The sequence below is a fragment of the Bombina bombina genome, chromosome 2 (genome assembly GCF_027579735.1).
Source record: "Bombina bombina isolate aBomBom1 chromosome 2, aBomBom1.pri, whole genome shotgun sequence".
NCBI lineage: Eukaryota > Metazoa > Chordata > Amphibia > Anura > Bombinatoridae > Bombina > Bombina bombina.
In genome coordinates this window covers 227,502,680-227,791,037 of record NC_069500.1, presented here as the reverse complement: position 1 = coordinate 227,791,037, position 288,358 = coordinate 227,502,680, and positions in this window count along the sequence as shown.

Genomic DNA, 288,358 nt, shown 5'->3' with positions numbered 1-288,358 from the left:
AAGGGTGTCATTAGTTTTAAAGGAGCAGTTTTTAAATACTCTAAGACAACTGGGGATCTGTTTTTCTCCTTATATTTCTTGAGCATATCTAGATCCCACCAATGCTTCTGTTCTGCTTTTAAAAGGTCCTCTAAATTGGAAAATAGACGCCCAATGGATTTATCAGTGACAGTGTTAGTGGACACCTGATCACTGATATTGCAAGATACTTTCTGTGATGAGAGTGGGAAGTGACGTCACCGGATGGGTGTGGGGCTTAGGCCCGTTTGTCTGTGTCGCAGTTACTGAGTGAGATCAATGCTACCAGATGTATATTTCCATGCTCTACAATAAAATAGAGTTGTACCATCTTTGCTGTGTCCTGCATCTCATGACATGGTGTCAGATGTTCTTGCCTGCGCTTCTGTTTCCTGATCAATGACGATGTCAAAGTTTACCCCACCTGAGCCTTTTTATTTCTCTCAGCCTGCAGCTTGGCCCACATGGCGTCAGCGATTTCAGCACTTCAGGATTGCTTCCAAGCTGGACAAGGAGAGTGGTGAAGTACAAGTTAATTCTCTTTTATACTCTATGGGGAAAGATGTGGAGCCAGTGTTCAATGCCTTTACTTTCCAAGAAGAGGAAGAAATTGACTTTGAAATAGTTATGAATAAACTCAGTGCCCACTTTGTGCCCAAAAGAAATGTGATTCATGAGAGAGCTTGTTTTCACAAATGTGCTTAGCGTGTGGGAGAATCTGTGGAGTCATTTGTGCGCAGCCGGTATGAACTAGCTGAATTCTGTGAGTTTGGTGTTGCTAAAGAAGTGCAAATCAGAGACAGAATAGTCATAGGAATTGCAGGTGCTGAAGTCTCACTGATGCTACAGTTAGAGTCTGATTTAACATTAGATGGAGCTATTAGGATGGCCCACCAGAGTGAACTGGTGAAAAAGCAAAGTGCTGATCTGAGGTCTGAGAGTATTTTGGATGAAGTGCAGCAGTTCAGGAGAGCTGCTAGTGAAAGGCACAGTGTGAGTGGTAGACCAAGGGCAGCACATAGGCCTAGAAGTGGATGGGTGCAGCATGCCCAATGCACACGGTGCAACCGTACCCATAATCAGAGTGTCATATGCCCTGCTAAAGACAAAAGATGTAGAAAATGTAGCATGATGGGCAATTTTGAAGTGGTGTGTAAGACTGAATATATTAAGGAGATGCAGGTGGATAGTGACCAGGAGGGTCAAGAAGTGTCCTTTGTGGGGTCTGTTGTTGAATGGCCAGGTTCAGAAGATGATTGGAGGGTTACTCTTACTGTAATGGGAGCCAAAGTTGCCTTTAAGATTGACACAGGAGCAGACATCACTGTAATGTCTCTTGCAGCATTCATAAAACTGTCTCGACAGGCTTAGCTGGCGAAAGTTACAACAAAAGTCCATAGTCCTGGTGGCCGCATTGATTGTGCAGGGAAATTTCTTGCCAGCTGTGAGTACAAGCAAAGGAAATTCACCATGTGGGTGCATGTGAATAGAGGTCACTGTGTTAACATCTTATTGAGCATAAAAGCAGCCTGTGGTTTTGGCCTAGTAGCCAGAGGAATGAGAGTTCAGAAGATATGTTTGGTGAATTGGGCCTACTGAATTGCAATTGTAAGAGTTTGGATTTACACTGGCGCTTATAAATTAAGCTAGGAGTTATGCTACCATTATATGTGTAACTTATCTAAGTGAAATATTATAAGTGATTCTGATTTGTATCAGGTGTAAAAACAAAAGTATCTAAGTGTCTCAGACAACGCTGATCAGATCCTTGGTCCTCCTTGTGGTTTTGGCTCCTAAATCATGAAAATTAGAGAGTCCACTTGAGGGGCTGGATTGCAGCTTCTTGGAGTTTGTAAGACTTTCTTTAAACGTGGTTGTAGAAAAGTGGTAGTAGAAAAGTCTGGAGTAAAATCTACGCGTTTCACCCTCTGGGGGCTTTATCAAGCCCCCAGAGGGTGAAACGCGTAGATTTTACTCCAGACTTTTCTACTACCACTTTTCTACAACCACGTTTAAAGAAAGTCTTACAAACTCCAAGAAGCTGCAATCCAGCCCCTCAAGTGGACTCTCTAATTTTCATGATTTAGGAGCCAAAACCACAAGGAGGACCAAGGATCTGATCAGCGAGAAAGTGGAGCACAGCTTTTCTTTCTAACAGTGGATCCCCAACACTGCACATCAAAGTGCAGAAGAAAAAAGTTTTTTACAGCTGCAGTTCAAACATCTTGAAAAAGATCAATTACATCTGAACACGCTAAACATCCAGCGAGCACAGTCACAGCCTATCCTAAGAGAGGTGTGACCCCCTAACCACCAATCAGGAACGGAGGCTTGTTTGTTATCTCACGTTAAGCCGCGAAGGAACAAAACTGAGAAGGAAGCTCACAGAACATCGGCACTTACACGATTCCCAACAGACATTTGTAAGGTACCTTACAGCTTGCTTTAATCCCAAGGTGGCATTTTTTGTTTATCAAGTTATATTCAGAGACCATATACTGTCAAGTCACTCGACTTACTGAAACAAGTTCATAGGGAGACATCCCTTGTTTTATTTGCTTTTATTTGTTTTATTTGCCATATATCTTTTAGTTAATCCTAAAGTTTTATTGTTGACAGATAATTTAGTTTAATAAAATAGTTTTAACACTTCTATATCTTTCTTTATTTTTTGGATATAGTTATATCCATTTCTTATCACTGTAAATTGGATCGTCACTAGCTTCACTTACACTTATTTACTCCTCATAATCTATTCACGAACACTATCCACATAATCTGTAATTACAGATTTAGTAATATTATTCTTTTCAAAACATAAAAAAAAAAAAAAATTATACCAGTCAACACATAGGACTTAAATCCTAAATATCCGTTGTCTGAGACACTTAGATACTTTTGTTTTTACACCTGATACAAATCAGAATCACTTATAATATTTCACTTAGATAAGTTACACATATAATGGTAGCATAAATTCTAGCTTAATTTATAAGCGCCAGTGGAAATCCAAACTCTTACAATTGTTCTCAACCTAAACTACTGAGGAGGAGTAGTTTCCCCCATCCACCAGGCATACAGGATTTTTTAGTAAGCGCCAACCCTCTATTCACTATATCCCTACTGAATTGCAACCCAGTCCCTATATCACTTAAAGGTGACGCAGTCCCATACAGCATTACCACTCTCCGTAGAATTCCGTTCCCGCTCATGCCTCAAATGGAGAAGGAACTTCTGCGTATGAAGAATATGGGGGTTATTGAAGAGGTTGTTGAAGCAACTGACTGGTGTGCCCCCATTGTGCCTGTTGCGAAGAAAAATGGGAAGGTACTCATCTGCGTAGACCTGAAAAGGCTGAATGAGGTGGTGAAGAGAGAGCGATATGTGCTGCCGACACTTGAAGACATAGCTCCGAAATGTGCTTGGGCAAAGTTCTTCTCTACATTGGATGCTTCTAGCAGCATCTGGAAGATACCTATAGATCCAAGTGCTGCAAACTGACTTCCTTCATTACACCAGTAGGTCGGTTTTGCTTTTGCAGACTCCCCTTCGGGATATCCTCTGCTCCTGAAATTTTCCAAAGAGAAATGAGTCTCCTAAGAGACCACGTGGGCAAAGCAGTCGTCATAGACGACATCTTAGTGTATGGGTCTACATTGGAAGAACATGATCGGCAATTGAGCTGTGTGCTGCAGACTATCAGAAAGTCCGGGCTGAAGCTAAACAAAGAGAAATGTCATTTTAGGAAAGCTGAGTTATGTTACTTTGGGCATATCATCAATGAGGATAGCATCAAGCCAGACCCCGAGAAAATGTGTGCTATTGAACAGATGAAAAGTCCTTCTGATGTACATGAGCTGAGACAAATATTGGGCCTTGTAAATTATGTGGCAGGTTCCTTCCAGATTTATCCACAATACTACACCCTATAACAGAGTTGCTAAAGAAAGATGTTGCCTGGGGACCTTCACAGGAAGAATCTTTTATGCAGGTCAAGTCCCTACTGGGGTCTGCCCCAGTGTTGTGGTTCTATGACCCTTCCAAAAAGACTGTGGTTAGCGCTGATGTGAGCAGTTATGGATTAGGGGCCGCCCTCCTGCAGCAGAATGAAAACAAACTACAGCCCATCGCCTACTGTTCCCGTACACTGATGGCTGCTGAGTCAAAATACGCCCAAATTGAGAAAGAGTGCCTGGCTGCAGTTTGACCTGTGAGCACTTTCGGCGTTACCTAGTGGGCTTAGAGAAATTTAGTGAGTGATAATGGAATTCAGTTCGCTTCAACAGAGTTCAGTTCTTTCAGCAGAGAATATGATTTTATATACATTCCACATCAAGTCCACATTAGCGGCAGGCTAACGAAATGGCTGAAAGGGCAGTTCAAACAACAAAATTAATTTTGAAGCAATCTGAGCTGTACCTGGCCCTCTTGTCCTATAGGGTGACTCCCATTCAAGCCACGGGGTTTAGCCCGGCACAGCTGATGCTAGGACGCCAGATTCGCAACAACCTTATCCTCTGTGGGTGTCTACCAGCCAACTAGCTCTACTCCTCGGGACGAAGTCCTTAGGAGAGTTGAAGAGGCAAAAAGGGGCTATTGATTCTTCTATGATAGGAGACATTCTGTGAGGCCCTTGCAGGAGCTGAATGCAGGGCAAAGTGTCGGAATTAAACTGGATGATGAGAAGAAATGAAAGACGCCTGCTACGGTAATTATGTAGTCCTTACTGATGGAGGGACAGTTACATGCCGTAATCGAAAACATCTTCAGTCTGTACCTGAGAGTTTGGAACTGAATGCCTCAGTACCACCGCCGGTGGGATCCCCTGTCACCTTCTTCTGTATCAGAGGACAGTTCATGTAGAACTACATCAAGCGGAAGAGTGGTGAAACTTCCGGCCCGATATCGGGATTAACATTAGTTAGAGCAGTGATCGGAAGTATGGGCAGAATAATCCCATGGTCACTGTGGACTAGGGTAGTCTACCCCGATATTCAAGTCAGGATGTAATTCATGTTGTTTATACAAATATTCTCTTTAACGTGTTACTTGTTATATACTGTTTAAAACTGTTGTTGTATGCTTTTTGTATACTTTATTATTTGTTGTATTCAAATGAAAAAAAATGTATGCCTTGTCCTTTGAAAAGGGGGAAGATGTGATGAGAGTGGGAAGTGATGTCACCGGTTGGGGGCGGGGCTTAGGCCATTTGTCTGTGTCACAGTTACTGAGTGAGATCAATGCTACCAGATGTATATTTCCATGATCTACAATAAAATAGAGTTGTACCATCTTTTCTGTGTCCTGCATGTATCCTGCATCTCATGACACTCTCCTTGAGGATCTTTCCAACACAGACAGCATAATGTATGAATATATATATATATATATATATATATATATATATATATATATATATATATATATATATATATATATGTATATATATATATATATATATATATATATATATAGGTAAAGGCTGCTCCCCTCAGTATAAATCTCATACAAAAATCTCACTATAAGCAAATGAAAAAGGGGGTGCACAGAATATAATATAAAATAAATGCTAATATATTATACACACAAACTTTAAACCGGGCCAATCCTCATAAGATAAAGGATCTATAGAACTAGTCCTGTCTATGTCCATACAATTATATGATGATTGTCCCAAAATAGGGTTAGTGCTATGCACTATTCACAGTTCCCCCACAGTTCACAGGGCTAATTGAACACAACTAACGATTAGCATAATGTTACAGAACACTTTCAAATTTATATTAAGGTAAGAGAGGGATTTTTTTAAGTACATATGTGTGGGAAGATTATTAGAAGTAGCCTGTCTTATATTGAGTCGTACACAGGCTGCCTGGTAATATCAAAATGGTCTCTGAAAATGATATGTAAATGAGTTTATTTTAAAAGATTGTATATATAAACATACTTATTTACAGATGAAGTTTTTAATATGTATTTGGAATAAGGAACAAATCATTATTGTTTCATTACTAACATATGTGCATTCAATACGCCCACAAGGGGCTTTGTGTTTGTTCATTGGTTTACAAAGATTTAAAAAGTATTGAACTATGTAAAGTGCTAGATGCCTGACGAAACGGCGGTTATAGCCAAGAAACACATTGCAGATAGATGACTTTGACACCCCTATTTCACTCACTGCTTTTGTTTTTAAATGTGTTGTTTTTTTAATAAAGCATTTTATACTCAAGCATAGTGATAGCACCTTTTGTCTTCCTATTGGAGCGCCACACTGATGTGAGCCTTGTATCCAGTCTGGAATCCAGTTGGTAAAATAAGACCAGAAGATAGGGTGAGCTGATACACCCAGAGATATCAGTCTGCTACTACCAGCACATTGGTGTGCTATTGCCAAATGTGAGTACCCCTTTGGCATTGGCTTTTATGCATTCTGCATCTTTTGTTGGTTGATCTACACATGAGTCGCCCCTCTGTTTTGTGCTTCACTTTATAGTTCTGCCCAGGATTATTTGAGAGGAGGAGAGCAGCCGATATTACCCTGTGAACTGTGGGGATTCCAACACACAGTGAATAGAGCATAGCACTGACCCTATTTCGGGCCAATCATCATATAATTGTATGGACATAGACAGCAATAGTTCTATAGATCCTTTATATTGGCCTCTTTTAAAATTCATGTGTATAATATATTTTATATTACTTTCTGTGCGCTGCCTCATTTTTTTGCTTATAGTGAGATTTTGTGTAATTGCCTGCTTGAGCTTTCACTGGATATTTCCCCCTATTCTGCCTCTGAATCTCTGCAGTTCTATCGTCAGTCAGTTCGCATTCACTCCTACCCAGATTCTCTCAGCAACTCATCCTGCTTGTTTTCAACCGCTCTGTAGCAAGCTGGCTGCAATGTTTCATCAATGTATCAGGTTTGCTGCTCCATTTTTAAGCTCCTTTTTTTCCTGCACTGACTGTCTCATACTCACCTGTTAAAGGGACATTAAACCCAATTTTTTTCTTTAATGATTCAGATAGAGCATGTATGTTTAAGCAACTTTCTAATTTACTCCTATTATTAATTTTTCTTCGTTCTCTTGCTACCTTTGTTTAAAAAGCAGGAATGTAATGCTTAAGAGCCGGTCCATTTTTGGTTCCGAACCTGGGTTATGCTGGCTTATTGGTTTGCTAAATGTAGCCACCAATAAGTAAGTGCTCTCCAGGGTGCTAAACCTAAAATGGGCTGGTTCCTAAGCTTTATTTAAATTCCTGCTTTTTAAATAAAGATAGCAAGAGAACGAAGAAAAATTGATGGTAGAAGTAAATTAGAAAGTTGCTTAAAATTGCATGATCTATCTGAATCATTAAAACAAAACCAATTTGGGTTTAGTATCCCTTTAAGATAATTGCTTCAATCGTGCTGCTGCAAGAATCTCGCCATTCAACTTGTATTTTTGCTCCTTTATTTCTGTGTTAATTGAATCTGCTATGTTTTGTGACTTAATACTTGTTCCATTTGTACTTAAATTTCCCATCTAGCATACTATCTATAATTACTAGCACTATAATAATAGCAGGAGTTACCTGGAGTTAATTGTCAGTATTTCCTCTTTTAACCTCTGCTTACACATTTAATCAAAACCTTCAGCTCATGACAAGCTGTACATGATAGTCAGTCAAGACCATTCACCTCTGCATCCACAGATTCAAGTTAAGGCTTTACTATACAAAGCAGAGGCCATACATCAACACTGTCCAGAAGTGTTGCCGACATCTCTGGACTCGGTCTCATCTGAGATGGACAGTAGCACAGTGGAATCATGTGTTGTAGTCAAACGAGTCAACATTTCAAAAAAGGTTTTGGAAAAAGCAGCTATTGTGTTCTCCTGTTCAAAGAGGAAAAGGACCACCCAAGCTGTGCATCAAATCCAAAAACCAGCATCTGTCATGGTATTGGGGTGTCAGTGCCTATGGCATAGGTAACTTGCACATGTTAGGACACCATTAATGCAGAAAGATTTTTATACATTTTGGAGCAACATATGCAGCCTTCAAGGCGTCGTCTTTTCCAGGGACGTACCTGAATTTTCCAGCAGGACAACACCAAACCACATTTTGCCTGGATTACAAGCGCATGGTTGCGTAAGCAGAGAATGCGGGTGCTAGCATTGCAGTCCTGACCTGTCTTCAATTGAGAATGTGTGGTGCATTATGTATCGCAAAATAAGGCAACAAAGGCCCTGTACAGTTGCACAGCTGAAGACATGCACAATGGATGAATGGGGGAAAATGATGTTTGCAAAACTTAATCAACTTGTGCCTTCAGTGCCCAAACGTTTAATAAGTGTTATTAAAAGAAAAGATTATGTTACACAGTGGTAAACAGTGAACTGTCCCATATTTTTAGAGTGTGTTGCAGTTATTTCAAATGAGTGTATATTTTCAAAAATACATTAAATTCACAAAGTAAAACACCAAATAATGTGAAAATTATGTGACTATAGTAAAGAGTGAATTACATTTTCAAATTACTATCTTTTTTTATTTATTTATTTTTTTTGCATTTTTCACACTGTCCCATCTTTTTCGGAATTGGGGTTGTGTATATATATATATATATATATATATATATATATATATATATATATATATATATATACATACACACACACACACATATACATATACATATATAAACTGAGTTCTGTGGTTCAGGTTTATACACATCTAATGATCATATTTGTCTTAAAAAAGGCCCATAATGGGTTCGAAACGTCAACATTCTATTTAATGTTGTAACGCATTTGGAAATAAAATTGCACTATTGTTTGATCCAATAAAAGTCCTGTGAGTGCCCTCCTTCATCAATACAGTTCTACTTAATTTCTATGAGGATAGCACCCAGGCGGTGATTACACCGGAGTGGAAGGAGTCCTGGGCCACCGGCTAAGTATTATATATATATATATATATATATATATATATATATATATATGTATATAAACTTATATCTGTGGTTCTAAGCTCTTACTGTTTTACTTATTTGCCAGGGTGCTCTCTATATTGGTATAGAGATAAATTCTTGAAATGAAGAGGCACTTAATTTTCAATATGACTTAATGACTTAATATGACTTAATTTTCAATATGTCTTCAACTTTTTATTTATTCATATCAGGTTGATGTTTCGGTCAATGCAAATACCAATTCTATACCTTAAATTTATACATCATTATACATCATTTCTCTACTCTGAACCGGAGTGCTTTCTATTTTTTGGTGGATATACTTATATTTAGGCATTTATATGTATGTATGTATAGGGCTTGAAATTTCCAGTGGTTTAGTTGTTCTTGTCGACTAAGCATTAGGCTATCCTATGAACTAGATACATTTCTACTGTTAGGAAATATTGGGGAGACTTGTTGGGCCTATGGTTCTTATCTGACCTCAAAAATGTGAATTTCTAAGTTTCTATGAAAAATACAAAAACTAATGACAATGGAAAGACTGAAGTTCTAGTGATGGAAATGAGCCACACATTAATCAAATAATCAAAAACACCCCCAACTGAGATATTTCCTACTAAAAGAAAAAAAAGTTTGTTTTTTCAAGTTGTAGTTGATAGAAACTAAATAAGAATGAAAAGAAACCAGTAATAGAATTTCAGTCTCAATAAATAGATAATATTTTAGATGTATTAAAATCCTACAATTAATCTAGTATTATTTAAATAAATGGAACTGCAGCAAGCACAAAGAGCTAGCAGCAAGTTGACTGTAGGCTGTACTGCGTATCTTTATATTTCATTTCAGAACAAATTTGAAATATGAGACAAAGTTTAAGTTATCTGCACATATAAAAAAAACTGTACATACTTTTTGGAGGAAGCTGTATTTTTTAAATGTGCAAAATGTAATATGTATGTCCACCTCCACAATTTTATGCTTTGACACTGCTGTCATATTCAAAATAATCTGCAGAATTTGATGAAAGCTTTCAAATTGTGTGACTTCAGTGAATATACAGCAGCTACTAATATATATGCTTCCCTCAAATGATGTATAAAATGAGCAGTAATGCAGTAAATGTTATACATTACATACAGTCTTTCCTAAGATAAGACAATTGTTATCAGAACCTAGACCCCATTCCAATCCATTGCAATTTGTGGTGGAACATTTCTTATTCATCTTGTGTGTTTTTTTACCTCCTTTGCAATATCATTCAAATACATTAGAAATGTTTGAATGTATACTCCACAAATGCATAATAATAAAAAATCATTGCACTAAAATTGACTTCTTTTTTTTTTACGGAATTTCAGTTTCCTTTCATTTTCCCATCCCTGTATCATTGGGAAGTTTTTAAAATTGGATACTCTGTCCAAATCGAGAACGTTTCATTTGTCCTTAATCTGTCTTACATGTAAGATGATTTCACAATACCAGGCTTTCAAACCAGTGAAAACCTGTAATGCTTTTTAGTATTGCTTTCTCAGAGATTTTTGAAGACCTACATAGAGGCAAAAAATAAGCTACCAATGCAAAAAGAAAACATGATGACTAATTGATTCAGTAGTGATGATGACTGCATTTCATCTAATAACATGCAGTTAGCCATTTTCAAATAATTTTGTGATTTTAATTGTTTTTCTTTAGTATTTTTTAATGCCAAATTGCAATCTTGAAGAAGCATTCTAGTGACAATATTGTATTTCTTCACATGCTTCAAAGTTTGCACTGACCATATTAGCCATATAGGGCTCCATTTATCAAAGGCCAGGTGCCTGATGCCTGCAGCCAGCAGTTAACATTGCCCAATATGCTGATTTTGCAATACTTCCCCCTGCTTGCACGCGGCCAATTGCTTGCAAGAGGGGGCAGTCAATCATCTTCATATGATGTAATCAAGATGATTGCAATCTGCCACATAACAAGTCGCAGATAGGTTAAGTAGCAGCTGTATTACAATTGCAACTTGGCTAGCATTCAGGCATACTCTGAGGGAGACTGACATGCTGGGGTTCCGAAGAAGCTATCACTGCTTGCTAAATGGAGCCCATAGTCTCCACTAACCATATTCATCAATAGTACCCAATTTCTAACATGAACACAATCCATTCACCTAGCAACTGGCATTCTTCTAATTTACTGGAAAAAGTTCACCTTCAACCATTGATAAGGCCTTTTAATGAAGATGATGACAATGCGAATGATTCTTGTTAGAGACTTGCTGAGATCTGTGAAGGTATTTCCTATACCATGAGAAGATAATTGTAAAAAAGCCCATGAACTATGGTTGTAGAGACTAGAGATGCAACAACATGATTAACCAATCAGCAAGGAATAATCGAATGGTTATGTAGGTTATATTTTAAAGTGATTGTAAAGTTTAATGAATCAAAGCCCAGTATCTAAAAATAATCTTAATAACATGGGCACTTTAATTCATTAAACTTTACAAAGATGCTTCTTTTTAAAAAAATGTTATGCGTTATGGTAAACATGCCGCCATTCCTCCGCCCTCATCTCCTTCTGTATTGAGCAGATCGATGACGAATCCGGCTACCTCCAAACATTGTGTGTCCCCTTTAGTGTCCAGCTCATGGGGCACACAATGATTGGAGGAAGCCGGATTCGTCATTGATATGCTAAATACAATAGGATATGGGGTCAGAGAAACAGCGGTATGTTTACCATAACGCAATAGTAAATTTAAAAAAAAAGAAGCGTCTTTGTAAAGTTATTAAATTAAAGTGCCCCTTTTTTAAGAATGTGAAAATCATGTGGACACTTGCAGGGGCTGCCCTTAGAAAATGATCTAAAAAATGGGTTGTCCCTTTGAGTTTTTGAGATGTCTCCCATAGAACGTAATGGAGCTTGTTGAAAAGGGAAACTTTGCTGGGGAGAGCAAAGTAAGCAGGGAGCTGAGGGCACACTTTAAAAATTAAATACTGCAGCCAACACAAACCAGATTACTCTGCTTTTAGTGTATATTACCATAAAATTGTCTCTGTTTTCATATATATGTGGTTTTTCTATTAGAGTAATTAGTATTCAGCATATTTGACACAATCTCACCACCTTTCAGTTTGCGAGATAAAACTGCAAGATCTGCAGGGGGAAAATGTTGAAAGGCTACACCAGACCTTGCAGAGAATTTCCAGCTATGCCTATGGAATGTACCTGTTGAGGGATAAAAAAAACATGTTGGTTGCACTACTTACTAACTCTTTGTAATGTTTTTCTAATTTTGTTAAATTCTTTTTAAGGTGACCTGTTTACTTCTTTTAATCTGTTGATAGTCCTGTGTAATTCCTATGATCTTTTAAATGAGAGGTTTATTTCACTGTGAGACTGTGAAATCTCAGCAAGCATTTACATGAATCCTCTGATGCTGCAATTTTGTTTTACAATTTGCTATACAACAATATAACATGTACTCTGCTATGTGTTGCTTTTCTTTTTTTCTTTGTTTTTGTTACTATCTGACTTCCGAGTTGTTTGCCACTTCTTTTTGAAAGAGTTGCCTAAATGAATTTATGATTTTGACTGGGACAGTTAGAGCACACACTTATTAAACTTTTAGCTTGGTATAGTATTTGGACAACTTTGGGTTAGGGTTAATGGGTAATAACCCTGGTACCTGCCTATATAATTTAGCTACAAGAGTTATTGTAGCTGGAGTCAGATGATCACTGGTTGCTTGTTATTATGAATAGCCATAGGAGCTTCTATTATTTAGTAACCTTTAAAATACTAGGTTGTCACTAAATAATGATCTGCATGTGATCAAGTCACTTAAAATGACCTACTAGGAAAAATCTGCGGTAACAATATCTTTCATACAGAGATCTTGCCTTTTTTTAGTTAAAGAGACATAAAATCCCCAAAAAGTATTTCAAGACTCAGATAGAGGAAGCAATTTTAAACAACTTTATAATTTACTACTATGATAAAATGTTCTCTTTGTTCTCTTTGTCTATTTGTTGAAAATGAGGTAAGCTCAGAGGCATAGAATGCAGGTTTACACTTTCTGTGCTGGGTGTTTGTAAGCTCCCCACAGGTACCTTAAAGTCAAAACAGAAATAAATATAGGAAAAGGAAGCGCTAAACTAAGCTAATTACAAACAGAAGGATCGGTGGACTAAGATAGTAGTTATTGTATGTTCATAAAAAGTGATAAGGTATGTCAGCAATAATTAACCTGATTAGGTGAATATCCTGTTTTTATCAAAAATGGACATGACAGATACCAACTAATATGCAGAAAATGTCTTAATTCAGTATATTCAATAAATTCAATAAAGTCAGTATACAGAAAAAGTCAGTATACGAAAAAGGGAGAAATCTCTATAGAGTGCACATAAAACATATAATAAAATGTATAGTATAGTAATAAAGTACTAATAAATACAATACAATAGAGGTTGGCCAACCTTAAAACATATAAAAATAGATTCAAAAGTTGATAAAAATAGATTCCTGAATAGATAAAAAACATGTGTCTAATAAAAGCTGTGTGGATGCAAAAATGCTGAGATTATATGCGCATCAAAGTTTAATAAATAATTCATCAAAGTTCGGTAAATAGTTCATCAGAAGTGATATAAAAAGGTGCCTGAATTAGTTTGGATATCTGAGTTTAATATATTCATAGAACCTTCTATTAGTATTCAAATCTGTTCATGCCTATTAAGTGTTAGGAGGATTCAAAGCAATCACAAAATGTTTGTGACTCCTCTGTGTTTTTTGGAAACACCAAAGTACGGGAAGGAAACTATCTAACCTTGTATTAGGAGACAGTGTTCCGGTCTTGGTTTGTTTCACTTCCCCATGCTGTTTTGGTCCTTCGATCGCCGTTGAAGTTAATGTGTTACTGTTTGGCAGATGAAATCAAAGACAATAACACAGTAACTTCAACGACGATCGAAGGACCAAAACAGCATGGGGAAGTGAAACAAACCGGGACACTGTCTCCTGATACAAGTTGAAATTGTTTCCTTCCTTTATTATATGTTTTATGTGCACTATATAGAGATTTCTCCCTTTTTCGTATACTGCCTTTTTCTGTATACTGACTTTATTGAAGCTCAGAAGCATGCACATGTCTACAGCACAATATTGCAGCATTTTTGCAAGAATGTTATCTATATGCAAGAACACTAGATGGCAGCACTATTTTGTGTCATGCAGTGCTCCAGAGGTGTACGCTACCTACTTAGGTATCTCTTCAACAAAGAATATAATTTTAACATAGCAAACTTTTAAAACAAAAATAATAAATCAATAAAGAATTTTTGGGGGATTATATATCCCTTTAAGAATGTCCCAGGGATGTAAAGTATTGAAAACATGTAGTTTATGCAATGTGCTGGCAATTTTTATATCTTGTTAAGTCAATAAGCACAATGCAAATGATAAGACCATTCTCATGTTTGAAAAGTATAGGATCAGATCAACCAAACAAGGCATAGACAGCATCGACTTTGGTGATTGCACCTGACCACAAGTTAATGGCTAACTATATATATCTTAAATATCAAAATCAACAGTCAATTCAACAGATCAACCAATAACACACATTGGGTAAACTTTAATGATATCAGCCATCAATCTGCGCATGCTTAGACTCAAAAAATAAGATGGGGCGCCCTTTTTGATTATGATCAAATCATGTCAAACAAATAACAATACTACACACATCAACACCATAAATTCAATGTAAAAAGATGAAGGAAACATACAAGATATTGACAATTGTGACATGCAGAGAGGCAGGGGACTGTCAGGAGCAGAAGGAATGATGGACCAGCAAAATAAGAATGAGTTGCCTGGTCAGTTGGTGGGAACAGCTGGCCAGCCTGGAAAACAGTTATATGTTTTTATGTATCAATTTGAATTTCGGTGAATATAGTGGGAGTCATGAAGCGTGTCTGACTCTGTAAAGTTGTGATCATTTTGATAAAAACAAACAAACAGACAATCTTGCTTTTTTATATCAAATGAGAATTTTAGAAAGATTGGAATCAAGACCATAGTTATCAATTTTATAAGCATTAATCATTGGTTTAAATCTTTAATTTCTGCTATAGTTGTATTTAAAATGTATATATATTTCATAATTGTGCACACAATAAATCATTCATATTGCTTTTATTAAGATATTTATTGTGTGTAGAATGTTCTGCTTTTCAGTAATATTTTAAACACATTTTGGTTAGCAAAACCTGGCCATTGCAGTATACATGCTAGGTGGTCTAGTGAATAAGTTGCCAAAAATCATCAGCAATGCGTATTCTTTTGATTTATTTTGCAGAACTCAATGAAAGTTTAATGAAATATCAAATAACTTCATATGTGTGTTCTATAGAAAGGAAAAACGTCTTTGTGTTGTTGGCATTAGGTATTACAGAATACATACTAAGGATAAGGTTGGAAATTCTTATTTGCCAGAATAAAGATATTACCTTTGTTAAAAATGCTATATTTCTTGCTGTTATTGGAGTTTTGAGAAATTTTGTAAAATATAATGCTGACTGTTCTAAAATAATTTCCTTTTCCATTATTTTATTTTTAAATATATATATAAAAAAATTATGTTAAAACTTTTTGTATACTCTATTTAGCACCAAATTGTGAAAAATGCACAAAGCAGAAGAAGTGCTTAAAGGAAATATTTTAGATTTAGATTGCAATTTAGAAAAGAGAGTAACTGCAAGAAGGGATTATAGATGAAATATTTTCTGACACCTCATCACCTAAAATTATATAAAAATGTGGCAATTATACAGAATGTGACCATTTTTTACTACTGATGTGTACTTTATTTAGCATTATAGAATACTGTGAATATTATTTGTAAAAATACCACTGAAATAACATCAGGGTGATAGCTGCATTAAGTAAAACTAAATGGGAGTTCACATTGCAGTTATGAGGTCAATTAAGTCTATATAGTGCCTTACACAATTCATTAAAGGGAGATATTACAGTAATTAACTAGGAAATGGCAAGAATGCTATAGTACTGTATATCATCAAATGAGACATGTTCCATGATCTTGGTGTAGGAGCTGTAAAAACAATTTGTAGTCATAATCTTATTTCAGGTTTCAGGAGGTAGGTAGAAGGAGTTAGGGAGAAATGAGTTGTGTAAGGAATTTATTATTCAAGTCTAGGGGTAAAGTGGACACTTTGTTGGTAAGTTCAAGCTAAGTAAATTGCTCCATGGATGTGACTGGGTGGAGTTGAGGTGTGTTTTGATTGTGCCCATACATAAACAGAATAGGAGATAGTGGATGAAGGGGCAATGCGGAAGAGCAGATTTGCTTCAAATTGAAATTTGGTTAAGTTTAGGGTGACTCTTCTTTTCTCTGTTAGAGGCTATTTCTAATGAATGCCATTTAGTGCATATGGAAAATAGTCTACTGCTTGCAGGAGCTTAAGCATTAGCATATTTTTAAATTCCATGAAAAAAATCTCTATGAGGTCTCTGAGCACCTGTCAAATAGACCTAGTAATTTTCTTGACTTTTCTGTATTATAAAGTGTCTCTTATATACTTCAGTGGACAAAGCTAGTGAATATTCATATACTATACTGTACATACTAAGAAAATGTGACAAACAGCACCTTGCTTACATTTTTCAGGATTTGTACTACTTGAAAATCACCGTGGAAACATCAGATTGATACCTGTAACCTAGATCAAGCTTTAGCTCAGATCAAATGTGTGTGTTTTTGACTTATGATGTAATACATATTGTACATAATGGTGCATATAGCTTTATATGTTTCTTTTGTTGTATGAGGGTGTTTGTATGAATGTTTTGCTCTTTGTTTTGAGTTTGACCGGGTTTCTGTTGGTCTATCTATGTGTCTAAAGTTTACATGTAAAAGCCAATAAACAATCCTTAATGGTGGTGAAAAGTAAAAGACACTTTTATTGGTATAAAGCGAAACTCATGCAAGAGCCAAACATGCTAGTGGAAACATCCTACGTGTTTCATGCCAACAGGCACTTCGTCAGGCTGGCTGTTCAAATCAACCAATAGGGATTCAGTAGCTCTCATCCTATTGGCTGATTTGAAAATGTCAGCCATTAGGAATGCAAGGTACCCCATATTTGAACGGGTACCTTGCATTTAAGCTTCAGTGTACGGCAGTGATCTTATGAAGAGGATCCTCCACGCTGGATGTCCGCGCCGGTGGGGATAATGCTTTGTGCCATCACAGATCCGCAGCTCCACAGCTCCACGCCACCAGGATGAAGATAGAAGATGCACCCGCGATGGATGAAGAATTCTCGCCGCCTCAATGAAGATGGGTGTCCAGACTTCAGGAACTGTAAGTAGATTTCCTGGGGTTAGTGTAAGGTTTTTTCAATTTTTTGGGGTGTTTTTTTTTTTAGATTAGGGTTTTGATGGGCAGTAAAAGAGCTGAATGCCCTTTTAAGAGCAATGCCCATACAAATACCCCTTTAGGGGCAATGGGCAGCTTAGGATTTTTTAGAATTAGGTTTTTTATTTTGGGGGGTTAGTTGGGTGGGGGTTTTTACTTTTTGGGAGACTTTGTAATTTTTTTGTAGGTAAAAGAGCTGTTTAACTTTGGGTAATGCCCTATTTTGGGGGCTTTTTTGTCTTTAAAGGGCTTTTAGATTAGGTGTAATTTTTATTATTTTGGAAAGTTTCGTTTTTTATTTTTTGTGATCTTAGTGTTTTTTTATTTTTTGCAATTTTAGCGGTTTTTTTTGTAATGTTAGATTTTTAATTTTTTTGTGTTAGTTTTTTTAATCATGTAATTTAGGATTTTTAACTAATACCTGATCGCAGGTATTAGTTACTTTCTAACACTCATTCTCCACTGATGTCTATGAGGGGAAAGCGTGCACGAGCATGTAAACTCAGTCCTTGGTTTTTGTGCGGTATGTAGCTTATAGCACCATAATGAACAGCACCAGGAGGTTTTCAGTAACGTGTAATGACAGCGCTATGGATAGTGTGATACCGCTAATTTTTTTGCATGTTTTACCAGGTATAGCGCAAAACTCATAATCTTGCTGAAAGTGCTTACTCCCAGAGTTGTGCACAACACAGCCCTAATTGGCTAAATTGCATGTCAATAGATAATAAATAAATAGCCATGTGATCAGGGGGCTGTCAAAAGAGGCTTAGATACAAGGTAATCAAGGAGGTAAAAAGTGTATTAAAGGGACATTAAACCCAAAAAATCTCTTTCATGTTTCAGATAGAGAATACAATTTTAAACAACATTCCAATTTACTTCTAGTATCTAATTTGCTTCATTCTTTAGATACCCTGAGTTGAAGAATTAGCAATGCATATGGGTGAGCCAATCACACGATGCATCTATGTGCAGAAACCAATCAGCAGCTACTGAACCTATCTAGATATGCTTTTCAGCAAAGAATATCAATAAAATGAAGCAAATTAGATAATAGAAGTATATTAGAAAGTTGTTTAAAATTGCATGCTCTTTCTAAATCATGAAAGAAAAAAATTGGGTTTCATGTACCTTTAAGATAACCATGTTGACTGTGCAAATACTCGGGAATGGGTAATAAAGGGATTATCTATCACTGAGATTACGCGTTTTGCGGTAACAGGGGTGCAGTGCTAACGAGCCTTTTTTTTACACTCCCTTAAGACAACGCAGGTATTACAGGTTTTTTTAAACCTAGCGTTAGCCGCAAAAAGGTGAGCATAGAGCAGAATGTAGCTCCACATCTCACCTCAATACCAGCATTGCTTACGGTAGCAGTAAGCTGGCTAAACGTGCTTGTGCATGATTTCCCCATAGGAAACAATGGGGCTATTTTCTGTAATTTAGTGTTTGTTTTTTTGTACTTTAGTTTATTTAATTTAATTGTATTTAATTGTAGGTCATTTAGTAAATTAATTTAATGATAGTGTAGTGTTAGGTGTAATTGTAACTTAGGTTAGGATTTATTTTACAGGTAAATTTGTCTTTATTTTAACTAGGAAGTTATTAAATAGTTAATAACTATTTAATAACTATTCTACCTAGTTAAAATAAATACAAAGTTGCCTGTAAAATATTTTTTTTTTTTTTTTTTGTTATAAATCTTTTTTTTATTAGGGAATGGACAAAACAGCAAAAACATGAATACATCAAATTTTCCCTGTAACCAGATAATACAGAAAACTGTAAACATGTGCATGACATCAGGGCCAGGGGCCCGGAGATACTGAGTAGTGATAAATTAGTCCATAAACTTAAGCTGTGGGAAAAAAAAGAAGAGTGAAGTATTGTTATAATAAACAACAAGATATATACTGGAATAACCGTGGTAACAACATTTTAACCACATTTTTGCAGAAGAAAGGAGAACACAATGATTAGTTCCAATGATGGTTGGATACCTGGAGAAGAAATGAAAGAAAAAAAAAAAAAGGGGGGGGGGAGGGAAGAAGATTTAAGAATAAACAAAGTGGGGAAAGATCAAGAGGGTAGGACAAGGAGAAGGTATAGGGGACAGAGCCTACACTATATCTGTAGGGAAACAGAAGACAGGGAGCAGTGTAAAGTGTTCCACTATGTAAGCAGCCTCCACTTTTCCCAAATCAGAGAATGCAAAAGGATTTTGTTATTCTGGGTGAAAATCGGGAGTTCCATAAGCTCGAGATATGCCATAGTTTTAGTTACTTCTCTCCATGTAGGTGGGGTTTTTTGCTTCCATAGCCTGGCTATCGACAGTTTAGCTGCCATAAGCAAATATATGCTGAGGAGATCCCCATGGCTTGACGGAGTCTTGATGTGAAGGTGAAATAGCATAGATTGCGGGGAATCCCCTATGGAGGGATCTAAAATCCCCAGTCTGTGTATAATCTCGTGCCAGAAAGGTTTTAATGCAGGGCACTCCCACCATATATGAACAGGTGTCCCTACTGAACCACACCCTCTCCAACAAAGGGGGGAGTTTACAGGGGAGATTTTGAATAGCCTGAGGGGGGTGAGGTGCCACTGAGTACATATTTTAATGTAGAGTTCGAGCAGTGTAACACAGTGTAGAGCCTGTTTAGTGAGCGATATGGCCCTGGACCACTCTTCTTGCCCCGCACTAAAATGAAGGGACCTCTCCCAAGCAGTAATATAAGCTGACTTATAATATGTTGGGGGATTCACCATGTCTCTATAGGAGATTGAGAGCGTGTGCGTGGTCCTGACACCTATTAACCATCTCTTCTCCCAGGCCGTAGGTTCCTGTAGTGTGCCATTAAGGAATCCCCACGCTTTCAGGAAGCTGCAAACTCTCCAGAATTCGAACTGCAATAGCTGTGGTGGGTCGTATATAGTATTAAACTGTGTCAGTGAAAGTAATCGCCCATCAGGAAAAAGATCCACAACACATTGTATACCACAGTCTCTCCAGAGGGCCGGATGAGAATCCTTGAAAGCCAGAAGTAAGCCTGAGAAAGAATGAATGGGCGACGGGTGGGGTGCAATCTGAGGTAGACAATGCACTCTGTCCCAGAAATGAAGCGCATATAGTATAACTATGTTTTGAATTTTATACTGGGGTCTAACATGCTTGGGTAACCAAATAAGATCTATCAGTAGGAGTGGGTTAGGCAAGGTCGCCTGTTCCAGTGCCTTCCATTTGCTCTGAGAGGTTTTGTCATTCCAAGCGAGAATGTGAGCTAGCCTTGAAGCTTCATGGTAGTAAGCCAAGTTGGGGGCGCCAGCACCCCCACTTACAAGTGGTTGCTGCATAATTCTCGTGGACACCCTGGGATGCTTGCCTCTCCAAACAAATTTATTGCATGTCGTTTGGAACTTTCCAATTAAGGATTTGGGTACAGGAATGGGAAGAGCGTGAAAGAGATAGGTGAGTTTAGGGAGTAAAACCATCTTGAACGCCGCAATTCTTCCTAACCAAGATATACAAGGGACATTCCATCCATCAGCACATTTTTTAAATTGATGGAAGAGTGGGTAGAAGTTGGCTTCGATTATAGTGGAGATACTACAAGATAAGTAAACGCCTAAATGTTTAATTTTGCATTGAGACCAATTGAATGGGTACGTTCGCTTCAAGTTTGCGAATTCTCTATATGGCATATTGATGACATAGGCATCCGTTTTACTTACATATAACTTATAGAAGCTAATTTGGCCAAATCTCTCCTGCAAGGAAAAGAGGGCGGGAAGGGAGCGTGACGGATCACCCAGAAAAATTGTCAAATCATCTGCAAATAAGGCAGTTTTTTTAATTGTGCCTGCTACCTCCACCCCCTTAATGTCTGGGTGCTTTCTAATTGCCTCTGCCAGAGGTTCCATAATCAAGGTGAAAATGAGAGGAGACAATGGGCACCCCTGTCTGGTGCCATTGGTAATGGGGAAAACAGGTGACTGAAAACCAAGGCCTCTAACTGAGGCGGATGGTGCCCAATATAGAGCAGCAATACAAGAGAGAAATTGTGGAGGGAAACCAAACTTGCAGAGAACTTAAAACATATAAGTCCATCCCACCCTATCGAAGGCTTTCTCCACGTCAAGGGCCAAAGTTGTACAGGGAGAACCCATTCTCTTAGCTTCTAAGTGGATATTAAGTATTCGCCGGGTATTATCTGGGCCCTCTCTTCCCGGGGTAAAGCCAACTTGGTCCCAGTCAATTAATGAGGGGAGGATCTGATTAAGTCTAGAGGCCAGAAGTTTTTCTAGGATCTTCATGTCTGTGTTAATTAGCGAAATGGGTAGGAAATTTTCGCAAACATTAGGGGCTTTACCCGGTTTCAGTATGGTGACAATGGCAGCCTCCAGGAATTCAGAGGGAAAGGAGCTGGAATGTCTAGCAGAAGAAAATAACTTGGTGAGTAGAGGTGAGAGTTGAGAGAGAAATGTCTTGTAAAAAAGGGCAGTATAGCCATCAGGGCCCGGAGCCTTATGACTTTTCATCGCTGTTATATTGGCACTGACTTCATCTATACTGAAGGGGGAGTCTAGAAAGGTCTTCTGTTCCTCCGACAAGGCGGGGAGAGACAGATCATTCAAGAAATTCAGTACTTGAGAAGCTGACGGAGGGGTAACTTCAGTGGAGTTTTCTAGGTTATAAAGGGTGGAATAGTAATTTGCAAAGGCCTTTCCTATGTCTGATGGGAGACGGACTGTTCCTGCAGAGGTCTTAATGAATGGAATTCGCGCCTCAGCTGTACGCTACCTCAGTTTATTGGCCAACAATCTATCAGCTTTGTTTCCCTTAGCATAGAAAGTTTGCTTAAATTGCTGTATCTGCGTTTGTAGTCTTTTAGTTTCTAAGTCTTCAATTTGTGCTTTAGTCTCCTCTATGCGGGTCAAGATCTGGGGGTCTAGCAAGGACATGTGAATAGAAGTTAGGTCTCGAAGGGAGATATGTAATTGGGCCAGAGTGCAACCCATTTTCTTTTTATGCTCGGCTTTAAGTTTGATGAAAAGGCCCCTAGTGAAAGCCTTAAAGGCGCCCCATAGGCTAAAATCGCTAACCGTGCCGTTATCATTTGCTTGAAAGAAGTGTTCTATCTCAGACTTAAGGAACATTATATGCTCTGGAGATGATAAGATAAATTCCGGAAGTTTCCAAGAGGATCTTGGAGGTAAGGGGTTACTAGCTTTCAGTGATAGCTGAATTGGAGAGTGGTCCGACCACACACTGCCAGGCATATGGATAGATTGGATGTTGTCTAAAAGATGGGGTTCACAGAAAATATAGTCAATTCTCGTGTAGGTATTGTATACCGGGGAGTAGAAGGAAAAGTCCCTAGAAGTGGGGTGGTGGGAGCGCCATGCATCAAATAGATTATACTGGGCAATGAGAGTGTTGAACTGTTTGGCTTTCCTGCTTAAAGCAGAGTCGCAGGGTTTGAGCTGCGTTGAGCGTCTATCTTTCGCTGTATCCAGAACCATATTAAAATCTCCTGCCAGCAATAGATTATGCGTCTTGTGCAGCGAGAGTAGTCACAGGAATTTGCGAAGAGCCTGGATTTGACCATTGTTCGGGCCATAGTAGCTTACTAGGGTGTACGGGACACCATCAAGTTTACAGTTAACAATTAGGTATCTGCCCTGGGGATCTCCAAGCACCTCTATTTTTTCATAAAGTAAGCTCTTGTGTATTATGATCGCGACACCTCTAGATTTACCTGGAAAGGAAGCCGCTTCTATTACCTGGTAATTTTTGGATTTTAAGGGTATTGGTGTCCCTGCTACCCAGTGTGTTTCTTGGAGAAATGCAATTTGTGCCCTAGCATGGGCTAAGCAGCGTAGGAGTCTACTTCTCTTGTTCGGGGTATTAAGTCCCCTGGTGTTATGGGAGGTGCAAATTAGAGACATAGTAATATAAATTATTCACACCAAGGGGGTTAAGAGAGGCGGGAGAGGAGATAGCGGGGAAGAAAAAAAAAAAAAAAAGGGGGGGGGAATTTGGCGGGGGGAAGGTATCTGTTAGAAGCTTGTTTCTTCAGTTGTGAGAGAAAGAGAAAAATTGTAGGTATATTGTGGTTATTTTTTCTGTTTTTTCTTTATATTTAGCTCTTTACATGTGCGGTATTGTCAAGAAAAACCTCTTAAGTAGTCCCCCAATTAAAGGGGGCACCTTATTGAGGGGAAAAGGAGGGGGAAGAAGGAATAGTGGGAAAGTGGGAAAGTGGGGGGGAGGAGGTGGTAGGCGGTAAAAGGAGGTTGTATTCTTTAATGTATTGTTAGGGGAGAGAAAGTGCTGGTCGCTTAGGATAATTGGGGAGCAGGGTGGGATGGGTGTGTATAAGAGAAAAAGATGAGATGGACTAGGCAGCCACTCTGCCTGCCGCATGAAAAAATTATGCAAAAAGGGGTGTAGTCTGCAGTGCTAAGGGGTGATAAGGCAAAATAAAAGAAATAATGTGTGTACCATACACAATATTGCTTTGTGCATCATAAACCATGACAATTCTGAGGCTAGTCATAACAAATGTGATATGCAGAACATTCAACTATACAAAACATATCAAGGAAACAATAACAATAACAACAGTACACAGGAATGCCTGTGAGGAGTTCCAAAAGGAAACTCCAGAGCTTCCCCTGTACCTACCAGTGATGACTTAGTGAGAGACGTACCTTACTAGTTGAAGATTGAATGTGAACTATCTAGGAATAACAGGAGACAATATGGTTGTTCTTACTAGATTGTGGTTTGAAATGCATAAAAGATGGGGGGCAAACTTAATATTAGATTCTATGGGGTCAAGCGGGAATCCAACAATTATAGCCCTACATGTAATATATTTGGCAGAGCAAAGTACATTTGGTAGTGAGTTGATCTATTTCTAACCAACTTTCTGCACGTATGGGAAATAAAGCAACTATCTCTACAGTTATAACCCTACGGGTAATATATTTAGCAGAACAAGGTACATCTGGTAGGGGTTTGTTCTATTTCTAACCTGCTTTCTGCACATATGAGAGATTAAGTGACTATCTCTAGGGCTACGCCCAAATAGGCATTGCCTATGTGTATTGGATAGCTTTCAGCTCTTATATCTACTTTAGTCAACCTGTGCGTGGCAAACCAACCTAGATAAAAAAAACAATATAAACTTAGTAAGTTAGTATAAATTCCTAGATACAAGAAGGGGTGTAGTCTGCAGTGCAAAGGGGTGATAAGGTAAAATAAAAGAAATAATGTGTGTACCATACACAATATTGCTATGTGCATCATAAAACATGGCAATTCTGAGGCTAGTCATAACAAGTGTGATATGCACAGCATTCAACTATACAAAACATTTTAAGGAAACGTTAACAATAACAACAGTACACAGGAATGTCTGTGCGGAGTTCCAAAAGGAAACTCCAGGGCTTCCCCTGTACCTACCAGAGATGACTTAGTGAGAGGCGTACCTTACTAGTTGAAGATTGAATGTGAGCTATCTAGGAATAACAGGAGACAATATGATTGTTCTTACTAGATTGTGATTTAAAATGCATAAGAGGTGGGGGGCAAACTAACTGTTAGATTCTATGGGGTCAAGCGGGAGTCTAACAATTATAGCCCTACATGTATTACATTTGGCAGAGCAAGGTACATTTGGTAGTGAGTTGATCTATATCTAACCAACTTTCTGCACGTATGGGAAATGAAGCAACTATCTCTACAGTTATAACCCTACGGGTAATACATTTAGCAGAGCAAGGTACATCAGGTAGGGGTTTGTTCTATTTCTAATCTACTTTCTGCACATATGAGAGATTAAGTGACTATCTCTAGGGCTACACCCAAATAGACATTGCCTATGTGTATTAGGTAGCTTTCAGCTCTTATATCTACTTTAGTCAACCTGTGTGTGACAAACCAACCTAGATAAAAAAACAATATAAACTTAGTAAGTTAGTATAAATTCCTAGATAAGACATGAAATACAATGGGATAAAATAGAGTTAAGGCACAAATCAGTGTATACTTATCAGTCATTGGTCCACCATGCTGGGCAGAGAGCCCAAGGACTACCTCTCAGAACAGAGAAAAGTTCAGCCAAGGTGGGTTATATGTGGAAGAAGTCATTGTGGTTCTGAAGGAATAGCTTCCCTTCTTGGGGGAAGAGCAGACCACTTCAAGGCCTCATGTTGGTTGTGTAGGGAAAGGTCTCTTGATCTCGGTGTTGTCCACGAAGAGGCTTTGGACCTAGCATCTCTTAGAGTGTTCTGGTGTTCCCTGGAGACTGACTGAGACAGACGTTCTGACGTGAGAGCAGGCGTTGTCCACTCCTCCGCTCTAGCTCTTAGTTGATTGTGCTGTTGTGGAGGTTTGTCCTTTTGTGAGGGAAGCATGTTCCAGTGTTGGAGAAGTTCATATCCTTTAGAGGCTTTTAGAATAGTGAACATTTGATTGTTCCTGAATATGAGAAGTTTAATAGGATAGCCCCAACGATATCTGATATTGTTGTTCCTTAATGTGGTGGTAATTTCTATGAAAGTCTTTCTTTTTTGAAGTGTCTTCATTGATAAGTCAGGAAAAATTTGTATATTTTTAAATTTATCAGGAAGGGCAGGTTTTTGAAAATGCTCCCTCTGTATCCTCTCCTTATAGGTATAATAATGCAGATGAACTATGATGTCACATGGCTGATCTTCAGATAGGCCTTTGGGTTTCAATGAGCGATGGGCCCTATCCATTAGGTCTTCACCCTCAGTAGTTTTGGGGGCCAACAGTTGAAAGAGTTCTTTTAGAAATATCTGAAGATCTGAGTTGGAGACAGACTCCGGCACCCCCCAGATCCTGAGGTTATTCTGCCGGGATCTGTCTTCCATATCAGCGATCTTGTCCTCAACCACTTCAAAGTAATCTGAGAGTTGTTGCGTGAAACTGAGGATGTTTGACTGTTCAGTTGAAAGATCCTCATGTCTTCTTTCCAATGAATCTAGGCGCTCATTTGTAGATGAGATTTCTTTCTTGAGTTCGGCAGTGGAGGCCGCTAGTATAGCTGCAAAGGAAGCGTGATGCTTATCCAAAAGAGATTTCAAGGATTCCATTATGAATGTGGAGGTAACCTCTGAAGCTGTGGATTGTTGCATGTCATGGAGAGCTGATAACATGAGTTCAGAGGTTTCTGATTCAGGCGAATCTGGGGCTTCTGTTTCATTATGGGGCCCAGGATAAGTAGATCCATAGTGATCTATCACTGTTTTCTTTGGAGGATAGGATTGTTTGCTATTTTTTTTCCTTGCTGACTGTGACATATTGAGGTTAATATTACTGGGATAGCCTTGAGTTAGGATGCCCTACCAAAGCACACAGCAGGGATACAGGGTTAATTATGTGAGGTTTGAGAATAAGCTTAAATGAGGTAGCACACTATGGACAGCACCACGTGGTAGGCAGGCAGAATTGGCTAGTAATGGTTTATTCCATAGCTGTACTCAGATACGCAATGGCTAGAAAGAGGTTAAACAAGTGAAAGCAGCAGTCATTAATAATGCAGTTTAACTACTTCACCTCAAGCTCAGGTTAATTTAGTCCAGTGCACCCTTGAATGTATTTGTAACATCAACACCAAAAAAAAAGATTTTTCTCCTTCTTTGCTTTTCTCTTTTTCTTTCCCTTTTCAGGTCCTGAGCATTTAATGTAGCAGTTCAAGCTGTGGTATGGTATTTAGTGAGGGCCTAAGAATTTTGCCTCCTCCTAATGGCAGGGTCTTACAAGGGGGATCCCTATGTGTATGTGGCCCAACTCCCCACAACAATATCGGCAGTCTGTAGATTTTGACCTGGTGAGGCCTGTGCTGCGTGGGCCGCAGAGAGGGCAGCAATGTGCTACTTACTCAGGGTGTGGAGTCTCCGGAGCTATGTCTGGGCTGCTGTGTAGGCTCTTGTTACTGAGCCAGGGTAGCGGCGTTCAGGGTAGGAGCTAGAAGCAGAGCCGATGCTCTAGATGTACTCTCGCAGGTTTCCACGCGGTGAGCTGGCTGAGCCCAAGATGGCGCCTCCCAAGTTTGGACCGCAGCGCTGCGGTAATGATATTTTCTGCTGGCAGGCTCAGTATGTGTGCAGCCACCTAAGGGTCCTGGATGTCTGCGCAGGAGAAGCGGTAAGAAATTTCAGAGACCGCTCAGTGTGCTGAGGCCTCACAGATGTCCCAGAGCTTCTGGATGCGGCAAGTCCCTGCGGCCGCAAAATGAAGCAGAGATGTGGGTGCGAGGGGGGAAAGTAGATCAGGAGGGTGTTCAGGTGATTCACCGTAAGGGCATACAGGGCTGAAGGGATAAATAGGGTAACGCTGAGGAAAAATAAATAAAAACTGTTAGGCTATTATAGGGTTTTTGCGCAAACAGAGAGGGAGCTTGTAAAAGTTGCTACCAGCTTCTCCCCTAGTTGGCTCCGCCCCCTGGAAAATAAATTTAAACCCTAAGCTAGCTACAATGTAACTATTAGTTATATTGTAGCTATCTTAGGGTTTATTTTATAGGTAAGTATTTAGCTTTAAATAGGAATAATTTATTTAATTGTAGTTATTTTATTTTGTTTTATTTAAATTATATTTAAGTTAGGGAGGGTTAGACTTAGGGTGTGACTTAGGTTTAGGGGTTAATAAACTTAATATAGTAGCGGCAATGTTGGGGGTGGCAGATAAGGGGTAAATAAATGTAGATAGGTGTCGATGATGTTAGGGACGGCAGATTAGGGGTTAATAAAATGTAACTAGTGTTTGCGAGGCAGGAGTGCAGCGGTTTAGGGGTTAATATATTTATTACAGTGGCGGCGATGTCCGGTCGGCAGATTAGGGGTTAACATTTTTATTTAAGTGTTTGCGATGTGGGGGGGGGGCTCGGTTTAGGGGTTAATAGGTAGTTTATGGGTGTTAGTGTACTTTGTAGCACTTTAGTTAAGAGTTTTATGTTACGGCGTTAGCCCATAAAACTCTTAACTACTGACTTTTAAATGGGAGTCTTGACAGGAGGTTCTACCGCTCACTTCTTCCAAGACTCGTAATACCGGCGTTAGGCAAATCCCATGGAAAAGATAGGATATGCAATTGACGTAAGGGGATTTGCAGTAAGCTCGAGTCGTGGAAGAAAAGTGAGTGGTACACCTGTACCTGCCAGACTCGTAATACCAGCGGGCGTTTAAAAGCAGCGTTGGGACCTCTCAACGCTGCTTTTTAAGGCTAACGCAAGACTCGTAATCTAGCCGTATATTTTTAACCAATAGCAATTTTGCGTTGACTGTCCCTTTAAAGTTTTTATTGTAACAACACTAACAATTATATGCATTCAGCTTTTAATGGATTTTAGTGTTTATTGCATTCCATTTTTAACTGTACCAATGGTATATAAATGTAAGATCTCTCTGTGGCCCCAATTTTCATTACTTGATAAGGCCATGCATGGGTGATTTTTTGCTTCATTTTCTAAGACATTCTGATCCTTTAGAAGCACTGCTGTTTGAATGAGTAAACCTGTCAGTTATGTAACATAAAAGACATGCTGATTTAACAAGTGAAAAGCTGATTATCTAAGGGCGTGCAAGATTCTGTATGAAATTCTGCCTGCACTATGAAGCCCTTGTTGGCAGTACTTAAAACCTAAAAGCTGTTTTTTACCTTGAAAAACATTTGTCTCACAGAAGGGGTTTCCCTGCATTTAAGTATGTGATGGAGATTTGTATATTACAGTAGGGCTTGTACAATAGTATGAAACAAAAAAATGAAACAAAATATATTTCAATACATTTGTAAAGAAATGATGCTGCAAAAAATGTGTATTGATATTTCACAGGAAAAAGCAAATGTAATGCATACAGTAAAAATCATAATAAACCTACTCAACACACACACAAAAAATATGAAATTTGTACTTTTAATATGAAATTCAAAGGTTATTGTTTTCCTTTCGTGTAGTGGGGTGAACAGGAGCATTTCTTAGTTGTAGCTCAAAGTTCTCTGTAAGACCCCCCCCTACAAATCTTACACTTTTATATCACAAATTGGAAGTTGTTCAGATTGTGTCAAAATACCCAAAACACTTATTACCCTATGCCAGTGCTTTCCAAACTGTGTGTCGTGACACATTAGTGTGTCGGCGGCAGTGTGTAGGTGTGTCCCTGCTTCAGCACAAATTTTTTTGAATTAATTTTTTAAAAAACATTTTTTTTTGGTTTCAGACTTTCCCCCTGCCTGCTACGCGTATCACATGGTTGACACGTGATTGATACCTAGTGGGTCACAGATCATCTTAACATATTGGCGCAGCTTAGTGGAACTGAAACTATTCACATTGGCAGCACATTGGCTCCTGACTGCACGTGTATTCTGCTCAATTGGCTCGTAACTGCATGTGTAGTCAATTAGTGGGACAGCAGTGTGTTTGCAGCGCAGGCAGTAGTCAGTCAGACTCACAGAGCTCTGACGGCGGCAGCTTGAATGCTGAGCTGAAGTCAGAAGTCAGAGTGTTTTTCTATTTTGCAGCTAGCTCCCAGTAGTGCATTGCTGCTCCTGATGTATGGATAAGAAGTGGAAGCTTAAAAATGCTTGATGATGAAATGTGAGTGTCTTTATCTAATATTCCACCAAATATTTAGAAACTGTGTTCATCCCATCAACCTTATACAGCCCATTAAAATAGTAAGTAGCTATTAGTGTTTTTAAACTTTTTTTAAAATTCTTGCACATACTGTTACTTGTAAATGCATTTCATTATTATATAATTTATGTATGTGTCAGTATCTCTTAAAACAAGTTAGTTTAATCTCCTGTTTACTAGTCCAACTGATTTACTGTGTCATGAAATGATAGAGATCTAAAAAGTGTGTCACCAACCTGAAAAGTTTGGAAAGCTCTGCCCTATGCAAAACACATACATATGAAAATACAGGTAATTGTAAGATATTACACACTGAAAACAGGTAATCTGATATGTCTTGGTTGCAGGATTTAACTTCTTCACCCAAAAAGATTTATATATACATCATGCAGTACTTTGTCCATCGTACCGCATAACATATATATAAGTCCTAACTGCAGAAATCTCCAGCAGTCTCTGCGGGACCCTACCTATGGAAAAACAAAAACATTTGGAAGGGAGGGGGTGGGTCCTTACAGTATGGAACAATAGGTTTGAAGGGACAGGGGCCCAGAGGATCATTATATACATAGGGGGTGGGTGACCCTATGTATATTGAAGGCGGAGGTGGGGAGGGTGATCACTATTGAAAAAAATAAAATAAAATTATATGTTTCTGGGAAGGGGGCGTATATAGAAACACAAGGAAACAGTAATAGTTATTCCTTGTCATGTGATCACAGCAGGGGCGGAACCACCATTGGTGCAGCAGGTGCTTGGGTGTGCCCAAGTGCAAGGGGGCCCATAGCAGCTAGTCTATACAATAGGTATGTGCAGAGTGTGTACAATCCTAATCGAGTTGAGCCTTTTATTAGTGCAGGCTGTCAGTCAGTCTATCTATCTTCAAAATCATTATACAGAGCAGCATGTATAGTATCACTAATGGCTACTACTGAGTTAGCTTTAGGGGGCCAAAAAAATATTTTGCACCAGGGCCCTCTGTTGAGTAGGTCCACTACTGGATCACAGCAATAGGTTATAAATGTAAAAAAATACAACATAAATTAACTATTCCTGCCTGACAACTGCCCAGTTGCAATTTTGCTTACAATCAGACAGGATTGTTAATGTGGCAGAAAAGCTTTTATGAAAGCTATTGTCAACCCATCAATAACCTAACAGCTTTTTTCAAAGCTAATTTATTATTTGTGGCATCACAAAACCAATAACTTTTTTCAAAGCTAATTTATTAATTATGTAAAACACCCAATAATAACACTATCAGGGAAGAGGGGCACTATAAATATATATATATATATATATATATATATATATATATATATATATATATATATATATATATATAATACACAAAGAGTGGTGTAACACTAGCAGGCTATATATAGACAAAATATATCTAGTGTATACAAAGTCCCAAATCCGGATCAAATGGCAGCTCTCCCAAAGGTTGGTACGGTTTACAAACAATATCCTGGAAGACAAAATGAGAGGTGCCTCATAGTGCAGTAATGATAAGAGTTAAAAAGACAATTCGAAATTCATAATCTAAGTGCAAATTAAATGAACCGAGACTTCTGAGCCGCTCGGCTGACTCACTCTCATGCCAGGATTTCCTAAAGGGGCACCGGCGACTACGTCAGTCGCTACGTCACTCGCCACATGCTGGATGTTGAACGCCGTTAGAGTGCAGGAACGGTAAACTTCGACACTGTCTGACAGGTTCGAGGGCAATGAGGAGTTATAAACAGCAACGCTTTTTTCCAGCACTAATTGCAGTTTTATCAGGCTGTAAAACTTGATAGTACCTCGCTCTATTTAAAACTTAGAGACCAATCAAAGTGGAGTACAGGATTACGCCCCCTTGGAGAAGACACTCAATTATGCAAAATAAAACCAGTGGGAAAAGGGTTTATAGAGTAAAACATATGCCTAAATCACAATAGGACACGTAAAAATCTATACGTCCCTTTAGAGAAAAAAACTCACTCAATCATGCTAAATAGGAACAGTTATTTTATGGAATAAGAAGCGATACAAATGTATCTAACTTTCATATAACATCAAACAACAAAGTGTCATATATTATGTAACATAGTGACATATATTACTAAACCATAGATATCCATAATAGCCTGTGCAATGTGTATAAGGGTACCTAATGATAAATACCACATTACGAAGACACATATAATATGTAACTCACACTTATACCACCACGCTCCTTATTACACATTAGGTACCCTTATACATATTGCGTGGGCTATCATGGATATCTATGTTTTAGTTATATATGTCACTATGTTACATTATATATGACACTGTTGTTTGATGTTATATGTGGATGTATAGATTTTTTTGTGCCCTATTGTGATTTAGACATATGTTTTACTCTATAAACCATTTTCCCACTAGTGATGTCCAGTTCTTGAACGAATCGTTCTTTTGAACCGGATCTTTTCACTGAACTGTGTGAATCAGTTCACCAGACTGAACTGATTCGTTTGCAAACAGTTCACTTCCTGGGTTTGCAGCAGCACTGGTAATAGGATCCTAGAGTGAGTTCTGCCTCTGCTAACTTCTTCTTTGCAATGAATCAGATAGCGTCACTCTAGGATCATATTACCAGTGCTGCTGGTGACTAAAGAAGTGAACTGTTTGCAAACGAATCAATGTACTGTTAACTAACTCATTTGCAATGAATCAGTTAATAGTACACGATTTGGTACACTAATTCAACAGCACATTCTTTTATTCCAACTGAAACTGAAAAATGTAAAATGTATGCTGCTGTTTATACTATTTACCCTCCCTCTCCCCAGTGCTAAACCATACAGTGTGGGGCTGTTTAAACAATAAAATATAATAGACCGGTTTTATCCTCCCTCTCCCCAGTGCTTGCTATTTATAACAGTGCCTGAAGCACTTAGTCTGAAGTTTAGATTTATTTTTTTAAACCATACAGTGTGGGGATTTTTAATAAACAATATTAAACATATAAAAGACTGGTAATGTTATTCATGCAAAATGCTGCGTGTACAGTGGAGTCCAGGGCTCAGGAGTCAGATTGTTACTACAGTGACTCAGGAGTCATGCATGAGGATTGAGGAATCGGATTTGCGAGTCAGCAGGCAGAGCATCAGTAAGACGAGAGTCTGCAGCTCTGACTCACTCACATCACATGTCCAGTAGGTGAACTGATGAATCGGTTCATGAACCGGTTCACTTTAACGAACCGTCCGAAATGAACCGATTCATCTAAATGAACCGAACTTCCCATCACTATTTCCCACTGGTTTTATTTTGCATAATTGAGTGTCTTTTCCAAGGGGGTGTAATCCTGTGCTCCACTGTGATTGGTCTCTAAGAGTTTTAAATAGAGCGAGGTACTATCAAGTTTTACAGTCTGATGAAATGACAGTTTGCGCAGAGAAACCCGTTGCTGTTTATATGTTTTAACTATTGTTTTTAACAAATCTTTTATATTAATTCTAGCTCTGCATGAGTAACTTTACTTGGAGTGCATAAACTCCTCATTGTCTTGAAACCTGTCAGACCGTGTGGAAGTTTACCGTTCCTGCACTCTAGCAGTGTTTGATATCCAGCGTGAGGCGAATGACGTATCGACTAAGTTTGCTGCCGGTGCCCCTTTAGAACTCCTGGCATGAGAGTGAGTCAGCCTAGTGGCTCAGTAGTCTCAGTTCGTTCGACTTGCACTTACTGTGCATCCTACATTGTCTTTTTACCTCTTATCATTTGAGATATCTGCTGTACTGCACTATGAGGCGCCTCTCATTTTGTCTTCCAGGACATTGTTTATTATTTATGGCATCACTAAACCAACTGCTTTTTATATATGTATATACTGTATATATATAGGAACAAACGTTTGCACTCACAGGTCTTTTTTAAACTTTTAATGTGGAACGTTTTCGGGGTAAAACGTTCCACATTAAAAGTTTGAAAAAGACCTGTGAGTGCAAACGTTTGTTCCTGTACATTGCCTCATCTTTGCACCCAGGCTGTCGACGTTTGGTGGGTTAAACTGGACTGTGTTAAGCATATATATATATATATATATATATATATATATATATATATATATATATATATATATATATATATATATATATATAAATATATATATATGCATATATAATGTGTGTGTGTGTATATATATATAAATATACATAAATATATAAATATAAATATATATATATATACAGGGAGTGCAGAATTATTAGGCAAATGAGTATTTTGACCACATCATCCTGTTTATGCATGTTGTCTTACTCCAAGCTGTATAGGCTCGAAAGCCTACTACCAATTAAGCATATTAGGTGATGTGCATCTCTGTAATGAGAAGGGGTGTGGTCTAATGACATCAACACCCTATATCAGGTGTGCATAATTATTAGGCAACTTCCTTTCCTTTGGCAAAATGGGTCAAAAGAAGGACTTGACAGGCTCAGAAAAGTCAAAAATAGTGAGATATCTTGCAGAGGGATGCAGCACTCTTAAAATTGCAAAGCTTCTGAAGCGTGATCATCGAACAATAAAGTGTTTCATTCAAAATAGTCAACAGGGTCGCAAGAAGCGTGTGGAAAAACCAAGGCGCAAAATAACTGCCCATGAACTGAGAAAAGTCAAGCGTGCAGCTGCCAAGATGCCAGTTGCCACCAGTTTGGCCATATTTCAGAGCTGCAACATCACTGGAGTGCCCAAAAGCACAAGGTGTGCAATACTCAGAGACATGGCCAAGGTAAGAAAGGCTGAAAGACGACCACCACTGAACAAGACACACAAGCTGAAACGTCAAGACTGGGCCAAGAAATATCTCAAGACTGATTTTTCTAAGGTTTTATGGACTGATGAAATGAGAGTGAGTCTTGATGGGCCAGATGGATGGGCCCGTGGCTGGATTGGTAAAGGGCAGAGAGCCCCAGTCCGACTCAGACGCCAGCAAGGTGGAGGTGGAGTACTGGTTTGGGCTGGTATCATCAAAGATGAGCTTGTGGGGCCTTTTTGGGTTGAGGATGGAGTCAAGCTCAACTCCCAGTCCTACTGCCAGTTTCTGGAAGACACCTTCTTCAAGCAGTGGTACAGGAAGAAGTCTGCATCCTTCAAGAAAAACATGATTTTCATGCAGGACAATGCTCCATCACACGCGTCAAGTACTCCACAGCGTGGCTGGCAAGAAAGGGTATAAAAGAAGAAAATCTAATGACATGGCCTCCTTGTTCACCTGATCTGAACCCCATTGAGAACCTGTGGTCCGTCATCAAATGTGAGATTTACAAGGAGGGAAAACAGTATACCTCTCTGAACAGTGTCTGGGAGGCTGTGGTTGCTGCTGCACGCAATGTTGATGGTGAACAGATCAAAACACTGGCAGAATCCATGGATGGCAGGCTTTTGAGTGTCCTTGCAAAGAAAGGTGGCTATATTGGTCACTGATTTGTTTTTGTTTTGTTTTTGAATGTCAGAAATGTATATTTGTGAATGTTGAGATGTTATATTGGTTTCACTAGTAAAAATAAATAATTGAAATGGGTATATATTTGTTTTTTGTTAAGTTGCCTAATAATGATGCACAGTAATAGTCACCTGCACACACAGATATCCCCCTAAAATAGCTATAACTAAAAACAAACTAAAAACTACTTCCAAAACTATTCAGCTTTGATATTAATGAGTTTTTTGGGTTCATTGAGAACATGGTTGTTGTTCAATAATAAAATTAATCCTCAAAAATACAACTTGCCTAATAATTCTGCACTCCCTGTATATGACCGCTTACAATAATGCATCCAGATTGTGTGAGATGAATTGTACATATTATATGTGAAATTGAGTGCTATGCTCACACACTATTGTACATATCCTGAGGGCTTGTCGGCATTGATCACTTAGATCCCATTTTAAAACCTGCCCGGCAATATATACCTCAGCTTATGAGGCGTCGGTAGCAGCAGGGTGTAGTTGATCTTTGCGGTGCATTTTCCCTCTGTATATAAGATTCCTTTTGTACACAGTTAACTAGGATGACATTATTGTACCGTATTCCTAAGACTGTCATTTCTTTCTTAGATCCCACTCACCATTTACCTGCCCAGCTGTGACCTCTATATGGGGTGCTGTGTGCAGCAGGGTGTAGAAAGAATGACTTGCCTTATTATATCTATGTTGCCTTTTTCTAACTTGCTGATATAAACATTTCTCAAGCATTTTTACTCGCACATCCCCTGACCGGTCAGGTTTAGTGTATTAGATTTGATAAGCTAATACTACTATTATGATATATTTATGTTGCAATTGATTTGAATAATTGTTCTGCATATATTCCACTTTTCGCACTGTGTGTGTGGCGGGACGGGCCCTCCATGCCAACTCCTTTGTCATCTATTTCTATTATTGTGCTAGTAAAAAATAATATTTTTCAAAAAGAGTGCTGAAATCCCTGTCTTTCTTCATCCTGGTTGATTTACCCTGGATGATCTCTCTTGTTAATAAAAACATTTCATACTTTTATAAGGGTCTGCACCATTAATATAAAGATAAGCCGGTTTAGGCCACCTTTAGAAAACTAGCCTACAGCAAATGCTTCCCTCCTGTATATATTTCTTGATTTTATATATATATATATATATATATATATATACTGCCCTGTACTCTATTCTGAGAATACCATATATTCTATCCCAAATAAATAACAGCAAATAGATTTATAGGTATATAGATGTATTACTTGTTACCTACAGATTTACTGTCTGCAGTCTTTTATTCAGTTGTTTGTTTTTTATCTTTTTTTGCTGACACTAATTTGGTGGCCCACTAAGGGAAGCAAAGAAGTAGAAATATTTAAAAAAAAAATAAGTTTTGGAATTTTCTTTTTTTGGGAACATTTTAATAGTTCTTAGTGGAACTATTTTAGGGGGAGAGAGCGCAGAAGTAATCTGTACTATATATATTTACTACCAGATTTTGTTTTTTTTGTGGCAAGATATAAACGACAGATTTTGCAAAATGGCAAAAATATTTTATAATGTTGAGGAAGCATATAAAGTTGTAAATGATACAGACTCCGATATTGACCCATCTGAATACCAATCTAATTCAGAAAGCGAGGAAACAAGTGATACTGATGCCAAGCCCCATATTTCCCTCAAAAGCCCAATCTCCACAAGAACAATTTACAGAGTCTCAAGGTAACAATTTATTAGGAACACTACTCATAACAAAATCCGGTATAAAAAGCTGATTGTTTATTTGATTCAGATGGCACTTTTTAATTTGTATATTTTATACAAACCTTCTACATCTGGCAAAAAGCTCCCCTACCTAAATTTCCAAATAGAGGTGATTACAAGCCTTTTATTAAAAAAATAGTGAAACGTCCCAAAACTTTCCATGTAAGAACAGAGCAAGACTAACTGGCACACATTTCCTAAGTATCCCCCACTCCCTTCAGCATAGAAGGCCTGTTCCCAAAAACAATGTGTGCACAAAAAGGAGTGAGGAAAGACTCACATTTTCATGCCCATCAGAACCTGGTTTATGCATCAAAATTTGCTTTGAGAGTTATCTTACAGTTGAAAAATACTGGTAAATTTGCGGTACATAAATTTACCAATTCCAAAACTTTTTTTTTTTTAAAAGTAAATCATCACACTTGCCATAAATACAGATGGCTGTGTCATGAACATCATAACATTTAATACCGGCAGTTATACCATAGCAAACAAGCAGTTATTCATTTCCCAAAAATCCCCCTTCAGAACTATGGTGCACAGCTGAAATTAGCAACCTTCCATTACCCTTTGCCCAAACATATTTCAAAATCCCCTTTTCAGAACTGTGATGCACAGCTGCAATTTGTGACCTTATATGACCCTTTGCCAAAAAAAATATAAAAATTCACTTTCAGAACTGTGATACCAAATGGGCCATGGACCCATTACCATAACATGTGTAAAATCCCCTTTCAGAATTGTGATTTACAGCAGCAATTTTTTTTTCTAAATGATTGCATTTGGCATTTATCTGACTGCCAGCTGTTAGCATGAAATATATTACAAATAGGCCTAGATCCAGAGGCGTAGCTAGAACCCACAGGGCCCAGGTGCAAGAATCTAAGAAGGGCAAACCCCCACCCCCCTACTCCCTCCTAAAAAAATGTGAATCAGATTACATGTCTGCAAAAAGAAGTACCCTGTGCCCACAGTCTGTGAGATGGTCTGACCCCCTATTACTGTATATAGTGGCACTATTTAACCCACCAGTACTGTATATAGTGAGTTAGTGACACAGTCTGTAATCTGTCAGTGAGATGGATGGCCTGACCCTACCCGCCCAAGTACTTTATAAATTGACCATAGTAATCAGTGACATGGTCCAGCCCCCCCGTACTGTATATAGTGGTTCTGTATAGTGACACTGTTTAGCCCCTGATCCCCATGCTGTAGTAACAAGGTCTGTAATTTACTGGTTCCACAAACATACACACACACATAAATACATCCATAAATACACACACAGTCACATACATACATACACACATACACACACACACATAAACACCAATGGCTAAAACAGAAAAACTAACCCCTGTAGCCAGAGACACTAGTAAAGCATCACGTCTCACTAATATCAGTGCAGGCAGTGGCAGGTCAACATTTTTTATTGAAAAAAAATATATATATATTTTTAAGCTGGCACTCCACCTTCAGGGGCCCAGTCTCAGTTGCGACCTCTGCACCCCCTGTAGATCATTACCTTGGGTTGCCTATTCTTAAAATACATAAAGTTTATTTGGGCTGTTATGCAGTAAGAAATAAATCATTAACCGTTTGCCTGAACTTATCTATTCAGAGTTGTGATTCACAGCTTAAATTATGGTAATTTTAATTTATTTATACAAAAAGAGGATCCTAGAGAAACTTTTACAACCATTTAGTTTATGGCTGCACATATTATGTGTAAATAATTTCAGTGAGAAACCCAAAGTTTGTGAAAAATTTATTGATTTTTTTTTATGATCACATATGGCACACATCTGACTGCAAACTGGTCACATGAAATATGCCATAATAGGCTGAGATTAATATTGAGCCATTATGTCTTTCCAAATGGGCCCTGCACCCTTTGCGATATGCAGGTGCAAATGTCTGCTTCTTCTGAACACAGGGGATCCTAGAGAAGATTTTGCAAGCATTTGTCTTATGACTGCACAAGTTATGTGTAAATAATTTCTGTGAGCTAGTCACGGTAAGTCCTGGATGTTAGTTTTAGACCTTTTACCTTTACTAGGGGGTTCTAATGGGTTAGCTGTATTGGAACCCCTTCTTGGAGGAGCACCCTTTTAACCTCTTGATGCGGGAGATCCCAGCCTGGAGAGTAATGATAGAGGGAATAGTGGAAGTGATGGCCAGGCTAATGGAAGGTGCTGAATGCTTCAGGTGTTGCCTTGGGTGCTTCTCCCCTGGGAAGGTAGACAAAGAGAACTCCAGAAATCCCTATTACTACTTTAGTGGCAGAGCTGAGCTCCATTGCAGATTCAGTGGCAGTGACCTCTTGTAGTACTGATGAGTTAGTGCTCACTTGCCCCCCATCCTAAGAAAAAAATGTTTAGATATTTATTTAACTAACTAGCTAACTAACTAACTAACTAACTAACTAACTAACAAACATGTCCATGATAGTCTTTACCCCTGCAATATTGTCTCTGTGTTTATTTGGTTATTGTTTATGTGCTATAAGTTTGGTAAGATGTCTGTCTTCACTTAATTTCATTGTTAGTGGAAAAAAAAACACATACTGCCTTAGACTTAGTTTACATTACTGGTATAAAAACACAAGCTGCAAATTGTTAAAAAAAAATCTGCTGGTGTAATTCCTCATTCCATTTGGTAAGTGCACAAAATGTCATCAGGTGTTGAGCATATTCCTAGAAGAGGATGCTGAAAACTCAAAGTCATTAATGAGAGCATACTGCAAGCTCAGATCAGTTACTGAGCCTTACCCTACACCCATTTTCTATTTCATTAGATTAACTATTTAAGTTCTATCTTTGTTAATATATATGCCTCTTAATAGTTTTAAACAATATCTAAATTATATAATCATTAATTCTTTATTAATTTGATATGGTTGTTTTTGGATTTAGTGTAACATCTATAAGGTTTTCAAAATGTCGCAAATTACTTTCATGATTCAGATTGAGCATGCAATTTTAAGAAACTTTCTAATTTACTTCTATTAACAATTTTTCTTCATTCTCTTGCTATCTTTATTTGAAAAGCAAGAATGTAAGTTTAGAAGCTGGCTCATTTTTGGTTCACAACCTGGGTTGTTCTTGCTGATTGGTGCACCCACCATTAAAAGAGTGCTGTCCAAGGTACTGAACGAAAAAACTGTCTGGCTGCTTAGATGCTTTTTCAAATAAAGATAGTAAGAGAACAAAGACAAAAATAATAATAGGAGTAAATTAGAAAGTTGCTTAAAATGGCATGCTCTATCTGAATCATGAAAGAAAAAATGTGGGTTCAGTATCCCTTTAAATCAGTGATGGCCAACAACACAGGGGGGCTGCATATAATTTTATGGTTAATAAGCACACAATAATATTTTTCGTAAAAATGCCGGTGGCACAAAATTATGTAAGGTTGTAGGGTACCCTCTATCTCTCTATCTAACGCTACAAAAGCTGCATTATTTCACCCTCCATAGCCGTTACAAGTTTTAGAAAAGCCGGCTTGTACGTGCGATATAGTTGCATTGAGGTCCATACAAGCACTGTTTTGACGTGCTCATGCACGCTTTCCCCATAGACATCAATGGGGAGAGTGTGTTAGAAAAAATTCTAACACCTGCCGAATAAGAAGCTCCGTAACGCAGCCCTATTGATGTTTATGGGAAAAAAAAAGTTATGTTTAAACTTAACACCCTAACATAAACCTCTAAACACCCCTAATCTGTTGCACCTGAGATCGCCGACACTTACATAAATGTATTAACCCCTAATCTGCCGCCACCAAAATAAATCTATTAACCCCTAATCTACCGCTCCCGATATCGCCGCCACTATACTAAAGTTATTAACCCCTATTCGCCCACACACCAATATCGGCCACACTATAATAAAGATATTAACCCCGATTCTGCTGCTCCCCGACATCTTGGCCACTAAATAAAGTTATTAAGCCCTAAACCTCTGGCCTCCCACATCACTACCACTAAATAAACCTATTAACCCCTAAACCGCCAGCCCCCCACATCACAACAACCTAAATTAAACTATTAACCCCTAAACATAACCCTAACCCTAAACGTAACCCTAACTCTAAACCTAACACCCCCTAACTTTAACATAATTAAAATAGAGCTAAATTAAAGTTACAATTATTAACTAATACCTTTTTAAAACTAAATACAAACTTACCTGTGAAATAAAACCTAAACTAGCTACAATATAACTAATAGTTATATTGTAACTAGCTTAGGTTTTATTTTTATTTCACAGGTAAGTTTGCATTTATTTTAACTAGGTAGACTAGTTAGTAAATAGTTATTAACTATTTAATAACTACCTAGTTAAAATAAATACAAACTTACCTGTGAAATAAAACCTAAGCTGCCTTACACTAAAACCTAACATTAGAAAAAATAAAACAGCCTACCATTACAAAAAATAAAAAAATACTAAAATTAAAAAAAATAAAAAAACCTACCATTACAAAAAATAACAAACGACATTATCCAAAATAATAAAAAATATTCCTATTCTAATACCCTGTTTAAAAAAAAAAAAAACACCCCAAAATAAAAAACCCTAACCTATAATAAACTACCAAGGGCCCTTAAAAGGGATTGCCCTAAAGAAATCAGCTCTTTTCCTACAAAAGAAAAACAAACACCCCCTAACAGTATACAAATCCCCACCCCCAAACAACTTAATCTACCCATTGCCCTGAAAAGGGCATTTGTATGGGCATTGCCCTTAAAAGGGCATTCAGCTATTTTTCCTGCCCATAAAAGGGCATTCAGCTCTTTTAAGAAAAGCCCATACCCTAATCTAAAAGAAACCCCACCCCAAAACGGAAAAAAAACATTACACAAAATAATAAACAAAATCCAATATAATAACAATTATTCCTATTCTAATTCCCATTTTTTTTAAAAACACCCCAAAATAAAAGAAACCTAATCTATTATAAACTACTAATAGCCCTTTAAGGGGCATTTTGTAGAACATTGCCCTAGAGAAATCATCTCTTTTTCTAAACAAAAATACAAAGACCCACTAACATTACAAACCCGCACCCCCCAAACTCCCAAAATAAAAAAACTATCTAAAAACCTAATCTACCCATTGCCCTGAAAAGGGCATTTGTATGGGCATTGCTCTTAAAAGGGCATTTCACTCAGCTATTTTAAGAAATGTCCAACCCCTATTCTAAAAATAAAATCCACCCAAATTTTTTTAAAAAAAAAACTAACACTAACCCCTCTTTAGGTACTCACAGTTGCAGAAGTCCCGCTTGAATGATCTTCATCCCGGTGGCTCTATCTTCATCCAGGCAGCTCCATCTTCATCCATCATGGGACTGGCATTTTCTTCATCCCTGCAGAAGCGGAGCGGTCGATGCGCGGGGGTAGGTCCAAGGCGAAGGTCCAGGCGAAGGTCCAAGGTGGAGGTCCAGGTGCAGGTCCATCGATCCAACGTCATGCGATCATCCGCGGCACATGGCGGATTGAAATGCAAGGTACCCCTTTTATACTAGGGGTACCATTGCATTCCTATTGGCTGAAAAAATGGAATCAGCCAATATTAATTAGGGCTGCTAAAATCCTATTGGCTGTTAAAATCAGCTAATAGGATTTAAGCAGCTCTCATTCCTATTGGCTGATTCGAATCAGCAATAGGAATGAGAGTTGATTAAATCATATTGGCTGAATGCCCTTTTAAAGGCAGGAAAAATAGCTGAATGCCCTTTTCAGGGCAATGGGTAGATTAGGTTTTACTATATTTTTATTTTGTGTATTTGGGGGGGTTTGTATACTGTTAGGCGGTGTTTGTTTTTCTTTTGTAGGAAAGAGCTGATTTCTTTGAGGCAATGCCCTACAAAAGACCCTCTTAAGGGCCTACAAAAGGCCCTTTCAAGGGCCCTCGGTAGTTTATTATAGATTAGAGTTTTTTATTTTGGGGTGTTTTTTTTTTTTTTTTTTGTTAAACAGGGTATTAGAATAGGAATAATTTTTAATATATTCTCGATACTTTTATTTGTTATTTTTTATAATGGTAGGTTTTTTTATTTTTTGTAATTTTAGTGTTTTTTATTTTTTGCAATGGTAGTTTTTTTTATTTTTGTAATGTTAGGTTTTAGTGTAAGGCAGCTTAGGTTTTATTTAACAGGCAAGTTTGTATTTATTTTAACTAGGTACTTAGTAAATAGTTAATAACTATTTACTAACTAGTCTACCTAGTTAAAACAAATACAAACTTACCTGTGACATAAAAATAAAACCTAAGTTAGCTACAATATAACTATTTCCAGCAACAATTGGCCTCCCTAGTTGATGATGGGGTAGAACTAGGTGTTATTGATCAAGATACCAAGTCATACTTAATAGTGGAAAATCCAACTATCCCTACATTCAATCATCTCCCCAAAGTCCATAAATCTTTGCTTAATATACAAGGGATGCCAATAGTCAGTGGAATTGGATCCCTGTCAGAACACCTGTCCGAATGGCTGGATGTTCTACTCCAGCCTTTGGTGGGGGACCTGTGGAGTTATCTTTTGGACACCAAACATGTCTTGAACTTGTTATCAGACATGACCTGGAAACAAGAGTATCAGTGGCTCACGGTGGATGTCCGCTCCCTATACTCCGCAATACCCCACAATAAGAGCCTGGAAGTGGTGAGATTCTTCCTGGACAGGAAGTATGCCAATGATGGGGAATTTGTGGAGTATGTGATTGGAATTATCAAGTTTCTCCTTATTCACAATTATTTTGAGTTCAATGGGGAGTTTTACCTCCAGAGGTGTGGGACAGTAATGGGGGCTAAATCTGCACCCTCCTATGCCAACCTGTTTATGGTTTGGTGGGAGCTGTCCCACGTCTATGGGGTGGGTAACCCCTACAGACAGGATATCCTCTGGTACAAGCATTTTATCGAACATTTTATCTTCATTTGGAAGGGCAAGGAGGAAGCAATGACCAGATTTGTAGAATACTTGAATGCCAATGAAGTTGGTATAAACTTTACTTCTGAGTCACAAAAATCAAAAATAAATTTCTTGGACTTAACACTCAAAGGCACCCCTGAACAAACCATAGAGTCTGAGGTTTAACGAAAACCAATTTCAGGTAACTCTCTCCTCCATTCCTCCAGTTGCCACCCGAAAAGGGTTTTCCAAGGGGTATCAAAAGGTCAGTTCATACACCTCAAAAGGAATTGCACAAATGAGGCTGAGTATGAAAAACAAGCAGATGACCTAACTGAGAGGCTGAAGGAGAGAGGGTACCAGGCAACTTCCATTCAAAAAGACAGGAGAATAGTCAAAACACTGGATAGAAAGAAACTATTGGCTAAGTCCAAAAATTTAAGGATCAACAGGGAAACCATTATCAGCGAAAAAGTGGTATTTATTACAGATTACTCCCAACAGTATACACAGATCTGTGAAATAGTCAGGATACACTACCCTCTAATTGCAGCAGACGATGGCCTCCAAAGAGTGGTGGAGGGGGACTTAAAATGTGAATATAGGAGGGGAAGAACGGTGGGCAATCTAGTGGCTCCCACCAGACTGAGAAAAAACACAGAGGATAACTCCTCCTGGCTAAGATTAAATGGAATGTACCGCTGCAACCACTTGACATGTGTGGCCTGTGCAAAGGCACAAATAGGCAGTGAATTCAGCTCTTTGGTTACAGGGGAAACATTCCAGATTAAATTCTGCCTAAATTGCCGCTCGACATACATTGTTTATATAATTTCCTGTACCCTGTGTGAACTCCAATATGTGGGTCTTTCCACAAAGGAAGCACGGGTCAGAATTAAAGAACACCTAGCATACATTAGGGCAGGTACCCTCACAACACCACTTATTAATCATTTTTCAAGATTTCATGATAAAGATGTGAGGAGCTTTAAATGGAACCTGACTGAGAGGGTCCCACCCATTAAATCGGTCGTCAACAGGTCAAGGAAACTAGGGGAGAGAGAGGTCTTCTAGATATTCAGACTACTGACCAGGATACCAGAGGGCATCAATTCCGAGTTTGACCTTATAAATTTTTGGTAAGACAAGAATTTCAGTCATAGGATCAGCAGTAAACTTTAACCCCATACCCATTTTTGTAGTCCATCCACCACTGTAGCTAGATACCTAGTTTAAACACACTTATTTACATTTTGCACTAGGGCTTATCTGAACAACATTTAACATGTTTATCTGAGAGGCACTATAACATTCAAGCACATCAGTGCTTTAGAACATACAGTTTTATCTAGGTTTTATCAACCACAATGCCCCTCATTTGTAGAGTTTTACCTATTCATAGCGCTTTAAACATTCAGCGGATAATTAGAAGTGTATAACTGTTAATATATCTCCCCGATTTGCCAGGCATTTAATAATCTTTACAGTGTACTGTGATCTCAAGAGAAGGCTAATTTTAAACCAATTTCCCCGAAACCTTCCCCCCCATTCAAGGTAACAGCCACACATCACGCAGTACTGAGATAACCTCCTGGGTTAGGATCTATATAACATAAGCCTATGGAGCGTTGATATGGCATACAGTGTCACACGATGTAGTGTATGTGCAGCTAACTGTTATGATCATGCATACAATTCAGCTACTCCCCGCAGGGCTCAGAGCACTTATCAGTCCAAAATGTGAATGAGTTTGCTCTGGACACTGTATGTCTAAGCACAGCTAGAGCTACTAGCAAGAGGGAGGATCTTAGGAACGCAGCATATGCACACCCACCTTGAAGGACACTCGGAAGGGAGGAGGAGTCCATGTATATGGGGTTACTGATAGGTCTGAATTACTGTAGGTGTGTACCTCTTGCCCTATCAGTGCTTGTGGATCTGTTTTTAATGCAGTCTGTGTTTAACGTTTTTTACATTAGGCTTAGAGTACGGCGTTTTGCAGAAACATGTCAGCCTTTGCTTTTGTTCCATGTACCCTCCCAAGATGGTTTTACTAGGTTTATCTTTAACCTGCATGTTTTAAATGTATTGCCAATAAAATATTGAGTTTTAACCCATATGCTTGTTGCGGTGCTCCTCAGTTTTTCTTAGTTTTTCATATATACTTGGGCCAGGAGTGAGCACGCTCAAGCTCAAAGGGTCCTGCAGAGGAACGGTCCTCTGAGCTGCATTGTTTATTTGTGGGAAAGAAAAAAGGCTTTTCATTTCTCCAGCCAAAAAGCGGATTACAACGAGTCCAGCTGAAAACCATCGACAAACCCACTTTCATTTAATTACCAGCAGCCCGGTTGGAGGACTTGTGAGTAATTAACAATAACAATAAGTGTTTGTTTACAACTCATGAGATTCACACTATATTGTTTAATGCCACGTTATACACAGCTACCAACATAAGCAACAGTACATAACACGTGGGAAGGTGTTATATATACTTTGGATTTAGTGGACTGTTTATTGGGTCACAGTACAGTACTACGGTAGTAGATTTGAACACATGTTCTGAATTACCATTCACAAGAGACATCTATACAATAACCAGCATGAAAAAATGAACATATCCCAATAAAGTGATATAAAAGAGCGCTGATATTTAAAATATAAAAAAGCAATATTCAATATAAAACCAGGTAATACACTTAAAGTATAGTAGATCAAGTCTACCGTATTAGTCCTGTTTATTGTCCATAAACTGGTGGTAAATTGAAGGGATAAAGGTATCCTCCTGTTACGTGAGTAGGGATGCTCCTCTTGATCCCAGAGAGTGTGGAACAACTGTTAAAATAGAAAGTAGAAAGAGGGCGCCACAATAGTGTGATACCGTCTGGATGTGTAGGTATAGATATAAGTAAGTATTATGCTTACCAGATGGTGTGACACTGTACTGTGACCAGTGCAAGAAAGCAGGCTAGCACTTATCAGTGGCTAGTACACTGTGGAAGCCAAGCTCCAAAGGCACTTGTCCTAGTTGAAACTCTGAGTGTGTCTCCTGTTGGCTGGATTTCAGGTGCTGCAAAGGTGTAATCTTTTGTGTGTTGTTCAGTTGGTATTGATAGACCACAACACAGACAACTTCAAATAAAATGGCTTTTAATACTTATGACGCGTTTCTCAACCTCAAACAGGTTGTTTCATCAGATAAAAAAGTGAAACTTTTTTATCTGATGAAATAACCAGCATGAATTGCACTGATTGATATATCTGGATATCCTTGTACGGTAGTGACTGTCTGTTTACCCTGAATTCACTGAAGTGATAGCATACACAAGTATGCAATTTTGACCACGATACTTGTGAGATTCAATTCCCACCCCCTACCCCTTCTCATGTTAGCTACAATATAACTATTAGTTATATTGTAGCTAGCTTAGGTTTTATTTCACAGGTAAGTTTGTATTTAGTTTTAAATAGGTATTTTTTAGTTAATAATTGTAACTTTAATTTAGCTCTATTTTAATTATGTTAAAGTTAGGGGGTGTTAGGTTTAGGGTTAGGGTTAGGTTTAGGGTTACGGTTAGGTTTAGGAGTAATAATTTAATTTAGGTTGTTGCGATGTGGGGGGCTGGTGGTTTAGGGGTTAATAGGTTTATTTAGTGGTAGTAATGTGGGAGGCCAGAGGTTTAGGGGTTAATAACTTTATTTAGTGGCGGCGATGTCGGGGAGCGGCGGAATAGGGCTTAATATATTTATTATAGGGTGGATGATGTTAAGGTGCAGGGGAATAGGGGTTAACAACTTTAGTATAGTGGTGACGATGTCGGGGAGCGGCAGAATAGAGGTTAATAAATTTCATTAGTGGCAGCGATGTCGGGAGCGGCAGATTAGGGGTTAAGAACTTTAGTTTAGTGTTTGCGATGCAGGAGGGCCACGGTTTAGGGGTTAATAGGTAGTTTATGGGTGTTAGTGTACTTTGTAACACTTTAGTTATGAGTTTTATGTAACAGTTTTGTTGCGTAAAACTCATAACTACTGCTCTCAGATGGCGATACGGATCTTGTCGTTATAGGGTGTAACGCAAGCTTTTTAGCCTTACTACAAAACTCATAATGGCAGAGCTATGGAAGTCCCATGAAAAAATGTAATGTGCGGGACTGACGTTGTGTTACAGGCTAAAAGGCTTGCGCTACTGCTATACCGACAAGACTTGTAAGGGCTGTGTTGCTGTCTTAACGCTGAAATTACCATTTTTTCAGCGTTAAAACACGAACTTACAACTCGTAATCTACCTGATTCTTAGTTATGTTTATTACCTGGGATTGCAAGAACTAGTACCAAGGGCCACATTTGCCCCATGGGTTATTGGATTAACAGCATTTGCAGGTTACAGAATTTTCTTTCTAGGCCTTCTAGGGAGTGTGGGACAAGCACATTTTTTTTATACAAATACATAAGTGTTTTAAAATTGTGTATGCATTTGTAAAATGATAAACATGTATCATGTTATACTTAACCTTATTGTATAGCACTGCCTGTATCCTTTTGAGCTTTCTCTTTTGTCATAGCAAATGTTCCTTACAAGATCATGTTTAATGGCTATTGACTTTTATTTAGTTAACATATTCCCTGTAAACAAGAGAAAAAGTAAAAAGCTCCATTTAGGTCAATTTAAAGGTAATTGTTTAGAGCAGCGCTTGCAAAATAATTGTTGTATTGCAATACTTTTCTTCGTGGCTTTGAATATATGGCATTTTTCCATCACAGTTGGAGAAAGTTCAATGAATGTACAATAGATTCGTAGAACTGTAGGGCTGAGTACAAAGACATTCTTTTTTTGGCAGGGTAGAAATGTTCCTGTGAAATCAATCACTTAAAACAGACAGACACAACATATATTTTTCTAGAATTAGAATCTTAATGAACGTGTAAAAGCAAGATGGATAGGTGAGTTATTTGTTTTATTCATTCAACCAAAGTGTTATTCTAGCTGTTTAATTTAAAGACAGCAATTTTACAATTTATTCTTGTTTAATATTTCTTTAACAATGTTTAAACAAAAGTGTACATTTTAAATACTTCCTTTGAGGATCAGAAGTTAATAAAAGAATTCCTAATTCAAGGTGAGTTTATTTAGATACTCGTATCAAAAATGCATTTGAAGAACAAAATTAAAATGACCAGGCAAACATTATATCAATGGTAGTTTTTACTTTCTTTATCATATTGATTATCAGATTAAATTGAATTTTAAGGGCCAGATTACAAGTTGAGCGCAAAATATCGCTTCTGTGAAATGCCAGCACACGAAAATGCGCACTGGTATTACAAGTGAGGTGCATTGCGCTCAAGAGACACCACATGAGAACTAGCGCAGCAAAGGAGTTAAGATGGGCAGCGAATATAAATGTATATGAATATATACATATATATTTATGTGTTAATATGTATATCTACACATATTAACACAATTGTCAACTTATAAATGTATAGTTAGTCCAATAAGAAAAGTATCATTGTTCAATGCAATGTTATTTTGATATATATATATAAAAGCATATACATATATATTTACAGAAATAACACAGTCCCCATAGACCGCACTGTAAAAGCACTTTTCAGTGCCATTTTTTTTCTAATACCCCATACCCACCACTTTTAATAAAGATGTTTATTTTTTTATACTAAACCAAAACACACCACTTTATTTTGGGGGCAATTAGCGGGACATTTAGAAAAATTAATTAGAGATCTGATCTCTGGTTAATTTTCTAAATACTAATTACCACTGCGAGCTTGCAGTAGCAATAACCAGCCACTTGTAATGGTTGGTTATTTATCGCCCGCCCATAAAAAGGTGAATTTGCCCATTTGCGGGTGCATTACAAATTAGTGCTCCATTTGTAATTTAGCCCTAAATCAGGATAGATGAATAATAAAGCCAAATAAATAATTAAAATGTTCTTTATGCATGTTTTCAAACTTAAAGTGACATAAAGCTTGTTAAAGCAATTTTTGGGGGTTAAAGACAAAGTTAAAGTCAGCTCAGGCTATGGAATAAACTCCTGATCCTGAACTGAACATGGTCAGTCATTGCTGACTACACACATATGGTGACCCTGATTTGCTCATAAGTGCTGCCGTAAGGCTCAATGCTTTGGATTAGCAGGTTTACATTTCCAGTCAAAGGTATAGATTACAAGTGGAGCTTAAAAATGGTAGTGCTATGATTCTCTAACATCTCTAAAGCACATGCCAGAGCAGTTTAATTTTTATTCTCATATTACAAGTTGAGAGTAAAATTGTAGTACTCGAACTGATGCATGGGGCTCACTAACATTTGTAGGTTGGACAGCATGACTGTGCTAAATCCTTCACATAATAGACTTCTATGGGGCATTATGAAAAACTCCTGGCTATCACTCAAGCACTAAACCAAAGGTGCACTAAAACAAAGGAAAATAATGGCGTTCTTCATATATATGCTTAAGATTTTTTTTTAAAATGTTTTAACAGTGATTTAAATTTAAAGTTTGATATTTAACCTGTTGTTCTTTTTATATTACATATGTTTTAATAATCCATATGACTGTTCTTCTAATGGAGGGGAAGGACTTGGAAAAAAGAAGAAAACACAATCTCCAAAGACTGCTTAAAAATATTTTTGCAGTACAATGCTGATGGATTTGAATTGTGGACCGATTATAGAGGCCCAATTCTCAAATGTTTAGCAATATGGAGTGAAATCAATAGCAATACATTTTACAAGATACAACAACAAGATATTTAGATGTGACAAATTTAAGAAGTTTTTGGAGTCCTGTGAGAGAACTTGAGACATGCTCCCCTTTTAAGCCAACTTGCCAAGGCTGTGTATTTTATTACATATTATAGCCAAGAGTATAGGTGGAGCAAAAAAATATTAGCTCAAGTTAAATCAATAGTGCTCTTATTCTTGTGCTCATATTACAACTTGAAAGTATAAAGGTAGCAATAGAATGAAAGCCTCAGAAAGCACTATCATCTGGAGGTCAGAATGCGTGACTGCATTAAATTCCTTACCTCATAGACTTCTAGGCGCACTACAAAACTCTTTCCTGGCTTTCACTAAGCGATAACCGGAAGGTGCGCTAAACCACACTATCCAATGAATGTATAGGGTGTGCTAAAGAGATGACAGGTGAGCTAAATATTCTCTGACAATTGTGTTTAACCATTCACTTAGTACCAACTTGTATACTATTCTTAGCACTTCACTTGTAATATCGGCCTATATATCTTATATAATATAATGATATATGATATTACATTACTTATATAAATATATATATTTTGAGAGGGGCCTAGAACGTAACTCATGCAAGCAAATAAATATGCTATGCAAAAGTGAGCTTTGGAAGAAATGCAAAATAAAGTGTTGTGAACATATTTTACTGTGTAACAAGTTAACCAAATTTGCAAATCAGCCCAGACTAGATTTGAATCTGTTTATTTTAGCCCATGTAATTTAAATAAGGAAAACAAACATAACCTTTTTAGATGTTTCTCATGGGGGAGAGAAAACTGCAGCATTTGATTATAATTGTTGTAATGAGATGTGATCCAAAATGATGAAGATTTAATAATCAGCTGAAAAAATAATGCTGTTAATGAGCTTTAAAATGTTATTAACATTTGTAATATATAAAGATTATTAATAAAAAATATAACATTTATTCTTTTTTTTTTCTAGCTAAAAAATTATTCATCAGCTGCCTGTATGTAGAGTTAAATGAATATAAAATAGTCTGTTTCATTGTTATAATAAAAAAAATACTAAGCAGTGAGTTAGTAGAAATCATTGCAATATGTATTCACAATTTTAAAGGGATTTTACCTTTTATTTTATTTTGTTACTTTATTTGTGAAGGCTCCCAACCCCGCAATGGGGCTGTGGTCTCTTTGAAGTGTTGCTAGGGGACATCTGCTCTTGCTGTAGTCAGTTTATTGCCAATGCTCAGTAGAAGACATTTGCATGTGACTGTAGAACTTAAATTATGTAATGCTACCACCCTTATCTAGCTGCAGACAGTGGCTATACTGGAAATTTCTAAGAGCTCATTTAACACAAAAACATGTAAGTTGTTTGCTGTTTATAACACTATCTGTTTATTTTTATGTTTACTTTGATTTAACATATTTGTTTTTACTAAAGGAGCACTGTTTCATACCCTTTAAATGGTGTCACATTATGAAAGTGCTTTCTTTTTATTTTTTAGGAATTTCCTTGCAGTGGAACATCCATTGTAATCTTCTTTTCGGGTTCCTTGGGATTAATAGTTCATGTGTATTCCTTTAATTTAAATTGTTTTACCTCAACACATAATAATTTAAATTAGTTGTTTTAATAATGTGTTGATGCACAAATATTCACTAAGGCATATTTACTTATTATTATTTTCATTATCAGATTAGCAGGAAGTTCAAAACCTATTCTGAAATATTATTTTTAATGTAAATTTAAACAGCTTTTGTTTTGTATGTGTGAATTCTGCTCTTTTATATGCATACTAGAATTTTTTAAGTACAAGGTCCCTTTAAGGACGCAAAGCTTTTCAGTATTGAATAGCATGATATATATCACTGATGAGATTATTCTTTTCACCACATACATATGCCCCACAAATAACCTAAACCCTACACACCACCTTAGATAAATAATTACATGAAAGCATTTTCCTTACAGCTTGTTTACAGTCATGTTCTTGTTTTTGTCAGATCAGGGATATCCTCAGCATTTGCGGGGCCCTGGGCAAGACAAATTTGTTGGGCCCCACAGCCCAGTGCTCTTATTTCCCTCCCCCATATGCCCTGCCCCCTGTATAGTCGTCCCCCCGTTCCAACATTCACTGTTACCTTTAAAAAGAATAACACTAAGTATTACACCTCCTGATGCCATAAACACAACATTGCACCTTCTCTTACCCTCAACCCTGACAATGTGGGGGGCCCTAAAACATGGGGCCCAGAGCAGTTGTCCAAAGAGCGAACCTGAGTCAGATAATGATTTATGAACCGTGGCTGGTATTGTATGTTTTTTTTCGTGATCACAATGCTTCTGCCATTAATACATCTGAAGCTGGAAATTTTTTATTCACAAAAACAAGAGAAATTGTTATCTTCATTGTTAATCTCCCAGTTTTGTAATCCACAAATATGCAAAATTAAGGACAAACACAATTGTGATTTGAGGGTTTTAGTGATTACATTACAGGTTGAAGGACCTGTATGTTGATTGGTCCCTTTTAATAGTGTGTAGTGATTTAATAGGTATGCAATTAACCTGTTGTGCTGTTCAACTGTAGAGATATGTTTGCATGTCTCTCTAAGGATTAGAATAGGGGTATTATTATCATAGTGGATATCTGTTTATTGGGCTATTAACTTGATTAATCTGATTAGAATAATTTTTTGAGAATTAATAAACAATGATAAGTAATTAATTTTACTGACTTGAGAGAAGGAAGGGAACACATTTATTATTATTATTTGGTGAATCATCAATACCTTCGAAACTGAGACCTATTAGACAAGGAAGAATACTAAGGGGCCAATTATCTAAAGGTCTCTGGGCTGGCGACATTATTTAACCCCTTAATGACCACAATGTACCCTGTATGTCACTGGTCGTTAAGGGTTTTTTCAGGACATAATAGCACAAGTCTAGTAAGAACACGCTATTAATGCCCTCCCTCCAGAAGGCTTTGTGGAATAGAGCAGTCTTAACGTTGGTGGCAAGACCGCGCTATAAAACAATCAAGTCCCAAAAAAAGGCCAGCGACATACAGGGTACGTCGCTGGTCCGTAAGGGGTTAAGAATGCTCATAAGTACATCTATTTCCCTGGTGGAATGACCTGAAGCCAGTTTTTACCCATAAAACAGGGTGTCTCACTAAGGGGCGTATACTGCATTTTAGTATGGGAAGGAGAGGCCTATCATACAAAATTGAACAATTAAAATCATAATACAAAAATCACAAAAAATAATAATTTTACTTTTCACACAAAAATACACATGAAAATTTATATTATTAAGGTGCATCAAAAATGGTAACAAAATTGTTCACCAAAAATTGTATCAAAAATGTAAAATTTGTACGTACATTACACAGGACAAAATCAGATTAAATATGCACAGCTTAAATATAAAAAAAAACGTGTAGGATAAGCACAGTACAACTCCTGTGCTTGCCAAAAACCAGACGTGCACCAATCCACTATATCACAAACTAAGTATATTGTAGAAAACAACAATAAACCTGTAAATACTGTATGATCAATATTGGTTACACACAATATAAAATGATAATGATGGTAACAATAAAAAGTAATTTTCGGAAAGGAAAAAAAGGGGGGATCACAATACTTGTAGAAAGTCCTATAACGGGTGCTCTCACTAGTAATGTCCAATGGAAGAAAAGTTCGTCAACCAAGTGACAGGCAGCTCTCTCCAAGATGTATGCAAAAATGATAAATGTCCATAATTTAAGTACACTGGATGTGCAAAAAACACTTAGAAATGTGTACTTACAAGTACTTACAAGTACAAAATACACAGAGTAATTTTTCTTTTTCATAAAATGGGCTGAACATGGGCGTTCCATGGGCATTTTAAATTTTCTTTCAAATCCCAGTGTAATTCTGTAAACATTTCCGCGCTACAATTCTCACATTTTTTTTCTCGCAAATGAAAAAGTGACAAGTTGGAGCAAAATGCTCAAAATACTTGTAACCCAAATAGTAAAACATATGCATACAAAAATAGAGAAGCTTGTGAGATGCTATTTACAGAAAGCAGCCTAATGTTACTTATATTGGCTGCAGGGTCAAATTTTTAAAGTATGCCCCCTGCTCACTGCTAACTTCGCCCTATACAGTGATTTTTCCCTTTCCAGAGAGCTCCATTAAAATGATGGTAAACCTTAACTAATCAAATGCCGCATATGTAATATTTGCCATTAAAAAGGTATATGTGTAAACCTTTTTTGTTTTTAATCCATCTGTGAAAGGGTTAAATTAGTTCATATAGTAATGCTTCTATTGCAATGTTATACAGGCCCACTTGGAGGAACTCTTCTTTTTTACATGACAATTCCAGTGAATATCCAATCAACATGTGTGTCATATGAAAATCTTGTTGCCCAGCCCCTTTAAAGCTCTTAGAAAGCCTATGTAGAGAGTGGGTGGGACTACTCTATACATCACAACATAGCCAAAAGAGGAAATGAAGGGGGAGCGGAAGAACAGACAGTACAAATTGGATTATAAACCTTTTATTATAATATATATATAATATATATATATATATATATATATTATGGTGTATATACTCCCACCATCAGACAGTATCCAGCAGGGTGCTGTAATAGTAGTAGATATAAATCGTAGATTAAAGCACTCACTGGTCTTCAGACATCTGTGATAATACATTTATTTTGTGACGTTTCGGGACCAAATGGTGTCCCTTCCTCTGACAAACAACATGTGCAAAAAACTCCCATGAGAAAGATACAACAATCAATTAAACAGTGTGTCAAGGAATCAGCATTGTAAAAAACATAGAAACATGTTAACATATAGAATGACTAAACATGATCTGTGAAATGAGGCCAATTGGTTTCTATCCACCTCCACGTATCTAGTGATAAGCTAAAATAACTAGTATCAAAGAAATGGTAACCGCAGCGAATAAACGCAGCACTGCTCTCAAGCATTATACACAAAGTCCACTATTGGTTAGAAGAAACACACACTTGGCTAATCTGACCAATCACCTTAGGATGGGCATGAACAGAAGGTGTAACCACCAGAGTAATGTGGACAGCTCAGAAGCTCTCCATAGGGAGCTGAAAAACCCACATACTGAAAGACAAGGTGTGAGCACCAATCACCATAAGCATTGTTTAGAAGATATACTTACACATGGGGAGAGGAAAATACAATATATCATAAATATTTTAATATGTATAAGGTGCAGACCCTGAAAAAACACATTTTAACGTTATAGGCATGGAAGAAAGTAGAGAATACGTATACTCTCATAAAAAGACAGGGATTTCAGCACTCAATTATATTCTCAAGAAAGAGGTATAACACCAATTCAATTCAAAAATACATATTTTATTTGGCTATGTCCACACACGTCTAGACTCTGCAGGCAAACCATCAAGAGACAGTGCCCTGGCCACAATAAAAAAAATTTAATAGCAAGAAACCATGTGTATATATATATATATATATATATATATATATATATATATATATATATATATATATATATAGTAAATAACAAAAAAGATTAAAAAGCACGGCCAGCGGGGGGCGGAGCCAACTACAGAAGAGATAGGACGTTTACATCTTGAGCTCCTGCAAAATCTTAAAGTTTTCAGCATATAGAACATTTAATTTTTGTTCTTTAACCCCTTAACGACCGAGGACGTGCAGGGTACGTCCTCAGAAAAAAGGCAGTTAACGCCTGAGAACGTACCCTGCACGTCCTCGGTGTGGAAAGCAGCTGGAAGCGATCCTGCTCGCTTCCAGCTGCTTTCTGGTTATTGCAGTGATGCCTCGATATGGAGGCATCCTGCAATAACCTTTCACGGCCATCTGATGCAGAGAGAGCCACTCTGTGGCCCTCTCTGCACCGGACATCGATGGCCGGTATCGTTGGTGGGTGGGAGCCGGTGTGGGAGGTGGGTGGCGGCCATCGATGGCCCTGGTCATGTGGAGGGGGGCGGGATCGTGGTCGGGTAAGCCCGGGGGCGCGCGCGGGCGCGCGCACATGCACGAGGGGGCGGGCGCGTGCACGGGGAGGGAGCAGTACCCAAGATGGCCCCCAATAAGGCTGAGAGGGAGGCTTAGAGAGCTGTTTTGGGGGGGATCAGGGAGGTTGGGGGTTAAGGGGGGATCCTAAACACAGCATATGTAAATATGCTTTTTTTTTTTTCTTAAAAAAACCCAAAAACTTTTATTTTAGTACTGGCAGACTTTCTGCCAGTACTTAAGATGGCGGGGACAATTGTGGGGTGGGGGAGAGAAGGGAGCTGTTTGGGAGGGATCAGGGGGTGGGATGTGTCAGGTGGGAGGCTGATCTCTACACTAAAGCTAAAATTAACCCTGCAAGCTCCCTACAAACTACCTAATTAACCCCTACACTGCTAGCCATAATACACGTGTGATGCGCAGCAGCATTTAGCGACTTTCTAATTACCATAAAGCAACGCCAAAGTCATATATGTCTGCTATTTCTGAACAGGGCATCCCAGAGAAGCATTTACAACCATTTGTGCCATAATTGCACAAGCTGTTTGTAAATAATTTCAGTGAGAAACCTAAAATTGTGAAAAAATTAACGTTTTTTTTTACTTTGATCGCATTTGGCGGTGAAATGGTGGCATGAAATATACCAAAATGGGCCTAGATCAATACTTGGGGTTGTCTACTACACTACACTAAAGCTAAAATTAACCCTAGAAGCTCCCTACATGCTCCCTAATTAACCCCTTCAATGCTGGGCATAATACACGTATTGTGCGCAGTGGCATTTAGCAGCCTTCTAATTACCAAAAAGCAAAGCCAAAGCCATATATGTCTGCTATTTCTGAACAAAGGGGATCCCAGATAAGCATTTACAACCATTTATTCTATAATTGCATAAGTTGTTTGTAAATAATTTCAGTGAGAAACCTAAAGTTTGTGAAAAAATTTGTGAAAAAGTGAACAATTTTTTTTATTTGATCGCATTTGGCGGTGAAATAGTGGCATGAAATATACCAAAATGGGCCTAGATCAATACTTTGGGATGTCTTCTAAAAAAAAATATATACATGTCAATAGATATTCAGGGATTCCTGAAAGATATTAGTATCCCAATGTAACTAGCGCTAATTTTGAAAAAAAGTGGTTTGGAAATAGCAAAGTGCTACTTGTATTTATGGCCCTATAACTTGCAAAAAAAGCAAAGAAGATGTAAACATTGGGTATTTCTAAACTCAGGACAAAATTTAGAAACTATTTAGCATGGGTGTTTATTGGTGGTTGTAGATGTGTAACAGATTTTGGGGGTCAAAGTTAGAAAAAGTGTGTTTTTTTCCATTTTTCCTTCATATTTTATAATGTTTTTTATAGTAAATTATAAGATATGATGAAAATAATGGTATCTTTTGAAAGCCCATTTAATGGCGAGAAAAACGGTATATAATATGTGTGGGTACAGTAAATGAGTAAGAGGAAAATTACAGCTAAACACAAACACCGCAAAAATGTAAAAATAGCCTTGGTCCCAAACGGACAGAAAATGGAAAAGTGCTGCGGTCATTAAGGGGTTAACTTCACACTGGAGTCCCTTCATAGTGAGGGTGAAAGCAACCTTTTCACAACTTTATTTAGTGCGTTCTCAAGCATCTATTCTGACTCCTGTGTGGCGACAATCTAAATGATAGCTCCATCTGGCACCTGATACAAAGCCATAACGTATTTTACTTTGGATCCTAGGCTGCATTACCAAATATGGCAGACTTTACTGCACTAATGAAAGAATCGCTAAAGAAATTGATGCAGCAGCTGGACTCCAACTTCCTGGATCTGACACTCGTACTTAGAGAGCAGCGTGACGCAGTGGCTAACTCTCTATCTAAAATGGCGGCTCTTATTGACCCTGACAAGAGCGACGAGACCTCACAGATCAATAACAGAACTCCAAGTCCTGGGCTAGAATTGTCGCAGACCTACATTGACTCTTCTGCACAGGAGCCACACCATGGTGCAAAGGGGAGCCTTGCAGACGAGAGGAGACCATTCTCATTCAAGCCGGTTGAAGAGGAGCATCACGGAACATCACGGATAACTACTATCACACCGCAAGCTGGCGGCTTATACCTCTTACGGGAGAGCTGGATCCCTGACCGCAACAAAGCTTTATATACCATACAGGTCGATGAAGTCCGGAGACTACTCACTGTAACAGACTCATTCACATTAGATGTCAGGAGCGTCCCTCATCTCCCTGTGGAAATGTCACTCTTTACTTCGAGAGCCTTGATGTTTTATGTCAGACACTACCAGCCCTGCAGACAATACAATATATATTCTCAGCGGAGTGCTGATTCTCACACCTTGGAGCAAAATAGTGAGACATGGCGTGGGTTAGCTGAGGCCCCACTTGCTCTACTCTTGTGGACAGCTTAATTCTTTTCAGTTTTTATGCCACTTGGACAGTATGTGTCTATGTTGTATTATATACCACTGGTCGAATTACTTGGTTTACATGTTAAACATTGCTGCCTGTTGAATGCTAGTTTTTTTTTTTTTTTATATATAGCAGCTTTAGTTTTGGTGTTCATTACTGTCTTTTATATGCACACTGCTAGATTACCCTAATAGTTTGTTTTGAAGAGCCATCTTCCTAGGGTAAGTTTAGTATTCTATTGGCTTCAGATTAATCCCATATCGCCTCAACACAGTTTTTTCTATTCCATTATCTCAACCCTGTATACACCGCTAGCAAAGTTTTGTACCGTATATAGGCTTTGGCCATACACTTTAATATGCTTGCTACCCTTTGCCTCTGTGTATGTTACTGACTGCATGTGTCTAACAAGTCCTGTATTTTTTCCTGCCCTGAACAGGTATATTGTATTGTGTTCTTTGCATGATTATAGTACTGATACTTTAACGGACTCCATAAGGACTCCTCTAGAATGCTTGTGCATGATTTATTAGTTTTAGCTCTAGGAACTGTCACTCTGATCTTAGCGGTTTCTTTAGGCTATACACACTACGAATGCATTCCGCATTGTTGCATGAGTTTGTGGGAACTCTGAAATAACTTTAGATATGTTATATTTTGTTAATCTACCTTACCTTATAAAACCTACTGTAACATGGGGCAAATGGATTAAGTATAGAACAATAGGTCTACTTGTATTTATGGCTAAAGCAGCTAATACATCTCAGGCCTAACTTCGAGAAAACTTTTCATACTCCTTTTATTCTCCAATTAGTACTATTATATACTAACATTGTAGATGTTTAATAAGCTACTGTGTCTTATCGCAAGATATGATAGGTATAGCATGTATAATCTGTTATGCTATGTATGACACTTAACATACTTTATACCTATGCCAATGTTTTATCTTAATGTTTATTCATGTTTGCCTTCCCAAATAGTAGCCCCCAGATTTTTTTACCTATGGGCTAACGGGATATTTTTATAATATTTTATCGCTAGCTTCCTCCTTCTGTTGTCCCCATAAGAGCCCCCTACAGGGTCATTATTCTCTATCTATATGCTCATATTTCCTGAGCCTGATAATATACCGAGGGTTCATGATTAGTATTTGACATGCAAAAGACGTATAACCTAGACCTTATGGTAAACTTCACTATATCCTTATGTGGCTACCTATAGTTGCCCCATGCTCATTGTGACAAAACTCTTGACTTATCCTTAAGTTTTATATTACACTAAGTCCTATTAGATATTAGGGATAGCCACTTATTGTTAGAACCATCATGCTGCCAGTGTCTTTAAGCCATGACATATTCCTCATCTTGGATCCAGTAACATAGTAGATAGATAACATAGTAGATAAGGTTGAAAAAAGACTGAAGTCCATCGAGTTCAACCTATACAAATCTAAAATACTTACAAAAAGCTCCAGTTAAGCTTAAATAACCCCATTAAAATGTGACCCATTTAATACTAGCAATCATATCCATGAATTTTGTTTATATACAGAAATTTATCCAGACTATTTTTAAATGTATCTATGGTATTGGCATTCACTACCTCCTTTGGTAATGAGTTCCACAATTTTATTGCTCTTACAGTGAAAAAACGTTTCCGTTGCAGGAGATTAAATCTCCTTTCCTCCAACCTTAAATTATGACCTCTTGTCAGAACCAATTTTCTTGGAATAAAAAGAGCTTCTGCCATCTCTGTATATGGGCCTTGAATATATTTATATAAAGTAATCATGTCACCTCTCAAGCGCCTTTTTTCTAAAGAGAACAGACCCAGTTTGGCTAGCCTCTCCTCATAGGTTAATTTCTCCAATCCCCTTATTAGCTTTGTGGCCCTTCTCTGAACTTTTTCTAGTTCTGCAATATCTTTTTTAGCAATCGGTCCCCAGAACTGCACTCCAAACTCAAGGTGAGGTCTTACCAGGGCTTTATATAATGACAGAATTATGCTTTCCTCCCTTGAATCAATGCCTCTTTTAATACATGCTAGTATCTTATTAGCCTTTGAAGCCGCTGCCCTGCATTGTGCACTCATTTTTAGCTTGTTATCTATTACTACTCCCAAATCCCTTTCCTCCTGTGTTTGGCTAAGTCTTGTCCCATTTAAAAAATACATAGCCTGCTTATTTTTACTTCCAAAATGTAGAACCTTACATTTTTCCGTATTAAATCTCATTTTCCATTCACTTGCCCATAGTTCTAATTTTCGCAAATCCCTTTGCAAAGAGAGTTCATCCTGCTCTGACCTAATGACCTTACTTAACTTAGTATCATCTGCAAAAATAGAGATGTCGCTATTTAATCCTTGCTCCAAGTCATTTATAAAAATATTAAAAAGAACAGGGCCCAGTACTGATCCCTGGGGGACGCCACTGATTACCTTTGTCCAATCTGAGTATGATCCATTTACTGCTACTCGTTGCTCCCTATCTTTTATCCAGTTATTTATCCATGAGCTAACATTTTCAGCTATTCCCAGTCCCTTAATTTTGTGCATTAATCTCTCATGTGGCACTGTATCGAATGCCTTTGCAAAATCTTAGTATATCACATCAACTGATTCCCCTTTATCTATATTTTTACTTACTTCCTCGTAGAATCTAATTAGATTAGTTTAACATGATCTATTTCTCCTAAAGCCATGCTGATTAGAACTCATAATCTTGTTTACACGAATATGCTCATCAATATAATCCCTTATAATCCCTTCAAATATCTTCCCCACTATTGATGTCAGACTAACTGGTCTATAGCTTCCTGGATCATCCCTGCTTCCCTTTTTGAAGAGTGGCACCACATCAGCTTTACGCCAATCCTGGGGTACCATGCCTGAGGATAATGAGTCTTGAAAAATTAAGAGTAAAGGTTTGTCTATTACAGTGCTAAGTTCACTTAACACCCTTGGGTGTATTCCATCTGGGCCTGGAGTTTTATTTACCTTAATATTTTTTAGTTTTTTCCTGATATCCTCTAAACAAAACCCAGTTAGTGGTATGGACTGGCATGTTCTATTCTGTTCCAAAGTATCATTCAATGGTTCCTCTCTTGTGTATACTGAAGAAAAAAACTGGTTTAGTACCTCAGCCTTTTCCCTGTCATTATTTATCATGCTACCCTCCACACATTTTAATGTACCTATATTATCCTTCTTAGATTTTTTGCTATTTATGTACTTAAAGAACCTTTTAGGGTTAGACTTAGAATCCTTGGCAATTAATTTTTCATTTTCAATTTTGGCTAATTTGATTGCTTTTTTGCATGCTTTGTTACATTCCTTATAAATATTGTATGCTGAGTCTGTACTATTTTCTTTTAATAATTTAAATGCCCTACGTTTTTTCCTAATTTCTTTTAACACATTTTTATTTAGCCATAACGGCTTATTTTTTTTATTTTTATTTTTATAACCATATGGTATGTATTGATATGTATATTTATTTAACAAATTTTTAAATATTATCCATTTATCCTCTGTATTTTTATTAGAAAATACATTGTCCCAATTTATATTATTTAATGATTTCCTTAAATCGTTGAATTTTGCTTTCTTGAAATTAAAAGTCTTAGGCCTAGATTTGGAGTTCGGCGGTAAAAGGGCTGTTAACGCTCCGCGGGCTTTTTTCTGGCCGCACCATAAAATTAACTCTGGTATCGAGAGTTCAAACAAATGCTGCGTTAGGCTCCAAAAAAGAAGCGTAGAGCATTTTTACCGCAAAAGCAACTCTCGATACCAGAGTTGCTTACGGACGCGGCCGGCCTCAAAAACGTGCTCGTGCACGATTCCCCCATAGGAAACAATGGGGCTGTTTGAGCTGAAAAAAAACCTAACACCTGCAAAAAAGCAGCGTTCAGCTCCTAACGCAGCCCCATTGTTTGCTATGGGGAAACACTTCCTACGTCTGCATCTAACACTCTAACATGTACCCCGAGTCTAAACACCCCTAACCTTACACTTATTAACCCCTAATCTGCCGCCCCCGCTATCGCTGACCCCTGCATATTTTTTTAAACCCCTAATCTGCCGCTCCGTAAACCGCCGTCACCTACGTTATCCCTATGTACCCCTAATCTGCTACCCCTAACACCGCCGACCCCTATATTATATTTATTAACCCCTAACCTGCCCCCCACAACGTCGCCGACACCTGCCTACACTTATTAACCCCTAATCTGCCGAGCGGACCTGAGCGCTACTATAATAAAGTTATTAACCCCTAATCCGCCTCACTAACCCTATCATAAATAGTATTAACCCCTAATCTGCCCTCCCTAACATCGCCGACACCTAACTTCAATTATTAACCCCTAATCTTCCGATCGGAGCTCACCGCTATTCTAATAAATGGATTAACCCCTAAAGCTAAGTCTAACCCTAACACTAACACCCCCCTAAGTTAAATATAATATTTATCTAACAAAATAAATTAACTCTTATTAAATAACTTATTCCTATTTAAAGCTAAATACTTACCTGTAAAATAAATCATAATATAGCTACAATATAAATTATAATTATATTATAGCTATTTTAGGATTAATATTTATTTTACAGGCAACTTTGTTATTATTTTAACCAGGTAAAATAGCTATTAAATAGTTAAGAACTATTTAATAGTTACCTAGTTAAAATAATAACAAATTTACCTGTAAAATAAATCCTAACCTAAGTTATAATTAAACCTAACACTACCCTATCAATAAAATAATTAAATAAACTACCTACAATTACCTACAATTAACCTAACACTACACTATCAATAAATTAATTAAACACAATTCCTACAAATAAATACAATTAAATAAACTAGCTAAAGTACAAAAAATAAAAAAGAACTAAGTTACAGAAAATAAAAAAATATTTACAAACATAAGAAAAATATTACAACAATTTTAAACTAATTACACCTACTCTAAGCCCCCTAATAAAATAACAAAGCCCCCCAAAATAAAAAATTCCCTACCCTATTCTAAATTAAAAAAGTTACAAGCTCTTTTACCTTACCAGCCCTGAACAGGGCCCTTTGCGGGGCATGCCCCAAGAATTTCAGCTCTTTTGCCTGTAAAAAAAAACATACAACACCCCCCCCCCAACATTACAACCCACCACCCACATACCCCTAATCTAACCCAAACCCCCCTTAAATAAACCTAACACTAAGCCCCTGAAGATCTTCCTACCTTGTCTTCACCATCCAGGTATCACCGATCCGTCCTGGCTCCAAGATCTTCATCCAACCCAAGCGGGGGTTGGCGATCCATAATCCGGTCCAGAAGAGGCTCCAAAGTCTTCCTCCTATCCGGCAAGAAGAGGACATCCGGACCGGCAAACATCTTCTCCAAGCGGCATCTTCGATCTTCTTCCATCCGGAGCGAAGCGGCAGGATCCTGAAGACCTCCAGCGCGGAACATCCATCCGGACCGACGACTGAACGACGAATGACTGTTCCTTTAAGGGACGTCATCCAAGATGGCGTCCCTCGAATTCCGATTGGCTGATAGGATTCTATCAGCCAATCGGAATTAAGGTAGGAATTTTCTGATTGGCTGATGGAATCAGCCAATCAGAATCAAGTTCAATCCGACATGTATTAATAATTGCTGCTGGCCTGTCTCAGCTGGGAAAGCACGGGTCAGCACATAAAAATTTCTTTTTTTTTTTTTAATATATACATGTAGGCTTTAATTACAAGGTACTGGACATATGTTGTGTTTTATGCAATACGATAAATTGATTATCTTGGTTTTGGATTGTTAGTCCAGCTTTACCATACCCACAGTGTTAGGTTTTTTCGCCTCCCATATACTAGTCTATCTCAAAATCATATACAATAGGACACTGTTTGCCAGATTATTGCATTGACTATGGTTATACCCACTCGTCTATCATGTCCATCTGACCCCTCTCCTCCCTTTCCCGCCGGCATTTATTACCCGCGGGTCATACCCCTGATCCCTTTACCCACATCGCCTATAGTTGGCATCTCCCAGGGAGAGGGGTTCATATAGTAGTCCTTTGCTCTTTATATATATATATATATATATATATATATATATATATATATATATGTAGATATATCCCCCTGTCCGTATCCTTCATAGGAAGCTACCCTTACTCTTACACTCCCTAGCTTAAATCTATTCATGGCGCAAATAGAGGATAATCCCACTAGAAGTATACTCAGCGCATTTGCAAACTAGACATGTTCACTGGCTCCGACCTCCAGTCCCCCCCCCCTACTTTATTATCTAGTCCTTAAGATGTCCATATTCTCCCTATACTCACTATGGCCCGCCCCCCTAAATTCCCCCCCCAAACTAAAAGTGGCTCTGGCCCACTGATCTCCCCCCCCCCCCCTTAAACCATACCACTACCTGTGTATAATGTTGAGTATCTTAGCTGTATGAGCTGAACCTATAGGCTCCTTCTATTAAGGGATGTTTAACTCTTCATAATCCTCAACCCCCTTACATAATGTCTGCCTTACCATCAAGATCCCTAAAGACGTATACTTATTTTATAATGTACCTTGTTATATTTGGTAGTGGTTGGTCCCTGAAAAAAACAGAGGTCATTCCTACCCCTGCACAGGTTGGTTACTATTGTTTTCATTACCTTCTTGTCAATATATACCATAAGCACTTAAATTGCACAATCTCTGTCTTCTGTACTAAGCTTTAAAACTTCTTTATATTTTGTATTTAACCTGTGTTGTTGGTTCACTGTATGTTACCTTTTCACTTTAACCTCAATAAAAAAAATATTTTTCAAAAAAAAAAAAAAAGCATGGCCAGCTTACAACCAACATGTGGAGACTTGTGTGTTAACAAATGCTAAGTGTAACACCTCTTCCAGAGGGTAGCCCTGTACTCCGCCAGGAATCTGCTACCTTGGAATAAAATGAGGATCTATGCAATTGTGTTATTACAGAAATACTCTTAATAAGAAAAGTCAATGGCAACACCTCTCCCAGAAGGTGACCCAGAAAAAGCCACTGGAAACTGTCACCTTGAAAAACAACCTGAGGATCTATGCCAGAGAATAGAGGAACATATTAATAAACATATGTATATATGTGCAAAAGTGTAAACAGGAATGCTAACTGGATGAACAACACCAATACTAGAGGATAGCACCACCCATCCGGTGGTTCCAGCTATCATAGATAATTATTAGGATCTATGTTCATCCATAGCAAACACATGGTGAAGGAACACAATCATATTCACACAAAGTATATAGAGTGGTTTACTGAAGTGAACAATCACCATTGGAATCCTCCGGTCTAGGAATCAAGAGCAAAACATGTTCCTCTTTTGAGCTGCACATTTGTAATCAACAGGTATTTGAACACCTGCAAGGCACACAAAGATGACGTCACACGCCGATGGCTGTTTCACACCCCCACATGACCAAGCATCATAGGGGCTTCCTCAGGGCTTACTTCTTAGCACACAATGTACCAATATTTAAACGCTGCACATTAATCGGATAGGTGAACATTTTAATGCAGATTTTTAAAGAAACAGTACCTAATTAGAAGTTGTGCACACACTAACTAATTAGGTACTGTTTCTTTAAAAATCCACATGAAAATGATGCTTGGTCAAGTGGGGGGTGAAATGGCCATCGGCTTGTGACATCATCTTTGTGTGCCTGGACCGGCGTTCCAATACATGTGGATTACAAATGTGCAGCTCAAAAGAGGAAACTGTTTTGCTCTTGATTCCTAGACCGGAGGATTCCAATGGTGATCGTTCACTTCAGTAAAGTATTGCGGTTTTCTTTGTTACTATGCTGATTGTCATACGGCTACACTGAGATGGTGGTGCAAAAAATATATGTACCACATTCACGTTAAAGTGCTGATCTTTTGCTGGACTCTGTAACTACATCAGTACATCGTCTTGCTCTATGTGAACTCAGTGATTGTTACAGCAATTTTGAATGTTTCTATCAATGGCATTGTATACCATTATGCCTTTATTCTAACCGCTCTATATACTTTGTGTTAATATAATTATGTTCCTTCACCATGTGTTTGCTATGGATGAACATAGATCCTAATTATTATCTATGATAGATGGAACCACCGGATGGGTGGTGCTATCCTCTAGTATCCAGTTAGCATTCCTGTTTACACTTTTGCACATATATACATATGTTTATTAATATGTTCCTCTATTCTCTGGCATAGAACCTCAGGTTGTTTTCCAAGGTGACAGTTTCTAGTGGCTTTTTCTGGGTCACCCTCTGGGAGAGGTGTGTCCATTAACTTCTCTTATTAAGAGTATTTCTGTAGTTAAGCACTTGCATAGATCCTCATTTTATACCAAGGTAGCAGATTCCTGGCAGAGTATAGGGCTACTCTCTGGAAGAGGTGTTGCATTTAGCGTTTGTTAACATTTCTGCACACAAGTCTCCACATATTGGTTGTAAGCTGGCCATGCTTTTTAAAGGACCAGTCAACACATTAGATTTGCATAATAAACAAATGCAAGATAACAAGACAATGCAATAGCACTTAGTCTGAACTTCAAATGAGTAGTAGATTTTTTTATAACAAATTTCAAAGTTATGTATATTTCCACTCCCCTTGTACCATGTGATAGCAATCAGCCAATCAAAAATGCATATACATATAGTCTGTGAATTCTTGCACATGCTCAGTAGGATCTGGTGACTCAAAAATTGTAAATATAAAAGACTGTGCACATTTTTTTTAATGGAAGTAAATTGGAAAGTTGTTTAAAATTACATGCTGTATCTGAATCATGAAAATGTAATTTAACCTGAGTGTCCCTTTAATCTTTTTTGTTATTTAATATATATTGCTATTATGTAACTGAATTTTTTTATTGTGGCTAGGACACTGTCTCTTGATGGTTTGCCTGCAGAGTCTGGACGTGTGTGGACATAGCCAAATAAAATATATATTTTTAAATGAAATTGGTGTTATACATCTTTCTTGAGAATATAATTGAGTGCTGAAATCCCTGTCTTTTTATGAGAGTATACGTATTCTCTACTTTCTTCCTTGCCTATAATGTTTAAATTGTTTAACAATGCTTACGGTGATTGGCACTCACACCATATCTCATGCCCCCTTATTCTTGTCCGTTCTTTACTGTTGCAGTTGGGACGCGCTTAGGAGGTAGGTCTCCTGTTTGACCTATGACTAGCTTTGTTGTCTTTCAGCATGTGGGTCTTTCACTTTCTGTTCACGCCCATCCTATTGTGATTGGTCATATTAGCCAAGTTTGTGTTTTATCTAACCAATAGTGGACTTTGTATATAATGCCTTAGGGCAGTGCTGCGTTTATTCGTTGCAGTTACCATTTCTTTGATGCTAGTTATTTTAGCTGATTACTAGATACGTGGAGGTGGATAGACACCAATTGGCCTCATTTCACAGATCATTTTTAGTCATTCTATATGTTAACATGTTTCTATGGTTTGTTACACAGCTGATTTCTTGACACACTGTTTAATTGATTGTTGTATTTTTCTCATTTGAGTTTTGCACACGGTCAGCCTTGATTGGTTGCCAGTAGGGGGAAGGTATTATAGGCCTTTAAATGTTTGTTTTTTTGCACATGTTGTTTGTCAGAGGAAGGGACACCATTTGGTCCTGAAACATCACAAAATAAATGTATTGTCAAAGATGTCTGAAGACCAGTGAGTGCTTTATTTTACGATATATATATATATATATATATATATATATATATATATATATATATATATATATACACTTTATACATACACTTTAAAAATATAACAAATATATTTTTAATTACAACATTCTTATAGTCATAAAAAAAATAAAAATGCTATCACTTTCATTTCAATGAGTGACATCTTGCCACTAACAGGGACTGACGTTTTTAAGATAATACCTCCAGGGTAGCCCAGTATGAAACCCACATCTGAACTTACGAGGTTTAGATCATCTGCCCACAAGTTTTATTAGATCAGATGAAATGGTGAAAAGTGGAGAAAACTTGAAATGGATTTGTGTATAAATACATTTTAGTTATTGGATGAAATAATCATATTTTTTCCAAGCTTAGTAATAATTAAATGTTGATAGTTATGATGTGGATTTGTAACACAATGGCCTCAATTCTCTAAAGCTCTCTGGAAAGATTCTAGAAGATCTCTTTGCAGTATTACCAGCATCTCAGCTATTGTTTTAAAGGTCATTTTAAGAGGAGTTTACTAGTATGCTTTAGGTAAAAGAGAGACTTTTACTTAAAGGGACAGTTTACTCAAAAATTTTCTCCCCTTTAATTTGTTCCCAATGATCCACTTTACCTGCTGGAGTGTATCAAATTGTTTACAAGTAGCTCCTTTACCCTTATATTGGCATTTCAAATAGTTAATTTAGCATGTGGTATCCCCACCTATTCTGAAAGTTTGTGGCCGCGCGTACCAGCTATAGATATGCTTTGTAAACACAGCCAGCAGAAGAAATTACACTCCAGTGGGATATAGCAGAGATAAGGTAATAAAATGTTGATTTTCCATTGTTCTCTCAAAGTACTGGTGATTGTTTTAAGGACAGATATAAGATAAAGAAGCAGGTATATGTGCACAATGTGATTCAGTAATGAGATCTGATTATACCTACAAGCTCAACCTATTTTATTAGGCTGTGGCTTCAAAACACAAAATCAGAGCTTTAATATACAGAAATAAACCTTAAAAAGCTAATTTTCATAAATTTTTTACTCTGCAGTTGGTAAAAAAAGCAATTGTAAACACATTAAGGGAAAAACTTTTTTACAGTATACTGTCCCTTTAAAGGGACATAATACTCATATGCTAAATTACTTGAAACTGATGCAGTATAACTGTAAAAAGCTGACAGGAAAATATCACCTGAGCATCTCTATGTTATGGTATAAACTAGAGATTGGCGTGAGGTTGTGGATCACAACTGCAGATAGACGAGAAAATTGTAGTTTGTTAGCCTGGTGTAGCTAGTGGTTACTTTGTATGATGTTACCAGAGCAACTGCTACTGAGGCTTTTGATCTGTAAGTTTGTCTAACTCTTAAGTATCACACTGAGTTAGATAGATGGATGTTGCAGAATATCAGACTAGCTTATATATGCTTGAATGGAGCGAGTCCCTTGTTGGAAGTTCAGGTAAGGTTAATAATGTATTCAGTCCCTCCAGAGAGGTGCTGGGAATGAGGCCAGAAAGGTCTGTGAGTAAGGAGAGTTGCTGTGTTATGAATACAGAGGATACGGCTTCCACGAGGAAGGAGAGATCACACAGCGTGAACTACCTCTGCAGAAATGAGGATCTGACTGGAGAAATCGGAACACAGGAGGCAATGGTGAAATCCGTTATTCAGCTACTGTTGATATCTTACCTTCACTGGTTGCATAGCGCAAGTAATCATCAGGTGTGCTGACAGATTTACTGAGACTGAGGATCAGGCAGTAGTAACACTCAAATGTGTCTGTTAGTGGAAATTAGGATTTTTAAACAGGTAGCTGATAAGAGCAATTGTAGCGGAGGCTACGAAGAATATGATGAAACTTTAGTTAACCACAAAAGTTCTTTTAGGCTTATATTCCTTAGGAATCCGATGAGAGGATCTTCTAGTCAGATGCTAACAAATTTTGAAGCGGGGAAAAAAGGGGCGTGCCCAGCTTAAATAACCTGTGACGACAGGTTAGGCTGAAATTTAAAGAAACAGTGATACCTGAACTGTTTGCAAGAACAAACACACAGACATGGCCAGGAATCCCTGACATATCCCCCTCCTCAGGGCAGCTGTCCCAGAGCGGCAAATCTCGGACGATCTGGATGACGTCTATAGAACAGGGATACAAATCAAGGGGCCCGAACATAGGTAGAGGGTTCCCAGGATTCCTCATCCAAATTATACCCTTTCCAATGAATTAAATACTGGAGCATCCCTTTATGAATCCTTGAATCGATAATGGATTCCACTTCGAATTCTTGATCATAGTCGGTCAGGCTATCCGGCTGAACTATCTCCCCCGCGTGCCGTGTCTCCCGGTAGGGTTTGAGAAGAGAGACATGAAAGGTGGGTTGCAAGTGATAGGAGGATGGCAAATCAAGAGTTACGGCATTCTCATTGATAACCTTGGCTATCAGAAACGGTCCACTGAAAGTCACACTGAGTTCCTTGCTTGGAGTTCGAAGCTTGATATGCTTGGTAGACAACTATACCTTATCCCCCTCCTTGAATGAGGGTGGAGGACATCTTCGTAAGTTAAAATAGCGTTTTTGGGTCAGCTGAGCTTCCGCAATGTTGTTTTTAAGGAGCTGAAAAATATCTAAAAGTGTATTGGTGGTGTCGTCCACTTGAGGACATGAAGTTTCCATTTGAGGGTGAAGTTGAAAAGTGGGATAAAATCAGTAATTTGCGAAGAATTGATATTTTTTAGTGGTTGAATTCTCTGAATTGTTGTAGGCGTATTTGGCCATGGGTAGGTCTCGGCTCCAGAGGTCCAGCTGTAATGAGCAGTAAAATCGGAGATACTGCTCCAACCACTGGTTAACTCTCTCCGTTTGACCGTTGGTCTGAGGGTGGAAAGAAGTACTATAGTGATGTTCCACCTACATGTTTCTGCATAATTGTTTCCAGAAACGGGAGGTAAATTGTGTCCCTCTATGAGATATGATCATTTAGGCATTCCATGAAGTTCATGATATGACAGAGGAACAAGCTGGCAGTCTCGGAGGAAGTGGGTAGCTTGTGATAAGGGATGAAATGGGCCATTTTAGTTAGGAGGTCGACGACCACAAAAAAGGTATTGTGAGTGTTTGTGTTAGGTAGTTCTACTATGAAGTCCATTCCAATAGTCTGCCAGGGTCTGTCTGAGATATGTAGGGGCATAAGTAACCCAAATGGTTGTTTCTTTTAGATTTTGGAAGTAGTACAGATAGGTCATGAGAGAATGTACTCCCTGACAGAAGCTTTTAAGGTTTGTCACCAATATGTTCTGGACATTTTGTTGATTTCTAGATGTCCGGCCATAAGAGAGTCATGATGATCTTGTAGGATGGAAATTTGTAATGAACTTGGTACATTTGTTACGATGGTAGAAGAAGACCATCAGGATGTTTTTCAATGTTATTTTTAGGTATTTCAACATCTTTCGCTTGAGTGTGCCTCAGTTGTTCCATGATACTTGGAGTCAAAGCTATAATTTGTTCTGCAGGTATGATGGTAGTTGGTTGACATGAGCTTGATGGTTTTAAATCTTTCCTTGATAGGGCATCTGCCTTTCCATTCTTACTACCGGGTCTGTACGTAATATGGAATTGAAATCTGGAGAGGAATAAGCTCCATCTGAGTTGTCGGGCAAAGAGTGTTCTGTTGGTCTGTAAATATTCCAAATGTTTATGGTCTGTATAAACCAGGATGGGATATTTGGTTCCCTTAAGCAGGTGACGCCAATTTTCTAAAGATGATTCTATTAAGAGTAGTTCCTTCTCACCGATAGGATAATTGTATTCGGCTGGAGTCATCACCCTGGAGAAATATGCTACTGGATGAATTGGGCTTTCAGGACTTTTGCGTTGTAACAATATAGATCCGATGGCGTAATCGGATGCATCGACTTACAGTAAATATTGACTATTTGTGTCTGGGAATTGTAAGATTGGTGCTTGACAAAAATTTTCCTTCAAGGAGACAAAAATGTTCTGGTTTTCTGGGTTCCACTCGAAAGGTCTGTCAACACTGGTAAGAGAAGTCAGGGGTTTAGTGATTGATGAATATTTTTTTATGAATTTCCTGTAGTAATTTGCAAAGCCGAGAAAACGCTGTAATTCTTTCTTGGTTGTAGGTGTTGGCCAGTTGAGGATTGTGTCAACATTAGCATTGTCCATTTCGATTCCCTTAGGGCTGATGTGATATCCAAGTAAGGTTATGCCTGTCGTGTGGAAGAGGCATTTCTCAGGTTTAGCATAGAGATGATGCTGTCGTAATCGTGTGAGAACCCATCTAACATGTTTTTTGTGATTTTCCAAATTATCTGACAATATATTAGGATGTCGTCCAGATATACTACAACGCAAATAACCAATAGATGCCTGAATATATCATTGATGAGATATTGGAAAGTTGTGGGTGCGTTGCACAGGCCGAATGGCATCATGGTATACTCGTACTATCCGTACTAACAAGTTCTAAATGCCGTGAGCCATTCATCCCCTTTTCTGAATCGTACCAGATTGTAGGCGCCTCTGAGGTCCAATTTAGAATAGATTCAGGCATGACAAAGTTGTTCAGGAATCAAGGGTAACGGGTACCGATTTTTAACGGTCCTCTTATTGAGTTCCCTGTAGTCAATTATTGGTCGGAGAGATTGGTCCTTGTTTCTTACAAAAAAAAATACCTGCGCCTTCTGGAGAAGTGGAAGGATGGATTAAATCTTTTCATAGATTATCTGATAAGTAAGTTTTCAGGTGTTCTAATTCCGGTTGGCATAAAGGGTAGATATGTCTGTAAGGAATAGTGGACCCTGGTATTAGCTCAATGGGGCAATCGTAATACTGATGGGGAGGCAGGCTTTCAGCTTTCTTTTTACTAAAAACATCTTGGAAGTCTTGATATTCTGTTGGTAAAGATAATTCCGACAATTGGCAAATTGTTGGATGAGGGAAACAGGTATTCTTACAAAATTCGGATAGAAATTTCACTTCTAGCCGATCCCAGAGGATAGTGGGTTGGTGGATCTGTAGCCACTGTAGTCCTAGCACTGTAACCTTCACTGGTTGCATAGCGCAAGTAACGATCAGGTGTGCTGATAGATTTACCGAGACTGAGGATCAGGCAGGCTGTGGGAAACAAACAGACAGAGTATTGCAGGTCAGGTAGTTTGCGTGATTCAAACACGCTAGTAACACTTTAATGTGTCTGTTAGTGGAAATCAGGATTTGTACAGGTAGCTGATAAGAGCAATTGTAGCAGAGGCTACGAAGAATATAATGAAACTTTAGTTAACCATGAAAGTTCTCTTAGGCTTATTTTCACTTAGGAATCTGATGAGAGGATCTTCTAGTATGATGCTAACGAATTTTGAAGCGGGGAAAAAAGGGGTGTTTCCAGCTTAAATAACCTGTGACGACAGGTTAGGCTGAAATTTAAAGAAACAGTGATACCTGAACTGTGTGCAAGAACAACCACACAGACATGGCGAGGAATCCCTGACACTCTATGTAAAAAAGAAGATATTTTACCTCACAATTTCCTCAGCTCTGCAGAGTAAGTTCTGTTTAAAAAAATATACTTCAGTTGTTGCTCAGCTGCAGGTAAAAAAAAAAAAGAAGAAATGAACAGCAGCCAATCCGCATCAGCAGTGCTGATGTCATGAACTCTTTTACTGTGATCTCATGAGATTTCACTTAACTCTCATGAGACTTAAAGAAAACTTCCTTAAACAGAATAGGGAAATAAGATGAGTGTGCACGTAAGCTCACTCCCTTAGTTGTCCCGGGACAGACATACTGATTTGCTGCTTAGAAGTCCTTTACAATGGGATGTGGCTACTGAGGAATTTTTGAGGTAAAATATCTTTCTTTTTTACCTAGAGATGTTCAGGTGATATTTTCTAGTCAGCTTTTTACAGCTATGCTGCATCACTTTCAAGTGTTTCAACATTTGGGTATTATGGCCCTTTAACACTATAATGTTCAGTAAGATAAGCTTATGATTTCCCTCCAAGCTAGCAAGTTTTTGAGAATCAGGACCAAAATGGAATAATATATAAATACGTATATTTATTTTACCCATTCATTTATTTTTATTTAAAAAAAAAAAACTTTTAAAAAAGTACATAAAGAACAATGGACAACTATTTTCTAAATATACGTGTTAATGCTAAATGGTAGAATTAGTGACTACTGGGCCGATTTATGAAAGTGCGGACGGGCATGATCCGCTGTAGCGATTATGTCTGCCGCACATCTATAAATGCTGACAGCATACGCTGTCGGCATTTATTGTGCAATGCCGTCCCCTGCAGATTTGCGGCCAATCACCTGCTAGCTAGGGGTGTCAATCAATCCTATCATATGCGATTAGGCGGATTGCTGTCCGCCGCCTCAGAGGTGGCGGACGAGTTAAAGAGCAGCAATCTTAAAACGGAAACAGCTGCACATGTAACTCTATATAAAACTATCAGACTTAAAATGGCACTGAGTAAAAAGCTAAACAAATGATTATTTAATTGTTGTCTACTATCAGTAACAAAATAAAGAAATTAAAGGGATATGAAGCCCAAACATTTTCTTTTGTGATTCAGACAGAACATACCTTTTTGAAAAAGTTTCCAATTCATTTCTATGATCAAATTTGCTTTGTTCCCATGGTAATTCTTTGTTGCCCTATAGTGCTCCAGACATGTGCACACTCCTGAGCATACATGCCTAGTTTTAAACAAAAGATACCAAGAGAACAAAGAAAATATAATAGAAGTAAATTAGAAAGTTCTTTAAAGTCACATGCTCTATCTAAAAAAAGTTTTTGTAAAATTGTAATTAGTAACATTACCTGTTCAAATACTAAAAAAAAATATTAAAAAAAAAGATAATATTTTTAGATTGGTGATACATTTATAAATGTTTACATAGAAATAAATAAGTGAAAATGAACCAATAACCAATGAATCACATTAAGAGTCTCTTGAGATTCCTTTTACTGTACACTGGCTAAGGTTATGATATTTATTTCACAATCTGACCCCCACCCACTGTTTGTTTGAATGACCCTTTAACTTGACTTTGTCCCAAATCTAGAATTGTCACTCCCTATGCAAATTGGCAATAGTAAAGAATTCCCCTTCATCTGTCAAGATTAAGCTATTGCATTTGACTAATTCTGCCTTATTTTCTCAAGGGAGAAAATCCAAAATAAGATCATGTTTATTTTTATTTCAATTCTCACAGTAAAACATTTTTTTTAGCAACTTCCTGAGATATTTCTAGTGATTCAGAATCCAAAAGGACATTATTCGAGGTAGTCCCTTTACTTCCAAGCTAAATATGGCTTTTTCCCACATTGTATCTGACCAGGAAGTTCAAAAGTTTAATCTTCAATGAAGTCAATGCAAACAAATAAACGCTATGATCACATGTTTACAAGTCTGCGTTATCCGGTGTTAATGTGTTATTTCTGGGAAAATCATTTGAAAAAGTGTTAATTCGCATAACAGAATATGTAGTTGTCTTCAGCTTCTTAATATCTTTGAAAAAACCTTCAAACAAGAATTGCATGACCAAGATGGATTTATTATCTGGGCCTTAAAGGGACAGGAAACCCACATTTTTTTCTTTCATGATTCAGATAGAGAATACAATTTTAAACAACTTTCTTATTTACTTCTGTTATCTAATTTGTTTCATTCTCTTGGTATCATTTGTTGAAGGAGCAGCAATGCACTACTGATTTCTAACTGACCTGAATGGGTGAGCCAATGACAAAGTGTGTATATATGCAGTCACCAATCAGCAGCTAGAACCTAGGTTCTTTGCTGCTCTTGAGCTTGCCAAGGTAACCCTTTCAGCAAAGGATAACAAGAGAAGGATGCAAATTAAATAATAGAATTAAATTGGAAAGTTGTTTAAAATTGTATTCTCTATCTTAATCATGAAAGCAGAATTTTAGGTTTCATGTCCCTTTAAAGGGACATTAAACATAAAAAATGATAGATATAATAAAGTATTTAAAACAAAGGTTAGCTTGAAAATATTATGTAAATGTATTTTTTTTTAATTATATTAGCTATTTAATTGTTAAAGAAATACATATAGGGCCAGATTACAAGTGGAGCGCTAGTTTGCGGATGCACAATAAATAAGCAGCCATTACAAGGTCAGACTTCTGATTAATTTTAAAAATGTGCCCCAAATGCCCCCAAAATTAAAGGGACATGAGACCCAAAATGTTTCTTTCATGATTTAGGTAGAACATGCAATTTTAAACAACTTTTCAGTTTACTTCTATTTTCAAATTTGCTTCATTCTCTTGGTATCATTTGTTAAAGGAAGATCAATGCACTACTGGTTTCTAACTGAACAGATAGGTGAGCCAATGACAATCGGTATATATATATGCAGCCACCAATCAGCAGCTAGAACCCAGGTTTTTTGCTTTTCCGAGCTTTTCTAGATAAACCTTTCAGCAAAGGATAACAAGAGAAGGAAGAAAATTAATTAATAGAAGTAAATTGGAAAGTTGTTTAAAATTGTATGATCTGTCTATATTATGAATGTATAATTATGACTTTACTGTCCGTTTAATAATGAGGTTGTATACTAATAAAAAAAAAATAACATCTTTAATTGAACAAAAATAAATAAAACTGCACGTAGTAGTATTTATGGGTTAAAGTGAGCGGGTCAGGGGTGTTAGAAAAAAAAACAGCACTGAAAACTGGCTTTACACTGTGTGTTCTTAATAAATATATACAGTATGTATTCATATACATATATATTTAAAAATGCTACTTATCGCTGCCTGACTTACCCCCCTTTGCTGCACTAGTTCTCATGCCGTGCCTGACAGCATGAGAACGAGGCTCCCATTGGAGCCTATGGAAACGTGTTCTCGTTAGCGCAATGCTTCCGTGCAATGCGAACGCGAGGTCACGTTCACATTGCACCTCACTTGTAATACCAGCACACATTTGCGTGTGCGGATATTACTCAGTTGAGCGCAAAATATCGATTTTGAGTTAAAAAACCAAACAAACAAAAAACAATACATTCTGTGTTAACAAACCAAAATGACTTTTAAATTGTTAAAAGGTCTTGAATAAAAAATGTTTTCTGATGCACTAGAATACTGCTACTAAGGGTTCACAATGCAAAAGATATGACAGATTTTCTAACTGTAAATTAATTCATAAACATGCAAAAACCAGGTTATCTTAAAGATTGTAATGGCTTTGAATTTGAAAATGGCTTATCACATTGCAGTAACATCTCTTTTAACAGAATGGACCCCTAAAACAACACATTCTATGCACATATGTGTGATACAAGCATGACAAATTACCAAACGTTTGGCCTGATTCTTTAAACCTCTCTGGTCTGGTGAGATTCCATAAGGAGCCTCATTAGTATTATGGGGATTATCAGGGTTTGTTTTAAAGGCATTTTTCCCTTGGGGACTGTGTATCTCATTAAAAGGAGTTTCCTGATATTCTTTATTTGTTTGAAGGAGAGACACTTGTTATAGTGTTCAGTAATAAGCTGCTATTTTTTTTTTCTCATTATCTTCTCAAAACAGTAACCATTACTCTATGTTGTCATCTCTTTCATTTATAAAGGTTTATAGAAGAATGTTTTGAATAAAAGATCCATGTTACAAAATTGACTCATAAAAAAAAGTCAAAATTAGAGTGAGATTTTATATAAAATGTTTAGTTATGCATAATAAAAACCCTATTTTTCATTTTAAATATTTATTTTGCCCCCCTTTCATGCAATTTAGCTCTGAAAATGTATTATTTTCTAATTTCCAGAACTAAATGCTCCCTGCTGACTTCTAAAAGTTAGCCCTGCTACATAGCTGTTCCTAATTGGATTTTTCAGATAACAATTGCAAAACAATGCATTTTATGCTAACTTTAAGACAGTGGCTAGCCATGTTGTCTGTGTACTAAAGCCCAGATTGGTTCCTCCATATAAGGCAAACTGTAGGTGGAGTTTGGCTACTGAAAAAAATTTGCAGTCAAAAGGATGTTAATTTGTTTTAAAAACATCAAGCCTTGGCTGATACGTTATTCTATAAACACACAACAGAAATGTCTTGTAATTACTGTCCCTTTAAGGTAACTAGACAATTACTACAAGTTGGATATTTACACTTCTCACATTTTATTGCTTGTCAGATGGATGACAAATACTCTTCATCTCTTGCCTTTTTTGGTTTAACCTTCACATGCTCACACGTACGTGCACACGCATACTGCGGCTCTAAACACTTTTGTTTGGATTTAATCTAAGGGAAAGTACATGTGAATGTTTTGAAAACTCCAGGGGGGCATATAGGACATTTTGAAACATAATGTGTACCCAGTACTGTAATGCATGGCACTGTTGTTCATTGGATGCACAATTTCAATTATTGGAGATCCCTGAAATTAGAAGACAAATGCCAAGGTTTGTATACCTTAGCATTAGAGGGAAATAACTTTTTTTTGCATCCTATTTATTGTGTTCCCAATAATCCATTTTATCCACTGAAGTGTATTAAACTGTTTATGTTTATTTTGTTATTTTAAATGGCTGTTTTTGTCTGTTGTATCCCCACTTACACTTTAAATTTCAGTACTTGAGTACTGGCAATAGAAAAGCTATGTAAAAAAGAACATTTAAAACAAAATCACTCTCCCAGAGGAGGAGGCTGTCAGAGAACTATTAAAATCTTCCAATGTTTTTTCTAAGTACTGGTCTAGTGTATATACATTGAGAGATAAGATGATTTTGTGTAACTATAAAGAGATAAGATAATTGTGTTTAGGCGCCCTGCAAGATCATCCAATTTGATTGGATCATGGTTTCAAACAGCAGAGACAGATATTTAATATTTAAAAAACATAAACTAAATGAGCTGGGACAACAACTCATTGTAAACAAATTACTTTTATCCATATTATCTTCTTAATGTACTTTCTACTAAAAGCCTATATATATATATTCTTTTACAGTTAAGGAATAAACAGCTAGATTACGAGTTTTGAGCGCTATAGGGTTTTTAACGACCGCCACAAAAGCAGCGTTGTTTTACCTCCCTATAGCGCTGGTATTACAGGTTTTGAAAAAGCAGGCTTGTGTGGGCGATTGTGGTGGCGTTGAGCTCCATACCGCACAGAAAACAAGCTTTGTTTTTACGTGCTCGTGCACGATTTCCCTATAGACATCAATGGGGAGAGCCGGCCAAAAAAAAGCCTAACACCTGCGATTGCATTGATGTCTATGGGGAAAAAGAAAATAATGTTTAAACTTAACACCCTGACATAAACCCTGAGTCTAAACACCCCAAATATGCTGCACCTGACATACAGTCATTAACCCCTAATCTGCCGCCCCCAACATCGCCGCAACCTACATACAGTTATTAATCCCTAATCTCCCAATGTAGCCGCCACTATACTAAAGTGCTATTCTATGATTACAGTCAAAACGACCAAAACCGGTCAGATGTTTACTTGTCCTTACTAACCTCATGTTGCTGTATGCTGTAACATACTTTTTTAAGGAATAAAATCTACATTTTTTCTACTACCTCGTTCTGGGATACTTCATTTTTCACTATACTAAAGTTATTAACCCCTAATCCTCTGGCCTCCCACATCACTACCACTAAATAAATCCATTGACCCCTAACCCTAACATAACCCTAAGCCTAACCCTAACTCCCACTAACTTTAACATAATAAAAATATAGCTAAATTAAATTTACAATTATTAACTAAATAAACCTATTAACCCCTAAACTGCCAGCCCCCCCCCCACATTTCAACAAGCTAAATTAAAATATATTAACCTCTAAATCTAACCTTAAACCTAACAACCCCCCTATCTTTAACATAATTAAAATAGAGCCAAACTAAAGTTACAATTATTAACTAAATAATACATATTTAAAACTAAATACATACTTATCTGTGAAATAAAACCTAAGCTAGCTACAATGTAACTAATAGATATACAGTATTGTAGCTAGGTTAGGTTTTATTTTTATTTCACAGGTAAGTTTGCATTTATTTTAACTAGGTAGACTATTTAGTAAATAGTTATTAACTATTTACTAACTACTTAGTTAAAATAATAACAAATTTAACTGTGAAATAAAACCTAACCTGCCTTACACTAAAACCTAACATTATAAAAATAAATAAACACTAAAATTACTAAAAATAAAAATAACTAAATTACATAAAAAACAAACACTAAATTACAAAAAATAAGAAACAAATTATCAAAAATAAAAAAGAATTACAACTAATCTAATAACCCTATCAAATTAAAAAATCTCCCGCAAAATAAAAAAAACCCTAGCCTACAATAAACTACCAATGGCCCTTAAAAGGGCCTTTTGTGGGGCATTGCCCCAAAGAATTCAGCTCTTTAACCTGTAAAAAAAATACAAACACCCCCCCAACAGTAAAACCCACCACCCCACAACCAACCCCCCAAATAAAATAACTATCTAAAAAAACCTAAGCTCCCCATTACCCTGAAAAGGGCATTTTATGGGCATTGCCCTTAAAAGGGCATTTAGCTCTTTTACATGCCCAGACCCTTATCTAAAAATAAAACCCACCCAAAAAACCCTTTAATAAACCTAACACTAACCCCCAACAATCCACTTACAGTTATTGAAGTCCCGCTTGAAGGATCCATCCAGCCGGCCAGAAGTCTTCATCCAGACAGCCTCTTCAATCTTCATCCAGCTGTGAAGTCCTCATCCAGGCGGCAAGAAGTCTTCACCCAGATGGCATCTTCAATCTTTATCCATCCATGGAGCATCCTTTTCATACGGTCGCCGCTGTAAACTGCAACTTCAATGCAAGTGACGTCATCCAAGATGGCGTCCCTTTGCATTCCTATTGGCTGAAAGATTTCAATCAGCCAATAGGATTAGAGTTGCTAAAATCCTATTGGCTGTTCCAATCAGCCAATAGGATTTGAGCAGCTCTCATTCTATTGGCTGTTTGTCTGGGTTTTTTCCCTGTTGTATTTGCCATGTGCTGCTGGCAGCCATTTTACTCACCTCTCTTCCTGACTATGGTGCATTGTGGGGGATGCTGCTCAATTCCTGCACTTCCTTTTATGGCCAGACTGGTGTGCATCATCCATGTGAGACAGGATGCAGTCTCAGAATTGTGATGTCATCACATATTATTTAAAGGGCCTCTGTTCAGTATGCTTTGCCTTTGCGTTGTCTAAGACCTGTTTGTGAGAGTTCCTGTGTATTACCTGGCTGCCTGACGTCCGTCCAGGTTCCTGATACCTGGCTTGTTCCTGACTCAGCTGTTTTCCTTGTTCCTGATTCCGGCTCGTCTGACTATTTGCTTTGGCTCCTGACTCGGCTCGTCTAACTACCAGCTCTGGTTTTGATTCCTGGCTTGTTATTAGTCTTGTGGACTTTTTATTATTTTTTGCTATTAATAAAGGTGTGATTATTTTTGCACTTTTCGTCTCAGTCTGATTCCTGGCACCCTGACATTACGCAAAGGCCATGAATCCTGATGGTGCTAATAATCCACCTTTACCTGCCATCATTTCCAGGATGGATGAACCGGATCACCGCTTGGATCAATTTGCACTAGCCCTGCAAACCCTGCTGACTCTGCACATTTGGACCAAAGTGTCCCGCAAGTTATGGCTGCTCCTGTTTCCGCTGCTGCACCTATGCCTACCAGGAGCATGTCCGGTTCTGCACCTCTACCTCAGCGATATGGAGGTGATCCTATTCAGTGCAGAGGGTTTTTGAACCAGGTGGGCATTTACTTTGAGATGTTACCTCAGGCGTTTCCCTCTGACAGAGCTAAGGTGGGATTTCTCATCTCGTTACTCTCTGACACAGCTCTTGCCTAGGCTAATCCCTTGTGGGAGACTAATAAACCTGTGATTTCAAATTACCCTGAATTTGTGGCCTCCTTTTGAAGGGTATTTGATGTTCCGGCTCGTTCCTCCTCTGCTGCTAAATGACTCATGTCCATTCAGCAAGGTACAAGATCTGTTGCTCAGTATGCTATTGAGTTCCGTATGCTTGCCGCAGAGGTAGGTTAGAACAATGAAGCCCTTGTTGCCGCCTTCTTTCATGGGCTCTCTGATGCGTTTAAAGATGAAGTTGCTGCCAGAGATTTACCAGAGGATCTCGAGGCATTGGTGTCTTTTTTGATCCTAATTGACAGTAGACTCAGAGAGAGGCCCTTTTTCAAGGAGCACTTGTGGAAGCCTCCTGCTCTGTTGTCTCCTACGTGTTCGTTCCCACCCATGCCTCCCTCTCCTTCCATGCCTCCTGGTCCAGAGTCACCAGGTACTGCTGAGCCGATGCAGCTGGGATTCATGCGTCTCTCCACGGCGGAGAGGCCCTTTAGGAGGAGGGAGGGGCTCTGCCTCTATTGTGGGTTACAGGGCCATCTTTTGAAGTCTTGTCCTACACAGCCGGGAAACGCTCACACCTAAGGTCCTGTCGGGGGCAGACCTTGGGTGGTTTATCCTCGTCCCAAGAAATCTTTAATCATGGTTGTCCTTTCCTGGGTGGACTCCACCATAGTCACCCATGCTCTTGTTGACTCCGGTGCTGCGGGCTATTTCATTGACAGTGCTTTTGTATCAAAGCACTCCATTCCTGTTTTGCCTCGGTCCGTTCCACTTGCTATTGAGGCCATTGATGGCAGGGCCCTTCAGCCCGCACTCGTTACTCACAAAACTGCTCCGTTGTCCATGACTGTTGGGGCTCTCCATTTTGAAGCCCTCCAGTTCCAGGTGATAAACTCTCCACATTTTCCGGTTGTTCTGGGTTATCCCTGGCTCCAAAAGTACAATCCCAGTCTCGACTGGCGCAGGTCCGAATTTTGTCGTGGTCCCCGCAATGTATTTCCACTTGTCTTCGGAAACCAGTTAAAGTCTTGTGCACTTCTTCGGTTTCTCAATTGCCAGAGGAGTACCGAGAGTTCCTAGACGTGTTTGACAAGGTGCGTGCCGGTACGTTGCCTCCTCACCGGTCTTACGATTGTGCCATAGACCTGCAACCCAGAGCCATTCCTCCTCAGGGCCGGGTGTACCCTCTGTCTGTTGCAGAGAATTGTGCTATGGAGGAGTATGTTGCCGATGCTCTGTCGCGGGGCATCATCTGCAAATCCTGCTCTCCTGCACTGGCTGGCTTCTTCTTTGTGAAGAAAAAGGTTGGCGAGTTAAGACCATGTATCGATTATAGGGGTCTTAATCGTCTTTCCATTAAGAATGCTTACCCTATTCTGCTTATTACGGAACTCTTTGACCTCCTCAAGGGAGCTACAGTCTTTACTAAACTTGATTTGAGAGGAGAGTACAATCTTGTTAGGATTAAGGAGGGCCACAAATGGAAAACAGCATTTAACACCAGGAGCAGGCATTATGAGTATCTTGTAATGCCCTTTGGCCTATGTAATGCTCCTGCTGTTTTCAGGAATTTATTAATGATGTCCTACGAGATATGTTGCAACAGTGTGTTGTGGTGTACTTAAGACAACATCCTCATACACTCACCCACACTTGAGGCTCATTGTTCTGATGTTACACGGGTTCTTCAGAGATTACATGAGTTCCATCAGACTCAAGTAACCTTCCTAGGTTATGTTATCTCTGTTGCAGGGTTCTCCATGGATCCTGACAAGTTATCTGCTGTTCTGCAGTGGCCTCGCCCAGTTGGTCTTTGGTCTATTCAACGTTTTTTGGGGTTCGTCAATTACTATAGAAAGTTTATTAAAAACTTTTCTTCCTTGGTCAAACCTATGACAGACATGACCCGTAAAGAGAATGATCCACTCTATTGATCACCTACAGCCATTAAGGCCTTTGATAGTATTAAGACTTTAGCTGCCACTCCAGTTCTGGCTCATCCTAACCCTGTCCTGCCTTTCGTTCTTGAGGTAGATGCATCTGAGACTGGAATAGGTGTCGTCTTGTCTCAATGTCCTACACCTGACGGTTCCTTGCATCCGTGTGGTTTCTTCTCTAAGAAATTGTCTCCAGTGGAGTGCAATTATGAAATTGGAGTCAGGGAATTACTGGCCATAATTTTGGCACTTAAGGAATGGAGGCATCTTCTCGAGGGTACTAGCGTGCCAGTGCTCATTCTTACTGACCACAAGAATTTAACTTATCTATCTGAAGCAAAATGTTTGTTGCCCCGACAGACCCGATGGTCGCTATTTTTGTCTCTGTTTAATTATGTGGTCTCCTAGCTGCCTGGTAGTAAGAATGTTAGGGCTGATGCCATCTCTCGACAATTTTTGCCTCTGTCCAAGGAGGAGTCTGTACCTACTCCTGTTATACCTCCTGACCATATTTTGGCTACCATATCTACTAATTTGACTTCTCCCTTGGGGGAGGAGATCCTGGCTGCACAAACCAATGCACTTCCTGAGAAACCTAGTGGTAAGTGTTTTGTTTCTGAGAATCTTCGAACTAAACTTTTGCACACTTACCACTATCCTAAAGCCGCAGGTCACCCAGGCAAGAACCAAATGATTTGGTCTGTCACTCGACAATTCTGGTTGCCATGTCTTCGTTCTGATGTTGCTGCGTATGTTGTCTCCTGCTCAGTTTGTGCACAGAATAAGACTCCTCAACGTCTTTCTGTGGGTCTTCTTCAACCTATTGCTAATGGTGAGCATCCTTGTACACATCTTTCCGTGGACTTCATTGTCGAGCTCCCTGTTTCCAATGGCAATACTGTTATTCTTATGGTGGTTGACCATTTTTCTAAAATGTCACATTGCATTCCCTTGATGAAGCTGCCCGGGAGGTCTTCCGTTTACATGGGTTACCCAAGGAGATAGTGTCGGACCGGGGTAGCCAGTTTGTCTCCAGATTTTGGCATTCCTTTTGTGCTCAAATGGGAATCCAGCTTTCCTTCTCCTCGGCATATCACCCTCAATCCAATGGGGCTGCAGAACGGTCTAATCAAGCTCTGGAACAGTTCCTCAATTGCTATGTCTCAGATCACCGCAATAATTGTTCTGAACTGTTACCTTGGGCAGAGTTTGCTCGTAATAGTGCTATTAATGCTTCCTCTAAGATATCCCCGTTCATGGCGAATTATGGGTTTCAACCATCCTTGTTGCCCGATTCATTCATGTCTCAGGGTATTCTGGCTTTGGAGGAGCATCTCCGGCAACTCCGTTCCACGTGGGTGCAGATTCTGGATTGCCTTCATCGTTCTATGCAGCGCCAAAAGTTCCAGGCTGATCGTAGGCGTCTGTCCGCACCTTCCTACCAGGTTGATGAGAGAGTTTGGCTGTCCTCCCGCAACTTGAACCTTCATGTGCTTTCCAATAAATTGGCTCCCCGTTATGTTGGTCCTTTTCGAATACTCCGACGGGTTAATCCTGTGGCCTACGCTCTTGACCTTCCTCCTGCTATGTGCATCTCCAATGTTTTTCATGTCTCCATCTTGAAACCATTGGTTTGTAATTGGTTTACCACTGTGTTGCCTCGTCCCTGTCCTATCTTTGTTGACAACCATAAGGAGTATGAGGTCAGCAGCCTTATTGACTCTCGTATGTCCAGGGGCCGTGTACAGTATTTGGTTCACTGGAGAGGCTATGGTCCGGAGGAGCGTTCTTGGGTTGCCTCCTCTGATGTTCATGCTCCCGCCCTCCTCCGTGCCTTCCGTGCCCGTTTCCCCAATAAGTCTTTTGTCTTCCTGCGGGGGAGGGGTCGTTGAGGGGAGGGTACTGTCAGGGATTTTTCCCTGTTGTGTTTGCCATGTGTTGCTGGCAGCCATTTTACTCACCTCTCTTCCTGACTATGGTGCATTGTGGGGGATGCTGCTCAATTCCTGCACTTTCTTTTATGGCCAGACTTGTGTACATCGTCCTTGTGAGACAGAATGCAGTCTCAGAATTGTGATGTCATCACTAATTATTTAAAAGGCCTCTGTTCAGTATGCTTTGCCTTTGCGTTGTCTCAGACCTGTTTGTGAGAGTTCCTGTGTATTACCTGGCTGCCTGACGTCCTTCCTGGTTCCTGATCCCTGGCTTGTTCCTGACTCTGCTGTTTTCCTTGTTCCTGATTCCGGCTTGTCTGACTATTTGCTTTGGCTCCTGACTCGGCTTGTCTGACTACCAGCTCTGGTTTTGATTCCTGGCTTGTTATTTGACTTGTGGACATTTTATTATTTTTTGCTATTAATAAAGGTGTGATTATTTTTGCACTTCTCGTCTCAGTCTGATTCCTGGCACCCTGACACTGTTCCAATCAGCCAATAGGATGAGAGCTCAACCTATAGGGGTTAATAGGTTTATTATAGCGGACAGCAGATCAGGGGACAATAATATTTAAATAGTGTTTGCGATGCGGGAGGGCGGTGGTTTAGGGGTCAATAGGTTTATTATAGTGGCGACGATGTCGGGGAGCGGCAGAATAGAGGTTAATACATTTTAATAGTGGCAGTGATGTCCGGAGCGACAGATTAGGGGTTAATAAATGTTTTATAGTGTTTGTGATGCGGGCCTCGGTTTAGGGGTTAATAGGTAGTTTATGGGTGTTAGTGTACTTTTTAACACTTTAGTTATGAGTTTTATGCTACAGATTTGTAACATAAAACTCATAACTACTGACTTTAAATGGCAATATGGATCTTGTATAGGGTGTACCAGTCACTTTTTGGCCTCCCAGGCAAACTAGTAATACTGGCGCTATGGGAGTCCCATTGAAAACAGAATTTTTTTAAAGTGCGGTACTAACGTTGCGTGACTAGCTAAAAGGTGTTCGGTACACCTATACCTACAAGACTTGTAATAGCAGCGTTAGGGTAAAAGCAGTGTTATGGGCCATAACGGTGCTTTTTCAATCATAACGCCATACTCGTAATCTATCTGTATGAGCGTATAAGAGTCAAATCAGAAAGAATGATCTAAATAAATACATTCAATAAATATTTTTTGTGTACTCCAGTACTTCTCTTGCAGTCATGAATTCAGACATATAAATACAGACATTAACATTTCTCTGCAGCTGTAGATGGCTTCATTTTTTTCCTTCAAAAAATAAATAAGTCCTACAGTTCACTTTTTTGCTGAACAGAAGCTAAAATCTAAAGTGCTGTAATTATGTCAAACTCCTGTAAGCAGTTGCATATTTTTGAAACACCTGGCATAGATTACAAATGTTAGTTCCAAGTAGAATTAATTTTCCAGAGTAGATATACGACACATAACAGGAAATAATATTATACCCAAAGTCTAAAGAGTATATTGTTAATAAATGTGACATTGATATAAAATATATTATTGCTAATATGTCTTTCTACAGGTAGCCTAGAATCACAGAGATTCATTGTTCACCATGTACATTTATTTTGGAAACATAATTTCAGATTCACAAGGTGAATACACAACAAAGGGTATATGGGAAATCACAAAAAAACAGATTTTTCTATAAAAAAAAAAAAAAACAAGAACACATTTGTATAAGGAATTTAAGAAACATAAAAATTCTCTGAAAGGGCACCATGTTTCAAAATGCAATTGCAGCTTTGGAGAACTAGATATGCTGGCTTGCCTGAGTTTAAAGGGTGCCGGATTTAAATCATCCTGGTTAGGCTCAGGTCTGAATGAGATGATTGACAAGCACCTGCACAAGTGAACCTTGCCTGCCTTTTATTTGCTAAATAGAGCCCAAAGAGGGCTAGATTACAAGTGGATCACTATTTATCGATCCCGTTCGCAAGCTAAATGCGCTCGACTTTCCCTTTTTCTACATGTCGGGTACTGCATGTATTACAAGCTGAAAGTAAAAAGTTTTTCCTTAACACGCTATCCGAACACATGCAAAAGGCGATTTAACAATATCACAACTGCGTTAATGTATTCACCAAACAAACCCAATCGAATTTTCTCAAGTGTGCTAACCCAACATGAAATATAATTATTTCACATTCCAATGTTCTTATATATATATATATATATATATATATATATATATATATATATATATATATATATATATATATATATATATATATACAGGGAGTGCAGAATTATTAGGCAAATGAGTATTTTGACCACATCATCCTCTTAATGCATGTTGTCTTACTCCAAGCTGTATAGGCTCGAAAGCCTACTACCAATTAAGCATATTAGGTGATGTGCATCTCTGTAATGAGAAGGGGTGTGGTCTAATGACATCAACACCCTATATCAGGTGTGCATAATTATTAGGCAACTTCCTTTCCTTTGGCAAAATGGGTCAAAAGAAGGACTTGACAGGCTCAGAAAAGTCAAAAATAGTGAGATATCTTGCAGAGGGATGCAGCACTCTTAAAATTGCAAAGCTTCTGAAGCGTGATCATCGAACAATCAAGCGTTTCATTCAAAATAGTCAACAGGGTCGCAAGAAGCGTGTGGAAAAACCAAGGCGCAAAATAACTGCCCATGAACTGAGAAAAGTCAAGCGTGCAGCTGCCAAGATGCCACTTGCCACCAGTTTGGCCATATTTCAGAGCTGCAACATCACTGGAGTGCCCAAAAGCACAAGGTGTGCAATACTCAGAGACATGGCCAAGGTAAGAAAGGCTGAAAGACGACCACCACTGAACAAGACACACAAGCTGAAACGTCAAGACTGGGCCAAGAAATATCTCAAGACTGATTTTTCTAAGGTTTTATGGACTGATGAAATGAGAGTGAGTCTTGATGGGCCAGATGGATGGGCCCGTGGCTGGATTGGTAAAGGGCAGAGAGCTCCAGTCCGACTCAGACGCCAGCAAGGTGGAGGTGGAGTACTGGTTTGGGCTGGTATCATCAAAGATGAGCTTGTGGGGCCTTTTCGGGTTGAGGATAGAGTCAAGCTCAACTCCCAGTCCTACTGCCAGTTTCTGGAAGACACCTTCTTCAAGCAGTGGTACAGGAAGAAGTCTGCATCCTTCAAGAAAAACATGATTTTCATGCAGGACAATGCTCCATCACACGCGTCCAAGTACTCCACAGCGTGGCTGGCAAGAAAGGGTATAAAAGAAGAAAATCTAATGATATGGCCTCCTTGTTCACCTGATCTGAACCCCATTGAGAACCTGTGGTCCATCATCAAATCTGAGATTTACAAGGAGGGAAAACAGTACACCTCTCTGAACAGTGTCTGGGAGGCTGTGGTTGCTGCTGCATGCAATGTTGATGGTGAACAGATCAAAACACTGACAGAATCCATGGATGGCAGGCTTTTGAGTGTCCTTGCAAAGAAAGGTGGCTATATTGGTCACTGATTTGTTTTTGTTTTGTTTTTGAATGTCAGAAATGTATATTTGTGAATGTTGAGATGTTATATTGGTTTCACTGGTAAAAATAAATAATTGAAATGGGTATATATTTGTTTTTTGTTAAGTTGCCTAATAATGATGCACAGTAATAGTCACCTGCACACACAGATATCCCCCTAAAATAGCTAAAACTAAAAACAAACTAAAAACTACTTCCAAAAATATTCAGCTTTGATATTAATGAGTTTTTTGGGTTCATTGAGAACATGGTTGTTGTTCAATAATAAAATTAATCCTCAAAAATACAACTTGCCTAATAATTCTGCACTCCCTGTATTATATATATTATATATAGGTATATGTTGTTATTTTGAGGGTAACAGTTAACCACAGCGCTGAGGTTGCTCTATCCCGATGCACGTTCAATTCGATTGCGCTCGCGCGAATAATTTTTTTTCAACTTGTAATATGTGTGCTACTTCCAGTGGTAAACCCGATATTGTTTGTGTGCAACAGATAGTGCGCCACTCGGAATCTGGCCCAGAATCAACAGAAGCAAATACATGAGTGCAATTGCAATGTTATTTAAAAGGGAAGTCTCCTAGGTTTACAATAGATCAATTAAGTTACTAATATAATTCTGTAAAATACACGTAAAAGGGAGTAACAGTAAAGTAGCCCTGGAGGGGAAGAAGGAGGAGAAGAAAAAGGAGAAATCGCTGTAAATTACAATGTAGTTTTTAAACACCTTCTCAAAGGGTCAATTTGGCCGAAGGAAGCAATAGACTTTAGAAGTAAAGTAGGGGCTAGGGATATCATAAGTGGAAGAAGCTTTTAGAGCAAATGTGAACACAAAGAGCCGGAGAAGAGAAGGGGTTAAACTCAGAGTCGCTTCTGTAGTGGCTCCACAACTAATCACCTATTAGATTTTGGATACTATTAACAACACGTGACCTTTTTTCACACTATATATCTCCCTCAACTGTCCATCACTATCACTATCACACAGAACCCCTCACATCCCTTCGGTTTTATCACCTCCCTGCAGGGTTTTTTTTTTTTTTTTCTTCTTTTTTCTCTCTTTCTCTCCCTCACTCCAAATATTAGCACCCTGGTAAACCTAAAATTAAGAGCACACTTCTAAATCACAAGTGGGTACACCACACATGGATAAATTTTTAAACACTCACGGCAAAACCCCTTCTCCAATCATGGCGAATAGAAACAAAGATAAGAAAATAAAAAGCTCAATAAGCACCTCAGTGGATACTAACCTAGCCTCCAGCAATTTTCCATACCCCTATGAATCTTCCAATACTCAAGCCTTGGTGGATAGTATCTTAGAAGCACTTGCCCCCAAATTTGACACTCTGAGGTCAGAGATTAAGCAAGATATGAGATCACTTTCACAAGAGCTTAGGCAATTCTCTAACAGAGTACAAGAACTTGAGCAACGAGTCTCAGATCTTGAAGATCTAACGGTCACATATACTACAAAATCTAAAATTAATGAAGCAACAATTGAAAAACTTCAGTTTAAAATTGAGGACTTAGAAAACCGCTCTAGACGGAATAATTTCAGAATTGTAGGAGTACCAGAAGAGAAGCAATATGATAACCTAAATAACTTTATTTCTGAAACACTAGTACAACTCCTCAAAATTCCAAGTGCATATCCCAAAATTATTATTGAAAGAGCTCACAGATTAGGGAGACCTGCCTCAGACAACACAGAGAAAGCTAGGCCAAGACCAATTATAGTCAAACTACTGAATTTCCAGGATAAAATTACCCTTTTTCAATATTACCGTAAAAATCAGCCCATTGTACTAGGGAACTCTAGTATTTTTATGTTCCAAGACTTCTCGGTTGAAACGGCAACTAAGAGAAGGGTGTTATCCCCAACATGTACTAAACTTATTAACATGGGCATACGGGCTACCCTGATCTATCCAGCAAGGCTCAAAGTATGGGACAAGGACGAAATATATTACGCTGAGACGGCTAAAGAGGCAAGTGAACTCTTAGCCAAATTAAAAATACCTGAATAATTAAAACACTCAAACAAAAAGTGAGACAGTTGATAATTGTTAAGAAATGGTTCAAAATCTTGGTTCTCTCCCCCGGGTGCCTAGGCTTCCCCCCAATCCCCACCCCCCCCCCCTCCGCCAATTTAATTTTTTTTTTTTTTTTTGGGTTTCTGGTTTATCCCCTTATATTAAATTAAGAATATGACAAAGTTAGATAGTATTACATTTGTTTCGTGGAACATTGGAGGTCTCACATCCCCCATAAAAAGGACAGCAATTTTAAACCAGCTGAGGAAAATAAAGTCCGACATAGTATTCCTCCAGGAAACGCATTTAAAAATAGAAGAAACTAGGAAACTAAAGAAATCCTGGGTAAAGGAGGTACTGGCCACTCCAAGTTTAAATAGGAAGAGAGGCGTAGCCATACTCCTCGGGAAAAAGATAATGACCAGTGGCTTAGAGATTCTCAATACACAGGTAGACCCAGAGGGGAGATTTATACTGTTAAAAATCAAGGTGGCGAAAACCATATACACATTATGTAACCTATACGCACCTAATGTGATAGACGCATCTTTTTGGGATTCCTTATTAAACAAAATTATGTTATTCCAGGAAGGCTTTTTGATATGCGGGGGTGATTTCAACATGGCCCCACAATATCCGCTAGACAGACTAAGATCAGCCGCCAATCAACTTAAAAATAAAAGAGATAATTTAGAAACCAAGATTTTTAAAAAAATTACACAGAACTTGGCAACAAAAGACATATGGAGAGTGCAGAATCCAGAGATAAGAAACTTTACATGCCTATCTAGGGCCCATAAATCATTTTCCAGAATTGACCTATTTTTAGTAGATACTAAGCTCCTTGAGCGGAAAATAAGGACAGAGATCTTACCTATCTCCCTATCGGACCATGCCCCCATTGTTCTTCAGTTTCAGGAACTTGATAAGAGATGTAAGCAAGTACGTTTTTTTTTTCCTAGGTATCTATCAAAAGATTTAAAATTTAAAAATTGGCTCAATCTCAAATTTAAAGAATATGCGGAGCATAATGTTGAGTATAGTAGGCATCCTATGATATTTTGGGAGGCAGCAAAGGCTGTTCTAAGGGGTGAAATAATATCCTACACAGCCAATCTCCAGAAAAAAATCAAAAGTAGAGAGAAAGAAGTGACTAGCTCATTAATTAACTCTTATAACCATTATCTCTTAGATAAAACAAGGATTAACTGGCTTAAATATATAAAAGCCAAAAATGAGAGAGATACGTATTTATCCTACCAGGCTTCGCAAAAAGAATTAAAACTTCAAGCCAGATTTTACAGATTTGGAAACAAAACAGGTAAGCTCCTGGCTAATTTAGTGAAAGGATCAAAAGGAGCAACCTTGATTGAGTCACTCCAACAGGAAGGCAAAACAATAACTAGGTCAGAGGAGATAGCAGACCTCTTGTTCATATATTTTCAGGAATTATACTCAGCCAAAAAATCGGACGAGACCCAATCTGCTCAATTCTGGAGACAGCTGACACCCCCTTCTTTAGGGAGGGATGAGTTAGAGATCCTAAACGCTCCTATTATGGAGCTGGAAATAGAGAAAGCCATTAATAAACTTGCATTGGACAAGGCACCCGGCCCAGACTCATTACCAAATGAATTTTATAAAATTCTTTCGCCATTGATAGTTCCAAATCTTTGTAATTTATATAATGCAATATACATAGACCAGCTTCCAATCCCCCCCTCTTTCTCGGCATCAAATACAATATTAATAACTAAACAGGGTAAAGACCCCACCTTGAAAGAGTCATACAGACCTATAGCTCTACTGAATATAGACTATAAGATTTTAACATCTATCTTAGCAAATAGACTACAATCTATCCTACCTATAATTATACACAAAGATCAAGCAGGTTTTCTTTACAAACGCAATTCATCAGCAAAGATAAGAGAAGCTCTATTGACGGTAGACTACTATAAGACAGAGGTGGATGGGGAGGGGGGGGAGGACATCTCTGACAAGGCAGTCATTTCTATAGATGCGGAAAAAGCATTTGACTCTGTTCATTATGATCATATAACAGAGTCTTTACTTAAATTTGGGTTTGAAGGTAAATTCTGTCAACTGATTAAAAATCTATACAACAAACCATCTACAAGACTGCTGGTTAACGGCTCCCTTACCCCAGAGATCATACTGGAGAGGGGGACCCGACAGGGATGTCCTCTTTCCCCCCTGCTTTTCGATATTTCTATAGAGCCCTTAGCTATGATGGTAAGACACCAATTAGAAGGCATAAAAATACGAAATAAGGAGCTTAAAATTGCATTATATGCAGACGACATTCTTCTCTACATAGCAAATATCAAAGACAACCTGCCAAAGTTAATATTGCTTATTAAACAATTTGGTTCTTTTTCAGGCTACAAAGTCAATACTTCAAAATCAGAACTGCTATGGCTGAGAAAAAATAAGAAATCACCATCAAACATACCCTTTAAGATAGTGTCAGAGGCCTTTAAATATCTAGGCGTCCTAATTCCATCTAATATAGACAAGCTTTATGAATTAAATATTCCCCCAATATTGCAGGATATTAAACAGAGGTTAACAAGTTGGCAAAGTCTCCCCTTGTCTATAACTGGTAGGATAGCCTTGTTCAAAATGGTACTATTGCCAAAACTGTTATATATCCTCCAAAATGTTCCAATAATTCTCAAAGGGAAAGACATTCGGCAGCTGAACGTGGCATTGAGAAGATACATCTGGCAGGGCAAAAAACCAAGAATTGCTTTTTGTAAATTACAACTACCAAGAAATCAAGGGGGGTTGGCACTGCCGGATGTACGTTTGTATAATATAGCTTACTCAGCACGCATTGTGGCAGATTGGATCTTTTCTAAAGATTATATAACAAATAATGATTTGGAGAACAACATATGCTACCCATTCCTTCCAGTAGCTTTAATACATTGTAAACCTAAATCAATACCACAGGAACTGAAATCATTTAAAACTATTTACAACCCTATACAAAGTTGGTGGAAATTGGGCAAGCTTCTATCAATAGATGGTAATGCATCTAAGTTTGTTCCATTTCGGGGTAACCCGAAATTTCCGGTTGGCCTAGACTCAGCCATATTCCAAAGATGGCATACGGTAGGATTGGATAGGGCTATTCAGTTTATAGATAGAGAGAATCAAGTGATTAAAACCTATGAATCACTCAGGCAGGAATTTGATATTCATAATAGAGAGTTCTTTGCCTACCTGCAAGCCAGACACTTTGTAACAGATCTCAGGAGGGAGGCAAACGGAAGATGGACGTGGGGGAAATTGGAGGGGTGGTTGGAAATGGTGAAAAATGGTCAGTGCTCCATCTCACCATGTTATTATATGTTAGCCTCCCTTAGGGGTACATCAAATCTTGAGAGACTCTCGGCTGATTGGAACAACTTAATACCAGAGAGCAATGTTGATGCCCAGCTGGTACAGGGCTCCTTTACAAGAATAGCTCAATCCACACTATCCTCAACCTGGAGGGAATCACAAGTTAAATTGCTATATAAGGCGTATTTTACCCCAGAGAAAGGTTTAAAATGTGGGAACAATAAATTCAATAAATGCCCAAAATGTTTACAACCCGCAGCGGATTTGGTCCACATGATATGGAGCTGCCCTAAGATGGGTCAATTCTGGAAAAAAGTAGAATATTGGTTAAAAAATAAAGTAAAGATTCCTCCATTTGAAATAACCCTGAGTTATTGTGTTTTCCTGAGAAATGTTAGAGAAAAATCACATCCCCAACATAAACTAATTAACATGACAGTGGTTGCAGCCAGATATTTGATCTTTAAGAAATGGAAATCGACTGCAACACCCACGATTACGGAGATCAAAAACTGTCTAAAAAAACAATGTATATTAGAACAGCTCGACACCAATATGAACGACGAAGGGGACATTAGAAAGTTTTTCGCAAAATGGTCCTTGTTTATTAAGAGCTTTTCGGCAGTGGAAATAGATTATATGATTTTCCCATTTAGAAATTCGGAACTGGTACTATTGGGGATATGGTAGATTTCATTGGGAGATATTCCCCCTTTTTCTTTTTTTTTTTTTTTTTTTTTTTTTTTTTTTGGCGGGGGGGGAGGGACAGGGGGGAGCAAAATCAGGGAGCAAGTGATAAATATGACTTGTCTCCAAGATATGACATAGTATGACAAAACAAGGTAATTTAGGGTATATGTGGCATTTGAAAGTCTAAATTACATGATTATTTTGCGGAATAGAACAAATATTATGTCACTAGGTTTATTTCTTTTCGTTATGAATACCTTGAAGCTGGTGGGAAAATAGAAAACAGGAAAAAAAATAAGGTTGAGACTACTTTTGTTCTTTTTGTTTTTTCTTTTTATTTCAGAGATGCAACAGAAACAATAACAGGTTTATTACGATCGTATATTGTGAATATCTTTGCTGTATTTATGTATTTTGCTCTTTGTAGTTTTTCTTTTTTTTTCTGTTCTGACGCACTACATTTTATGCTGTATTGTGAACTCAACCTTAATAAAAAAATATATATAAAAAAAAAAAAAGGGAAGTCTCCTTAAAGGCACATAAACTGCTGGGTACAACTACAGTAGAATAATTACTACTTACCACGCTATTGTTTTATCTCCGGCACCTGCAGTTGTCTCCATTCAGGGCCGGATTGGGCCACCGGGATACTGGGGAAAATCCTGGTGGGCCGGCACTGCACTGTAGATAGAGCAGAGGCTCAAGCAGCTCAGCTGCAGATGCGGCCGCTCCATTAAGCAAGCCGGCTGCATAGGCAATGTTTAGGCAACATTACAGTGTGAGCTGAGGAGGTGAGGGAGGGTATCATTAGCCGGAGGGGGGCGGGGCTGAGCCGGAGCCGGTGAAGGAGGCTAGGAGCGGAGCGGCCGCTAACACAGCGTGAGGAGGTGAGGGAGGGTGTGCTTACATTATTATTCAATTTAAGTGAGAAATGAACTTGAGAAAGAGCACTACATGAGATTATAGGTTTGGCTCAGTACGGAGCTTCCTATATGCAGCTGTAGTGAGTGATGAAAATACTTTGCCCTCTGATACACTGTATATATATATATATATATATATATATATATATATACACAGTATATGGTACTTTGCTGGAGCCAGAGTCATTTCTGCAAAACGCCTGGTATCTATCATTTGATCCTGTACCGTAAGCAAAATCACTTCCATTTGCCATTAGAGTAATAATAACATTACTGTCTTGTAATGAAAGCTCTAATGTAAAACGGCTTCTGCAATGAGCTGTTTCTCTCTGTAACGAGGGATAATCAGCAATTCTTGTGTGATCTGGGTAGTATGAATGTGCAATCAAGTTCAGGACCCATGTGTGTCTGCTTAAGTGATATTCAGGCCCACACTAGTCACTGGGCAAACAAGGCAAATGCTAACTTGCTAACAAAGCTTGAGGAGGTGAGGGAGGGTGTCCTTACATTATTGCCGGAGAAATTGGGCCAGAGGGGGGCGAGTCTGAGCCGGAGGAGGGTCTTGGACGGGTTGACCCGGAGGGGGTGTGGCTGAGCTGGAGGGGGCATGGCTGAGCCAAAGGGGGGCGTGGCTGGGCTGGACCATATAAATTTCCAGGGCCGGTCTGATTTCCCAGTCCAGCCCTGTCTCTATTATCTTATTCAAACCTTTACAGGAACAAGATAGATAGCTGCCATCATAGAGCACATGCACATGTAATCTTGCACCCTATGACAGAAGAGGTGCACATCCAGTGACAGTTATATTGATGGCTTTTTGATAGCTATACTGTGCACTTTGGTTTTACTTGCACAAGATAGAGTGTAAGCATTTACATTTTTGCAGTTTTTTAATCGCTGTTAACACCTTGGCTTTGCTTAGGGTTAACATATTACTCTCGACACCTGAACCTTTCCACCTGACACTGAATGGCATAGAGGAGGGTGGCACTTGTATTAGGAACACCATCCCTAACGCCTGACCTACAGCCAGGTCAAAGGTACAGGTGTCACAAAGTATAAATTAACCTTGCACACGCTAGCATGCTAACTATTGCACAGTTTGAAAGTTATATAACAAAATAAAAAGCCTCAAGGATTAATACTTAGTAATACAGCACTGAGGCATCTGTTGATGCTCTACAAATAACTGATTATAATAATTATACAGAGCAATACAGTCACTAGAAAAACGTACTAGATTGTGCATGGTAAGTGCATGATATGGCTTGTCAAAAACAACAATTTCACTAATCTGTGAATGTGCACCATCGCTTTCCCAGGGTGCGAGAATACTCCAAGGAGGTGGCAAGCTGTGTGAAGATGCAGAGCTTCACTAAATGGCATTTTGTAAGGGGTTAATATGTGAGGCTTTAAAGAGAGCCACAGGCAAAGGGGGGGGGGGGGGACTATTGTACCCAGCAGATTAAGGTCCCTTTAAAGGTACGATCAGTTTTTCTTGCAAAATAAAACATGGTTTTTTTTTTTCATACTCATGGGGGCCTATGTATGAAAGGCCTGTCGGACATGATGCTACATTGCGGATCATGTTCAACAGACCGCACTGAATGCGGAGAGCAATACGCTCTCCGCATTAAGTATTGCACCAGCAGCTCTTGTGACTGCTGGTGCCAAGCCGCCCCCTGCCGATTCGCGGCTAGCAGGGGGGGGTATCAATCAACCCGATCGTATTCGATCGGGTTGAATTGTGACAATCTCTGTCCAACTCCTCAGAGCAGACGGACAGGTTATGGAGCAGCAGTCTTTAGATGGCTGCTTCATAGCTGGTGTTTCTGGTGGTCTGAAGGCTCGCCAGAAAGACGGAGCTTCAAGCTCCATACGGAGCTTGATAGAAAGGCCCCATGGAGTTGTGTCCCCCTCATCTACATTCAGGTACAGTCAAATTTTCACATCTGAGCTATATTTAGCTGCCTCTAAGATAGTTGTTTACAAAGTGTGAGGTGGGCCTACCTAGGGGGGCTTTAGAGCATTTAAGGGGAGGTGCAGGAGCAGTGACATTTCACACTATCTTATGGAAACCACAAGCAGCAGCTGACTTTGGCAAAACATAAAACATTTTTTTTAAAAGCAAACAACGGCACTTGCCCTGTCATGGTGGAATAAGACAAAGGGTGGGATGTAGGTGGTAAAGAAACACTAAGGTGGAAATTGCTCAGACATTGGGGCCTATTTATCAAATGTCTTGCGGACCTGATCTGACAGTGCGGATCAGGTCCGCAAGACATCGCTGAATGCGGAGAGCAATACGCTCTCCGTATTCAGCATTGCACCAGCAGCTCACAAGAGCTGCTGGTGTAACGCCACCCCCTGCAGACTCGCGGCCAATGGGCCACCAGCAGGGGGTGTCAATCAACCCGATCGTACTCGATCGGGTTGAATTCCGGCGATGCCTGTCCTGCTCAGAGTCTAAAGACTCGCCAGAAACATGGGCCATCAAGCTCTGTTCAGCTTGATAGATAGGACCCATTGTATAGCATTTGTTGTCTTGATCTGTAACTTGCATTTAAAGGGACCTGAAACTCAATTTTTTTTCTTTCATGATTCAGATAGAGTATGCCATTCATTTCTATTATCTAATATGTTTTGACTTCTTTGTATCCTTAGTTGAAAAGTATACCCAGGTAGGCTCAGGAGCTGCTGATTGGTGGCTGCAAATATGTGCCTCTTGTTATTTGCTTTTAGCTAGCTCCCACTAGTACTATGCTGCTCCTTTAACATAGGATACCAAGAGAAAGAAGCAAATTAGGTGTTATAAGTAAAATGGAAAGTTGTTTAAAATTGCATGCTCAATCTGAATCATGACAGAAACAAATGAGTAACAAAGTGCAAATTAAAAAAACCTCTTGAGAGCTATGTCTGAGTCCTGTAAATTCCACAAATTAAAACTAAAAATAGATATTACAATATTCTTTAAAGAAAAAAAATAAAGTAGCTTCTGTTATGTTCTGTAAATTTAATCAGAGGGGAGGCCCACCACCTAAGACTTTGAAAACCCCTGCTCTAAGACGACCAGAGGTTATCTCCTAGAACAACCAGTTCATGTGCTCTTACCTACGTTTCTGTTTCTACCTCTTCAACGTGCACCAGAAATGCCTTCACTAACACCATTTATTCGTCCGCCACCAACATGAACGTTTGATGACAAAAATACCAACCACATCACCTACTGTGCCCAGAGATTCATTTGCTGATCTCTTTCCAGCAGCTGTCCTGCTTGCTATTGTAATACCAAAATAACTAGTCTAGTAAACCATGAAGTCCTGATGAATGATTCACAGTATAAAAAAAAATTCTTCTAATTCATTGGCCCCGAAGATCGAGGCGGCGATATATTTTTAAGAGATCCAATGTGATGTTGAGAATGACGGCAATTACTGACATTACTCTTTAAAAACAGCATCACAGTAACTTGAACTTGTAACGGCAAGGAACCATCCAGCTGCACCATGGCAAGTAGGGAAAAGTAATGTTTCTAATACTTTTTACTTAACTACTGTTTTTTTATTGCATATAATTAAAAGCAAACATGCATTAGTATAAATAATAAAAATTATTTGCCTATCAAATATAATTACAGGTAGAAAACTCTTTATCTAAACTGCTTGGAACCAGAAAAGGTTTGGATTTCGGAATAGTTTGTAGTTTGGAATATTTTCATCTGTAAAATGGGACAGTTTGGAGAGGGAATGGAACCAAGTGTATACAACAATATATTATGTCATTTAGGCAAAATTTACATGTCATAAAAGAGTTTATACATGTAACCTAAAGGTCGTTTTATATTCTTTTTAGTACTTTTTTTTTATACATGCTCTAAGAAAGATACTACTGTACTTTAATCAGAAAGGTGATAGTTGTTTTAAATAATATAGAATATTACTTGATTTTTGGAACACTAAAAAATAATATCTATCATCTATCTATCATCGATCGAACTATCTGTGTATCTGGCATTGCACCTTGGCAGGTATGGGGTTAACTGTCTGAGTCACTAATAGCAAATACAGTTGTTAGCTGTTTTGCAAGAGACTTGGAATGTGGAGCCACTCCTGTTTGAGAGTGCAGTCCACTTTTGCGTTTTGTATGTGTCTACGGGAGTTTTCACATAGTTGTGACACCTTTATTGTTATTATTATTATTATTATTATTATCAGTTATTTGTAGCGCGCCAACAGATTACGCAGCGCTATAAACAAAGGGGGAGTACAACAAAACAATTATAGGGATCAAATGGGTAGAGGGCCCTGCCAAGAGTTGCACTGTTGTAGTCAGCTCTTAAGAAGGTGATCTACAAACAGCTGGACTCTTAGGCTTACATGCTAAGGGGGTTCAAGGGATAGCAATGGAGGAGAGGAACTGATATTAGGAAAGGTTAGTGTAGGTTGTAGGCATCCCTGAACAGTAGAGTCTTTAGGGAGCACTTGAAGCTTTTAAAACTAGAAGAGAGTCTTGTGGAGTGAGGCAGAGAGTTCCACAAGATGGGAGCCAGTCTGGAGAAGTCCTGTAAACGGGAGTGTGATGAGGTGACAAGAGAGGAGGAGAGTAGGAGGTCATGAGCAGAGTGAAGGGGACGGGAGGGAGAGTATCTGGAGACAAGGTCTGAGATGTAGGGGGGAGCAGTGCAGTTGAGGGCTTTGTATGTCAGAATGAGAATTTTGTGTTTGATCCTAGAGGCAAGAGGAAGCCAGTGAAGGGATTGGCAGAGAGGTGCAGCAGATGAAGAGCGACGTGTAAGGAAGATGAGTCTGGCAGAGGCATTCATTATGGATTGTAAAGGAGCTAGGTGGCAGGTGGGGAGACCAGAGAGGACAGAGTTGCAGTAATCAAGGCGGGAAAGAATGAGAGAGAGGATTACAATCTTAGTTGTGTCTTGTGTAAGGAAGTGTCTAATTTTAGAGATGTTTTTAAGGTGGAAGTGGCAGGCTTTAGCCAAGGACTGAATGTGAAAGAAAGATCTGAGTCAAATGTGACCCCGAGACATCGGGCGTGCGGGTAGGGGTAATGATGGAGTTGTCGACAGTTATACAGAGATTGGGGTGGAGAGTTTTGAGGAAGGGGGGAAAATAAGGAGCTCAGTTTTGGATAGATTTAGCTTGAGGTAGTGAGAGGACATCCAGTTAGAGATGTGAGAAATACAGTTAGTGACAGGGTTAGCAAGGAAGGAGATAGGTCTGGTGCAGAGAAGTAGATTTGGGTGTCGTCGGCATACAAATGATATTGTAAACCGTGGGACTTTATTAGGGAACCTAGTGATGATGTGTAGATTGAGAAGAGAAGGGGACCGAGGACAGAAAGTGGTGACGGGGCAGAGGAGGCCACAGAGAAGGCTACGCTAAAGGTACGGTTTGACAGGTAGGAAGAGAGCCACGAGAGGGCTGTGTCACAGATGCCGAAGGATTGGAGGGTTTGGAGCAAAAGAAGGTGGTCAGCAGTGTCAAGGGCTGCGGACAGATCAAGGAAGATAAGCAGAGAGAAGTGGCCTTTTGATTTTGCTGTAAGTAGGTCGTTGGTAACCATAACAATTGCTGTCTCTGTGGAGTGATGGGGATGAAATCCAGATTGCAGTGGGTCAAGGAGGGAGTTTATTGTAAGGAAATGGGATAGGCATGCATAAACCAGTTTTTCGAGAAGCTTTGATGCAAGAGGGAGGAGGGAAATAGGGTGGTAGTTGGATGGGGAGGTAGGATCAAGGGAAGGTTTTTTGAGGATGGGTGTGACCAGTGCATGTTTCAGCGATGAGGGAAATATACCGGTGCTGAGGGAGAGGTTGAAAGTGTGTGTGAGTATAGGGGTGAGGGTAGCAGAGAGGGAAGGGAGTAGCTGTGAGGTGATAGGGTCAAGGGGACAGGTAGTGAGGTGAGAGCGCAGTATAAGTGCTGAGACTTCTTCCTCAGTGACAGGGGAGAATGAGCTAAGTTTAAGGTTATGTGGGTTGTGGTTGAATGAGAGCATTTGAGGGGGTGAGAGAAAGGAATTAAGTTGAGAGCTGATTTTATTTCTGATGGAGTCGATTTTGCTATTGAAGTGGCTGGCAAAGCCTTGAGCTGACAGAGAAGTTGTATTAGGAGGTGGGGGAGGGCGGAGAAGGGTATTCAAAGTGGAGAACAAATGGGTTTCAAGAAAGATTAGAGATAAGAGTAGAGAAGTAATGTTGCTTATGGAAATTAAGGGCAGAATAGTAGGAGTTCAAGATAAATTTGTAACGTTGAAAATCAGCTGAATTCCTAGATTTCCTCCAGTGCCGCTCAGCAGTATGGGAACATCTGTGTAGGTATCATGTCAGAGGAGTATGCCAGGGCTGAGGATGAGTGTTTGATTTCCAAGCTATGGTAAGAGGGGCGAGATTGTCAAGGACGGAGGTAAGGGTGGACTTATAGTGGTAGATAGATTGGTCAGGGCAGGAAAAGGAGGAGAAGGATGAGAGGAGAGGTTTGAGGGAATTAGAAAGCTGTTGTTGATCTAATGACATAATGCTTTGGGAATTCTCAGTATGTGGCTGGAAGCAAGTGTGTGTTGGCTGTAGGCTGCAACCTACTGTGAAGGGGTTCCTGGGCTTGTCAATGTTTGGGCAAAACACTGTAGCAAACTTAATTTTTATGCTTTTAGTCCAACTGTGTGCATCAAAGACAGTGCTGAGTATTCTGGGGGCTGGTTGTAAATATATATAAATATATATATATTATATATATATATATATATATAAAAAATATATATATATTATATATATATATATATATATATATATATATAAATAAATATATATATATATATATTTATATATATATATATATATATACAGTATATATATTTATAAAATTCAAGAAACGTCGCCAGCGCTAAACCCTCCAATCGAGTACTCTCTAGTTAGAATATATGTATTTGTTAAACAAAAGTTTCTTAGTAATGTACAGTTGTAATTAACACTACTATGTTGTTGCTAATCTAAGTATAGAAGTAGATCGTGCTGCTCTGATATTGATACAGTGTACCCTTTTCACTGTTAGAATTGATAATGTAAAGTGAAAATCAATAATACAAAAAACAGCGCACTGATACAATATATCTCTATAAATACTGTAAGAGTGAATTAGCAGCATACGCTGCTTAATAAATCGCCCCCGAGCCTGCACATTGCTTTTGCCATTTGTTTACAAAAGGATATTGCTTACTTTAACTATTAGAATAAAAACTGTTGATATGTTTTATGGGCAACTTATGGGAACAGATAAATCTATTCTATTTTTTTTTACAAATTTCAATAAAACAGATGTTAGTTTCTCAACAACAAAAATATGTCCTCAGACCTTGGTATTTCTAGGAAAGTCATCAAATCAGCCCTTCTGAAACTAATTGGGAATGCTAACAATATAAATACCAAAATTCAAAAGATCAAATCTGTAAAGTAACATCTGAAGAGCAGAAAAGAAAACGGCTAGATTTAGAGTTTGGCGTTAGCCGTCAAAACCAGCGTTAGAGGCTCCTAACGCTGGTTTTGGGCTACCGCTGGTATTTAGAGTCAGTCAGGAAAGGGTCTAACGCTCACTTTGCAGCTGCGACTTTTCCATACCGCAGATCCCCTTATGTCAATTGCGTATCCTATCTTTTCAATGGGATCTTTCTAACACCGGTATTTTGAGTCGTGGTTGAAGTGAGCGTTAGAAATCTAACGACAAAACTCCAGCCGCAGAAAAAAACCAGGAGTTAAGAGCTTTCTGGGCTAACGCCGGTTCATAAAGCTCTTAACTACTGTGCTCTAAAGTACACTAACACCCATAAACTACCTATGTACCCCTAAACCGAGGCCCCCCCACATCGCCGCCACTCTATTAAAAAATGTTAACCCCTAATCTGCCGACCGCACACTGCCGCCACCTACGTTATCCCTATGTACCCCTAATCTGCTGCCCCTAATACCGCCGACACCTACATAATATTTATTAACCCCTAATCTGCCGCCCCCGCTATCGCTGACACCTGAATATTTTTTTTAACCCCTAATCTGCCGCTCCGTACACCGACGCAACTTACATTATACCTATGTACCCCTAATCTGCTGCCCCTAACACAGCCGACCCCTATATTATATTTATTAACCCCTAATCTGCCGCCCCCAACGTCGCCTCCACCTACCTACAATTAGTAACCCCTAATCTGCCGACCGGACCACACCACTACTATAATAAATGCATTAACCCCTAAAGCTAAGTCTAACCCTAACACTAACACCCCCTAACTTAAATATAATTTAAATCTAATGAAATAAATTAACTCTTATTAAATAAATTATTCCTATTTAAAGCTAAATACTTACCTGTAAAATAAACCCTAATATAGCTACAATATAAATTATAATTATATTGTAGCTATTTTAGGATTAATATTTATTTTACAGGCAACTTTGTAATTATTTTAACCAGGTACAATAGCTATTAAATAGTTAATAACTATTTAATAGTTACCTAGTTAAAATAATTATAAAATTACCTGTAAAATAAATCCTAACCTAAGTTACAATTAAACCTAACACTACACTATCAATAAATAAATTAAATAAACTACCTACAATTATCTACAATTAAACCTAACACTACACTATCAATAAATTAATTAAATAAAATAGAAATAAATAAAATGAAATAAACTTGGATGACGTCCCTTAAAGGAACCGTCATTCGTCGGGAAGTCGTCGGTGAAGATGGATGTTCCGCGTCGGCGGGATGACCATGGATCCGGAAGAAAGAAGATTGAAGATGCCGCTTGATAGAAGACTTCAGCCCGATCATGGACCTCTTCAGCTCCCGCTTGGATGAAGACTTCAGTCGGATCATGGACCTTTCAGCTCCCGCTTGGATGAAGACTTCAGTCGGATCATGGACCTCTTCAGCTCCCGCTTGTATCAAGACTTCAGCCGGATCATGGACATCTTCAGCCCCCCGCTTGGGCTTGGATGAAGACTTCAGAGGCTCCTCAGGACCGATCGGTGAACCCGGTGTGGTGAAGACAAGTTAGTGAGATCTTCAGGGGCTTAGTGTTAGGTTTATTTAAGGGGGGTTTGGGTTAGATTAGGGGTATGTGGGTGGTGGGTTGTAATGTTGGGGGGGTATTGTATGTTTTTTTTTTACAGGCAAAAGAGCTGAATTCTTTGGGGCATGCCCCGCAAAGGGCCCTTTTCAGGGCTGGTAAGGTAAAAGAGCTTTTCTATTTTAATTTTAGAATAGGGTAGGGCATTTTTTTTATTTTGGGGGTCTTTGTTATTTTATTAGGGGGCTTAGAGTAGGTGTAATTAGTTTAAAATTGTTGTAATATTTTTCTAATGTTTGTAAATATTTTTTTATTTTTTTGTAACTTAGTTCTTTTTTATTTTTTGTACTTTAGTTAGTTTATTTCATTGTATTTATTTGTAGGTATTGTATTTAATTAATTTATTGATAGTGTAGTGTTAGGTTTAATTGTAGATAATTGTAGATAGTTTATTTAATTAATTTATTGATAGTGTAGTGTTAGGTTTAATTGTAACTTAGGTTAGGATTTATTTTACAGGTAATTTTGTAATTATTTTAACTAGGTAACTATTAAATAGTTATTAACTATTTAATAGCTATTGTACCTGGTTAAAATAATTACAAAGTTGCCTGTAAAATAAATATTAATCCTAAAATAGCTACAATATAATTATAATTTATATTGTAGCTATATTAGGGTTTATTTTACAGGTAAGTATTTAGATTTAAATAGGAATAATTTATTTAATTAGATTTATTTTATTTCGTTAGATTTAAATTATATTTAAGTGAGGGGGTGTTAGGGTTAGGGTTAGACTTAGCTTTAGGGGTTAATACATTTATTGTAGTAGCGGTGTGGTCCGGTCGGCAGATTAGGGGTTAATAATTGTAGGTAGGTGGAGGCGACGTTGGGGGCGGCAGATTAGGGGTTAATAAATATAATATAGGGGTCGGCGGTGTTAGGGGCAGCATATTAGGGGTACATAGGTATAATGTAGGTTGCGGCGGTGTACGGAGCGGCAGATTAGGGGTTAATAATAATATGCAGGGGTCAGCGATAGCGGGGGCGGCAGATTAGGGGTTAATAAATATTATGTAGTTGTCGGCGGTATTAGGGGCAGCAGATTAGGGGTTAATAAGTGTAAGGTTAGGGGTGTTTAGACTCGGGGTACATGTTAGGGTGTTAGGTGCAGACATTGGAAGTGTTTCCCCATAGGAAACAATGGGCTGCGTTAGGAGCTGAACGCTGCTTTTTTGCAGGTGTTAGGTTTTTTTTCAGCTCAAACTGCCCCATTGTTTCCTATGGGGATATCGTGCACGAGCACGTTTTTGAAGCTGGCCGCGTCCTTAACCCCTTAATGATCACAGAACTTTTCCATTTTCTGTCCATTTGGGACTAAGGCTATTTTTATATTTTTGCAGTGTTTGTGTTTAGCTGTAATTTTCCTCATTTACTGTACCCACACATATTATATACCGTGTTTCTCGCCATTAAATGGACTTTAAAAAGATACCATTATTTTCATCATATCTTAAAATTTACTATAAAAAAAAATATAAAATATGAGGAAAAATTGAAAAAAAACACACTTTTTCTAACTTTGACCCTCAAAATCTGTTACACATCTACAACCACCAAAAAACAACCATGCTAAATAGTTTCTAAATTTTGTCCTGAGTTTAGAAATGCCCAATGTTTACATGTTCTTTGCTTCTTTTGCAAGTTATAGGGCAATAAATACAAGTAGCACTTTGCTATTTCCAAACCACTTTTTTTCAAAATTAGCGCTAATTACATTGGAACACAGATTTCTGTCAGGAATCCCTGAATATCCATTGACATGTATATATATTTTTTTCGAAGACATCCCAAAGTATTGATCTAGGCCCATTTTGGTATATTTCATGCCACCATTTCACCCCCAAATGCGATCAAATAAAAAAAATTGTTCACTTTTCACAATTTTTTTCACAAACTTTAAGTTTCTCACTGAAATTATTTACAAACAACTTATGCAATTATGGCACAAATAGTTGTAAATGCTTCTCTGGGATCCCCTTTTTTCATAAATAGCAGACATATATGGCTTTTCTTTTTGGTAATTAGAAGGCCGCTAAATGCCACTGCACACCAGACATGTATTATGCCCAGCAGTGAAGGAGCATGTAGGGAGCTTCTAGGGTTAATTTTAGCTTTAGTGTAGTATAGTAGACAACCCCAAGTATTGATCTAGGCCCATTTTGGTATATTTCATGCCACCATTTCACCGCTAAATGCGATCAAATTAAAATAAAAATGTTAAATTTTTCACAAATTTAGGTTTCTCACTGAAGTTATTTACAAACAGCTTGTGCAATTATGGCACAAATGGTTGTAAATGCTTCTCTGGGATCCCCTTTGTTCAGAAATAGCAGACATACATGACTTTGGCGTTGCTTTTTGGTAATTAGAAGGCAGCTAAATGCTGCTGCGCATCACAAGTGTATTATGGCTAGCAGTGAAGGGGTTAATTAGGTAGTTTGTAGGGAGCTTGCAGGGTTATTTTAGCTTTAGTGTAGAGATCAGCCTCCCATCTGACACATTACATCCCCTGATCCCTCCCAAACAGCTCCCTTCCCTCCCCCACCCCACAATTGTCCCCGCCATCTTAAGTACTGGCAGACACTCTGCCAGTACTAAAATAAAATCTATATTTGTTTTTTTTTTTGGGGGGGGTTTCTTAGCATATTTACATATGCTACTGTGTAGGATCCCCCCTTAGCCCCCAACCTCACTGATCCCCCACCAAACAGATCTCTAACCCTCCCCCTCTACCTTAATGGGCGCCATCTTGGGTACTGGCAGCTGTCTGCCAGTACCCAGTTTAGTAAAAAAAAGTGTTTGTTTGTTTTATTTAATTGCCCTTTTCTGTAGTGTAGCTTCCCCCCCCCCCCCCAGATCAACCCCCCACCCCTTCCAGATCCCTTAGATTGTTTATTTATTTATTTAATTTTTTTTTTTTCTTGTATTACCATTTATTTTTCTGCAGTGTAGCGGTTCCCTCCCGCTCCCACCCCGTGCACGCGCCCGCCCGCCGCCCCCCGTGCACGCGCGCGCTCCCGTGCACGCGCGCGCTCCCGTGCGCGCTCCCGCCTATCCGGCCCCCGATCCCGCCCCCCTCCACTTCATCCGGCACACCGATGGCCGCCCACCCGCCTCCCAGACTTGCTCCCACCCACCAACGATACCGGCCACCGATGTCCGGTGCAGAGAGGGCCACAGAGTGGCTCTCTCTGCATCGGATGGCCAAGGGGGGTTATTGCAGGATGCCTCGATATCGAGGCATCACTGCAATAACCGGAAAGCAGCTGGAAGCGAGAAGGATCGCTTCCAGGTGCTTTCCAGACCAAGGACGTACGCCACACGTCCTCGGTCATTAACTGTATTTTTTTTTTAGGACGTGTGGCGTACGTCCTTGGTCCTTAAGGGGTTAAGCAATGCTGGTATTTAGAGTTGCAGTGGTGGTAAATTATGCTCTACGCTCCTTTTTTGGAGCCTAACGCACTGAAAACCCAGCCATTCTGTGAACTCTAAATACCAGCGGTATTTTAAAGGTGCGGCCAAAAAAAAGCCAGCGTTAGCTACTCGGGTCGTTACCGACAAAACTCTAAATCTTGCCGATTATTTCTAACTTACAAGAGAGTAATGATATTTAAGTAAAACAGTGGGTTATGTACAATGTTATAGTTCCTTGTGATACATTAAAATACAAATAGCAGGTGAACTTATTTGTATTTGGTTTAGAATCAAATCATATTTTTCCATTAAAAAAATCAGATTCCATATTGCTATTTTTGTCTTTCTTACCAGCACCATTCCAACCTATCAAACCAGTGCCAGAAACCTGTCTTATTTTTAAATGTTCTAGGAAGCAAGGTTTGAAAGGGTACTTTCTCTGCCCAGGGTATTTTAAGTAACAGCTGTAGACCAAAAGATAGACCACACATTTAGCAGTTTGTCAAAGCTTTTATTTCATACTTAATTTGTTTCTTTTATATATATATCCTATGAGTGCTGACCCCACCCCCGTGTTTTGTATATGTTTGGGGAAATTACATAAGCCTGTGCACCCTCCATTTTTTCACAGTTGCTTTTTTTCACAGTTGTTTGATTGTGAGCCTGCATTGTGTGGCTGGTTAGGGACCCAGGTTTATTGGAAGAAACCTTGACGAGGTACCTGGGCTTTTCCCATTTGGCCAGATGCGGTAACTAATTCTTCCATTGCTGCTTTTTATCTTAGTTGAGAGCTTGTGAGTGAGTGCTGGACTTTTTCTGTGTGTTTATATTAAAATATTTTTTTGTAATTTTCCCTGTTTGGGCCTTGCACCCAGGCCTGACTGGGGTTAACTGCCTGTGGCTCTGGTAACAGTGCAGCTTCCTGAGAGTGCTGGTTTGCACCCAGGGCTGTGCATGTTGCAGGGTCATAGGATGTGTACCCGGTCCGGCCTGAGAGTGCTGACCCCACCCCCGTGTTTTGTATATGTTTGGGGAAATTACATAAGCCTGTGCACCCTCCATTTTTTCACAGTTGCTTTTTTTCACAGTTGTTTGATTGTGAGCCTGCATTGTGTGGCTGGTTAGGGACCCAGGTTTATTGGAAGAAACCTTGACGAGGTACCTGGGCTTTTCCCATTTGGCCAGATGCGGTAACTAATTCTTCCATTGCTGCTTTTTATCTTAGTTGAGAGCTTGTGAGTGAGTGCTGGACTTTTTCTGTGTGTTTATATTAAAATATTTTTTTGTAATTTTCCCTGTTTGGGCCTTGCACCCAGGCCTGACTGGGGTTAACTGCCTGTGGCTCTGGTAACAGTGCAGCTTCCTGAGAGTGCTGGTTTGCACCCAGGGCTGTGCATGTTGCAGGGTCATAGGATGTGTACCCGGTCCGGCCTGAGAGTGCTGACCCCACCCCCGTGTTTTGTATATGTTTGGGGAAATTACATAAGCCTGTGCACCCTCCATTTTTTCACAGTTGCTTTTTTTCACAGTTGTTTGATTGTGAGCCTGCATTGTGTGGCTGGTTAGGGACCCAGGTTTATTGGAAGAAACCTTGACGAGGTACCTGGGCTTTTCCCATTTGGCCAGATGCGGTAACTAATTCTTCCATTGCTGCTTTTTATCTTAGTTGAGAGCTTGTGAGTGAGTGCTGGACTTTTTCTGTGTGTTTATATTAAAATATTTTTTTGTAATTTTCCCTGTTTGGGCCTTGCACCCAGGCCTGACTGGGGTTAACTGCCTGTGGCTCTGGTAACAGTGCAGCTTCCTGAGAGTGCTGGTTTGCACCCAGGGCTGTGCATGTTGCAGGGTCATAGGATGTGTACCCGGTCCGGCCTGAGAGTGCTGACCCCACCCCCGTGTTTTGTATATGTTTGGGGAAATTACATAAGCCTGTGCACCCTCCATTTTTTCACAGTTGCTTTTTTTCACAGTTGTTTGATTGTGAGCCTGCATTGTGTGGCTGGTTAGGGACCCAGGTTTATTGGAAGAAACCTTGACGAGGTACCTGGGCTTTTCCCATTTGGCCAGATGCGGTAACTAATTCTTCCATTGCTGCTTTTTATCTTAGTTGAGAGCTTGTGAGTGAGTGCTGGACTTTTTCTGTGTGTTTATATTAAAATATTTTTTTGTAATTTTCCCTGTTTGGGCCTTGCACCCAGGCCTGACTGGGGTTAACTGCCTGTGGCTCTGGTAACAGTGCAGCTTCCTGAGAGTGCTGGTTTGCACCCAGGGCTGTGCATGTTGCAGGGTCATAGGATGTGTACCCGGTCCGGCCTGAGAGTGCTGACCCCACCCCCGTGTTTTGTATATATATATTATATATATATATATATATATGTTTTTTTCTATCTGTATATTATATATATACAGTATATATATATTTATACATACATATGTTTCTATATGTGACTTGTCTTCCTTTTATGGTGACTTCACTAAAAAGTTTTTCTTGTTTCAAGGTGGACCAGTATTTTATGATCTACTGGGCTGCTTCATAATGTGTTGTTATTTGTTGTTGCAAATTTTCTTTTGTTTTTATATTTTATTTAATTGATTAAATCCTCCATAGTCAATGACCTACCTCCCTGATTTGAATAATCAATTGATTTCTTTGGATACATTTTCCCAACATGTGACTCACAAGTCCTCTGGACATGCAGGAAATGCATGTATGGGATATGTTGTATCTAAGACGGGTGGTAATTGTTATAAGAATTGTGATACCAGTTATAATCAGAATCTATCCCAGAAACCTTTAATGATGTCTTAACCTCATTAAACAGAATTCAATCAAGAAATTCAATATCACTTTAGCTACGTTTGGTTGTGAAATTGATATTTATTTCATTTTTGTTCATGAACCTAATACATTCAGAAAATGATGTCTCATCTCCATCCCAAATAAGGGGCAGATTTAACAAGCTGTCAATTGGCCCCAATGCAGCTGTTTCTGTGCGAGCCTTCAGGCTTGCCGGGAACAGCAGTTAAGAAGCTGTGGTCTAAAGACTGCTGCTCCTTAACTCGTACGCCTCCTCTGAGACTGCAGACATCAATCCGCCTAATCGTATACGATCGAGTTGATTGACAACCTTGCTAGCGGCCGATTGGCCTTGAATCTGCATTGCACAAGCAGCTCACCAGAACTTCTTGTGCAATGTTAATTGTTGATAACGTATGCTATCGGCATTCAGAGATGTCTGTCGGACATGATCCGCTGAGAGGATCATGTTGGACAGACACTTGATAAATTGGACCCATAGTATGATGTAAAAAACACATACATACACATACATACATTTAGCACATACAATGCTATGTTTATGAAAATTATTGTTTATCCAAATTAGGGCTAGATTCAAATGATTTTGTGAGGGTTTGTGCGATCGTTTGCGCTCTGTTTAAATTGCGCTTATATAACAAGTTGAGCGTAATCGTGATTTACACTAGAATCATTACTGAGATTTCAGAGCTGTGGTTAACTGTTTGGTGAAAATAAAAAGTGTCACAAAGCACATCAAAAATACATTACAATATACACTTACACTTATAATAAAACTGTCTAATAAAAATTATTGTAAAAAATATTGCATAAAAAAAGTTATAAGGGCTCAAAGATATGAGATCCCGGGCAATGATACTTTTTTATTGGACTAACTATACATTTATAAGTTGACAAGCTTTCAGAAGTATTCCTTCCATTTTAAAGTCTGAAGCAATACTGACCAATTCAATGGAATTTACAGAATATATCTTGAAACAGAGAATGGCTAAAAAGGAGAGTAGGGGTGTCGTAAAATCATGAGGGGGGCTTAGGTGACAGAGGCAGACAGTTTCTAGTGTAGGAGAACAAACAGGCATTGGTTCTCCCAATAGGTGTGTGGAGAATGGGCAGGTCACTCAATTTTAAGTTACAGTGCATTATAATGTGACCTAATAGACATAGCAAAATACTTAACCAATTTTACATATAGTTACTATTGTAAAACAAGTAAATCTATTTAATCGCAGATCAATAATGAAAGTACTAGCTGGATACAGAAATTATACAAAACATTATTGGTTTCTTCTAAGATAAATAATGTGACAAGAGATTTGTCATAATGGATCGGTCTCCAGATTTATAAATACAATTGAACTAAATAGTTCACTGTATATTATTTTCCTCTATTCCAAACCCCCCCAAAAGATGTCCAGTCCTCATGGCACTGTGATAAATCATAGCCTTATTCACAAAAAAAGTAATTGTACAATAAGTTATCTTTAAAAGTATATTGATAATAGTAGTAGTAACAAGCACCCTTTAAATTCAAATTATTATATCCATAGTGTCAATACTAGTCAATGCCTTACTGTTTATTAATTGTTTATTAATTTATTCATTAGTACATAACCTAACTTAAAATAACTTAAAATTAGGGGAATAAAGTTGGGTGCAAGAAAATGTGGGGTTGGGAGGGGGGTTATAAATTGCCCTTATCAATAATTAAATCAATAAATTGGTGTATACCAAAATTAGATGGTTGTCTGTAATACATTACTTAAAATTAATACTTCTATATTCGTTTATTTAATGTTATGGAACTCAAGACCCCACATAGTTATACATTAGTTCCAAAAATTAATCAGGTCATAAACCAAGTTGAGACCTATGGGATATCTGATCTACAATTGGAATAATATTTTCAATGATGGTCCATTTGAAACTTGATGGATCCTTATTATGGGTCTCGTTAAAATGTTGGACCAAAGGGGTTGTCAGAGTGCCTGCTTTTATGTTTGAGAGGTGCTCACGAATCCGTGAGCACACCTCCCTGGTCGTGAGACCAATATATTGTAGATGACAAATAGTACAACTGGGCAAGTAAATTACATATACAGACCTGCAGTTCATGCATGAATTATTATTGTAGGATCTGTTGATAACATAGCTTTTAAAACCTGACTCCAATTGGAGGTGTTCACAGGCTTTACAGATGGGGTTTCTGCACCTATATACACCTTTAAACTTTAGCCATGAACTACCCTCATTCATTTTAACTGTGGACTTTAACTGGGTAGGAGCCAGAATATTAACAAGTGTGAGGCTCCTCCTAAATGAATATTTGCAGCCTTTTTGTACGGTACCGACTAGAGCATCATCTACGGCCAAAAGACTAAAATGCTTTTGCACTATTTTACAAATTTTGTGATATTGATCACTGTAGTCGGTAACGAAGAGAGCTCCCTTGTTAGCCATAGTTGATACTTTATTGTCTTTCTTTGTTAGAAGGTCCTTTTTCCTAGCTTTTTGAATGATGCTGTGTTTATAGCCTCTATCTTTTAAACACTTTTCTAAAAGCTTAGCCATTGTCTCATATGTGTGTTTGTGTAGTACAGTTCCTTTTTAGTCTGGTCAACTGTCCCTTTGCCACAGAGCGGAACACCTATCTTGGATGACTGATCCTGGCATGGAAGATAGAGTTACCCGTTATGGGTTTCCTATAAACCTCAGTCATCACTCCTTTTTCTGGTATGCCTATAAGGGTCAAATCCAAAAAGGTGATACTGGAGTCATTACATTCAAATGTAGACTCCAGGCCACCATCATTAGTGTTGATCCACCTGACAAATTCAAAATCTCTCTCCTTAGTTTCCCTCCACACCAGGAGCAGGTTCATCAATGTAACGTTTGTAAAAGCATATATTACTCCTGAAGGGGTTCTCCTCTCCATAGATGTGGGACAGCTCCCACCACCCCATAAAGAGGTTGGCATAGGAGGGTGTGAATTTCGCACCCATAGCTGTCCCGCATCTCTGGAGATAGAAAGTAGAAATTATTATTATTATACTATATTTATGAAGCGCCGTCATATTCCGCAGTGCTGTCCATGTATACAATTCATATAAATAAAACAGTACAAGACTTGTAATTTACAAACCCATATAGGAGGGATGTGTCAATAGAAAGTTAGCTGTTCTTTGTATAAATTGCACATATACCTGCTGATACCCTGTATCTCTATCAAGGAAGAATCTCAGAGCTTCCAGGCCCTTATTATGAGGAATAGAGGAGTACAGTGCCTTGACATCAATTGTTAGCCAAAGGTCACCCTCCTCCCATTTCATGTCTTCCATCAGGTTTAAAACATGTGTAGTGTCCTGCAAGAAACACATAAGGTCGCATACAAAGGGTTGTAGAATGGCATCCAGCCATTGTGACAGTCCTTCCAAAAGGGATCCTATGCCACTAACTATAGGTCTACCTGTGACTCCCTCCAAGGACTAGTGCACTTTTGGTAAGTGGTTAAAGATAGGGGTAATATGGTTGTCAACCAGGAGGAAGTCTGGAAAACTCATCCATGAAACCCATTTCTTTCCCATCATCTAGGATATGTTTTATTTCCCTTTTAAATTTAAATGTAGGGTCCCCATCAAGTGGTGTATATTGAGTTTCTACATAAAGTTGTCTCTCAGCTTCTTGAGTGAATTGGGCCAAGGACATAACTACCACCGACCCTCCATTGTCTGCATTTCTTATTACTAATTCAGTGTTTTCCTGTTTTCAAAACAGCTTGTTCCTTTTTGTTCAAATTATGTCTTCCCATAGGTAGGTGATGTCTGGTGAAGAAGTGTCAAATCCTATTCTACTTTCCTCTGAAAGGTCTCTAAATTGATTCCCTACAGTGTATAGGGTACAATTTTGACTTGTTTTTAAACCTAGGATAGGGCATATTACGTTTAAACACACATTCATTTGCTTCCTGATGTAATAACTCTAAGGTACCTAGATCACAATTTTCGAAAGACAATGTATCCCTGCATTGTAGCCCTAATGGTGGCTCATTCTCCTGAACTGTATCAGTAGCCTGTATGTTAACCTCACTAGGGAAATATTTTGTTAGTGTTAGTTCTCTTTTCAACTTATTCACATTCAACAGTGTATTAAATAAATTGAACTTGTTGGATGGCACAAAGCCTTGACCCAAACTTAACACTTTTACTTCCATGTCTGCTAGTGTGTGTTTTGACAAGTTTATAACACTATTGGTTACTGATATTTGCTCTGATACCTCCATCTCCTGACTGGGTATCTGTGCTGGCCCTGTTGGAAACCTTGCCATCCTCTTCTCCCCCCTTCTGGTTTTTTGTGGGGAAGGGGAAAAATCCAAATTATCATATGTATATTTAGACCCTCCTTGTTTTTTTCAAAATAGGCTGACCCCCCTACTAGTGGTTGTTTTTGGTCTTACCACTGGGGGATTCTCAGGGACCTAAGCATATACTGACATGAAGCTATATAAACATGGAATCAATATGTATAAAGGATGTCAAATGATGTATACAGGGGGGATAATAAAATAGTAAAAGAAAATGAAAGGAAAGAAGAAGAAGAAAAAAATACATATCAAATTTATCATCATATATCAAAGACAACACACATGTACTAAAGAAATTATCCACTATTAACAATACTGATCACAATATATATCTGGTTCACCTGTGATGTCAGCAGCTTTTACTCAAACATACCACATGATCATATCAGCATACCACATGGCATATCAGCAGTTCACAAGATTCTAAACCAAAATTTTTTATATGCCCTACAAACAGAAACAACGTATAGAAAACCTAGTGCAGTTCACCCTAGAGCACAACTATTTTATGTTTCTGAGCAAATATTACTTCCAAATATAAGGACGATTTGCCCCCAGTTATGCCAACATTTATATGGGGGCATTTGAAGAATCTTACATCTATTCTTCCCCTGGAAGGCAAACCTGGTGTTCTATGGCCATTACATAACTGATTTGATTTTTATTTGGGATGGAAAACTATCTTCTATAGATACATTCATCAGCCACCTTAATTACAACCATCTAGGTCTACAATTCACACACAAGAATGACAAAAACCAGATTGAGTTTCTTGACCTACAATTAAGTTGGTCAGATTCAGGACACGTAAACTTAAAAAAATGTTTAAAAAATGTTGATAGCAACAGCTACCTGGACTATACAAGTAACCACTATCATAGTTGGAAAATAAATATCTTATTCAGTCAGTTTAGAAGAATAAAAAGAAACTGTTCATCTATATCTGATTTTGAAGAACAATCAGAAATTTTAACCAATCTAGAAAAGGGATATCCACAAACTATGATTGACCAAGGTCAAACCAAAGCTAGAAATCTAGACAGATTGCAAATACTATCAAACAATTCCACGATTAAAAAGAATACTAATAATACACCTAATTTTATCACCCGTTATAATAAAAAATGTAACCAAATAAAAAACACATTTCGTAAATATTGGTACATTATCAAACAAGACCCGATCTTAGAAAGAATTGTAGATAAAGTACCCTCAATCACCTTTAGAAGAGCACCAACTATTAGAACAAAACTTGCATCAAGTAAAATAGTTAAAACAGCCTGCCATTCCAACTCCAAATCACACCAAGACCCTGCCAAGTCAAAACATCCCTTTGGTCTTAGAGGTGTCTACAAATGCAATCACAAAAATTGCAATACATGTCTTTCACTTAATACAAAATACAAAATAGATCCAACACCACAAATGAAGAATTTGAAAATTCTGATTTTTTAACATGTAAAAGCTCTTTTATAATCTACCTTATCAAGTGCTTTTGTGTAGCCCAATATGCAGGACGCATAAGCCAAAAACTACACACTAGATGGGCAGAGCACTGTAGAAACATACTTAAAGGTTTTCTGAAACAAAGCATATCTAGACATTGCACCTTGAATCACCATTCCACTAAAACACCAATGAAAATTACACCAATAGAACAAATCCAACTACACTCCTCATACATACGTATGAAATGTCTCCGTCAACGAGAAATGTGCTGGATCTACAAATTACAAACCCTAAACCCTAGCGGACTAAAGGATAGCAAATATCTAGCCACTTTCTACAATTGAACACCCCCACAATCACCACCATATCACTCTTAATCACATCCCATAGTTCCAATATTATACTACACTGATACACCACTTCCCCTTCCTAAACTAAACATTCTAAATTACTCTCTCAAAAGAGCAATATCACACCACACAATACACAACATCCCAACATCCATTTTAGACTTTCCCCTGCAACTCAGTACCCATCCTCTCACACAGACACATTTTAATTCCCACCCTGAACCAAACAATCACCATTACTTCAGCAAGAATTCTAATAAAGAGCTTCACTAATTTCCTATCACAATTAATAAGAAATATTTTATCTTACATATAATTATAACTAATTTCATTTCACTTTACCTTATGTCACCAGATCTCACTTTTTCAGACCACACATCTATACCAGTTCATTACACATTAAATAGTATAGATAATACATTACAAATATTTTTAGGAAAGAGCTTTCACTTATTTATGTATTCATGTATTTACCAAAAAAATAGCCCATACCCAGTATACTCCATTACCTTCATGGAATTGAAATTCAAGTAAACATGTATCTGTTGGCAATCTGTTATCAAAGATTTGACCTGATATACCTATATATTTATTTATGTGTCTCATACAATGTAACACCATATTAGATCATTCACACAAAGTACCAATATATAAACAACATGACATTCCCAAGTACCATTTCTTATGCATTTCTATTAATTTTGATCCTATTTGCAATAGGGTCATCACACTATAAATTGTCATGTCAGCTTTTGTGATTGATCCTACAATTTTAGCTATCTTCTTTCCCAGTATGACAGCCGCAACTTCTCATTAAAACATAGTGCCGTTCACCCAAGCAGGCAATTGGACACTGTAGAATTTAACTTCGTCAAGCCCACTTATGGACAAATTATAACACACTCCTTTTTAAATTACAAAAGTAGCAACCTAACTGGTCATAAATTTCTAATGCCCTAAAGCAAACATACAATTTTACCCAAGCTCATCTAAAGCTTTCTAAAGTGACGATATAGCCATTTTTAATTACCCTTTTGAACGAACACACCCCACAGTATATGCCAATGAATGAGTTATAATTTTATACAGGAATTATATGACAGTTTGTCAACTAATCAGGTATTATAAAAAACTTTTTCTGTCAAAGTGTAAAGCTAATATAGCTTTTAATAACATCTTCTACACCATAATTCTACACTGCAATTTCATCATGTATATTTTTTTAATAGTTTTATCATGTTTACTACTCTATGGGGGGTAGTTATCAAGCCGTCAACCTCAAATACGCTGGAATTCCGCAGAGTATTTGTGGCAAGGCTGATTCGCCTTAGTTATCAAAGGCTAGAGACCGGCAAAAGTAGAATTTTGTGACGTAAGCTTCGATCCACCGGACTCAGTCCGACACAGATCGATTCTTACGTCACTCCAGATGTTCCGAACGCAAGTTCGGCACAATCTGACTACTTTTGCTAGTTATCAAAAAACTAGCAGGTATGCTCGGCACTTTTCCGGCCCAGTGTACCTGGTTTTCAATCCGCCACCCTGGAGGCGGCGGATCCCATAGGAATCAATGGGAGTCTGACCATAGCGAAAGTTCATGTTCGCTGCTGCCAGACATCCTATTGATTCCTATGGGAGCTGTCTGCACCTAACACCCTAACATGTACCCGAGTCTAAACACCCTTAATCTGCTCCCCCTACACCACCGGAACTAAATACATTTATTACCCAATAAACCGCCGCTCCCGGAGCCCACCGCCACTATAATAAACATGTTAACCCCTAAACCGCCGCTCCTGACCCTGCCGCAACTATAATATATGTATTAACCCCTAAATCGCCGCTCCCGGTCCCCGCGGCAACTATAATATATGTATAAACCCCTAAACCGCTGCTCCCAGACCCCGCCGCCACCTACATGATACCTATTAACCCCTATCCGGCCCCCCTTATACCGTCGCCACCTATAATAAAGTTATTAACCTCTATCCTGCCGATCCCGGACCTCGCCGCAACTAAATAAATAGTTTAACCCCTAAACCGCCGCTCCTGGACCCCGCCGCAACCTATATTAAACTTATTAACCCCTAATCTGCCCCCTACACCTATAATACATTTCTTAACCCCTATCCTGCCCCCCTACACCGCCGCCACTGTAATAAAATTATTAACCCCTAAACCTAAGTCTAACCCTAACCCTAACACCCCCCTAACTTAAATATTAATTAAATAAATCTAATTAATATTTCTCTTATTAAATAAATTAATCCTATTTAAAACTAAATATTTACCGTTAAAATAAAGCCTAATATAGCTACAATATAAATAATAATTATATTGTAGCTATTTTAGGATTTATTTTTATTTTACAGGCAAATTTCAATTTATTTTAACTAGGTACTATTTAATAGCTTACCTAGCTAAAATAAAGAGAAATTTACCTGTAAAATAAATCCTAACCTAAGTTACAATTACACCTAACACTACGCTATACTTTAATAAATTATTCCTATTTAAAACTAATACTTACCTGTAAAATAAACCCTAAGATAGCTACAATATAATTAATAATTACATTGTAGCTATTTTAGGATTTATATTTATTTTACAGGTAACTTTGTATTTATTTTAGCTAGTTAGAATAGTTATTAAATAGTTATTAACTATTTAATAACTACCTAGCTAAAAGAAATACAAAATTACCTGTAAAATAAATCCTAACCTAAGTTACAATTAAACCAAACACTACACTATCATTAAATTAATTAAATAAATTAACTACAAATAACTTCAATTAAATACAATTACATAAACTAACTAAAGTACAAAAAATAAAAAAAGCTAAGTTACAAAAAATAAAAAAATAAGTTACAAACATTTTAAAAATATTACACCTAATCTAAGCCCCCTAATAAAATAACAAAGCCCCCAAAAATAAAAAAATGCCCTACCCTATTCTAAATTAAAAAATTTCAAAGCTCTTTTACCTTACCAGCCCTTAAAAGGGCCTTTTGCGGGGCATGCCCCAAAGAAAACAGCTCTTTTACCTGTAAAATAAAAATACAACCCCCCCAACATTAAAACCCACCACCCACATACCCCTAATCTAACCCAAACCCCCCTTAAATAAACCTAACACTACCCCACTGAGGATCATCCTACCTTGAGTCGTCTTCAGCCAGCCGACCCAGCGATGGAACTGAAGAGGAGATCCGGAGCGGCAGAAGTGATCCTCCAAGGGGCGCTGAAGAAGTCTTCCATTCGATGAAGTCATCATCCAGGCGGCGCTGAAGAAGTCTTCCATCCGGGCAATGTCATCTTCCAAGCGGGGTCTTCAATCTTCTTTCTTCAGGATCCATCTTCATCCCGCCGACGCAGAACATCCTTCTTCCCCTACGGACTAACGACGAATGAAGGCTCCTTTAAGGGACGTCATCCAAGATGGCGTCCCTTCAATTCCGATTGGCTGATAGGATTCTATCAGCCAATCGGAATTATGGTAGGAAAAATCTGATTGGCTGATTGAATCAGCCAATCAGATTGAAATTCAATCCGATTGGCTGATCCAATCAGCCAATCAGATTGAGCTTGCATTCTATTGGCTATTCCGATCAGCCAATAGAATGCAAGCTCAATCTGATTGTCTGATTCAATCAGCTTTGAACTTTTTTAATTTAGAATAGGGTAGGGCATTTTTTTATTTTGGGGGGCTTTGTTATTTTATTAGGGGGCTTAGATTAGGTGTAATTAGCTTAAAATTGTTGTAATATTTTTTAAATGTTTGTAACTTATTTTTTTTATTTTTTGTAATTTAGCTTTTTTTATTTTTTGTACTTTAGTTAGTTTATGTAATTGTATTTAATTGTAGTTATTTGTAGTTAATTTTTTAATTAATTTAATGATAGTGTAGTGTTAGGTTTAATTGTAACTTATTATAGATTCCCTATGACCTCTAGGGAGAGAGAGGGGGGGACTAGGGGTTTGAGCCCTTAGACCTATAGAAACCAAGCCTGGGTGTTTCCAATAGGTAGTGCCTTATGCCAAATAATATATAATTATTACTAAGAAGAGGGATAGAGAAAGTGAAGCATATAGGGCACACTTGGCGGGGCAAAAACCAATGCTATATTGATTGTGTGGTGTGTCGTTTGTTAATTAAAACTTAACTTTTATATCAATAATCATTAAAAAAGAAAGTGGAAAATTCCACTAGTGAATATAAGAACAGACAAACAATCTTAAAATTGTGTCCGAGTAGTACTCGGTACACAAAGGGCTCCTCTCAAATGTGATACAGTGATCAGTTTGTATCACACTGTCCTGTTGAAATAAAGTGAATACAATATCTTTAGCTATATGTTAATACTTGAAAGTATGAGTACCATTTCCATCAATTATATTTGTGGTGATGTGCCATGTGAGTCTTTTGCATTAAACTAGGCCCGTTGCAAATATTATCATACAAAATGAATTCTCCGACCTTTAATGGGGTTATGTTGATGTTTGAGTGTTACCACATTGTAAAACAGGTCTTTATTAGTGATGGCACACAGATTGATTATATTCTGATATGTGTAGAAAAAACTTATAATAAACAACTATGCGTCAGGATGTTTATGCTATTTAACATCAGTTCAATAATCTGAACAATTGTTGCTGCCAAGTTGGACAGTTAACGATGTCTGGCTTATATTGTTTAATATTGATTTGCCCCAGTTAAACATGCATTAGATTAGTGCTGTATGCATTGCTTTAACATGGTGAATACAAATACTCCAGGTGAGAGTAGGATTCTGTGATAGTTCAGAATCTCCTAACACTATGCAGGCTCATATAGCGTGATAACCCATTAGAAAATAAACATTATATTGTACGGCTTGAAATAGCCTGATTCAATTAAACTAGGGCTATACTATTGCTACAGTAAGCAGATACTGGTAATATTAACTATTAAAAAATGTTTCTGTCAGAAATTAAAGGTACTCAAAAAATCGTCTGTCTATAGCGACGGCTTGTACTTGAGCATATTGCTCCAACAATTAAAGCGTATTTCGATACTATTAAAGCCTATATTCGCTAAGTCAGACTAAGTTTTTAACTATAAAAAGTTTAAGCTAAAGGTGCCTAAAAGAGGCCAACAATTAATCTGATTTCAACGGACTATATGAGAGGAGCAGTGCAAACGCCTGACGCGCGTTTCGCAACTGCTTTTTCAGAGGCGTCCGGTCCGACCGCCACACACTACTTTTAAAGGACCATCAGCCAATCGTGTGGCTGATTACTTTTTTTGCAAATTCTAACCGCCTATCAGCTATTTCCTATCATCTTACGTTGTTATGTTGACACGGTAGTGTCATCGTCAGCTGTAACCTATCAGATTCAGGGGTGTGTTTGCTGACGTATATCCAATAGATTGCTCATATAGTGTTTATATTTATGTGTCCAACTGATCTCTCGTGTATATTGGGTGATCCACAATATCCACAATAGTTACTATTACCACATGTGTGTACTGATTGTTACAAAGCAGATATTTGAGCATATATTTATCGATCTTTGAATGATATTTGTTTATTGTGTTCCAAACAATTCTATCATATGCATTGAAAGGTCACGCGTTATTTCTGAAGTATGCTATCTATTATATATCTATGTATACTATCCATTTATTATTTAGGATACTTCCTAGAAATGGAACCGAGTGTCAATGCGCCTACAAACTAATTCATACTGAGACTCCTAAAATTTGTCCTGAGCCACAATTATTTCGTGTTTAACGATAAATTCTTTCTCCAGATACGTGGTACCGCTATGGGTACAGCATGCGCCCCAACATATGCTAACATATATCTTGGATGGTGGGAGCGGGAACATGTATTTGGAGAAAAGATGGAACAATACACAGACAACATACTGATGTGGCTCAGGTACATAGATTATGTATTCATTATATGGAAAGGGGAGGAATTGAGATTTAAACAATTCATTCATGAACTCAACTGCAATGATCTAAATCTAAAACTAACGTTTGAAATTAGCAATACAGAAGTAACCTTTCTGGATTTAACAATTTCGAGGGATATGTTTGGATGTGTGCAATCAGGTATACACAGAAAAGAAATGGCTACAAACTCTATACTATCTTTTGACAGTGCACATCATCCTGCTACCAAAAAAGCAATTCCATATGGTGAATTTTTAAGAATACGGAGGAATTGTTCAGAAATTGACACTTCAAAAAAGAATCTAAAGAACTAAAAATTAGATTAAAAAGCAGAGGATATCCAAACAGCATTCTCAAAAGGGCATATCATAAAGCACTCCACTTGGACAGGAACGAGTTACTATTCCCTAAACAAAAACAAAATAAAGACACAAGAATTCGTTTTGTAGGCACATACAACACAGCCCACAAAGAAATAACTACGATACTGAATAAGCATGCCCACATTTTGCAAACTGATGGAGACCTAGCTAAAAATGTGGGAAATAAGATTGCCATCAGTTGGAAAAGGGCACCAACGATCAGAGACAAAGTCATGAGGAGTCACTTTGCAAAATAACCTAGCATGAGAAAGGACAGACTAACAGGCACATATCCATGCGGCGCATGCAAATTCTGTAAATATATGAAAAATGTTAAAGAGATGTCCATCTTTCCAGATGGTATGAAAAAAAAATCAATGGCCTGTTTAACTGCAGAACACATAATGTAATATACTGCTTGGAATGCAGCTGCAACAAAAAATATGTCGGAATGTCCACTAGAGAACTCAGAAGGAGACTAGGTGAACACCTAGGAAACATAAAAAACGCTAAAAAAGATCTTGAGAAAGATAAAAAACTTACTTCAGTTGCAAGACATTTTTTGGACTGTCATGACAGCAAACCAGAATTGAAATGTTGGGTCCTACAAAAACTGACTTTGGGCATCAGAGGTGGGAATATGGAGAATACCCTCTTAAGGCCGAATCCAAATGGATTTTTTGGCTACAGAGCATGAGACCTAATGGGCTAAATGAAATGATACAATACAGTGCCTTTTTACAATAAACTTAAACAAACTGATGGAATAGACAGAGTGTAACAACTCTGTACGGAAATTACAGTTGGCAGACTAGTGATAAATATATACAAAAATAAAAACAAAAGCATAAGTGTTTATGAATCTAATCATGGCCATATATTTGTTTGGCCCATATCTGAAATGATATACTCAATATATGGTGAACTTCAAATTACCAATAGACATTCTGCAATACACACTGTCTATTGAGGCATTAAAACATGCAATGTATTTAATTTGCACAGGTTTAAACATTATGTTTGATTATATTTAATCTTGGAAATATAACCACCAATTATGACAAGGAAATCTCCAAGATAATGGACATAAATATAATGCCCAACTATGACATTCATGCAATAATACACATCACTGGTAGTGAGACTGTGCTTTAATAGCATCATACAGGAACCCATACTAATAGACATCAATATCGGACTAAATTATTAAATGTTTATGTCTCATATAGTCTAAAGGCAAAAATGACATGACAATGTAAACATAGTATGACACCGCTATGAATATCATAAATATGTATAAGTAAATCGCCACCAGTGCTTTACATCTTATACACATGGTACAATAGAACTACATGCTCTTCATAAATCTAGTTAAACGTTTTGAAATAAGTGCTGCATAAATATAACAGTGCAACAATACAAGAAGTTCACTTTTTTCAGCAATTACGCAATACACATTACCAATGTTTAGAAACAATTGCTCAAGTTATTGCTATAAATGGATAGTATACATAGATATATAATAGATAGCATACTTCAGAAATAACGCGTGACCTTTCAATGCATATGATAGAATTGTTTGGAACACAATAAACAAATATCATTCAAAGATCGATAAATATATGCTCAAATATCTGCTTTGTAACAATCAGTACACACATGTGGTAATAGTAACTATTGTGGATCACCCAATATACACGAGAGATCAGTTGGACACATAAATATAAACACTATATGAGCAATCTATTGGATATACGTCAGCAAACACACCCCTGAATCTGATAGGTCACAGCTGACGATGACGCTACCGTGTCAACATAACAACGTAAGATGATAGGAAATAGCTGATAGGCGGTTAGAATTTGCAAAAAAAGTAATCAGCCACATGATTGGCTGATGGTCCTTTAAAAGTAGTGTGTGGCGGTCGGACCGGACGCCTCTGAAAAAGCAGTTGCGAAACGCGCGTCAGGCGTTTGCACTGCTCCTCTCATATAGTCCGTTGAAATCAGATTAATTGTTGGCCTCTTTTAGGCACCTTTAGCTTAAACTTTTTATAGTTAAAAACTTAGTCTGACTTAGCGAATATAGGCTTTAATAGTATCGAAATACGCTTTAATTGTTGGAGCAATATGCTCAAGTACAAGCCGTCGCTATAGACAGACGATTTTTTGAGTAACTTTAATTTCTGACAGAAACATTTTTTAATAGTTAATATTACCAGTATCTGCTTACTGTAGCAATAGTATAGCCCTAGTTTAATTGAATCAGGCTATTTCAAGCCGTACAATATAATGTTTATTTTCTAATGGGTTATCACGCTATATGAGCCTGCATAGTGTTAGGAGATTCTGAACTATCACAGAATCCTACGCTCACCTGGAGTATTTGTATTCACCATGTTAAAGCAATGCATACAGCACTAATCTAATGCATGTTTAACTGGGGCAAATCAATATTAAACAATATAAGCCAGACATCGTTAACTGTCCAACTTGGCAGCAACAATTGTTCAGATTATTGAACTGATGTTAATAGCATAAACATCCTGACGCATAGTTGTTTATTATAAGTTTTTTCTACACATATCAGAATATAATCAATCTGTGTGCCATCACTAATAAAGACCTGTTTTACAATGTGGTAACACTCAAACGTCAACATAACCCCATTAAAGGTCGGAGAATTCATTTTGTATGATAATATTTGCAACGGTTTTAGTTAAATGCAATAAGATTCACATGGCACATCACCACAAATATAATTGATGGAAATGGTACTCATACTTTCAAGTATTAACATATAGCTAAAGATATTGTATTCACTTTATTTCAACAGGACAGTGTGATACAAACTGATCACTGTATCACATTTGAGAGGAGCCCTTTGTGTACCGAGTACCACTCGGACACAATTTTAAGATTGTTTGTCTGTTCTTATATTCACTAGTGGAATTTTCCACTTTCTTTTTTAATGATTATTGATATAAAAGTTAAGTTTTAATTAACAAACGACACACCACACAATCAATATAGCATTGGTTTTTGCCCCGCCAAGTGTGCCCTTTATGCTTCACTTTCTCTATCCCTCTTCTTAGTAATAATTAATTGTAACTTAGGTTAGGATTTATTTTACAGGTAATTTTGTATTTCTTTTAGCTAGGTAGTTATTAAATAGTTAATAACTATTTAATAACTATTCTAACTAGCTAAAATAAATACAAAGTTACCTGTAAAATAAATATAAATCCTAAAATAGCTAAAATGTAATCCGGGTGTGGTCCGGGAGCGGCGGTTTAGGGGTTAAACTATTTATTTAGTTGCGGCGAGGTGCGGGATCAGCAGGATAGGGGTTAATAACTTTATTATAGAGGGCGGCGGTATAGGGGGGGCAGGATAGGGGTTACTAGTTATAATGTAGGTGGCGGTGGTGTCCGGGAGCGGCAGTTTAGGGGTTAATACATTTATAAGAGTTGCGGCGGGGTCTAGGAGCGGCGGTTTAGGGGTTAGTAACTTTATTTAGTTGCGGGGGGCTCCGGGGGCGCCGGTATAGGGGGTAGAACAGTGTAGTTTAGTGTGGGTGCTTAGTGACAGGCTAGCAATTAAGCTGTCAAAAAGCCGAAGAGCAGTGAGATCGGTTGAGTGATAACTATCACAGTCCGCTGCTCATCGCCCCGTACTTGGTGAGCAGCTTTTTGACAACTTTCTTGATAACTTAGGCGAAATTTTGCAGGTCCGTGGCAGCGATGGTAGGCGAGCTTAGGCGGGCGTATTGAACCGGCGAAGGCAGGTAAAGTAGACGCGTTGATAACTACCCCCCTATGTATTTTTTGAGGCCATGCCCTTCTCACAGTCTGACAGCTTTAATTCTTCACCAAAACGTGTTGCCGTTCCCCTTAGCAGGTGATTGGATATTGCCGAACCCAACACTGTCACGCCCACCTGTTGATGAATTATAACACGCTTTTCTTCTTTCTCTCAACTACAAAAGCAGTTACCTAATTGGCCATACATTTCCAATGCCCCTAAACACACGGTTTCAATTATGCTTATTTAAAGCCAATACAGGAATCATGTGACAGTGTACTAACTAATCAAGTACCAAAAAAAACAGTTTCTTTTGTCAAAGCAAAAAGCTAATATATTCGAACAATATTTTCTACTCAAGCCACATATTGTAATTTTTATTATGTATTAAATTTTATTATGTATATCTTTTTAATAATTTTACTATGTCTAATAGTTTGCATTTATCTTGAGGCTATACACTGGGAATACATATTTTGAACATGCCCACTGTCAGTTATCTACCCCCATGGCAGCTAATTGAAACTATGTGTGTGTATATATTGTACTCCTCATTTCAACTTGTTACATGCCTGATGAAACAGCTAGTGAGCTGAGAAACGTGTGGCATGTTTTATATGTTTTTAAATAAATGTGTGATTTTAAATAAGTCTGCATTTATTCTACCTGTTTTTTTGGAGCACTTTATTCAATTTTTATTCCACTTTTCCAAACCATCTAGAGAAATAGCACAGGGAGACCTGATTCAGACAGCTGGGTTCTGTAACATCCAGCCTGCCTTATTTGCACAAATTCACTGTGCAAATTGAAATGTGAGTATCTATTTCACATATCTTTCTGGAGCTTCTTGGTTTTTAGTTTTATCTACACTCGGAGAAGTTTCTATGTCTTTTATGTTTTAAAAGGCCACCACATCTAGAATCCATTCCACTACCACCGGAGGGGGTTTAGGGCCTGATTACTAGTGGAGCTTTAACTGCACTAGAAGTAAGTGGGTTGCACTTGTATTACAAGTTGAAAGTAAACCATTTTCATGTGCGCGCTAACCCGACGAGTGTAAGAAGCTGAACTTAGAATATTGTGTGCGCAATAATCTATTCACCCATAGAAGTCAATGGAGCAAAAAAGTAGGGGGAAAAAAACACCTTACTCGTGTGCAAACTTGGCTGTTCCAATAACCAATAGAATGCAAGCTCAATCCTATTGGCTGATTGGATCAGTCAATAGGATTGAAGTGCAATACTATTGGATGATTGCATCAGCCAATAGGATTTTTTCACCTTTAATTCCAATTAATTCCATCAGCCAATCGGAATTCAAGGGACGCCATCTTGGATGACGTAATTTAAAGGAACCTTCATTCTGGAAGAAGACTTCGATGGAAGAGGATGCTCCATGCCGGATGTCTTGAAGATGGAGCCGCTCCGCGCCGGATGGATGAAGATAGAAGATGCTGTCTGTATGAAGACTTCTGCCCGTCTGGAGGACCACTTCTGCCGGCTTGGATGAAGACTTCTCCCAGCTTCATTGAGGATGGATGTCCGGTCTTCAAAACTGTAATTGGATCTTCAGGGGCCAGTGTTAGGTTTTTTAAGGGTTTATTGTGTGGGTTTTATTTTCAGATTAGGGTTTGGGATTTTGAAAAAGAGTTAAATACCCTTTTAAGGACAATGCCCATACAAATGCCCTTCTCAGGGCAATGGGGAGCTTAGGTGTTTTTAGTTAGGATTTTATTTGGGGGGTTGGTTGTGTGGGTGGTGGGTTTTAGTGTTGGGGGTTGTTTGTATTTTTTTTACAGGTAAAAAAGCTGATTTCTTTGGGGCAATGCCCCTCAAAAAGCCATTTTAAGGGCTATTGGTAGTTTAGTTTAGGCTAGGGTTTTTTTTATTTTGGGGGGTTTTTTTTTATAGGGCTATTAGATTAGGTGTAATTAGTTTAAATATCTGATACTTTATTTTTTTATTTTGTTTAATTTAGTGTGTTTTTTTTTTTGTAATTTAGGTAATTGTATTTAAATTAGGTAATTTATTTAATTGTAGTGTAAGGTTAGATGTTAGTGTAACTCAGGTTAGGTTTTATTTTACAGGCAAATTTGTATTTATTTTAGCTAGGTAGTTAGTAAATAGTTAATAACTATTTAGTAACTATTCTACCTAGTTAAAATAAATACAAACTTGCCTGTAAAATAAAAATAAAACCTAAGCTAGATACAATGTAACTATTAGTATTTAGTTTTAAATAGGAATTATTTAGGTAATGATAGTAGGTTTTATTTAGATTTATTTTAATTATATTTAAGTTAGGGGGTGTTAGGGTTAGACTTAGGTTTAGGGGTTAATAAATTTAGTATAGTGGCGGCGACGTTGGGGGCAGCAGATTAGGGGTTAATAAATGTAGGTAGGTGGCGGCGATGTTAGGGGCGGCAGATTAGGGGTTAATAATATTTAACTAGTGTTTTCGATGCGGGAGTACAGTGGTTTAGGGGTTAAAATGTTTATTATAGTGGGGGCGATGTCCGGAGCGGCAGATTAGGGGTTAATAATTTTATTTTATTATTTGCGATATTAGGGGTTAATATGTAGTTTATGGGTGTTAGTGTACTTTTAGCACTTTAGTTATGAGTTTTATGCTACAGGTTTGTAGCGTAAAACCCATAACTACTGACTTTCAGTTTACAGTATAGATCTTGACGGTATAGGCTGTACTGCTCAATTTTTGGCCTCCCAGGCAGACTTGTAATACCGGCGCTATGGAAGTCCCATTGAAAAAGGACTTTTTGAAAGCTGCAGTAATTACGTTGCAGCCAAAAAAGTGTGCGGTGCCCCTAAACCTGACAGACTCGTAATACCAGCGGTAGTGAAAAAGAGTCTTAACACTGCTTTTTCACTCATACTGCAAAACTCGTAATCTAGCCGTATGTTAATTTGAATATTGCCTAAATATGCTTTTTCATATTTTCATCTTCTTAACTGCAAAGGGCTCCAATGCACTTCTAAACGTCTATATATGTATACATATGTATTTATGTGTATATATGCCTGTAAATACATAAATACACATATAAATACATATGTAAACATATAAAGACATTATATATAATACTTTATTTTAATATATTTTACATCTGTTTTGTTATACTTTTATTCTAGCCTTAAAACTACTTCAGGCTTCAAGCTTCACTAACTTTTGCTGCTCTTTTATGTGTTGTGCTCATGCTTTCAACTTGTAATTTGAGCGATGTTTAGCGCAGTCGCCCTATCCATTAAAGGTATAGAGCATGCTAAAGGGATGTCAGCCGGGAAAAAAATTCACCCGCAATTCTGTTTTACCATGGACTTGTGATACCAAATTGCGTGCTAATCTGCAATATTGATAGCGCACCCTGGATTATCAATAGCTCTCCAATTGCAATCTAGGCCTATGTATTTGATTAAGTTTGCTATTTAAATCAAGTGTTTTCAATTTTTGTCATTGTTTTTTTAGGAACAAGATTTAGTGATATTAATTTTCTGCAGAAGACAGTGGCCACAAGTCATTTTAAACATTGCATTATGTAAATCACATTTGTTTTTTTTTTAAATAAAAGTCTGTTTAAACACTGTAGGCTAGGAGGCGCAAATGGTTTTGCGCTAGCGTAATGGTGTTTTTCCATGCCATTTTCATTAATTTCAAGTGGAGCAAAATCACGATTGCATTCTCAGAGTTGTGGTTAACTGTTTTGCAGAAAAAAAAGTTGCAGAAAACACTTAAAAAATACATTACAAAGTACAGTTACACTCATAATAACACTGTCTAATAAAAAAATAAAATAAAATATTACACAAAGAAGTTATAAGGGCTCAAAGATTGGAGATCTTGGGTGTTAGAAAAAAAAAGCAGGCAAATAGCTTTAACATTGAGACACATACATATACATTGCTAAAGATTTATGTATACATATACTGTATATATATATATACATATATATATATGTACATTTATATATTATTGTATTTATATGTGTATATATGTATTTACAGTCTTATATACACATATAAAAACATTAATATGTATGTACACACATATAGACATATATAGAAGTGCATTATATCCCTTTGCAATTTAGTAGATGAAAACATGATATGCAATATTCATATTTAATAACGTGTTTAACTATATGTTTACTGTAAATATTCAAAATTTTAAAATGCAAATATACAATATTGTTTGCGTGATGGGCATTTTTTTTTCCAAAATGTATTTTCTCCATTGACTTTTCCCCCCACTATTTTTCTCTATTGATTTCTATGGGGGAATGCATGCACGCGTAAACTTAAGTTAGTTTTTTCGCGCTATTCGGGTTAGCGCTAGTGCAAAATATGTTTTTTTGGAACTTGTAATACGAACGCAACCCAACAAGCGCAAAAATGAAAATCCTAGCTGAGTTTTCGTGATTACAAAAAAATTAAATACCACGCCACTTTTAATCTAGCCCTGTATTTATGCAACTGCTACAACTGTTCAAAATATAAATAAGTTTATACTGCACTGAACAGGTTTACTTTTAATATGTTAGCCACACTGTGACAAACATGAAATTAATAGCACGTTTGATTCAATGCTTTTGCCATATTACAACTAAACTAAAGTACAGTACAGTGAAAAATTATTATGGCTATAAAAATACAATATTAAAAAAGCCATTATTTCCTAAAAATACGTTTTTCATAGTGCAAAGCTGAGAAAAAAAATTAACTTTAGTAAAACGAAAAGGCAGTGGCTACTGTCTTCTATGGCAGGGTTCTTCAAACTTTTTTTTCATAAGTCCTAGTGCAATGATACAACTTACCTTTGTGACTCTATTTTTATGCTTGATCTGGAAATTTATGAAGTAATAAACAACAAGATAGCTGCAATTTTTGGCAAAGTGACTAAATTGTGTGCATATTTTATACCTGATTGTAGTCAAACTTGAAAATGTTGTAAAAGGTAATAACACACACAAACACACACTTCACACACACACTCTCCTACAACAAACACACACCACACACACTCTCCTACACTACATACACACCACACATAGGGGTAGATTTATCAAAAGTAGGATGGACATGATCCGCTGAAGCGGATCATGTCCGTCCGATATCAATAAATGCCGACAGCATACGTTTAGTGAAATGCTTGTGCAATGCCGCACCCTGCACATTCGGAGCCAACAGGCCACTAGCAGGGGGTGTAAATCATCCCAATCATATCTGATCTGGATTATTGCTGTCTGTCACTACAGAGGTGGTAGATAAGTTAAGGAGTAGCGGTCTTATGACTGCTGCTTCTTAACTTAGGTTTCAGGTGGACCTGAAACTTCGGGGTGGATTGCAGCATCCGCTGCTTGATAAATATACCCCATACACTCCAACAACACACACACAAATCAAGACCCAGTAAATATGGTGTTGTGACCCAGTAATGGGTCCCAACCCATGGTTTGAAGAACCCTGTTCTACGGGATATTGATATCCCATACATGAAATCTTCTTCCTAAAAAGAAAAGAACATGCCACAAGTTAAAAAATGCTTATTTAAATAATAATACATAATATATTATCTAACATTATAATACACACATATAAAACACTACATTTGCATATACCCCAAACCCTCCAGCTCATTGAATATATAGACAGTCCATGGGAGTTTCATGGGCTTTCCTTGGGAGCAACCTGAATTTAAAAGAAGAAACATCACCAGGAGTTTCTAATGTTGTAAATAATTTATGCCAGTTTAAAGGGCCATGATACCCAAATGTTTAAACACTTGAAAGTGAATCAGCATAGCTGTAAAAAGCTGACTAGAAAATATCACCCGAACATCTCTATGTAAAAAAGAAAGATATTTTACTTCAAAAGTATTCACACCCCATTGTAAAGGACTTTAAGCAGAAAATCAGTATGTCTGTCCCGGGACAGGCAAGGGAGTGAGCTTTGTGAACACTGATATTATTTCCCTTTTCCGTTTAAGGAACTTTATTATGAAATCATGAAATCTCATGAGAGTTAAGTGAAATCTCATGAGATCACAGTAAAAGAGTTCAAGCACTGCTGATGCTGCTGTTCATTTCTTCATTTTTTTTTTTTTTTACCTGTAGCTGGACAGCAGCTGAGTATAACTTTTTACACAGGGCTTACTCTGGTGAGCTGAGGAAATTGTGAGGTAAAATATCTTCTATTTTTTACATAGAGATGCTCAGGTGATATTTTCCTGTTCACTTTTTACAGTTATGCTGCCTCAGTTTCAAGTGATTTAGCATATGAGTATTATGTCCCTTTAACTGTACCTTTTCACACATACCTGTCTCGCTACAGTTTCTTTGGTGAGATTATAAAAATCTATTGCATGTACAGTAAAACTTAGTTTCAGGATATATATATATTATTTTATCCTCTACCAAACAGAAAACTTTTTTATAATTAATAAATACACATTCTATGTTGTGTAAACATGTTCTTTCCACACTACCAAGACTCACATTCATTGGCAAATGGCAATATGGGTGGATTGTTGGACAGGCAAAGATCCCTATTTTTTGCCTATGGAAGGCACATCATCAAACATCTGACCAACGACGATCAGCCCACTTTTTTATAAAAATAGGCGGGCGGATTACAAGACATGCTGTAAAAATATCTAGGTAAATGCAGCTAAACCTAACACCCTAGAATCATTGGGACCAACATACATGGCACTCCCATATTGCATTTGTCCTTGAAGTGTTTTTCACCCACAAAACCCCTAGGCAAACTGCTTTTAACGGAACTCTCCCTAAAAAAACAACACTGGAACTAGGATTAAAGTAGGAAAAATCTCTTTATATTTTGATGTGCTTAGGTGTCCCTTGGCAGAGGAGGGTTATTAGCTGCTTTCAACATTCTGCTTAGTTATGTACTAGATTGCTTTAGGCTTTTCAAGATGTTTAAGGGAGCTGGTCATAATTTCCAAAGCTGTGTAATTTGAGCTAGCAGAATAATATGTTATATGCATATATTTTGTAATGCAAAAATTAATTTCTTATATTTACTACATGTGACAGACAACTCTGATGTGACCGGAAAGTGGTTTTTTTTTTAGCAGCGCTGCTAAAAAAAACAGGAATTTATGCTTACCTGATAATTACTTTCTCCAACGGTGTGTCCGGTCCACGCGTCATCCTTACTTTGTGGGTATATTCTCTTCCCCAACAGGAAATGGCAAAGAGTCCCAGCAAAGCTGGTCACATGATCCCTCCTAGGCTCCGCCCACCCCAGTCATTCGACCGACGGACAGGAGGAAATATATATAGGAGAAACCATATGATACCGTGGTGACTGTAGTTAGAGAAAATAATTCATCAGACCTGATTAAAAAAACCAGGCGGGCCGTGGACCGGACACACCGTTGAGAAAGTAATTTATCAGGTAAGCATAAATTCTGTTTTCTCCAACATTGGTGTGTCCGTCCACGGCGTCATCCTTACTTGTGGGAACCAATACCAAAGCTTTAGGACACGGATGAAGGGAGGGAGCAAATCAGGTCACCTAAACTGGAAGGCACCACGGCTTGCAAAACCTTTCTCCCAAAAATAGCCTCCGAAGAAGCAAAAGTATCAAATTTGTAAAATTTTGAAAAGTGTGCAGTGAAGGACCAAAGTCGCTGCCTTACATATCTGGTCAACAGAAGCCTCGTTCTTGAAGGCCCATGTGGAAGCCACAGCCCTAGTGGAGTGAGCTGTGATTCTTTCAGGAGGCTGCCGTCCGGCAGTCTCATAAGCCAATCGGATAATGCTTTTAAGCCAAAAGGAAAGAGAGGTAGTAGTCGCTTTTTGACCTCTCCTTTTACCAGAATAAACAACAAACAAGGAAGATGTTTGTCTGAAATCTTTAGTAGCCTCTAAATAGAATTTTAGAGCACGGGACTACGACTACTCCAAATTGTGTAACAAATGTTCCTTCTTTGAAACTGGATTCGGACACAAAGAAGGTACAACTATCTCCTGGGTTAATATTTTTGTGGAAACAACTTTCGGAAGAAAACCAGGCTTAGTACGCAAAACCACCTTATCTGCATGGAACACCAGATAGGGCGGAGAACACTGCAGAGCAGATAACTCTGAAACTCTTCTAGGCAGAAGAAATTGCAACTAAAAACAAAACTTTCCAAGATAGTAACTTAATATCTATGGAATGTAAAGGTTCAAACGGAACCCCTTGAAGAACTGAAAGAACTAGATTTAGACTCCAAGGAGGAGCTAAGGTCTGTAAACAGGCTTGATCCTAACCAGAGCCTGAACAAATGCTTGAACATCTGGCACGGCTGCCAGTCTTTTGTGAAGTAAAACAGATAAAGCAGAGATCTGTCCCCTTTAGAGAACTTGCAGATAATCTTTCTCCAAACCTTCTTGTAGAAAGGATAGAATCTTAGGAATTTTTATCTTGTTCCATGGGAATCCTTTAGATTCACCACCAACAGATATATTTTTTCCATATTTTATGGTAAAATTTTTCTAGTTACAGGCTTTCTAGCCTGAATCAGAGTATCTCATTACAGAATCTGAAAACCCACGCTTTGATAAAATCAAGCGTTCATTCTCCAAGCCGTCAGTTTGGTAGGGGAAACCAGATTCGGATGTTCGAATGGACCCTGAACAAGAAGGTCTCTGTCTCAAAGGTAGCTTCCATGGTGGAGCCGATGACATATTCACCAGGTCTGCTTACCAAGTCCTGCGTGGCCACGCAGGAGCTATCAAGATCACCGATGGCCCTCTCCTGATTGATCCTGGCTACCAGCCTGGAATGAGAGGAAACGGTGGGAATACATAAGCGAGGTTGAAGGTCCAAGGTGCTACTAGTGCATCTACTAGAGTCGCTTTGGGATCCACTGGATCTGGACCCGTAGCAAGGAACCTTGAAGTTCTGACGAGAACGCCATCAGATCCATGTCTGGAATGCCCCATAATTGAGTTATTTGGGCAAAGATTTCCGGATGGAGTTCCCACTCCCCGGATGGAATGTCTGACGACTCAGAAAATCCGCCTTCCCAATTTTCCACTCCTGGGATGTGGATCGCAGGACAAGTGGCAGGAGTGATCCTCCGCCCATTTGAATTATCTTGGTCACTTCTTTCATCGCCAGGGAACTCCTTGTTCCCCCCTGATGATTGATATATGCAACGGTCGTCATGTTGTCTGACTGAAACCTATGAATTTGGCCTTTGCTAGTTGAGGCCAAGCTCTGAGAGCATTGAATATCGCTCTCAGTTCCAGATTGTTTATCGGGAGAAGAGACTCTTCCCGAGGACCATAGACCCTGAGCTTTCAGGGATTCCCAGACCGCGCCCCAGCCCACTAGGCTGGCGTCGGTCGTGACAATGACCCACTCTGGTCTGCGGAAGCTCATTCCCTGTGACAGATTGTCCAGGGTCAGCCACCTAACGGAGTGAATCTCTGGTCTTTTGATCTACTTGAATCGTCTGAGACAAGTCTGTATAATCCACCATTCCACTGTCTGAGCATGCACAGTTGTAATGGTCTTAGATGAATTCGTGCAAAAGGAACTATGTCCATTGTTGCAACCATCAATCCTATTACTTCCATGCACTGCGCTATGGAAGGACGAGGAACAGAATGAAGTACTTGACAAGAGCTAGAAGTTTTGATTTTCTGACCTCTGTCAGAAAAATCCTCATTTCTAAGGGAATCTATTATTGTTCCCAAGAAGGGAACTCTTGTTGACGGGGACAGAGAACTTTTTTCTTTGTTCACCTTCCATCCGTGAGATCTGAGAAAGGCTAGGACGATGTCCGTATGAGCCTTTGCTTTTGACAGGGACGACGCTTGAATCAGGATGTCGTCCAAGTAAGGTACTACTGCAATGCCCCTTGGTCTTAGAACCGCTAGAAGGGACCCTAGTACCTTTGTGAAAATCCTTGGAGCAGTGGCTAATCCGAATGGAAGTGCCACAAACTGGTAATTGCTTGTCCAGAAAAGCGAACCTTAGGAACTGATGAGGTTCCTTGTGGATAGGAATATGTAGGTATGCATCCTTTAAATCCACGGTAGTGATTAAATTGATTTTCCTGGATAGTAGGTAGGATCGTTCGAATAGTTTCCATTTTGAACGATGGTACCCTGAGAAATTTGTTTAGGATCCAGAATTGGTCTGAATGTTCCCTCTTTTTTGGGAGCTATGAACAGATTGGAATAAAATCCCATTCCTTGTTCTCTTATTGGAACTGGATGTATCACTCCATCTTTAACAGGTCTTCTACACAATGTAAGAATGCCTGTCTCTTTATTGGTTTGAAGATAATTGAGACCTGTGGAACCTTCCCCTTGGGGGTAGGTTCCTTGAATTCCAGGAGATAACCTTGAGAAACTATTTCTAGCGCCCAAGGATCCTGAACATCTCTTGCCCAAGCCTGAGCAAAGAGAGAAGTCTGCCCCCACTAGATCCGGTCCGGATCGGGGGCTATCCCTTCATGCTGTTTTGGTAGCAGTGGTAGGCTTCTTGGCCTGCTTACCCTTGTTCCAGCCTTGCATTGGTTTCCAGGCTGGTTTGGGTTGTGAAGTATTACCCTCTTGCTTAGAGGGATGCAGAATTAGAGGCTGGTCCGTTTCTGCGAAAGGGACGAAAATTAGGCTTATTTTTAGCCTTAAAAGACTATCCTGTGGGAGGGCGTGGCCCTTTCCCCCAGTGATGTCTGAAATAATCTCTTTCAAATCAGGTCCAAATAATGTTTTACCTTTGAAAGGAATGTTAAGCAATTTGTCTTGGAAGACACATCCGCTGACCAAGACTTTAGCCAAAGCGCTCTGCGCGCCACGATAGCAAACCCTGAATTTTTCGCCGCTAATCTAGCTAATTGCAAAGCGGCATCTAAAACAAAAGAGTTAGCCAATTTAAGTGCTTGAACTCTGTCCATAACCTCCTCATACGAAGATTCTTTACTGAGCGACTTTTCTAGTTCCTCGAACCAGAAACACGCTGCCGTAGTGACAGGAACAATGCATGAAATTGGTTGTAGAAGGTAACCTTGCTGTACAAAAATCTTTTTAAGCAAACCCTCTAATTTCTTATCCATAGGATCTTTGAAAGCACAACTATCTTCGATAGGAATAGTAGTGCGTTTGTTTAGAGTAGAAACCGCCCCCCTCGACCTTGGGGGACTGTCTGCCATAAGTCCTTTCTGGGGTCGACTATAGGAAATAATTTCTTAAATATAGGGGGGGGAACAAAAGGTATGCCGGGCCTTTCCCACTCTTTATTTACTATGTCCGCCACCCGCTTGGGTATAGGAAAAGCGTCGGGGGGCACCGGAAACCTCTAGGAACTTGTCCATCTTACATCATTTCTCTGGAATGACCAAATTGTCACAATCATCCAGAGTAGATAACACCTCCTTAAGCAGTGCGCGGAGATGTTCTAATTTAAATTTAAATGTCACAACATCAGGTTCAGCTTGATGAGAAATTTTTCCTGAATCTGAGATTTCGCCATCAGACAAAACCTCCCTCATGGCCCCTTGAGATTGGTGTGAGGGTATGTCAGAACAGTTATCATCAGCGTCCTCTTGCTCTTCAGTGTTTAAAACAGAGCAATCGCGCTTTCTCTGATAAGTAGGCATTTTGGATAAAAGATTTGCTATGGAGTTATCCATTACAGCCGTTAATTGTTGCATGGTAATAAGTATTGGCGCACTAGATGTACTAGGGGCCTCCTGTGTGGGAATAACTGGTGTAGACACAGTAGGGGATGATGTAGTATCATGTTTACTCCCCTCATTTGAGGAATCATCTTGGGCAATATCATTATCTGTGGCATTACTGTCCCTTACTTTGTTTGGACACTATGGCACAATTATCACATAAATTTAAATGGGGAGACACATTGGCTTTCATACATATAGAACATAGCTTATCTGATGGTACAGACATGTTAAACAGGCTTAAACTTGTCAACAAAGCACAAAAAACGTTTTAAAAATAAAACCGTTACTGTCACTTTAAATTTCAAACTGAAAACACTTTATTACGGAATATGTGAAAAAGTATGAAGGAATTGTTCAAAATTCACCAAAATTTCTCCACAGTGTCTTAAAGCATTAAAAGTATTGCACACCAAATTTCAGAGCTTTAACCCTTAAATTAACGGAACCGGAGCCGTTTTCAAATTTAACCCCTATACAGTCCCAGCTATATGCTTTTGCTGAGACCCAAACCAAGCCCAGAGGGGAATACGATACCAAATGACGCCTTCTAGAAGCTTTTTTAGTGATTCTTAGATCCTCACACATGCATCTGCATGCCTTGCTCTCCAAAAACAACTGCGCAGTAATGGCGCGAAAATGAGGCTCAATCTATATCTAGAAAGGCCCCCAGACTAAAAAAGGTGTCCAATACAGTGCCTGCCGTTTTTTAAACGTTTCCCAAGATTATAATGCCAATTATAAGCTAGAATCTGCATAATATGCCCCAATAAAGCAATCGTTTTAGCCCATAAAAATGTCTACCCAGTTTTTAAGCCCTTTTTTTAAGCCCTTTATTCTTTTATATTTGACTAAGAAAATGGCTTACCGGTCCCCATGAGGGGAAATGACAGCCTTCCAGCATTACATGGTCTTGTTAGAAATATGGCTAGTCATACCTTAAGCAGAAAAGTCTGCTAACTGTTTCCCCCAACTGAAGTTACTTCATCTCAACAGTCCTGTGTGGAAACAGCAATCGATTTTAGTTACTGTCTGCTAAAATCATCTTCCTCTTACAAACAGAAATCTTCATCCTTTTCTGTTTCAGAGTAAATAGTACATACCAGCACTATTTTAAAATAACAAACACTTGATAGAAGAATAAAAACTACATTTAAACACCAAAAAAGCTCTTAACCATCTCCGTGGAGATGTTGCCTGTGCAACGGCAAAGAGAATGACTGGGGTGGGCGGAGCCTAGGAGGGATCATGTGACCAGCTTTGCTGGGACTCTTTGCCATTTCCTGATGGGGAAGAGAATATCCCACAAGTAAGGATGACGCCGTGGACCGGACACACCAATGTTGGAGAAAACCCACTTTCCGGTCACATTTACTATTTAGTTCTCTTTGAGGGAAGAACTTTTTTCAGCAGCAGGAACCCACCTTTAGACGCTCCTATCACACCACACAGACAACTCAGATCTCATGCCACCGTAAACTAGATACAGCCTGAAAACTCTCCAGTAAGTGTTCTAACTGTGTCCTCTGTTCTTGTCTACTCACATGTCCAACTGACAAATAACCTTTAGGGTACCTGAATGCTATCTCTTGGCCAAGACACTGGTCACTGATGGTTAGTCTGTGAGAGTACAACCAGGCAGACTAAAACAATATAGCTGAAGTGGAAATATATCTTAAGACTCAAACTCATCTTGAGTCTAAGTTATGAAATCAGTTTATCCTTTATTGAATACCACACATATTTATACAGAACCCATCTCATTATCCCAGTTCATATGCATGCCAAAGACTATGCAAAGAAACAGTAACATTTAAACAAATACAACCCTCAACCCAGCTCTCTCTTATAGAGCAGAATTTCCAATTTAGGGCCATATTACAAGTGCAAGGCTATTTAATGAGTGTTAACTGCACTAGAAGTAAGCTTTTGCACACATCGGGTTGTACTCATATAATGAGTTGAAAGTGAACTGTTTTTGCTTGGACGCTAACCTGGGGTGTAAAAAAGCCCCAACTTGTGCACGCGATAACCTATTCCCCCAAAGAAGTCAATGGAGAAAAAAGTGGAAAAAACATTACACCCTACTCACATACAAACTCAATTCCATATTCTCAAGTGTGCTAACCGACATGTAAAGATGAATATTTCACATTCCAATGTTCTTCACATAGAATATGTTCTATATAGTCATAAATACATATTTCTATTTATATCTGATGTTTTTTCCTCAAATATATATCTATACCTATATATATACTGTATATATATATATATATATATATATATATATATATATATATATATATATATATATGTGTATATATATATATATACATATATATATATATATATATAATATATATATATATATATAGTCCAAAAGAAAAAAGCAGGCACTCTCCGTTTAAACTTGCAAAAAAATTTTTACTAAATTTTTGCAAGTTTAAACGGAGAGTGCCTGCTTTTTTCTTTTGGACTGTTTGTAACCCTTTGCTGTGCACCCCGGACAAGGATTTGAGAGTGCTTTACTGCTTGACTTTGTATATATATATATATATATATATATATATATATATATATATATATATATATATGATTATACATAGGTATAGATATATACAGATACACTGTATAATAATATAGGAATATCTTTTTTATAAATTCTTAGAACATCCATATGTGCAGAATATTGGAATGTGAAATATTGATAGTAAATACATAGTTAAAACCTTTATTAAATATTAATATTGCATAATTATGTTTTTTCATGTTTTCAACATGGTGTTATTATCAGAATAAGTGTACTTTGTAATGTATTTGTGATTTGTTTTGTGTTACTTTTGTTTTTGTAAAACTTAACCAGAGCTCAGAGATCACGGCAATCATTCTAGCGTAAATCGCGATTGCCTCAAGTGATCTCATTTACGTTCAACTTGTAATACTAGCGGAAAACCCAACGCGTGCAAACAGCCGCAATAAACCCCTTATCATCAAGTAACTTTTAACCCGCCACTCGTAATCTGGCTCTTATTCTTTTGTTTGGAGAAAAAGACGTGCCAGAGAGTCTGTTCATTGGTTATTTATCCAACAATAAAGATTAGGCATTTGCAAAATTAATTATTCAGATATTCCAAATATGGCCACAGGTAGCAGTGATTGGCTTTTTTTGGCACTAGATATATTAGTGCTATAGTGCAACACACAAAGATCTGGATTTACATGGATCTTTGTGTGTTGCACTTTAACATTAATATAATCTTATTGCCGAATATAGCCAAACGCTGCTACCTGCGGCCATATTTGGAATTTGTTTGACAAATGAATATCTGAATAATGAATTTTGCACATGCCTAATAAAGATCTCCATGAACAGCTGACTAAGAACAGATCTCCAGTAAAGACCTCTGGCATGCAATATCTTCTATCCTTTAACATCTCCCCCAGGTATACGGAGCATTCCAAAAAGTATTACTGTAATAATATAATCGTCATGTAATAATGTCCATGGCTTTAGATAGCAGTTATAATAAATATATGTAAAAAAAAATAAAAGAAGAAAAAAAGGATGCTGTAGGGATATTATAAAACTGTGATTAAGTAAACATGTAAAATATTTTGTATATGTTATTAAAAGTATTGTTAACATTATGTGGTCTAACTGATGCAAACCATGGCTGGGTGCAGGTCAGGAATAGGGTTGTCCCATTGGTCATTTTTTTTTTACCTGGAAAGCTAGGAGTTACACATGCTGTAGAGAGGAACATAAATAGCACTTAAATAGTACTTCCGGACAGCCTTATTCATGTTCCTCCCTGTGCATCCTGTACTATATGTAACTCATAGTTGTGCAATAAAACACAAATAACCCTAGTGGTGACATTAGATTGGATGACAGCCCATGTCTGAGGAATAGTAGCAGGGTCTACAGGGCCCATTTGGTTATGGTATAATATTTTTTTTATATTCAAATTGTCCAAAAAGCTATTATTTAAATAGTGGGCACTGATTTTTTTGACTACGTTTCATGTTACTTACTTGTGCTGAGAAGGTATGTTGCAACTAAGTTTGTGTTCATTTGTAATCATTTTAGGATGTGAGATATGTGGCAACATAGCAGCACCTCCAGGGTCAATATCTATAGCCCAAGATCCCTATGGTTAATTAGCCAAATATCTTCTTAGAGCACAACAATGAGGGTTACATTGAGATGAATAATGCTAATATTAGGAGGGAAATTACCATTTCAGTTTAACTACATGATTTTATAATAGTTTCTTGGAGTTGTTGGGAGATTGTAAAATATTTCCTGTATATTTAGAGGCACATGATACAGATAACAGTGTTTACAGATAAATATTTGATATAACTTTTGCTGAGGCTTTTAAAACTCCTTTAGTAAAAAAGTCGATTTTTGGGCGGTTTCAAATTAATTTTAAATGCTAGAAATTACTAATTCTAACTTGCTTCAGTTAACAAAATCAACTAGTCTTTGGGAACAGCACTCCTACAAGGCTGCTAATTATTATTGTGCCTTGGTGGATAGTAATGTATCATTTTGTGTAGAAGATGCAATTATTATTTTTTACTGCAGGATTTTACAAAGAGTAATATGATTTTGTTTTCAGATTATTTGAAATTGGTTAAATAAAGCAGTATCTTAGAAGGTAAGGCCACTAGAACGCTTGAGGTAGTTAGGCCTCAAGGGCCCGATCCGATATGCAGCGTCGCCCACAAAAGCCAGCAACACTGGTTTTTGCTTGTTTTTGGTATCCTATATACAGCGCCGCATCTAAATGCGGCACATATATTTCACCCGTCGCCCGCAATTCTTACTCCCATAGGCTAGCATGGGTATCCAATATCCAGCGCAAGGCCTTACGTGGTGAGAAATTTTACTCCATTTTCACCTCGCCATAAAATGCAGCCATAGCAGGCCTTGCACTGAGTATGGGAGCACCGTAACTCCTAAAATGCCTGCAAAAAAAAAACATAACACCTAACGCATGTGCAATGTCTATCTACCTGTCAACCGCAATCCCCCACCGCAATAACTAATAAAGTGTATTAACCTCTAAACTGCCATAGCCCACACCACAATAAACCTATTCTATTATTAACGCCTAAACCGCCATAGCCCACATAGCCTATTAAATCTATTAACCCCTAATCTGCCGCCGCCAACGTCGCCGCCACTATAATAAAGTTATTAACCCCTAAACCTAAGTCTAACCCTAACACCCCCCTAACTTAATTATTATTTAAATAAATCTAAATAATATTACTATTATTAACTAAAGTATTCATATATAAAACTAAATACTTATCTATAAAATAAAAACAGGAAGTGATTAGCGCAGCTCACATAGGCATCTCCAGGGACCGACAGCATACCCCAGTAAGAAATAAAGCTCCACGGGCTGCTGGAACTGAAGAGGTGCACACCAAATGAGGAAAGTCACTCCAATGAAGCAGAAGAAAGGAAGAGGCAGCACTCCAGGCTTGTGAAAACAACAGATAGTTTATTCCAAATTCACAGTCGCTATACACTTGGACACCAAACATGCAATGGAAGAGAGGGGATGTGTCCTTACGTGTTTCATGCCGTGCGACACTTAGTCATAGGATGCAGGTAAGTAGAGAACAGGTAAGTTTATACCCCTGCCCACCAATGAGAATTAAAAGAATAATTAAAGAAACAGGTGAGAAACAGGAAGGGGATACAGAACAAATTATTGAAAAAATTATTATTATTTACATTTCACAAATATGCGTGATCGAATTGTGTATGACAACAAAAGAGGGATCAGTTATGAATAGCAAAGTGATTTTGTTTATCCTCAAACATATTTCAAACTTGTATAAAAGTCACTAAGAGAGACTAGAGAAGGGAGGAGGCAAAATTTTCCTTATTTTCTATATTCAAAGGGTCATATAACTCACATCTAAGAAATCAATGTTATTACGATTGCCCATCCCAATGATACACACTCTGTACAGTGAAAGTGCAAAGATATATATATATATGTAAAAGTTATAATACACATATATATATATATACACCAATATCCAAAAATTATTATATTACATAATATTCAGTTAGCATAGTGGTCTATTTTGTATACTTTCCCTGAATGTGTGCTACTGAAAGTATCACCCATGGAAATCATTTCACAGGTGCCACAATTGGATGACAGGTATCGAAAAGTACCCTTTTTGTTTAACCAAGTTCTAGATTTCATTTTGTCTACTGTGTTTACCATACTTGGGGCAAGTTTATTGCCCAAAGTTGGAGCCTTTTTGGATACAACTTTCACGTATTCAACATAGTTTGCTAGGATGTCATCATTCTTAAGATATATTAAATTCCTCTTAATGATTTTACAGATCTCTCCATATTGGGATGAGTATTCTGTAGAGAAAATAACAGATTAACTAGTGAAACTCCCTTTGCTTTTAGAAGCTGTGCTCTTGATGCTATTCAAAGGTCTAGATTCAACTTCTTTTAGTGTCCTTGCTAAGAGGTTGGGGTCATATCCCCTTGCTACTAATCTCTCAGTAAGCAAATCTGCTTGTCTCCTAAACAAATCATCAGTTGAAGCATTCCTTCTAAGCCTGAGGTACTGGCTTTTTGGTATTGCTTTAATTAGATGTCCTGGATGACACGATCCTGCATGTAGGATCGTGTTGCCAGCTGTAGGTTTGCGGTAGGTATCTGTCATAATCATATCATGATGACCAGTTAAACAAAGATCCAAAAATTGGACCTGATGTTTATTCTCAGTTCTGGTAAATCTCAAATTAACATAATTTCCATTAATATATTCCAGAAAATCATCAAATACATAGTTACCCCTGAATATAAAAATGAGATCGTCTATGTATCTCATATAGAAGTATATAGACTCCTTAAATGGATTAGTATCATTGTAAATGTAGTTGAGCTCCCACCATCCCATAAATACATTGGCAAAAGAGTGGGCAAATTTAGCCCCCATTGCCATACCACGTGTCTGTAAGTAATAATTATCATCAAACATGAAAAAATTATGGGACAGTAGGAACTCAACACATTCACAAATGAAAATTCTATACTCAAGGGAAAAATTGGTTTTGTGCTGAAGAAAAAAATCAATAACCCTGACTCCAAGATTATGTGGGATATTGGAGTATAAAGAAACTACATCGACCACCACCCACCCAAAACCACCTGACCAACCAGTGTTACTTAATAAATTAATAAGGTGACCCGAGTCTCTTAAATGGCTGCTCAGGCCTTGAATAAGTGGTTGCAGAATAGAGTCAACCCACTCCGACAAAGGCTCAAAAAGTGAGCCTATCCCAGATATAATTGGGCGGCCGGGTGGGTTGACCATACTCTTGTGGGTCTTGGGTAGGTGGTGGAAGATCGGTGTAATAGGGTGAGATCGAATCAGGTATTCTTTCTCCTTCAGGTTAAAGATACCTAAATTTACTCCTTCATCCAACAGTTTGTCCAACTTTTGTTTAAAAACATTTGTTGGGTTACCAGTTAGAGATCTATATGTAACACCATCACTGAGCTGTTTCTTAGCCTCATTGATGTAGTCAATTTTATTCAGAACCACGACATTGCCACCCTTATCCGAAGATCTGATGACAATGTCGTGGTTCTCCCTCAACTGTTTTAAGGACTGTCTTTCCTTGACAGAGATATTGTTGAATGTGCTCTTTTCTGCTGTGGATTTAGCTTTGTCATTGAGTTTCAGTATTTCTTGCCCCTGGATTGAATGGGATAAAAATCAGATGACACTTTTTTTGGTTTCTTTATATTAGCATCTTCTAATCTTGTGTCATACTGATCCAAATCCCTCAAAACTTCCAGGGTTGCAACATCCTCAAAGCTCAGCATAGGGGCAGGACATGCATTATATTCTGCCACATGTTGAGCAACATGACTCTGAACAAGGGGATCATGACTTGGAATAAACTATCTGTTGTTTTCACAAGCCTGGAGTGCCGCCTCTTACTTTCTTCCTTTCCATAAGTATAACGTAGGTGGCGGTCGGCAGATTAGGGGTTAAAAAAATTTAATCGAGTGGCGGCGATGTGAGGGGACCTCGGTTTAGGGGTACATAGGTAGTTTATGGGTGTTAGTGTACTTTAGAGCACAGTAGTTAAGAGCTTTATAAACCGGCGTTAGCCCAGAAAGCTCTTAACTACTGACTTTTTTCTGCGGCTGGAGTTTTGTCGTTAGATTTCTAACGCTCACTTCAGACACGACTCTAAATACCGGAGTTAGAAAGATCCCATTGAAAAGATAGGATACGCAATTGACGTAAGGGGATCTGCGGTATGGAAAAGTCGCGGCTGAAAAGTGAGCGTTAGACCCTTTCCTGACTGACTCCAAATACCGGCGGTAGCCTAAAACCAGCGTTAGGAGCCTCTAACGCTGGTTTTCACGGCTACCGCCGAACTCCAAATCTAGGCCTTAGAGTTTATTTTATAAGTATTTAGTTTTAAATAGGAATACTTTAGTTAATAATAGTAATATTATTTAGATTTATTTAAATAATATTTAAGTTAGGGGGTGTTAGGGTTAGACTTAGGTTTAGGGGTTAATAACTTTATTATAGTGGCGGCGACGTTGGCGACGGAAGATTAGGGGTTAATAGATGTAATAGTCTATGTGGGCTATGGCGGTTTAGGGGTTAATACTATAATAGGTTTATTGCGGTGTGGGCTATGGCGGTTTAGGGGTTAATACTATAATAGGTTTATTGCGGTGTGGGCTATGGCGGTTTAGGGGTTAATAATTTAGTTATTACTTGCGGTGTGGGCTATTGCGGATATAGGGGTATACGTGTCGGGCTTATTTTTGGGAGGCGTGTTAGACAGTTACGGGGGATTTAAAATTTTAGTTCATTTTCTTAGGCGCCGGCAGTTTCTAAAGTGCCGTAAGTCACTGGCGACTCCAGAAATTAGTTAGTTACGCTTATTTCTGGACATCGCTAGTTTATCAGACTTACGGCACTTTAGGAACTGCAGGCGGGGTATATGTAATAGCCTGATGTGCGAGGTGAAATTACGGGCGGCGCCGTATATCGGATAAAGCCCCAAATATTGGGCCCATATCTTGAGCCCATATATATAACAGGATATACATAGTAAAAGAGGAGAATGTTCCAAATCCCTTAACAAAACTTTGTGAGGCTGACACTCAGGTTGATTAAAAGAAATAATCTTTATTAGAATAGTCCATAGGTATACAGCTAGACACCAAGGGTAAAATCAAAGTGAAACAAAGTTTGACCGGTTTCGGTCAACAGACCGTAGTTATAAACTTAAAATCTTGCAACATGTGCATACTATTTAAAACAAATAGCCTCCTCTCATTGGAGGAGCTCAACACACCCATGTTTAACCCTTTAATTACCTGGCTGAAGTAATATACAAGTGTACTAATGCCTTAATCTGATAGTTATTATAGTTGCATTCACATATGTACGAGTGAAACCAATCAAAAAATAAAACAAAACATAAACATAATGAAAAAACAGAAGTATACTTATAAATATAATCAAAACCATGTTCATAGACCCACCATATCAAAAGTTGTCTCATAAGAAGTATGTTACAACAAAGGATATAATGGTGATTACTAAACAGATTAGCTGTGACATAATAACCAACTACCAATAATATAGGGGGATACACATATGTGCAGCAGCAATATACTGCATACATTGTTCAAAGGCTATACACTAATAGATTTAGGAAAATTATGGAAAATTTAGTATATGCGTACCGCAGTATGCTGCAAGCATAATTCTATACTTATGTAATCTATATTATCTAGCATGTATCATATATTTATAAATAGTATACTGCATACATTGTTCAAAAGGCTATACACTAATAGATTTAGGAAAATTTAGGAAAATTTAGTATATGCGTACCGCAGTATGCTGCAAGCATAATTCTATACTTATGTAATCTATATTATCTAGCATGTATCATATATTTATAAATAGTATACTGCATACATTGTTCAAAAGGCTATACACTAATAGATTTAGGAAAATTTAGGAAAATTTAGTATATGCGTACCGCAGTATGCTGCAAGCATAATTCTATACTTATGTAATCTATATTATATAGCATGTATCATATATTTATAAATAGTATACTGCATACATTGTTCAAAAGGCTATACACTAATAGATTTAGGAAAATGTTGGAAAATTTAGTATATGCGTACCGCAGTATGCTGCAAGCATAATTCTATACTTATGTAATCTATATTATATAGCATGTATCATATATTTATAAATAGTATAAGCCACATAAGGCGCTTACAACATAATAAAAAGGAGAAAGCGCTGGGCAGATATCTATATATACAAAAAAAGATTAAAAATACATAATACATATGAGTAGTGGAAAATCAGATTTGTTGAGACCCCTAGGCCAATCAGCTCAATACTAACATGTGATACACTACCAGAAAACTGTACCTGTGAAACAAATACAAACTTAGCAATTAAATTTAATAATGTCTGAGCATACTGCAGTACTTCCAACCACAATAGTTGATTATTTGGGTTAAATAGACAATATATCAGCTACATAGTACTGCCTCTATGCATAAGGATAATAGAGTGATATAGCAACATCTACAGTAAACCTATACTATTTCAGCGTTGCCAATAGTTGATGATGTCAAACTCCGAGTTGAACACGACAGGTAGCAGGCTACCAAGTTTATGGAAAAACCACGTTAAAGCAGCACTCTTAGGGAAAATTAAAAAGTCACTTTATTAGATTCCTTTAAAATGGCACATTCCAACAATGTGAGGATAGACACAAGACATCCTTACGCGTTTCGTGCCTGCTGGCACTTAGTCATAGGATTATAAGGATGGCACTTAAAAAAAACCACCGACTTTGGCAAGTAAATTGTCTCCAAGTTTGGTTTCTCAAAAAGGCAGTCGTACTGGAATGGATTGGCTAAATAAAAAAGGTACTTTCAAATGTGGAGTTAGTAACTGTGGTACATGTGAACATATCTCGAAAGGTGAATCCTTCAAGAGTACCACAACATGGAAGGAATATAAGATTAACCATTATGGAAATTGTAGCACGGAGTACGTGGTGTATCTCTTGGAGTGCACAATTTGCCATGAACAGTATGTAGGTCAAACGACTCGCAGTCTGAGGACAAGAATTGGAGAGCATAAGCGAGACATTAAAAACTATAATAAGGACTCTGGAGTGGCCAGACACTTCAATTGTTTTCACTTTTTAAATAAACCTGAAATAGGAGTGAAAATAATAGATTTAGCTAAACTGCCACCTAGAGGTGGAAATAGAAATAAGATCTTACAGAAAAAAGAACTATATTGGATATTTATGCTGAGAACAAAAATGCCATTTGGCATGAATAAAGAATGGGACATGAGCTATTATGTGGATTGAATGGCTATGTCTGTGGTTGCATGCTTGTTTATATGCACTTGTGCATGTGTGTTTATTCTGAACATCCATTTATTTATATCTTGGTTGAAGATTAGACTTAAGAGTTCTTTTCAGCTGATGTGCATCCACAATTTATGTCTTTGTTAAAGATTAAACCTAAGAGTTTTTTTTTTTCAGCTAATATGCATTTATAAGGTGAAGTATAACTGCCCATGTGATGGAAAAAAATTTAAGAAGATAAAATTAAGAAGTAAAAATTAAGCGCATTTATATATTACACTGATGTTTCTGTTTTAGATCTTATGCTTATTGTTCTTTTATACATTTCCCTATGTCTTTTTTCTGGCATGATAAAGATAAATAAGAGTTATTTAACTGAATCTTTTTCAACATTTCCTGTTTTTGGATTTAAAATTAAAATTATTTTGCAGCATTGAGTGGAGTGTCATATATGTTGATATATTGATAGGATTTATCTCATATTTATTATATGAATAACAATATGACATGTCCACAATATCCAGCAAAATAGGATTTCAGCTCATCTGTATTATGAGCTTAATGTAAATAAATTTGTGTAATTTTGTAATCTCTTCCTTATTGAGGTGCTTAGGGTTAATAATACTGATATGTTGAATGTTTATTCCTATGTCTAATTTTGGTAGACTTTGGATTGTGCAATTTAATTCATTTATCTGCTTTAACCCTATGCTTATACCTCTGAATTATTGATTTTTTCTGTGTGGTGTAATTGAAACACTGTTCACTGTTTTTAATGTTCAAATGAGTGGCACTGCTCCATCCCTTTAAGACTGCATTGTGGCTAATAGTGCTCAGCTGTTTGCTTTGAGCGTAAAGAGTATAAGGGGGTGAAGCAGTGGACACTCAGATTATCCTATGACTAAGTGCCAGCAGGCACGAAATGCGTAAGGATGTCTTGTGTCTATCCTCACATTGTTGGAATGTGCCATTTTAAAGGAATCTAATAAAGTGACTTTTTAATTTTCCCTAAGAGTGCTGCTTTAACGTGGTTTTTCTTGGATCTTGGTATTACGGCTTGCTCAGCCGTTAAGTGTGCACCACGTCACAATTTTCAACTCACGCCCCAAACAATTGCAGCACGCTGTGTCTGTCAGTGGAGGAGACTGCCGGCTTCAGACCTGGAGCAGCGTTGAGGATTTGTTTGGTACCAAGTTTATGGATCCAGTATATTTCTTGTCTTGATAATATCTGGAATTTATCACCTCCACGGGGGGGTCTCATAACTTGTTCAATAGCCTGCCACCTGAAGAATCCAACATTGCCCCTGTGAACTTCCAAGAAATGCCTTGAGAGGGCTGAAACTGCTCTATAATGACTGATATGCACAAGATGTTCTTTGATCCGAGTGCCCACCTCCCTTGTGGTTCTACCAACATATTGCCGGCAGCACAAGGTACACTCGACCAAATAGACTACATATTTACTTGAACACTTTACACATCCTCTAGTCTCAAACACCTCCGACGAAGTAGCAGAGATGAAAGTGGTGGAAACGTGTATGTGATCACAAGATTTGCACGTTCTTTTGCCGCACCTAAAGGTGCCTTTAAAATGCAGCCAAGAGCTCTGTGGTTTGTTTGTTTTCAGCATACTGGGAGATAAAATGTTTCCCAGTGTCAAATTCCGCTTGTAAACAAATTGACAGCCATCTTTAATGGAACTACTCAGTTTGGAGTCTCCCCTTAAAATGGGAAGATTCCTCCTGATTATGTCACAAACCTTGTAGTACTGATTGGAGTATGATGTAATGAATAATGGCTTCTGTTTATTCTTGTGTTCACCTGATATATTATTTTCTCTGTCCCTCTTTGGAACAAGTAGTTGTTCTCTCTCCACTGACTGCACTTCTTTCCTGGCTCTATTGATCACCCTTCTAGAGTAATCCCTGGCCAATAAACGATTTGTCAAAAGTTTGCTCTCTTTTTGATAATCCTTGTCTAAGGAGCAGTTGCGTTTCACGCGTAAAAACTGACCTTTAACAATTCCCTTAAAAACATGCCCAGGGTGATTACTCTGGGCATGTAGAAGACAATTGCCAGATATAGGTTTCCTGTACAAAGTTGAATTAATCCTACCCCCCAAATGATCTGAGGTGAGGCTAACATCCAAGTAATGAATGGTAGACTTGTTCCATTCAAATGTGAATTGTAAACCCACTTGCTTGGTATTTAAATAATTAACAAACTCTTGGGCTTCTGGTAACCCTGATGACCAAACAATCAGCAGGTTATCTATAAACATCATGTACCTGACCAATTTGGAAGAAAAGATGTTGCTATCTCCATAGACATGGAACCGCTCCCACCACCCCATAAAGAGGTTGGCGTAGGAGGGGGCAAATTTAGCCCCCATCGCGGTTCCACGCCTCTGGAGATAGCATACATCCGAAAATTAGAATTAGTTTGATGAGGGATACTAAAATTGGACATGGTCTAATAATAAAAAGAAAGACTTTCTGGCCTCAATATGTATATCTTAGAGGAGAAAAGGGACAATGATATAACATTGTAAGTTTATTAAGGATTTTAATAAACATGAAAGACTTTCTCACAAAAAAGCAACACCAGAACAAGGGTGTCATGATTCCAACTTTCATTGTAGTAGGATCTCAAGTAATTTACGGAAGCAATTCATAGAAAGGCAGGTTGGTTCACAAAATAAACTTATATTAAGGGTCAGATTATGAGTGACAAGGTATTTATAGCTCCCAATTGCGAGATAACTCAGCTAGAAGTAATCTTTTTGCGCACGTAGGGTAGAGCTCGTAATACACGTTGAAGATACAACGTTTTTGGTCGCTCCCTAACCCAATGCGCACAAAAAGCTGAAGCTAGAATATTGCAACCTTGTTAATGTATTCTCCCATCTAAGTCAATGGAGCAAAAAAAGTGCAAAAAACACCCTACTCACTGGCAAACCCGATCACATATTCTCAAGTGCACTAACCCAACATGAAAATATTATTATTTTACATTCCAATATTCTTCATATAGCAGAATTTGTTCTATTTATTCTTCAATACATATTTCTACATATATCTGATGGTATTTTGATACACTTTATATCTATACCTCTCTCTCTCTCTCTCTCTCTCTCTCTCTCTCTCTCTCTCTCTCTATATATATATATATATATATATATATATAGGACTATCTATTTATAAATACTTAAAACATATTCCCCTATGTGCTGGACATTGAAATGTGAAATATTTACAGTAAACACACAGTATAACACCTTTTTAAAAATTAATATTGCATAAATATGTTTTTTTCATGTTTTCATCTAGTTGACTGCAAAGTGCTCCAATGCACTTCTATATATGTCTATATATGTATACCTATGTATTTTTGTGTATATATGTCTGTAAATACATATATACACACATAAATGCATAAATCAGGGGAGTATTTTGACTTAGACAAACAGGGCACTTGCCTAGGGCAGCAGATTGCCTAGGGCAGCACATTTTTTGTGGCTATATGTATAAGAAGCTTGCAATTATATTAGAAGTATTATACAAGTATATAATGGGAGATTTAGCCCATGGAGCTTACATTCTAGGGGGTATAATAAGAGACTGCCCATGGAGCTTACAGTTTAGAGGTAACTCTGAACCTTTTATGTATTCATCTAGCTATTGCCTTTAGTTTTGTTGGCTCTCAGCTCTTAGTATTATGTTTTGGGAATTATTGTTTAAAGAAATATGTGTTTATATATACAGTATGTATTGTGTATATATATATATATATATATATATATATATATATATATATATATATATATTCATTCTTGCAAACTGTATACATATTTAGAAATGTATTTGTATGTGTCTCAATGTTAAAGCCTGCCTTTTTTTCTTATACCTGAGACGTCATATCTTTGACCCCTTATATAACTTTTTATGCAATTATTTTAAATTATTTTTATTAGTCTGTTATTATGAGTATAACTGTACTTTTAAATGTATTTTGTATGTGCTTTGTTTTTCACTAAACAGTTAACCAGAGCTCTGAGGTCGCGCGATTCCAATTCGTGTTAAATTCAATTTCTCTCAAGCGATCATATTTATTTCTAATATGTAATACAAGCTCTACATCCAACCAAAGCTAAACCTGATATAACTCGCGTGTAACTGTTAGCCCAACAATCGTATTCTGACCCTAAGCGGCCTGTTTATCAAGCTCCATGTAGAGCTTGAGGCCCCTTGTTTCCGGCGAGCCTTCAGGCTCACCGGAAACAGTAGTTATAAAGCAGCCGTCTAAAGACCGCTGCTCCATATTTTGTCTACCTGCTCTGAGGTGGCAGACAGAAATCAACCCGATCGAATACGATCAGATTGATTGACACCCCCAGCTTGTGGCCGATTGGCCACGAATCTGCAGGGGGCAGCATTTCATCAGCAGTTCACCAGAACTGCTGGTGCAATGATAAATGCCGACAGCCTATGCTGTAGGCATTTATTGATGTGCAGTGGACATGATACGCTACTTCGTATCATGTACGATCGCACATTGTTAAATTTGCTCCTAAATGTGTACTGGGAATTCAGCAATGCCTGTAATATGAATTAGGCTAACTACAACTGTCAAGAAAAATAAGACTTAAAACAAATTGGTGAAAATTAGTTTTCTGGTAATTATAGCAGCAGAACAGCAACATTGTTAATGTTGTTATCCAACCAGTATGCTATACACATTCTCTTATCTTTAAATTTAACATTACATGTAGTAGTACATTTAAAAACATGTGGAAACTTGCATAGACTGCATCTCAAAAATAAACTTACAATCCAAAAATAAATATAGTCAGATTTGTTACCTGCTTTTGCTCGAGTATAAAGTACAACTTTCAACTTGTAATATGATCTTCATTGAAAGTATAGGTTGCGCTAGAGCGATGTCAGCCACGCTAACCCTTCTCTGGCAATTGCAATTTATCATGGACATGTAACATCAAGTTAAACGCTATTGTTAGTGCAGCCCAGCGGTATTGCAAATCGTGTCCCACTATATCATTAGCGCACCACTTGTGATCTGGCTGTATAGGTGTGAATACTAGGGAGATTCAATAATCCTGTGGGAAATGCTCCGCCTTTTATACAACTAATAACATACTCAACAATAAGTTCAAATTTTCACCTTAATGAAGGAAGCACAACATAAATATTGTGTTTTACATTATACTGAGAAAACTAGTATTTTTTTTGCACATATGACATTTTTTTTTTTTAAATTCTTTTTTATTAAAGAGACACAGGTACAAATAATTAAGTAGACATACTGATAGGTAGGGTTACAAATATGACATTTTTATTGTAAATGGGCTATGTATTAAGCATTTGTTATTTTTTCAATCTCTGAAGGAATGATTATTAGTTTAAAGAATCACAGCTGTCATTTAGCTGTGGGAAACAGTAAAATGTTTCTTGGCAGTCTTCATTCCCATGAACTTAGATTTTCAGAGTAACATACTTTGGGAGGTATCTAAATTCTCAAAATGTTTAATTTGGATTATTTAAATTACTCCGTTATATATATTTTTATAAAAGATGTTAATTAGTTTATTCCTGCACATGTATATTTCCTATATTTTATTAAATGTTTGTTTGGAGAATGTAAAGAATAAAGGAATATGAGGACAATTTAAATTTACTGATTTAATAGCAATATTATTGACGACTCACATTTAAATTTGCTTTAGCTAACCTGTTTTCTCAGAACCCACATATAGGCCTCTATTTACCAAAGTCTGGCGGACCTGATCTGAAGGTGTGGATCAGGTCCGCCAGACTTCGCTGAATACGGAGAGCAATACGCTCTCCGTATTCAGCATTGCACCAGCAGCTCACAAGAGCTGCTGGTTCAATGCTGCTCCCTGCAGACTCGCGGCCAATCAGCTGCCAGCAGGGGGGTGTCAATCAACCCGATCATACTCGATCGGGTTGATTTCCGGCGATGTCTGTCCGCCTGCTCAGAGCAGGTGGACAGGGTTATGGAGCAGAGGTCTTTGTGACCGCTGCTTCATAACTGCTGTTTCTGGCGAGTCTGAAGACCCGCCAGAAACATGGGACGTCAAGCCCCTCTCGGAGCTTGACAGATAGGCCCCATAACCTTTTCTACTTTACAATTTTTTAGAGTTTGCTGTGTGATAACCACAAACTTAATTCAGATTCCAATGTTTTTCACATACTGAAATATGGTTGGAGGTGTGGAAGATGACACAACATATATCTGCATAATGTTTTTAGTGTGGATGATGACTGTGTGTATCATCCCGGGGGGGGGGCTTTTGGAGCAAATTTCCCCATACTTTTCCTAGGGCACTACAAGATTGCCAATTTACATTGCCAGGGGATCAGTCACCAAGCCCCGGAAACCTGGAAGTTCTGGGCTGCTATAGAAATATTTACAAAGGTAATTATTTAAACACCTCAATCACAGCTCCTTTAAGACCTAGAAACCCCCAAGACCCATTGTTTAAAAGGCAATCAACTACTCATTTAAAATAAATAAGGGGTAGATTAAAAGTGGGGCACTATTTAGCGCTCCCACTCAAGTGGAAACTTTACAAGTAATAATCTAGAATGTGTGCATTACAATTTGAAAGTAAACATTTTGGACATGAGCAAAACACGATGCGCACTTACTTCAGGACTTTGGATATCGTGACCTTGCTAACTTTTCCCCATAGACTTTAATGGAGAGCGTAGAAGGAGAAAAACTAACTCTTTTTGCTGGTGTGCTAACCCAACAGGATTTATTCATATTTCACATTACAATGTTCTTCACATACAGGAATAGGTTATTTTTATTGTAAAGACATATTTATATATATATATATATATATATATATATATATATATATATATATATATCTCATCACAAAAAAAACAGAAATAAACCAGGATTTCTTCAAGTGCAATAGTCAAATGTATTCACATTTTGGGGAATTGTCTCCCCTTCTTCAGAACACAAATCACACATACAAACAGTGCTTAAAAATAGTGAAAAAAACATACAAGGTACCTCCCTCTTCCTGTCAAAGAAAGCGCCAAATCTACATCCTTTCCGGTAAAGACCAATATAACCTAGAAAGTTTACAACATCCACTTCCAGGCAGAATGTGCAGCATAAACAAATATCAAATCTCACCGGAAGCTGACTTACATCTCTTCCGGGTGACATGTGCCCAAACAAATAAATCCCCAAACTAATGTGTCATTATCATATCATTTTATCAACTAAACTCAATTACCATTCCGGTTACAACTCTATTATAATTATCTATAACCACCTTATGCCATGTGTGCGGTCCGTGACCATATGTGTCCGCACATGATTTTCACCTGAAGTTGCGTCATTTCCAGTTACGGACACAGCGGAACAATGTCCCTATGATGTCACGTCCGCTTAAAAGCCAAACATTGTGAGCGTCTATTGTAAATAACAAATCTCCACAATTGAAGCCTATTACCACTTGATGTAGCTGTATATCTAAACAACAGAGGTAAATATGTGCAGTAACAATCAGTGAATACACATAGAAATATAAAAACTTGAAATAACATACAGACAATACATTTACTATCCACTACAGGTAGTACTACTAAGAGGATTTACAACATATCAAGGTATCATCACTCATAATTATACACGATATCTGGATCTTATTTACGGCCTCATTACATGTTAATACATATCTAGTAGCGAGGTAACATTATCGATCAAAATAGCACCTAAGCATTGCAACATATGTACAGATCATTGCACACTATACTTAAAATAAGGTAGGAAACTCTATACTGCAACCTGGTTATAACAAGAGTGTGTGTGTTCTACGGGGGGGAAAAAGCCATAACCTCTTGTTTAGGGGATATTGATACGACCATGCAAGCTACAAGTAATCTGCATGCTCACATACAAGAACCACTGATAGTGGTAAGAGGTATATCTCAAGTCAAAAGACAGAAGGCAACCTCAACCCCTGTCCCCATCAACAACCATGCTAAATCCACACTCTTCACATAATACATTCCAATCACCAAAATCAGGCAGGCAGTTAAGTCCCTTAGAGTGTATAGTGTCTAGTCTAAACATCCACTCAGCTTCTCTTTTTAGAAGCAGTTTTTTTCTATCACCACCACGTGGTGACTTGGGAATATGATCAATCAGGATTACTCTAACCGAGGATACAGGATGTTTGGTCGTCATCCAGTGGCAGGCCACTGGTTGTTCCTATCCACCTTACTTTATGGCCTGTCTTATAGCCATTTGATGGTTGGCCATCCGTTCTCGAATAGTCCCCTGGGTCTTCCTCATGTAATGTAGGCCACATGGACATATACAGCATATGATGTTAATGTAAAATAGATATCTATACCTATATATCTAAAGGATAACCGGTATAGGTATATACAGATAAATATACAGTAAATACACAGTAAAAAACCTGTTATTAAATATTATGGATTTATTATTTAGTCACATATAGTGATGTCGCAAATAGTTCCCGGTGAACATAGCATGTTCGCCGCGGTGGGCGAACATATGCGATATTCGATCCGCCCCCTACTCGTCATCATTGAGTAATACTTTGACCCTGTACCTCACAGTCAGCAGACACATTCCAGCCAGTCAGCAGCAGACCCTCCCTCCCAGACCCTCCTACCTCCTGGACAGCATCCATTTTAGATTAATTCGGAAGCTGCATTGTTAGTGAGAGGAGGGATAGTAAGTGCTGAGTTAATAGGGAAATCTATAGCTAGGCTAGTGTATTCAGTGTCCACTACAGTCCTGAAGGACTCATCTTATCTCTGCTGTAAGGACAGCACCCCAAAAAGCCCTTTTTAGGGCTAGAACATCAGTCTGCTTTTTTTTTTTTTCCCCTGTGTAATCTAATTGCAGTGGCCTGCCTGCCAGCGTGTGTGTCAGGCTCACAGCGTATACTGTGCCCACTTGCCCAATGCCACCACTCATATCTGGTGTAACAGTAGTGTAGATTTAAAAAAAACAACACTTTTTTGACTATTGCTATTAAATAATAGCAGTCAGTTTCCTTCACACGTGTGCGTTTCAGTGCCTGCCTGCCAGGGCACAGTGTCACCCCAGTGCAACTCATATCTGGTGTAACAGTAGTGTACATTTAAAAAAAACAACACTTTTTTGACTGTGAAATAATAGCAGTCAGTTTCCTTCACACGTGTGCGTTTCAGTGCCTGCCAGGGCACAGTGTCACCCCAGTGCAACTCATATCTGGTGTAACAGTAATGTAGATTTAAAAAAAAAACAACACTTTTTTGACTGTGTTAAATAATAGCAGTCAGTTTCCTTCACACATGTGCGTTTCAGCGCCTGCCTGCCAGGGCACAGTGTCACCCCAGTGCAACTCATATCTGGTGTAACAGTAGTGTAGATTTGAAAACAAAAAAACTTTTTTGACTGTGTTAAATAATAGCAGTCAGTTTCCTTCACACGTGTGCGTTTCAGTGCCTGCCTGCCAGGGCACAGTGTCACCCCAGTGCAACTCATATCTGGTGTAACAGTAGTGTAGATTTAAAAAACAACATTTTTTGACTGTGTTATATAATAGCAGTCAGTTTCCTTCACAGATGTGCATTTCAGGGCATTCCTGCCAGGGCACAGTGTCACCCCAGTGCAACTCATATCTGGTGTAACAGTAGTGTAGATTTAAAAAAACAACACTTTTTTGACTGTGTTAAAGGGACAGTCTAGTCAAAATTAAACTTTCATGATTCAGATGCAATTTTAAACAACTTTTCATTTTACATTTATCATCAAATTTGCTTTGTTCCCTTGGTGGTATTTTTGAAAAGCTAAACCTAGTTAGGCTCAAACTGCTTTCTAAACTGTTGAAAACCGCCTCTTAACTCAGAGCATTTTGAAAGTTTTTCACAGTTAGACAGTACTAGTTCATGTGTGGCATATAGATAACATTGTGCTCACTCCCGTGGAGTTATTTAGGAGTCGGCACTAATTGGCTAAATGGCATGTCTGTCAAAAACAATGAGATAAGGGGACAGTCTGCAGAGGCTTAGATACAAGGTAATCACAGAGGTAAAACATATATAACTATAACTTTGTTGGTTATGCAAAACTGGGGAATGGGCAACAAAGGGATTATCTATCTTTTAAAAAAAAAAACAGTAGTGTAGATTTTAATAAAAAACAACACTTTTTTGACTATGTTAAATAATAGCAGTCAGTTTCCTTCACACGTGTGTGTTTCAGTGCCTGCCTGCCAGGGCACAGTGTCACCCCAGTGCAACTCATATCTGGTGTAACAGTAGTGTAGATTAAAAAAAACAACACTTTTTTGACTGTGTTAAATAATAGCAGTCAGTTTCCTTCACACGTGTGCGTTTCAGTGCCTGCCAGGGCACAGTGTCACCCCAGTGCAACTCATATCTGGTGTAACAGTAGTGTACATTTAAAAAAAAAAAAAATTTGGACTGTAATAGACTGAATAGCAGTTAGTTGTCTGCAAGTGTGTGTGTCAGGCCTACAGCGTCTACTCTGCCAACTTCTGCCAGTGCACAGTGCCACTCATATCTGTTGTCACAGTAGCTTGCACGCATAGTACCACTAATAGAAAAAAAAATCACAGGCAGAGGCAGGGCACCCCGCAGGGGCCGTCGTGTTCGTGGTGCTGTGATTCCCTTTGGCCCTAGAATAATGCCCAGTGTTCAGAGGCCACGTACCCCGAACTCAAACATTTCTGAGGACATAGTTGACTGGCTAACACAGGACACCCAATCGTCTACAGCTTCCGCTCGGAACCTTGACGCACCATCCTCCTCCAGCTTAGCTTCGGGCACCTCTCAAGTTACCACTCGCCCGCCTGCCGCCACCACCAACACTAGCACCACAGCTGCTTCACTTGATCTGTCAGAGGAGTTATTTACACATCATTTGGAAGAAATGAGTGATAGTGATGCAGATAACAGGGACATGTCTCAGTCAGGCAGCATTACACACATGGACGTAACAGGGATTAAACTGATAAGAATAGAAGTACTTAACACACCACTCCTATCTGGTGGCACATTAGATTGCACGCGCAGTGCCCCAAATTTGAAGTAGGAGGACCGACCAAGCATCTTTTTCCATCTCCCGGTTCCTAAAATCGATGCCATATACACGTACCCTGATAGGGGACGTAACAGGGATTAAACTGATAAGAATATAACTACTTAACACACCACTCCTATCTGATGGCACATTAGACTGCACGCGCAGTGCCCGAAATTTGAAGTAGGAGGACCGACCAAGCATCTTTTTCCATCTCCCAGTTCCTAAAATCAATGCCATATACACGTCCCCTGATAGGGGACGTAACAGTTATTAAACTGATAGGAATAGTACTACTTAACACACCTTATAATAACGCAGAGAGAGGCAATGCAGAGAGAGGAGTCTGAAGAAGAGGAGTCAGAGGAGGAAGGTGGCTTTGAGGAGGTGGAAGATCAAACACAGCAGGCGTCCCAGGGGGCTTGTTGTCACCTTTCGGGGACCCTTGGTGTTGTACGTGGCTGGGTGGAGGAAGAGACCTTCAATGACATCAATGAGGCCAAGGAACGGGACATGGCTAGCTTGGTATCCAACTTGTGCAAATGGGGAGTTTGTGGTTTTGCAAATGGACTGTTTGCGGTTGTTTGCGGTGTGTTAAAGGTACAGTCTAGGCCAAAATAAACTTTCATGATTCAGATAGAGCATGTAATTTTAAACAATTTTCCAATTTACTTTCATCACCAATTTTGCTTTGTTCTCTTGGTATTCTTAGTTGAAAGCTTAACCTAGGAGGTTCATATGCTAATTTCTTAGACCTTGAAGCCCACCTCTTTCAGATTGCATTTTAACAGTTTTTCACCACTAGAGGGTGTTAGTTCACGTATTTCATATAGAAAACACTGTGCTCGTGCATGAGAAGTTATCTGGGAGCAGGCACTGATTGGCTAGACTGCAAGTCTGTCAAAAGAACTGAAAAAAGGGACAGTTTGCAGAGGCTTAGATACAAGATAATCACAGAGGTTAAAAGTATATTATTATAAATGTGTTAGTTATGCAAAACTGGGAAATGGGTAATAAAGGGATTATCTATCTTTTAAAACAATAAAAATTCTGGTGTAGACTGTCCCTTTTACCTGATCGATACAACATCATACCTGATGTTTTAAAGCACATTATTCCAAACAATTTAGGAATGTTAGGTGATTTATGCCCTTTATGGCTTAAAACCAGACTCTGCATCAACTATGTAATTTTCCATGGGAGTTTTGCCATGGATCCCCCTCCAGCATGCCACAGTCCAGGTGTTAGTCCCCTTGAAACAACTTTTCCATCACTATTGTGGCCAGAAAGAGTCCCTGTGGGTTTTAAAGTTCGCCTGCCTATTGAAGTCTATGGTGGTTCGCCCGGTTCACCTGTTCGCAAACAGTTGTGGAAGTTCGCGTTCGCCGTTCGCGAACCCAAATTTTTATGTTTGTGACATCACTAGTCACATATATACTGTATATTAAAGCCCTTTGCAGTCAGATACATGGCCATATACCATATACCTTTGAATCCTTATAAATAGTTTTTATTTAAATTTATATGACTCATTTTTTACAGATAGTGTTTATATAAGTTTAACAGTATATTTCAATGTATTTATGTTGTGTTTGGTACAACTTGTATTGCCCTTTACGCCAGGTCTTCGGTTGCGCTAGCCTGACTCGTGTAAATTCTATTGCTTTCAACTTACAAAAGTAAATATGCAATATACGTGCAGATTACCATAACTACGATATTCTTATATCGCTTGCTTGCTAAAATTAGTGCATACTTGTAATCTAGCCCTAAACGCACACACACACACACATATATATATATATATATATATATATATACAGGTGGCCCTCGGTTTACAATGGTTCAATTTGCGCCGTTTCATAATAACGCCCTTTTTTTTGCTATTGAAAAGCATTGACTGCTATTGAAAGCATTAGCACATGCATACATTAAAATAGCCAGTAGGTGGAGCTGTCCGCTTGTGTTGCAGCAAACATATGCAAAGAAAAGCAAGCCAGACATGATCAATGGATCAGCTTTCAAAGGAACAAGATCTAGCAGCCACTTCCCTTAGCTGCAGACTCAATGCAGAGAACTGTTTGCAGAAAAAGGCAAGTAAAAAACGTTTTTGTTCATTAAACTTAGTTTGATGATGATACAGTCTGTTGTGTGATTTTTAAACACAGGCTAATCAGTGTATAACCAGACCTGAGCAATGGAGCCATTTTAAAGGAACAAGATCTAGCAGCCACTTCCCTTAGCTGCAGAAAAATGCAAGTAAAAAAACGTTTTTCTTCATTAAACTTAGTTTGATGATGGTACAGTCTGTTGTGTGATTATTTTGTTTTTGTTCATTAAACTTAGATTGATGATGATACAGTCTGTGTGATAATTTTATCAGGTGCGGTTTAGCAAATGTTTTTGTTTATTAAATTTAGTTTGATGATGATACAATCTATTTTATTAGGTTAATAATGCTGTTTCACATTTAAAGTTTTCATTTCAAAGCTTTAAAAATAATGTATTAGGTGTTACTTATGTCAATTTTGAGAGGGGCCTGGAACCTAACTCCCTCACTTCCCATTGACTTACATTATAAACTGGGTTTCAATTTACGACGGTTTCGATTTACAACCATTCCTTCTGGAACCTAACCCCGGCGTAAACTGAGGGCTACCTGTATATATAAATAAATACTAAACATATACACTAAACACTTCTATACACTGCTATCAGGCCATCAAATGACCTAGAGACCCACATGACCCCTTGTTTTAAATCCTTATCCTGCTTACCCGCATACACTCTTTTTTGTGAAATTTTGTCCATGGTTTTAAATGCTCCTGCTTTATATGGATGATTTTGTTGTATACAATGTCCCTTTAGTTGTCCTTTTGTATTGTTTTGTTCTGACCATATTGTAGAGGCAATAATAATTTTCACTATAATAAAAATACCATAGGATTTTGAAGCATTTGTAGCTTAATTACCGGGTATGTACAAATTAATAATTTTATTAAGTTTTAATTTATCATCGTTGGAAGAAAACTCATGGGCTATACAGAAAAAGTTTAATTGTTTACCTTGGCAACATAAAAAAGTGTTTGGATGATGGTCTGGGGCAAATACATATGAAAGTGAAAATGTATTCCAAAGTACTTTCTGTCTCACCAAATAATAGCAAGCATACTAAAAGTAACAGAAAAGTTCTGTTATTAAAAGTACAAGAAATGAAATTATAGAGACTAATGTTCAGATATATAAAATCATTATGACTTCAGTGAGGTTATGTTCCTTATGAAAAATAAAATAGATCGCCCTACTCTACAGAGGGCCCTGGTACAAGATTTTTTTGGGGCCCCCAAAGGTAACAGTAGAAAGCAAAATAAATAAAATACATTTGCTCTGTATAATGATTTTGAGGATAGATGATAGATAGATAGACCTGCTTCTTGCACTAATAAAAGGCTTCCCTGCATTAGGATTGTACACATTCTGCATACGCCTATGTATAGGCTGCTATGGGTCCCCTCCAGGACTTTGGCCCTAGTGCCAATGCACCTGCTGCACCAATAGTAGTTCCGCCCCTGGCACTATATCTCCTGGTGGGGTCATCCTAACATCCCCAATGTAGTTGAATTGGCCACTACTCACTAGCAATAAGACATGCAAATTGCATTTGGAGGAGAATTTTCATTGTGTGGACAAACAAGGTTTACATGTAGTGAACCTGTCTGCCCGAGATTGTGAATTGCTAGCTGCATTTATTCGCATATTTATCATTCCATGAGTCCACTTGCGCAATGTCGCCCCTCTGCACTCGCGCAAGAGCAGAGTTGTCAATCACCTTGGTCAGATCCGTCTGGAGGATTTTTATCCACCAACTCTAAGGTTTAGGTTTTAAGAGGGTTTAGGAAGCAACGGTTTAAACCACATCTTCATAAATATCAGTTGCAATAAAGATAATGGGTTAGCACATTTTCATTTTGGGTAGTGTGCAATTAAATATGCAAAGTCTTAACTGTTAAAGGGAAATATTTAGGAGGTTATTATTGCATCCTGCTTTAGTAAAGATAATGGATTAGCACAATTTTTTTCTTTATGGACAGTTTACTATAAATGGGACATTAATAAACTTGAGATTATAATATAAAGGGCTTGATTAGAAGTAGAGCTCAATTGAAATATCACAATTCTTTATCTTGTTCTTGACCTCACCAAAGCATCTTAACACTGCTGAAGCCTTTTCATCATGTCTAATGCTTTTAATGGATAGCGCAGAAAGCAATAAAAGAAAATTCCCTGAAATAAGTGTTGTGCTTGAGCGTGGTCCAAAATACTGCTTTAAAATGAAGTGATTTTTGAGACCTGAAGTAAAGTATTTTTGATTGCTAGTTTGTATAACAAAACAAATGAAAATGCTATTAAAATGAAGGATTTAAATTAAATATAGACTTAAAGGGTCATGAAACCCAACATTTGTCTTTCATTATTTAGACAGAGCATACAATTTTAAATAACTTTCCATTTTACTTAGTCGATCTAATTTATTTCATTCTCTCTGTATCCTTTGTTGAAGTTGCAGCAATGCACTACTGGGAGCTATCTGAACACAACATGTGAATAGGCCATCAATTAGCATCTAGCTCCCTCTTCTGCATTGGTGCTCCTGAACCTAGCTAGGTATAATTTTCAAAAATGAATACCAAGAGAAAAAAAGCACATTAGAAGTAAATTGGAAATCTTTTTAAAATTGTATAATCTATATGAATCAGGAAAAATGTGTATGTGTATAAATATATATATAAATATATATATATATATATATATATATATATATATATATACACACACACACATGTGAGTGTGTTTTAATTATTATTATTTATTATTGTGGGCCATTATAGTGATTAAATGACATGCTCTAGTTAGTTAGAGCAGGTGGTTTTATTACTAGTGACTCTGCAATGTGAATAGGTTTAAAACATAGTTAAAGTACCGATTGGGAGCCTTAGAGCACTGCTGGTCCCAAGCGGAAACTGCCACTGATTCATTCAGCAGTGCTATGCAAATATCATTGCAGCATTGCTAGTGATGAAATTACATGTTTTAATTAATAATAAAAATACATTTTATTACTCTAAATTTCATTGAAATAGTATAGCACAGAACTGAACAAAATACCCCAAGACTTGGGGCTCCATGTACTACTAACAGGCGGGTGGACAGCTTCTAAATTTGCAAAGATGTCCGTCTGCCCTCGCTACATATGGGCAGCAAATCTGTTGATCCTCTGGTCCGTATGTATCATCACACCTAAATCGAGTGAGCGCTCTGTGATTCTCCCTCGCCACCTCAGAGGTGGCGTAGGATGCAAGAAGCAGCGGTCTAATAACCGCTGCTTCTTACATTGCGGAAAGCAGGCTTACATGTGCAAACCTGCCCCTCAATGGCTGTGGAGAAGCTTTCGCTACTTCGCTCATGGAGCCCTAGAACTGATTTTTGCTCTCCATTAAATTAGCACTTTAAAGTTTTCTGACTGAAATTTACTGAATAGTAGAAGTGTTTTATGTGAGGAATATAAAGTACCACTCACTATCTGACATGCAGATGTTAGCATGCAATGCACTAACACTCAAAAAATAACTGGACTTTTAACATAAGAGCAACAATGGAAGTGGTATGGTTTGCACCTGAGCAGTGTTAACACACAATAGTAATAACATTGTTGTGCTCAACTCTAGGCCACAATGTTTTTATTTATGCATAGCAACAAAAATATAAATTTGCAATATACTTTCCTTATTTATTTTGCCCCATTTAAAAAAAAAAAATAGCTCTGAAAATTATGCATTTTCTAGCCATAGAGCTGGAAACGCATACTGCAGACTTCTCAAAGCTATCCCTGCTACATATATTTACCAAACTGGCTTTAGCAGATAATAACTGTAAAACAATGCACTTTATACTAGTTTTTCTTTGTGAACATTTCATCATAACTTTTTTTTTTTTAAATTGTAATAATGATAACTTCACCAATGGAGTGCCCACTTTTTTTGTTGTTGTTTAGTTAGAATATTAAAGAAACATTAATATATATATATATATATATATATATATATATATATATATATATATATATATATATATATATATATATATAAATAAAGAGGACATTGATCTTATCTTTTTATATGTTTGTTGTTCAATATTTTATTCTATGGATATTGTAGATATCCACAAAAGATGGACCCTTCTGATTAGTAGACTCCTTAAGATTATAGATCCTACTAATTCTTAAAATAACTGCAAAATTCCTTTTACTGTGCAACTGAACGTTGCCTGCATCCCTGCAAAAATGTGATAATTTTATCTGTGTGCAATATTACTTCTATAGGTCATTGAAGGAAGGGAAGTTCTCAAGGTTGATAAACTAGAACATATGCTTTAATTTGCTTAGGTATATGTCAGTCTTAAGTTATTCCTCAACTATTGACTAAAGAGAAATATTTTTTTCTGAGGGCATGATTAAAGGGACACTCAGGTTAAATTAAATGTCATGATTCAGATACAGCATGTAATTTTAAACAACTTTCCAATTTACTTCCATTAAAAAAAAATGTGGACAGTCTTTTATATTTACAATTTTTGAGGCACCAGATCCTACTGAGCATGTGCAAGAATTCACAGACTATACGTATATGCATTTGTGATTGGCTGATTGCTATCACATGGAACAGGGGGAGTGGAAATATACATAACTTTGAAATTTGTTATAAAAAGATCTACTACTCATTTGAAGTTCAGACTAAGTGCTATTGCATTGTCTTGTTATCTTGCATTTGTTGATTATGCAAATCTAATGTGTTGACTGGTCCTTTAAGGGGCAGATTACAAGTGGTACGCTAAATTTTATTCTTGATCGTGTATCCCAAGTTGAAAGTAAATTGTTAGCTTAAGAACAAAACCAGATGTGTACTTCATGGCTTTGGATATCACATTAATTTCTTTTCCCCATAGACTTAAATGGAGCACACAGAAGAAAAAACCTTAACACTTATCGCTCACTCGTTAACCCAACACTGCGCTAGACCTACAGCGCTAAACCCAAAGGTAGTTATAAATGATTTACATTCTAATGTTCTATATATATATATATATATATATATATATATATATATATATATATATATATGTGTGTGTGTATGTATATATATATAAAATTATTTTTGTAAAATATATATCTATACCTATATATCTAAATTAATATATAGGCATAGTTATATATAATAGATATTTAAAAATACAAAGAACATTTTCTTCTAAGTGAAGCACAAAAAATAACTTCAGGGTCTATGCACAGTGACAGCTCTGTTGCTATCTCTTACTGTTTTTGCACAGTCAAATTCCTTTTGTCAATTAAGTAGAACATTCACACTGCAAAAGCAGGAAACTAAGAGCATCAGCTATTAATTTATACAGCTATAATAACAATAGAAACTCATTCTGGCACAATTGAATGGCTTATAACATTACCTGTACTAGAACCCACATTAACTAACCTTGCTTAAGATTTCACCTATATAATTATATTAAGTTAAATATATTCTTAATAAAATAAAATTTGTTGAAATTTGACACTTCTGTATATATTGATTTAATGTATTAGGCTGCGAATAATAAATAAAACAGGAAATATCCATTTAATAGCCATAATTTGATAAAAGGTTACATTATCCTACTCTTAATATCTCTGGAACAAGAAAGTGCCAGCAAATGACAAATTTATTTGTAAAATAAGTCAGTTTTTTTTTAAACTTTTCTGCAGATGCCAATAAAGGGCCAGATTACAAGTGGCGAGCTAATGATAGTGCAGGACGCGATAAGCAATATTGCTGGATTACGCTAACAGTAGCGCACAACTTGGTATTACAAATCCATAGTAAATCTCATTTACGAGAAGGGTTAGCACGGCCTAAAATAATTGTAGAGCAACCTATATAAATAGTTATAGGTTGCGCTCAAGCGAAAGTCGAATGTGCACTAGAATATTTAGCCCGACCTGAAGAAAAGTGTAAGGATAAAAAAAAACACAAAACACATCAAAAACATATTAAAATAAAATATTACACACACACACACACACAAATATATATATATACACTTGGTGCATAGAAAAAGCTCTACTGTGAAATATAACATCACAAAATTGCCTTTAAAACCATTCAGAACAAATTAAAACAGAAAAAAGCAAACTTGTATACAGTACAAATCACTTTAGCGTCTGCACGAAACAGAACTGAAAACAAGTAACACTTTGTGGATAAAGCACTTTGGGGCGAGAACCTTGTCAGCTTTCAAATAATGAGACACAACCATGAGACAAGATACTTCTTAAGTGCAATCGTTTTTTTTTATGAATTCCGCTTGGTGAAAAATTGTGACCGCACCTCTAGAGTGCCAAGGAGTGTCAGCCCCCGGAGACAGTTTTCATTCTTTTGAATGAGACTTCAGACTTTGCCATAACTTGATAACCATTGATAACCAACATGCATATATTTTACACTTGCAAGCATTTCCATAACCCTTTGTGCAAGTGTGTTGTGGTTGCAATTATTGTTTTTTCCACATTGCTAGCGTTTCTTGTTTGATGTACAGGTTGTCATGTATCGAGCATCTCAGGCAACTTTAGAAGTAAATATTAGGAACGTCACAAATAAAATGCTGTTAAAGATATAACAAACAAATGCTTATAATAATTATAACAATAATAACCTCTGGGATTAACTATATTTACTTGATACATATCAATAAATTGATGTGAAAGTGCAGATGATCTCAAATAATGGTCATTATTGGACGTCTTCAGTTCTTTTTTTTATTATAGCATTGTGATTTTGATCCCCAATATCGATTAACTCTGCCATGCATTTGCTTTGTTGTGTCAACCTATAGCTACCCGCTGTTTATAAAGGCTAATTTGTGCACTGGAATCAGGAACCTGGGAAATCTGAGATACTGCTATGCTAGTTAAAGGGACAATAAATTCAAAGTGAAACTTTCATGATGCGGTTTTAAACAGCTTCTGAATTTTCTTTTATTATGTAATAGGTTTCATTAGCTTCATTCTCTTGGTGACTGTTGTTGAAAAGCCTTCCTAAATAGGCTCAGAAGCAAAAATGCACTACTGAGAGCTAGCTGATGATTGTTGGCTGCACATATATGTCTTTTGTCATTGGCTCACAAGATGTGTTTAGCTATTTTCCAGTAGTACATTGTTGTTCCTTTAACAAAGGATACCAAGAGAAAGAAGCTAATTTGATACAACTGTATGTTCTAAAAGATAAGAAGAGACAAGAGGGATGCCTCATGTGTATATCAGTATATCAATTGGGAAATAAACAGGGTATGATGCCAAATGGGTACTCACATTAGGCCATAGTACACATATGTACAAATAGATGCAGGCTGGTAACTCTAGGTGTACCGGCTAGCCTTTATGAACCAGAAATACGGCTGCTCTCACCCTCACAGATAAATCCGGAGCTGTATGAGAAATAGGAGACAAGAGGGGCGCCTCATGTGTGTATCGATATGTAAAGCTAAATTATAACATATAAAATGCCAAGTAGGTACTCACATTTGGCCTTAGTACACACATGTACTAGTAGGAGCAGGCTGGTAACTTTAGGGTGTGCCAGGTATCCCTCTCCAGATGTAGGTAGGCTAAAGCAGGGGAAGCCTTGCTCTTCTGGTATTAAGGTCAGTCAGTTGTAACAGTATAAACTGCTATATATGAAGGTAAACCAATGCTTGTAGTAAAAGTTGATTTATTAAAAACAAATTTAAAAACATAAACAAGCAAAGGTTTTTACTGTATGTTCTGTCTGAATCATGAAAGGAAAAAAATTGGTTTCATGTCACTTTAGGTCTGGTGATATTACATTAACATTTTCTAAAAAATTTACGGCTAGATTACGAGTTTTGCGGTAAGAGCTGCTCGGTGCTAACTTGCGAGTTATTGTCACCACTCGCCTCCCTCTAGCGCTGCTATTACAGGTTTACAAAAACCCGGCGTTAGCAGGCAATAAGTGAGCGTTGACCAAAATTGAGCTCAATACCGCACTCCAATACCAGCGCTGCGGTGAGCTGTTTTTCATGCTCGTGCACGATTTCCCCATAGACATCTATGGGGAGAGCCGGCAAAAAAAAAGCCTAACACTTGCAATAAAGGAGCATAAAGCTCCGTAACGCAGCCCCATTGATTCCTATGGGGAAACAAAATTTATGTTTACACCTAACACCCTAACATAAACCCTGAGTCTAAACACCCCTAATCTTACACTTATTAACCCCTAATCTGCCGCCCCTACATTGCCGACACCTTTATTATACTTATTAACCCCTAATCTGCTGCCTCCAACATCGCCAACACCTACATTACACTTATTAACCCCTAATCTGTCGCCCCCGACATCACCACCACCTACATTATACTTATTAACCCCTAATCTGCTGCCCTAACATCACCGCCATCTACCTACACGTATTAACCCCTAATCTGCCACCCCCAACATCGATGACACCTACATTACACTTATTAACCCCTAATCTTCTGCCCCCAACGTCGCCGCTACTATACTAAAGTTATTAACCCCTAACCCTAAATCTAACCCTAACCCTAACACCCACTAACTTTAATGTAATTAAAATAAATCTAAATAAAACCTACTATTAATAACTAAATAATTCATATTTAAAACTAAATACCTGTAAAATAAACCCTAAGATAGCTACAATATAATAGTTATATTGTAGATATCTTAGGTTTTATTTTTATTTCACATCTAAGTTTGTATTTATTTTAACTAGGTAGATTAGTTAATAAATAGTTATTAACTATTTACTAACTACCTAATTAAAATAAATACAAATTTAGGGGGGGGCGGAGCTTGCCAGCATTAAGAGCAGACGTGTGTGTTTAGAGCTCCTCAGCTCTACCTGACTAAACTAAGCAATTATCTAATTTTCAAGGGTTTAATCCTTTAATGCTCTCAGAGATTTAGAGCAACTACACTATCTGGCCCTTTTAGAGGCGGAAAAAAAAGGGAAAAAGAAGGTTGAGCTGTGGACTTTGGAGCTGCTTTGGCGGCGTTGCGATCAGAGGCCTGCACCATCTAATGGGATATCGTGGATACAATTCCCCTTTTCACTCCCCTACTATCTAATACATAGATATGGAGGCAGCATTAAACAAATTTGAGGATGAGGTTTGTGAAGCGCTGCAATCCCACTACACAGGATTGAACCTGCTATTAGCGCAACTTCTCAAACAGATATCCCCCTCACACGACACGCAACATGGCGGCAAAGAACTGTGCTTTGCTAAGAATAGGCCTGAAGCCTCAGCAGAGTATCGAAGACTCCGAGATCAAGCCACAGACAAACATTTGATAGATGTGCCTGAAGCTCCGGAACGTCATGAGGGACGATTCCTAGCTACAACAGACAATACCACCCGCTAGCAACTTATCTACATACCGGACACTTTTGCTTTTCAGGAAGAGGCGGTCATCTGGTCAGGTGAGTCTGACCTTCAATACACAGGAGACGGAGGATTGCAGGGCAAGCTGAGGTGGGATGCAGTTTCAGAGAAACGGCGGCTCAGCTTTCAAATGGAGGAGTTAGCAAGGGCGCTAATCCTGTTCCGTAAAGCCAAAGTTCATACCGGCACCTACGCACCATCTAGATCCCCACGGCAGCTGGATTCTGAACTATCCTTAAGGCATTCTATAAAGGTAGGAGTGGGATGAATGTAGAAGATGCGCAGCTGAAGCCTTAATCATCTACTATGACTTCAGGCTTCTTTCCTCCGGTGACTTTTGGATACCTATGTGAGCCCAATGTTGCAGCTATTAATCTAGTTTTACCTGTTTTATGACTTCTTCTTTTTTCTTTGATTGCCTGCATTCTGAAATACGCCTGAACATTATCCTGCTATGGTAAACCTTGTACTACCTTGAACATTTGGTTCCATATATATTCCTCTTGGGACACTTGATTAATATTGTGTATGACACGCTTGCCTGTAAGGAAGAACTCTGATATCCACAAGACTGTTTTAGGTCTCCATAGGCGATTGACTCTCACCCTAACGTTAATGATCTTTAAAATATATGAGATTGTGCCCATTAAACAATAAGTTACCTGTTTATGCTCTAGGTTTAGTGCTTAGTGGTCCATATTAACCCCTTTACCGTGCTTATTTCTCTTAAATTTATGATAGTAGGGGGAAATGCTATATCTCCTAGAATTGTTTTTACTTAAGGGGTGAACTACTAGTCATGCATTTAACCTGATCTTGATAATCTATCATTACTAATCTATACTTAGGTACCTCAATCTAGCTTAAAAGATATGAGTGGCTGTTTCTAGATGGCTACAAGTGCTATAGTGATGGTCTCCTGTGTATGTGTAGTCTGAACCACCTGTTCGTCTGCGGGACATTATGTGACTCTGATGCATAGTAGGCTTTTAGTTAAATTTAATATGCTATAGTTAAGCATTGTTATATATTGCATGTCAGTTTCTCTTTATATTCCTCCCACGCTACAGGATATACTCAGGGCATTTTATATGGCTAATATGGAAGCCTTGATACTACCGCAAATATTTGAAGATCTCCTTAAGTTTATATATCTCTACATATTGTTTTGTTTTTTCTATGCTTCAGCGCAAGTTGTTTCTCTATAAAACACACTTTTGAACTTTCGTCAGGTTTCTGGAAATACCATCAGCAGCTACCTATTGATGACTGTATAAACTATGCCATGCAAGTAAGGCAACTATTATTAATACATGTATAATGATGTGAATATCTAGCTCTCATTAGACTATTATTATATGAATAATTAATGATAGGTTGACTACTACTAGTAGTTCCTGGATTGCCCTGATATTGTAATAATCTCTAGTTCCTAGTATTAGCTATGCTTCACATATATCTATATCTTTGATTAGCTCTCTATATGGCATATATTAAGTATCCAGCTGTTACTGTTTGCAGTGTGTAGAAATATTAGTTCATTTGCACATGCTCATATAATACTGCAACTACTTTTATCACTGTTTATGCTAGCGCACAGTTTATCCCTTACTAAGTTTAAACATGGCTCCGCCCCCCCCCATTTCTTTCCCCTATACGCATAGCGGTGCTTACCCGCTGAATATCCCCCTCCCCCCTATATAGCTCGGCCCAAGAGTGGCTGATACCCATGTTAAATCTCCACAGACTAATATCTTGATCCTAGGTAAAATACTATTGGAATGTGGAGCTCATACGCTGATAAAATAAAATGAAGTTCTATTTCATCTCGCCTAAGATACTGTCTATCTTCATATCCGGATTTGAAATGTATATGCATATTGCTTACTTAATAATACCTCTGTATAGACAATGTTCTATTTTCTTTGTTGTAACTTTGGCCTCAGGGCGAGTTCTTGTTGTGATGATATATGCTTTAACTTCAATAAAAAAATTATTTAAAAAAAAAAAAAAAAATACAAATTTAAACCTAACCTGAGTTACACTAAAACCTAACCTTACACTTCAATTAAATAAATTACATTTATTAAATACAATTAACTAAATTACACAAAATAAAAAAAGAAATTATCAAATATTTAAACTAATTACTCCTAATCTTATAGCCCTATCAAAATAAAAAAGCCCCCCAAAATAAAAAAAACCCTAGCCTAAACTAAACTGCCAATAGCCCTTAAAAGTGCCTTTTGCGGGGCATTGCCCCAAAGAAATCAGCTCTTTTACCTGTAAAAAAAAATACAAACACCTCCCCAACAGTAAAACCCACCACCCACACAACCAAACCCCCAAATAAAAACCTACCTAAAAAACATAAGCTCCCCATTGCCCTGAAAAGGACATTTGGATGGGCATTGCCCTTAAAAGGGCATTTAGCTCTTTTTCTGCCCAAACCCTAAGCTAAAAATAAAACCCACCCAATAAAACCTTAAAAAAAACTAACACTAACCGCCGAAGATCCACTTACAGTTTTTGAAGACCCGACATCCATCCTCAACGAAACGGCAGAAGTCCTCAGCAAAGCCGGCAAAAGTCTTCATCCAAGCGGGCCGAAGTCTTCATCCAAGCCGGTAGAAGTCTTCATCCAGGCGGCATCTTCTATCTTCTATCTTCTATCATCTAGCTACAATAAAACCTAACATTACTAAAAAAAACCTGATTACTAAAAAATTTAAACTACAATTACAAAAAAATAATAACCACTAAAATTACAAAAAATTAAAAAAAAACTACCACTACAAAAAATAACAAACGAAATGATCCAAAATAATAAAAATTATTCCTATTCTAATACCCCGTTTAAAAATAAAAAAACACCCTTTTTTTAAAAAAAACCTTAATCTATAAAAAACTACCAAGGGCCTTTAAAATGGGCCTTTTATAGGTCATTTCTCTAAAGTTAACAGCTCTTTTGCAAACAAATAAAAACAAACACCCCCTAACATTACAAACCCCACCACTCAAACCTACAAAATAAAAAAACATAGCTAAAAAAAAATCTAATCTACCCATTGCCATGAAAAGGGCATTTGTATGGGCATTGCCCTTAAAGGGCATTCAGCTCTTTTACTGCCCTTAAAAGGGCATTCAGCTCTTTTTCGGTCCATTATAATAAAAAAAGCCCCCCCCCCAAAAAAAAGCCCTAATCTAAAAAAGCCAATAGGAATGAGAGCTGCTTAAATCTTATTGGCTGTTCAAATATTTTAAGGGCCCTTGGTAGTTTATTATAGATTAGGTTTTTTTTTATTTTGGGGTGGGGTTTTTTTTTAAAGGCATATTAGAATAGGATTTTTTTATTTTTTTGGATAATTTCATTTGTTATTTTTTGTAATGGTAGTTTTTTTTTTTTTGTAATTTTAGTGTTTATTATTTTTTGCAATTGTAGTTTTAATTTTTTGGTAATCTTAGGGTTTTTTTTTTGGAATGTTAGGTTTTTATTTTTAGTAATGTTAGGTTTTATTAGTGTAAGCTTAGGTTTTATTTTTATGTCAAAGGTAAGTTTGTATTTATTTTAACTAGATAGTTAGTAAATAGTTATATTGTAGCTAGCTTAGGTTTTATTTTTATTTCACAGGTAAGTTTGTATTTATTTTTAAATAGGTAGTTAGTTAATAATTGTAACTTTAATTTAGGTCTATTTTAATTATGTTAAAGTTAGGGGGTGTTAGGTTTAGGGGTGCATATTTTAATTTAGGTTGTTGCGATGTGGGGGTCGGCAGTTTAGGGGTTAATAGGTTTAGTTAGTTTTGGTGATGTTTGGGAATGGCGGTTTAGGGGTTAATAGGTTTAGTTAGTGTCCACAATGTCAGGGAACTGCGGTTTAGAGGTTATTAGGTTTAGTTAGTGTCGGCGATGTCGGAGAACTGCGGTTTAGTGGTTAATAGGTTTAGTTAGTGTCTGTGATGTTTGGGAATGGCAGTTTAGGGGTTAATAGGTTTATTTAGTGTTTCAGTTATTGTCAGCGATGTCGGGGAACTGCGGTTTAGTGGTTAATAGGTTTAGTTAGTGTCTGTGATGTTTGGGAATGGCGGTTTAGGGGTTAATAGGTTTATTTAGTGTTGTAGTTATTGTCTGCAATGTCGGGGTACTGTGGTTTAGGAGTTAATAGGTTTAGTTAGTGTCGGCGATATCAGGGAACTGTGGTTTAGAGGTTAATAAGTTTAGTTAGTGTTGGCAATGTCAGGGAAGTCAGTTTAGGGGTTAATAGGTTTATTTAGTGTCAGTGATGTGGGGGGACGGCGGTTTCAGGGGTAAAAGGTTTAGGTAATGTTGCGATGTGGGGGGACAGTGGTTTAGGGGTTAATAGCTTTATTTAGTGTTGGCGATGTGGGTGGCTTTTAGATCATTTTGTTTCGGCAATTGCCGGCATAGTAGTTGTGTTTAGTTAAATCGTTTTTTCTGATCCTTTAGATTTTTTGGATCCATTCTGCATTCATATGCATTATTCTATTCTAAACTTCAGAATAGAATAATGCATATGAATAATGAATGGATCCAAAAAAACGATTTAACTTAACATAACTAATTTGCAGAAACAATTTTTTTTTAAACTTAAAGGGACAGTCAAGTTTAAAAAATCTTTCATGATTCAAATAGGGCATGTAATTTTAAACAACTTTCCAATTTACTTTTATCACCAATGTAGCTTTGTTCTCTTGGTATTCTTAGTTTAAAGCTATACCTAGGAGGTTCATATGTTAATTTCTTAGACCTTGAAGGCCACCTCTAACATGAAAGCATTTTGACAGTTTTTCACCACTAGAGGCCATTAGTTCATGTGTTTCATATAGATAACATTGAGCTCATGCACGTGAATTTACAGAGGAGTGAGCACTGATTGGCTAAAATGCAAGTCTGTCAAATGAACTAAAATAAAGGGGCAGTCTGTAGAGGCATAGATACAAGGTAATCACAGAGGTAAAAAGTGTATTTCTATAACAGTGTTGGTTGTGCAAAACTTGGGAATGGGTAATAAAAGGATTATCTTTCTTTTTAACCCCTTAATGACTGACGACGAGCAGAGTACGTCCTCAAAAAAATACCCTTAACGACCGAGGATGTACGCTGTACATCGTTGGTCTGGGAAAGCGATGGAAGCGATCCTGATCGCTTCCAGACGCCTTACGGTTATTGCAGTGATGCGATATCGAGGCATCCTGCAATAACACTCCTTGGCCATCCGATGCAGAGAGAGCCACTTTGTGGCCCTCTGTGCAACGGACATCGATGGCCGGTATCGTTGGTGGGTGGGAGCCGACGAGGGTCCTGTGATGTGGAGGGGGCAGGGTCGGTCGCGTGCACAGGGGCGGGCGCGTGCACGGGGAGGGAGCGGTTGGGAACCGCTACACTACAGAAATGTTTTAGTGAAAGTGGGAAAAAGGGGGAAGGCAAATTAAAAAAAAATGATTAGTCAGGGGGTGGGGGTTGGTCTGTGGGGGGAAGCTACACTACAGAAAAAAAAATAAAAAAAAACAAACAAACATTTTTTTTGCAATTTGGGTTCTGGCAGACAGCTGCCAGTACCCAAGATGGCCCCCAATAAGACAGAGGGAGAGGGTTAGAGAGCTTTTTTGGGGGGGAGATCAGGGAGGTTGGGGACTAAGGGGGATCCTACACTGCAGCATATGAAATATGCTTAAAAAAAATCAAAGATACCTTTTATTTTAGTACTGGCAGACTTTCTGCCAGTACTTAAGATGGCGGGGACAATTGTGGGGTCGGGGAGGGAAGAGAGTTGTTTGGGAGGGATCAGGGGGTGGGATGTGTCAGATGGGAGGCTGATCTCTACACTAAAGCTAAAATTAACCCTACAAGCTACCTAATTAACCCCTTCACTGCTAGACATAATACACATGTGATGCGCAGCGGCATTTAGCAGCCTTGTAATTACCAAAAAGCAACGCCAAAGCCATATATGTCTGCTATTTCTGAACAAAGGAGTTCCCAGAGAAGCAATTACAACCATTTGTGCCATAATTGCACAAGCTGTTTGAAAATAATTTCAGTGAGAAACCAAAGTTTGTGAAAAAGTTTGTGAAAAAGTGAACATTTTTTTTTTTATTTGATTGCATTTGGCGTTGAAATGGTGGCATGAAATATACCAAAATGGACATAGATCAATACTTTGGGTTGTCTACTACCTTAAAGGGACAGTATACACTCATTTTCATATAACTGCATGTAATAGACACTGCTATAAAGTATAAGATGCACAGATACTGATATAAAAATCCAGTATAAAACTGTTTAAAAACTTACTTAGAAGCTGACAGTTTGGCTCTGTTGAAAAGGAAGCTGGAAAGCCCACTGCAAGTGGCAAATAAGACACTCCCCCCCTCCCCCTTCTTTTACATATGAAAAGACCCTTTACACAAACAGGAGCAAGCCGGAGAAGGTAGCTGACAGTATTCACATAAAACGTCGGGGCTTGATTAGGAGTCTGAAAATCAGAGCAATGTTATTTAAAAATAAGCAAAACTATACATTTATTAAAAAAAAAACTTTATGGGCTATATAAATAGATCATCTACAAAACATTTATGCAAAGAAAAAATGAGTGTATAATGTCCCTTTAAAGCTAAAATTAACCCTACAAGCTCCCTAATTAACCCCTTCACTGCTGGGCATAATACACATGTGGTGCGCAGCGACATTTAGCGGCCTTCCAATTACCAAAAAGCAACGCCAAAGCCATATATGTCTGCTATTTCTGAAGAAAGGGGATCCCAGAGAAGCATTTACAACCATTTGTGCCATAATTGCACAAGCTGTTTGTAAATGATTTCAGTGAGAAACCTAAAATTGTGAAAAATGTAACATTTTTTTTATTTTATGGCTTTTGGCGGTGTAATGGTGGCACGAAATATACCAAAATGGGCCTAGATCAATACTTGGTGTTGTCTACTACACTACACTAAAGCTAAAATTAACCCTAGAAGCTCCCTACATGCTCCCTAATTAACCCCTTGTATTTATTGCCCTATAACTTGCAAAAAAAGCAAAGAACATGTAAACATTGGGTATTTCTAAACTCAGGACAAAATTTAAAAACTATTTAGCATGGGTGTTTTTTGGTGGTTGTAGATGTGTAAGAGATGGTGTTAGTTAGAAAAAGTGTGTTTTTTTCCATTTTATCCTCATATTTTATAAATTTGTTATAGTAAATTATAAGATATGATGAAAATAATGGTATCTTTAGAAAGTCCATTTAATGTCAAGAAAAACGGTATATAATATGTCTGGGTACAGTAAATGAGTAAGAGGAAAATTACAGCTAAACACAAATACTGCAAAAATGTAAAAATAGCCTTGGTCACAAACGGACAGAAAATGGAGTGCTGTGGTCATTAAGGGGTTAAACAACAAAAATGTTGGTGTTTACTGTCCCTTTAACTAAACTGATTTGCCTAAACGAAATTATTTATTTAAATAATAAAAACAAAACTAAACAAAATTTTTAGCATTGCACTTATCTAGTGCTTTTATTTTGGGCGGCTTTTGTTTTTATAGGGGTATTACATTAGGTTTACATTTTTTATTTTGGATAATTTTGTTTATTTTTTTCCTGTAATTTTAGATTTTTTTTTTATTTTTTGCAATATTAGATTTTGTATTTTAATTTAATCTCAGGTTTTTGCATTGCATTGTTGGGAAAGGTGGTTTACGGGTTAATAGGGAAATTAGGTACTTTGCATTGTGGGGGATGGCGGTTTAGCGGTTAACACATTTATTAGCTAGTTTGTAATGTGGGGGTTGGCGGATTAGGAGTTAATAGTTTAAATAGGTATTTTGCATTGTGGGTGGATGGCGGTTTTGAGGTTAATACATTTTATTATTAGTTGCAATGTGGGGGGATGGTGGATTAGGGGTTAATACATTTTATTATTATTAGTTGCGATATGGGGGGGATGGTGGATTAGGGGTTAATACATTTTATTATTAGTTGCGATGTGGAGGAAAGGTGGATTAGGGGTTAATACATTTTATTATTAGTTGCGATGTGGAGGAAAGGTGGATTAGGGGTTAATACATTTTATTATTAGTTGCGATGTGGGGGGATGGCAGATTAGGGGTTTTGACGTGTCAATTTTATTTTTGGGAGGCAGATTAGACGTTTACGAGCGATTCAACTTCAAGTTTATTTTTGGGAGGCAGATTAGACGTTTACGAGCGATTCAACTTTTTTTGTTTTCTCCTTAGGCGCCCGCAGATCCTATACTGCCGTAAGTCACTAGCGACTCCAGAAATGTCTATTTCCACACATTTCTGTAATTATGCTGAAACCTACGCTGTATATGTAATCTCGCTCCTTCAGTCTATGCTCTGAGTAAATCAAATTTTGAATACCTTTTAGTCCTTCTGCACTTAACCTCAAACAGAAAGAACTAAATTATTTGGACTGCTAAATAAAAATAGATAAGCTTTGTACTATCATTTGGTATTTAACCTTTTAACGCCGTTATGCCGTTCTATTCCGTCATAATTACACTGGACTTTAGAGCCGTTATGACGGAATAGAACGTCATAGCCAACAGCTGTCCTGAAGCCTTCTGTGCTTCTCAGATTTTGGTATCAAACAATAACTTTTTTTTTTTTTACCTTTTTATCAGTATTGAGAAAAAAGCTTTTTTACTTCCCATACCCACATATTAATTCTAAAGAAGCTATTTGATATTTCAAGCATATCAGTTTAGAATTTAATTATAACATTCGTAATATTTTTTGCTAGAAAATCACATATTTAATGAAATCTGTAAAGTATAGGACTTAGTTTAAGCTTGCTGTGTTTAACATGCCGTTGTACAACAGAGGAACATCATTTTTCTTATTAATAGAAGGCTTTTAAAATGTTTTAAAATTTCCATATTATGCTTCATAATTTTACTTTTGTTCAAACAATAATTGCTGTACAGTTTCTGATCTGTTATTTTTTTAGTGACATTTTCTTTTTGAATATCATGTTATTCCACTTAGTAATGGCAGTGTGCTTTGTTTCTAAATATAGAAACACTCATTCTCCAATTAGATAATAATAAAAGCAGAATTGGGTCACAAATGTGTAAAATATAAATATGCACATTGTGTTTTTAACTTTTTTTGTTGTTGTTTTTCACAAAAAGCTTTATTAATGTCGAATAAACATACATTCAGCAAATAAACATTCAGCACAGTTTAGATTCATGAACAGGTTTGTCTGCTTAGGTAGAGATGTCATAGTCCACATGAAATAAGTCAATGTTGGCAGAAAGGTAGTTCATCACGTGCTTAACAATCATGGAATATAATAACAATAATGAGTTATAAGGATAAGCATAAACAAAAAAGGAAAAACAAAAACAATAAGTAGTGTCAATGCATGCAATGTTGTTATAAGGACATAACAAGGTCAATTAAAATAGGTTAACATATAGCAATACAATACAGAAATGTATACCTGGCATCTGGATTTCCTTAGCATGTAAAGAGGATTTGTTATAGTGGGGCTAATGTATTATGTGTGCTTTAGGGAGTTAAGGTATTCTTCCCAAAGGAGACGGATTGAGAGAAATTCATCTAATTTCTTGCGTCTCAAGTAATGGTATTGTTCAAGTTCTATACTCATAGTGACCCTGTCCCTCCAGAATTGTGTGGATGGTAGAATAAGCTGTTTCCAATAGTATGGGATGTAACATTTAGCTGTATTCACCATAATGTTTAATAATTTAAGTTGTAGTGAACACTTCAAGGGAGGAAAGATGTTAAACAGAAATACCCATGGTTGAAGTGGTATCGAGATCCCAACAACCAGTTCTATCTCATTCCTGATGAGCGACCAATATTGTTGAGCTATAGGGCACGTCCACCAGATATGCGTGATGGTCCCTTTAACTGAGCACCCCCTCCAGCAATCAGTGTGATAATATGGTATCATTTTACCTAACCTGTCTGGGGTGTAGTACCACCTGCTAAGGAGTTTCATGTTCATTTCAGTAATGAATATAGAGGATGCTGAGGAGCTCATGTGTTGGTAGATTTTTTGCCATACTTTTGGTGGCTGGTGTTCTTCAAGTTCTGCCTCCCATTTCGCTGCATATGCTGGAAGGTTACTGTATTGGTGTGACATGAGTAATTTATAAGATAAAGAAAGAAGTCCTGAATGTGGGTATGGCATGTAGCATAATGTCTCAAACAGTGTTAGTGATCTAAAGATATCTTTTTTTGCTTGGGTGAGTCAGGAGATAGTGTGATATTTGTTGAGGTTTGAACCATTCTTGAGTCAAAGGGCCTAAAATATTAAAAATGTTTTATCGTGTGGGTTTATGAGCCAGCATTTTCCTCCTATGTGATCACAGTCGACAAGGTCTCTTTCCAGTGATACCCATTCTTTGTGATTTGTGTGTTTGCACCAATCTGTAATTCTGTGAAATGTTGCATATTGGTATAGCATGATGTTTGGGGCTCCCAAACCTCCTTGTAACTTAGGTCTATATAAAATGTTTGTGGTGACCCTAGGGCATTTATTATTCCATATAAATGTATTAATGTGTTTTTTTAGAGTATATATTGTGGTGTCTGGGATCAGTATAGGAAGTGTTTGCAGTATATATAGGATTTTAGGGAGTATCATCATCTTAACCGCATTAATTCTGCCCAACCAGGACAGAGGCCTATGTGCCCAAGATTGTAATGTGGAGATAATATGAGTCTTGAGAGGGTCAAAGTTTAGAGTGGCTAGTTTATTTAAGTGCGGGATGAGACTGATACCTAAGTATTTTAGCGCTGTGTTTTGATGTTGGAAGTGGTGTGATTTGTGTAGTTCTAAATTTTCTTACGACATTCCAATGCTCAGGAATTCAGATTTAGAATAGTTTTTTTGCGAAAATTAGAGAAATTGCCATAAGTCGTCAGTAGGGTCATCATGGAAGGAATGGAGGTATCCAGGTTTGTTAAGGTAAGGATGATATCATCTGCATACAGGAAGGTTTTATATTCTATTTGTTTGACATTAACACCTGTAATGGTGTGGGAGGTTTGTATATATTTCGCCAAGATCTCTATTGCCAAGATGAATAGGGTTGGTGACAAAGGGCATCCATGCCTGGTGCCGTTATTGATATAAAATGGTTGTGATAGAGAATTGTTTAGTTTAATTTTGGCTGTAGGGGTGTTATAATTGTGTTTTTAACTTTAAGTGCAGGATGATAATAATAGGTAGGGAAAACATATTGCTGCTTTAAAATGGGACACATATGAAAAATATGTGTCCGGTTTGTTTTCAGGGCTGTTTAAAGAAATGTTTTGTAAAAGAACCCTGACATATGTATTTTTCATATGTGTCCCTTTTTAAAGCTGCAATATGGTCACCCTAATAATAGGTGGATAAATAGGTAAATATATTGGCAGCTAGATGGATGGATAGATAGATGATAGATAGATAGAATGATAGATTCAAAAATAAGAGACACAAAAACATATGAGTAAATTGGTATTTATTAAAATGATCCCTCTGGGACTAGATAGACAGAGAAAGAGAAAAAGGAGCCCTAACACAGCAGCTCCAAAATTAAGATTTAAGTACTCCTCACATGATGCCTTAGAACAGAAAGGACCTAGATATATTAATGACAACATGTATGCAAAATGTATACATATTTTTGCTACACCATATGATGAAATTTTGAAAAAAGCCATAGTTGATAGATAGATAGATAGATAGATAGATAGATAGGGTGACCATATTGCCGCTTTAAAAAGGGACACCTATGAAAACAACATATGTCAGGGCTGTTTTCAGGGCTGTTTAAAGAAATGTTTTGTATAAGAACCCTGACATGTATTTTTCACATGTGTCCCTTTTTAAAGTGGCAATATGGTCACCCTATAGATAGATGATAGATGTACATTGTACAACATACATCATTCCATGTGTCCAGGTTGGGTGTTGCATGGCTATAGATTAATATTATATTTTAATGGTTATGTAGCAAAATGTATACAAAATGCATACAGTTTTTAGGTGATACAAATAAATCTGATAGATTTTTAGCACAAGGGGTGTTCATGCGTCATTATCAGATGACTAAAGATAATAATTAAATCCTTTTGAGGGTTCCAGGGAAGGCCAATGAACAACCAAAATGTGTTGTGCAAATAATTACTAAGGGCTAGATTACAATTGGAGCTCTGAATGTCACTTGCGTTCAAGCAATATTAGTGTTTCACTTTGTAATACCAGCATACGATAATGTGTGCTGGTATTAAAAGTAAATTGCGGGGCGGAGCCTACACTCAATGCGGCAAGACGTGTCTCAATGAAGCTCTCTGAGCCAGAAACTATTTTTATGAGATTTTTATAGTAATTCTAGATATTTCCTAGCCTGAAGCAGCTATTTATTACTGCCAACAGCTATACTCTAAGAGTGGAAACTTCGACTGATGTTCTGCCTATGTTTGTTGGGGCAGCTACGTGACGAACTTCTCAAATCTATCAGCCATTTCAGCAGACTTCTGCAGCCACGCAGTTAGTTCAGTTATAGAAGAAGTCCCTGCAAGGGATATCGAACGTAGGTCTGGGGCTGCCGCAATACTACCCCCCCCGAACTCCGGGGTTACGATATCCTGGAATAGGATAACAACTGTACTCTTACTAGCCAGAGCCGTCATTATTTATTTCTACTATGGAGAGAGCTTTAGAAGAGGCACTGCTAGTGCTGCTAGATGAGCATTACCAAAAACTGCACAAGTTACTCGATAACTGCTTTAAAGTGACAGCAAGAACCGGAGAGAGTTCTGAGGTGATGGCGGAACCTACCCCTCCCCCCGGTGCGCTTACTGTAATGGCGGCCGAAGATTTGTACACAGAGGGAGCACAATCTTCTTTCACTCTAAGCCCTGCACTGGACATTGCTATAGAGGAGATGCTGGTGTTAGTGGACGGCAGAGAAGACAACGCGGTATGCTCCGTGGAACCCCCACGGCTCACACTCATCAACCAGCTGACAACTTTACCTCGGGTCACAGATGTGTCAGACATGTCTCCGTCCATGTGGGATGATGTTTGGGCAGCAACCGTGGACGGCTCTCTGAAGAGATGCATATGGGATTTAGGTCCTGCTGCTCCTCGTCATGCCACTGTTTACCGGGACATTCTTCCTACTGACTTGGTTGAGACCGCCAGCTTCACAGATATGGAACCTGTTTCTACTATTGGCGCCATGAGTTCTAGGGGTGCAGGCCGCACGCATAGGAGTGGTGTGTGGGCCTGGATGACTCTGTATTTAAGACTGCGTACACTGGCCTACATTTCACTTGCTGAGAGACAAGGTATGGGTTGAGTTAGATCTGAGCCCGGGACTAATACTCAAGTTTGATGATCAGCTAACTTGCCTCGGGAATAAGAAGAAGAACAGTACATTTATTGCGAACTTGGATGATCTTTTTCGCAATGAGATTGACTGTTTATAAGATTTAATTAATCACATAGTTACTGTTTAAAAGTTTAAGTTATCTGCTTCTCTTAGTTTTAATGTTTTGTCTCATAATCCCACCTTTCTGGACAATTGGTAATGCCAAAATCATAAATGCTTCTTATGATATTGTACTGAGGTGTTTTGGTGGGCAGACGTATATTAGTAAGTTACTAGAATAATGTTCATTATCTTCACCCTCTCCTATTTTCTAAGCTAGGGTAATAGGATATCTAATTTGGAAAAAGAAATTGCTTTACCCCTGGGCTAAAATATACCTATGATATCGTTACATATATGACATCCTACTAATATCTCTGAGTCCCATTAATATAAGGTCTTAATAGCATACTGAAGACGGTTAAACATAGCCTTTTTCCCCTGGAGCTAGCGGCCGTGGCTGTAGGGGAGACAGGTTGCATGGTATTTATTATACTGGAAACTGTCTGTATTTACTCAGTCTATATAGGGCCTAGTATCATGATATGTTTTATTTAAAGTCAACACCCCTGACTCAGTGTACACATCTAAGCAGAGAGGGATGGAACCAGGGATTCCAAAGGTATACATTTATGTCACTTAATCCTTTAATCCCCTCTGTTTAATGAGACTTAACTAAATACCCCATAGATACTTCCAACCTCCACCAATCTTATAACATGGCTTTTACATGGTATATATTTGCTTCAATAATTGCCTGCAGTCGCCTCAGAATAATAGGGCCCAGGCGTGGTCTATGTAAAGGACTAGGGGAGAACTTAATGAGGAAAGAAACTGTAAGATGGGTATGTTCTTGCTTATTGTTATATGAAGAGAGAGGTCCGCTGTCCCTTATACCCTCGCCCTCAATAATCCTTGCCCTCCCCCTCACAGATATGTGTGCCCGTATCTTTTGTTTATTTTCCATGAAGTTCGAGCAGTTTAGGTGGCCCATTAGTTACTAGTTTAACTCCCTGATACTCTTCGACAATTTCAAAGAGGCTCTGTTACTTTACTTTTCTTTGAGTTCTAAAGTAGAAAATGAGATCCGGTCTATGAGATCCAAAAGTGGTCTCATTTACTCAAGATACCCCCCCTGTCAGTTAGCTCCATAATTGGAAGGGCCAAAAGTGTCCTCTAATGTCATGTTGGGGGGTAATAGCTGTACAATATTTTTGGTGATCCTGATTTTGTATTTTGTGCAACATACTTTGTACCATTCTTATGCCTTATTATTTTCTTTTTATATATGTATGCCGTGTATTGAACCTCAAATAAAAAAAAAAAAAAAAAAAAAAAGTAAATTGCAATGCGGGGGAAGGGGGGGAAGTAGAGCAGCGATGGGCAGCATTTTTAAACATATATTTATATGAATATATACATAAATATATGTATATGAATATACACATATATGTTTATGTGTTAATACAGTATATGCATATACATATTTAAAAGAACAAAAAAACAATATATAAACTTGCTTAAATCACAATATAAGAAATAATAAAATACAAAAACAAATGTGATGGTGCACAAAAAAGGATAAAAGTCCCAGGTTATCACGGTGGTAATGCACAGCAGGTGAACCTCAGGGAAAAAAGAAGGGACATATATAGTGAAGTTCTGTGGTTATATGACATTTACAGTAGAACCTAGAAAAGGTACTCACATTGTCTAGAGTTTCAAAAACAAGCTCTAGATATATAGGCAAAGGAAGCTCCTAATAGGAGGCAAGACAAAGGAGGATATTTCAGCTCCAAAGGATGAATCAGAAGTGTTTATAAAGTAAAACAAATTTATTAAAAACAAGTCACAAGGCATATACAATGAGACTGTCCCAATCATAGACTACTACAAGCAAAAGACTGTGTGTATTACAATGTCCAATGAATTCTCTGTTAGTCCGGTAAGGAACAAGGCTCCACCCCTTTTGTGATGTCACTACTCCAACGTACATTTCACAAATCAAAGCTTGGCTTTTTCAAGGATCTTTCACCAATCACAGCTTGGCTTTTTCAAGGATCCTTGAAAAAGCCAAGCTGTGAATGGTGAAACGTACATTTTTTAATGGCTGGTTAATTATTGCGCTCCCGCAAATGGGCAAATTTGCTTCTTTGCGGGAGCACAATAATTTAGTGCTCCCCTTGTAATCTAGCCCTAAATGTGGTTTCAAGTGGTCAGATCTGCTGAATTAGAAAACTCAAACACTGTTAATAGGGCTTTCTCATGTATTAGAATACCATTGGTGAGGGAAAACAAATGGAAACCTGCCTGAAGAGATTTTCTAAACAAATAGACTAATGGTAATGTAATCCAAAAAAACAAAAAAATAAAATAAATAATTAGCTGCCATGTTGAGTTAGGACAAGCAGCTAATATCAAAGTCAAGAAAGAGTCAATGGGCTCCATTTTTCAAATATCTAGCGGACATGATTCACTGTACCATACGCTGTCCGCATTTACCATTGCACCAGAAATTCTGCCCTCTGCTTACTGACAGCCAATCAACCATTTGCTAGGGCTGTCAACAGGGCTGCCTGGGTCCAAGAATGCAATGATGCCCCCCAGTTATAAGATTACTGATTAGCATATCAGCCTACTAGCCTTGCCGCTGACTTTACTAAGCCTGCTTACCTGCATGCAACCAATGAACAATTGTTCAATAAGTGGGTAGGAAGTTAGAGAAGAGATGCACTTGTCCCACCTTGAATGTCGCCCCTGACTGGTTTTGTGACAGGAGTGGTCTGAGTCTGACAGTGACTGACTCAGTCACTGAAGTTCTGCTCTTTTTCAAGTGCTGCCTGGGTCCATTGGACACACTTGCTCCTATGGATGAGCCAGCCCTGGCTGTCAATCATCCCAATTGGATTGGGATGATTTCTATTCGCCACCTTTTAGGTCTTAAATTTAGTTTCAGGCTTGCCTGAAACAATGGGCCTCCAAAGCAGCAACTGCTTGAAAAATGGAACCCAAAGACTAGACTTAATTTTGCAGTAACATAAAAACCTACTTAACCCCTTAACGACCAACGACGTATGGGGCACGTCCTGCAAAAAAATGCAGTTAAACGACCAAGGACGTACCCCATACGTCGTTGGTCTTTGAAAGCACTTGAAGCGATCCTGATCACTTCCAGCTGCTTTCATATTATTGCAGTGATGCCTCGATATTGAGGCATCCTGCAATAACTGTTTTTAGACATCCGATGCAGAGAGAGACACTCTGTGGCCCTCTCGGCATCGGCCATTGATGGCTGTTATCGTTGGTGGGAGCTCATCCAGGGAGGCGGGTGGGGATCTCATGTGGGTGCGTATGCGTGCACAGGGGCACGCGTGCACGTGAGATAACTACAAACAGCATAAATATGCTGTAGATGTGAGGGTGGGAGAGAGTATTGGGGTGGGTGGGATTTTAAAATTAAGGGATCTGGGAGAGGGTGTGGGGTTGGATGTTGAGGGGGGGGCAGCTACACTACAGAAATAAAGCAATACTTTAATTTTAATAAAATAAAATAAAAATACCTATTATTTCAAACTGGGTAATGGCAGACAGCGGCCAGTACCCAATATGGCGCACAATAAGGTAGGGTGGGGGTTAAAGAGCTGTTTGGGGGGGATCAGGGAGGTTGAGGGCTAAGGGGGGGGGTCCTACACAGCAGAATAATTTAAAAACAAAAACAAAAAACCCAACCCCCCCAAAAAAAAAACTTTTATTTTAGTACTGGCAGAACCCATCTTCATCCAGCCGGCAAAGTCTTCATCCACACGGCATTTTCTATATTCATCCATCCGGCGTGGAGTGGGTCCATCCTGAAGACATCCGGCGAGGAGCTCCTCTTCAATACGATTAGAGCTGCTAAAATCCTATTGGCTGATTGGAGCAGCTCTCATCCTATTGGCTGTTCCAATCAGCCAATAGGATTGAGCTCTCATCCTATTGGCTGATTGGAACAGCCAATAGGATGCGAGCTGCTAAAATCCTATTAGCTGATTGGAACAGCCAATAGGATTTTAGCAGCTCTAATCCTATTGGCTGATTGGAACCTTTCAGCCAATAGAATTGCACCATCTTGGATGATGTCACTTGCATTCAAGTTCCAGTTTACGGCGGCGATCGTATTGAAGAGGAGCTCTGCACCGGATGTCTTCAGGATGGACCCGCTCCACACCGGATGGATGAAGATAGAAGATGCCATCTGGATGAAGACTTGGCTGGCTGGATGAAGATGGAAGAGGCCGCCCGGATGAAGACTTCTTGCCGTCTGGATGAAGACTTCTTGCAGGCTGGATAGATCCTTCAAGAGGGACTTCAAGAACTGTAAGTGGATTGTCGTGGGTTAGTGTTAGGTTTATTTAAGTTTTTTTTTGGATGGGTTTTATTTTTAGAGTAGGATCTGGGCAGTAAAAGAGCTAAATGCCCTTTCAAAGGCATTGCCCATACAAATGCTCTTTTCAGCCTTGAAAAAGCCAAGCTGTGAATGGTGAAACGTATGTTTTTTAATTGCTGGTTAATTATTGCTCTCCTGCAAACGGGCAAATTTGCTCCTTTGCGGGAGTGCGATAATATAGTGCTCCACTTGTAATCTAGCCCTAAATGGGGTTTCAAGTGGTCAGATCTGCTGAATTAGAAAACTCAAACACCGTTAATAGGGCTTTCTCATGTACTAGAATACTATTGGTGAGGGAAAACAAATGGAAACCTGCCTGAAGAGATTTTCTAAACAAATAGACCAATGGTAATGTAATCCAAAAAAACAAAAAAATAAAAAAAATAATTAGCTGCCATGTTGAGTCAGGACAAGCAGCAAATATCAAAGTCAAGAAAGAGTCAATGGGCTCCATTTATCAAATGTCTAGCGGACATGATTCACTGTACCATACGCTGTCCATATTTACCATTGAGCCAGAAATGCTTGTGCAATGCTGCCCTCTGCTTACTGACAGTCAATCAACCGCTTGCTAGGGCTGTCAACAGGGCCAGGTATAGATATTATGTTGCCTGGGTCCAAGAATGCAATGATGCCCCCCAGTTATAAGATTACTGATTAGCATATCAACCTACTAGCCTTGCCGCTGACTTTACTAAGCCTGCTTACCTGCATGCAACCAATGCCTATGCACAATTGTTAAATAAGTGGGAAGGAAATTTGAGAAGAGATGCACTTGTCCCACCTTGAATGTCGCCCATGACTGGTTTTGTGACAGGACTGGTCTGAGTCTGACAGTGACTGACTCAGTCACTGAAGTGCGGCTCCTTTTCAAGTGCTGCCTGGGTCAATTGGACACGCTTGCTCCTATGGATGAGCCAGCCCTGGCTGTCAATCATCCCATCTGGACCGGGATGATTTCAATTCTCCACCTTTTAGGTCTTAAATTTAGTTTTAGGCTTGCCCGAAACAATGGGGCTCCAAAGTAGCAACTGTTTGAAAAATGGAACCCAAAGAAAAGGACTTTACTTTGCAGTAACATAAAAAACCTGCTTAAAGGGACACTGAACCCAATTTTTTTCTTTCTTTAATTCCGATAGAGCATGCAATTTTAAGCAACTTTCTAATTTACTCCTATTATCAAATTTTCTTCCTTCTCTTGGCATCTTTATTTGAAAAGCTGATTGGTAGATAAATTCACCCACCAATAAACAAGTGCTGTCCAGTATTCTGAACCAAAAAATAGCTTAGATGCCTTCTTTTTCAAATAAAGATAGCAAGAGAACAAAGAAAATTGATAATAGGAGTAAATCAGAAAGTTTCTTAAAATTGCATGATCTGGAGGATATTTATTAAGCAGTCAACCGCAAATACACTGGTATTCCACAGCGTAATTGTTGTGAGCTTGATCAGACCTAGTTATCAAAGCCTACAGACCGGCAAAAGTTGAAATCTGTGACGTAACATAGGATCCGCCGGTCTCAATCCGACACAGATCGATGCTTACATCATTACAGATGTTCCGAATACACATTCGGCTCTATTTGACACTTTTTCAAAGTTATCAAATAGTTAACAGGTATGCTTGCTGCTATTCCGGCTCAGCATACCTAGTTTTCAATCCGCCACCCTGGAGGCCGCGGATGCCATAGGAATCAATAGGAGTTTGAAAGCAGCGAAAGCTTATGTTCGATGCTGCCAGATATCCCATTGATTTTTATGGTTGAAAACAAGTAACGTTAACACTTAACATCCTAACATAAGCCCTGAGTCTAAACACCCCTAATCTGCCACCCCGACATCGCCGCAACCTAAATAAAATTTATTAACCCCTATTCCACAGCTCTCTGACCCCGCCTCAACCTAAGTAAAAGTATTTACCTCTATTAAAATTACTATTAAACTATTTTTAAACTATTAATTAACCTACCCTAACTATTATAATACACTTAAATTAAACTACCATTTAAATTAACTAAATTACATATTAAAAAACCCTAACCCTACTTAAATTAATTTAATCTACTATTTAACCTTATTAAAAATTACTAATTTACAAAAAAAATAAACGCTAAATTACAAAAAATAAAAAACACTCATTTACAGAAAAAAAACACATTAAAAAAACAAGGTGGCAGTTATCTATCGCCCCCCTGGACCAACCACCCAATTCCTCGACAACTTTGCTGCCTGGCTTTCTCACTTTCTTTCTACAAATACACCTGCTCTAATCTTAGGGGACTTCAACATCCCCATTGATAACCCATCTACCCCTGCTGCCTCTAAACTTCTCTCACTCACAAACTCCTTTAGTCTTTCACAATCCACCCTATTCCCTACTCACCATGACGGACACTCTCTTGATCTGGTATTCTCCTACCTCTGCTCCCCTTCTGATGTCACCTGTTGCCCATTTCCCATCTCAGACCACCATCTGCTCCCCTATAATCTCAATGTACAGGCTAAACCTATTTCTACCCCCCGCCTCCGCACCTGTAGAAATCTGCACACTGTGGATCCTCTCCAACTTTCTAACCTTATTCAAAACGCCTTCCCCACACTTCCATGGTATCCTGCCCTGACCTTGCTACAAACCACTATAACAATACTCTTTCCTCTGCACTCAACACACTTGCTCCTCCACAAATACGCAAAACCCCACGTCGTCATCTCCAGCCCTGGCACTCTGAGCAAACACGCTATCTACAAAAATGCTCCCGTGCTGCTGAACGTACCTGGAGGAAATCCCGCTCTGAACACGATTTCCTACACTATAAGTTCATTCTTTATTCTTACTGCTCTGCCCTTCACTTAGCCAAGCAAAACTACTTCTCTTCTCTCATATCTTCTCACTCCTCAAACCCTAAACGTCTCTTCTCCACTTTCAACACTCTCCACTATCCACCTGCACCACCCCCCTCATCTGACTTTAGTGCTCAAGACTTGGCAGATTACTTTTTCAACAAAACACTTACCATCAGAAGCAACATCCCACCACAAGACTGCAAACTTTCAACTGCGCCCCCGGTCACCCCCTCCAACACTCTCAGTACCTTCCCCCCAACCACTGAGAATGAAGTGAGTTCCCTAATATCTTCCTCACACCTCACTACATGCCCCCTTGACCCTATCCCTTCACATCTAATACCCTCTCTGTCCTCTACCCTCACCCCAGCTCTTACTCACCCTTACTACTGGTTCATTTCCATCATCCTTCAAACATGCAAAGGTCACCCCCATCCTCAAAAAACCCTCCCTCAACCCCAATTCTCCTGCAAACTACCGCCCCATATCACTACTTCCGCTAGCTTCTAAAGTCCTGGAAAAACTAGTTTTCAATCGCCTAACACACTTCCTATCCTCCAACTCACTGCTTGACCCCCTGCAATCTGGCTTCCATCCCCAACACTCAACTGAGACTGCCCTCACCAAGGTTACTAATGATCTTCTTTCTGCTAAAAACAATGGCCACTATTCTATACTTATCTTACTTGACCTGTCTGCTGCCTTTGACACTGTTGACCATCCCCTCCTCTTACGGACTCTCAGCTCCCTTGGGCTCTGTGACATTGCCCTCTCCTGGATCCACTCTTATCTATCTAATAGGTCCTTTTCTGTCTCATTTGCTGGTGACTCATCCTCTCCACTGCCTCTGTCTGTTGGAGTACCTCAAGGCTCTGTTCTAGGCCCTCTACTCTTCTCTATTTATACTTCCTCGCTGGGTCAACTTATTAGTAGCTATGGCTTCAACTATCACCTCTATGCTGATGATACTCAGATCTATCTATCCACCCCTGCATTCTCTCCGTCTGTCCATTCCCACATCAGCAGCTGCTTATCTGGCATTTCTTCCTGGATGGCCTCTCACCACCTAAAAATCAACATGTCCAAGACTGAGCTTCTTCTAATCCCCCCAACTAATTCTACTCCAGTTTCTAACTTTACTATCACTGTCGGTGACACCACTATCTCCCCATCACCCCAAGTCCGCTGCCTTGGAGTTATACTCGACTCCAGTCTGTCCTTCATACCCCACATCCAATTGCTCTCTTCATCCTGTCGCAACCACCTACGCAATATCTCCAAAATTCGTCCTTTTCTGAGCGCTGAAACTACTAAACAGCTAATCCATTCCCTAGTAATTTCCCGGCTTGACTACTGTAACAACCTACTAACTGGCCTTACTCTCTCCCACCTCTCCCCCCTTCAATCCATCCTAAATGCCTCTGCTAGGCTATTCCACCTCTCCCGACGCTCTGTATCTGCCGCACCCCTCTGTGAGTCCCTTCACTGGCTCCCCATTCACAGCAGAATTAAATTCAAAATTCTCACTTTGACCTACAAAGCCCTTACCAATGCAGCCCCCCCCATACCTGTCCTCACTCATCAACAAATATACTCCAGCCCGTCCCCTAAGATCCAACAACGATCTACTCCTTGCCTCTTCTACCATCACCTCCTCTCATGCTAGACTACAGGACTTCTCTCGTGCGGCACCAACCCTCTGGAATGCACTTCCTCGTGCTGTCAGACTTTCCCCCAACCTCTCCTCCTTTAAACGCTCCCTAAAGACCTTCTTGTTTAGGGAAGCCTATAACCAAATCAGTAACTAATGAATTCCACTTGCCTAATAGTTGCCCTCATCTAACTTCATACTAACATCATTCCCACCTTTGAAGTCCCCACCTCCTGTTTCTCACCCTCCTACCCATTTAGATTGTAAGTTCCCACGGGAACAGGGCTCCCAATACCTCCTGTATTTGTTTGTTAAACTTTGTCTGGTGTCTCATATTGTACTGTCCTTTTATCTTTGTTACCTATGAACAGCGCTGCGGAATCTGTTGGCGCTTTACAAATAAAGAAGAATAATAATAATAATTATCAAAAATAAAAAAGAATTACACCTAATCTAATAGCCCTATCAAAATAAAAAAGCCCCCCCCCAAAAAAAAACAAAAAAAAACCCTAGCCTACAATAAACTACCAATGGCCCTTAAAGGGTCTTTTGTGGGGCATTGCCCAAAAGAAATCAACTCTATTACCTGTAAAAAAAATACAAACACCCCCAACAGTAAAACCCACCACCCAACCAACCAACCCCTCCAAATAAAAACCATATCTAAAATAACCTAAGCTTACCATTGCCCTGAAAAGGGCATTTGTATGGGCGTTGCCCTTAATAGGGCATTTAGCTCTTTTACTGCCCAGACCCTACTCTAAAAATAAAACCCACCCAAAAAACCCTTAAATAAACCTAACACTAACCCCCGACAATCCACTTACAGTTCTTGAAGTCACACTTAAAGGATCCATCCAGCCAGCAAGATGTCCTCTTCAATACGGTTAGAGCTGCTAAAATCCTATTGGCTGTTCCAATCAGCCAATAGAATTGAGCTCTCATCCTATTGGCTGATTTGAACAGCCACCAGGATGAGAGCTGCTCAAATCCTATTGACTGATTGGAACAGCTATTGGATTTTAGCAGATCTAATCCTATTGGCTGATTGGAACCTTTCAGCCAATAGGAATGCAAGGGATGCCATCTTGGATGACGTCACTTGCATTCAAGTTCCAGTTCACTGCGGCGACCGTATTGAAGAGGAGCTCCGCGCCGGATGTCTTCAGGATGGACCCGCTCCGCACTGGATGGATGAAGATAGAAGATGCCGTCTGGATGAAGACTTGGCTGGCTGGATGAAATGGAAGAAGCCACCCGGATGAAGACTTCTTGCCGGCTGGATAGATCCTTCAAGCGGGACTTCAAGAACTGTAAGTGGATCGTCGGGCATTAGTGTTAGGTTTATTTAAGTTTTTTTTGGGTGGGTTTTATTTTTAGTAGGGTCTGGGCAGTAAAAGAGCTAAATGCCTTTTTAAGGGCAATGCCCATACAAATGCCCTTTTCAGGGCAATGGGGAGCTTAAGTTATTTTAGATAGGGTTTTTTTGGGGGGGTTGGTTGGTTGAGTGGTGGGTTTTACTGTTGGTGGTGTTTGTATTTTTTTTTTTTTTACAGGTTATAGAGCTGATTTCTCTGGGGCAATTGTAAGCTAGGGTTTTTTTATTTTTGGGGGCTTTTTTTTATTTTGATAGGGCTATTAGATTAGGTGTAATTCTTTTTATTTTTGATAATGTGGTTTGTTATTTTCGTAATTTAGTGTTTTTTTTATTTTTTGTAACTTAGCATTTATTTTTTTGTAATTTAGTCATTTTTAATAAGGTTAAATAGTAGATGTAAAATAATGTGAGTAGGGTTAGGGTTTTCTTAATATGTAATTTAGTTAATTTAATTGGTAGTTTAATTTAAGTGTAGTATAATAGTTAGGTATGTTAATTAATAGTTTAAAATAGTTTATTTTAATTCTACAGGTAAGTTTAAATTTATAGTAAGATAGGGGTGTGGTAATTTTAATTTAAAGTTAGCGGCTTGTTAGGTTTAGGGGTTAATAGGTTTAGTTAGTGGTAGTGATATGGGAGGCTAGAGGTTTAGGGGTCAATACATTTATTTAGGTGGTGGCGGGGTCCAGGAGTGGCAGGATAGGGGTTAATCCATTTATTTAGGTGGTGACGGGGTCCGGGAGTAGCGGGATAGGGGTTAATACATTTATTTAGGTGGCGTCGGGGTGGGGGTTGATAACTTTATTTACGTGGCGGCGGGGTACGGGAGTGGCGGGATAGGGGTTAAACATTTTAGTATAGTCGTGGCCTTTAGTGACAGAGTATAAATAAAGTTGGTAAAAAGCCGAATAGACGCGAGATCAATGACTGTTAGTTAACAACAGTCCGATGCTCATCGCCCCATACTTGGTGTGCGTCTTTTTGCAGACTTTTTTTATAAATATGGAGATCGTATTAAGGTCCATGGCCACGGTGTTAGGCGATGTTAGGCGAGCGTATTGGTGCCGTTGAATTCAACAAAGTTGACGGCTTAATAAATATCCCCCTCTAGCTGAATCACAAAATAAAAAATTTGGGTTTAGTGTCCCTTTAACTTACACATTTCAAATAGAAGTTATACAGGAAGACACAGTAAATTATGAGATGATATCTTGAGAATTTAAACGGAAGGAAACTTTTATAAAGGGACAGCTGAAAAAATATCCCTTTAGAGAATCTATGAGAAAACTGCATTTTTCTTTTGAGAGGGAGATAGATGAATAGCATATAAATTAAAGTCCATGTTTAGGTTCTTTTTCAAGGAGTAAGAGAGAATGTTATCTTAGATTCAGCATTAACATCATGGGATGTTACTATCTTTGGTTGCATTGTTGAGCTAATAAGGGCATCAACTCACGCAAACAGCTAAGAAATACCACTTGTATGATTTAAAGTAAATGCAGGGTGTAGATGGTGTCTTCATGGCTCAAATGCATTTGAAAAGCATAAATATTTTGGGCCAGATTACAAGTGGCGTGCTAAAAGTAACATGCAAGCGATAAGGGGTTTATTGCAGGTGTTTACTCTCATTGGGTTTATCGCTGGTATTACAAGTTGAAAGTAAAGGCAATCACTTGAGCACAATTGCGATTTACTCTAGAATGATTACAGCTTCTTCAGAGCTCTGGTTAACTGTTTCGCTAAACAAAAGAGTTGCACAGGCAGCTTTTACAGTGGCTTACAAGGTTCCTATGTTCCTTATGGCTATCTTAAAGGTACTTTGTTTCCTTGCTCTATAGCATTTATGCATCGTTGCACAAAACACATCAAAAATACATTACAAAGTACAGTTACAATATGGGGGTAGAGAACTGGCACTAGATAAAGGAAAGTAGTGGAATATAAGGATAATGAATCCGGTGCAAGCCCCACAAATTAAATTAAACGAGAAAAAGGGAAGTCTAGAAACCTCAAGAGTGGGGTTTGTTAGCACTCATTCCTACTATATAGTAAAGATTTAAAAAATTGAATTTTTAATAAGTCGTAGTTAAAAAAATATATAGTGTTTTTAACAAAGTGGCCTTATATACAGATAATACCTAATAAACTTAGCAAACTATAATCACCTTGTCCCCCTGTTTCCTGTTTGCGGAGTCTCTGTATGTCATGTGATATCTTATTGGATCTGAATTTTAATTCGAATCCCCTATTATAACATTGTTGAACTAATGGTATTCACATCCATATGCTGTCTCCAGGGCAACAAGACCCAAGTGTAAAGGGGATAGAAATAGTATCACTGTGTGAGTAATTTCCATCCATATTTTAAATAACATATGGAAACAAATATATAGTTCATATTATTGTTTTACATACAGATTGGAATTATAGTCCTTGTGCCACCCATAGCACTTTAAATCCTACCTTAGCTGCCTGTAATACACTATGATTACTAGATAGGTCCTAGGTTATAATACTTTACTATATGGAAATCTTCAACATGGATCAAATGGTATGCCACACCTATATGTATCTTCATACTAATTCTGTGGTATTGCTTTAAGCTGATCCCATATTCCTGATTATAACCATGACCGTAGCTTAACACACTAGCTATATGTAATTGACCTATGACTATCAATCAATGGTGACTATAGTGCCCTGAATATGAGCTTATATAAGTATTTGCTTAAGAAATCCTAATGTAATAAATAGAGATTAATGGACTGTATTCATCTATGAGAAAATGTCCATATCTACTGTTATTATGTGAGGATGTTTAAAGTTAATGATTGGAAACCCAGTTATATCTACTCCACTCAGTCTCACACCAAACCTCGGGAACCTTGTCAAACTAGGAACCCTGATATGCTCATAGACTGAGGGTGACCAGTTAGGTCAAAAGAAAATACAACTTGTTAAAGTTGTAGGAGATAAGCAGTAATTCAGAATTTTAGAATGTATTCTCTGAATGTGCAAGTACTCTCCAAATGAAAATGAGGTTAAACTTAAAATGGAATTAATGATAAATAAAAGCTTATTCTTAGATGAGTTAACTTATTAACCAACAATACAACTGAGATTAATGAGGGTAGTTTCCCTTTAAGGCATATGAGTTCAGTCCCACAGATACAATTCTTTAGTTGGTAGATAAAGCAATAATGAAGTCACAATTAGTCTAGAAAGCCATTAGTGTTGTTAAATAAGCTTGAGATAGATGCAGTCTGATTGACAATTGTGAATAGTTGCAAATGACAGAGTTAAAGATTCAGCAGGAGCATGTAAGCTGCAGTTTGGGTTAGTGAGCGTATGCAGTCTCTGAAGTAGAATTTAACACAGTCTCTTATCAAACATTTGTTAGTGAAATGTACGGTACCGTAACATGCTGTAGTTCAGATCAGCTGTTCCTTACTGTATAGTATGATGAAGCTGTCCGGAGATGGTTTTACATGAGCGGCAGGAGAGAGGAGCTGAGAGACTAACACCCGGAGTGATGATGACGTCAGACGCCGAGCTCCGGTTCACACGCTGAATCCTTGCTTGGCTCCGATGCTGAATATATAAAATCTGTGGAATTTAGAAACAAAGGCAGATGCCGATTTAGTACAAACAGTTTCTCTAACACTCATAAGAACTTGGAATAAAGTAACAACTCCCCAACTGTTCAAATTACGTAGCAAAGTTGAAATAAGGAGGTGTGCTTAAATAGGCATAATAGTCATGTGATGTTATGCTTAAAAGAACAGCAAGATGTGTTATGCCTGATTTAAAGACACAGTGTCTGGAGTATGACAGAACACCCCCCTTAACGATCAGCTCTGCGGATCAGGGTTTAGGGCGGTCTGGAAACCTGCGATGGAATAACGACACCAACTTTGGAGCTGATAGATTTGTAGATGGTTCCCAAGAATCTTCATCTGGTGCATAACCTTTCCATCGGACTAAATATTGAAGAGTATTCTTGTAGAATCTGGAATCTAGGATAGATTCAACTTCATATGTTACATCATCTTGAATCGAAGTTGGATCAGGAGCAAGCCGTGCAGAATCTCTGATGGGAATGTAAGGCTTTAAAAGAGAAACATGAAAAGTCGGATGTATCTTAAAGGTAGATGGAAGTTGTAAAGTGACAGCATTAGAATTAACAATCCTAATAATCTTATAAGGTCCAATAAACAAAGATCCAAGCTTCTTACTGGGGATGTGAAGTTTCAAATGTTTAGAAGCAAGCAAGACTAAGTCACCTATCTTATACTCGGGAGGTTTTGTCCTCTTAAGATCATAGTAATATTTTTGTTTCTCTTGAGCTTGTTGTAGAATTTGTTTAAGTTGAGTAAAACCCTCAGCAATCTTATTCACTGTGTCATTCACCAGAGGACAAGAACTTTCAGATCTTTGTAATAAATGATAGGATGGGTGATACCCATAGTTAATAAAAAAAGGAGTTGAGTTAGTGGATGAATTAATGGTATTATTGTAAGAGAATTCAGCAGTGGATAATAGAGTAGTCCAGTTATTTTGTTGCGAAGAACAGTAGCAGCATAAATATTGCTCTAAGGTTTGGTTCGTTCTTTCAGTTTGTCCATTTGTTTGTGGATGTCAACTGACGGTTAATCTGTAAACTGGAGCATAGTTGTGTCCAAAATCTGGACGTAAATTGAGAACCCCTATCTGTTGTAATAGACTTAGGAAACCCATGTAATCTGACAATATTTTTTATGAATAGATCTGCAGTTTCGGAAGCATTTGGCAAAGTATGGACTGGTATAAAATGTGCCATTTTAGAAAAAAGATCCACCACTACCAGAATTACTGTGTTATTCGATGAAGGAGGTAATTCGACAATGAAGTCCATGGCAATATCTTGCCAAGGTCTATCTGCAATAGGAAGAGATAAAAGTAGACCATATGGATGAATTCTTTGTGGTTTACATTTAGTACAAGTGGCACAACTTTGAATATATTGCTTAACTGATTTATTCATATGTGGCCACCAGAAATCTCTTTGAATTAAATGAATAGTCTTTTTGAAACCAGGGTGACCTGAAATTGGACTATCATGTGCCATAGCTAATATATCACCCCTAAGAGATTCTGGAACATACAGTGCACGACCATGGTAGAAAAAAACATCTTTGTGTTTATGAATCCTAAAGTCTTTGATCAATGGATCGTTTTGTTGTTGGGTTTTGAAAAATGATGTTTTCATCACTAAGAGACCAATGAATTTTTCTGATGATATGATGGAATCTGGTTCAATAGACTCAATTAATGGGTCTGGAGACCTAGATAAGGCATCCGCCTTAGTATTCCTAATACCTGGTCTGTAAGTGATTAGAAAATCAAATCTAGTGAAAAATAAGCTCCATCTTACTTGTCTGGAAGAAAGGTTTTTATTGATTTTCAAATATTGTAAGTTACGATGATCTGTATATATGATTATAGGGAACCTGGCCCCTTCTAATAAGTGTCTCCAGAATTCCAATGCGGCCTTGATTGCAAGAAGTTCTTTCTCCCCTATTGGGTAATTAATTTCTGCAGAATTCATAACTCTGGAATAATAAGAGACTGGATGAAGAATGTTAGTAGAGGAATCCCTTTGAGATAGGATGGCTCCGATATCAAACTCAGAAGCATCAACTTCTAGTATATATTGTTTTGATGGATCTGGGAATTGTAAGATAGGAGCAGAAGTAAAACTTTGTTAAAGAGAATTGAAGGCATTGTCAGCTGATGATGTCCAATGGTATTTATAATTCTTCCGAGTTAGCATTGTAAGAGGTTTGGCAATGGTTGAAAAACCCTTAATGAACTTTCTATAAAAATTCGAGAAGCCTAAAAACCTCTGAAGCTCTTTCTTAGATTTTGGTATAGGCCAATTGGTGATTGCTTGCACCTTATTATCCTCCATTGAAATACCTTTAGGTGAAATATGATATCCTAAGAATGAAATGGAGTCGGAATTGAATATACATTTTTCTGGCTTTGCGTATAAATTGTTCTGTCGTAACCGAGATAGAACTGTTCTGACATGTTGTATGTGGTCCTCTTTGGAATTAGAGTAAATGAGAATATCGTCTAAGTAAATGACAATGTATGTGTCGAGTAAGTCTCTGAAAACGTCATTTATAAAAAACTGAAAAGTTGTGGGTGCATTGCACAAACAAAAAGGCATAACACAGTACTCGTAGAGACCATACCTAGTACGAAAGGCAGTGAGCCATTCATCCCCTTTACGAATTCTAATTAAATTATATGCACCTCTCAAATCAAGTTTGGTAAAAATAGTAGCTCCTTGTAACCTTTCTATAAGCTCCGGTATAAGAGGTAGGGGATATCTATTTTTTTAATTGTCTATAGTCTATTATAGGCCTAAGACTGTCATCCTTATTCTTCACAAAGAAAATACCTGCGCCAGCTGGAGATGTAGAAGGGCGAATGAAACCTTTTTTAAGATTTTCGTCAAGGTATTCTTTGAGATGAATGAGTTCAGGTTCTGAGAGTGGGTATATACGTCCATAAGGAATTTTACTGTCTGGCTTTAGGTCTATAGGACAGTCATAAGGTCTGTGAGGAGGAAGTGATTGAGCTTCTCTTTTGTCAAAAACATCACTATAGTCCAAATAGTCTGTAGGTATGTTGAATGTATCAAGCTGTAAAAGTGTCTGTGCTTGTAAGCAGTGTATATTGCAATATGATGAGTCGAAAGATATGTAATCACTATTCCATAGAATAGTTGGTTGGTGTTTCTTTAACCATGAAAGTCCTAAAATTATGGGATATAACGGAGAATGAATAACCTCAAAAGTACATAATTCAGAGTGACCAGATGGGAAAGATAGAAGGATAGGAACTGTATGATGAGTAACTGGACCTGAATTAATAAATGATCCATCAACAACTCGTATAGGTAGTGAAATTAATTTCTTTATTGTGGGAATCTTGTGAATTTCAACAAAAGAAGAATTAATGAAATTGTTAGTTGCTCCGGAGTCTATTACCACCTGGGTGTTAAGTTGATGAAGATCCCACTGTAGACAAACAGAAAGAGTAAAATGAGATGAGTTTTTAATAACAGTCTCATTAAAATGAGATATATCTTGCTTACCCTTTTTTGCTTGAGAAAAATTGGACAGTCCTTTACCCCATGATCTTTGGCCGCACAATATAAGCAAAGGTTGAGTTGTCTACGTCTAGCTTTTTCTTCAGCTTTAAGTGGTCCTTTGACAAACCCAATCTCCATTGGCTCTTCGAGTGTTCTGGCTGTAGGAACGGAGTGAGAGAAGTAGGTCTTCTTAATAGATGTTTCTGGTGTTCCTTTCTCAATCTTCCTCTCTCTTATACGTCGATCAATAGAAATTGATAAAGTCATTAGGTTTTCTAAGTCCTTAGGAATAACTACTCGAGCCAATTCATCCTTTATACAATCTGAAAGACCAATACGGAACTGATTCGTCAAAGCTGGATTATTCCATAGAGTATCTGGTGCCCATCTCTTAAAATCTGTAATATACTCCTCTACTGGGCGTCTTCCTTGTTTTAAATTCCTAATAGCTAGTTCTGCTGATGCCTGTTTATCATGATCTTCATATAGCATAGCCATAGCGTTGAAAAAGGAATCTAATGAGTTTAGAATAGGATCTTCTTTTTCATAGTATGCATTTGCCCATGCCTTAGCTTCACCAGTGAGATAAGATATTACAGTTAGTACCTTAACCTTTTCGGTAGGATAAGTTCTGGGTTTTAATGGGAAAAGTAATGTACATGAATTTCTAAAATCCCGAAACTGAGTCCTATCACCAGAGAATTTTTCAGGTGGACATATTTGAGGTTAAGGTAGTACAGGGAGTATAGGAGTTGTTTGAGCAGGTACATGTTCTCTAACATATTTACGTAATTGCTCATTTTCAGTTTGTAGGTCCCTGAGACCCTGGATCATTAAGTCCATATTCTGGGAAAGGGTACCAACTCTATTAGTTAATTCTGTAACATCCATAGTAGATATATGTGGGTTTAATTTTATGGCTACGTAATATGTGAGGATGTTTAAAGTTAATGATTGGAAACCCAGTTATATCTACTCCACTCAGTCTCACACCAAACCTCGGGAACCTTGTCAAACTAGGAACCCTGATATGCTCATAGACTGAGGGTGACCAGTTAGGTCAAAAGAAAATACAACTTGTTAAAGTTGTAGGAGATAAGCAGTAATTCAGAATTTTAGAATGTATTCTCTGAATGTGCAAGTACTCTCCAAATGAAAATGAGGTTAAACTTAAAATGGATTTAATGATAAATAAAAGCTTATTCTTAGATGAGTTAACTTATTAACCAACAATACAACTGAGATGAATGAGGGTAGTTTCCCTTTAAGGCATATGAGTTCAATCCCACAGATACAATTCTTTAGTTGGTAGATAAAGCAATAATGAAGTCACAATTAGTCTAGAAAGCCATTAGTGTTGTTAAATAAGCTTGAGATAGATGCAGTCTGATTGACAATTGTGAATAGTTGCAAATGACAGAGTTAAAGATTCAGCAGGAGCATGTAAGCTGCAGTTTGGGTTAGTGAGCGTATGCAGTCTCTGAAGTAGAATTTAACACAGTCTCTTATCAAACATTTGTTAGTGAAATGTACGGTACCGTAACATGCTGTAGTTCAGATCAGCTGTTCCTTACTGTATAGTATTATGAAGCTGTCCGGAGATGGTTTTACATGAGCGGCAGGAGAGAGGAGCTGAGAGACTAACACCCGGAGTGATGATGACGTCAGACGCCGAGCTCCGGTTCACACGCTGAATCCTTGCTTGGCTCCGATGCTGAATATACACAATCTGTGGAATTTAGAAACAAAGGCAGATGCCGATTTATTACAAACAGTTTCTCTAACACTCATAAGAACTTGGAATAAAGTAACAACTCCCCAACTGTTCAAATTACGTAGCAAAGTTGAAATAAGGAGGTGTGCTTAAATAGGCATAATAGTCATGTGATGTTATGCTTAAAAGAACAGCAAGATGTGTTATGCCTGATTTAAAGACACAGGGCTCCATGTACTAAGCAGTCAGCGAGCTACCCGCAACAAATCTCGCGTCAAAACTCGCAAACTGATATGTACAAAGTCGTCAACTATGTTCAAACTCGCATCTTTAAAATTGCGAGCGTACTTATCCGCCAAACCTCGCTACCTCTCCATTTTTCACTGTAATTAGACACATTTGACCACCAACTCGCCAAAAACGAATGTACTAAAAAATCTATTTGTCCGCTCGCTACAATTTCCGCTCCCACCTCGTTATTTTTGCCTCGCCACCTTTTAGGTGGCGGGCAAGGTACAAAACAATAGGAAAGTCAATCTAGACGCCAGTCTAGACATATATAAAAGGCAGTAATATCAGCATTGTACAGCATAACTGGCGTCTAATTTGTCTCTCATTTCCATGTACATAAATTGCGCCAAATTTGTCGACTGTAATTAAAGAGTAATCTATATTTTAAATTTGTATTGTATAGTTGTCAATCTTTATAATTATTTTTATATTAATATTTATATATTATCAGATCCAGATGAAGCCATATCCAAATTGTAAATAAATATTACAAAAATAACGCTCTGTTATCACTCTTCAAAAAATTTAGAACAATAATAAAGTTGTTTAGATAAGTTGAACTTTTATAGGAGCAAAATTCTATTCCCGCAACTACTATGATGTTCGTGACACCTTGCATGTCACGTGTTAATAATTGGCCAGACAATTCAACTGAAAGTTAAAAGTACATCAGCTTAGTCGCGGCGAGCGAGACGTCAAATTTATCAATAATCCGCCACTGCTCACGGCGGGCTAGACTTGTCTATTTATTGGGGGATTATTAGTACATAGTGACAGCGGACACCATTTCGCCCGCGGCGAGTAACGGCGAGTTTATCCGCGTCTAAAATGACGGATGAATTGACGGCTTAATACATGGAGCCCACAGTGTCTGGAGTATGACATATTAATACAAAGCTGTTCACCCACTATTTGAGGGCTTATGTCCTATAATCATACTAGCTATCGATATTGTGATGCACACGCATAGAATATGGCACTTCTAACCTTACTTACGATCTATGTACAATAATAACACTTGTTATATTATAAGCAATAGAAATGAAACTTCTGTAAGATAATCAAGATTCCACACTCCAGTTTATTACTGGATGCATAAGGATACAATTGACTTTTATATTAATAGATTTGTAGCTTGTGTATAAGGGTTCTTTCTCTTACTTATGAAGACTATGCCTTTAATGTGAGGTAGAACAACAATTGGGGATTTCACGCTATACCTTAAATATAACAACCATTAGTGGGCATCTCTGTAAACTAATGCACCGGTCACTGACATATGTCTGTAAGATAGACCAATTGGATTGGGTGGATGAGAGTAGCGCATTCATTGGTGATCTGATACACTGAAAACAGCGCTAACTGTCATAATTAAACTCTTTAGCACATCTGTCATCGAAACTAGGGAAGATTTATATATACACAGGATTACATGTTTTGGGTAAAACCAAAGGTGCTACCAATTGTAGTATAGAGAGTCTCCGCTTTTTTCGAGGCAGACTTCATAGCGGACATATCCCAAGTTTGATCATTTTATTAACAAAGGGATGTTCATTTACAAGTCTGATGACGATATAAGACAACAGATAACAATCTGGTAAAAATATAAGCTCAGTATTCACACCATATCGCTGATCGGAAGAGTCCTATTTTGGACTTACTAGCCAATCAGGTGGCCTGTCACGCACAAGCCCTTTCTCACATAACAGTCATTGGTGCGTTACGTAGCGTCTCTCGCCCCCTGCTTGTGATTGGTAAGCCAACCGGTAGCTTAGTGCTATAAGAAGGGGTGGCACCCGGGCCTCGGTTTTATCTGTATATAAGGCCACTTTGTTAAAAACACTATATTTTTTTAACTATGACATTAAAAATTAAATTTTTAAAATCTTTACTATATAGTAGGAATGAGTGCTAGCAAACCCCACTCTTGAGGTTTCTAGACTTCCCTTTTTCTCATTTAATTTAATTTGTGGGGCTAGCACCGGATTCATTATCCTTATATTCCACTACTTTACTTTATCTAGTGCCAGTTCTCTACCCCATATTGTAACGCATACATAGGGTGCATCTGGAGCATCCTTTTTTTCTAATTGTGAGTAACTTGAGCACAGATAATATGGCCTTATTTGATCTTAGCGCAGAAATCCAGAGATGGTCAGAGGATATAGGTAAACTTACCTCTGACCTTAACAATAAAAGTACTATTGAAAGAGAGGTAACTGGAGAATGGTCACAACCTTTGAAAGATTTAAAAAAGATAAGAAAAAAAAAATTAAAGGCCAATGGAACCTAGGAATGTATGATTTTTATCATAAAAATAATGTCATACCCAGAGGCTTACGCCTTAATTTATTTCCCTCTTTTTACAATCTTAAACCAGAACTAATGACCAAATGGGAACAAGCATTAACTGAATGTTCACTTAAGCTCATAGGCTACTTGATAGAACACGAAACTGAAAAAGTAAGTTCTGTAACTCAAGAAATCAATAAGCTTAGTGAGGATCTCAAACAATACAAAACAAGAGATGACTTTCGGAAGTCATATAATAAAAATAAAACTGATGTGGAAAGATTTGCTAAATTCATCTCTGTAAGAAAAGAAAAAAAGATTGACAGGCATTTAAATGACTATTCCCAAGGAAAGGTATATTCTTGGAAAAAGGGTAGTAACCAAGCATCAGATTCAGAGAACACTGATGTAGAATATGAATCTGCAGACACAGAAACATCAGACTCTGAGGGTCTCCCTAAGTCTATCCTTACCAATACGAACAATCAAAAATCTAAACCACACATCAATATTAATAAGTTCCCTTTAGACGTAGGACCCGGAGAGGGAGAGGTAAAACATCCGCAAACCAGACGACAGGTCCGCTTCATTCAGAAATCACAACCTCACAAGAACCAATCACACAAAAAGAAATAGTACATAATGATCCAGATGACAATCTGAATATTATTAATCTATCTAACAAAGTACTTACTCCTATACACATATCTGCGCTTAAGAAAGGATTATCCTTTGTACCTTCGAACCAAATTAATAAGTTCGAGGCAATTAAAGACACACATTTTTTGTTAGAAAAATATTACTAGGAAAGTATTTTGCGAATACAGAAGACCCCAGTACTTTATCCCCAGCTGATCAATTAGCCCTAAATGACCTAATAGCTCTGTTAGAGGAAAATATAAATGTGACGAATGAGGATACCGGCCAATCCAGTACTGATAATTGGCATGAAATATTAAAAACCAAGTCTCAATTTGTTCCCCCAGTCACATTTCTCCTCAGGCTATTACATTTCTAAATTTAGTTTGTAATGACATTTTGACTATTAAGGACAGTGATCACTACACTGGAAATATGAACAAACCTGAAATAGAAGCATTACAAGAAATGACCAAATCGACAGACATCCAAATTTAAAATAGCGACAAAGGGGGCAACATAGTAATATGGCCAACCTCAATGTATGTAGAGGAAGCCATGAAACAACTATGTAATAAAACAAATTACAAAAAATTATTAGGGAATCCGACGCAAAACTTTCTAGAAATATATAAAAAACTAATTGACACTGCTCTGGCTGATAAAATTATCGACCAGAAAGAATACAAGTATTTAACTGTCAGTAATCCTAAAGTAGCCACGATGTACCTATTACCAAAAGTCCATAAAAACATCTCCTGCCCACCAGGGAGGTGAATTGTCTCTGGCATAGGGTCACTCACTGAAAAGGCTAGTAGATATGTTGATGCTAGATTAAGACACATAGTAGTTGCATTACCATCATATACAAGAGATACAATGCACATTTTAAACAAAATACAAACAATTGAAATGACACAGCATTCAACACTAGTCACTTGTGACGTTGAGTCCCTTTACACGAGCATTAAAACCGAATGGGGTATAAGAGCCATAGCTCACTTTTTACAAAAAGAACAAAACATGGACCAACAAACCAAAGATTTTATCATCAGACTACTCAAGTTTGTACTAACAGACAACTACTTTGTATTCGATGATAACTTCTTTCTCCAAGTTTGCGGTACCGCAATGGGCACCTCCTGTGCACCGACTTATGCAAATATATACCTGGGCTGGTGGGAAGAGATGATTGTGTTCAATGACAATAACTGTCAGTACACGCAATACATCCCCCACTGGTCCAAGTATATAGATGATATTCTCCTGGTTTGGGAAGGCCCAATAGAAATATTGGAAGAATTCTTTAAGATGCTCAATGATAATCCTTTTGGTTTGTATCTTACACACAACGAGAGCATTGAGAAAGTTGAATTCTTAGATCTAACTATTTCAAGGTGTGATAAGAAATTGGTGACAGAAACATACAGAAAAGCCACTGCCACCAATAACATCTTACACGCAACAAGTAATCACCACCCTTCCACAATAAAGAGCCTCCCTTATGGAGAATATTTGAGATTAAGGAGAAATTGCACAGACATCTCTTCTTTCAAAAAGACAGCACAGGATTTGAAAGAAAGACTACTGAAAAGAGGCTACTCTAGGAGATCACTAGCCAGAGCATACAATAAAGCACTAAAGAAAAATAGACAAGAACTTTTGAAACCTAACATAAAATGTGATTCAGAATCCAATACCATTAGATTCATATCGACTTACAATAAACAGAGTGATCAAGTGAGTTCTATTGTCCAGAAATACTGGCACATATTACAAAGTGATGAAAGTTTAAAAAAACTGATACCAGAAAGACCATCTTTAACTTTTAGATGTGGTAGAAATCTTATGGACAATCTCACCATGAGCCACTTCGACAGAAATAGGTATAAAAAACCAATACATCAAGGATCCACCCCGTGTGGTCACTGCAAAACATGCCAATATATGATTAAAAAAGACTGCATTATTGACAGGTTCTCCAAAAAATGGAAAATTAAGACACATATCAACTGCCAAAGTGATAATGTAATTTATTGTCTTTCCTGTTCATGTAATGTAATTTACACTGGTATGGCTACCCGTAAATTACAAACACGAATTACAGAACACTTATGCAACATACGAAATGCAGAAAAAGACCAACAAGATGTTAAACAGATTACCAGTGTGGCCAAACATTTTTTGTTGAAACACACTGGCAAGACTACCTCCTTCAAATACTGGGGCCTAGAAAGGGTCAATCCAGGTATTAGAGGTGGCAACATAGAAAATGTTCTACTAAGAAAAGAAACAGGTTGGATCTTTAGGGTAAATTCAGTTACCCCTCATGGAATGAATGAAGCTAATAATTATTGGTTATTTCTATAATGCCTATACTGTTTGCGGAGTCTCTGTATGTCATGTGATATCTTATTGGATCTGAATTTTAATTCCAATCCCCTATTATAACATTGTTGAACTAATGGTATTCACATCCATATGCTGTCTCCAGGGCAACAAGACCCAAGTGTAAAGGGGATAGAAATAGTATCACTGTGTGAGTAATTTCCATCCATATTTTAAATAACATATGGAAACAAATATATAGTTCATATTATTGTTTTACATATAGATTGGAATTATAGTCCTTGTGCCGCCCATAGCACTTTAAATCCTACCTTAGCTGCCTGTAATACACAATGATTACTAGATAGGTCCTAGGTTATAATACTTTACTATATAGGAATCTTCAACATGGATCAAATGGTATGCCACACCTATATGTATCTTCATACTAATTCTGTGGTATTGCCTTAAGCTGATCCCATATTCCTGATTATAACCATGACCGTAGCTTAACACACTAGCTATATGTAATTGACCTATGACTATCAATCAATGGTGACTATAGTGCCCTGAATATGAGCTTATTTAAGTATTTGCTTAAGAAATCTTAATGTAATAAATAGAGATTAATGGACTGTATTCATCTATGAGAAAATGTCCATATCTACTGTTATTAATACAAAGCTGTTCACCCACTATTTGAGGGCTTATGTCCTATAATAATACTAGCTATCGATATTGTGATGCACACGCATAGAATATGGCACTTCTAACCTTACTTACGATCTATGTACAATATTAACACTAGTCATATAGATATGAAACTTCTATAAGATAATCAAGATTCCACACTCCAGTTTATTACTGGATGCATAAGGATACAATTGACTTTTATATTAATAGATTTGTAGCTTGTGTATAAGGATTCTTTCTCTTACTTATGAAGACTATGCCTTTAATGTGAGGTAGAACAACAATTGGGGCTTTCACGCTATACCTTAAATATAACAACCATTAGTGGGCATCTCTGTAAACTAATGCACCGATCACTGACATATGTCTGTAGGATAGACCAATTGGATTGGGTGGATGAGAGTAGCGCATTCATTGGTGATCTGATACACTGAAAACAGCGCTAACTGTCATAATTAAACTCTTTAGCACATCTGTCATCGAAACTAGGGAAGATTTATATATACACAGGGTTACATGTTTTGGGTAAAACCGAAGGTGGTACCAATTGTAGTATAGAGAGTCTCCGCTTTTTTCGAGGCAGACTTCATAGCGGACATATCCCAAGTTTGATCATTTTATTAACAAAGGGATGTTCATTTACAAGTCTGATGACGATATAAGACAACAGATAACAATCTGGTAAAAATATAAGCTCAGTATTCACACCATATCGCTGATCGGAAGAATCCTATTTCGGACTTACTAGCCAATCAGATGGCCTGTCACGCACAAGCCCTTTCTCACATAACAGTCATTGGTGCGTTACAGGGCGTCTCTCGCCCCCTGCTTGTGATTGGTCAGCTAACCGGTAGCTTAGTGCTATAAGAAGGGGTGGCACCCGGGCCTCGGCTTGTCCTTGCCACATTGATAAAGGCTGCTACCAACAGCCGAAACGCGTTTGTGTGTACATAGTAAGCACCTCGGTGCACTTATTGGTTTTAACTTCTTAACTTTATGTTTGTCTCTTATCCCTGTCACCTGAAGCCGAGGAGCAGTTATCGGCTAGGAAACAGGGGGACAAGGTGACTATAGTTTGCTAAGTTTATTAGGTTTTATCTGTATATAAGGCCATTTTGTTAAAAACACTATATTTTTTTAACTATGACTTATTAAAAATTCAATTTTTTAAATCTTTACTATATAGTAGGAATGAGTGATAACAAACCCCACTCTTGAGGTTTCTAGACTTCCATTTTTCTCGTTTAAAGTACAGTTACACTCATAACACTATCTAATAAAAATTATTTAAAAAAAATGTTTGCACTCAAAAGTTATAAGGGCTCAAAGATATGAGGTCTCATGTATTAGAAAAAAAAAGATCGACAAAGAGCTTTAACATAGAGATACACACATATACATGTATGTATTTATATGTGTGTGTATGTATTTACAGACATATATACACATATAAACACATAAATACATATGTACACACATTTAGACATATACAGTATAAGTACATTGCACTTATACCCATCCTACCCATCTAGATTGTAAGTTTCCATGGGAATAGGGCCCTCAATTCCCCCTGTATTTGTCTGTCAAATTTTGTCTTATATTGTAATGTCTCACCATTGTACTTTTATCTTTGTACCCATGGACAGCGCTGCCGAAGTTAAGTAGATGAAAGCATGTAAAATCATATTTATGCAATACTCATTTTTATATATATATATATATATAGGTATGGATATATACTTTACTAAAATACCATCAGATATATGTAGAAATATGTATTTAGGAATAAATAGATCATATTCATCTATGTGAAGAACATTAAAATGTGAAATATTCATATTTTCATGTCAAGTTGGAGCGAGAGTTGGGTGTTAGTCTTTTCCCCCACTTTTTTGGCTCCATTGACTTCTATGGGAGAATACGTGAACATAGATGTGATAATCTAACTTCGCCTTTTGCGCTCATCAGGTTAGCGTGAAAGGGAAACAGTTTACTTTCATATCATAATACGAGCGCAACCTGACGAGCATACAAAGACGAATTTCTAGCCCAGTTAATGCTTGAGCGGGAATTTTAATTAGCACTTTACTTCTGGCCCTTTATCAAAAGCTTTTTAAATGATTTTGTTAGAAATAATAATATAAAAGCTATACAATACATATTGGAAGGAGATGCATACATTACAAAAGTGCACAATGAAAATCGTAATTTAAAAATCATACAAAACTAATAATTGAACTGTACACACAAAAATATGCAGGAAAAAGTTGTATTGTTAAGGTGCATCAAAATTAGTTTTTTTATTACAAATGTAAACATTGTATTTAAATTGTATTAAATATGCATAGCATAAATTGTAATTTAAGTACACTGGATGTGCCAAAACACATATAAATTTGTACTTATAAGTACAAAATACAAAGCATAATTGTTTTTTATTGTAAAATGGGCTGAATATGGTCATTCCATGGGCATGTATAAAATTGTCTATCAAAACCAATGTGTAATTCTCTAAACATTTTCCTCCAACAGATCTCACTGTTTTTTCTTGTAAATTAAAAGGTAGCGAGCTTTTATCCAAACATGGAAATACTCTGCATATGAAAATAACAGTGATTCATTATTATGAACTTTTACACAGCAAATAGCTCTCACTTTTTTATGGAAAACATCTTGCCACTTTTGATAATCGTCTTTTGATAGAAAACAAAAAATATTTTGCTGTCTTTTAAACTTTTTGGTGGTTTTGCTTGCTATTTTGACATTTGAATTAAGTTCTGTTGTAGAAAATATTTATTCTAGTTTAGTAAAACAATTTACAGTCTCAGTGTCCTTGAAGAATATAGCCATAACTAGGAAAAAGATGTGACACCCAGGCCACCTCTATATCATTACCATCTGGTAGAGGAGATTGATTTAAGGATGAATGATACAGAGATAATTAATTTCTTTACAAATCTTGTCATGGCAAAATAACAAGAAATAAAAATAAATATTCACAGTTAAACCTCACATGGATTTGTTTTATTTTATTATTATGTTGAGGGATGTACAGAGGATTAAGTTATATATAGATTATTATGTCAATAAGCTGCAAATAAAACAGTTTTCATTCTAGAGGCCATTCTGGATTGAGACTCTAATGAATGCGACTCTAATGAGGGTTTGTCTTGTGATGAAAACGCTGTACCAGGCTCCACCTCTAGTACAACAGGATTATAGATATAGGGTTGTATTCTTGATGAGTGATAATGTGCCCGAATGGCCAATGATGCCACTCTTGACTTCACATTGATTGGGGGTTGACATCTTAATCATTTAAGTGTCTAGATGAAAATACCACTACCTCAATTTATTCTTACTTCATTTTCTTCTCCCCCTCATCCATTCCCATTTACAGACAAAGCACTGCCCTTCTAAAGTTCATAGACATCACCCCCTATTCTACATCAAGACTTCAGATGAAGCCCTCCACAATCACAAAAGAGCCAACATCATCCATAATAATTTATTCCTGAGACAACATTATCCATGTCAGCGCTATAGGACAACATTATAAGTATCTAATTCTCATATCATGCAGGACTACTTGAAATTATTTTACACTAATCACAATCATCTAAATTGTTTTATCTTTATGTGATGGCAAACCCAAGTTTGGATCACAGATTATTTAACCCCCTCACCAGATAAGAATATCCTCAGCTAGGCGCTTATGAGGAACATATTTGTTCAAGATAAATCAGTCTGGTATATGATTTACAATTGCTGGTTTATCGGAACAGGTAGCAAGTGTAGTTGTATAATTAATTTCCTCCCAGGAAGCAATGATATCTGTATTTGAAATGGAGAGTTTCCATGCAATTAAATATTGGAATCTTCTATTTGACTTAATTGGATATTTACAATGGTCAGTAAAAACAATAAATGGCAGCCAAAATGTATAAAAGAAAATGTAACATAAGTCCATTATTTTTATTTGTCTTAGAGCATACTCTAAGGTAGCCTCGTCAAGGCTTGAAGGGTTTCAGTACCATACTAGGCTGTCGATACAAAAAATTAATTTTTCTGCACCAGACATTCTTCTTTAGTTGCTAGCATCACCAACTGCCAATCTTGAATCTCATCTCTTTCTAGATAAAGCTCAATATCTCTAAAATTACTGAATCTCCACGCTTCTCATCTATATCATACTCATATGTGAATTAGTCTTTACAATGCTTTTATCACTTAAACCTTTCATGCCAGTTGCACTGTTTAAATATCAAAATAGGGCAATGGCTAAATCTTGTCATTGTCACCTCATGTATATCTGCAAATTGTGCCATTTTTATGAATAAGACATTTTGATTCTAAATCTCTCATCAAATTCCACTTTGACCACTCCACCTGGCTGGTCTCACAGCCTACCCTGTTTCCATTTCATTCTTTCATAAATGTTTCTTCACTTCACCTTGTTATTTTCTGTTTTACTGTGTCAGTTGCTTCACTGGCTCCTTTTATCTTTAAGAATAAAAGTAAAACATTTGACCATTAAATAGAAAGCCATAAAAAATGTTGTATATGTCACTGCCTTGTCTGCAAATATCTCCCCACTCACCTTTTTCATTATTTCTAAAATCCACTCACCTCCTGCCATTACTTCCTCACAGTGCCATCAACAGAACATTTCTCATACTGTGAACATACATTTTTGCTTCTATACGTGAGGTTTCCTTAAGCATAAAATATTTCAAATGCTCCATAAGAGCATATTTGTTCAGAGACACATTTGGCCTATATTTACATCTCTGCTTTTTCAGCTTTGTTCCTTCACATTTTGTTTGAACTGATCCATAATTAAATAATTTACTATGTGAACTTATACACCCTCTCATCCTTTAGAATATGCTACTTTACTTATAGACAGTGCACGGCAAAGATGTTTTAATATAAATCAGCTACTACAAGAACAGCTTGCCAATGACAGGCCAGAAGAAACTTAAAAAAACATTGTAAACCTTCTGGAACACCACATATTCCACATGAAGACAGGCATATAAATACCTCTCTTTTCCTATATCATACTATTTTGAACTTAATGCATAAAAATGAGAAATACTACCTTTTAATTGGTTATACAATTTGGTTTGCTGACTTCTTGATCTTTATCAGTGTTCTGAATCATCTTTTAGGGTTTGCAAAGAGCTTTGGTATACATGATAAGGGCATTTATGATGAAATTGTTTTTGTGTTCCACTGGGATGTAATTGTTGCCTATTTAATATGATACCTGCTTATCGTGTAACAACACATTAATGTGATATTTCAGAAGAAAACATGTGGTGTGTAAAATATGTTAAATAATGTTTACATTGTTCTTGTCTCCGTTTTAGTTATTATTTTCCATTATTTGCCAATATTGGGCTACATTATGAGTGGTGTGCTAACTGTTGCGCGTGAGCGACAAGGGGTATTTTGCGGCTCTTTGTGCACGTCGGAAGTAGTGTGCATATTAAGAGTTGAAAGTAAATGCATTAGCTTAAATTATTTCAAATTTAAGACGTGTTGGGATAGCGCGACTTCAGAGCTCTTTTTAACTGTTACACGAGGCAAAAAAGTTGCACCAAAAATATCAAAAATACATTTAACAGTACAGTCACACTTGTAATAGCTCTGATTATTATTTAAAAAATATTGTATTAAAAAGTTATAAGGGCTCAAAGATATGAGGTCTCAGGTGTTAGAAACAAAAAGGCAGGCAAAGGGGTTTAACATAGAGATACATACACATGTCTTAATATGTATATGTATGTATATAAATAAATAAATATATATATACAGAGCTCGGCATTGGCAAATGGAAATTTAACAGTGGCGAGTGAAAGTTAGTGAGTGAATGTCTACAAATATTATCTAAAGGGATATTAAATATCCATGAAAGGCCAAGGATATGTTATTCCTCTAGGTATATAAGGACCCAATTAGTGCTTAGGCTCTTACTTCTGAGAGGGTAAACAGGGGCAGAGAGAGATTGGAGAGGAAAAGTAAAAGTGGAGAAAAAGATAGCGTTAAGAAAGAGTGGAGAAAAAAAAGTGAAGAGAGAGAGTGTAAAAGAGAAGATATTGCATGCGAGAGAATGGAGGGGGTAAAAATAGAGATTGAAGAGAGAAAGGGAAGAAAGATAGATGAGAGATGATAGTTATAAAACGTTTTTACCAGGTCTGCTATGACCTCACATTAATGTCAACACTCTCTGCTTTCTCTTAGTTCAACAACTTTATTTTTCTGTCCAGGTGTTTTCTTCCCCAGAACCATAGTTGATGTTGCCAACTGCTATGCACTTTTTTTTGTTAATTTATTACTGTATGCAGCATTATTTAATTTAAGTTTATATGTGTACAGATGTATTTAAATATTATGTGTTTTACTGTAAATTTACTGTATATATTAAACATTTCAATGTTCTTCACTTATAGAATAATGTCATTTTTATTGTAAATACACACACCTATACCTGTATACCTATTTCTATAAATAAGTTAAAAAATATAGATACAGATATGTATTTTAGATGAACAGTATCAGATATATATAGAAATATATATTTAATAATAAAAAGTACATTATTTTATATGTGAAGAACGTAGCAATGTAAAATATGCATTTTGTGCATTGTGTTTCGCGATTTAGGTTTTAAAGTGGACTGGTTAGTAAACATAAAAACACACACCGAGATTACGAGTTTGGCGTTAACAGGGGTGCGTTGCTAACGAGGCTTTTTTCCCCACCGCTCCCTTAAGACAACGCTGGTATTACAGGTTTTTTTAAACCTGGCGTTAGCCACAAAATGGTGAGTGTAGAGCAAAATTTAGCTCCACATCTCACCTCAATACCAGCGTTGCTTAAGGTAGTGGTAAGCTAGCTAAACGTGCTCGTGCACGATATCCCCATAGGAAACAATGGGGCTGAGCTGGCTGAAAAAAAACCTAACACCTGCAAAAAAGCAGCGTCCCGCTTCTAACACAGCCCCATTGTTTCCTATGGGGAAAATAAATCTATGTCTACACCTAACACCCTAACATGAACCCTGAGTCTAAACACCCCTAATATTACACTTATTAACCCCTAATCTGCCGCCCCCGTTATCGCTGACACCTACATTATATTATTAACTTCTAATCTGCTGCTCCAGACATCGCCGCCACCTACATTATCCCTATGAACCCCTAATCTACTGCCCCTAACATCGCCGCCACCTACATTATAGTTATTAACCCCTAATCTGCCCCCCCAATGTCGCTGCAACTATATTACATTTATTAACCCCTAATATTCCGACCCCAACGTCGCCGCTAATATATTAAATGTATTAACCCCTAAACCTAAGTCTAACCCTAAGTCTAACTCCCCCCTAACTTAAATATATTTTAAATTAAACAAAATAAATTTAACATAATTAAATAAATTAATCCTATTTAAAACTAAATACTTAACAATAAAATAAACCCTAAACTAGCTACAATATAACTAATGTTTACATTGTAGCTAGCTTAGGATTTATATTTATTTTACAGGCAACTTTGTATTTATTTTAACTAGGTAGACTATTTAATAACTACCTAGATAAAATAAGTACAAAAATACCTGTAAAATAAATCCTAACCTAAGTTACAAATACACCTAACACTACACTATCATTAAATTAATTACCTAAACCACCTACAATTAATTACAATTAAATTAAATAAACTAAATTATGAAATTATGAAATTATGAAAAAAAAACCCCACTAAATTACAGAAAAATAAAAATAAAAAAAGAATACAAGAAGGGGGCGGAGCTTGCGGGCGTCTGAGATGGCCGCATTTCCCTAGAGCTCTAGTATCAGCAGGGACGGAGCTCTTCCTCAGGCCACTATAGCCCTGTCTAATTGTAGGATAACGGTGCGAACTGATTGGGGAACAGACACCGCTCAGCCTGGGGGAGTTTGACCGATCTTCTGGGTCCCTATCGGCACCTCGGACACTTGGCGCGCCAGAAGCCTGCCTCAAGCACCGATGTGGTGAATTCAGTGTTGGGAGCGCTCCCAGGCCACAGCTTTAACAGGCACAGCGGACCATATTGCTGCAAGCCGGACTTGGCTGTTTCACGCGGCTCAGCTTTTCATCAGCTCCGTGCAACGCTTTCTCGTCCCAGCACACCAGATGGCCGCCATGACAGAGGTGAGAATGTTAGCACACGCTACAGCCCTGAAACTAAGCATCGCAGCCCAGTGACAAAAGACAGCACCCAAAAAGTGTAGCAGCTATAGCACTTCTTATCTGCTATATATGCCTTATTATATCCTGATTGGGAAAAGTTCACACCATGTACTAGTGGCGGGGAGCCTGATATAAATGCCTTTACACATCCATAACATAAGGCTTTAAAAGGCCCTTTCCTTCTTTTTACTTTCTCTGGCGGCATTATAAGTTATACACATATGATAATGCTCCATATCTAACCAGCAAAACAGCATAACCCTGAGCACTATTATCTGGGGCAAGTACCTCGTGGCCAGCTATACACACTGCCCTGCTTTGACTCTCTAGGGCCTAGTGCTCCAACTACAGCCTTGCTCTGGGCATCATAAATAACGGCACTCCACCCTTGCACAAATTAATAAAGAGCACAGTTTTAACAGCACTGCAGGAGTCACCATACAGACTTTATAATTAAAACAAACATATCCTCACTGAGTTATAGAGAGAGTCTCTGTTGTTCCCTGGTTAATGCATACGGGACCATCTAGTTATAAGTATGGCGCAGAAAAAGAATGTAAGGACAGACAAGAACTTAAAATCTAATAATGCCTCCAGCACAGTAAGCACATTCTTTAAAAATGCAGACAAGAAAAAAAAGATGAATGCCCCTCAGATATGCAGCGATGATGAGTCCCTTTCTGACATTCCTGATACTCCATTAAATCCATCTACACCGCCAAGAAGCTCTCAACAAGCCGCAGATGGTCCAGTGACACTCAAAGACATGGAAACTTTAATAAACCAGGTTAAACTGTGCATCAAATCAGAATGTGCTGATTTAAAAAGAGATATAAATGAGTTGGGCTTCCGAGTTGAGACTTTGGAGGATGATAGAGAGGAATTGGTCAAAGAAATGAATGATATGTCTCACTCTATAGACAAACAACATCAACAGATTACTGAATTAGAGAACAAGTTAGATGATATCGAAAATCGGACACGAAGAAACAACTTAAGGATCCGTGGGCTCCCGGAGACTGTTGGGGGGGAAGACATCCCAGACCAGCTGCAGAATTTATTCCAATCTTTGGCGATTGCTAACCAGCGAGTAATTGAAGAAATCCCACTTGAGAGAGCACATCGGGCATTGCGCCCTAAACCCACTGACAATCAGCCTCCCAGAGACATCATCATTTGTTTCCAAAAATATAAAGACAGAGAGAAGATTTTTCAGCTGGCGAGAGCATGCCCCTCTTTCACGTTCCTGGGAGCAAAAATTCAAATCTATCAGGATCTGTCAGTACGGACACTCCAACTAAGAAGGGATTTCTCATTCCTTACCGCACATCTTCGTTCTCTACAGATCCCCTACAGGTGGGGCTTCCCCGTCTCGCTGCTGATTGTTAAGAATGGGAAACGCCATGAATGCTCAAGTCCAGCTAAAGCCACCGAATTCTGCAAGCGATTGGACATTCCCACACCAGACTCAGCTGACATACCACAGTCGAAGGCAACATCTACACCTCCTAAGCCCCAGAGAAGGGCTTGGTCAGAGGTAATTAGCAAACAAAACATGAAGAAAAAATGTGGGCAGCCACCAAATGCAATGGACACCACCTGATGCCTCTGGGTGCTTTCCATACCTTTTGGAACTGTAAGTACAAAGTGTCCGGTCACGCTTAGCGTGTTGGGCTAAGTTATCCTTAGATAATGACTCTGTAATTCTGGGGCGTTCTGTCCTCCCTTCGAACATATGGCCCTGTTAATGTCAAAGTTTATGTGTAATGTTGTTCGGGACAAACCCCTATCACTCTCCCCCCTTCTTAAGAGTTTTTCCCCATGCAGCTTCAGCTTTGTACATTATTACGTGAGGACAGCTGATCCGGGACACTACTGGTTCTTGCTATTGTTACTTTACACCAACCCGAAATTGTTTTTAATATGTTTTTTGTTGTGCTTGTTGTTCAAGTTTGCACCTAACCTGACTCTCGTTTTTAGGTATGAAAATTGTTGCACAGTTGCGTATTCTCATGCTAGACAGGTTTAAGTAAGTAAAATACTAATGTTCATATTACCTGATGGAATGAGCTCCGTCGGGCTGATCTTTCCCCTACTGTCTCTTTTTTTTCACTTCCCTCTACCTCTTTGGAAATACTTGGCTGACTGTAACGTTACCAGGCATTCTCCTTTCTTTCCTGTTTTTCATTCTTACTCCCCCCCAGGACCCACTCCCTTTCCCTCCCTCGCCACCTTTGCTTCCCTAGGTTATTCAAATTTTGTTTTTATTTATCTTAGTTATTGTTTATCCAGTTTTTTCAGTACTATAGTCGTGTACAGAACAGCTCTTTTTGTCTACTCATAATAATTGAAATCCATATTTAACATACCAGTTACATTTAGGTTATACCATCATACTATCTAGATATCTATGGAATCCCCTGTAACAGTCAGTCGCTTTACTTTAGCCACACAAAATGTTAAGGGCTTCTTGGCCCCAAAGAAGCGCTCCATAGCTTTTCATGATTTTTACAAGAAACACTTGGATGTGGTAATGATCCAAGAAACACATTTTAAAAAGACCAATGAACCCACTTTGTCCCAGTTTTATTACGACCAACATTTCCTGTGTTCTGGCCCCTCTAGACATAATGGGGTGGGCATCTCCTTCCGAAAGGGTACACCCTTTAAACTGCTACAAAAATTTCAAGATCAAGAGGGTAGAGTATTGATTTTAGTGGGATTGTATTATGGGAGACCTCTAACTTTTGCAAACATATATGCCCCCAATCGACCCTCTCCCTCCTTCTTTCGGAGAGTTACTAATCACATAATTGACATATCTAAGGGGCCAATATTTTTAGGGGGCGACTTCAACTACCCCATCAGTCCTCTACTTGATACATCTTCTGGTAGTTCCTATTTGTGTAATAGACAAATAAAGGCTAACTGGCAGGCAATTAGTGCAATCCCTCTCATTGACACTTGGAGAATGACTCACCCCACTACAAGAGACTACACTTTTTTTTCCAACCCTCAACGCTCCTATACCCGGTTAGATTATATCTTCTGCGACCAAAGTACCTTGACCACTTTAATAGACTCTAGATTACACCACACCACCTGGTCGGACCATAGCATGGTAAGCTCCACATTTAGATGGACGGCAAAACCAATTCACCAACAACATTGGAAACTTAACGACCACATTTTCTCTGACCCGATAACCACCACTGATATAATTGAAAAAACTGAGGAGTTTTTCTCCTTTAATGACCCTTCCTCCACCTCGGCCATTAACAACTGGGAAGCATATAAATGTTTCATCAGAGGACTGATCATGAGTCATACACACAGACTGCGGAAGCAGAGAATGGCACAATACTTATCCCTTACCGCAGACTTTCAAAAATGCGAATTAGCGCTAAAACGAAACCCTCAGTCCCCACAGCTTCTTGCACAATCACATCAGGCTAGGGAGGCCCTTAACCAACACTTAGTTAAAAATGCACATATGCGAGCCCTTACACAGAAAGCTAGGTTTTTCACTGAAAGCAATAAAGCTGGACGTCTCCTGGCCCGATCCCTTAAAAAGAAAAGATATAAATCATTCATTGCTAAAATCTCTGATGCCACAGGTGCTTCTTTCACAGCTAGCACAGATATTGCCAACCAGTTTGCAAAATACTATTCTTCCCTATATAATCTCCCGACCCCTAATACAGATACAAAACTCCACCGGATACATGAGTATCTCTCGCAAGTCCACTTGCCCACTATTTCAGAGGAAGTTGGCAGGTCTTTGGACTCCCAATTTTCCCTACAGGAGCTGCTCATAGCCATAAAAAATCTCCCTCAGGGGAAAGCTCCCGGCCCAGATGGATTCTCCCCCAAATTCTATCACCTGCTTAAAACTCAACTAAGCCCCCATTTGTTGCAAATGTACAATTCTATAGACGAAGGGTGCAATTTTATGGAAACTCTCCTAGAGGCCACAATATCAGTACTCCCCAAACCAGGAAAAAATATAGAACAAGTCACTAGCTATCGCCCAATTTCCCTGATAAATGTCGATATCAAGCTGTATGCAAAGCTCCTAGCAACTAGATTAAATAAAATACTCCCCACCCTCATCCACACAGACCAGGTTGGTTTTGTCCCTGAGAGAGAGGCTAAGGATAACACCATCAGAGTCTTGCAAACCATATTCACCACCAACTCTTTTAGAACACCTCTAGCCCTACTCTCCACAGACGCTGAGAAGGCCTTTGACAGGGTGGACTGGGATTTTCTCTGGGCCACGCTGTCAAAGTATGGATTCTCTGATACTTTAATAACTCGTATACAAGCATTATATCATAACCCATCAGCCAAAATCAACACTAACAGTACGCTATCACAAAAAATACTTATTAAAAATGGTACACGTCAGGGATGCCCACTCTCTCCCCTACTCTTCGCTATGGCGGTGGAGGCCTTTGCAACAAGAATTAGAGAAAACACCCAAATTCAGGGATTCGCCTTTGCTGAGTCCCATCAGAAGAGTCTGCTCTATGCTGACGACATTATATTTACTATCTGCTCCCCGACTACATCTCTACCTGCCCTTCTCACTGAACTGGAGGATTATAGGAGAGTCTCGAATTTCTCCATCAATATGGAGAAATCTATGCTGATTCCATTAAACCTGACGGAAGCAGATCTCCACTTTATCTCCACCCACACCTCTTTTCAGATCACAAATAAACTGCGCTATTTAGGTTTAGATATCACCCCCCAACACACAGACTTATTTGACCTTAATTACATTCCACTTCAGGAACAATCCCTAATTATGCTTGAGGCATGGCAGAAACAAGGTCATCTCTCCTGGTTAGGTCGGATTAATGTAATAAAAATGTCTCTCCTTCCTAAATTTCTATATCTGTTTCAGACCCTCCCTTTAGATCTGCCCTCTGGATATTTAACAAGGCAGCAAAAATTGTTTGAGTCCTTTGTCTGGGCAAGACGGAGGACTAGGGTTTCCAAACACACATTGTACCTAAGCAGAGAAGATGGCGGTCTGGGGGCTCCAGACCTGCTTGCCTACTACCGCACAGCCCACATCGCACGCATCACTGCATGGAAACATGCTCAACCCAATAAGCCTTGGGTACAGCTGGAAACTCACCTAGCAGGTAACCATAATCTTGGAGACCTGTGCTGGGTTCCACCCAAGTGTAGGCCCCCTACGGTATACACAAATTACTTTGTTGCTGCTACGCTACGGACATGGGATAAAGTTTTGACTGTTGACAAAAGACTATCAAGCCAAATATCCCCGCTTACACCCCTCTTAAATAACAATGTCCTTTTGCAGGCAGGTAGCATACCCACTCCGCATATAGCTGACTCCCCTTCTAATGTCCCAGTACACATGATTTTAAGCAAAGGGCTAGTTCGTCCCCAGGCGGAGATCTCGCAACTGCTGGGGCCCCCATTCCACCTCTGGTTCCCATATCTCCAGGTGCGGCATGCCATCATTTCCAGCCCTCATAAATCTGCACTCACCAGACCACTCACCCCCTTTGAGACGCTTTGTGGTACCCCCTCTATATCTAGATCTCATATCTCCATAATTTACAGATTACTTAGAGGTTCTTTCCCCACCAAACGGCCATCTTTTATTGCCAAATGGGAAAAAGAGTTGGACATCAATATAACAGACACTCAGTGGAGCCGAATATTCTCTGAGACTAAAAAGTCATCACTGTCACTAGCTATTGTGGAAATGAATTACAAACTGCTCTCTAGGTGGTATTTGACCCCACATCGTCTGCATAGCATATTTCCCAATTCCTCTCCCCTATGTTGGAGGCGTTGCGGAGGTAGAGGCACTCTATCCCACATTTGGTGGTCCTGTCCCCTCTTGCAAAACTACTGGGAATGCATAGCTAAAAGTATAACCACTATCTTGGGCTTCTCAGTCACTCTATCCCCCGCCATGGTATTACTAAATAACACTCCAAGCATCCCATGTATATATAGGAAAAAGCTTCTACAGTGCATGCTTAATTGCGCTAAACGCCTGATACCAAGATTCTGGAAAAAATGTCAAACACCTGATTTCATGATGTGGGAGAGGGAGGTAACTCATGTCCTAGCCCTGGAAAAAATCCATTATACTTTCTTGGGAAAACAAGACTTTATTGCTGATATATTATTCATATGGGAACAAAGGTAAAGCATTTTTCATTTCATTGTAGTATGCATAAAAATGTAACGATTGTAATGAGTATAGTTGATTGGTGCACGGATGTCTAGATTTCCATGGTTGTTTTTCAAATTCTGCGCACGTCTATCTTTGTCTTCATCTTAAGATGTATATGTAAACACTGGATTCAATGGTTATTTGTTATTCCTGATGCAAGAATAAATTTTATATGTTATTGTTGTAAAAACTTAATAAAAACTATTTAATAAAAAAAAAAAAAAGAATACAAGAATTTTAAACTAATTACACCTAATCTAATCCCCCTAATAAAATAAAAAAGCCCCCCAAAATAAAAAAAAAATGTCCCTACCCTATACTTAATTACAAATAGCCCTTAAAAGGGCCTTTTGCGGGGCATTGCCCCAAAGTAATCAACTCTTTTACCTGTAAAATAAAAATACAATACCCCCCCAACATTACAACCCAACACCCACACACCCCTACTCTAAAACCCACCCAATCCCCCCTTAAAAAAACACTAACCCCCTGAAGATCACCCTACCTTGAGCCGTCTTCACCCAGCCGGGCACAAGTAGTCCTCCATACGGCAGAAGTCTTCATTTGATCAGGGCAGAAGAGGTCCTCCAGACGGCAGAAGGCTTCATCCAGGCGGCATCTTCTATCTTCATCCTTCCGGAGCGGCAGATTAGGGGTTAATAAATATAATGTAGGTGTCGGTAATGTTAGGGGCAGCAGATTAGGGGTTCATAGGTATAATGTAGGTGGCGGCGATGTCCGGTCGGCAGATTAGGGGTTAAAAACCTTTATTTTAGTGTTTGCAATGGGGGGGGGAGCTCGTGGGCTCGGTTTAGGGGTTAATAGGTAGTTTATGGGTGTTGGTGTACTTTGTAGCACTTTAGTTAAGAGTTTTATGTTCCGGCGTTAGCCCATAAAACTCTTAACTACTGACTTTTAAATGCGGTAGGAGTCTTGACAGGAGAGGGTCTACCGCTCACTTCTTCCAAGACTCGTAATACCAGCATTAGGAAAATCCCATTAAAAAGATAGGATACGCAATTGACGTAAGGGGATTTGCGGTAGCCTCGAGTCGTGGAAGAAAAGTGAGCGGTGAGCCTGTACCAGTCAGACTCGTAATACCAGCGTTAGGAAAAAAGCAGCGTTGGGACCTCTCAACGCTGCTTTTTAAGGCTAACACCAAACTCGTAATCTCGGTGACAGTATTCTTAAGGCGTGTTATTGAAATATTACATAAAAATTTATAACAATTTTTAAAAATTCATAAATATACTGTAAAATATTCTAAATAATCCATAGTATATATATATATTACAGTATGCTTAATCATTTTTAATAATTTTATTTTTTATTATTTAATATTTCAATAACATGCTTAAAGGGACACTAAACCCAAATGTTTTCTTTCATGATTCGGATAGAGCATGCAGTTTTAAGCAACTTTCTAATTTACTCCTACCATGTTAAAATCTAAGTCACAAAATACCATGTGCAAAACACATATTTTACATTCCTATGTTCTTTACATAGAAAATAATGTACTTTTTATTATTAAATATATATTTCTATTTATATATAATACTGTTCATGTAAAATACATATCCATACCTATATATGTATATAAATAGATTTATAGGTATAGGTATATACAAATATATATATATAGAAATATGTATTTAAGAATAAAAAAGACATATTGTGCTATGTGAAGAACATTGGAATGTGAAATATTATTTCATGTTGGGTTTAGCACTCTTGAATATACAAGGTCGGGTTAGTACGCAAGTATTTGTTTGTTTTTTTACCATAGTTTTCAGGCTCCATTGAAGTCTATGGGAGAAGAAGTTGACACGGTCACAATATATTTTTTGTGTGCATTGAGTTTACGCTTGCGCACAAACTTTTTATATTCAACTTGTATTAAAGGGACATTAAACACTTTGAGATGGTAATATAAAATGATAAATTGTATATATAAAACAACTCTGCAATATACTTTCATTATATATTTTGTCCTCTTTGCCTTTTAATTCCAATCTGAAATTGTGAGCTTTTCAGTTTCTGTTAGAAATGGAAGTGCAGAACACTGTTAAATCCAGCACAGCCATTGGCTGCACACTCATGACCTATGTATAACTGTCCCTAATTGGCCACAGCAGAGAAGGTAACACAAGTTACAACATGGCAGCTCCCAGTGTTTTATAGACACTAAAATTTTAATCTTATTTTGTCACTTTTTAAACAACTAATGAAACTTTAATTTTGTCCTCTTTGCCTTTTAATTCCAATCTGAAATTGTGAGCTTTTCAGTTTCTGTTAGAAATGGAAGTGCAGAACACTGTTAAATCCAGCACAGCCATTGGCTGCACACTCATGACCTATGTATAACTGTCCCTAATTGGCCACAGCAGAGAAGGTAACACAAGTTACAACATGGCAGCTCCCAGTGTTTTATAGACACTAAAATTTTAATCTTATTTTGTCACTTTTTAAACAACTAATGAAACTACTTGTTAGTCATGGACTAATCTTTTCTTTGAATGCATCATTCTATGTAGCATGCATTTAGTGTTTAATGTCCCTTTAAGAATGTAACCCGATGAGCCCAAAAAGCTTCCATCTAGCAAAGTTAACGAACAAGAGCGGGAGTGCTAATTTGCACTCCACTTGTAATCTACCCATTGTTTCATTCAAGTGGCGGTCTATCTTATTTATTTTACTGTTTAGGTGGTTATACCCTGTTTTGGCTGATTTAATAATAATACCATTACAGCTCCTGCTATAATAATTTTAGTTATTTTTTTAAAGGTCCGATCACTTTTTTCACTTACATTTTTATTTTTTATTTAATTATCCATCTATATTTAGCATGTGCCTAAGTACATTGTCATTGTGTCTCTACTGTTATTTACACCATCTGCTGATTTTTAACTGTTGTTATGTAGTTGAACATACTGTGGCAGAAAATGTTTCTGGAATATCTGAATTATCTTTTCTTTATAGAAAAACTTATGTACATTGAAAGACTTTCTGATGAAGAAGTCATTTAAAAACTACAATGAAGAAAATGCTGAAACTGATGGAGAGAGAAGAGAAAATAATATACACATATATATAATACTGTTGCTCTCTAGTGACTGTAACCAGGAGCATCGATAAAAAGATACAAATGTAGATTATATGACAATACAATAAACAAAGATTTAGAATGGTCACCTCAGAAACAGCCTCGTTTTAAGTTTCTTCAAGTTCAAAACCACAAAACATCAGAAGATATATCATAAAGGAGAGAAAAAAGAATGGAAAAAATGTGTATGTTTTGGTCTAGGAGATCTATATGTATTCACACTTTCCCAGGGTGTATATAATCAATCTCTTGGTTTCTACTTGAGTGTCTTCAAGTACCTCATCCTCAGAATGAAAAATCAAAACCCACATATTGTACCCAGACACCATGAAACTTCTACTTACTTTACTTGTAAAATGATCACATGACTTTGTAAGTTAAAAGCTTTAGAAGTGTATTCATAAAAGCAGCTTTGACAATGGCTAATGACAATGCACACAGCATCATCGGGAAATAATAAATATAGTAAATGCAATCATACTTTGCATGATATATGATGTCATTCATGACATGATTGACATTGCATATCATCCAATTTTTACCAATATTTACATAACACAACAATGAAAAAATTCTGGGATAGATTACAAGTGCCATGCTATTGTTAGTGTGGATACAATATTGCAATATCGTGCCCGCACTAACTTCTGCTTATATTTCAAGTTGAATGTAAACTCGATTCCACAAGTGCAAACTACATTTTCTCGCTGGGTTATTGTGACTGAAGACCTTGCGGAAAGCATTTTGGGCTAAATAAAAAGTTGCAACAAACACAACATAAATACACTATCTTATTAATACTATTCATAGAAATTGTAATAAAAAAGTTATAAAAATTAAAAGATGTATGATATATGACAAGGTGTTTGAATGGAAAGGGCTATAACATATATATGCATACATATACATGTCTAATATATATATATATATATATATATACATATATATATATATATACATATATATATATATATATATATATACTCTTTTGAGCATTTTCCATTGTCATATACCTGATAATAAGAAAAATCATTTTAATTCATAGTCGATATTTAATAATGTGTTTTACTGTGTATGTACTGTAAATATTTTACATTCCAATGTTCTTCACATAGGGGAATTTTATTTTTTAATTTATAAATATTTATATATACAAAAAGAACACTTTATCCTACGTGAAGAAACCTGGACTTGCTCTACAAGTTTAAAGAGATATGAAACCCAAATGTTTTCTTTCGTGATTCAGATAGAGCATGCAATTTTAAGCAACTTTCTAATTTACTCCTATTATCAAATTTTCTTACTTCTGTTGGTATTGGTATTGGGTATCATATCCCTTTAAGGCCAGACTGATATGTTGCAGGCTTTACTCTGTTTGGGCATTTTCCCATAGGGCAATTTACAAAATCTACATTTTCAGTTCTTCTCTTTCCTTGCTGTTTAATACATAATCCATCAGTTGATGTTATATTATGGCCCCACGTTTGCATGTTTTAATAATATCCTATTGAAATATTGTAATTAATGGGATAATATTGTGATGATAATTTAAAATGTTTTAGAAGTATCTTTAATTATTATACAATTATTCATCTTTGTGCATATTATTTACAATAATCCAATACTTTTTTCAATAAAATCTTTCAAAACTAAATGCAACTCACAAAAAAGTTTCAATATTTAACTTTTTTCAGCATATAGCTATGGAAAAAAAGACATTTCCAACCTACAAAGTGCATAAGCAAACTAATGCCTGGATTAAGCCGCTGTAAAATTTGTGGGGACAGATTATTGACAATATTGAAATATCACCAATAAGAGTTATTGTTTATTTTTAGTATTGTATTATATTTCTGATGGTGAGTATACAAAAGTGATAAAAATGATATAAACTACCTTTAGGTTACATGTATAAGCTGTATTATGACATGTAAACACGTTGCATAAATGACATAAAATACTATTGTTTACACTTCGTCCCATCCCCTCTCCAATCTGTTCAATTCTACATATGCAAATATATAAATATTCCAAAATCCAGACTATTCTGAAATCCAAACTTTTTCCAGTTCCAAGCAGTTTGGATAAAGGGTTTTTGTACCTGTATTTATACACTTATGCAATCATTTTAGCAGACCAACAGTTAATCCAAAAAAAGAAAAATAAAGGTTTTTAGTGATTCTGGTTTATGCTTCACTGAGTTCAGGTGTAAGCACTGGGAATAAAAGGTGAAGAGATTAGAAAATAATAGAAATTGCATAGTGATTAATCAATTTAGCTGTCAATCAAAGCCACCTGCACAGCGAAGGCCAATTTCGTTTAAAGGTTCTTGGCTCTAAAAAAAGAAAGAATTTCAATATTTGTCAAAAAAAGAAAATAAAAACTTAATTTGGTTTACTAATTACATTTTATAATAAATAAAATTAATATTAATAAATAGAATATGTATAACAATACAGGTATGGAAAATACCACTAAGCACTACCAGTCATGGAAAGTATTTCAACTGAGAGAGAAAACATTGCTAGAGACAAAAGCTTAATTTCTTAATTAACTTCCACAATATCTTTTTAATCAAGCAATATATATTGTGAGTATTGTTTGTGTATTATATATTCTCTCGTCAAAATGTGCATTATTGTATATGTTTTAATATTCCACACATATGTACAGTAGACAAAAAGAAGAATTTTAATTTTGTAAACAAATGCAATTGCTGTTTTTTTATTATCAGGTGAAAATATTTTTTTTCTTATTAAATCAGCATGTTATGCAAAATTAAAAATTATAATGATTTTAGAAACTAGTTTTCCATTTCTAATTCTGTTAGTTTATTTTGATACTTTCTTTAGGTAGTGACCTGTTTGACTGAATAACTGCACAAGATTAACATTTAGGCTAGTAGGTATATATGCCCCTTAAAATAAGATTTATTTGCACTAGGAAGAGCTTAAGGCACATTTAATTGTAATTAAAAAAAATCTCATATTTGACAATAGGGAGTTTTAAAATAGAATAGCTAATTGGAAAATTAAAACTTTATAAAATAAACAAATATTTAATGAAGATGCTTTGCATAGAGAACTTGTTTGTTGACACATATTACATTATTTTGATGGACAATGATTCTGATGTTATCAGTGTTCCCTCTAAGGACATTTTTGTGTGCAGCTCAGCAGTAAAACAGTTAATTTGAGCAAAAAGCAAAGTTCCCTTATTAACTGTTTCACTGCTGGGCCACACACAAATCTGACCCTTGAGGGAACACTGGATGTGATATAATTATAAAAGGGAAAATTTCAAATTTAACTGATAAGTATTCAGGCAAAGCAGGGAATAAAGTGCCTTGCTGCTGAACTAAATTTCACAGACACTAGCAACCATCAAGGCAGCTTTTTTCTTTGTTTTTTTAAACAATATAATAATATCACAGTGTTCAGACTAAATTGTGCTATATCTACAAAGAGATTTACCACTCATTTAAAGGGCAAAACAAACATGCAATGAAAATAATTTATAAAGATGAATTTGCTTATAAAATATTTAACCTGTTTCTATAGAGGTCTAACAGTGTAGTTTTGCATAGTTGCAAATGATTAAAGGGATATGAAACCAAAATTATTTTCTTTCATGATTCATTTAGGCGCTACCCAGGTTCTGAACCAAAAATGGTCCGGGTCCTAAACTTATATTTCTGCTTTTTCAAATAAAGATACCAAGAGAACGAAAAAAAATAATGAGTAAATTAGAAAGTTACATAAAATTGCATGCTCTATCTGAATCATGAAAGAAAACAATTTGGGTTTCATATCCCTTTAAGGGCACCTTACATATGTGAAAATAATGTCAGATGGGAAATATCTTCTATATATAAATCTCTAAGGCCTAGATTTAGAGTTTTGTCGGTAACGACCCGCGTAGCTAACGCCGGCTTTTTTCTGGCCGCACCATAAAAATAACTCTGGTATTGAGAGTCCACAAAAAGGATGCGTTAAGCTCCAAAAAAGGAGCGTAGAGCATTTTTAACGCAGCTTCAACTCTCGATACCAGAGTTGCTTACGCAAGCGGCCAGCCTCAAAAACGTGCTCGTGCACGATTCCCCCATAGGAAACAATGGGGCTGTTTGAGCTGAAAAAAACCTAACACCTGCAAAAAAGCCGTGTTCAGCTCCTAACGCAGCCCCATTGTTTGCTATGGGGAAACACTTCCTACGTCTGCACCTAACACCCTAACATGTACCCCGAGTCTAAACACCCCTAGCCTTACACTTATTAACCCTTAATCTGCTGCCCCCGCTATCGCTGACCCCTGCATATTATTTTTAACCCCTAATCTGCCGCTCCGTAAACCGCCGCTACTTACATTATCCTTATGTACCCCTAATCTGCTGCCCCTAACACCGCCGACCCCTATATTATATTTATTAACCCCTAATCTGCCCCCCTCAACGTCGCCTCCACCTGCCTACACTTATTAACCCCTAATCTGCCGAGCGGACTTGAGCGCTACTATAATAAAGTTATTAACCCCTAATCCGCATCACTAACCCTATAATAAATAGTATTAACCCCTAATCTGCCCTCCCTAACATCGCCGACACCTAACTTCAAACATTAACCCCTAATCTGCCGACCGGAGCTCACCGCTACTATAATAAATGTATTAACCCCTAAAGCTAAGTCTAACCCTAACACTTACACCCCCCTAAGTTAAATATAATTTTAATCTAACGAAATTAATTAACTCTTATTAAATAAATTATTCCTATTTAAAGCTAAATACTTACCTGTAAAATAAATCCTAATATAGCTACAATATAAATTATAATTACATTGTAGCTATTTTAGGATTAATATTTATTTTACAGGCAACTTTGTAATTATTTTAACCAGGTACAATAGCTATTAAATAGTTAAGAACTATTTAATAGTTACCTAGTTAAAATAATAACAAAATTACCTGTAAAATAAATCCTAACCTAAGTTACAATTAAACCTAACACTACACTATCAATAAATTAATTAAATAAAATACCTATAATTATCTACAATTAAACCTACCACTACACTATCAATAAATAAATTAAATACAATGCCTACAAATAACTACAATGAAATAAACTATCTAAAGTACAAAAAATAAAAAAGAACTAAGTTACAAAAAATAAAAAAATATTTACAAACATAAGAAAAATATTACAACAATTTTAAACTAATTACACCTACTCTAAGCCCCCTAGTAAAATAACAAAGACCCCCAAAATAACAAAATGCCCTACCCTATTCTAAATTACTACATTTCAAAGCTCTTTTACCTTACCAGCCCTGAACAGGGCCCTTTGCGGGGCATGCCCCAAGAAATTCAGCTCTTTTGCCTGTAAAAAAAAAACATACAATACCCCCCCCCAAACATTACAACCCACCGCCCACATACCCTTAATCTAACCCAAACCCCCCTTAAATAAACCTAACACTAAGCCCCTGAAGATCTGCCTACCTTGTTTTCACCCTACCAGGTTCACCGATCCGTCCTGAAGAGCTCCTCCGATGTCCTGATCCAAGCCCAAGCGGGGGGCTGAAGAGGTCCATGATCCGGCTGAAGTCTTCATCCAAGTGGGAGCTGAAGAGGTCCATGATCCCGATGAAGTCTTCATCAAAGCGGGAGCTGAAGAAGTCCATGATCAGGATGAAGTCTTCTATCAACGGCATCTTCAATCTTCTTTCTTCCAGATCCATCTTGCAGACCTCCGACGCGGAACATCCTCTTCTCCCGACGCCTACTAGCCGAATGATGGTTCCTTTAAGGGACGTCATCCAAGATGGCGTCCCTCGAATTCCGATTGGCTAATAGGATTCTATCAGCCAATCGGAATTAAGGTAGGATTATTCTGATTGGCTGATGGAATCAGCCAATCAGAATCAATTTCAATCCGATTGGCTGATTCGATGAGCCAATCAGATTGCGCTTGCATTCTATTGGCTGTTCCGATCAGCCAATAGAATGAGAGCTCAATCTGATTGGCTGATTACCAGGGCTGGTAAGGTAAAAGAGCTTTGAAATGTAGTAATTTAGAATAGGGTAGGGCATTTTGTTATTTTGGGGGTCTTTGTTATTTTATTAGGGGGCTTAGAGTAGGTGTAATTAGTTTAAAATTGTTGTAATATTTTTCTTATGTTTGTAAATATTTTTTTATTTTTTGTAACTTAGTTCTTTTTTATTTTTGTACTTTAGATAGTTTATTTCATTGTAGTTATTTGTAGGTATTGTATTTAATTTATTTATTGATAGTGTAGTGGTAGGTTTAATTGTAGATAATTATAGGTATTTTATTTAATTAATTTATTGATAGTGTAGTGTTAGGTTTAATTGTAACTTAGGTTAGGATTTATTTTACAGGTAAATTTGTAATTATTTTAACTATTTTAGCTATTAAATAGTTCTTAACTATTTGATAGCTATTGTACCTGGTTAAAATAATTACAAAGTTGCCTGTAAAATAAATATTAATCCTAAAATAGCTACAATGTAATTATTCGTTATATTTTAGCTATATTAGGGTTTATTTTACAGGTAAGTATTTAGCTTTAAATAGGAATAATTTATTTAATAAGAGTTCATTAATTTCGTTAGATTAAAATTATATTTAATTTAGGGGGGTGTTAGTGTTAGGGTTAGACTTAGCTTTAGGGGTTAATACATTTATTAGAATAGCGGTGAGCTCCGGTCGGCAGATTAGGGGTTAATAATTGAAGTTAGGTGTCGGCGATGTTAGGGAAGGCAGATTAGGGGTTAATACTATTTATTATAGGGTTAGTGAGGCGGATTAGGGGTTAATAACTTTAATATAGTAGCGGTGCGGTCCGCTCGGCAGATTAGGGGTTAATAAGTGTAGGCAGGTGGAGGCGACGTTGTGGGGGGCAGATTAGGGGTTAATAAATATAATATAGGGGTCGGCAGTGTTAGGGGCAGCAGATTAGGGGTACATAGCTATAATGTAGGTGGCGGCGCTTTGCGGTCGGCAGATTAGGGGTTAATTATTATAGGTAGCTGGCGGCGACGTTGTGGGGGGCAGATTAGGGGTTAATAAATATAATACAGGGGTCGGCGGTGTTAGGGGCAGCAGATTAGGGGTACATAAGTATAACGTAGGTGGCGGTCGGCAGATTAGGGGTTAAAAAAATGTAATCGAGTGGCGGCAATGTGGGGGGTCTCAGTTTAGGGGTACATAGGTAGTTTATGGGTGTTAGTGTACTTTAGAGTACAGTAGTTAAGAGCTTTATGAACCGGCGTTAGCCCAGAAAGCTCTTAACTACTGACTTTTTTCCTGCGGCTGGAGTTTTGTTGTTAGATGTCTAACGCTCACTTCAGCCACGACTCTAAATACCGGAGTTAGAAAGATCCCATTGAAAAGATAGGATACGCAATTGACGTAAGGGGATCTGCGGTATGGAAAAGTCGCGGCTGAAAAGTGAGCGTTAGACCCTATTTTGAGTGACTCCAAATACCGGAGTTAGCCTAAAACCAGCGTTAGGAGCCTCTAACGCTGGTTTTCACGGCTAACGCCAAACTCCAAATCTAGGCCTATACTTCTGGTTAGAGTGGTGGAGATGATTTTCTAGTTGAAATTTCACCTTCTAAATCATTTTATCTTGTAATGTTTTCTTGCATCAATGTGGTCTAGCAAATGGTTCTATTCTTCATCCCAGTCAGCGGTGGTGACACTGTAATGGCAAGCATTGACACAAAATTTTTGTGGTTGAATATTTTAATTATTTAAAACCATAGAGTATTGTTGACCATGTTATGTTTATGGAATTATTTGGCCTTTCATTAGAAAAAAGTGTATTTCCCTATGTTTGTGTTTACTTTTGTTCACATGTTATTACTTGCTAAAGTAATTTGCATTGTTATCTGCAGGATAATGGTGACTTAAAAAGCTGTTAAAATGTCTCTTCAAATAAGGTGTTTAATAGATATGTGTATTTATGTGTTTATATATTTTTATTAAGAAAAGTTCCACTTGTGGAGACCCTGCATGCTCCTACTACTCAAGATAAGTATAAATAAATAAAGTTGCCCAATTGGGACCATTCAATATAAACCGTGTTCAATCAGAGTAAAGTAAAGCCATATGCGCTTACCCCCAATAGTGGCAAACCTTTTGTTTTACAGTCTTGTGCTGATCAAGGAGAATCCGGTCCTACCGGTGTCTCAAAACCTGATACTCTTTGCTGGTGTGGGCTTGGAGTAACTCACACTCGACAAACCTCTCTCTTCCAACAGACACGGCACTCTGCATTCTTTACTCACCTATGACAGTCGCCTCAAGGGAGTAGCAAACAGATGATGGCAAGGTAATGGCAAGCGAAGCTTGCTGTAATGATCCACGGAAACATCAGGGGTCACTTCACCGGTGCTCAACTCTAAAATGACCAAGGAAGATACAAAAGACAAAAAGCGAGAGGAGCAATTTTCAAAATAAAACTTGGCTTTTATTTAATCAAGTTAAAAACGAAATTCCATAAAACAGCATCCAGCTCACGTTTTGGCTATGTAGCCGAAATGCATAAACTGTTTCCTGTCACATATGGGGTATTGCTGGATGCTGTTTTATGGAAGTTCAGTTTTAACTTGATAAAATAGAAGCCAAGTTTTATTTTGAAAATTGCTCCTCTCGCTTTTTGTCTTTTGTATAATTTGCGCCGTATCAGAATAACAACCTTTTTTTCAGTCATGTGACTGCTATTGAAAAACATTGAGAAGCATTGCATTGATTAAAAAAGCCAGTAGGTGGAGCTGTCCGATTGTGTTGCAGCAAAGATAGACACAAGAAGGCTAAAAGGAATCATTGCAGCTAGCTAGACATGAGCTATCGAGCAGCTTTCATAGGAACAAGATCTTCCTGTCTATAAAGATTGGAATGCATAGAAAGAACTGTTTGCAGAAAAGTAAAGTCTGTGTTGTGTGATTTTTTCATATGGTTTATAATGCAGTTTAGCAAATGTTTTTGTTCATTTAACTTAGTTTAATTATATATTCTGTGTTGTGTGATTATTTGGTACTGTTTATAATGCTGTTTAGCATTTAAAGTCTTCATTTCAAAGCTTTAAAAATAATGTATTAGGTGTTACTTATGCCAATTTTGAGAGGGGTTTGGAACCTAACTCCCTCACTTCCTATTGACTTACATCATAAACTGGGTTTCAATTTACAACGGTTTCGATTTAAAACCATTCCTTCTGGAACCTAACTCCGGCATAAATTGAGGGCTACCTGTATTTATTTGTATTGCCAATGTGTTTCTAATATGATAATGTCCTTGGTAATATAGTAATTTCCTTCTTGTTCTAATGATGGGTATTTTGCTCTCCTATATTTTATTGTTGAAAGCAAGACAGTTTTTTGCCCATAAAAAGTGTCAAAGTCTTGCATTGGCTAATTTAGTTTTGTGCAGTCTTCTATCCTTGATGCATTTATCATATTTAAATATTGCTGTTTAAATGGCCTTTACGCATTGTATTATTATGAAGGTGTCTCTACTCCACATTTAGAACTATGCAGTGTGAGATAAACAGCTCTCAAGCTAACATTTGTATTTCTTAAATTCTTTGAAAATCTTGCAGAACTAATGAACCTTCTTAGTTAATCTAGCCTGACTAGATTACCTTGCAAACCTAAGCCCTCAATAAGAAACAAACCATTCCTATGTTCATCCTGGCTTTTAGCTTATTCAGGGATATTTGTTTACTTTATTTTGAATTTGATCTCTTTCTTTATAAGTTTATTAATCTTGGGAATGAATATAGGTTTTTCTTTTTATGATTATCAAAGAGCTTTTTATGCCAAAGCAGCTGCTGATTTTACTTAGTTTAATATTAAGTTATTAAGTTAGATTAAAGTCAGCTTGACACAGAGTTATTTTGTTGTCCATTTGTTTTGTTAAAACCCTTGTCAGTCAGTTTCACACTCCAGGAACCTTTGGCCTAACAATTCCTTTCTACCTTGCTCTTTTAGTTACTGTTCTTAATCTTTTTTGCCAAGTCCTGACCAGGGTAGATTTAGGCATACATTGGGCCGACAAATTATACTCTTAGGTAAGGCTAGATTTGTAATAATTTAATTGTTTTAGAGACCATGCCAGAAATATGTGCCCTATATTTCAATGTGTGCCCTACAAGCTATTCCTTAATCAATGATTAACCCTATCAATGTTAAGAGCTTGGCTATCTTGTTGGCTTTTTATTGGTCATCCTTTTGAGCATTTAAATGGGTTCCTTATTAATGGGTTTACAAAAAGTTTCTAAACATGGATCTTTTCCCTTCCAGTTGGTTCTTTAGAGTGGAACAGCTTTGTGTAAGCCATTCTAGACCCTTCAATAAATGACTGCCTTTTTAGAATATTCATCTACTGCACTTTTAGATATTCATTTTGTTTAAATCGAAATGAATAATGAATATTTGAGGAACATTTAAATGTGTTTGTTTATGTGGCTGAGCAAGTTGAATATAGGTTTGTGTATTTATTTTGTTATCAATGGGATATAATAATGGAAACAGGAATATTCGTTTGATTTTCAGGCAATGAATATCCAAATGAATACACTAATTTAAAGAAATACTGCCTAAATTCAACAGTATTTATTTGCTTCCTTTAAATTAACTGTAAAGGCTTAAATACTTACCTGTAGCACTGTGGAGAGCCATGCTAATACTGACCTTCATCATTGAGCCCCGGGCACAGTAATAGGAAGCTTAATGCTGTGGAATCCAGGGACTGCACTAAAGGACCTTTACCTTTAAAACAAGCCTTCCACTAGTGCGGCTCAGGGCTTTATGAAGAAGAGTGGGGGTTAGCGAGGCTCTACAGCACGTTAGATTATTTAACCCTTTACAGCTAATTTAAAGAAAAAAAATTAATACTGATGAACTTCAACACTATTTTTTAGTTTACTTTAAATTATTATATTTGTTTGGGTGTTCATTGCCTGAAAACAAAACGAATATCCATGTTTTTATCATTAATTTGCATTTGTAAAAAACTAAGCCTGTACACAAGCCTATATTCAACTTACTCAGTCAATATGGAAGCTAGCTTGCCAACAAATCTCTTTCACATCCAATATCTGGATCATAATTTCTCCACACTCTCTCATGGTAGTTTCTTTGAGTTGCAGTTGTTGTTAGATTCTCTTAATTTTGCCACAGTAATTATCGTACAAGGAATATCTTTTATTTCAATGCTACTTTTTTATGACCTCCAGCATGATGGCAATGTTACTATTCTATATTCAGGGATCATTGCAGATTTGAATATGTAGACTACCTTCCAGAGTGTTTGAAATTGTACTCTTTTTTTCTTTTATTCTTGCCTTCCCTGGTGGTTTATACAAATGTGACAGCCCCTCTGTGATTATGGAGCTGTTTTTTTTAATTGCATTGGTTGGCAGGGGCTTGGCCGCATTCATTTTTCCTTATTTTATATTTCTGTGCTTTATTTGAAATGTTTCCCATCGCAGCTGCATCCTTCAGTTGAGGTCATGTGTGGGATGGTTAAACTGTCAGGTTTCTTCCTGATAAAATTCTGCTGATCATTTTGTCAATAAGGGAAGGTATAAGTCCCACTGGACCGTAAGATCTATTCCATTCTTTCTAGTTTTATATATTGATATTGAAAACATGGCAACTACCCATTTTTACATTAACAAACGTTATTACAATTTTACTGAGTCCACCTGGAAACATTGATAACTCACGTATGTTTGATCTCTATTTTTCCTGAACAGCTTCCAGAATGAATGCTAATGGCTGCTGACCCACAAAAACAATAAGATACACAAAAAATTATTTTAACTGTGCCACAAAAATCAAATCCAAAATGGCAGATTCATGACTTTTTAAAATCACCTCATATCCCTATCGACTTTACAACCAATCACAAACCTAAACTAAAGTACTAAAATGCAACACTGCTGCCCACTATGGACCAGATTCCAAGTTGAGAGGTATTTAACATTCCCACTCGAATGCTAAGTCCGGTAGAAGTAGGCTTTTTGTGTGCATCGGGTAGTGCTAGTATTACAAGTAATAAAGGAGAAAAGAATACCAGAGCCAGGATGCCAGTGCAGCTGTAGATTTATTCAGGTAGGAGACTGCAGAATGGTAAAGCTCCTACTATCTGACGCGTTTTGCACATGCGCTTCATCAGAGATGAAGTAGATAGTAAATAGTAGAAAATAAATAGTTTCACTCACGCTAACTCAATGTGCGTAAAAAGCCGAACTTAGAATAGTGCGCGTGAGATAACATATTACCCCATAGAAGTCTATGGAGCAAAAAAAGTGTAAAAAAAAATTAACAACTTACTCGCACATAAACAGGATCGCATATTCTGGAGTGTGCTAGCCCGACATGAAAATATGAATATATTACATTCCAATGTTCTTCACATAGAAGAATATGTTCTATTTATTCATAAGTACATATTTCTACATATATCTGATGGTATTTGGATACAATATATATTTATACCTATATATATATGATTTTATATATAGTTATAGATGTATACAGATATATATATATATATATATATATATATATATATATATAAAAAAATATCTATTTAAAAATATATAGAACATATTCTGCAGAACATTGGAATTTGAAATATTTACAGTAAATACATAGTATAGTTGAGTTAGAGAAACTGATTCTATCAGACATTGATGGAAGATAGTAGTGTCAAAGAGGGAGTAATGCAGAAATTTGGCAGTGCAGGTCAAAAGTGGAGGACAAGGAGGACAGTGGAGGCAGCAAGGTCACCAAAACACAAAACAAATAGTCACATTAGAGATACACATGGAAAAAACAACATTGTCCATGTATTGAGTTGTTATTGCAGGAGAAGAAGGACACAAACATTGATGTAAAAAAATTACAAAATTATTAAGTCAGAGGACACAACATAAGCCACTAAGGCAAATATATATATATATATATATATATATATATATATATATATATATATATATATATATATATATCCTTTTCAATAATATTTTTAAAATTTTTAAAATGATCAAATATTAATATTTTCCCCCACCTGTAAGTCACAATCATCTCTGCCTGTGTCTTTGGTTTGTTTTTTGTATTCTAAAATGCAAATGATAGTCTATATATATATATATATATATATATATATATTTTAAAATATTAACTTTCTGATAACAGTAATGTACTATCTTTCTGAGGGCACTATATATACAAAAGTATTAAAAATGATATAAAACTACCTTTAGGTTGCATGTATGAGCTGTATAATGACATATAAATATGGCCTAAATGACATAAGGATAATGTTATTTACATTTGGCTCCACCCCCTCTGCAAAATGTCCCATTTTATAGATGCAAATATTCCAAAATCCAAACTATTCCAAAATCCAAGCCTTTTCCTGTCCCAAGCAATTTGGATAAAGACTTTTCTCTCTCTATCTCTCACTCTCTCTTGCAAGCTCACAGCTAGATTAATAGCAAAATTGAAGAGTTAGGTTTAGCATTTGGCAAAATGGAACCCAGGACCACGTCAAGGTCTCTTCCACTCTGGGTCCCCAACCTTACAATGCATGCCTTCAACTAAACACACTGAGATACAAAGAAGAGTTACCCAGACCCTTTGTAATTTCCCCAGACACATACAAAACATGGAAATGGACGGCATTCTCAAACCGGACTGGGTACACATCCTATGACCATGCAAAATTCACAGCCTTAAGCACTCACCAGCACTCAAACAAAGCTGCACAGTTTTCAGGGCCTTAGGCTTATGCAAAACCCATAATGAAAATTACAAAACAAAATTATGGCCAAATAGTAGTAGGCCCAGGACCATGTCAATGTCTTTTCCCCCCTTGTTTGTATCTCAGTGTACTTGGTTGAAGGCATGCATTGTGTGGCAGTGGACCTGTGCATTCATTCAATAACAAAACGTGGATATTTGTCTGGTTTTCACAAAATGAGTATGGGAATTAATGCAGCACAAAATTTAAAGAAAATGAATGAATAATGAGAAATTTGTCATTATTCATTAGTTTACTTTAAATAGTCAAAATACCTTTAGTGTGCTGGAAAACCACTCTAATACTAAAAGGTCCTTTAGTGCAGGCCCTGGGAGCCACCATGCTAAGCCTCTTATTAGCGCGCCCTTAGGCTCTTTGAAGAATGATCAGGATTTTCGCGGCTCTCCAAGTATTTTACGATACAGGTGAACTTTTTTACCTGTAGCAAAGGGATATTTATATTTATTTAACGAAAACAAATGTAAATGTTCCATGAATGGTGGCTTTTCATTTAGTTTAAAATGAGATGAATACCGAATAGCACAGGCAAAAGATATTCAAAATATGAAGTATTTTGAATATTAAAAATGAAAGATTCCGCCAAACCCGAACATGCTGATATTACAAGTTGAGTGAAATTGAGATTTTGCTAGTGCAATTGCCATGTACGGTTCAATCCTTACCGCAATCTCAGAGCTGTGGTTAAAGGGACAGTCTACACCAGAATTTTTATTGTTTAAAAAGATAGATAATCCCTTTATAATCCATTCCCTAGTTTTGCATAACCAACACAGTTATATAAATACACTTTTTACCTCTGTGATTACCTTGTATCTAAGCCTCTGTAAACTGCCCCCTTATTTCAGTTCTTTTGACAGAGATCCATTTTAGCCAATCAGAGCTGGCTCACTGGAACTTCACGTGCGTGAAAACAGTGTTATCTATATGACACACATGAACTAACACCCTCTAGTGGCGGAAAACTGTCAAAATGCCCTGAGAGAAGAGGTGGCTTTTAAGAGCTTAGAAATTAGCATATGAACTTCCTAGGTTTAGCTTTCAACTAAGATTACCAAGAGAACAAAGCAAAATTGGTGATAAAAGTAAATTGGAAAATTGTTTAAAATTAGATTCTCTATCTTAATCATGAAAACATAATTTATGTAAGAACTTACCTGATAAATTCATTTCTTTCATATTAGCAAGAGTCCATGAGCTAGTGATGTATGGGATATACATTCCTACCAGGAGGGGCAAAGTTTCCCAAACCTCAAAATGCCTATAAATACACCCCTCACCACACCCACAAATCAGTTTAACGAATAGCCAAAAAGTGGGGTGATAAGAAAAAAGTGTGAAGCATAAATATAAGGAATTGGAATAATTGTGCTTTATACAAAAAAATCATAACCACCACAAAAAAAGGGTGGGCCTCATGGACTCTTGCTAATATGAAAGAAATGAATTTATCAGGTAAGTTCTTACATAAATTATGTTTTCTTTCATGTAATTAGCAAGAGTCCATGAACTAGTGATGTATGGGATAATGACTACCCAAGATGTGGATCTTCCACGCAAGAGTCACTAGAGAGGGAGGGATAAAATAAAGACAGCCAATTCCGCTGAAAAAAATCCACACCCAAAAATAAAGTTTAAATCTTATAAAGAAAAAAACTGAAAATATAAGCAGAAGATTCAAACTGAAACAGCTGCCTGAAGTACTTTTCTACCAAAGACAGCTTCAGAAGAAGAAAACACATCAAAATGGTAGAATTTAGTAAAAGTATGCAAAGAAGACCAAGTTGCTGCTTTGCAAATCTGATCAACCGAAGCTTCATTCCTAAACGCCCAGGAAGTAGAAACTGACCTAGTAGAATGAGCTGTAATCCTTTGAGGCGGCGTTTTACCCGACTCGACATAAGCATGATGAATTAAAGATTTCAACCAAGATGCCAAAGAAATGGCAGAGGCCTTCTGACCTTTCCTAGAACCGGAAAAGATAACAAATAGACTAGAAGTCTTTCGGAAATTCTTAGTAGCTTCAACATAATATTTCAAAGCTCTAACTACATCCAAAGAATGCAATGATTTCTCCTTAGAATTCTTAGGATTAGGACATAATGAAGGAACCACAATTTCTCTACTAATGTTGTTGGAATTCACAACCTTAGGTAAAAATTTAAAAGAAGTTCGCAACACCGCCTTATCCTAGTGAAAAATCAGGAAAGGAGACTCACAAGAAAGAGCAGATAATTCAGAAACTCTTCTGGCAGAAGAGATAGCCAAAAGGAACAAAACTTTCCAATAAAGTAATTTAATGTCCAATGAATGCATAGGTTCAAACGGAGGAGCTTGAAGAGCCCTCAGAACCAAATTCAAACTCCAAGGAGGAGAAATTGACTTAATGACAGGTTTTATATGAACCAAAGCTTGTACAAAACAATGAATATCAGGAAGATTAGCAATTTTTCTGTGAAAAAGAACAGAAAGAGCAGAGATTTGTCCTTTCAATGAACTTGCAGACAAACCTTTATCCAAACCATCCTGAAGAAACTGTAAAATTCTCGGAATTCTAAAAAAATGCCAGGAAAAATGATGAGAAAGACACCAAGAAATATAAGTCTTCCAGACTCTATAATATATCTCCCTAGATACAGATTTACGAGCCTGTAACATAGTATTAATCACAGAGTCAGAGAAACCTCTTTGACTAAGAATCAAGCGTTCAATCTCCATACCTTTAAATTTAAGGATTTGAGATCCTTATGGAAAAAAGGACCTTGCGACAGAAGGTCTGGCCTTAATGGAAGAGTCCACGATTGGCAAGAGGCCATCCGGACAAGATCCGCATACCAAAACCTGTGAGGCCATGCTGGAGCTAGCAGCAGAACAAACGAGCATTCCTTCAGAATCTTGGAGATTACTCTTGGAAAAAGAACTAGAGGCGGAAAGATATAGGCAGGATGATACTTCCAAGGAAGTGACAATGCATCCACTGCTACCGCTTGAGGATCCCTGGATCTGGACAGATACATGGGAAGTTTCTTGTTTAGATGAGAGGCCATCAAATCTATTTCTGGAAGTCCCCACATTTGAACAATCTGAAGATATACCTCTGGGTGAAGAGACCATTGTAACGTTTGGCGACTGAGATAATCCGCTTCCCAATTGTCTATACCTGGGATATGAACCGCAGAAACTAGACAGGAGCTGGATTCCGCCCATACCAGAATTCGAGATACTTCTTTCATAGCCAGAGGACTGTGAGTCCCTCCTTGATGATTGATGTATGCCACAGTTGTGACATTGTCTGTCTGAAAACAAATGAACGATTCTCTCTTTAGAAGAGGCCAAGACTGAAGAGCTCTGAAAATTGCACGGAGTTCCAAAATATTGATCGTAATCTCACCTCCTGAGATTCCCAAACCCCTTGTGCTGTCAGAGACCCCCACACAGCTCCCCAACCTGTAAGACTTGCATCTGTTGAAATTACAGTCCAGGTCGGAAGAACAAAAGAAGCCCCCTGAACTAAACGATGGTGATCCGTCCACCACGTCAGAGAGTGTCGTACAATCGGTTTTAAAGATATTAATTGAGATATCTTTGTGTAATCCCTGCACCACTGGTTCAGCATACAGAGCTGAAGAGGCCGCATGTGAAAACGAGCAAAGGGGATCGCGTCCGATGCAGCAGTCATAAGACCTAGAATTTCCATGCATAAGGCTACCGAAGGGAATGATTGTGACTGAAGGTTTCGACAAGCTGATATCAATTTTAGACGTCTCTTGTCTGTCAAAGATAGAGTCATGGACACTGAATCTATCTGGAAACCTAAAAAGGTTACCTGTGTCTGAGGAATCAATGAACTTTTTGGTAAATTGATCCTCCAACCATGATGTTGAAGAAACAACACAAGTCGATTCGTATGAGATTCTGCTAAATGTGAAGACTGAGCAAGTACCAAGACATCGTCCAAATAAGGAAATACCACAATACCCTGTTCTCTGATTACAGACAGAAGGGCACCAAGAACCTTTGTAAAAATTATTGGAGCTGTAGCTAGGCCAAACGGCAGAGCCACAAACTGGTAATTCTTGTCTAGGAAAGAGAATCTCAGAAACTGATAGTGATCTGGATGAATCTGAATATGCAGCTATGCATCCTGTAAATCTATTGTAGACATATAATGCCCTTGCTGAACAAAAGGCAGGATAGTCTCTACAGTTACCATTTTGAATGTTGGTACCCTTACATAACGATTCAATATTTTTAGATCCAGAACTGGTCTGAAGGAATTCTCCTTCTTTGGTACAATGAAGAGATTTGAATAAAACCCCAGTCCCTGTTCAAGAACTGGAACTGGCATAATTACTCCAGTCAACTCTAGATCTGAAACACATTTCAGAAATGCTTGAGCCTTCACTGGGTTTACTGGGACACGGGAAAGAAAAAATCTCTTTGCAGGAGGCCGTATCTTGAAGCCAATTCTGTACCCTTCTGAAACAATGTTCTGAATCCAAAGATTGTGAACGGAATTGATCCAAATTTCTTTGAAAAAACGTAATCTGCCCCCTACCAGCTGAGCTGGAATGAGGGCCGCACCTTCATGTGGACTTAGGAGCTGGCTTTGATTTTCTAAAAGGCTTGGATTTATTCCAGACTGGAGATGGTTTCCAAACTGATACCACTCCTGAGGACGAAGGATCAGGTTTTTGTTCCTTGTTGTGACGAAAGGAACGAAAACGATTATTAGACTTAAATTTACCTTTAGATTTTTTATCCTGTGGTAAAAAAGTTCCTTTCCCTCCAGTAACAGTTGAGATAATAGAATCCAACTGAGAACCAAACAATTTATTACCCTGGAAAGAAAGGGAAAGCAGAGTAGACTTAGAAGACATATCAGCATTCCAAGTTTTAAGCCATAAAGCTCTTCTAGCTAAAATAGCTAGAGACATATACCTGACATCAACTCTAATGATTTCAAAGATGGCATCACAAATAAAATTATTAGCATGTTGAAGAAGAATAATAATGCTATGAGAATTATGATCTGTTACTTGTTGCGCTAAAGCTTCTAACCAAAAAGTTGAAGCTGCAGCAACATCCGCTAAAGATATAGCAGGTCTAAGAAGATTACCTGAACACAAGTAAGCTTTTCTTAGAAAGGATTCAATTTTCCTATCTAAAGGATCCTTAAAGGAAGTACCATCTGCCGTAGGAATAATAGTACGCTTAGCAAGAGTAGAGACAGCCTCATCAACCTTAGGAATTTTGTCCCAAAACTCTAATCTGTCAGATGGCACAGGATATAATTGCTTAAAACGTTTAGAAGGAGTAAATGAATTACCCAAATTATTCCATTCTCTGGAAATTACTTCAGAAATAGCACCAGGGACAGGAAAAACTTCTGGAATAACTACAGGAGATTTAAAAACCTTATCTAAATGTTTAGATTTAGTATCAAGAGGACCAGAATCCACAATTTCTAATGCAATTAGGACTTCTTTAAGTAAAGAACGAATAAATTCCATTTTAAATAAATATGAAGATTTATCAGCATCAACCTCTGAGACAGAATCCTCTGAACCAGAAGAACCATTATCAGAATCAGAATGATGATGTTCATTTAAAAATTCATCTGAAAAATGAGAAGTTTTAAAAGACTTTTTACGTTTACTAGAAGGAGGAATAACAGACATAGCCTTCTTAATGGATTTAGAAACAAAATCTCTTATGTTATCAGGAACACTCTGAGTATTAGATGTTGACAGAACAGCAACAGGTAATGTAACAGTACTAAAGGAAATATTATCTGCATTAACAAGTTTGTCATGACAAACAGTACAAACAACAGCTGGAGGAACAGATACCATAAGTTTACAGCAGATACACTTAGCTTTGGTAGCTCCAGCACCAGGCAGCGATTTTCCAGAAGTATCTTCTGACTCAGTTTCAACGTGGGAAATCTTGCAATATGTAATAGAAAAAACAACATATAAAGCAAAATTGATCAAATTCCTTAAATGACAGTTTCAGGAATGGGAAAAAATGCCAGTGAACAAGCTTCTAGCAACCAGAAGCAATAAATAAATTGACTTAAATAATGTGGAGACAATAGTGACGCCTATATTTTTTTAGCGCCAAAAATGACGCCCACATTATTTGGCGCCTAAACGCTTTTGGCGCCAAAAATGACGCCACATCCGGAACGCCGACACTTTTGGCGCAAAAGAACGTCAAAAATGACGCAACTTCCAGCGACACGTATAACGCCGGAAACAGAAAAAAAAGTTTGCGACAAAAAAGTCCGCGCCAAGAATGACGCAATAAAATGAAGCATTTTCAGCCCCCGCGAGCCTAAAAATTGATTTATTCATATGCATTATCCCAAATATGAAACTGACTGTCTGAAATAAGGAATGTTGAACATCCTGAGTCAAGGCAAATAAATGTTTGAATACATATATTTAGAACTTTATAAAAAAGTGCCCAACCATAGCTTAGAGTGTCACAGAATATAAGACTTACTTACCCCAGGACACTCATCTACATGTTGTAGAAAGCCAAACCAGTACTGAAACGAAAATCAGCAGAGGTAATGGTATATAAATAAGAGTATATCATCGATCTGAAAAGGGAGGTAAGAGATGAATCTCTACGACTGATAACAGAGAACCTATGAAATAGACCCCGTAGAAGGAGATCATTGAATTCAAATAGGCAATACTCTCCTCACATCCCTCTGACATTCACTGCACGCTGAGAGGAAAACCGGGCTCCAACCTGCTGCGGAGCGCATATCAACGTAGAATCTAGCACAAACTTACTTCACCACCTCCATAGGAGGCAAAGTTTGTAAAACTGATTTGTGGGTGTGGTGAGGGGTGTATTTATAGGCATTTTGAGGTTTGGGAAACTTTGCCCCTCCTGGTAGGAATGTATATCCCATACGTCACTAGCTCATGGACTCTTGCTAATTACATGAAAGAAAGTTTATTTTGGACTAGACTGTCCCTTTAACTGTTTTCCTGGAAAAAAAAGTTGCACAAAGCACTTCAAAAATACATTACAAAGTACAGTTACACTCATATTAACACCGTCTAATAAAAAATATTTTAAAAAAATGTTGCGCAAAAAAGTTATAAGGGCTCAAAGATATGAGATCTCGGGGTGTAAGAAGACACATTGCTAAAGATGTATTTGTATGTATATATATATATATACTCGCACTCTCTGGTCCTTTAGCTAGAAAATACTTAATGGGACATTTTAGAGACAAAAACAGAGGATGGGGAGTTTGTGTGTGTGTGTGTGTGTGTGTGTACATATATATTGATGTATTTATATGTGTATCAATGTATTCATATATACACATATATACACATATAAACACATTAATATATACAGTATGTACACATATATAGACATACTAGTGTTAAAGCCTGTGTACACATGCCAAAATGTCCCCCTACAAGATCCTTTCCCTAGCCTTTATTCCCCCATCCACTCTAGGATCCCTCTGTACCTCCTTCTCCCTATCCAAAATAAAAAAAATGTAAACCTAAACTAATACCCCTATAAAAATAAACAATCCCCCCAAAATAAAAACACCCCCTAATCTAATACTTAACTACCAATAGCCCTTAAAGGGCCTTTTGTAGGGCATTGCCACAAGTTAAACATCTCTTTTTCTTAAAAAAATGACCAATTACCCCTAACAGTAAACCCCCCACCCAACCAGCCTCCCCCCCAAAATAAAAAAACTAAGTCTAAAAAAACCTAACCTACCCATTGCTCCTAAAGGGGCATTTGTTATTGGTATTGTTTTTAAAAGGGCATCCAGCTCTTTTACTGCCCTTAAAAGGGCAATTAGCATATACTCTTTATTACTGGCCAGAAATTAATGATGAAGACTATAAGGTCTGATGTTGGCAATGTTCAATATGTTTTTTCCTTTTTTATTTTGCTACTCCTTACAGTCTCTGGCTCAGATATTTGTCCCCTTTAATGTTGTCTCTGCTATATCCAAGTCAGAGCTTTTTGTGAAGTTGTTTTAGGGTTATACCCCATTCTATCTATGACTCTGCCTTTTCTCTACATGTGGGGATATTCCCTACCATTCTAAGACATGGCTCTTAATTACTATCCTAAACAATTAGTTGCTCCTTTTTATTTCCATGCTAAATGTTTTCCTTGGGGGATATGTTTGGAGGGCTGCTTGGGTTAGCCAATTGGCTTATAGTTATTTGTTAATAGTGTTGTTTTCCTACATATCTACATATTCCTACATATCTGAGCTAGCATCAGGGTTATCTACAAGTTTCATCAGGGATATTTTCAAAGGAACTTCACTACCTGACAGGTGAGAAGCTTCTTCCTATAGACTCCCCTACAGAGTATGTTAGCCATCTCTATAACACACAGCGCCCCACAATTCAAATATTTGTAATGCTGCTCTTCCGCCAGGTCCTGGCAGATTTGAGTTACATGCTATATTAACAGCTTCTACCAATGCAGCCAGCTGTGACTAGGCCTCATTTGCTTAGACATACTTCTATACGTTGCGATAATGTTGTCTTTTACCTATGATTATAATGCATCATACATATAGTGTAATTATATACCTTGTAGCATTTAATATGCCATAGAGTAGCTAGTACGTGCACAGTTACCTCCCTATTAGGCAGTTACTAGGTTTGCCATACATTTTTGCTTTTTTATAGATATATATGTTTTTGAGCGTGTGACTCATACAGAGGATACAGCTGTGTCATATACTGGCCTGTGTAGTAGTGTTTTCTATATTGCCTCATACTTTTATTTAGAGAAGCACTGTTTATATTAACCTCAGGGAAGATAGCTCCGATATGTTTGTCTTCCTGAGCTGTTTTGTTATACATACAGCCTTATAGCGCTATACTTCCTGCAAGCTACCAGATATGTTTACCCATATAAAACATAGCGCTAAAACTACTATCTCCTATGTTCTTTACTCTCAGTGGAGTCACTACCCTGTTATGGAGCTACTACAATACAGTAATTATTTTTTTTTGTGTTAATTAACTAACTAGCCATTTATAGAATGTTGCCTTATCTGACAGTATACACTAAGCTTTATATATGGTTACACTGCTATATTCAGCGGTACAGGTATCTGTCTTAGCTGAATAGGATCTATATCTTCATGATATCACCGCTATCTGAGGTCTATACTGCCTGATGTATTCTGATTTGGGGTCTAGACCCCCCCCTAATCTAGTTAGACTACTACAAACAATTTTTTTGACCCCTGAGCTGCTGCGTGATATTAGGGACCTATTGTTTTTAATTTAGTTTCTGGATTGTGGGGAAGATATAGCTATGATTATTCACCTGCTGTTAAACGACTCTGGTATGAGTCATGCTTGCTAAATAGAAGTGATTCCAAAGCAATATGTAATTACCAATATTTTAATTTCACATAGCTTTTTTATGCCTATGACACTGAGATCTGTTGTTCATGTTTATCTTATGTTCGTTTTCCAGGCTCTAGGTATTTTTTGAGTTATTCCCATTTCCCCCTATATAGAGAAACCTTTCTTTTTACATAACCCGCATATGTTCCCTACTTGCTATTATCTGCTATTGTTATAGGTATTTCATAGACTACTATAGCTGCTTATAGGTTTTGAAATGTGCCTCCGTATCACAATTCACGTTGTACTTCTAGTGACATTCTCCTATTGTACTACAACTATATACCTACACCCCCTAGACCCTATGCTACTATGATGGAAAGGGGTTTGCTATGCATATTCCTAATGTCTAGTATGATTTCATTATACTTATCTTTGCTAGATATATAGTATACCCCAGATGCTAAAAAATTAACATACAATTATACCCAACATGTATCTCTAATACCGTATAGTATAGCCTATATTTACATGTTTATTATCCCCTATATATTTCTACTTTTTAACTACTATACTATTCCCAGATTTCTGTTTTACAGAGCCACTAGCTCCCATGACATTTCTCTATCGACTGTATCTCCCCTCATCCTTTCCCGCTCCGCACCTGTGAGTGGGTCATATCCACCATCCCTCAACCGTCTCTGTCCAGTGGTGACAATATCCCTGAGGGGAGATACTGCATAAATGTTCCAATAATGTAATATAGACCTCTTCCTAACCAGACTGGAGCTATACCTGCTCTTTCTTGATGCGCATTACGAATTGCACTTAACTCTTGCACGCCACGCATTATGTTATATTAAATAATTGACCTAGTCAATTAACATCTCTATGGTCTTCCGCCCCCCCCCCCATTGTTGTTGACCATATAATATGATAACATAGAAAAATTATTTGTATAAGCGGTGTTTACCCGCTGACATTTCCCTAATTTCCCCCTTGCTCTTTATTTTACTCTTGATATCATGACCCTGCCCTTAACAAAATGAAGCATTCAATTATATGACGAATTAGTTCTTAATAAATTGGGTCTATCTAGTAGCTACAGTGCTCTTTCAGAGCGTCTTTTATCACTATGGCCTGGAATAATAGCTACTCACAGTATCCTATAAAAAACATAAAAGGAGGGTTTCAGAGATATTTTGACATTCATGTTATGTTTTCTTTTCCTGTCATATTGTTGTTAAGACAATCACTTCTATGTTTTGTAATATGTATATGTCATAGTTTTTTGTTGTCATTTTGAAAAATCCTCAATAAAAATTATTCAAAAAAAAAAAAAAAAAAAGGGCAATTAGCTCTTTTACAACCAATAAAATCCCTTATCTTAAAAATAATAAAAATGAAAAAAAATCCTAAAACTAAGCCCCAAATAGGTACTCACCGTTCCTGAGGTCCAGCGGTGAAGGTCTTCTTCCCGGCGGCTCCATCATCTTCTAATTTCATCCGGAGCGAGGGCAGCGCGGAGCGGAGGTGCGGAATGGTCTTCCCCGAAGTTGTGGATCCGGAGCAGGGGTCCTCAGCAGCAGTTCTGAGCTGCGGTCCTCAGTGGCATTCTTCAGTTGCAGCGGTGTGGAGGCTCCTCTTCATCCGATCTCCGACATACACAGAAAATTGAATGCAAGGTACCGCATTCAATTTGGGGTAACTTGCATTTTGAAATCAGCCAATAGGATAAGCCAATAAGATTTCAGTAGCTCTCATCATTTTGTCTGATTTAAAAATTTCAGCCAATAGGAATGCAAGGTACCCCAATAAATATGGGGTACCTTGTATTTAATCTTTAGTGTGCGGCAGATGATCGCATAAAGAGGAGCCTCCATGCTGCTTAGGACCACGGCCGCTGAAGACCGCCGCTGCATTGGAGAAGTCAGCTCCGCACCTCCGCTCCGCGCCGTCTTTGCTCTGGATGAAGATAGAAGATGATGGAGCCGCCTGGAAGAAGACCTTCTCCGTCGGACTTCAGGAATGGAGAGAACCAAATTGGGGGTTAGATTTAGGATTTTTTCTTTCTTTTTTTTATTTCTCAAATTAGGGATTTAATGGGCTTCTAAAAGAGCTGATTGCCCTTTTAAGGGCAATACCCATACAATTGGGGTGTTTGGTGGGTGTTTTTTTTAACTGTTACGGGGGGACTTAGTATTTTTTAAACGTAAAAGAGCTGTTTAACTTAGGGAAATGCCCTACAAAAGGCCCTTTTTAAGGTATTGGTAGTTTAGTTTAGAATAAAGAGGGTTTTTATTTTGGGGGGGGCTTTTTTATTTTCATAGGGATTAGGTTGAATTTTTTTTATTTTTGATCATTTTGTTTATTTTTTTCTGTAATGTTAGACTTTTTTATTTTTTGTAATGTTAGATTCATTTTTTGTAATTTACATTTTTACTTTAATTGTAATTTAGTAGTAATTAGGGTTAATTTAGGGGGTGTTAGGTTAGGGGGCTTAGTAATTAAATTAGTTATTTGCATTGTGGAGGGTTGGCAGTTAGGTTAATTAGGTTTATTATGATGTGGGGGGGTTGGTTTAGGGGTTAACAGTATAATTAGTTGGTGTTGTAGGGTTTGGCGGTTTAAGGGTTAATATTGTAATTTATTTAGTTGGTGTTGTGGGGGTTTGGCGGTGTAAGTGTTAGGTAGTTTCTGTTTTTATTGTTAATACTTAGAATGGGCGGTTATGTTTATTTATTTTTTTAATACTTCGTGTGGGTGGTTAGTTTTTTTTTAGGAGCCTCGCGCAGCCAACATTCTTTTGAGGATGCATGCGCAACTGGCAACACTGATGTATGCTTTACAAACACGATTATAGTATAGATTATACAAGTGCTTTGCTATTCTAGCCTCAAGGCTTTACTTCAGGTCTCCAAGAGCACTAAATTATGTGTAGTGCTCCATTGAAAATATTGTATATGGCATGCTAAAAAAATTCAGCCACGTTAAGATTCCCTGGTAAATCTTTTTTTACCATTCACTTGTAATGCCAGATACTCTATTCTTAACAGAGGATCACAATATGGATAGCACACCCTGTGCTATTGATTGCACTCTACTGTTAATCACAATCCAATTTATTTAAATTGCAGCATGTGCCACTCAAAAGAATTGCAATACAATGTGTCTTTTTAAAAAAAAAATCACATTAAAAAAAAAACTCCATGTCAACATGCCATACTTACACTTCCTTTCCTTTTCTCATGTTTTTCAGATTCATAAGACATAAGAGAGGGACAAGTCAACCAAACTTCAACCTGCAAGAAATAGTTAGTACCTACAGAAAATAAAACTATGCATGTATGCATGTCTACATTTCAGACATATGTTCTTTATCCACATGTGTTGTAAACACCATTTACCAGGGCTAATTTTGGTTTGCTGCTCATAAGGCTTTGTTCATCTTTCAACCCCACCAGTTTCTCCGGCCATTCTTTTAGAATTGGGTTTGCTTTAGCAGTCTTTAAACAGGATGTCCTTGTTATTAGGAAAAATAATCTTTGTTCTACTTACATTCCCCAGCCTGAATGTGAAATCAGTAAAGCTTTTAAGAATCTTACTCTGTAAATGTGTATTTGAATACATTTTCCATGTGGCACTTTGTTGTCTTCTTTCAGGCTGTTGTGCTGGTTCTAACATACTTCAAAGAATTTTGTAATATTCTCTGGTAATTCCTGCTCAGCTTTTGGCTAACCACAAATTAAAAGGCTGTTAAGCCTGTATTAAGACTTACATTGTGTTAAAGGGATATTAAACAGTCTGTTGCAATGAAAAAGCACTATACCTAATAGAAATCATTACAATATCATTATTCATCTATTAAAATGTATTTTGCCTTTTTTTTACACTACATTGGTGCTTCCTGTCACAGCCCTACATGGAGGAATAGGTATTTGCAGGACGTTTTGTCAGCCCGATGTAATACAACTTCTAGGCTAGTGAATAGACTAGATAAAAGGAAGTCAGATATGCTCATGCCCGGAACTGAAAGGAATAAAACAAGTATGTTTTGAATATGATCTGTTCGTATTACACAGTTATTTGCTGTTTTTTACACAATTTGTTTCTTTTGTGTTTACTTTGATTTACCATATTTGTTTTTACCAACAAATAACTGTTTAATATCCCTTTCAGTTTCTTGTTTTGAAGGGGGCAATTTTTCCCCCCTCTAGGACTGAGCTAAACCCATCTGGCAAGCCAGTGGCAAGAGGAATATGTTTGTAGTCACCAACCACTAGTTAGCACCCAGTAATGCATTGCTGCTTCTGAGCCCACTATGCTATGCTTTTCAATAAATGATACCAATAATTTAAAATCAGTGTGAAACTCATAATAAATGTAAAGTAAAAAGTGTCTTAAAATCACATTCTGTTTCTGAACCACGCAAGTTTAGCTTTCACTTTCATGTTTCTTAATTTTGTTCCCACCTTTTTTCTACTCCCCACTGAATAAATATTGGAGAATTATGTTAAATTAAGAAAAATTGTTACATATTAATAACAAAAATAAAATAAAATAATAATAACTTTAAGGCATTTAAGTAAATAGGGTAGAAGTATTTAAATATTTTATATATTTTAATACATGAAAACAGGGGATGTTACTGGATTTGATTATCTGAAATCCAGCATTAGTTACATTTCCACTTTTCTTTAACTACAAATGTATTTAACTGATTATTTTTTTTAGAGTAATGCTGGCTCTAAAATGAATGACATCCCAATAAGGGGCTTGCGCAAAAGGCAATCACTTGGTACTTACCTCATATGGAGGTGCAATTACTGGAGAGAGACTTCTATTTTAAGGTGAGACAATCTGCCTTGGGAACAAACCCCTGGGAAGTGCAAGTAAGGATTTGGTCACAAACTTCAGACTTTTGTGCAAGTGAAAGTCCTAATTATGAAGAGAAATCAAATGAAATCAAATATGAAGTCTTTGAGGTGTGATGGATTATAATTTAAAGAACAGTAAGTTACTTTGACTATTTCCAACTTCCTAGCAGCAAAGGGAGACTTGCATAAAAATCTACTCATAACTGTATTATTATTGTTATACTTATTATCTGAAAATTAGAATTATACATCACAAATATTATATGTAAGATGATAATATAATTGCAATTAAATACAATAAAAATGAAGAGAAATATGTATACATAGTCACACTTTTTGAAGAATTAACAATGGAAGTACTATTCAGTCACAAAGAAGTTAATAAGAATGACATCTGTTGCGGTATTAATATAAACACTAATATCATATGACATTTTACAATATTAAAGAAATGTAGTAATTGATGTACAAGCAAATAACATAATCAGACAATTTCAATCCAGTTAATTGTGTTTTTAGCTGTATTTCAGGTCCCGAAACACCTTTTTTTTCAACATCTGCAATGCAAATGATAATACTATTCATGTATTTGAAAAATCATAATTATATAGTAAAAAAGTTATGATAAATTGATAGCATGAACTTTGGCAATCACAATGCACCTGACCACAAGTTATTGACTAAATATTGACAACAAAATGGACACATCAAATTCAAATATCAATATCGGCAACTTAAAGGGACACTGAACCCAATTTTATTCTTTTGTAATTCAGAAAGAGCATGCAATTTTAAAGGGACAGTTAACCCAAAAATTGTCTTTCATGATTCAGATAGAGGGTACAATTTTAAACAACTTTCCAATTTACTTCTATTATCTAATTTGCTTCATTCTTCAGATATCCTTTTTTGAAGTAATAGCAATATAGGGGAGCCAATCACACAAGGCATCTATGTGCAGCTACCAATCAGCAGCTACTTAGCCTATCTTTGGAGCAAATTATATCAAGGAAATTAAGCATATTAGATAATAGAAGTAATTTAGAAAGTTGTTTAAAATTGCATGTTCTTTCTAAATCATGAAAGAAAAATTATGGGTTTCATATCCCTTTAAGCAACTTTCTAATTTACTCCTATTATCATTTTTTTTTCCGTTCTCTTGCTATCATTATTTGAAAAAGAAGGCATCTAAGCTTTTTTTTTATTTCAGTACTCTGGACAGCACTTTTTTATTGGTGGATGAATTTATCCACCAATCAGCAAGGACAACCCAGGTTGTTCACCAAAAATGGTCCGGCATCTAAACTTACATTCTTGCATTTCAAATAAAGATACCAAGAGAATGAAGAAAATTTGATAACAGGAGTAAATTATAAAGTTGCTTAAAATTTCATGCTCAATCTGAATCACGAAAGAAAAAATTTGGGTACAGTGTCCCTTTAAATACAAATCGGTATCGGCAACTTATATGCATATGCTCAGGTCCAAAAAACAAGATGGCTCTGCCCATTTCAACAATAGCAATGACCCTTTGATGATGGTTAAATCTCGCCAAATAAAAAGCATTACTGATCACGTTATTATCAATTAAATCTAAAAACACAAGAAAACATATCTACACAATAATAATACAAAAACAAGAAATGGGTTACAGAAAAAAAACAAGTAACAAAGTTTTTTTTTTTAAGTAACTTCCCTGTATGGATAGATTACACAGCCAACCTTGGTCACACCACCGTTGCACAAACAATTTTGTGTATTGGTAGCACCGTTTCTCTCTCCCTGAGATTGGGAAATCTTATTCCCGGGTGTATGTAGTCTGATCTTTCATCTTCCTGTGGTTACCTCGGATAAAAGGATCACAGGTGGCAGTATAATCGAGCCAAAGCAATGAAAAAAGTGCGGTATACTCACAGAGGATAAATTTAATAAAAGGCTTTATTCAAAGACCAACTCGAATGATGTCTTTCATAAAACCCAGCTTTACCGAAACTTATTAAAAGTTGTACAATAAAAATGATGTAACATAAAATGCTCAACCGGTTTCAGCAAAATGCCTTTTTCAAGAGCAATATAAACCAGCAATAAGCCCTACACAATATCTTCAACCTCTGTGTTTGTATACCATATAGTCCTTCCTACTCATTTCCAAACAAGTGAAACACCTGCTCTGGAGATGCGTTTACATCTTGAGGGGATTAACCCTTACGTTTAAAACAAGGAAAATTCAATAGTTTTTAAAAATGCCAAATTTAAATTAAAACCTGTATGATCTTATTTTCAATTAATTTGCTTTCCCATATTTTAAAAATTCACATTCTAAGATTTTATATATCTATCATTAGACATGTGCACCGCTAAAAAATTCGGTTCGTTTTCGGTTCGGATCGATTCGGACTTTTCGAATTTCGTTTCGGATCGAATCTGATTCGGCAAAATTTGAATAAATTCGTTTCGGATTTATTCGGATGTGAATAAATTCGTTTCGGATTTATTCGGATTCGGCTGAATTCGGTTCTATTCCGTTCCGAAATTCGGTATGTTTTTAGTACACTAACACCCATTTAGTACACTAAGTCACTAACACCCATAAACTACCTATGAACCACTAAACCGAGGCCCCCCCACATCGCAAACCCTATAATAACATTATTTAACCCCTAATCTGCCAATCGGATATCGCCGCCGCCTACATTATAGCTATTAACCCCTAATCTGCTGTCCCTAACACCGCCGACCCCTACATTATAGTTATTAACCCCTAATCTGCCCCCCCCAACGTCGCCGCAATCTAACTACAAGTATTAACCCCTAATCTGCCGACCCGATATCGCCGCCACCTACATTATAGCTATTAACCCCTAATCTGCTGTCCCTAACACCGCCGACCCCTACATTATAGTTATTAACCCCTAATCTGCCCCCCCCAACGTCGCCGCAATCTAACTACAAGTATTAACCCCTAATCTGCCGACCCGATATCGCCGCCGCCTACATTATAGCTATTAACCCCTAATCTGCTGTCCCTAACACCGCCGACCCCTACATTATAGTTATTAACCCCTAATCTGCCCCCCCCCAACGTCGCCGCAATCTAACTACAAGTATTAACCCCTAATCTGCCGACCCGATATCGCCGCCGCCTACATTATAGCTATTAACCCCTAATCTGCTGTCCCTAACACCGCCGACCCCTACATTATAGTTATTAACCCCTAATCTGCCCCCCCAATGTCGCCGCAATCTAACAACAAGTATTAACCCCTAATCTGCCGACCCGATATCGCCGCCTACATTATAGCTATTAACCCCTAATCTGCTGTCACTAACACCGCCGACCCCTACATTATAGTTATTAACCCCTAATCTGCCTCCCCCAACGTCGCCGCAATCTAACTACAAGTATTAACCCCTAATCTGCCGACCCGATATCGCCGCCGCCTACATTATAACTATTAACCCCTAATCTGCTGTCCCTAACACCGCCGACCCCTACATTATAGTTATTAACCCCTAATCTGCCCCCCCCCAACGTCGCCGCAATCTAACTACAAGTATTAACCCCTAATCTGCCGACCCGATATCGCCGCCGCCTACATTATAACTATTAACCCCTAATCTGCTGTCCCTAACACCGCCGACCCCTACATTATAGTTATTAACCCCTAATCTGCCTCCCCCAACGTCGCCACAATCTAACTACAAGTATTAAGCCCTAATCTGCCGACCGCAAATCGCCGCCACTATAATAAATGTATTAACCCCTAAACCGCCGCACTCCCGCCTCGCAAACACTAGTTAAATATTATTAACCCCTAATCTGCCCTCCCTAACATCGCCGCCACCTACCTACAATTATTAACCCCTAATCTCCCGCCCCCAACGTCGCCGCTACTATAATAAGGTTATTAACCCCTAAACCTAAATCTAACCCTAACACTAACACCCCCTAACTTAAATATAATTTAAATAAAACGAAATAAATTTACTATAGTTAAATAAATGAATCCTATTTAAAACTAAAGACTTACCTGTAAAATAAACCCTAAGATAGCTGCAATATAACTAATAGTTACATTGTAGCTATTTTAGGATTTATTTTTATTTTACAGGCAACTTTGTATTTATTTTAACTAGGTACAATAGTTATTAAATAGTTAATAACTATTTAATAACTACCTAGCTAAAATAAATACAAATTTACCTGTAAAATAAATCCTAACCTAAGTTACACTAACACCTAACACTACACTATCATTAAATTAACTAAATAAATGAATCATATTTAAAACAAAATACTTACCTGTAAAATAAACCCTAATATAGCTGCAATATAACTAATAGTTACATTGTAGCTATTTTAGCATTTATATGTATTTTACAGGCAACTTTGTATTTATTTTAACTAGGTACAAAAGCTATTAAATAGTTATTGACTAATTAATAGCTACCTAGTTAAAATAATTACAAAATTACCTGTAAAATAAATCCTAACCTAAGTTACAAATAAACCTAACACTACACTGTCATTAAATAAATTAACTACAAGTACCTACAATTATCTACAATTAAATAAACTAAAGTACAAAACCCCCCCACTAAATTACAAAAAAAAAAAAACACTAAATTACAAAAAATAAAAAAATATTACAAGAATTTTAAACTAATTACACCTAATCTAAGCCCCCTAATAAAATAACAAAGCCCCCCAAAATAAAAAAAATGCCCTACCCTATACTAAATTACAAAAGTTAACAGCTCTATTACCTTACCAGCCCTGAACAGGGCCCTTTGCGGGGCATGCCCCAAAGAAAACAGCTCTTTTGCCTGCAAAAAAAAAACACAATCCCCCCCCACATTACAACCCACCACCCACATACCCCTACTCTAACCCAAACCCCCCTTAAATAAACCTAACACTACCCCCCTGAAGATCTCCCTACCTTGAGTCGTGTTCACCCAGCCGGGCCGAAGTCTTCATCCGATGGGGCAGAAGAGGACATCCAGACCGGCAGAAGTCTTCATCCAAGCTGGGCAAGAAGAGGTCTTCCATCCATCATACAAGTACCAAAATACAAACAAACAATAAATTACAAAAAATAATAAAATATTACAATAATTTTAAACTAATTACACCTAATCTAAGCCCCCTACTAGCTATTAATATAGCTTCAATATAACTAATAGTTACATTGTAGCTATTTTAGGATTTATATTTATTTTACAGGCAACTTTGTATTTATTTTAACTAGGTACAATAGCTATTAAATAGTTAATAACTATTTAATAACTACCTAGCTAAAATAAATACAAATTTACCTGTAAAATAAATCATAACCTAAGTTACAATTACACCTAACACTACACTATCATTAAATTAACTAAATAAATGAATCCTATATAAAACTAAAGACTTACCTGTAAAATAAACCCTAATATAGCTGCAATATAACTAATAGTTACATTGTAGCTATTTTAGCATTTATATTTATTGTACAGGCAACTTTGTATTTATTTTAACTAGGTACAATAGCTATTAAATAGATATTTACTGTTTAATAGCTACCTAGTTAAAATAATTACAAAATTACCTGTAAAATAAATCCTAACCTAAGTTACAATTAAACCTAACACTACACTATCATTAAATAAATTAACTACAAGTACCTACAATTAAATACAATTAAAAAACTATACTAAAGTACAAAACCCCCCCTACTAAATTACAAAAAATAAAAAAATATTACAAGAATTTTAAACTAATTACACCTAATCTAAGCCCCCTAATAAAATAACAAAGCCCCCCAAAATAAAAAAAAATGCCCTACCCTATACTAAATTACAAAAGTTAACAGCTCTATTACCTTACCAGCCCTGAACAGGGCCTTTTGCGGGGCATGCCCCAAAGAAAACAGCTCTTTTGCCTGTAAAAAAAAACACAATACCCCCCCCCCCACACATTACAACCCACCACCCACATACCCCTACTCTAACCCAAACCCCCCTTAAATAAACCTAACACTACCCCCCTGAAGATCTCCCTACCTTGAGTCGTGTTCACCCAGCCGGGCCGAAGTCTTCATCCGATGGGGCAGAAGAGGACATCCAGACCGGCAGAAGTCTTCATCCAAGCGGGGCAAGAAGAGGTCATCCATCAGAAAAGTACAAAAAAACAAACAAACACTAAATTAGCAAAAATAATAAAATATTACAATAATTTTAAACTAATTACACCTAATCTAAGCCCCCTACTAGCTATTAATATAGCTTCAATATAACTAATAGTTACATTGTAGCTATTTTAGGATTTATATTTATTTTACAGGCAACTTTGTATTTATTTTAACTAGGTACAATAGCTATTAAATAGTTAATAACTACCTAGCAAAAATAAATACAAATTTACCTGTAAAATAAACCCTAACCTAAGTTACAATTACACCTAACACTACACTGTCATTAAATTAACTAAATAAATTAATCCTATATAAAACTAAATACTTACCTGTAAAATAAACCCTAATATAGCTACAATATAACTAATAGTTACATTGTAGCTATTTTAGCATTTATATTTATTTTACAGGCAACTTTGTATTTATTTTAACTAGGTACAATAGCTATTAAATAGATATTTACTGTTTAATAGCTACCTAGTTAAAATAATTACAAAATTACCTGTAAAATAAATCCTAACCTTAGGCCTAGATTTAGAGTTCGGCGGTAGCCGTCAAAACCAGCGTTAGAGGCTCCTAACGCTGGTTTTGGCCGCCCGCTGGTATTTGGAGTCAGTGATTAAAGGGTCTAACGCTCACTTTACAGCCGCGACTTTTCCATACCGCAGATCCCCCTACGCCATTTGCGTAGCCTATCTTTTCAATGGGATCTTTCTAACGCTGGTATTTAGAGTCGTTTCTGCAGTGAGCGTTAGAGCTCTAACGACAAGATTCCAGCCGCCTGAAAAAAGCAGGAGTTAAGAGCTTTCTGGCTAACGCCGGTTCATAAAGCTCTTAACTACTGTACCCTAAACTACACTAACACCCATAAACAACCTATGTACCCCTAAACCGAGGTCCCCCCACATCGCCGCCACTCGATTAAAATTTTTAACCCCTAATCTGCCGACCGCCACCTACGTTATACTTATGTACCCCTAATCTTCTGCCCCTAACCCCGCCGACCCCTATATTATATTTATTAACCCCTAACTTGCCCCCCACAACGTCGCCGCAAGCTACTTAAAATAATTAACCCCTAATCTTCCGACCGCAAATCGCCGCCACCTACGTTATCCCTATGTACCCCTAATCTTCTGCCCCTAACCCCGCCGACCCCTATATTATATTTATTAACCCCTAACTTGCCCCACACAACGTCGCCGCAAGCTACTTAAAATAATTAACCCCTAATCTTCCGACCGCAAATCGCCGCCACCTACGTTATCCCTATGTACCCCTAATCTTCTGCCCCTAACATCGCCGACCCCTATGTTATATTTATTAACCCCTAATCTGCCCCCCACAACGTCGCCGACACCTACCTACACTTATTAACCCCTAATCTGCCGAGCGGACCTGAGCGCTACTATAATAAAGTTATTAACCCCTAATCCGCCTCACTAACCCTATCATAAATAGTATTAACCCCTAATCTGCCCTCCCTAACATCGCCGACACCTACCTTCAATTATTAACCCCTAATCTTCCGATCGGAGCTCACCGCTATTCTAATAAATGGATTAACCCCTAAAGCTAAGTCTAACCCTAACACTAACACCCCCCTAAGTTAAATATAATATTTATCTAACGAAATTAATTAACTCTTATTAAATAAATGATTCCTATTTAAAGCTAAATACTTACCTGTAAAATAAATCCTAATATAGCTACAATATAAATTATAATTATATTATAGCTATTTTAGGATTAATATTTATTTTACAGGTAACTTTGTATTTATTTTAACCAGGTACAATAGCTATTAAATAGTTAAGAACTATTTAATAGTTACCTAGTTAAAATAATTACAAATTTACCTGTAAAATAAATCCTAACCTAAGTTATAATTAAACCTAACACTACCCTATCAATAAAATAATTAAATAAACTACCTACAATTACCTACAATTAACCTAACACTACACTATCAATAAATTAATTAAACACAATTGCTACAAATAAATACAATTAAATAAACTATCTAAAGTACAAAAAATAAAAAAGAACTAAGTTACAGAAAATAAAAAAATATTTACAAACATAAGAAAAATATTACAACAATTTTAAACTAATTACACCTACTCTAAGCCCCCTAATAAAATAACAAAGACCCCCAAAATAAAAAATTCCCTACCCTATTCTAAAATACAAAAATTACAAGCTCTTTTACCTTACCAGCCCTGAACAGGGCCCTTTGCGGGGCATGCCCCAAGAATTTCAGCTCTTTTACCTGTAAAAAAAAACATACAATACCCCCCCCCAACATTACAACCCACCACCCACATACCCCTAATCTAACCCAAACCCCCCTTAAATAAACCTAACACTACCCCCCTGATGATCTTCCTACCTTGTCTTCACCATGCCAGGTTCACCGATCCGTCCTGGCTCCAAGATCTTCATCCAACCCAAGCGGGGGTTGGCGATCCATAATCCGGTGCTCCAAAGTCTTCCTCCTATCCGGCAAGAAGAGGACATCCGGACCGGCAAACATCTTCTCCAAGCGGCATCTTCTATGTTCTTCCATCCGATGACGACCGGCTCCATCTTGAAGACCTCCAGCGCGGATCCATCCTCTTCTTCCGACGACTAGACGACGAATGACGGTTCCTTTAAGGGACGTCATCCAAGATGGCGTCCCTCGAATTCCGATTGGCTGATAGGATTCTATCAGCCAATCGGAATTAAGGTAGGAATTTTCTGATTGGCTGATGGAATCAGCCAATCAGAATCAAGTTCAATCCGATTGGCTGATCCAATCAGCCAATCAGATTGAGCTCGCATTCTATTGGCTGTTCCGATCAGCCAATACAATGCGAGCTCAATCTGATTGGCTGATTGGATCAGCCAATCGGATTGAACTTGATTCTGATTGGCTGATTCCATCAGCCAATCAGAAAATTCCTACCTTAATTCCGATTGGCTGATAGAATCCTATCAGCCAATCGGAATTCGAGGGACGCCATCTTGGATGACGTCCCTTAAAGGAACCGTCATTCGTCGTCTAGTCGTCGGAAGAAGAGGATGGATCCGCGCTGGAGGTCTTCAAGATGGAGCCGGTCGTCATCGGATGGAAGAACATAGAAGATGCCGCTTGGAGAAGATGTTTGCCGGTCCGGATGTCCTCTTCTTGCCGGATAGGAGGAAGACTTTGGAGCACCGGATTATGGATCGCCAACCCCCGCTTGGGTTGGATGAAGATCTTGGAGCCAGGACGGATCGGTGAACCTGGCATGGTGAAGACAAGGTAGGAAGATCATCAGGGGGGTAGTGTTAGGTTTATTTAAGGGGGGTTTGGGTTAGATTAGGGGTATGTGGGTGGTGGGTTGTAATGTTGGGGGGGGGTATTGTATGTTTTTTTTTACAGGCAAAAGAGCTGAAATTCTTGGGGCATGCCCCGCAAAGGGCCCTGTTCAGGGCTGGTAAGGTAAAAGAGCTTGTAATTTTTGTATTTTAGAATAGGGTAGGGAATTTTTTATTTTGGGGGTCTTTGTTATTTTATTAGGGGGCTTAGAGTAGGTGTAATTAGTTTAAAATTGTTGTAATATTTTTCTTATGTTTGTAAATATTTTTTTATTTTCTGTAACTTAGTTCTTTTTTATTTTTTGTACTTTAGCTAGTTTATTTAATTGTATTTATTTGTAGCAATTGTGTTTAATTAATTTATTGATAGTGTAGTGTTAGGTTAATTGTAGGTAATTGTAGGTAGTTTATTTAATTATTTTATTGATAGGGTAGTGTTAGGTTTAATTATAACTTAGGTTAGGATTTATTTTACAGGTAAATTTGTAATTATTTTAACTAGGTAACTATTAAATAGTTCTTAACTATTTAATAGCTATTGTACCTGGTTAAAATAAATACAAAGTTACCTGTAAAATAAATATTAATCCTAAAATAGCTATAATATAAATGTAATTTATATTGTAGCTATATTAGGATTTATTTTACAGGTAAGTATTTAGCTTTATATAGGAATCATTTATTTAATAAGAGTTAATTTATTTCGTTAGATAAAAATTATATTTAACTTAGGGGGGTGTTAGTGTTAGGGTTAGACTTAGCTTTAGGGGTTAATACATTTATTAGAATAGCGGTGAGCTCCGGTCGGCAGATTAGGGGTTAATAATTGAAGGTAGGTGTTGGCGATGTTAGGGAGGGCAGATTAGGGGTTAATACTATTTATGATAGGGTTAGTGAGGCGGATTAGGGGTTAATAACTTTATTATAGTAGCGCTCAGGTCCGGTCGGCAGATTAGGGGTTAATAAGTGTAGGTAGGTGTCGGCGACGTTGTGGGGGGCAGATTAGGGGTTAATAAATATAACATAGGGGTCGGCGATGTTAGGGCAGCAGATTAGGGGTACATAGGGATAACGTAGGTGGCGGCGGTTTACGGAGCGGCAGATTAGGGGTTAAAAGTGTAATGCAGGGGTCAGCGATAGCGGGGGCGGCAGATTAGGGGTTAATAAGTGTAAGGCTAGGGGTGTTTAGACTCGGGGTACAAGTTAGAGTGTTAGGTGCAGACGTAGGAAGTGTTTCCCCATAGGAAACAATGGGGCTGCGTTAGGAGCTGAACGCTGCTTTTTTGCAGGTGTTAGGTTTTTTTTCAGCTCAAACAGCCCCATTGTTTCCTATGGGAGAATCGTGCACGAGCACGTTTTTGAGGCCGGCCGCGTCCGTAAGCAACTCTGGTATCGAGAGTTGTATTTGCGGTAAAAATGCTCTATGCTCCTTTTTTGGAGCCTAACGCAGCATTTGTTTGAACTCTCGATACCAGAGTTAAATTTATGGTGCGGCCAGAAAAAAACCCGCGGAGCGTTAGCAGCCCTTTTACCGCCAAACTCCAAATCTAGCCGTAAGTTACTATTAAACCTAACACTACACTATCATTAAATAAATTAACTACAAGTACCTACAATTAAATACAATGAAATAAACTAAACTAAAGTACAAAAAAAACAAACACTAAATTACAAAAAATAAAAAAAATTACAAGAATTTTAAACTAATTACACCTAATCTAAGCCCCCTAATAAAATAACAAAGCCCCCCAAAATAAAAAAATGCCCTACCCTATACTAAATTACAAAAGTAATCAGCTCTATTACCTTACCAGCCCTTAAAAGGGACTTTTGCGGGGGCATGCCCCAAAGAAAACAGCTCTTTTGCCTGTAAAAAAAAACACAATACCCCCCCCCCCCCCACATTACAACCCACCACCCACATACCCCTACTCTAACCCAAACCCCCCTTAAATAAACCTAACACTACCCCCCTGAAGATCTCTCTCTACCGTGTCTTCACCCAGCGGGCCGAAGTCTTCATCCGATGGGGCAGAAGAGGACATCCAGACCGGCAGAAGTCTTCATCCAAGCGGGGCAAGAAGAGGTCTTCCATCCATCAGAAGTCTTGATCCAGGCGGCATCTTCTCTGTTCATCCATCCGGAGCGGAGCGGCAGCATCCTGAAGACATCCCACGCAGAGCATCCTCTTCTTTCTTGATCCGACGACTAGGTGACTGTACCTTTAAGTGACGTCATCCAAGATGGCGTCCCTTGAATTCCGATTGGCTGATAGGATTCTATCAGCCAATCGGAATTAAGGTAGGAAAAATCTGATTGGCTGATTCAATCAGCCAATCAGATTCAAGTTCAATCCGATTGGCTGATCCAATCAGCCAATCAGATTGAGCTCGCATTCTATTGGCTGATCGGAACAGCCAATAGAATGCAAGGTCAATCTGATTGGCTGATTCCATCAGCCAATCGGATTGAACTTGAATCTGATTGGCTGATTAAATCAGCCAAATCAGATTTTTCCTACCTTAATTCCGATTGGCTGATAGAATCCTATCAGCCAATCGGAATTCAAGGGACGCCATCTTGGATGACGTCACTTAAAGGTACAGTCACCTAGTCGTCGGATCAAGAAAGAAGAGGATGCTCTGCGTGGGATGTCTTCAGGATGCTGCCGCTCCGCTCCGGATGGATGAACAGAGAAGATGCCGCCTGGATCAAGACTTCTGATGGATGGAAGACCTCTTCTTGCCCCGCTTGGATGAAGACTTCTGCCGGTCTGGATGTCCTCTTCTGCCCGATCGGATGAAGACTTCGGCCCGCTGGGTGAAGATACGGTAGAGAGATCTTCAGGGGGGTAGTGTTAGGTTTATTTAAGGGGGGTTTGGGTTAGAGTAGGGGTATGTGGGTGGTGGGTTGTAATGTGGGGGGGGTATTGTGTTTTTTTTTTACAGGCAAAAGAGCTGTTTTCTTTGGGGCATGCCCCCGCAAAAGGCCCTTTTAAGGGCTGGTAAGGTAATAGAGCTGATTACTTTTGTAATTTAGTATAGGGTAGGGCATTTTTTTATTTTGGGGGGCTTTGTTATTTTATTAGGGGGCTTAGATTAGGTGTAATTAGTTTAAAATTCTTGTAATTTTTTTTATTTTTTGTAATTTAGTGTTTGTTTTTTTTGTACTTTAGTTTAGTTTATTTCATTGTATTTAATTGTAGGTACTTGTAGTTAATTTATTTAATGATATTGTAGTGTTAGGTTTAATAGTAACTTAGGTTAGGATTTATTTTACAGGTAATTTTGTAATTATTTTAACTAGGTAGCTATTAATTAGTCAATAACTATTTAATATCTATTGTACCTAGTTAAAATAAATACAAAGTTGCCTGTAAAATAAATATAAATGCTAAAATAGCTACAATGTAACTATTAGTTATATTGTAGCTATATTAGGGTTTATTTTACAGGTAAGTATTTAGTTTTATATAGGATTAATTTATTTAGTTAATTTAATGACAGTGTAGTGTTAGGTGTAATTGTAACTTAGGTTAGGGTTTATTTTACAGGTAAATTTGTATTTATTTTAGCTAGGTAGTTATTAACTATTTAATAGCTATTGTACCTAGTTAAAATAAATACAAAGTTGCCTGTAAAATAAATATAAATCCTAAAATAGCTACAATGTAACTATTAGTTATATTGTAGCTATATTAATAGCTAGTAGGGGGCTTAGATTAGGTGTAATTAGTTTAAAATTATTGTAATATTTTATTATTTTTGCTAATTTAGTGTTTGTTTGTTTTTTTGTACTTTTCTGATGGATGGAAGACCTCTTCTTGCCCCGCTTGGATGAAGACTTCTGCCGGTCTGGATGTCCTCTTCTGCCCCATCGGATGAAGACTTCGGCCCGGCTGGGTGAACACGACTCAAGGTAGGGAGATCTTCAGGGGGGTAGTGTTAGGTTTATTTAAGGGGGGTTTGGGTTAGAGTAGGGGTATGTGGGTGGTGGGTTGTAATGTGGGGGGGGATTGTGTTTTTTTTTTTACAGGCAAAAGAGCTGTTTTCTTTGGGGCATGCCCCGCAAAGGGCCCTGTTCAGGGCTGGTAAGGTAATAGAGCTGTTAACTTTTGTAATTTAGTATAGGGTAGGGCATTTTTTTTTATTTTGGGGGGCTTTGTTATTTTATTAGGGGGCTTAGATTAAGTGTAATTAGTTTAAAATTCTTGTAATATTTTTTTATTTTTTGTAATTTAGTGTTTGTTTTTTTTTGTAATTTAGTGGGGGGGTTTTGTACTTTAGTTTATTTAATTGTAGATAATTGTAGGTACTTGTAGTTAATTTATTTAATGACAGTGTAGTGTTAGGTTTAATTGTAACTTAGGTTAGGATTTATTTTACAGGTAATTTTGTAATTATTTTAACTAGGTAGCTATTAATTAGTCAATAACTATTTAATAGCTTTTGTACCTAGTTAAAATAAATACAAAGTTGCCTGTAAAATAAATATAAATGCTAAAATAGCTACAATGTAACTATTAGTTATATTGCAGCTATATTAGGGTTTATTTTACAGGTAAGTATTTTGTTTTAAATATGATTCATTTATTTAGTTAATTTAATGATAGTGTAGTGTTAGGTGTTAGTGTAACTTAGGTTAGGATTTATTTTACAGGTAAATTTGTATTTATTTTAGCTAGGTAGTTATTAAATAGTTATTAACTATTTAATAACTATTGTACCTAGTTAAAATAAATACAAAGTTGCCTGTAAAATAAATATAAATCCTAAAATAGCTACAATGTAACTATTAGTTATATTGCAGCTATCTTAGGTTTTATTTTACAGGTAAGTCTTCAGTTTTAAATAGGATTAATTTATTTAACTATAGTAAACTTATTTCGTTTTATTTAAATTATATTTAAGTTAGGGGTTGTTAGTGTTAGGGTTAGATTTAGGTTTAGGGGTTAATAACCTTATTATAGTAGCGGCGACGATGGGGGCGGGAGATTAGGGGTTAAAAATTGTAGGTAGGTGGCGGCGATGTTAGGGAGGGCAGATTAGGGGTTAATAATATTTAACTAGTGTTTGCGAGGCGGGAGTGCGGCGGTTTAGGGGTTAATACATTTATTATAGTGGCGGCGATTTGCGGTCGGCAGATTAGGGGTTAATACTTGTAGTTAGATTGTGGCGACGTTGGGGGGAGGCAGATTAGGGGTTAATAACTATAATGTAGGGGTCGGCGGTGTTAGGGACAGCAGATTAGGGGTTAATAGTTATAATGTAGGCGGCGGCGATATCGGGTCGGCAGATTAGGGGTTAATACTTGTTGTTAGATTGTGGCGACGTTGGGGGGAGGCAGATTAGGGGTTAATAACTATAATGTAGGGGTCGGCGGTGTTAGGGACAGCAGATTAGGGGTTAATAGCTATAATGTAGGCGGCGGCGATATCGGGTCGGCAGATTAGGGGTTAATACTTGTAGTTAGATTGCGGCGACGTTGGGGGGGCAGATTAGGGGTTAATAACTATAATGTAGGGGTCGGCGGTGTTAGGGACAGCAGATTAGGGGTTAATAGTTATAATGTAGGCGGCGGCGATATCGGGTCGGCAGATTAGGGGTTAATACTTGTAGTTAGATTGCGGCGACGTTGGGGGGGGCAGATTAGGGGTTAATAACTATAATGTAGGGGTCGGCGGTGTTAGGGACAGCAGATTAGGGGTTAATAGCTATAATGTAGGCGGCGGCGATATCGGGTCGGCAGATTAGGGGTTAATACTTGTAGTTAGATTGCGGCGACGTTGGGGGGGCAGATTAGGGGTTAATAACTATAATGTAGGGGTCGGCAGTGTTAGGGACAGCAGATTAGGGGTTAATAGCTATAATGTAGGCGGCGGCGATATCGGGTCGGCAGATTAGGGGTTAATACTTGTAGTTAGGATTGCGGCGACGTTGGGGGGGCAGATTAGGGGTTAATAACTATAATGTAGGGGTCGGCGGTGTTAGGGGACAGCAGATTAGGGGTTAATAGTTATAATGTAGGTGGCGGCGATATTCGGTCGGCAGATTAGGGGTTAATAAAATAATGCAGGTGTCAGCGATAGCGGAGGCAGCAGATTAGGGGTTAATAAGTGTTAGATTAGGGGTGTTTAGAGACTCGGGGTACATGTTAGGGTGTTAGGTGCAGACTTAGTGTTTCCTCATAGGAAACAATGGGGCTGCGGTGTTAGTTTTTTTTCAGTCGAAACTCCCATTGTTTCCTATGGGGAAATGCCGAATCTTAACGAGCTAATTCGGATTTATTCGGAGATACGGCAGCTATTTCGGATTCATTCGGTAGATTCGGAAGTATTTTAATTCGGAAATCCGAATCGATCCGAATCTCCGAATTTACCGAATTTACCGAATTTCCGAATTAATCCGAAACGAACCGCACATGTCTATCTATCATTTTTATATATATATTTTTTGTATAGGGGAGCACTAAAAGCTGGTTGAAATAGATCAAATACTATTTTATTGAGGTTAGTATAGCTTCAATGAAAATGTGGAGGTAGTATAACTATATATTTGTATATATACACAAATATTGTTTGAGTGCATATATATATGCAGATGCAAATAAAGACCTAATAGGGAAATATTATAGCGTGGTGAACGTGACTAAATCAATGATATGTATATATGTGAGTTACTATTTCTGCTGATAAAAAACAAATAGAGGATGATAGGTTTGTTTTAAATGGTATAGACAATGATACGATAGAGCAACAATGTTACCAATAAAACCAAAGATTAAAAACAACCCTCTTGTGCAATAATACACCTATACTCTGCAACTGATCATTTTTCAAACACAGCTTTGAAGATAAAAACTACCTTAAAGGTACATTCATAACGGCTCTTATATTTAAAAATGAACTTTTTAACCCATTGTCATTTGGGCAAAACAATACTTGAAACAATATCTGAAGTAAAAGTATGTAATATCTAAACACTACTTTTATTTAAGTGTTTTTTATCCACTGCAGTGAGATACATTATTTATATTTTTCACCCCCCCCCTTTTTTTTATAACATTTTTTATTGAGGTTGAAGGAAAAGATAACATACAATAGTCAGTCCACACATGTTACATACATTATAAAATGCTACAGTAGAAGTTTACAACAGTGAATATGGATTGTCCTATTCAATATCCAAAGTTACCTAATAGCAGAAAAATAATTAGGACGAAGAGGAGTAACCTGTGTAGAAATAGTAAAAACCTCTTTTTCTTTAAACCAGACTCTACAAGGTATAGAGGGTCATAGTATGGTATAGGTGTATACATTTGGAGAACTTATTATTGAGGTGTATGGAATATAGATGGCTCAATGTTTAAGGGTGATTAAACCCCTCTAAGGGGTAAGAACCCAAGGGTTAAATTTATAAAGCGTGTGCCTATTTGCTGAAATGGGTAGTAGTAGCGTTTGGGTGTGATGGGGAGATCAGTGGGCAAGAGCCACTCTTTTTTAAATCTTTTTTTTTAAATATTTATTTATATATACCAACAGCACAATTGTGCTTAAACATATTATAAATACAATATACATACACCTCGCAGGGTGTTGGCAGAAATACAACCGTAAAAAACAAGAAATACAAACAAAGAAATAATATAATGGCAATATATGCTAGTTCCATCTATATTGTATTGGAAACAATAAATTAAATCAAGAATAGGACACCTTTTTACACTGATGGCGAATTTTAATTTACCTAGAACAAACAAAAAAAAAAAAACTCTCTCCCCCACTCCCAGCATCCCGCTCCCCCCCATATCCCCAAACCTCCCCCCGGGCACATGCGGGCACGCATACACATCCTCTTAGAGGAGTATCTCTAACTATAGCTCCCTGTATCCTGATATCCAATCTGCCTGAAGTCACCTAGCAAGACCAACTCACAAAAACTGCCAGAGCTCAAAAATGGGTATAGAATGGTCTTTTGTTCACATAATGAATATGTCTTAATTATAGGTAACCATCCTATCAAAAACCTCCTGATTTCCCTTTCTTTTGCTTCTCTAAGGTGGAAAGATTCAAAAATTATTTGCAGCTAGATTTCTTTAATGAAAACTGAGAAACCTGGAATCTTTTTTGCTTTCCAATTTTTTAATATAAGTTGTCTAATAAGCAAAATAATCGTGTTCAGGATATTTCTCTGCAATGAGGATTCGTAATTGGCACAGTTAAGAAAGAAGATGCCTTCTGAATCAAGATGAATATTTACTTTGTACAATCCATTAATCCAAAAAAACAACCTTCTTCCAAAACTGCCCAATCTTGGGGCATGAATAAAACATGTGCAAAATATCTGCATTAGTCTATACACAACGTGGACAGGAGAAGATTTGACTAGGATACATTTTTGACATTTTAAGAGGTGTACAATAAAAATTATTAATAAGTTTCATGTGTCCTTCTTTCCAGCTTATTGGTATTCAACATTTATTTAATGCTTTACAACTAGCCTTAATTTTTTCCTGATCTAAATTTAAAATTAATTGCCTCCATTTTCCATTAAGGTTTTCCATGAAAGATTGGCTTTGTTTAGCCAACATAAAACTGTATAATAAAGAAATTGAAGGGGCCTTGACTCCAGACTTAACAATTCAGGATCTGATCTCAGACTATGCAGCGGTCCCACTACCTCTCCACCTTTTTGTCTTAATAAAATGGTGTACTTGTAAGTAAGCATAAAAATTATTACTCGGTAGATCAAACTGTCGCGTTAAGTTGTCAAAAGATATTATTTGTCCTTCATCTGTTAAAAGTTGAAATACAGACTTAAGACCCTTACTAAACCATGTTCTGAATGCCTCCTGATTGTTCCCCGGGGGAATTCTGGGTTACCTATTATAGGTAGTGATGTTGCGAATAGTTCGCCGGTGAATAGTTCCCGGCAAACATAGCTTGTTCGCGTTCACCACGGCGGGCGAACATATATGCGATGTTCGGTCCGCCCCCTATTCGTCATCATTGAGTAAACTTTGACCCTGTACCCCACAGCCAGCAGACACATTCCAGCCAATCAGCAGCAGACCCTCCCTCCCAGACCCTCCCACCTCCTGGACAGCATCCATTTTAGATTCATTCGGAAGCTGCATTCTTAGTGAAAGGAGGGACAGTGTAGCTGCTGCTGATTTAATAGGGAAATCGATAGCTAGGCTAGTGTATTCAGTGTCCACTACAGTCCTGAAGGACTCATCTGATCTCTGCTGTAAGGACAGCACCCCAAAAAGCCCTTTTTAGGGCTAGAACATCAGTCTTCTTTTTTTTTTTTCCTGTGTAATCTAATTGCAGTTGCCTGCCTGCCAGTGTGTGTGTCAGGCTCACAGCGTATACTGTGCCCACTTGCCCAGTGCCACCACTCATATCTGTTGTAACAGTAGTGTACATTTAAAAAAATAAACACTTTTTTGACTGTGAAATAATAGCAGTCAGTTTCCTTCACACGTGTGCATTTCAGTGCCTGCCAGGGCACAGTGTCACACCAGTGCAACTCATATCTGGTGTAACAGTAGTGTACATTTTAAAAAAACAACACTTTTTTGACTGTGAAATAATAGCAGTCAGTTTCCTTCACACGTGTGCGTTTCAGTGCCTGCCAGGGTACAGTGTCACACCAGTGCAACTCATATCTGGTGTAACAGTAGTGTACATTAACCCCTTAATAACCACAGCACTTTTCCATTTTCTGTCCGTTTGGGACCAAGATTATTTTTACATTTTTGCGGTGTTTGTGTTTAGCTGTAATTTTCCTCTTACTCATTTACTGTACCCACACATATTATATACTGTTTTTCTCGCCATTAAATGGACTTTCTAAAGATACCATTATGTTTATCATATCATAATTTACTATAACATTTTTTATAAAATATGAGGAAAAAAATGGAAAAAAACACACTTTTTTTAACTTTGACCCCCAAAATCTGTTACACATCTACAACCACCAAAAAAAAAAACAAGCTAAATAGTTTCTAAATTTTGTCCTGAGTTCAGAATTACACAATGTTTGCATGTTCTATGCTTTTTTTGTAAGTTATAGGGCCATAAATACAAGCAGCACTTTGCTATTTCCAAACCACTTTTTTTCAAAATTAGCGCTAGTTACATTGGAACACTAATATCTTTCAGGAATCCCGGAATATCCATTGACATGTATATATTTTGTTTTAGAATACATCCCAAAGTATTGATCTAGGCCAATTTTGGTATATTTCATGCCACTATTTCACCGCCAAATGCGATCAAATACAAAAAATCGTTCACTTTTTCACTATTTTTTTCACAAACTTTCGGTTTCTCACTGAAATTATTTACAAACAGCTTGTGCAATTATGGCATAAATGGTTGTAAATTCTTCTCTGGAATCCCCTTTGTTCAGAAATAGCAGACATATATGGCTTTGGCATTGCTTTTTGGTAATTAGAAGGCCGCTAAATGCCACTGTGCACCACACGTGTATTATGCCCAGCAGTGAAGGGGTTAATTAGAGAGCATGTAGGGAGCTTTTTGGGGTAATTTTAGCTTTAGTGTAGGGTAGTAAACAACCCCAATTATTGATCTAGGCCAATTTTGGTATATTTCATGCCACCATTTCACTGCCAAATGTGATCAAATTAAAAAAAAAAACATTAAGGGGTCGATCCGATATAGATCGTAGTTTGCGGCGCAAGCGAGGGAACCTGACACGTCTAACACGCCTCCCTAACATAGCCTGACACGTCTAACCCTCTATCCGCTATCCCCCCTCACTATCCTAACAATAACAATGTATTAACCCCTAAACCGCCGCTACCTAATAAAGTTATTAACCCCTAAACCGCCGCCAGCTATATTAAATCTATAACCCCCTAAAGTGAGCCCCTAACACCGCCGCCATCTACCTTACCTACCCCCTAAAGTGAGCCCCTACCCCGCCGCTATTTTAAAAATATTAACCCCTAATCTAATCCCCCTACACCGCCGCCATCTACCTTACCTACCCCCTAAAGTGAGCCCCTACCCCACCGCTATCTATTTTAAAATTATTAACCCCTAATCTAATCCCCCTACACCGCCGCCAGCTATATTAACTATAATAACCCTAATTATATTAGGGTTAATATAGTTAATATCGTTATTATATTATATATATTAACTATATTAACCCTATTTATATTAGGGTTAATATAGTTAAGATCGTTATTATATTATATATATATATAAAGTATAATAACCCTATCTAACTCTAACATCCTAACTAAACTCTTATTAAAATAAATCTAATATTAATATTATTAATTAAAATATTCCTATTTAAATCTAAATACTTACCTATAAAATAAACCCTAAGATAGCTACAATGTAATTAATAATTACATTATAGCTATGTTAGGGTTTATATTTATTTTACAGGTAAATTGTTAATTATTTTAACTAGGTATAATAGCTATTAAATAGTTATTACCTATTTAATAGCTACCTAGTTAAAATAATTACCCAATTACCTGTAAAATAAATCCTAACCTAAGTTACAAATACACCTACACTATCAATAAATTAAATAAACTACAAATATCTATCTAAAAATACAATTACATAAACTAAACTAAATTACAAAAACAAACACTAAATAAAAAAAAATAAAAAAAGATTACATGATTTTTAAGCTAATTACACCTATTCTAAGCCCCCTAATAAAATAATAAAGCCCCCCAAAATAAAAAAAATTCCCTACCCTATTCTAAATTAAAACAAGTTCAAAGCTCTTTTACCTTACCAGCCCTAAAAAGGGCCTTTTGTGGGGGCATGCCCCAAAGAAAACTGCTCTTTTGCCTGCAAAAAAAAAACACAATACCACCCCCCAACATTACAACCCACCACCCACATACCCCTAATCTAACCCAAACCCCCCTTAAATAAACCTAACACTACCCCACCTGAAGATCTCCCTACCTTGTATTCACCCCGCCGGGCAGAACTCCTCATCCGATCCGGGCGATGTCTTCCAGCAAGCGGCAGTGAAGTCTTCTTCCATCCGGGCGATGTCTTGAAGCAAGCGGCAGAGAGTCTTCTTCCATCGGCGATGTCTTCAAGCAAATCGGCATCTTCAATCTTCTTTGTTCGCTCCTCCGCCGCGGAGCATCCATCCGGCACGGCGACTTCCCGACGAATGAGGTTCCTTTAAATGACGTCATCCAAGATGGCGTCCGTCGAATTCCGATTGGCTGATAGGATTCTATCAGCCAATCGGAATTAAGGTAGAAAAATCTGATTGGCTGATTGAATCAGCCAATCAGATTCAAGTTCAATCCGATTGGCTGAACCAATCAGCCAATCAGATTGAACTTGAATCTGGGAGTTCTGCCCGGCGGGGTGAATACAAGGTAGGGAGATCTTCAGGGGGGTAGTGTTAGGTTTATTTAAGGGGGGTTTGGGTTAGATTAGGGGTATGTGAGTGGTGGGTTGTAATGTTGGGGGGTGGTATTGTGTTTTTTTTTGCAGGCAAAAGAGCAGTTTTCTTTGGGGCATGCCCCCACAAAAGGCCCTTTTAAGGGCTGGTAAGGTAAAAGAGCTTTGAACTTTTTTTAATTTAGAATAGGGTATGGATTGTTTTTTATTTTGGGGGTTTATTATTTTATTAGGGGGCTTAGAATAGGTGTAATTAGCTTAAAAATCTTGTAATCTTTTTTTTATTTTTTGTAATTTAGTGTTTGTTTTTTTGTAATTTAGTTTAGTTTATTTAATTGTATTTTTAGATAGATATTTGTAGTTTATTTAATTTATTGATAGTGTAGGTGTATTTGTAACTTAGGTTAGGATTTATTTTACAGGTAATTGGGTAATTATTTTAACTAGGTAGCTATTAAATAGGTAATAACTATTTAATAGCTATTATACCTAGTTAAAATAATTAACAATTTACCTGTAAAATAAATATAAACCCTAACATAGCTATAATGTAATTATTAATTACATTGTAGCTATCTTAGGGTTTATTTTATAGGTAAGTATTTTGATTTAAATAGGAATATTTTAGTTTATAATATGAATTAGATTTATTTAATAAGAATTTAGTTAGGGGTGTTAGGGTTAGATAAAGTTAATATAGTTTACATAAATACTATAGTAACTATATTAACCCTAATATAATTAGGGTTAATATAGTTAATATATATAATGTAATAACTATATTAACTATAATATACTTTGGGTTAATATAGATAATATAGCTGGCGGCGGGGTAGGTAGATTAAATTAGGGGTTAATAATTTTAATATAGATGGCGGCGGTGTAAGGGGTTCACATTAGGGGATAGATCAGTTAGATGGTGGCGGTTTTAGGGGCTCACAGTAGGGGGTTAGTTTATGTAGATGGCGACGGTTTAGGGGTTAAATACTTTATTATGGATTGCTGCGGGGGATCGCGGTTGATAGGGAGATAGACATTGCGCATGCGTTAGTTGTTAGGTTTATTTTAGCAGATCACGGTTGACAGGGAGATAGAAATTGCGCATGCGTTAGGTGTTAGGTTTATTTTAGCAGATCGCGGTTGACAGGGAGATAGACATTGCGCATGCGTTAGGTGTTAGGTTTATTTTAGCAGCCAGTTTAGGGAGTTACGGGGCTCCAATAGTCAGCGTAAGGCTTCTTACGGCTGCTTTTTGTGGTGAGGTGAAAATGGAGTAAGATTTCTCCATTTTCGCCACGTAAGTCCTTACGCTGTATATTGGATACCAAACTGCGCGGGTTTGGTGTACCTGCCTATGGCCCAAAAAACTACGGGCGACGGCAGAAATATACGCGCGTAACTTCTAGGTTACGCCGTATATAGGATACCAAACCCGCGCAAATATTGGCGTCGCCAGCTTTTGCGGGCGACGATTTTTATCGGATCGACCCCTAAATTTTTCACAATTTTAGGTTTCTCACTGAAATCACCCACCTGACACATCAGACCCCCTGATCCCTCCCAAACTGCTCCCTTCCCTCCCCCACCCCACAATTGTCCCCGCCATCTTAAGTACTGGCAGAAAGTCTGCCAGTACTAAAATAAAAGTTTTTTTTAAAAAAATATTTTTTTAGCATATTTACATATGCTGTGGTGTCGCATCCCCCTTAGCCCCCAACCTCCCTGATCCCCCCCAAAAGAACTCTCTAACCCAACCCATCTGCCTTATTGGGGGCCATCTTGGGTACTGGCAGATGTCTGTCAGTACCCAGTTTGCCAAAAAAGGGCTTTTTTTGTTAGTTTTTTTTATCTGTAGTGTAGCTTCCCCCCCCCACAGACAAACCCCCACCAACTTACTGATCTTTTTTTTTTTTTACTTACTATCCCTTTTTTCAACATTTTTTATTACAGATTTTTCTGTAGTGTAGCGGTTCCCACCCGCTCCCTCCCCGTGCACGCGCCCGCCCCCGCCCTCCCGTGCATGTTCCGGCAATCCCCGCCCAAGATCCCGCCCCACCCCCCCATGACCACGGCCATCGATGGCCGCCACCCGCCTCCCTAGTCTGCTCCCACCAACGAGGAAAGCCACTGATCTCCGGTGCAGAGAGGGCCACAGAGTGGCTCTCTCTGCATCGGATGGCTACAACGGTTATTGCAGGATGCCTCCATATTGAGGCATCACTGCAATAACCAGAAAGCAGCTGGAAGCGAGCAGGATCGCTTCCAGCTGCTTTCCACACCGAGGACGTGCAGGGTACGTCCTCAGGCGTTAACTGCCTTTTTTTTGAGGATGTACCCTGCACGTCCTAGTTTGTTAAGGGGTTAAAAAAAAAACTAGAAATTTGACTGTGAAATAATAGCAGTCAGTTTCTTTCACACGTGTGCGTTTCAGGGCCTGCCAGGGCACAGTGTCACACCAGTGCAACTCATATCTGGTGTAAAAGTAGTGTACATTAAAAAAAAAACTAGAAATTTGACTGTGAAACAATAGCAGTCAGTTTCCTTCACACGTGTGCATTTCAGGGCCTGCCACAACTCATATTTGGTGTAACAGTAGTCTACATTAAAAAAAAAATACAATTTTGACTGTAATAGATTGAATAGCAGTTAGTTGTCTGCAAGCGTGTGTGTCAGGCCTACAGCGTCTACTCTGCCAACTTCTGCCAGTGCACAGTGCCACTCATATCTGTTGTCACAGTAGCTTGCACGCATAGTACCACTAATCGAAAAAAAAATGACAGGCAGAGGCAGGCCACCCCGCAGGGGACGTCGTGGTCATGGTGCTGTGATTCCCTTTGGCACTAGAATAATGCCCAGTGTTCAGAGGCCACGTACCATGAACTCGAAAAGTTCTGAGGACATAGTTGACTGGCTAACACAAGACACCCAATCTTCTGCAGCTTCCGCTCGGAACCTTGACGCACCATCCTCCTCCAGCTTAGCTTCGGGCACCTCTCAAGTTACCATTCGCCCGCCTGCCGCCACCACCAACACTAGCACCACAGCTGCTTCACTTGATCTGTCAGAGGAGTTATTTACACATCAGTTGGAAGAAATGAGTGATGTGCAACCATTATTGCCAGAGGATGTAGATAACAGGGATATGTCTCAGTCAGGCAGCATTACACACATGGACGTACGGTGTGATGATGATGATGTTGTACCCGCTGCTGCTTCCTTTGCTGAGTTATCAGATACAAGTGAAGCGGTTGATGATGACGATGCGTCCGTGGATGTCACGTGGGTGCCCGCTAGAATAGAAGAAGAACAGGGGGAAAGTTCAGATGGGGAGACAGAGAGGAGGAGAAGACAAGTTGGAAGCAGGGGGAGGTCGTTGCAAGGAGCTAGTGGCACAGTCAGACAGCATGCATCGGCACCCGGGGTCAGCCAGCTGACGGCTGCCAAGCATGGAATGCGTGGTTCTGCAGAGGAGTTGGTGACACTGTCACGACTTGCAGGCAGGCCTGCTGCCACCTCCTCTACTCCTCCTACTCCATCCTCTTCCATAACTTCCTCGGCTGAGTCCTCTTCTGCTGATGCATCTTGCTCCACATCAACGGCACCCCCTCAGCTCCCCAGGTACTATTCCACATCCCGGATATGGCAGTGTCACGCCGTCTTGGGGTTGACTTGCCTGAAAGCAGAGAGTCACACCGGACCAGCACTCCTGTCCGCCCTGAACGCACAGGTGGATCAGTGACTGACTCCGCACCAACTGGAGATCGGCAAAGTGGTTTGTGACAACGGAAGAAATTTGTTGGCGACATTAAATTTGGGCAAGTTGGCACATGTTTTGCGTGCATGGCACACGTGTGTAATCTGATCATACAATGCTTTGTGCATAAGTGCCCAGGCTTACAGGATGTCCTGAAGCAGGCCAGGAAGGTGTGTGGCCATTTCAGGCGTTCCTACACGGCCATGGCGCACTTTTCAGATATCCAGCGGCGAAACAACATGCCAGTGAGGCGCTTGATTTGTGACAGCCCGACACGTTGGAATTCAACACTCCTAATGTTCGACCACCTGCTACAACAAGAAAAAGCCATTAACAACTATTTGTATGACCGGGGTGCTAGGACAGCCTTTTTTGCAACGTTACTGGACGCTCATGCGCAATGTCTGTAGGCTCATGCGTCCTTTTGAGGAGGTGACAAACCTAGTCAGTCGCACCGAAAGCACCATCAGCGACATCATACCATTTGTTTTCTGCCTGGAGTGTGCCCTGCGAAGAGTGCTGGATCAGGCCATAGATGAGCGAGAAGAGGAAGAGGAAGAGTTGTGGTCACCATCACCACCAGAAACAGCCTTATCAGCATCGCTTGCTGGACCTGCGGCAACGCTGGAAGAGGATTGTGAGGAAGAGGAGTCAGAGGAGGAATGTGGCTTTGAGGAGAAGGAGGAAGAAGACCAACCACAACAGGCATCCCAGGGTGCTCGTTGTCACCTATCTGGTACCCAAGGTGTTGTACGTGGCTGGGGGGAAGAACATACCTTCAGTGAAATCACTGAGGACGAGGAACGGGACATGAGTAGCTTGGCATCCAACCTTGTGTAAATGGGGTCTTTCATGCTGTTGTGCCTGTTGAGGGACCCTCATATAAAAAGGCTGAAGGAGAACGACCTGTACTGGGTGTCCACGCTACTAGACCCCCGGTATAAGCATAAAGTGCCTGAAATGTTACAGAATTACCACAAGTCGGAAAGGATGCAGCAGTTCCAAAATAAATTAAAAAGTATGCTTTACACAGCGTATAAGGGTAATGTCACAGCACAACGGGAATCTAACATTGGAAGAGGTGAAAGTAATCCTCCCACGACCACGTTGGCAAGGACAGGACGCTTTACAGACGTGTTATTGATGGAGGAAATGGAGAGCTTTTTAAGTCCTACGCATTGCCACAGCCCTTCGGGGTCCACCCTCAGAGAATGACTCGACTGATAGGTAGCAGACTACCTCGCCTTAACTGCAGATATTGACACTCTGAGGTGCGATGAACCCCTTGACTACTGGGTGTGCAGGTTTGACCTGTGGCCTGAGCTATCCCAATTTGCGATAGAACTTCTGGCCTGCCCCGCTTCAAGTGTCCTGTCAGAAAGGACCTTCAGTGCAGCAGGAGGTATTGTAACTTGTTACGGTTACCCTTAGTCTCGCTGAGAGATGGACCGCTTAGTAGCCTGGATCCCTATTGCTAAAGAGGGGAGAAGCTGCTTTCCATAGTATTCTATATGAGTCTCGCAAATATAGAATAATCTCCCTTAGCTGCAGTACAGCTAGGATACCCTTCTGCCCACAAAAACGAGTCAACGCTGCGATTGAGGGTCAAACAAGAACTCAGGACTGGGATGCCCAGCCTGCTTTTTATTAAGGTTACATGTACACAGGGCACTCCCAGGGGGAGAGGGGGGGAAGCACAAAATCCCCCATCACACATTTAGATAGAGAACACTGTCCTTTGACAGGCCACAATAGGATTACAGTACTTAAGATAACAAGTTTACAAGTTCATCTTATCAATTAGCAGTCTGGCTCCAGAGGTGATTAGACAATAGTTTCTAAAAGCTGAAAAAAAAAAGAGTTAACTCTTTATGAAATGATACTTGTTACGGTTTTCTTGGAGCCCTTCTTAGGCGCTGGCTTGCTGGTTCAGGCATTGCTGCTGGGAAATAAGCTCTTCACAACAAAATAACTAATGCTTCTGTAACAGTGCTCCCTTTCTGTGGAACACTCTGGCAGACACGGTCTGACCCCTTTTCGGGGCAGACTAAGGCTGTCCAGACCGCTGGTTATGCGGGGCTGAGGTCGGTTTGTCTGGACAACCCGTCGGCGTTGCCATTCTGTTTCCCAGGTCTGTAAGTAATGGTGAAATTGAAGGGTTGCAACGATAAGCTCCAACGTAATAGCCTGCCGTTATCTCCAGAGACCCGGTTCAGCCACACCAACGGGTTATGGTCGGTGACCAGAGTGAACTCCTGACCATATAAATAGGGAGTCAATTTCTTTAATGCCCACACCAAAGCCAAACACTCCTTTTCGACCGCTGCATAGCTGACTTCGCGGGGCAGGAGCTTCCGGCTGATGTAGGCAACTGGATGCTCCCCTCCATCTTCGCCTACTTGGCTGAGGACGGCTCCCAGCCCGAACATGGAAGCATCTGTATGGACGATAAAACGTTTGTTGAGGGCTGGGGCCGCCAAGACAGGAGCGTTAATTAGAGCATTTTTGAGAGCCTGGAAAGCCGTTTCACAGTGGGGAGACCACAGGACCTGTCGAGGTAAGTTCTTCTTGGTCAAGTCAGTCAGGGGTTTGGCAAGTGTGCTGTAGTCTGGTACGAACCGTCTATAGTACCCTGCCGTGCCCAGGAAGGCTAGGACCTGAGTCTTAGTGATGGGGGTGGGCCAATTGGCGACAGCTTCTATTTTGGCCGGCTCTGGTCGCTGCTTTCCACACCCCACCCGGTGACCCAGGTACTGTACCTCGGCCATCCCAAAGTGGCATTTTTCTGGCTTCAGAGTCAGGCCAGCAGCCCGGATCTGATCCAGAACCATTCCCACATGAGCTAAGTGGTCCTCCCAGGACTCACTGTGGATCGCTATGTCATCCAGGTAGGCGCAAGCAAAACTCTGGAAGCCATCCAGGAGCCTATCCACCAAGCGCTGGAATGTAGCTGGGGCATTCTTCATCCCAAACGGCATTACCCTAAACTGATATAAGCCGAATGGGGTGACGAATGCCGACTTGGGGATAGCCTCCGGGGCCAGGGGAATCTGCCAGTAACCTTTGCAGAGGTCAATAGTGGTCAGGTAATTTCCCCTGGCTATACG